General features: G+C 32.1%; 6 protein-coding genes across 8 annotated transcripts in view; 2 read left to right on the top strand and 4 right to left on the bottom strand.

Annotated features, from left to right (window-relative positions):
• Calx (sodium/calcium exchanger 3) overlaps nt 1-91,214 on the bottom strand; it is a 223,800-nt gene extending 132,586 nt beyond the window's left edge. For 2 of the 3 annotated variants that reach the window (XM_088277927.1, XM_088277930.1), the window contains exon 1: nt 88,358-91,214. In XM_088277927.1, the coding sequence (XP_088134053.1) occupies nt 88,358-90,102 (1,745 nt within the window). In that variant the 5' untranslated portion in view covers nt 90,103-91,214. The remainder of the gene's footprint in view (nt 1-88,357) is intronic. The other variant, XM_088277928.1, reaches the window with a different exon arrangement.
• Nucleotides 91,215-121,518: 30,304 nt separating this feature from the next.
• On the bottom strand, nt 121,519-246,168 carry PNPase (polyribonucleotide nucleotidyltransferase 1). Its single transcript, XM_088277926.1, has 13 exons — nt 245,985-246,168; nt 245,696-245,901; nt 244,867-245,077; nt 243,515-243,681; nt 242,907-243,063; nt 242,509-242,734; nt 241,829-241,956; nt 241,526-241,719; nt 240,762-240,925; nt 239,894-240,081; nt 239,058-239,181; nt 238,131-238,364; nt 121,519-121,847 (listed from the first exon to the last, which is right to left on the bottom strand). The coding sequence occupies exons 1-13, from the start codon at nt 246,137-246,139 to the stop codon at nt 121,692-121,694; spliced, it is 2,310 nt and encodes a 769-aa protein (XP_088134052.1). The 5' UTR covers nt 246,140-246,168; the 3' UTR covers nt 121,519-121,691.
• Nucleotides 246,169-246,387: 219 nt separating this feature from the next.
• Nucleotides 246,388-248,638, top strand: Rpp21 (ribonuclease P protein subunit Rpp21). The gene is made up of 3 exons (XM_088277925.1): nt 246,388-246,586; nt 246,729-246,817; nt 247,218-248,638. Exons 1-3 carry the CDS (start codon nt 246,521-246,523, stop codon nt 247,516-247,518), a joined length of 456 nt encoding a protein of 151 aa, XP_088134051.1. The 5' UTR covers nt 246,388-246,520; the 3' UTR covers nt 247,519-248,638.
• On the bottom strand, nt 247,770-257,667 carry LOC148312116 (uncharacterized). Its single transcript, XM_088277924.1, has 7 exons — nt 257,340-257,667; nt 257,046-257,144; nt 255,878-256,041; nt 252,038-252,221; nt 250,800-250,962; nt 249,985-250,152; nt 247,770-249,302 (listed from the first exon to the last, which is right to left on the bottom strand). Exons 1-6 carry the CDS (start codon nt 257,479-257,481, stop codon nt 249,990-249,992), a joined length of 915 nt encoding a protein of 304 aa, XP_088134050.1. The 5' UTR covers nt 257,482-257,667; the 3' UTR covers nt 247,770-249,302; nt 249,985-249,989.
• A 1,329-nt stretch (nt 257,668-258,996) lies between these two features.
• mrn (general transcription factor IIH subunit 4 marionette) lies at nt 258,997-271,276 on the top strand. The gene is made up of 10 exons (XM_088277923.1): nt 258,997-259,300; nt 260,073-260,177; nt 260,260-260,391; nt 261,259-261,444; nt 262,992-263,172; nt 265,463-265,546; nt 266,725-266,927; nt 267,761-267,875; nt 268,615-268,752; nt 269,547-271,276. The coding sequence occupies exons 1-10, from the start codon at nt 259,149-259,151 to the stop codon at nt 269,688-269,690; spliced, it is 1,440 nt and encodes a 479-aa protein (XP_088134049.1). The 5' UTR covers nt 258,997-259,148; the 3' UTR covers nt 269,691-271,276.
• A 1,008-nt stretch (nt 271,277-272,284) lies between these two features.
• On the bottom strand, nt 272,285-276,310 carry LOC148312114 (SKA complex subunit 1-like). The gene is made up of 4 exons (XM_088277949.1): nt 275,784-276,310; nt 275,070-275,212; nt 274,221-274,393; nt 272,285-273,518 (listed from the first exon to the last, which is right to left on the bottom strand). The coding sequence occupies exons 1-4, from the start codon at nt 276,135-276,137 to the stop codon at nt 273,364-273,366; spliced, it is 825 nt and encodes a 274-aa protein (XP_088134075.1). The 5' UTR covers nt 276,138-276,310; the 3' UTR covers nt 272,285-273,363.
• Between the last annotated feature and the right edge of the window lie 12,048 nt (nt 276,311-288,358).

Below are 288,358 nucleotides of genomic sequence, written 5' to 3'. Positions count from 1 at the left end.
AAAAATGTGAGTGGATCAGAACACAAGTATTTTTTTTTCTCGAAATAATATAACATAATTGTGTTTGAAATTGAATCGATATTATAATACAAGATATTTATTAACCTGTTTCATATTATCCTTTCTAATATCCGTCCTTGAATGTGTCTAAACGCGATGTTGTTAATATATTAAACAGCATTTTAATTATCTATGCAGCACTTAATTATAATCATAAAGTGGTAATGCAGTGTTTTATAACAGATAAATATCCGATAATCACGATACCGCACAAACAATGAGAAGCTTTGAGTTACGAGTACAATTTCCATTAAGCTCCGAACAGCAAGTTCCCAGATGCTATCATACAGGATCCATTAATCTCAGCTTTTACGAGTGGTGAAAGTTTAAAGATAATATTTTTGACGTGAATTAATTAATAAATGCGCTTTATTATAACTCTACAATTACCTATAATTTATGTTTGAAGCACTAACTTTGTGATTTTCCATTTAATAATCAAAATGTAACTTTGTTTTAAAAACACTATAAATTATAGTGAATTTATAACAAAGTTACATTTAAATTATATCTACAATTACCTTTCGTTTTTATTGCTTAATTTTCATTCAACTTTAAGTTATTTTAAAGAATATGGAAGGCTGGGTATTCACAGGGCTTACGACCTGTCATAACGTAGATTAAGAGATCAACATCTGAAATTGTTATGTGAATGTCAATCATGGGTAGAATGGTGGATGTTACACGTTTACAAAGCGATCACTTAAACCAGCCTATGACCGGTCATAAGTAAAAACCCTGCAAAAGAACTAGACTTCCATATTCTTTTTCATCTATGTTGAAATGTCAAATGTAATTTACATTCATTTGATTGAACTATCGTCAAAATACATCCGTGTGTTTGCTTTTTGATGGACAGGTAGTTATTTATTTATAAATAACTAACTTAAAATCGCGCCGCTTCTCCGCAGGGGTAGGCAGAGAGAATAGAACGCCATACCACCCTGTCTTCGCAAACATTATTCATCTCTTCCACATTCATGCGTCTCCTCATACATACCCGACGATTATTTCGACTCCTGGCCCGGCCGCTTTCAAGAATTTGACATACCTGATTGTGCCAAGTTTTCCTCGGTCTTCCTCCGCTAATTTTTCCTACTACATTTTCCTCATAAATTTATTTTACCATTCTTTCCTCACTCGTACGTTTCACATGTCCAAACCATCTCAACACACGTTTCTTAATTTTATCGACAATACTTATTTCAGCCTTACATTCTTTCCCTATTTTTCACCATTCGAACATCTATCATTTTAATTTTTTTATAACATTATTTTACTTTTTGGACTCACAGTTTGAGTATCTCGCTTTGCGTCCCACTATTTGGACACCACAGATGTACCCAATCACCAATCACCCGAGCTACACACTAATGGATCTGTCTGATTTGAGTGAGTCCCTTTATAATCCCATCGGTACATACTTGTATATGTATATCTATAAGGATATCGTGCATACTCATACATACATATTACTGTCGAGGATCAATTCACCTTTCGTTCAAGGTCCTAAAAACACAAGGAGAAATCCTTGGAAGCCCTAATTGAATGGGGTATATTCACTAACAAGGAATATTGGTTTTAACGTATTATACAGTAAATGGAACGTGTTTAACCTTTATTCAGTTGAGCAACGTCTTTTTAGATCGAGACTTCTCCATAGGTCAGTGGTTGACAACTACTGCTTCACAGATCTCTAAGGAGCTGCTCTTAAGAATACCTCCAAATAATAAAATAAATAAAAATATCGCTCACACCTTTCAACAACGTCATTTATCAAAAATCGTCAATTTTTCAGTTGTGCATGTTTTTTGAATGCCCAGAAAATGTACTATATCCCAAAAAAGCGGCATATTTTTAACTTAATGTGTACCCGCTACGGGGCATAAAATGTTATTGCATTTTGAAGAAAAGGTATTGTTTAATTATTTTTTAAATATACTAAATATTTTTCAAATGGAGCAAAAACGTTCAGGTTTTACCTGAAAAGATCTGTTGCACAGTAAAAAGTTCAATAAGTGGCTTGATATTCATTTTTAATACATTTAATTATATTTTTAAACTTCAAAAACGATCTCCTGAAAAATCAAGTTTTTTATATTTATGACGTTGTTGAGTGGAGCGAGCGATTTGTCCAGAGGAACGGTTAATCTAGCTCGCAGACTCTTCAACAATTATCACTCAGAGATTATTGCAATACATTGCAATGCGCTGAGCATGAGTACCTTGTTGCGTATAATAAAAAGTTTTTTGAATATGACGTTGTTGAAAGAAGGGTGCGATTTGTATATACTATTCGGTACGCGACCGACTGCCAGAGAAGCCACATGTGTATTCTGCGCATTTTTTTAGAGTACTCGTTTATATTAGAATAAGATTTTTTTCAGAATATGTGAAAAAAAAAAATTATTTTATTTTCAAACCCGAATATTTATTTTGAAGAAAAACTTTTTTTTTAGTACAAAAGTGGTGATTTGAGAAAAATCCAAGTATTTAAAATGTAACCTGGTTTTAAAGAAAATAAAGTTGGGTGCTATAGATCATTTTGTAAGTCACTTCAGAAAATATGCATGCCGAGTGTAATTTTTATTATTCTCTTAATACTAGCTACAACTTCTATGTGAAAAATTATTTTTGCATGTAACTTTCGATGTTGACATATCGCTCACTCCTTTCAAGAACGTCATAAATCAAAATACTTGATTTTTCAGGAGAACGTTTTTAAAGTTTAAAAATATAATACAATGTATTAAAAATAAATATCAAGCCACTTATTGAACTTTTTACTGTGCAACGTATCTGTTTAGGTAAAATCTGAAGGTTTTTTCTCCATTTGAAAAATATTTAGTTTATTAAAAAAAATAATTAAACAATACCTTTTCTTCAAAATGCAAAAACAACACTTTCTGCTCTGTAGCGGGTAAATATTATGTTAAAAATATGCCTCTTTTGCTGGGATATAGTACATTTTCTGGGCATCCCAAAAACATGCACAACTGAAAATTGACGATTTTTGATTTATGACGTTCTTGAAAGGAGTGAGCGATATGTATACTTATCTCAAACCAGATGTAATAATTATTTCGTACGTCATAAATTATTCCGTCTGAAGATGACATAAAAATAATAAAAAAACCACCATCATTTTGTCATTTTACATTCTCGATGAAATTTCTCGTAATATTATCTACTAATAAACACCATTAACATATCAAACCCTTTGGCGACGATAAATAATATTGACAAAGTTTACGCAACATACACGTCGCTGATGCTCACTTACGCGCATCATTGAGCATCGTTGACGTAAAAGTAATGTTTTTTTGACAGTAAATAGTCACTTGTGTTTATTCTCTTGAAGGTTTACGGCGTACTCTCCCCTTATGGAAATGGATTATAAAAAGGGCTTTGCCAGTCAAAAAGATTATAAACCACTCCATAAACCTTTTTTTTTCGAACCCAATAAATTGATGTATCTGCTAGTTTGATTTGATATATCGCTCACTCCTTTCAACAACGTCATATATCAAAAATCGACAATTTTCAGTTGTGCATGTTTTTGGAATGTCCAGAAAAATACTTTATCCCAGCAAAAGCGGCATATTTTTAACTTAATATTTACCTGCTACAGGGTAGAAAGTGTTGTTTTTGCATTTTGAAGAAATGGTATTATTAAATTATTTTTTTTAAATATACCAAATATTTTTCAAATGGAGAAAAAACAATCAAAAAGATCTGTTGCACAGCAAAAAGTTCAATAAATGGCTTGATATTTATTTTTAATACATTGTATTATATTTTTAAACTTTAAAAACTTAAAAAATATCTTTTATTTATGACGTTGTTGAAAGGAGTGAGCAATATCTAATACTTTCTCATGAAACTTGTACACATTTTAGGTTGTTTAAGAATAAATTATCGAGTATCTGAGATACTGCTATTATTCTTCTTTTCCTCTCATACAGTACTTACTTTTCCTCTCTTATTTCCGTTACCATACAGCAGTAGAATCCTAATTAATAAGCATTAAAAAAGATTGTGCATTATTTGGATTATAATAATAAAAATAATTAATTAATATCTTACGAATACACAAATATAAAATTGTATAAAGCCATATAGGTTTGTCTTATACGAGTACTCAAATGTTAACTATCATGAAAAACGTATAGCCTGCGTTAAAAAAAGTAACTTTGTTAAAATTTTATTTTTGAATTTGAACAACTTCCGAAAACTCAAAAGTTAAATACATAGATAATTCCAATTCAGCACAATTCAACCCACGGAAAAAATGTAAATCTTTTAATAAGGGAAAAAAAGTAAAATATATTAAGACGACTAGTTTTTAGCCTTGATTATTGACGTTATATGTAGAAATGTAGTATTAACGTACATACTGTACTATAATCACATCGCATATTTTAAGCAATTGAATGTGATTAATATTAATATTTTATAATCGTTTTAATTATAAAAATGATTAATATAAGTTCATAAATTATACGTACATGTTATACGAGTTCATTCGGAGACATTTGGAACATCTGATACCTCTAGTTATAGCAGTGCATGCAAATTCCGAAATCCGTATAATTTTCAATATTGCTGCAATCGCCATATCGAGAAGCTCCTATATAATATTCACGTTTCCTATTTACCGCATGCTACTGAATGCAGAACCATCTTTAATACAGATTCCCATACTGACTAAAGCAGAAATACTCGTAATTATATTTAAACTTGATGCAATTTTTTATTCAGACCAAAAAAAAAATTCAAGTGATTTTTTTTATACCTAATGAAAAGGTACATAATGAAAACATATATATTTATATTTATATATATATATATATATATATATATATATATATATATATATATATATATATATATATATATATATATATATATATATATATTTATACATATATATATATATATATATATATATATATATATATATATATATATATATATATATATATATATATATATATATATATATATATATATATATATATATATATATATATATATATATATATATATATATATATATATATATATATATATATATATATATATATATATATATATATATATATATATATATATATATATATATATATATATATATATATATATATATATATATATATATATATATATATATATATATATATATATATATATGTATATATATATATATATATATTTATACATATATATATATATACATATAAATATATATATATATATATATATATATATATATATATATATATATATATATATATATATATATATATATATATATATATATATATATATATATATATATATATATTATATATATATATATATATATATATATATATATATATATATATATATATATATATATATATATATATATTTATATATATATATATATATATGTATAAATATATATATATATATATATATATATATATATATATATATATATATATATATATATATATATATATATTTTTTTTTTTTTTTTTTTTTTTTATTCATTTAATATATTTACATTTTTATTTATAACATAATAACATTTGAATCATTTATACATATGTAGAACTTTTATATTTCGATTCGCTGTGCCTCTCCATAAAAGAGTCTGTGCTCTTGTGCTTGGAAAGGGACTTACACTCGTGGTTTAATGTTATATAATAAAAGATATAATAGTTTTTTTAATATATTTTTTTAAAGATTTAAATGTATGGAGCTTTAATTTTTTTCTTGAGGATTTTTAAATCATCTATTTTTTTTATTTCTTTAGGGAGTTTATTGAAATGTTTGATTGCCAAATATTTGAAGTTTTGCTGAAATTGCTTGGTGTTGCATTTTGGAATAGAAAAATCGTTTGAGAATCTCGATGATAAATTCTTTGTTAAATTTAAATAGTTGTCACCCTTTAGTATTTGAAAAACTGCGGTTTTTTTATAAATGGATTCTATATTTGGGACTTGAAATTTTTTAAATAATAATTTTGTTGGAAATATGTTTTTTTTTTTCAAGATGACTTTAATTATGGTTTTCTGTGCTATTTTCACTGAGTTCAGTATGTTGTTGTATGAGCCTCCCCATGCAATAATGCCATACTGTAGTAGTGAGTGAACGATAGCATAGTAAACTCTTTTTAGGTTGTCGATGGTTAGTATGTTTCGGATTCTAATGAATATATATATGCATTTTCTTATTCGTTTTACTAGTTCATTAATGTGACTATGGTATTTCAAATGTTGGTCTATTATTACACCTAGATATTTTATTTCTTTTTTTGGACATAAAACAGAACATAAGTTTTTGCAATTTGAATCCCTGCAGTCACCATTGTGAATTGTAATTTTTATATTTGTCGGTATTTTGAGTTTATGGATACTAAATGGGATAAAGAATGTTTTATCTGTATTTAGGGATAATAGATTATTGTCAAACCAGAATTTAAGGATTTTCATGTCCTTATTTGCGCGATCATTTACGGTATTCCAGTTGGGTCCGTTTATAACTATTGCGGTGTCGTCAGCATAGGATATTATGTTACCGCTGATGTTTTGGTGAAATATGTCGTTGACGTAGATGATAAATAGTAAAGGGCCTAAGACTGTACCCTATATATATATATATATATATATATATATATATATATATATATATATATATATATATATATATATATATATATATATATATATATATATATATATATATATATATATATATATATATATATATATATATATATATATATATATATATATATATATATATATATATATAAGCAGGCTCACACTAAACATAATATGTAATTTATGCTTACGAATTAAATTAATTTTAGTAGTTAATCAATATAATACAATTTTTTTTCTTTGGTGTACCTCTAAAATTTCTTGATTTGGCAGGTGTACCTTGAACGAAAAAAGTTTGCGGAACACTGCCCTATGATGCACCATTGGGTTGTAATATTGTTGTCGAATTTTATTGTATGTGAGGAGCTTTTGCCTCACATAAGTAAACGGATCAGTGGGAAGAGCTTGCAGCCACAGAATAGAGTTTCCGGACGAAGTGTGGTTTTGGGGAGGCGTCCTAAATAAGCTTACAAACCAAACTTATCAGTGTCAAAATTATCGTAGATTAGACAATGTAGCTATTAAGATATCGCACTTGCAAGAATACTAAAATCGCTGAAATACAAAAGTGAATGATTGAAAAATTATTTTTGATTTATTTTTTGATAAAAAGGGAGAGAAATGGATAAGATACACAGAATGTTTCTAATGGATACGGTGGATTATGTTGAAAACCTAGGTCTTAATTTCATCAAGTTTTTTTTGGAGAATTAAAATAACGTAATGTATACTTATACGTATTATAATTATGACTACTAATAAGTTTTGTTAAAAATACAATTTTAGTTTACGTACTGATTATTATGATGACAATATCATCCGAAAGCCGGAGCCGAAAAATATATTTTCAGAATTTCTACTTTTTTGTAAAAACTATTTTTGCAAAAATTGTTACAAAGTTAAGGGGTTTTTGTTTATTTAAATAAATAAAGCAATGTTCTACCTAAACTTGCACGTTTTATTTTGATATCATACACATAACCACAAATCAAAAATACGAATAATGCCCTCACTGAATTTTGACCCCAAATATCACTACAACCAATAACCCCATACTGTAGGATTAGAAACATGTCTACCTCCGTAGTGTTGAAGTCATCATGTTTGGCTACCATGCTGGAGGCCCCAGGTTTGATTCCTAGGGGGGCTCAAAATAAACATGGGTGATTTTCACTCTCATATTTATTTAATATATCCCTGGACTGGTACAAGAAGCTCAGGGCTGATCATCTTGCCTTCATGCTATTAGCGATCAAGATAAAACTGCGTCGTTCCGATGAAGTGCCCTATGCACCATTGGGTGCGGATAAGGGTTAATTAAAATAAAGAAAAAGTACAATAGACTGATAAAAAGCGTAGCGATTTCTTTTTCATTCTTTTGTATGTAGGATGATATGTACCTACTATGATTTTAAAGATCAACGTATGTTTTTTTTGCAGTATACGTATATTAATACATGATATGAATGTAAAAACAAACGGTTTGTAGAAGCTTAATTTTTTCATGTTTCTTTTGAGGAGCAAATCTCAGACCCAGGAGCTTTCAATGCTCACGTACTGGTATAAGCTAGCAATGATCCATATTATATCAAAATAAAATAATTCATACATTTCCATATGTCGATCAATAAGCACTTCCATCCATCAACGAGCGCGTCGTTAATGAACGCAAACACTAATCAATCGAATAAACAAATGAATGTGTATCAAGTAGTGTATTTACTTTAAACTTTGCATAACTTCTATGAAAACTGTCTAATATCATTCTAATAAACTGTTATTTCTTAATATTTTATATTATTGTATAACCATTTTAGTATAACTTATTCTTACTTACTAGAAAACTGTCTGGAGACATTTGTTTTTGCAAATATTCTGTGAAACTGTTACACAAAATCATCATTGAATAAATTTTTACGACGCATAGCTATCACTCAATTATGATGATGCTTCTTACTGTACAATTCCACATATCAAATATTTTCTAAATTTCTCTTATTCCGACATAAGATTCCTGCGTCTTCCACCTCCTCTTCCACTTACAAACTCTGTTCCATAAATTATATTTGTGAAACACAATCTCACTACACTATTGTGGCCACCACTTTTTTACTCTGCCTTTCCATAAGTTCATAAATATTATTGTTATCCATCTCTTATCCCATGATTTAGGGGCCGAAAACTCAATTAAGTTATGGCCAGGGTTTGATAATTTTAGGGCTCCTTAAAATATCAAGTGTTTTAAATGGGTTCCATCGCATCGTCAAGACAAGAAAATCGAGAAGCGCTGACCTAAAAGGATATCTCAATACGAGTGAATGTGTATTGAAAGCCAACATTGAGATGTGCAAGGGTACAATATTACTTGAAGTAAACTTACGAAACCCTCGTCAAAGTTTAGTATAGAATGTAGGTAAAAGCATGGTATGTGTGCATCTACTGCACTCTGGGTACAAATAAACGTAATATGGAATTGCACATGATACTATAATGAAAGTTTGCTAAGAAACATGAATAGAAATTGCTAGAGAATTTCTATCGAGATCTAGATACGAGAAAATAGAAAAGAATTTTCTCTAGGAACATCCTAGGGAAGTGAATATTTTCTAGAAAATTAAATAGTTTTAATACTTTTCTTGGAAAAGTAAACAAAGTTACACAGTACACTTATTTGTATTCAAATTATGTTTCTTTTTACATATTCGTTTTTCATTTATTCCCTTTTTCTGTTCATGCTTTTTTGCATATACATTAATGCCGTATTGATTTTGTTAGTTTTGTTATTCTTTACCTTTTTTGTTTTATTTAGTTTGATAATTGTAATTCTGTATTATTCTGTTTTAATTTCTTTTTAATATTTCATTAATTTTCATTCAAGTTTCTACTATTTTTTTCTTGTTTTACTTAATCATCATCAGTACTTATGATCCTATGAAGTCGTGACTTGAAGATGAAAGAATTAAAATTAAAAGTCTCATTTCACATCGTTTTTATTAAAGAATAAAAAGTTTTTGTGTTATATAAATAAATATTTCAGGGGGATATACTCTGAACTAATAAGAAATTCGTCAAGTTCTGATGGGATCAATTTCAAAAGTCTACAAAAAACTAAAATAAAAAAATGACAAATGGTCTACGGGGAGAAAAAGTTTTAGAAGCTATGACGTAGGCTTTGTTTCTATGTTTGACAGCTAAGGCCAAATTCCTTGATGAAATATTTATGAAATCTTTCTGCTAAAATCTTCTTTCTGGTAAGAAATTTTATAGTGTGGAGAAATAGGAAAAATGTTGTTCTAGCTGGAGTGACTAGATTACATAGTACCAAGTTACTAAGTACCAAGTTAGTTCTAGCTGTGACTGGACCTAGAACTAAGCTCAGAGCCCACTACTCTAACTACGAGACTACAATCCTGCTTGTGGGCTAAATTCGGATGGCGTTTATTGTGTAGGACTACAGATTCAATTAAAAACTTTAAATAACTCAATCAAACTCCCGAAACAAAATAAACAATATTAATCTGTGATTGGACCTCTCAAATTGAATTTTGGTTTTCAATTTATCAAAAACAAATACCTTTGAATACTACGAACATGAAATATTCCAGGGCTTCACAGAAACTGGAAACAAGTCAAACAAAGGCCTCTTTTATTTCAATTTCACAATGCATATTCGATGTAAATTGAATCAAGTTTAGTCGACTTAATCCCGTGACACTTTGAATACCATCCCAAATTCAAAGCGATTTTTCAACATATCCCCTTTTCGCAAGACATTAGAACCCGAAAACGTAACGAATTCAAGTAAGTACTACGATTTAGTTTCGGGGCATTTTTTTTTACTTTTCCCGTGAAATCGAACAATGCGAAAATTTAACAGTACCTACTCTAAACTAAAAGTTTGCCGGGGAGTGTGGTTACGTGCCCTCCCCCCCCCTCCCCCCGCAGATGCCACATGCCGCCGTATAAATAGCTTGGTACCAAGTTAGTACCTACCGACCGAACCTACGAAAAATGCCGAACATTCCCGGACGGCGCTAATATCGTAGTATTTCGCGCGTTAAAATAACTGGCCGCCAAAGCTTTCACTCGATGGCCGTTTGACACCTTTCGCCCGTGACGACATATCTACATAAACCACTTTATTTACTTTCATTAATTGATTCGGCAGTCACTTTGTGGTAAAATCTATCCATTTTTAATTAATGTTTTACTTAGTGAATACCACTTTTTCTTAAAATCTTTGATAATTAATACGAAAAGCCATAAACTACAACATTTTGAAACGATAGAAATAATAAAAAAATGTAAATTACAATAAACCCATAATTAACAATATGACAATGACTAAAGCCTCCCGTCTTTGTTCTCACTGATAAGAAATTAAAAAAATTAAACTTAAAATGAAATAAATCAATAAAAATAAGAAACAGCTCCTACTCCCTCTTCAACCTTCAACGTCCCAAGAACCCAACTCTAAAATTGCTTCAATGGAATAAGGTTCACATACGGTGTTTGAAAATGATGCGGAATCCATCGAAACACGTGTCACAGTAGATTTGAAGAAAAAGTGGTATTTACTAAGTAATACATTAATTAAAAACATTATATTTACATTAAGTCATTTAAAAGTACGCTACAGAGCGACCGGATTTCATGTCAGTCTGTTTTGTTAGTTTTCAGACCAGTCTGATGATGTCGGCTACGATGTCTGGCGATGTCAGTTATGACGAAACCAGTCACTGGTTATATCAAATTCACTTGAAACTACATAGTTGTTTTTTATTCTATAAAATGCAGTTCCACTACGAAGTGTCAGTACAAAACTTAAACCTAATAAAAATTATATACTAAAAAATCTCGATGTTCAAAGGGTTAAAAATGTAAGATGAGATACCACAAACTACAGATATTAAATGAGGTTGGATAAATTTAAGAAGAAATGTTTGGAAAATAAGTAATAAAGATAAAGTAAATGTTATAAATATATTTTATAATATAGTAATAATGTAGTATTGGATTATAGGATATAAAAGATTTTAAAAAAATACACAATTCATTAATATAATATTAAAATATTATTTTTACCAAATTTCCGATATTTTGCTTTGAACATTTTTGTACGTGTCGGTGAATATAAATGAAAATTCAAATTGTAAAATTCTCAAAAATGTCATTTTTTTATGAATGATTTTCACCTCAAATTATAATAATAAAAATATAAATTAAATAAATAAATAAAAATAAAAAACAGGTCCCTACCCCCTCTTCAGCCTTCAACGTCCCAAGAACCCAACTTTAAAATTTAGAATTAGTTTCACATACGGTGTTTGAAAATGATGCGGAATGCATCGAAACACGTGTCATAGTACATTTTTAGAAATAGTGGTATTTACTAAGTTATTATTTAACTAATTAGTTACATGGCATTTACTAAGTAAGAAATAGTGGTATTTAAAAATTGTATTTACCGGTTTGAAAGCGTTAAGTACCTACCTACACATTAGTAATTTTAAAATAAGAAACGCGGTCGCCTTTTGTTTTCTTTTTTTACAAGTCTCCGGTCTCCCTGACAGTTGACGGCGATATTTTAGTCGACATCTTCGGAAAAGAGGGCAGAGTGGCCCGAAAATCTACGTTGTGAGAAAGGTTAGTTAAGTTATTTATACCTAAATAAACATTCCCCGGAGAGTATTTTAATTTGCGCGAGTTTTGTGGGTTGTTCAAACGAAAACGGATCTCTTGTCTACAACGATTTTATTTTTTCATATTATAATATGGAATGGGTGGATTTTCAAAAGGAAATATTTAGAAACGAAAAAAAATACCGCATTTTAATTTAACATAATTATCACCTGAATTACACTTTAATAAACATTTTCTTTTGAGTAAGGAAGAAAAATTAATTTGACAAATGGAGGATTTACGATGTCTTGTATTTTTGGGGTTTGAGCGAAAAAATATAAACACTTTTGGCACTCTGAAAAATTATCATTATAAACCACCCCTTTCGTTTTTCAGACCAAAAATATGAAGATTAATTAATGTAAGTAAACCATTTTAATTCCAACACAAAGGAAAATATAAAGTGATAAAGTGTAAAATTCTGTTACTTAAAAGGCTACAAGGCTTTTTGGAAATTTTCCAAAAATCCAGGCTCGTAATTTTTCTTGCTCAGTGTATGGTTTAATGATTAAATATTTAAATGCATTTTTTTATCTTATCCGCAGTGCGAATAAAAATGGCAACTGTATTTACTGATGCAGGGTTAAATTTATCGAAAAAACAATAAAATTATAGTGATCATTTTTAAATGGCTTCGAGTATTAACTCAACATTTTGAGTGTGTCCAAATCCTTGTTTAAAAATCTTTGTTTCTTTCCCAAAGAGTTCTTTTTTTGTAAACTAATGCGGCACGGATCTTACAAACATTAAAACAATGGTCTCCGCCAAATATTTTTTTTAAATAAAACAGCGATATATACTCCTGGGAACGATATATACGCGTATTATATCGCCCACTCCTTTCAAGAACGTCATAAATCAAAAAACTTGATTTTTCAGGAGAACGTTTTTTAAGTTTAAAAATATAATACAATTTATTAAAAATAAATATCAAGCCACTTACTGAACTTTTTACTGTGCAACAGATCTTATTAAGTAAAACCTGAAGGTTTTTTCTCCATTTGAAAAATATTTAGTTAATTTAAAAAAATAATTAAATAATACCTTTTCTTCAAAATGCAAAAACAACACTTTCTGCCCTGTGGCGGGTAAATATTAAGTTAAAAATATGTCGCTTCTGCTGGGATATAGTAAATTTTCTGGGCATTCCGAAAACATGCCCAACTGAAAATTGACGAATTTTTTATTTATGACGTTCTTGAAAGGAGTGAGCGATATATGTATATTTGTGACTCAGCGTGGTTAAATGAAAAAATAAAGCAAAGAGAAAGCACTTTTTTTAAAAATATTAATAATAATAATGCTTGTGAAACAATGAAAACATTTAAAATCTATGAACAACAATGCAATTGAGAACATTGAAAATGGATGAAAGAGAATGAATATTTAGCGCTTCGCTTATATTGGTGTTACGTTGAACAGATGGCACAAAAAATCACGTTTAAGTTGTTACAGGTAATACCATAGTTTAAAAACCAGGCAATGTTGTGTCAAAATTTCAAAGCAATCAGTAAATCACTTCAGCAGATATAATAGGTGTCTTAACTTGAGATGAACCATTTATCATTTTTATAGGGAAAAAAATGATGTTTTGGTCATCTCAGGGTGATTTAAGAAAATGTAAGATTTTGAACAAGTTGATATATATATAATTTACTTGTATAGATTGTTTAGTCAACGTCGTTTCATCAGTAGCACAGGAAAAAGGTATTCAAATAAGCGAATTCCGTTATACAATAAATTGAATCCCAAAGTGTTTGAATAGTAAAACGTTTATTTTCAAGTTTGTTGAAATGTACTAACGCGCTTAATGCGATCTTGGAATTTAAATCAAATCGATAAAATCATCTATTAAGAATGAATTCACAATCTCATTTAGTAAAGGCGTTGGTACATTTGAATTGCGTCGACTAACGCCGCAGTTTATCATCGACGAAATAATCTCGCGGGGAATAGGGGTCCAAAATCTACGCCAGGGGTAGTAAATTTACGGCCGCGATCACATTTCACTCACTCCTTTCAACTACGTCATTTATCAAAAATCTACAATTTTCAGTTGTGCATGCTTTAGGAATGCCCGGGAAATGTACTATACCCCAGCAAAAGCGGCATATTTTAACTCAATATTTACCCGCTACAGAGCAGAAAATGTTGTTTTTGCATTTTGAAGGAAAGGTATTGTTTAATTATTTTTCAAATGAACTAAATATTTTTCAAATGGAGAAAAAACATTCAGGTTTTACCTAAAAAGATCTTTTGTACGGTAAAAAGTTCGATAAGTGGGTTGATATTTATTTATAATGCATTGTAACATATTTTAAAACTTTAAAAACGATCTCCTGAATAATCAAGTTTTATGATATATGACGTTGTTGAAAGGAGTGAGCGATTTGTCTAGAGAAACGATGAATCCAGCTCGCAGACTCTTCAACAATTATCACTCAGAGATTATTGTAATATATTTTAATGCGCTGAGCATGAGTACATTGTTGCTTATAATCTGGACTGTGAATATGTAATATCCGTCTAAGGCACAAGCTAAAGGGTTTCAAGGTTTTTCCTTTTCTAAAATATCGAATGCTTAGAATGTTCAGTACACTAAAATTAACATATAATCGAACTTTATTTTCCATCAAATAAATACGAAATTATTCAATATATGTTTGTGTATATATATATATATATATATATATATATATATATATATATATATATATATATATATATATATATATATATATATATATATATATATATATATATATATATATATATATATATATATATATATATATATATATATATATATATATATATATATATATATATATATATATATACATAAGTAAGTAATATAGGTATGTTGATGAAAAAGTGGTGACAACAACATAGAAGCAATCGTGGAGATACCAACAAAGTCTGGCAACCGGCATTCTGGATGTGTCTAGTCACTCTCTTGAAGCTAAGTCATAAAAAATGAGCCTTAGTCATAGAACTAACAATTTTTGACTGAGAAATCTTCCACTACCTTAGAATATACATCTACGTATCCAACACATTTCAACACACCTTTATTAATTTTATCAATAATCTCAGTTTTGCAATTATTATTTGTATCACCTATCATACATCATTTGGCCCATCCTTTTATATGTTCCTCTGAGTGATCGAATTTCGTCTGTATTTAGTCTACTTTCATCCTTATTCTGCCAACTCCAAGCTTGACTTCCATACGTAAGAGATGATTTTTATTGGAGATATTATTTTATCGAGGTTGTTTTTGCTGAGAATTAGACCTTAGCTTGCAGACCCCTGGATTCCAAGGCCGTGCCGAAATGTAAGACTAACCTTAATGGGCTGCGCAGGAACTTCCAACTCGTCCTTTAAGCATTCAATGAGCCGCACAAAGCGCCGGTAAAGCACAGGCAGGTAGCTGTACCTTCATTTCTAGCTATCCTTCCTTCATCCAGACCCCTATTCTATCTGAAAGAGGCGCTATTTGCTTTGCCTCCCGTCCACGTTCACATAGCATGTTTTCCAACTTCAATTGATTGCATTTTCTATTTATTTCGTTAATCTCGCTAAGTTCATTGGAAAAGCAGCAAATATAAATGAGCAGTATATATATATATATATATATATATATATATATATATATATATATATATATATATATATATATATATATATATATATATATATATATATATATATATATACATATATTTAATTACCTCAAAACTTCTCAATTTTATCGATAGTGGTTATTCTAAGTGTGTATTTAAATATGATTTTTTTTATTGGGTTTGAATACAAAAAAGACAAGAATAATACCACCAATGTACATACATATTTTATAAAAATGATAAATAAATCAATATTCAAATATGGATAAAAAATAAATTTATTACTATGTATTAACTTTCAAAAAAAAGAAAAAAAAATACAATTAAACTTTGTACTGGTATTTTTTGGTGGAACTTATTTTATGATTTCTTTGATCTTGAAGTTACGTTTAACGTTGAAATTAAAAAACTTAAAAATACAAGAAAGTAAATTTGGTAATTAATTATTCCTTACACGTGTTACTCGGGATGACCTTAGATTTGTGGATCAAAATACATGTTAACAAGAACCGTGAGTTGCGAAATACTATATTTTGTTCCGCCAAGTTATTTTTAAAGCTCCAACTCCATTTTTCAGAAGAGGGAAATTGGACTATTTGAGTAATTGTTGCAAGAAGTATTGTGGGGTGTGTGCCAGCTTACGACATACATGATGTATTCTGCGTCATTTGCGCTTTCCTAAAAAATTCTACCATATTATGTGGGACATCCAATTACTGCCAATTAAATTAAATTGATTGTCTTTAACGCGAAACATAATTAACGCGCGTATATTCTGCCCTATAAACTTTTATATAAATTAGTAAGAATTTTTCTTAATTTCAATTATTTTTCTACTTCATGACCGGTACTTTTGAAACGGCAATATGTTTGTTGAAAATTTAAAATCTCCTAAATTTATTTACCGATTGTTTTGACATTTTGACACAATGTTGCATTCAAATACACGTGTATTTAAACGCACATTTGTTTTTCTTTTGTTTTTTTTTTGAAAAACAGCTCTTTTGATGGCAGCGGCATCTGTTAAACGTAACAGCAAAATACGCTACACTTTTTCATGCAACCAGCAACGCGTGGCCGGATACAGCTAGTATGAAAACTAGAAATAGTTAAAATAGTCAAATAATTTATCTTTTACTAAATAATAAAAATAATAACACCCTTATCCGCACCCCAATGGTGCATAGGGCACTGCGTCATTTAACGCAGTGTTATCTTAATCGTTTACGCATGAAGGAAAGGTGATCAGCCCTCCGCTTCAAGTACCAGTCCAGGGTAATATTGAATAAATATAACAGTGGAAAAATCACTTATATTTATTTTACCCCCCTTGGGAATCGAACCCGGGACCTACAGAACGGTAGCCAAGCGTGCTGACCATTACACTATGGAGGCAGATAAAATAAACTTATATTTATTGTATAATTGAATGTTTTTACCTGTGACAGGTTAACATATGTTTTCTTCACATTTTTTCACCGCAAAGACAGTGCAATATGTTGAACGTAACAGAAGTACACGCAAAACTAACCATTGTAAGTGGCGGACATTGTGCTTTTTGATATCTGCTAAAAATTGGTTATCATTTTTTAAATGCAACATTTTAGATAAGTGTGCTTTTTCGTTTTTTTTCTTTTCTATTTAACCAGGCTGGACCAGAATGATGCAGCAATTACGAAATAATATTCTGAATATTCCTGCTATCCTATTCTTATTACTATTTTTGTCCGCCACCATAGTATTATGGTTAGTGTGTTTAACAACCACGCTGGAGGCCCCGGGTTCGATATTTAAGAGGTTAAAATAAAAATAAGTATTTTTTCTCCTTATAATTATTTAATATTACCCGGGATTTGTACTTGAAACAAAGAACTTACCATTTTACCTTCATGTAATTAAGGATCAACGTAACACTGCACTGATGGGATGCAGTGCCCTACGTACCAGTTAGAAGAAGAATCCTTACCACCTTACCGGTAGAAACGCCTCTAAAAATAAAGATTTTTTTTATTCCTAAATTAATGAAATTATAATTTTAAGTAAAACACAATCTTGAGTCATAATCATACAAATCTTTTAACCGAGAATCTTTAATATAATGGATACATAATTTAGTATTTAGCACGTTTTTTTATTTAAAAAGCGAGTGTTCTCGTTCAATTAATTCATCGCTCAATTTAATCATTCATAAATTTTATGATTTTCACAACAAAAACCGTTGAAAAGAGTCGAATTCAGCGGGAAAGTGAACTACAGTTCTGCAATATCGTAATAACATTTCATAACTCGTAACACTGTTGCCCGAGAGTCTGCGTTGCGTTGGCGATGAAAGGTTAACTATCGTATAGTAAAAACCTCACATCGTCTTGCTTCTAGAACGATTCATTTACGCCGAGAAATTGCCTATAAACATTTTATCTGAATTTAATATTCGCATCTTCATCAACTTCGGCGTATGTTTTCCTCAAAAAATGTTAACATAGGAAGGAGAGATGTGACTAATGGGTGTAACTGGTACATTTTCGGTTACCCGCTAGAGACGATATATTTTTTTGAGATATCAATATATGAATAGCTACGTATCTGTTGCTTGTGTTTTCTGTTTTATGTGTTTATTGTTTTTTTTGCTGTTGCCTTATTGCATTTATTTTTACGTTATCGCTCTTCTCAACTTGTACATCTTAAAACTGTTTTCTTTTTCTTTTTATTTTAGCTCTAAATTAAGTCTGCGTATTAATCTTCTTAACTTTTGCTATATTTTATTATTGCTGTTTACTTTGACTCATTTAACATTTGTGAAATTTTTTAATTGGAATGTTACAATTACCTGTTTTATTCGTTATTCATTATTGTAAATGTATTAATGTTAATGTTCTGTTAAATTTCTAAATAAATGAAAATAAAAATAAAATAAATAAAAATCTTAAAATAGATGAAGAAGAATATGGATATCTGGGCATTTACGGGGCTTACGACCGTCTTAGGCTGGTTTAAGTGATCACTTTACACACGTGTAACATTCACCAATTCTACTCATGATTGACGACCACACTACTCAAATTCTTGGAAGTTCTATATATAAATCATCCAATTTTGAAAAATTGTGCAAGAATCATTAAAATTTTCACTAGTGACATCTATTGGTGATACGAAGAAGCTTTTTTACTGAGCAGAAACTCAATAATTTTTGACCAGCAAGATAGAATGCGTGCAGTTGCGGGTCCTCCTCAGTCTCAGCGAAAACTACACATTAGGAGTTAAAATTATGCATTTGACCAAATTTAATAATTACAATATTAAATTCTAAGACAGGTCAAAATTTTCTGACCAAAATGTGGCGGACATGCTAATTTAGTTGTTATTTTCTTCATATTTATGTTACAATTGATCAAAACATCGGTGTTAAATAGTGCCAACCCGAGCGATGAAGCAAAGCAAACTGCTCGTATTGCATGATCGGACCGGTAACGTCGGCCTCGAGTCTCTCTTTATAGTAACACAAATAAATCGTTTAAACTTTGTTGACGCTCGTAAAAAGATCTTTGATGTTAATTACTTGCACTATTTCTTTTGTATTGAATAGTTTGGTATTCAACTCCGGTGTTAAAGCATTGAAATGTGGAATATTTATAGGTGTTTAGTGCCTCTGGAACGGCCAATAAAGTTGTCAATCTTCCCGTGAATGTTGCTCGTTTATTCGAAAAAAATATTGCTGTAGAAGATACTGGAGCGATTGATATTTTGACTTGTCACTTAAGGAAAATTATGTTAATTTTGATGGATGATAATCTCCATCTCTTGTGTTCTCTGTTTTTCATATTCATTTACGATTCAAATACAGTAAATATCACATAATACATATTGACATTCAATTATGCAATATTTCATAAACATCGCTTTTTATCTATGAAACATTTATGAAACATAGCACAATATATTTTTGATCTTTGTAGTGTGACCTATTTGAGAAAAATATTATTAAATTATCAAATAATTTACATTTGGGTGTAAATATTTTACTCTTAAAATAATTCAAGTTTCAAGTCAATAAAATTTTATTTTTACGAAGAACAATTCTCACAGCTTTTGATAAATTATAATTTTAGTAATTCTCTATTGGGTTTGAGAAAAAACAAAAACTAATTCTGTATATGGGTTAATGGTATTTTATTATTTTTCCTAAAATATTGACATTTTCTTAAACTTATTAATTGAGAAGCTAAAGCCTTTTAAATGAATTGGTGTTTTTTACTATTAGGAATATATGTACCTTGAAACTTTATATATGAGTCTTATGTTATGTTACAATCTTTTATTTTTATAAGCTTTTCAAAAACAGTAGAAAAACTCATACCATCTAAGTTGAAAAACAACATTTCCTCAATAAAATAAGTTATTTACAATCTTTTGAGGGTATTCAATCTTTGACCACAAATTTTGTGTGACTACAAAAAATAACGAGCAAAAAAATATTCCGGTTTATGTATTTAGAGATGGTTGGGGTGATAACTACATTGAAGGGGGAGTTTATGAGATTTATGATACAGATTTATGAGGCGAATGAAAGTGGAAAAAAGAGCAGAGGAAGACCGAGAAAAATATGGCACGATCAGGTATGCCAAATACTTGAAAGTGGTCAGGTTAGGAGTCGTAACAATCGGCGGGTATGTATGAGGAGATGCATGAGCGTGGAAGAGGCGAAGAATGTTTGCAAAGACAGAGTGGTGTGGCGTTCTATTATCTCTGCCTACCCCTGCGGGGAAGCGGCGTGATGGTTAGTTAGTTAGTTAAGGGGGGGTTAAGTGGCGGGACTTAAGAAATACAAAATTGGTTATGATAAAATAATATTCATATTTATGCTTACTGGATTTTTTCAAGCTCAAACCATTTTTAACATATTTTGAGATTTTCGATCTCGGATGTAAAAAAAACTTTAGTTGGTTTGTTACAAAGCTTTGTTTTATTATTCTGTTCTCGGTATTTTCTTTGGTTATGATTTTGGTAAGGAGAATTTTGAAACTCGTAAAGTTTGCCTTTGCCCATTCATCTTATTCCGTGTGTTTGAAACACACCAGATGCTGACTTTCAATCCGGTCATAACACCGATTTAACGTGTTTGGCTTTCGTCGCGGATTTAAACTCAGAACTGAGTTCAAAGGAGCATCTCCTTTATTTGCTAAATTCAGAATTTCCTTGATTTACTGCCCTTGTGCCCGGAACAAAAGGCTTTACAAAAAAGGATTACATAATAATGAAACAAAAAATTCTTAAATATTGGGAACATGTTTGAAAGAGCTATTCATAATTGGAAAACGGAGGTGGTTGGATTTGAATTAGATCGTATCATACGGCCATATCAAACACGATTTAATAATAAGTAGTGACTAATAATGAATCAAATTATCTCTTAAAAATTGTATTTTTGACGACCCATTGAGGATATATTATTGTTAATTGCAAATATGTGTACGATAAAAAATTAATGTAAAAAAATACATTTAAAAATGACTCATTTACTAATTGAAGTGTATTCGTTTTAATATTTTTTCGAAATGTTAGCATTAATTACGGTAGTTAGTTAGTTGATATACACAAACATATATGTATATACATATATATATATATATATATATATATATATATATATATATATATATATATATATATATATATATATATATATATATATATATATATATATATATATATATATATATATATATATATATATATATATATATATATATATATATATATATATATATATATATATATATATATATATATATATATATATATATATATATATATATATATATATATTGGAAGTTCCAAGAATTTGAGTAGTTTGGTTGTCAATAATGGGTAGAATTGGTGAATGTTACACGTGTATAAAGTGATCACTTAAACCAGCCTATGATGGTCGTCAGCCCCGTAAATGCCCAGACTTCCATATTCTTCTTCATCTTTGATGAGATGCCAAAAAATAACATGGAAATAACTCCTGTAATTAGAGATAATCCAGATTTTGTGAACAAGTATTTGGACACACTCAAAATGATGTCTAAAAAATGTGTTAATATTTGTTAAATATGACCCTTGACTGGTACGTGATGTGTAAGACTGATCACCTTGCCCTCATATAACTAACGTTCAACTTAACATTCCATAAAATGTATCCAGTGCCGTGTGCATCATTAGAAGGGAAAAAATATGCGTAATTTACTACCAGTAGGCATGTAAACACTTAAAAAAAAACAATTTGAATTTTATCGTCAAACAAAAAATGACTGTCTTATTTTCAAATTATGTCTCCGAGGCTTTTATTTTCATTATTTTTTAAATTGCCTTTCATCCCTTACTCTCAGAATGCGGACATTGCTTTCATTTTTATTTTCTCCCGTAATCTTTTGATTTACGATTGGTGCGGGAGCGTGTGATACCGTTTATTTTTATTGATTCAACCCGAGTTTGTTTGGTAAACAGACTGACAAGAAAAACTGAAGCGATTTCGATTGGTAATTCAATTAACACTCCGGTACACATCATATTCTCGTTAGACGGAGATTAGACAAACACGTATACATTTCGGCAAATGGCAAAAATATAAATAGTGCCAACAGTAAATTGATTCTGGTTTACCCTGTGTTTATACCAGTCAGTCAAAATACTAGCGATTGGTATTGACCATCCGTTAGTCGTTCGTTTAAATTAAAAGCATAAAAATGCAAAAAGGAAACACTTGTATGAGACCAAATTTGAGTATATTAATGTAAGCACGACTATTTTTTTTTCAATAGATGCCTTTAGTGAAGTTCTAGTGATACAAGAACAAGGTTTCTAAATTGGTTCATATATATGTACATATATAGAACTTCCAAGAATTTGAGTAGTGTGGTTGTCAATAATGGGTAGAATTGGTGAATGTTACACGTGTGTAAAGTGATCACTTAAATCAGCCTATGACGGTCGTCAGCCCCGTTAATTCCCAGACTTCCATATTCTTCTTCATCTTTGATGAGATGTCAAAAAATAATATGAAGATAACCCCTGTTAGTGGAGATAATCCAGATTTTGTGAACAAGTATTTGGACACACTCAAAATGTTGTAAGCACGACTAGTTTAGTAATCTGCATATGTCTTCGAAACTAATTTTATGAATTGTTTAGTTCATTATTATTATTTTTAATTCTTTTCTTAAACGATCTTCAGTATCCGGAATGTCATTAAAAAGGAAAAATAGTAAAAAATATAAAAAAATAGATTTTTTAAAATGAAAAACAGAAAAAATCTATTCATAAATGGATGTTGGAGGTGGGTATCTGAAATAGATTGCATCGTTCGACAATGTCGTATTAGACTGCATGTCATACACAATTTCCTTTCATATAGTTTTTTAAATAGGTATTGTTAAAAGAGCCCTCAGCACGGGAAGACTAAGTAAAAGCACATCATTTTAATTTTCAATTATGTGAATGATAAAATATAATTAAATGAAATAAATTTTAAAGTACAAAAAATTTATAATATCAGCTGTGTTTCAAAGAGGACGTTCTTTCGGCGATCATTTTTAGTAGGGTGACTTGGCTAAAGTATACTTTGAATAGCAACGGAGCGGTAGAGAATACCTGCATATTTCTATTACACACAAAAGGTTTCGCGGTAATTTGCTTATAATGGTTTTCCGGACTTGCTTATTCATTACCAACATTATCAAATTACAACAAGGATGAAGTCATGATGAAGAAGATAGTTGAAAATTTCGTTATAATTAGTAAAAATTATTTTTTTACTCTACAAATTACTTTATCTAAATCCTTCCATTGCCAATCTGTTTATTGTATTTTTAAAATTAAAATAAGCTTGGCAATTCTCCACAGTATTTTATTTTTTGCCTTGTTAATACATGAAGCGTATGAAATTTAATTGAAAGAAGAATAATGACACGTAAAGGGTAGTAAACCGTTTTCGCAGAAAAAAAAACTACTAACTAACCATCACGCCACTTCCCCGCAGGGGTAGGCAGAGAGAATAGAACGCCACACCACTCTGTTTTAGCAAACATTCTTCGCCTCTTCCAAGTTCATGCATCTCCTCATGCATACCCGCCGATTGTTTCGACTCTTAACGTGACCGCTTTTAAGTATTTGGCATTACTGATCATGCCAAGTTTATGTCGGTCTTCCTCTGCTCCTTTCTCCAATAACATTCGCCTGATAAATTTGTTTTACCGTTCTTTCCTCACTCATTCGTTCTACATGTCCAAACCATCTCAACACACCTTCATTTTATTTTATCGATAATGCTTGTCTTAGCTTTACGTTCCTTCCTTATTTCACTATTCGAACATCTATCATACATCGTTTTGTCGCACATTTTTCTGAGATATCGCATTTCGACTGCATTCAGTCTACTTTCATCCTTCTTTTGCCAACTCCATGTTTCACTTCCATACATTAGGGTCGGAACCCCTCGTTTTTTTTTGCAGAAGAAAATATGTGCTGATTGACTAGGGTAAAACTTGAACATTTTAGAAAAAATATTTGCTTTATTTCAGACATGATTTCTGGAAATGAAAATTGCATAATTTTAAAAGCATGCAATTTGATCGAATATATGTATATTCTATACATCTACACGTATTTTTGTGCTGATTTAAAAATACTCGTGTATATATGAGTATTTTTAAAATACATATATTGGAAATTGACTTTTTTTAGAAATTATTTTTTATGAATTTTTTTACCTCCTTATCTTTCAATTACTTTTTTTTTTCAAATCCGTATATTTATTTCCAAGAAAAACTTATTTTTTCAATACAAAAACGGTATTTTAAGTTAAAAATTCCGTAACTTCAAATGTTACCATAAGAAAATCAAATTACAATTTATCGTTTATTGGGCCGTAAACAAGTCAAAAATTTTGAATCGAGTATATTATGAAAGTACAGCTATGAATCGGCAAAACATGATCGTAGTATGTATTGAATTGTAATTATTTTCACATCGTAAAATGGACATACCATACTGTATGAATATATTCATACACATGCCACGGTTTTATTCCACATTGATCATTCAGCTTCCAGATTCATATCTAGTTTCTCTCTCTCTATAGTTTCCAGAGCACGAGGCAGATGTGCAATTTGCACCATGCTGGAATGATGGTTATGGAAACTATGCCTCATATAATACCCATTACAGGTTATATGTACTGATATATCCCATGTAGAGTAATTTATGACCATAGAGTGCCGTTACCAATTTGCTTATGCAAGAACTCATAAAATATCCACTCTCTAGGGAGGGTGAATTATGAAATTGTATATAATTATTTAATATTAATCACTCTATTACAGGGAATAAACAGTTTAAATTATTTTAAGAACGCTGAAAGCTATTTTTCCCCGTTGCGTCTTAAATATTGACATTTCACTTCAGAAATTTTGTTTTATAGCGATAGGCTTATCGTATTATCATTTTGAATACATTTTTAATTGAGATCTCAACAAAGATGAACAAGAATATGGAAGTTTAAGTATTTAAAGAGCTTTTTACCTGTCATAGGCATTCCTAGAATGTGAAAAAATGTGTCAATTGAAGGTCACAAGCTATGTTAATTCCCAGACCTCCATATTTTTCACCATCTATGTTGGGAGTATTATAAATGACTTCTAAGTGGACAAAAACGAAAGTTTTGAAATAAAATTGGGACGCAGTCAAAATATTCAGACATTTATTCTTAATACATATTTTTTTATTCTTATTGTTGTCGAATAATGTCCGAAACAAAAAACCTTTCTGAATACATAATGAACTAACTAACTATCACGCCGCTTCTCCGCATGGATAGACAGAGAGAATAGAACGCCACACCAATCTGTCTTCTTGTTTCAAACAATCTTCGCCTTTTTCACAAAAATGCGTCTTCTCTTACATACCAGCCGACTTTTCTACCTGACCTGTCCAATTTTAAGTATTTGAAATACTCGATCATGCCAAGTTTCACTATATACTTATAATAATATGTATAGTGTATATTTGAAAAAGCATTAAAATCCATGTTTTCAAATCTGATCGAAGTGCTTTCACCATAAAACTGGGTTTTTCCATGTTTTTTTTAAAGTTCGGCAATAAACACGCTCAATAGTCATGCAAGTCATTCACTAACGTCCTTCCTTCGTCTTCATTAGGTTTACGTAAGGGATATATTTCTGTTATAAAACGGAAAACTGGGAAAAATAAAGAGATAAAGACCGTCGCGTGTCGCGAGGTCGCGTGAGCTCCGACTGACCCGGGAAATCACCCCAGAAGCCTTTTTGGTAGTCACCTGATTTATCGTCCGATAAAAAACGTATTAATAGCGTTCCGACATCGCTCCGAGATGTCGTGTCTCCGGAACGAATGTCCCATCCCTCGAACGGATAAATTCGCATAATGTTTCCGTAACAAATGCTTCATCACTTCTTCGATTATTATCACTAAGCGAATTTCAATACAAGCTATTAACTCGTTTTTTGGCGAAAATCGTTTGAGTAAATTTCCCACTTTTGAAAGCTGTCCCAACTACATTCTCGGATCTGGTACAGAAACATCTAGGTTTTCTGACAGATCTCTCTTTTTCTTCTTTATTCTAACCCTTGGCCGCACCCGATGGTGCATAGGGCACTGCATCGTATTAATGCAGTATTATCTTGATCGTTACTTACATAAAGGCAAGGTTATCATTTCTGCGATTCAGGTACCGGTCCAGGGTAATATAAAATAAGTATTTTAGTGAAAAATCTTTAATATTTATTTAACCGCCCCCCTCTGAAATCGAACCCGGAACCTCCAGTACGGTAGCTAAACACGCTAACACTAACATCACGGAGGTGGACAGTTCAGAGGTAGAACAGTGAGTGTTATCTCAGTATATAATGTTATTTTAAAGCCTTACATAGGTCGTAAGCCATGTAAATCTACTGACATTCATATTATGCTATTATTTTTATATATACTTCTTCATAGACGAATATATCGTTATTATTTTTTTACATCTCAACGAAGATGAAGAATAATATTCTGGAAGGAAGTCTGGGCATTTACGCGGCTGACGACCGTGAAAGACTGGTTTAGGTGATCACTTTACACACGTGTAACATTCACCAATTCTACCCATTATTGACAACCACACTACTCAAATTCTTGGAAGTTTTACAAATATGAACCAATTTTGAAACACTGATCTTGAATCACTAGAACTTCACTAAAGACATATGTTGGTGAGATAATTGATAAACCTCTATACACGTTCAATTCAAACAGATACACACCTTTACTTGCCTCACTAACATAAAATCTTTCTAACTAACTAACCAACTATCACGGCGCTTCCATTCGGAGGTAAGCAGAGAGAATAGAACGCCACACCAATCTGTCTTTGCAAACAATCTTCGCTTATTCCACATTCACGCATATTCTCATACATACTCGCCGATTGTTCCGACTCCTGACCTGACCACGCCTAAGTATTTAAAATACTTGATCATGCCAAGTTTTCTTGGGTTCGCCTCTGCTGCTAATTACAAACCACATTTGCCTCATAAATTGGTTTTTTCTATTCTCTCTTCACACATTTGATTCATATGCCCAAACCATATGAACACATCTTTTTTGATGTTATCGATAATGCTTACCGCAATTATATCTTTCAATGTTGTAATTTTTATTAAATATTACATGCAATATTTAATTTTAGTCCACCTCCGCAGTGTAATGGTCAGCACGCTCGGCTACCGTTTTGGAGGCCCCGGTTCGAGTCCCAGGGGGGGTTAAATGAATTTAAGTGATTTTTTCACTGTAATATTTATTAAATATTACTCTGGTCTGGTACATGAAACGGAGGGCTGATCACCTATACTTCATGTGTTAACGATCAAGATAACACTGCGTTTATATGGTGCAGTGCCCTTTGCACCATTGGGGTGCAGATAAGGGTTTGAATGAATGAATATTTAAGAACGAATAAGGTAGGTCAAATATTTTCACCTACGGATAAAGTTGGTGGAACATCAAAATTTCGCGAATATTCTGATTTGGGCGCTTGTATATTTATTGATTGTGTATTGGTTGCCATGGTAGCAGCAAGTGAAGAGTAAAACTGCCGACTGTGGATAATTTCCCCGTTGCCTTTTTTCTCGGAAAACAAAATGATAAATATATTACGCTTCGATTGGCATTAGGGAGAAATTAAATATTTTATCATCGAAATAACATCGAAAACCTCAGTAAAATTAAAAGACATTTATTCAACTTTCTCTTTGTCATTCATCGCTCACGTTGTGTAATGCCACTTAAAAACACTACTTCATTCATGACTATCGGTTTCGGAATAAATCCTTCCATCATCAGGTCAACTGTAGCTCCAACTGACCCGGCTCAACTGTAGACGTAAATGAAATTGCTACGGTCTCTTATTTATTAAAACTTATTTATATAATTTTATATTTTTAGAAAGATAGAAAGAATATAAAGACAAAAATGACAATATTTGAAGTTAAATTTAATTGTGTATGTATTTTGGGTAAGTCTTTTTTATTGCTTTAAGTTACTTTTAATTTTTCGAGATTATCTAAACGAAGACCAATTTTATAAACATGTAAAATTTCTATGCCCATAGATTAATCAAAATTATAATCTTCAAATACAAGGTGATTGGCAAATTCAGAAACAAATTATTATTAAGACACCTTAGATTATACATCAATTGAAAAGTTGTTATTTTTTCTACTTTGTTTTATGTACTTTTTTTCTTAATATCGTACCTAATTATAATAAAATGTTTTTGTAAACAAATTATGGCTAAGTACTGCACCCACCGCTAAATTAAGCCGAGGTAAAATATTGACTGAAATTATTATTATTAAAATTTTTCCATCTTTATATACTTCACAATTTAATTAACATATTTATTTAATAATAAATTTATATTCAAGGATTGAAAAGTGGCAAAAAAATGTTTGTGGAGGGCAAGCTAGCTTCGGGATTGGTTTTTTATAAAGGTGAGAATTCATGTTCCCATTCATCCCAATTTGTCGTAAAATGTCCCGACGGCCCAAAAAATATCCCGATATTCAGTCGACTGAGAAAACTAAAAACTTAAAACGACTTTGACCAAAAATCTTCCCCGTCTATTACAATTTTTTAAACCCTTAAAAGAATTCATCGAAAATTTCCCAAAGAAGAAAAAATTATGGCAACCCGAAATAGAGACCTTCTAGTATGAATTATACAACCTCTGTAGCCGCTAGAAAGCTGTCTCTCCCATACAGACTTCTTTTCTGAAAGTATCCAATTCCAGCCCAAGCTTCTTACTCTATAAAAACAGAGTTTTATTATTTAAATTTCATCTGGTAAATACCCCTTATTCTTGAAATCTATTGTAATTCTTATTTCAATGCATTCCGCATTATTTTTAAACACCGGATGAAATGACGCGTAATGCATCGAAGCACGTGTCACAATATGTATAAAAATGTTAAGAAATAGAAGTATTTGCCAAGTGAAATTTAAATAAAAAATGGATAGATTGTGACTGCCAGAGTTTTTAAAGTTTTGATGAATTGCGCGTCATTATACGGTGCTTTTCAGTGATGCGGAATGCATCGAAACATGTTTCAATCTATTTCCAGAAATAGTGGTATTTACCAAGTAATACATGAATTAAACATTTGTTTTTTTACTGCTTAAACTGAGGATACAATTATTAAGAAAAATATTTTGTCATATAATTTTAAATTAAACCGGAGTGTCTCGTTCATTTTTTGCGGAGCTGGTTTAAACATTAAAACAACTAGAATAGTACCACTCATTTTTTATAATGAGAGCCATTCAATCGAACATAAGTTTTCGAATATTTTAAAAAATATTTTCTCTCCGTAGTAATTATTACACTAATGAAGTGGTAGATACTGGCTTCATATTCGCTTAAACACGGGATAATCGATAGCCCGCAACTTAATTTTCTTTAAACCCAGGTAACATTTAAAGCAATTCATTGATTTTTTTATTAAAACACCGTTTTTGAATTTAAAAAATAAGTTTTTCTTCGAAATAAACATATTTCTTTGAAAAGAAGAGAGTGATTGAAAGGAGATAAAAAATATATAATATTTGTTTTTTCAACACAAATCCAAAATGATATATCTAAACGTATTTTAATAATGAAATTTTGAATTAATTGTTTATATTATTATGTTTGCAAATAAAAATAATACTTGACACTGACAGAAACATTCTTTCACTGGGTGCCAAATGAATTTTTAAAAAATCTAATACTAATACATATTCTAGAAATAATTGTACCCGGACAACAATTGAAGCTATTCGGGCATCCGGTCGCCAACTGAATTTTATATTTGAGAGTACACCCTTAACCACCCTACTTTCGGGTTTTTTTCTGAGTTAATTCTGTAGAAAAAAAAACTTTTTTCTGCAGAATTATGAAAACAGATTTTTTGCCATAATATGTGCTTTTAGGACGGAACTGACGTACTTTTTCGTTACAACATTTTGAGTGTGTCCAAATACTTGTTCACAAATCTGGATTATCTCCAATTATAGGAGTTATTTTTCATTTAATTTTTTTACATCTCACCAATAGATGTCTCTAGTGAAGTTCTAGTGATTCAAGAACAAGGTTTCTAAATTGATTCATGTAAATATGGTAGAACTTCCAAGAATTTGAGTAGTGTGGTTGTCAATAATATGTAGAATTGGTGAATGTTACACGCGTGTAAAGTGATCACTTAACCAGCCTATGACGGTCGTCAGCCCCGTAAATGCCCAGACTTCTATATTCTTCTTCATCTTTGATGAGATGTCAAAAAATACTTTTTCGTTAGCGTGTTCCCTCTCTCTGTCTCGCATTGAATATTTTTGGCACAGGGTTAGCGCAATGGTGCGGAAAAAAACGACGCGTATCACGTACGTTCGTATGCGTAGGGCGGTTAATGTTGAATTTTTCGAGAAAAGTAAGTTGTCAAGTTCAATAGCAATTCACGCTCATGGTTTATCCTCATTCTCAACACGATATATCGCGTTGAATAAAATAGTACAAACGAAACAATTACCTAGAATAATTATCAAACACTAAAACTTACACTACTCATTAGTGACAAATAACAGCGGAATAAACACGCGACTAGAGCGTAATCATAATATATTATGTATGTACTTACAGTGTGTAAATATTTATCATTACGTTCATTCACTGAAATTCAAACACAAAAGCACGAGTGCGTAGGCTTACATACATTTAAATAAACCTGTAACTAATGGTGTAATTACTTGAATACATCGTTTATTGAGGGTGTTATATATCAAATATACTAAATCAGTACGCGACTTGCTGCGCTAGAACCCGCACGTGATGTCTGCACACGATTCTTTTTTAGAATTCATTTGAATTTGGCGAAAAAAAATTGCATTTCAATAACTCTCTTCTTTTCAAAACCATATAAGTATATAATATATATTTCGAAAACAAACTTTTCGCAAGGCATAGAAATCTTCTTGTTTGCAAACGTTATTCGCCTCGGTCTTCCTCTGCTTCTTATTCCAACTATATTCGCTTCATAAATATGATTTACCGATCTTTCCTCACTCACACTTTCCACATGTTCAAACCATCTTAAATTCACACCTTTGTTAATTTTATCGATAATGATTATCTCAGCCGTCCATTCTTTCCTTATTTCACCATTCAAACCTCATCCATCGTTTTGCAGATCGCACATTCGTCTGAGGGATCGCATTTCGACTGCATTCAGTCTGCTTTCATCCTTCTTTTGCCAGCTCCATCCTTCGCTTCCAAACATAAGGGTTGGAACCAAGACTCCGTTGTGTTCTGCTAGTTTAGCTTTAGAATAAAAAATATTATTTTTATCAATTAAAATACCCTTATTCTGTTACACTTTTAGCCCAAAAGTGTTTTTTTATTGAGGAATCTAAATAATTAATTATAAAAATTGAATACTTGTTCAAAACCACTTAAGTGTGGTTACTCTAAAGTGGTTTATACAAGTGTTTAATTTTTTTATAATTAAATCATCATGTTATTCCAGAAAGATAATGCTAAATCAACCACGAGATCTCTTATTGGAGATAAAACTTGAATTGTGGAAGGCCGTATATCGAGAAGAAAAGAAAAAAAAAGGTTGAATAGAAGGGATGTATTGAAGACAGCTTTATGATTCACTCATTTGTCTCAAAGGCCATTACGGTTTTCATGAATTCACCAAAAAAACTATCCTTTTACCCATTTCGTATAACTTTATTGGTCAATTTATGCACTACGTATGTTTTAAAATTATTTAATATTTTTCTCTTATAATAAAAAGTGTAAAATTGGCGGTGTTATTGCGTTCTTCTTATTTAGGAGTTTTACAGGTTTTACACATCGCTCACTCCTTTCAACAACGTCATATATCAAAAAACTTGATTTTTCAGGAAGTATTTTTTAAAGTTAAACAATAAAATAAAATGTTTTAAAAATAAATATCAAGCCACATATTAAACTTTTTATTGTGCAACAGATATTTTTAGATAAAACCTGAATGTTTTTATTCCATTTGAAAATAAATAGTATATTTAAAAGAATAAGAACACTTTCTGCCCTTGTAGCGGGTAAAAATATGCCGCTAAAAATTTGCTGGAATAGAGTACATTTTCTAAGCATTCCAAAAACTTGCACAACTGAAAATGAAAGATTTTTTTTATTTATGACGTTGTTAAAAAAAGTGAGAGATATATTAATAGGTTTTCGAATATAAAAGACATTAATATTAATTGACGATTGAACATGAGTATCTTGCGGACTGCAAAAAATTAAGATGCATACAATTTATTTGGTAAAACAATTAACATAATAATATTCAAATACGTTAATGATAAAAATAAAATAAAATAAAAACTTACAGGACGTTTTGAATGCGCACAAGTAGGGCGTTTAATACTTCTGGTTGCATTTAAGTTTTAAAACATCTTACCAATCTGTTAGTTCTGTATTTTGTACTGCTCCAAAATAAAAAGTAGGTACTTACCTGTAACAAAAGAAAACAAAAATTAGTAAGATATAATATTTTAATTTGATCCTCTTTCTCTACAAGGGTAGACGTGCGTTAATCCTTAATAATACTCCTTATTTTTAAAGATAATTCTTTTAAAATTTATTTTAATATCATCGACAAATACAGTAAAATTAATGGTAGTTTTTACATTCACGTAAAACTTGTTTACGTATTTTTAATAATTTTTAACCCCTAATTTTTATTCCCTAACCGTCAGAATATTTTTAATTTTTTAAGTAGATAGTGTTTTAGTATTAATCAGCCTTGATAAAGAAGCGGTTAATTTCGAAACCGGTAGATATTATAATTAAGTTTTAATAAAATATTTATAGTGATCTTTAAATAAAGAAAATGGAAAATCACAAAGTGTTTTTATTGACATACAATTTTTATGTTCTCTTTTCCTTGATGTCGTAAGTACCTACTCACGATACTATATTTTGTAACATAAAAATATAAATTTAAGTAATTTATTTGAATAAACGTTCATAAAAACATATTATTCTTTCGGCATGGAACGCATTATCGTATTTTACATTGATTTCTATGGAAAAATGTAAAGCTTATTTAGTAAGATGCTGGAACCAATTGTGCTTGTTATTTTTATTTTATTTGTTTGGGAATTGTACAGCTTTACATTTAAAAAAATACATATAAAGAAAAATAGTTACATTAACAATAATAAACCATACATTACATAAACAAAAATAGTTACATTAATAAAAATAAAGCCAATTTAACAATTCCATATTTATGTTATAATAACTATTAAAACATTAAGAGATAAAAAAAAATTATTTATAAAGTGAGTGGGAGTGTGTGTGTGTGAGGAAGCGAGTAAAGGGGTAAGGGTATGGTATAAAAAATAGATTTTGCAGGAAGGAAAAGGAAAGGAGAGGAATTAATGAGAATTAATATAAGAGGTTCTACAGTAATTCAAACTCAATGACTTTTTTATCTCTTTTGAGATATGTATTAATAAAAAAACACTTTTTGACCTTGTATCTTCAAAGAATGGCCTAGCCCAGAACAAATGAAAATGTGTCATGGTTAAATGGCTTTTAAAATATATTTTATATGATACTTAACGGTCCGCGTCCACCTGTTATACGTTTGTTAACGACTGGTTAATCAGAAATCCGGACGAGGAACAAGCGGGATGTATTTGTGTTTTTACTATCGCGGAATTTTAATGCGAGCTTTTGTGTTTTCTAGATTCGAAAATCATTATTTGAGTAGACAGACAACGGAAAATGTATTTATTGAAGTATTTTTATAAAAATCAAATGTCCTAGGGTTTAAAATATTGTAATTTTATGATCTTCTTCTTCTTCTATATCAGACGTCTCTCTGCTGGATTATTTGGAAGTCATTAGACCTCTTCTTATGACTTCCAAACATCTGTAGTTTGGGCTATTTTGACTCGCAATTCGGTGTGTGGGGGGATATAAAGTAAAAATATGTTAATATATTTATTCAATTAAATATTTTTTTAAATTTGATTTAAATAAAACAAGCAATTTTTGTGCTAATTTTTCTTGGTGGAACTGCCTCTTCTGGTGACTTCGATATTTCTATAGTTTGGGGTATTTCAACCCACAATGCTTAACATCATTATTGATTCGACATTAATTTTGTGGAATGACATGTTGATTTTTTTTAATTAAACACTTAACTTTACTTGTCAATGAGTTTCTTTTTAATATACGACTAGTTTTGAAAACCTACAGATGTTTTGATTTTAAAATGAAATTAAAATTAAGTTTTAATTTTTACCAGAAGATGAAAAGATCTGTAAGTTTTCGTAATTAGTCGTATATAAAAATAAAACTTATTAAATGGGATATATTCAAGTATTTTATGTTTTAAAAAATCTTAATATCATAATATATCAAACAATATGTTACGATATTAAGTTACAATTTATTAAATTTGATTAAAGTATAATAAGCTATTTTTGTCCAAAATTTTCTGATAGAATTACATTTTATATGATAAAACAAATAAATAGATATTGAAACTTTTTAAAATAATATAAAGGATAAATAAAAGAATGGATAAAAAAAACTCGGCCTGATCAAATATTTTAAATACTTGAAAAGGTTATGAATGAGGAGATATGTGAATGAGAAAGAGGCAAAGATTGTCTTCAAAGACAGATCGGTGTGGGGTTATATTATCTCTGCCTACCCCTCTGGGTAGGAGTATGATGGTTAGTTAATTAGTTATTTAGTATTTTTTAAGATCAGTCCCTTAACGCAAACTGTTGATTTTTTTTAATTGAACACAAAAATATCGTTTGTTTTCAATTATATTAAAGAACTTAGAAGATAATAATATGCCCAAAAATGGGCACAAAATCTTTACTCAAAAGTCTAGACGCACATATTTTTTTCGTGTGTACTAAAAAATCTTTAAACATTATTTATTTTTTCTTCTTGATTCTTGTTTTAAGAATTGGCCTGATATTTTGGTGAAAATTTGTTTATTTCTCTTAATCGGAAAATGCCAAATGTCTAAAATTGCTTCAACGGACAAATAAATTTGCGCGTGTAAACATGATAAACCCAAATATATATTAAACCAATTAACTAACTAACTAACCATCACGCCGCTTCTCCGCAAGGGTAGGCAGAGAGAATCGAACGCCACGCCACTCTATCTTTGCAAACATTCTTTATATTATTTAATATAAATATATTATTTAACACATATTGTATGTAATCATTTCAGAACAATGTACTTGTTACATCATTCTGTAAAATGTAAGTACCGCATGTAGCCTCTGTCATCGCGAATGTTGTGTCTATTTTTGGGAGCAAATATTTTGAAGTGGACCTCATTAAAATATCTTGCTAGCGGTAGGTAGACAGTCAAGCGCCTGAGACTGCACCGTGCCTAATATTATGTTGGAAATCTCAAGTAAGCTGTCTACGTATTTTGCTCACAAATTAATAAAAATGCATCGCGATTTACTTTGGCTACCTTTATTATCAACCTAAAATTTAGGATGTCACCGAGAAATACTAACAAAGTCCTCCAATTTATTATTGACAATATTTTGAAAAATCTGTATTAGTAAAGTATTATATTAGCCTATTTGCTAAGTATTAGTGAAATAAGGAAGGAATGTAAAGCTGAGATAAGCATTATCGAATGAATTAAGAAAGGCGTGTTTGGACATGTGGAACGTATGAGTGAGGAAAGAACGCTAAAACAATTTATGAGGCGAATGTAGTTGGCAAAAAGAGCAGAGGAAGACCGAAAAAAACTTGGCACGATCAGGTATATCAAATACTTGAAGGCGGTCAGGTTAGGAGTAAAAATAATCGGTGGGTTTATATGAGGAGACATGCATGAACGTGGAAGAGGCGAATAATTTTTGCAAAAACAGCGTGGTGTGGCGTTCTATTATCTCTGCCTATCCCTGCTGGGAAGTGGCGTGACGGTTAGTTAGTTAGTTAGCTTTCTTTACTTTATCACTGCCCTTTATTTTGTAAGAGCATCTAACAAACAATTTAAGGGCTAACATTTAGAATCGAAAGAAAGGTCCCTTTTGTATAAAGCTTAGATCTGATTCTAACTACAGCTTCCATCTGACTGATTAGCACACATGAGTTAAATCACTTAACAAACTCTCGATGTGTAGGGTCACATGTCGCTCACTCCTTTCAAGAACGTCATAAATCAAAAATCGTCAATTTTCAGTTGTGCGTGTTTTCAGTATGCCCAGAAAATGTACTATATCCCAGCAAAAGAAACATATTTTTAATTTAATATTTACCCGCTACTGGGCAGAAAGTGCCGTTTTTGCATTTTGAAGAATAAGTATCGTTTAATTATTTTTTGAAATATACTAAATATTTTTAAAATGGAGAAAAAACCTTTAGGTTTTACCTAAAAAGATCTGTTGCACAGTAAAAAGTTCAAAAAGTGGCTTGATATTTATTTTTAATACATTGTATTATATTTTTAAACTTAAAAGACGTTCTCCTGAAAAATCAAGTTTTTTGATTTATGACGTTCTTGAAAGGAGTGAGCGATGTGTGAATAACTGAGCGGATACAATAATTTTTATTTTTTTTTATTTTTTACAAAAATATTATACTTCGATATCATACTATTTCTATGAGCCTAAGCGGATTTCCTTAACGTTTCCTTGGTTTTATTGCTAATTCAAGCAAAATATGTATATATTTTAAACCAAAAATACATTTTATCAGCGGAAAGCGGAAATATTTGTAACACACCGTCTGGTGGGAGTCAGAATAGTCGAATCAAAATTGAATCTATTGAGGTGTTGACAAGAAGCGATCTATTTACATATAACGTGTTTTAAATTTAAATCTTATTGTAAGCTTCTTTGCAATGTTTGGTACAAACAGGAAGAATGAATTAATTGAATACTTTGTTCTATCGATGTGCTTAATTGCCTCATTTTTCATTTGAGGGGTATTTTTCTATTAAAAATGTTTCGGTCTTATTTTTGCTTAATACATATAATAATAATAAAACCCTTATCCGCACCCCAATGGTGCAAAGGGCACTGCGTCATATAAACGCAGTGTTATCTTGATCGTTTACACATGAAGGAAAGGTGATCAGCCCTCCGCTTCAAGTACCAGTCCAGGGTAATATTGAATAAATATTACAGTGAAAAAATCACTCATATTTATTCTTACCCCCGGGAATCGAACCCGGGTCCTCCAGAACGGTAGCCGAGCGTGCTGACCATTACACTATGGAGGCGGACAATACATATTAAAAGCGTAAATCATTCAAACAATGCAAGATTAATTTTTACGAAATATTACTGTAATTAAAAAAAAAATTGCCTTATATGTAGGTGCCATCAAGAAGAGCCGTGGTGGCCAAATGGTCAATTTATGTTGTTTTTAAACATAAATATTTATTTATATTAATTTTATTGCATTTACCCTCATGGATTTTAGAACTTTTACTGTACAATAATAAACGATAAACCCTTTGAATAAAAAAAAACTTTTAATGTCCTTGCTAAATATTGAACGATGAAAAATAAACAAATAAAATAAAAAGTGATAATTATTATTAAATTAAAATGCTCAAGTAATTTAAGAAGTTCTCCGCATTTGTAATTGTGTTGTGAAAACCACGAAAAAATATTAAAAGGAGCCTCTTAAGTTAGCATTCCATTCTAACTCGCAACAGATCAGGGGTGTTATCTACAAACTTTAACTCCTTCATACCTAAGACAAATATAAGCCCGTGAAAAAAATCCTGAATCATTTTTTTAGAAGAAGACCGAGAAAAACATGGTACGATCAGGTATGCCAAATACTTGAAAGTGGTCAGGTTAGGAGTCGTAACAATCGGCGGGTATGTATGAGGGGATGCATGAACGTGGAAGAGGCGAAGAATGTTTGCAAAGACAGAGTGGTGTGGCGTTCTATTCTCTCTGCCTACCCCTCCGGGAAGCGGAGTGATGGTTAGTTGGTTTTTTTTTTATTATTAATTTTAATAATCGTCCAAACAAATGTTTTTTTGTGTTAAAATTGCAAATTAAAAATAAAATTTACTTTGTTATCACGGATATTTTTTTAAGGCTCATAATTAATATATATATATATATATATATATATATATATATATATATTTATATATAAATATATATATATATATATATATATATATATATATATATATATATATATATATATATATATATATATATATATATATATATATATATATATATATATATATATATATATATATATATATATATATATATATATATATATATATATATATAGTACGGAACTATTAGTACCTAACCTACTTCGAGTAGTTGAAATCAACTCCCATAAAATCAATCATTGAACTAGCAGACGCTCCTATTATGACTAACATCCAACTAATTTGCCATAGCACTTGCTAGAAGCTAGCCTTTGCAAACTTCAATTACCAACCCTTAAACATCAATAAAATCAATATCCATTAAGTAGAGAACTTAACTGTTTGGACGACAACATCCATTCATTATTTGTGGGGAGGTTCGTATGCTTACAGAAGGAACGGTTCTCGGAAATTCAACTTATATTGGGGGTATTCAGTAATGGTGAAAGTTTTCTTTTGTTTTCTTTTGTTTTCTTTTAAACTTGTGCTGTGCAATAAATATACATAATGCTTTTAAAAACTATTTAGTACATGGGTGGCCAACCTTTTCAGCAGCCGGGCCAAATTTTAGAAAAGAGATTTCGTACTGGGCCATAAAACCAAAGTTTTTTTTTTTCTCAAAGCAAATATGAAATACATTGTTGTTTAAAAAGATATGACAAAGATTGGAGTTAGGCAATAAAAAAAATTATAATAAAAAATAAACAAAATAAAATAAATTACGAACTAAGTGCATCAATGTTGATAACGATATATCTTTTTGCTTCACGCAAACCATTTTCCAAATGCTCATTAGTAATTCTTATATGTAATAAGTCGGTCATAGCATTCGGTATTCTTATCAATGTGTATTTAAAAGTCGATCACAAAATGTGATTGTTTTATCACGAATATACCCTACAAGAAATTGTCACGATAGTGTGATGCTTCCATATCCAAGATATGATACAAACTAATGTTGTATGTTCTCTTGGTGGTTTTATCTACACTTATAGAAAAAAATGTGATTTGCTCCGCGGGCCACAAGAAGACACCCGGCGGGCCGCGTGCGGCCCGCGGTCTGCGGGTTCGCCACCCTTGATTTAGTACGTAAATTCGTTTTCATTATTTTAGATGCTTCGTGTTATAAGATATCCTTTTCTTCAAATGGGTTTGTTAATTTCGCATTTACGTAAAATATTACATATTAAAAAAAGTATTCAAGTCTTTAGTTGAAAATCGTACATTCTCTCCTCTCTTACAAAAATTTTTCAACGTTGAATTTATCGAAGAATTATTAAAACCGTCACGAATTTCGGGACAGCATTGTTTTTGAGTCGGCAGATCTGTCGAAATTAAGTTAACTGTATTTACTGACTGTGCGTTCTTTGACGAGGGTCGCTAAGCGGATTGTTCGTATAGCGCTTAATGTATATTCTTTTATGCTAGTTTAAAATGTTTTAGTTAGCATTTCGAAGATTCCTGTGGACTTTTTTGTAATGCCAATTTACAAGGCTGTAATAGAAGTAGAAATAATTTAATAATAATTTTAGTTATAAAGCACCAGTTTCGAATAATACTACCATAGAGACGTTTGTCTCGTTCAATCTTATTCGTACATTCATAAGGTTTACTTTGTACATGTACATATGTATATTTATTTTTCTTTTCTTCTATGGCAACTGTTATTTTATTTTATTCATACCTATAGATTCATCATACTTTTATGTATTAAAAACCTTTCTTTTGCCAGTAAAACATTAATTTTCATGTTTCATACGAGTATTTCCTTATGAACAAGAACTAGTAAACTCGTTCGTTTTCCCGTAAGAAACCACCAAAATTTATTAAACACAATATAGAAAGATGCCAACGTTTAAAAAAATTAATATAAAAACGCATGATTGAATGAATCTCTTTAATGCGTTTTATTTTTTTTACTATACACTGGTTTACGATTCACAATAATGTTTGCTCATTGGGTTTTCCGTACTTAGAGCATATATTACAATACATTTTTTCAATCAAAAAGACAGTGGAAAATGTCATCTAATAATGGACAAATTTGAATACCAAGGTGTATGGAACCGTGGTATTTAAGAAGTCTAGCAAATTCGGACACTTTATAAGCTTCCTTAATCTATCACTCTCACAGAAGACGCTCGCAGTATTCTCACTTCGGTTGTGACAACCGAATCACCACGTCCTTGAGAGACTCGAGTCCATCTCCGTCGCACTGACTACAGATTCGATTTTCTTTAATAGTCCCTCGTAAATTAGCCACCTACCCGACAAGAATTGTGCAAAGCAATTGGCCCGGTGCCAGTAACACAAAAACTGAACAAGAGATTCAAAGTATAGCCAAGTCTGCGGTTTCAACTATTCACTATCGCCATCTTTATTTATTAACTCGGCATTCGGCTCATTAAGATAAGAAAAGATCGTTTGTAATAATTGATTTTCATAATGGACTTTTTTCCAGTCTGAGGAACTCGAGGAAAAAAGTACGTAAGACGCTTGACGTATTTTTTACAAAAATATGACCATAGAACTGTAAAAGGCCTCTGAACTGTAATGGATAATTTGACTCAATGGTTAAGAAAAATTAATCAAACATGGAACACAACATCTTCTTTTTTTCTCCTTGGTGTAGGTCTTGTGGCCTGTTTTTAAGAGGGATTAGTCTACTTTGATGTTGATTCCCAGCTGTCAATCTATCTTTTTTCTACTCTGCCTGGAGGTCTTCTACCTTGGGGTTCACCGTGCAATGCAATGTGAGGGAGGCTGGGAGGCTCCATTCTCGTCACAAGCGAATACTATTGTCTTCTTTGTTGGCCTCCCCACCTAACGACATCTTCGATCTCGAATATATTGGTATTCCCTATTCTCGTAGACTCTTTCCAGATTTCTCCATTTCTGACTCTCTTAGCACCTTTTTCGTTATTGCTGTTTCTATTCTGCATTCGATCTCATATGTCATGATGTCAGGTGACAGAGTAGAACATACGAAGTTTGTTATATTTAATTCGACAAAACAATAACTGAGGTTAATATGAAGGTGTACTTTCCATTGGTTACAGCATCAGATTGCTTGGTTAGATTTCTTGCTTCAGACGCCTCTGGCTCGGGTTCGTGAGGGTCGCATAACTGTTGAACCAACTTAAGCCCCGTAAATGCCTAAGGGTGGTGACTGACCAGAGACATTTCGACGTAACGTAACACGTTACGATGCGAGCATTCAGGCAGTCAGTACAGCGAGCCGAGCGCTCCATCCATAGTTTCGGATGCTCGCTGATGCTTGCCGCGAGCGTTGTTACGACATTACGTTACGACGAAATTCTCCGGTCAGTCACCACCCTAAGACTTCAATATTCCTACCACATCTCTGTGAGACATTAATTTATTTTATGATAATTTTTCTAGGGATAAAATCAGTTTTTATTTATTAGGTCATTATGTCAGTTATATGAATATTTTGAGTACGGTGCCAGCTCGCTAATCCGAACGTAAATTGTGCAGTGGCTCATTCGGATTAGGGAACCTTTCAGATTTCTAATGTTTTGAAATAAATGTGAGGAAAATTAAAAAAAATTTGGTTTTGAAAGTGTTCTCAATTCTACATTTTTATTTAGACACTGAATGAATAATTGAAAAAAAAATTAAAAATATATTTTACATACCTTGAAAAAATCTGATTATTTTTTGAACCAACAAACTAACCGGTGTTCAAAGGTTAAATCACGCATTCGTCCCAAAACCATAAATTCCTCAGTGCTCTGGATGACTTTGTCTGCCCGGTTGGCTTTGACGGCTTCAAAAGGTTGAATTTTTCAAACTGGCATCAGCTGCTCAACGTCATCAGCAAAAGGCGCAACCGCGAAATCGTTCGGATAAGAGAGCGTTTCGGATTACGGAGTATTCGGATTAGCTTGCTGGTATTGTAATTGTTGTCCTGAATAGGGTCAGTATGCAAATAGAGAAAAATATATTTTCCCAGAGAAAGAAATATAAAAATGTCGAAGTAAATTTGAATCATCGATGGTGCAGATGGTTTGAGCCGTCGGATTAATTTGAGCCCGGATTAATTTGAAACCAAATCTCCACTGCAACAAAGGAAACAATGGAACCACTAGCAACAATAGAGCAGTTCCATTCAGTCACAGTAGCCACAATATCTCACTCAAATATAGCGACTAAGCTTATTATCGGGATTTGTTTAACCTTTAGAAAGGTCGAATAAAAATCGAAGTTCGCGTCATTATATTCTAGTTTAGGCTATAATACCCCTTGGAAAAAGAAACCTGGTTTATCATCTAGAATTATCGACAAAAAAGGCATTTTACTTTGACGTTTGTCAAATATTTGGCATTTCTATTTTATTAAAAAAAAAACATAAATACGAACTCCCATATTTACATTTTTCATGGGTATAATTTAGCAAATTTAAAATCAAATGATTTTTGATCGTCTGAAAACGGAGTGAGTGTTTACTTAGGATACAGTACAAGTGCATACATACAAACAAACGTGTAATAATAATTGTGACATTATACTATATAATACATAAAACGAATGTCATTTTCCGCTAGTACAGTTTACGTAGGACGTCTCATAAGTCTGGAATCGTATAACATTCCTGCCAAGATTAGACACCTCCACCGTAATTATTGCTAGGCTGGAGAAATTCCGCTATCGCAAGGGAAATATCTCCCGCGTATGAGGACTTGTAATGAAGAAGTTTGCTTTTATCTATTTTCCTTTCGCTTTTATCTATTCATTTCATAATGAAATAATATTTATTTAATAGATCTACGCACCGTTAACTTGACCGTTTATTATATAAAGGCGATTCTTTTTTGTATTAAAACAATTTTTTTTTTTAAATAGGTAACTTTGTAGAAAATCTATCGATTTTCAGTTTAATGTTTACATTGTAAGTATTTACCAAAATGTGGTATCACTGTTTCTTAAAATGCCACTATTTTTTAAAAGAAAAAGTGGTATTCACCATGATATTTTTAAATCTTTTTTGATGATACTTTGTGGCTCAATTTATAAAACTTTATAAAATAAAACTCAATTTTTTTTATAAAATAAAACTCAAGTAACCACATTTATCTTTGGTGCTTTTCTCGAACCGATTTCGACAAGAACTTTGTCTTCTTCAGGGGTGGATATGTAGAGTTATATCCATCTTTGAAGATGACAAGGCTCTTGTCGAAATCGGTTGGAGAAAAGTACCATAAATAAAAGTGGTTAAAAATAAAGTTTTAGTTTTATTTTACAAAGTATGACGCGAGTATGCCTTCATTGTATCAACTTTCATGGCTGTATTTGCAATTTCTATATTTATATTTAAAGAAGGCTGTATCAACATGATAAAAAACTAACTAAAGGAATGTATGCTATTATCGGTTTTACATTGCACGCAGAACATATGATGTTCCAATTAGCCGAACGAATATTGCAATAGACTTCATAACAGTACATATTGACATGAAATTCATTCACAAAATTCACCTTTATTTTAAACTGGCACCTCTGATCCCTGATCCAGCATTTTAAGACACTCTCTTTGTCAAGCGGTAGAGACGACCCTGGTCTTATACATAAATAATGTATATTATATAGGTAATCGGGTACTTACATATTTATATCCACTTATGTTACCTATAGGATTATGCCATAATACTTAATCTATAACAGTGTCATTACTGCGCGCGTAGCACTGACCCTGATTAGTGTAAGGTCAAAAAAATACTTATAATTATAACACATTTATCACTTTTTTATAATAACGTATGTTATTGTATGAGTCAACTTGACATCTTTTAGTATTTGCAATAATTGAAATGGCGTGCATTATTTATTAAACGCCTAGATGCAATCTTTATGATAAGATCAGCTGTTGATTAAGAGTTACTAACTTTACAGAAATAGAGTTCAGGGTACTGTTACTTCATTCGCTATAGTGTACCTGATCCATAGTTAGGGGATATTGAGGTATGTTTTTCATACAATATAAAGCTTACCTCGGGGATACCTTACAATACCGCCTGTGGTCAGTTTAAAACTTATTTATATGGTACCTATCGTAAATAAGAAAAGCAAGTCGTATTAGTGTCAGTAAAATGCAAAAAATGTCATTTATTAATTTGTCTATATTTTGTGGTAATATCTATCCATTTTTTATTTAAGTTTTATTTTGTAAATACCACTATTTCTCAAAATCTATTTTGACACGCACTTTAATGCACGTTGTGTGAAAATGATGTAGAATGCTTCTTAACACGCGTCATAATTTATTTTTAAAGAATGTTGATATTAATCGAGTAAAACTTTTTAAAAAATGCAAACAATTAATGCATAATTGTTAATATAATAAAAACCCTAAATGCAAAGGATAAAAAACCTAAAAAAAATATACACCTGACCGTCTTCGCAAAATACGTTAAAATATGCCCTGAACAAATAATTACTTCGTCATTTAAAGTGTACCTAATGGTCAGCAGGCTCGGCTACCGTACTGGAGGTCCCGGGTTCGATTAGCAAGGGAGGATCAAATATTCAAATATATAAGTGTACTTGAAGCGGAGGGCCTTTCTTTCATGTGTTAACTATCAAGATAACACTGCGTTTATATAATGCAATGCCATATACATCATCGGGTGCGGATGAGGGTTTGAAGAAGTGAAGTAATTTAAAAATGTAAAATTCAAAACAATGATTTCATTAAATGTCATCGACTAAAGCCTTCCCACTGATAGGAAAAAATAATAATAATGAGAATAAAAAAAAAAATGAAAAAAGGAAACAACTTCTACCCCTCTTCAACCTTCAACGTCCCAAGGACCCAACGGTGTTTGAAAATGATGTGGAATGCATCGAAACATGGGTCACAGTAGACTTTAAGAAATAGGGGTATTAACTAAGTGAAACTTAAATTACAAATCAAAACAATAAATTAGTTCGATTATAAGTCACTCTGTAATCGAGATCCCGGGTAATCGAGAACCCATTACTCGACGGTTATGACGCAGGAATCAGTTCTCACGGCTATTACTGAGGACAGACGCTGGCGCTGGTAGATTAACTACGTTACTTGTAAAGCTTTGCGGAAAACCTTACGTTCAATTATTACATCATACAAAATCTTTACTGACCTCAACCTGATTAAACTAAATCGTCGTTGGGCGTACCTAGTAAGGTCCAAAAGTTTTCGGCCCGACGGAGTATATATAGTATTCCTTACAACCCAATACAAATAGCATTAAAATGCATGTACAATAAATATTTCAATAAGTATTGAATTAAAAAAAATATAAATAAAACAGTTATTTCATTAGCCACATTTAAATATGAATTAATTAATGCAGACCAAACAGTTTATTTTCTATGTACCTTCATTATTATTGTTTTAATTTCCTTTTATCTGTATCTCCTCTTATATTTTTATTTATCGAAATAACAATGTATTTTGTTTGCTAGAGCTAAAATCGCTCGTAAATGAGTGAATATGTTCGCAAACTCTAAAATTCTTTATCTATTTAATATTATTTTTAACATGGCTGATCTACAAATCTTTATTCTGTTAAGGTAATCACAAATTCATGAAATTATTAAATCGTTGTAAGCCTTTTTTGATCAAATATTATTTTCTGATTCAGCAAAACTATGCTTTGTACAGTATCGAACAGATAAATTGAAACGAAACTTTTTTTCGTATTTTCAACACCCTCTAAAAAAATGTTTTGGGGGTGTTCCTCGTATTATGGACCAGGGCTGCTTCTTTCAGTGACTGAGATGATGAATAGTGAGAAGCATCACCCAATTCCACTGAAAAAGAAACTACTTGAGATACAAAAACGAAGGTCAAATGGTAATCGAATATTTCAACAGGATTTAACCCCCTGCCACAAATCCAAAAAAGTGATTAAATTTTTCACACAAAAATAATGAACTGTGTCAAAAATTTTGCCAGACATAAATTTTATTGAAAACCTATCGACAATCTGTAAGAATCAGCTCTCCAAAATTGATTGCACAACGGTGGAAAAGCTCATTTTGTCCATAATTCAGGTATATGGTTTCGAGACGAAAAAATGGCATCCACGTGCCAAAACCTTATATAATAGATGCCAAGAAGAGTAAAATCTTCGACTGAGCTCAAATGAGACCATATTAAATATTTATTTGTGGTATAACTAATAAACAAAAGATTTTACAAAACTTTTTCCGAAAAGTTTTGTTTCAATTAATCTGTTCGATACTGTAATTTCTATGCTGTGCAAAACGTGTTCAGTAAAAAGTCTATTCAGTAAATTTACCAATTGTGAAATGACGAATATATTTTGCCCAAGCTCACCATATGACTCCAGTGAAGCGAAAGGACAATTGTGCAGATTTTGCGATTTTGCTTCATGCGCGTATTTGTCGGAATTATAAAAAAAACACAATTTCTGGCGAAATATTTTAACTAAAAATATTGAGACAATGTAAAAAATATGAAAAAATTGTAGAATTGAAATTTGTCGTCTAATTTTAATCCATAAGTTAAACAGTAACAAATGTGAAAATTCATTAATTAATAAGATTATACAGAGACTATAAACCAATTCAATGAGGACTTGAACAGCATATCAGTGTTGCTTAAAATTAACAAACTTAAACTTAACGTTGGAAAAACTAAATACTTGGAATTAGGACGAAGAAAGCCAAGCCCAAGGATGAATGTTTATATAGAAGATGAAACATATGAAATATATAAATCATAAATTATTCAAAAGAAAGCTATGAAAATATTACTTTAGAAAAATAGATATATTAATATGGGAAACAATGAGAGAAGAACTCAACTGGTTACCTATATATAAAAAAAGACGAATAAATAATATGCTTTTCTTTACATACATATTTTTTTAACGATAAATTACCGAAATATTTTAAGGATAAAATAGTTTTGAATAAAAATTTCCATGAACTATATAGTACTAGAAATAAGTATAAAATAAAACTACCATTGTTGAAAAATGTCGCAATTTGTTTAATGTATAAGGGTTTGAAAATGTATGATGAGATGCCTAAATGCACGAAGAATGAAAAGAGTCTGAAAGAATTTAAAAACAAATATTTCGTTTGCTGTAAGAAGATGTAAATATATATTTTATATTATGTAAATTAAGTGTAAATAATAGTTTGTATTAAATGTAATAAAAGCTAACTAAATAAATAAAAAAATAAATGAAATAAAAAATAATAATTGCAAAACTCGTAACACCGTAATTGTGGATTATATCGCCCGTTAGTGCTTCTTAGAGCGTTAGAAATAAAATCAATTAATTGTTTTCAAGTACTTTAAGGTGGAACAAAACAATTCGGAGAGAAGATTTAAGACCTGAAAATATCTAAAAAGGGAAGCAAAATACCCAAGAGATAAATCCGGATAACAAGAGGCCACATAATAATAACCGTATATAACCTTCAACGCCTCGTGATAAGGACTCTTTTTTCATAAACTAGTGGACTGTTTTTCTTCTGTGAAAATTCCATATTTCAGAAGATTTCACGTACGTTCACTTTAGCGCTTTAAGTTTGATGGAAATTTACACCATTTGTGAGAACCTTATATTTTTGAGGTACATGAGTGATTTGTATTCATTTTTCTGAATTCGCATATCACATAATTGATACAAATTACTTATTAAGCTTACATCATCTCAAATTAATACACCAAGCATCATATAAAGGCCAAATAACAAATAATTTCAAAAATCTATAAATTCAAAAAAACTTAAATTCGAATAATAATTTAACATAATTTCAAAATTCCTCACCTTTGTTTTCTGTTTCCATTATTTTTAAACTCCACCCCCTAACTTACTCCTCTCCCTCTCACAGATTATCCTGCCTACCTCTATTCATACGGATAATTATTTTTCCTTTTAAATGTTCTTGTATATAATTCAATAGCTTCTGAAACTAGTCGTAAAAATATAATACTTAAGTGGTGAAAAACAAGTGTTTTTATTTATAATTTAATGTGGTTTATATTTATATCTATGTATGTATGTATATTCGTTATAATTTTTCAATAAACTATACCACAAACATTATTAATAACATTCATTGATTTGATAAAAATGGTTAAAATAAAATTTAAAAGATAACAATACACGTGTCTTTGAAAATCAAACAGCGGTGAATTCGCATGTTTCCATAGCCGCGGACAAAATAAAGCAAGATTCTAGATATTTGTATGTTTGCTTAAATATCATACGTTCATTAAGCTTCTGACGATGGAAAAGAAAAACCTCGTAAACATTATTTATATCACAAGACGATCAATCCATTTATACAACGCTATATTTCTGTATCTATGTACGTAAATACATATATCAACGTCACCACTTCAATAGAATAGCGCTCACTTTTTTCCACAAAGGTTATTGCGAGTGCCACGCGTCAGTAAAAAGTCTTATTTAAAACCGTATATGAACAAACGATCGATCTTACTTCAGACTTGCAATACAATAAAATCAAGTCATGATTTTTTCAAACAGGGACAAAGTTGTATGATAAATGTTCGAATATTGGTATTTTGAAAGAATGCAAGGCTGAGAAAAGCATTTTCCACAAAATTAAGAAAGTTGTGTTGAGATAAAGTTTTATGGTAAATGTTCGAATGGTGGTGATAAGCAAATAATGCAAGGCCGAGAAAAGCATTATCAATAAATTTAACCCTTTCCACTCTGACCTTTTTTTCTCATAACTGATCAGCTACTCTAATAAAAAAATGCGACGTTTTTCTGCCATTAAAATAAATATTTTGGTTCCCTAATTTTGAGATACTCTGTCTGGCAATTTGTATGACCATGTTAATTAAAATTAACTGTATTTATCTCAAATATTTTTTGGTAGAATATACTTGGGCGATAGAGAAATCAGTGATTAAAGTTATACCTGCGCCGGGCCAGACATTGTGGCCCACGGAGCTGCCTACTAGAATCATACGGGCCAGACTGTCTGGCCTACAGTGTGGTAAGAGTTAAGAAAGATATTTTTATATGGTTTGGGCATGTGAATCAAACGATTGAAGGAAAAATAAATAAAACAAATTTATGACAAATGAATGTGGTTGGTAGTGGGAATCAGAGGAAGAACGAAGAAAAATTTGGCATGAAAAAGAATATTGTAGTAAATACTTAAAAGCGGTCAGGTTGGGAGTTAGAATGATCGGCGGGTATGCATGAGGAGATGCATGAATGTGGAAAAGACGAAGATTGTGTGCAAAGAGAGATTGGTGAGGTGTTTTATTCTCTCGGCCTACCCCTGCGAGGATGCGGCGTGATAGTTTGTTAGGTAGTTTTAGTTTTAGGTAATAACATCTTAAAGTTAAGTCACGACAAATAAACTACGCTACACAATGATTATTTAGAGGTCTAGGTTATTCGGGTTATTCAGAGGTTATGTTGCCATTGAAGAATTATAAATCCAATATTCTACTTCTGAGAATGGCCGGGTGCGCTACGAATGTACCTCGACAACTGTTGAAACCCGTAATAAATAAACCAGAATAAAATGCAAAGGCTGTGACATCTTTCGTTACCAAGGTTATGTGATAGCACATGGAATTTTTAAATTAAAAACGGTGCAAAAAACTCAAAAAACTTACGTCTTTAACCTGTCCAGGAGTGAGTTTCTGCTGCCAAAACTGTATCTGAAGAGTGAGTTTTTTTTATTTATTTTTTTTTATTATTTTATATCAAAGTCAATGCTAAAAGCAACAAATAAAATTTTGTATAAGTATATATATATTTTTTAAATAAATTAAAATATTTTCGCAAAATACATATCGCTCACTCCTTTCAAGAACGTCGTAAATCAAAAATCGACAATTTTCAGTTGTGCATGTTTTCGGAATGTCTAGAAAATGTACTATATCCCAGCAAAAGCGGCATATTTTTAACTTAATATTTACCCGCTACAGGGCAGAAAGTGTTGTTTTTGCCTGTTGAAGAAAATGTATTGTTTAATTATTTTTTTTAAATATGATAAATATTTTTCAAACGGAGGAAAAACCTTCAGGTTTTACCTAAAAAGAACTGTTGCACAGTAAAAAGTTCAATAAGTGTCTTGATATTTATTTCAAATACATTGTATTATATTTTTTAACTTAAAAACGTTGTCCTGAAAAATCAAGTTTTTCGATTTATGACGTTCTTGAAAGGAGTGAGCGATATGTACGTTCTGAAAATTTAAGTTCCAATATATATTTCTCACGCAGCAAGGCGCTTACTGAATTAGATGTACTCGCAAACAACCCCTTACTCCTTTATGTTTAACCACAATAAGAAATTAAAATCATACTTAAAGTTCTTAGACTACGAGTATAAAGACCAGCGGTCGGGGAACGTTTTTTAACCATAATTCCGAAATATTTTTACGTAGTCGATATTACCCATCCCCCGTATTTTGAAAAGAAGAAAATCAATGTTAATTTTTTTTTTTAATATTGAATTAATTTACTCGGTTAGTACAAAAAATGTAAGTATGTAATAGACAAACGAAATAAAATTCTCAAATCGGATCAAACAAAAATTCAGGTTTTTTAGGTTTCCTTTTCAGTTTTTGGAAAAATGATGTTGCTTCATGTTTGAGAGGTACACTTACTTCAAAATTGGGACTTTTTGATACACAACAAAGCACCCACACACACCGCGCGTCTCTTACTTCTCACGCACACACCTGAATTGTTTAAGTTTGTAAAAATACTAACACGTTTATGAAATAGCGAACTAGAAAAATTGCCTTATTACCCCAATAAATCATTTTTACCCCATTTGGGGTAAATTACCCCGGTTCCTCGATCGCTGATACAGACCGATTGATATTTATTTAAAAATAACTATATTTTTTTAAGAATTTTGTATCAAAAACCTTGAAAATCATTTTGTGTAAAATTTTGTATTAACTAAGCTTTGATAACTGTGCACAGAATATCAACTTACTACCTTTCAATATACTACCTTGACAGCCTTTCAAGTTTATTGATTATGAAACATATTAAATTGGAAACATAATATATTTATTGACAAGTCAACATGACGGAATAATACAAAAGTTTTCACATGTTTCTATATTTTTTTGGCGTTCTCTTTGTTTATTTTGGACATTTACGAAACATTCCACTGAAAAAAACAGCTTACTAATTAACCACCACATTACTTCTCCGTAAGAGTAGGCTGAGCAAATAGAACGCCAGAATTATTTGTCTTTGCAAACAATCTTCGCCTCTTCTCTCATGCATCTCCTCATACATACCTGCCGATTATTCCGACTCCTGACTTGACCACTTTTAAGTATTTGCTAAAATATGCTTGATCACTTAAATTTTTTCTCGGTCTTCTTCTGCTTCTGTTGCTAGCCACATTCGACTTATAAAGTTTTAAAAAGTTGTATATTACGGTTATGGAAAACTCCTTAGTTTGGTGCAACCCAGAAATAGTAAACAATAATTTGGACACTCAATATTACGAAAATAATATCATATTTTGCCTTTATCTTTTATTTCATTTCCATATTTACATTAAATAAAATCATATTCTTGACTGCCGGTAAAGTTCGACATCAATTCACGCATTTCAAATGAAGTATTAGCGTTAAAATCACTTTTTTAATTTATTTTTACTTAGTAAATACCACTATTTCTTAAAAATCTATTGTGACACGTTTTTCGATGCATTCCGCATACGATGTTTGAAAACGATAATGAATGCATTGAAATACGTGTTACAGTAGATTTTAAGAAATAGTGGTATTTACTAAGCAAAACTTTAATTAAAATCGATAGATTTGACTACAAAGTGACTGCCGAATAAATTAATGAAAGTAATAATCACTCATAAGTAAAAATGACGCGTTACAGTAGATTATAAAAAATAGTGGTATTTACTAAGCAAAACTTAAATTAAAAATGGATAAATTTGACTACAAAGTGACTGCCAAATAAATTAATGAAAGTAATAATCACTCATAAGTAAAAATGACGTTTTAAAAAGCATTGAAGTTGAAACGGTTGAGTAGGCGAACAATATTTATTGTAAAACGTTTGTTCTATTGACTCCACCAGACTAGGATCATTTCCAAGCATTGCCTTTCAAGGGACATTGACCCAAATCCGAATTGATTTTCGTTTTCGCTCATTGCTAAGGCTTCAACTCAAAAATACAAATACTAAACAAGTACTATGCATCTACCCCTATGCTAAATTATATTCTTTATTAAGGTTTGCCATATAAAGTGCAAAAGACGACATGACAACTAGATTTGAATATTTTTTCCAGTTACTATGTGCAGATTTTTTTCGGAAGATAAGTGAGGATGATTCTAAAGAATATGAAATTCATTATTTTTACGCAATAAAATGTAACAACAAAGGTTGGCAATAAAGCTCTTTTTACGTGAGTATAATTTTCATGACATTTAGTAAACGTATTATTACGTTTACTATGTTTAATATATATATAAATTCCACACCAGCGGGATTTCGTTTTATATTGACCTTTGAAAATCATTTTAAAATCTTTACATTTTCGACATTACAACCTAGATGAAGAATAAAATATAAGTCTGGGTATTTATAGGGCTAATAACTTGTCATAGACTGATAAAGTGATCACTTTACACACGTGTAGCATTCACTATTCAACCCATGATCGACAACCACACTACAATTTTTTGGAACGCCTACATATAGTATATCATTCATCTTATAACGCTGTACGTGTGAATTCACTAGGGCCATCTATGGTTGGATTAAAAATTAATTATTAAAAAGAGACCTTTCATTTGGATATATGCAAGATCCTAAGCATTCTACCCATATTTTACCATTTCCCATTCTACCCATAATTGACAACCACACTGCTCCAAAATTTGAAAGTCCTAAATATATACGTATTATATTTAGGAGTTTCAAACAAACTACAGAGGACGACCCGCTTAGCCTACACAAATTATCTCCGACATGCTTCGTAGCGGGTATGCCGAGTTAAAAGACGAGCGGAGGGTAGAGCCGGGTGGAAACTGACCATGAAAGAACCACTCATCACAAATATTGTAACCCATGAAGAAGAATACGCAGGTCATTGAAAAATGTTCGTATGTATCATTTATTACTTTTTGTAACGTGTAAACGTCTCTATTTTTATATTGTCTTCCTATTTTCAACGACAGATAATAGTTTTCTTTCACCCATAAAGAAAAATATCAGAAAAGAGTAGTATAAGCTACATATAAAAATAAATTCCTAATAGCAGTTAAAGAAGATATTACAAAGTAATCCATCTCTTGTCTACTTGTAATGCGTAGAAAGCAGAAATCCTCTGGAGGATAATATAAAATGTATGAAAATAAAAATATTGGAAAGCTTTCACAATGAAAAAATGATGGGGTGAGGGAAATTTTTCAGACGTATTTTTATAACTCTTTTAGGGATGTCATATTTTCCCAAGGCACCATTGCGAAATTTTGAACAAGATAATTGTTTCTTGAACGTTTTATGGCACATAATATATTTTTTTTTTTTATAAAAATTTTAATTTGTTTCTTACTTCGTTTTTTTGGTACTTTTCTCCAACCGGTTTCAACAAGAACCTAGTCTTCATCAGGAATAAAATATGTATTTAATCCAAATCTTAGATAAGTAGGTGTTATTAAGTAATGGGTATTTTGCTTAGGTTCGGAGTGAGATGTTTATCCTTGATGATGAAAAGTTCTTGTCAAAACCGATTGCAGAAAAAAGCCAATAAAAAGCGATTAAAAAAAGTTTTAGTGTTATTTTATAAAAATAACTGTTATTTAGATAACGATAAAAAAGTCGTTAAAATAAAATTTTCAGTCATCAAAATCCAAAAATACTACCTTGAAGGGGTAAGGAGCATAGATTTTGCTTTATAGCTTTTTAGAAAAACTTTAAAAAGTTCTTATATAACTTGAGATTTCCCAGTCCTCGATCCGTTGATAACTCACGTGAAAATAAAATTATCGTTTTTCAAAAGAATATCGGGACATATCGAGACGTTGGGACATCACCGTCAAAAACAAAACTTATCTACATACATATTTGTTTATAAATTACTAAATCTAAAACTTTAATAAATTATGTGTCCTCAATAATATTAGGGTAAACCCATAAAGAGAACGACTGCAAAAAGTAAACAATATATCGAGGCAGGAAATTGAAAAGGTTTTACAAAACGTTAATTTTACTTTGGACACAGTCGACTAAAGGGTAGGAACTTAATATAATCGATATAAGAAGGGTGTATTCAAGGTAAATATTGAATTGATCCTCAATAACAAACACCCTTCAGACGCCCCTTTAATGTGAATCCCTTGGATTAAGTAAAAGAGCCTTACAATAGCCTAAATTAAGTTTGCGTAAAATGTTTGTAAGGGAATTGAAATACAAGTACTGTTTTACGAAATACATATTTGAGATTGATGGAATTTGAATTAAATGTTAGGTAACTGAGACTAGACTGTACATGAAAATTCCATCTATATAAATAACAGTCTTAAAGGGAGAATCAAATTAGGGCTGTCACCCTTTGGTAACCAGGACTTTTGACATTAGCATCCCAAAAAACCACTATTGTAAAATAAATGGGTAATTTAAAAGTAAAATTTGTTCGATAATTTATAAATATTATGTGCCATTGTTTCATCTTCGGCGCGACGAAAAAATCTCTCGGATTTTATTTAACTAAATGTATGCAACGTTATAAAAAGTCACAACTATATGACTAATAAGTAAATGCTGCTCGCCTAACTGTAAGATATTAATGATCAATAATTTTAAATTTCGAGATAAGCTTATTGGAAAAAAAAACATAATGATTAGGAAAAAAATGCACTCTTAAGGAATCCCTAACATACTATCCAAAATGTATCTAACACTTTTATCAAACATAAAACGGTATTTTTCGCTAGAGTACCAAAAGCCAATATTTCGGATTTTGGATATCAAAGGGTTAAGTAATGTGTTACTGCACAGAACCCTGCGTTCAGAAGACCTCGAGTTTATGGGGGGATCTCACTCTGGGAGCTGGGGTTAAAATGTACTGAATTTTCGAATTGGGATTTAACCCTCCCGCCGATTCCAGATTTTCGGAGGTGAAATCTCAAATTAAGTGAAAAGCTCAACACAGTTGTGGCGAAGGTTAGAAAATAGATCGCGGAGAAATTTCGCAAGAAAAAGAGAAACGTGTTTGAAAAAAGAGTACGGTGTTTTAAATAATACGAAATGCATCGAAACACGTGCCACAAAAGATTTTAAAAAATAGTGGTATTTACTAAGTAAAACTTAAATTAAAAAAAGAGAAACGTTGAGAAGAAACATAAGATTTGGAGGCAACAGCTTGTTTTTTTTAAGTTCTTTTTTCTGTTAATTTGTTTATTGCCTTTTCTCAAGCTTTTGAACCAGGCTTCTCTTTCCTTGGGAATGGCCCTGAATCAAGTCACCTGTCCCATACGTTTTTCTTTAAAAATACTCGATTTAAAAAGACGCAAAGAAGACAGAACGGTGTTGCACTGTATTCTCTCTGCCTACTCATGTGGGTTATTCTAGTATTATATAATTTAAAAAGAGAAATATATGTTTTATTATTATTTACAACAAATACTTCAATTTCATACTATTTCTGTCAGCCTAAGCGGCTGGTTATTAAAAATAGGTATCAAATTGTAGAAGAGTGGGTTCGATCCGAGAAACTCTGACTACTCTTTTACTTGCGACACTAACCCCGGGACCACAACGCGACAAAAGCTTAAAATTTCAGTAATAAATTACTTCAGTAAAAAAAAACTAGACTACATTGCTGGAGCCTATGAAACTAAATCTCTTTAAAGGTCGCCAGCTCGAAGCGTGAAGGGACGTCGCGCACGTTACGCGCCAGTGAATGGTAAGAAGGTCAGAATTAGATTCTATTACTGTTTCGATCGATGTGTGCACTGCACCGAACAAAACTGCACCTGTTTATTGATAAAATCGGATGTTAACGCATATATGTATGTGCAGGAAAATCCAGAATGCTACTATTCACTACGTACTCACATACAGACACACAGGGTGGCGCAAAATTAATCATGTTTTGAATTTTGAAGGCATTAACTTTGTGGATCATATTGTTTTATTATTTTGAGAAATAAAAAGACTTTGTGTTTTGACGCACTCACATTTTTATTGAAAAACTAGTTTCGGCAACAACACCCCTATCCTTGGCATAACCCAATAACTTGTACACTGTTTCTTTTTTATGTATATGTTTAGTCATAAATTAAACCCTGAAGGCAACAGGTTGTTGCCGAAACTAGTTGGTAAATAAAAATGTGAGTGGATCAAAACACGAAGTCTTTTTATTTCTCAAAATAATATACAAAATTAATCAAATCAACCTTTCGCTGGATGTTATATTTTTTTGCAAATGGCGTCGTACGTCAATCATAATTAGCACTTGTGAACCAGACAGCTGCAGTATACAAACAAATTGACAAAACGGACATAAATGTGTATCAATACTGGCGGGAAGTACTTGACGGTACCATATTTTCCACTTAACAAAATAATTGTAATGGTTGATAACTGCAGTATACCAACAAATTTAAGGTGGCGCAAAATCAATCATCTGACTTTGTTTTTTAAAAACTTTTTTTTAATAAAGTAAATATATTTTGAGTGACGTAAATCTTTATTTGAACCATTACATTTTTTTTTTGTTTAGTGAAAATATGATATCCGTCAAGTGGTTGCCGTCTGCAAGTGTCAAATACACATTTATGCCCGTTTTATCAATTTGTTTGTATACTGCAGCTGTTTAATTCATAAATGTCAAATATGGTTGACGTACGACGCCATTTGAAAAAAAATTTAACATCTTACGATAGGGTGATTATTTTTGCTCCATCCTGTATTTCAAGACGATTGTTTTGATACCAATTTTATAAACTGTACATACACAATGTTCCCGTGTTTACGCGATATCTATAAACCATCCGAAACGTTGGTTATTGGATAAATATACACTCATATTCCAGTTTATATATACTGGTCGGTATTAGACAGCTTAATTCACGCATGCAAAAGGTTTATTTTCATGCAGTTAATTATCGCTTCGTTTGTGTATACCTATTTTTAAAATTAACATATATGTATTATATTGGATATCATAACGTATCGTAATGAATCGGTAAGAATGCTCATTTTTACAAAGGTAGAAATTTTCTTAAAAACATATTCTTCTTGTAATCCTTATCCGCACCTGATGGGGCATAGGGCACTACATCATGGGCAAGACCACAGCCCGACACAATTTATTTTTTACACATGTTTATTTATTTGTCTTCAAATTTCAGTTATAAAAGTCTTCTTCATCTTCTTCTTTAAACACTTATCCGCACCACGATGGTGCATAGGGCACCGCATCATATAGACGCAGTGTTATCTTGATCGTTAACACATGAAGGAAAGGTGATCAGCCCTCCGCTTCAGGTACCAGTCCAGGGTAATATTAAAGAGTGAAAATACACTTATATTTTTATCCCCCCCTCAGAGAATCGTTCTCTGGACCTCTAGTAGCGACGTTCTCTGAACGAGCGTGCTGACCACTACACTACGGAGGCGGACATTTTTATATATGATTGTCGATCATGGGTATAACGGTGAATGGGATACGTGTATAAAGAGATCCCTTAAACCAGCCTGAAACAGATCTCTAGACTAGACATCTTTATTCTTCCTTATTTAGGTTGGGATGTCAAAATATAATAATAATTTAATTATTCTCAATTATAAGAAAATGAACACCTGAAAAATATATGTATTAATTAATATATGTATATGTACACAGTATCTCCTCTCAGGGGGGTAAAAGTTGGCAGTTGTCAAAATATTTTGGTGAAAAAACCCATTAGTTACCCGGCACCTATGAGCAGCCGATATTCTGAGCTTTGCCAACTATTGAGTATATTGTTGAAATAAGTTTACCACTAATAAAGCACGCATTTTCTTTTAATCTTTCATTTCTTCATCACCTTTGAAATGTTGAAATAGATTTCGTTGATTTTTTCTCAACACGTGGCAGCTTATATGAAAAACTCTGCCGGAAAATAAGAAAATATTGAATATCTTTACAATTCTCCATCAAAAACCAATTGTATTTATAAAAAGTCTCTCTCAATCATATATTTTCAAAATAACTTAAGTCAAGTTAAGTTTTTTATTTTATTTTTTATTTTTTATAATTTTTTTAATCAAAGATACATTGTATGGCAAAATAATCAACATAGTTACATATACATAGTTTTTTTTTACGTGCTACCTCACTAAGAGAGCAGATTGCTCGTGTTTAGAGAGGGAGTTTGCTTACAGGGTTTGTACATATAAATAAAAAGTTAAAATAAACTTACAGGGTTTGTACATATAAATAAGAAGTAAAAATAAGAAATAATAAATGGTAATCAAACGGGAGTTTGCCTTATATGTTTTTGTAAATCATTTTTGAAAGATAATTAATAAAGTAATTTTAAAATAATTAATTTTAAAGTAATTTTAAAGTTATTTTAAAGATTATTCATAAAGTAATTTTGTGAGAATTAACAACAAAACGTCGCGTCACTAATTAATATCGAAAATATTTTTTAGATTTTCGCAGCTGTTCTGTTCGCAATCTCCGGTGGTATTTTTCTGGGTTGTTACTCTGTGTGTCGTCGAGACTTATTTCTGCTAACCACACTGCATCAACCATCACAAAAGCAGAACGGCATAGCATCTCAGAAAAAGAATATCATAATCGGATATGAGCTTAAATGTTTATCCTATTTTTATCGTTCATTAAAATTGGATAACGATGAATGTGGGGATTTGATGTTCAATTGGACATTGTCAGATCTAAGATCACTAACATAATAAGTCGACATTGATATCGTGGTTTGTCCCTCGTTTCGTACAATTTGTCTTTGATTTGAGCTTTTATCTTCCCCTCCCGTTTCACGTATTTTCATATTTGCAAATGTGGAAATTTGTAATTAGAATAGTGCAAGTACTTATTTTGCTTAGCTAAGTGTATTTAGCTACCGTGCTGGATGTCACAGGTTCGATTCCCAGGGGGGTGTGAAAATAAATATGCGTGATTTTACACTCTTGTATTTATGTAATATTACCCTGGACTGGTCCCTGAAGAGCATGAGTGATCAAGGCAAAGCCTTCATGTAAATAGCGATCCAGATAACAATAAGTTGCAGTACCCTATGCACCATAAGAGTTTTAAGAACACTTATTTCGTAATATTCCATTACGTGAATGACTTGATGTAACTGTGTTGTAAAATTCCCAAATAAAAAAAATATATATTTTTTTTTGTATTGATACAAAGATTGTTTCAGATGTAGATGAAAATCACGTGTGTAAATATATTTATAAAATATGTTCATACATAAAATCGATGGAGAAACGCTGCGAGCTTGTTGTGACGTAATCATCTTTTGGCCTGACCTTCATGAATATAGAATATAATAATGCAAAATAAAGGTTTTCAATATTAAAAAGGGCTACATCTGAGATGATTAGTTGACGAACTCGTCGATTGATTCACCGTGCAAACATAAACTGTGTCTTGTTTTGATTTATGTAGGCATATTAAAATTAATTGGTTGTTACTAAGCATATCGCTCACTCCTTTCAAGAACGTCATAAATCAAAAATCGACAATTTTCAGCTGTGCATGTTTTCGGAATGCCCAGAAAATGTACTTTATCCCAGCAAAAAAGGCATATTTTTAACTTAATATTTACCCGCTACAGGGCAGAGAGTGCTGTTTTTGTATTTTGAAGAAAATGTTTTGTTTAATTATATTTGTAAGTAAAATAAATATTTTTCAAATGGAAAAAAACCTTCAGGTTTTACCTAAAAAGATCAGTTGCACAGTAAAAAGTTCAATAAGTTGCTTGATATTTATTTTTAATACATTGTGTTATATGTTTAAACTTTAAAAACGTGCTCCTGAAAAATCAAGTTTTTTGATTTATGACGTTCTTGAAAGGAGTGAGCGATATGTTATAAAGAAATAAATAGCATTGGATGCTTCAACATGGATAGTTAGTATAATATTTTTATACGAAGGAAATGTTGCGGTTGTTAAAATATCCATACATACAAATTCTGAGAATTGAGGCAAGGTGAATGTTCAAAAATGAGTGGAATTGTGAACATGCTATAATTTTTATGGTGATCGCATAAGCAAAACAGTGACTTCATATTATTTTTGACATCTCATCAAAGATGAAGTCTGGGCATTTACGGGGCTGACGACCGTCTGGAAGTTCTATACTTATATATGAACCAATTTCGGAGCTTTGTTCTTTAATCACTAGAACTTCACTAGAGACATCTATTGATGAGATGAAAAGAAGCTTTTTACTAAGCAGAAACTCTTATATTAGTATTTGGACACTCTCAAAATGTTGTAAAAAAATACATTTCTGAGTATTTATTTCTTTATTGAAAAGCTAAAGCCTTTAACATAATACATAAATATAGTATCTAATATAAAAATACACTAATAGAGAAACAAAAAGTCATAAACACAAAATAAAAATTAAATATCTAACAAAAAGTAAGCACTGGTAAATACACCATGTTGTAGTTGACGTTACCCTCAAATTATAATTAATTTAAAATTGTAAAACCTATATACGTATTACAGAAATGCGAATGCTTTCGATTCACGTGCATAAATCTAAATATTAAATCTGACTGGCAAGTAGCGATCTGTACAATGTTTTAAGATAGTATTACTCACAACAGTCCTTCTAAAACTGGGATCCGCAGAAATAAAATACTGCAGTATTTTTCTCACAGAACTATAAGTCATAAAATGTGCGTATTTTTGTTTTAACACGCTTCTGCTAGAATTACAGTACAAATATATTGCGTTAAGTACTTATTGTAAATAAATAACTCTAACATCACTTTTTATCGATTAAAACAATATATGTATTATTTTCTTTTGGGCATCGAGAATTTCCTAAACAGTATTGATCTAACAAGTTTCAAAATGTCAAAGTCGTTTGAAATAAAATTTCAGTGTTAAATTTATCTATACTATGCAGTTGCATTTGATATGTGTTGGAGGCGCATGCTCCGAATTCCACGGACAGGTAGACGCACCAACGAGTCCATTCGTCAAGACTTACACTTAGATGGCTTGACCTGGCCAGTGTCTGTACACGATAGATTCTCCAGTTCTTTGGACACGTTGCGCGTGGCAATGAGGATAGCTTAGAAGACTGGTTGTGATTGGTAGCCTGGAGGGGAAGAGAGAGAGGGAAAGATCCACTCACGATGGAACAATCAAGTTTAAACAGCACCAGGCACCTTGGTGGTTGGTACGCTACGTGCAACGCAGTCAAGGAATATTTGGAGAAGTGTTATTGCTTCGATAAGGGCCACAATCCTCAGTAATGAGGAGTAAGATGGAGAAGATGCAGTTAGATCGTTAACTTCCGAATAAATAGCCCAGAGCCGAGTTTCAAAACCGTAAACATAGATTAAGTGCAGAACATAAAGAGTTACATCAAAATTTCTACATATTATGGTTGGAAATTTCGTTAAACATAAAACAACGAATGCTGTTTAAATCGATTTTAAGCGCATGGAGTACAGAACGGGGTTAATTTTCAACTTTTTTTTTTAATGTTGAGGGTGTAATACAGGGAGTAAGGACCCGCAAAATCCATTTTTACTGACACTGTCAATCTGTCGACCATTTACCAAGGTCACAGAATACGCACACATCATAGTTTAAGAACATCTGCCTTACGCAATCGTATAAATTTAAAAAAGAAAAATATGTCGTTTCTCGTTCGTTTTGCAGTGGGCACACCGTCATCGGTCCGGCTTACATCTGGGCGCTGTGACAGTCCGCTCGTGTGACGCGTTACGCAAGAGGAGGGCACCTGGTGACGCGTGGTGAGAAAAACTCCGACAAAACAATAATAATCGGCCGCCGGACGGCGAGATCGCGGACCGCGAGATCGCGAGATGTCATCGGCCTGGTCGCGCGGTGACGCTGGCCGCTATAAATACGGCCGCAGCCGGACTATTCGCGAATACGAAAAAAAACACCGCCATTTTGTCGTCACGTGACACGCGCGGGAATTTTATTGGGCCACGGGTATTTGAATTGAGGATCGAGCTTGTTGGCCTGTTCCGTAAAGCCGCGGTGGGATCCGAAAAAATGTAAGCGCCATCTTGGGGACGTCACACGCGTACGCGTTGTATGAATGCTAGATTGTTCTATACACCATTTAGAAAAAAATCTAAATGGATTTTTCTGAACATATTTTCTATATAATATAAATTTGAAACTTAAAATACTTAATAACAATACAAATACAATGTTTTGAAAACAGAGCACGGTCAAATATGTAAAGCGGAGCATATTGGCTCAATTAAAGTAAGAAAAATTTTGATGCAAAAAAAAAAATTGCATTTTGTAAGTTTGTCAAAAGTGTGATATTAAATTTTTTTACTGCAAAGATAAAATTATTAGGAAAATATTTGCCCATTTTTGCACGATTCGTCTTTTAAAGTTACATATAATCAAAATAACTATTTGGAGTCAATTGAAATATGAAGAGAAAAAAAACGATTATTATATAAATTAATAAAAGACTTGGAAACTTAGCAAATGTGCCTCCAAATATCACCTAGTGTTATTCTTATTCATAATTTTTCGTATCGTATTAATTTTTATTTTTATTTTATTCAAAAATCTTAAGATCACACCGTTATTAAATCAATAATAAGGGTTAAAACTATATCTATATGATATTAATAAATATTGGTCTTACGATTTTTAACCACCATGGACCATTTTTAGCTCCTGTTTATCACATAAACTAAACAGTGATGTATTCAAAATATGAATTTAAATTAATATATGGCCCATGAAATTTATTAAAAAAACGGATTGGCATTTTAAATTGATGTGTGTATTCCTGCTTACTTCAGTTTTTAGCACAAGGAGGTACGGAGGGACTTTAATTTACTAAAAGCTTTCACGATCCAACGTGAATTCATTAGCTGTGAACTCATATGTATTGCGTCATGAGATTGATCATATATCCGAAATTTGAGCAGTGTGGCTGTCAATCATAGGTAGAATGATAAATATTACACGTGTGTAAAGTGATCACTTAACCAGTTTGTAAATACCCAGACTTCCATATTCGTCTTCATCTTTATTGAGATAAAAAATATCAAAATAACTCCCGGTGGAGAAAATCCAGTTTTTTAAACAGTAAAAATGTTGGGAATAATTCACTAAAGATAATTATATTTGTATACGGATAAAGGCATGATACAGAGGATGACGATCACAACGTCTTTTAAAGATCTTTGTTGTTGATCTTTTTACTATTTTATTAAATATGGGTAAAAGTAAACAATATATCACTCACTCCTTTCAACAACGTCAAATATAAAAAAAACTTGATTTCTCAGGAGATCGTTTTTAAGTTTAAAAAGCCAGTTATTGAAATTTTTACTGTGCAACAGATCTTTTCAGGTAAAACCTGAATGTTTTTTCTCCATTTGAAAAATATTAAGTGTATTTAAAAAAATAATTAAACAATACCTTTTGTTCAAAATGCAAAAACAACATTTTCTGCCCTGTAGCGGGTAAATATTAAGTTAAAAATATGCCGCTTTTGCTGGGATATAGTACATATTTTGGGCATTCCAAAAACATGCATAACTGAAAATTGTCGATTTTTGATATATAACGTTGTTGAAAGGAGTGAGCGATATAGTGTGCTTATATAAAATTTGTATCACAAAGAATCGCTTACGCCCTTTTCATCCACCAGCGTCGGATACGTTGGTTCCTGCTTGTCGCGTAATCGTATTAAATTTGGAACAATGGCTATTTTGAAGTTAACATTTTTCCAACGCGTCTCGCCTCGCGGCTTATATTCTTTTTCGGTGTAATCTTGGCCTGGAAACTCGAATGTCAAGACTTTCACAGCATCGCGCAATAAAAATATAGTAAATACCGAATCACTTGACAACTTGCTGTACAGAAACATATGTACAATCAAACGCGTGTTTTTTCATCAATTCATTAAGGGGATACAGCGCAACACAGAATTCAATCACTGGCCTGCCGCCGTAGAGGTAACACGTCTTTCCACGCCCGATTTTTTTTAAGAATGTTCTAGAATTCTTTGTTATATACACAACAAGAAAAATTGTAACCACACTAATCAAATTTTTAAAACTCCCATATATTTTATAAATCTCTTGATGCTTTGTGTTTAAGTTCACTGGAGCTATCTATGTTAGTTTAAGAAAGCTTTTATTTATCAGTGACCTTTTTATTTAAATATATGCAAGATCCTAACCGAATTATTTCACATACTGGGAGACGCCTGAAAATATGATTCTTATTTTTTTATGCAGCTTATAATTTGACCAGATTCTTTTATGTTCAACATTTTCGAACAAGGATTTGGACACACCTAAAAATGTTGTTAAAAATTACAATTGTTAATGTTAGTTTTAAAAACCTTATTAATTAGTTTGTGCATTTTCCACAAAGTGATAAGATCGATAGATATTCCATCTACCAGTTTTATAAATAGAAAACACTTTCAAAAATTATTAATTTTTTCGAATATAATCAAAAATATTTTTGTTAAATAATATTCAAATATTTATTCACACAAACTGGATTTATCTCTACAGGAGATAGTTATCATATTCTCATTTCAATAATAACATTTTTGTTTCTATAAAGATATCAATAAAATAAGATAATTTTTGTCACAAATTTTCAACAAATTTGATTTTGACCTTAGAGTAGTCAGTCACCTTAGAGTAGATAAATATAAATTCTAACTAAAGTTCGGCTGAGAAAGCTGACTAGCGAGCAGAGTACAAAATCGTCTAACAAATCTCAACTTATCTTACTAATCGATATTCAAATTAAATTATATGCTCCGGAATTCATTGTTTGCAAAAAAGGGCAAATAATTTTCCTTTTTTCCCACATATTAAATTCCTTAACCCGAAAGAGAATATAAATGAATTTATTATTTGGAATTTACTACAGGATATTTTGCGAGTATAATTCCGTGACTTCAGGGCAGACGTTAAAGGAAAAAGGAAATATTCGTACTGAGATTCAAATTTTCTTCCCAAGTTAAGGAAGGGTGGAAGCCTGAGGCGAAAATCGAAATAAATCCCCGGTTGTACTTGTATTATATGTACTTGTATTATATGACGGCATGCGCCCCTTTTCTTAAGAAAAGAGTCGCTTATAGCCGCAAAGGTTGTAATACATCAATAGTGTATTTTTTCATGTTCAAATTTGTATTTTTATTATGTGCGTCAATTCAAGTCATGTTTTCATCAAATTTTTCGCTAATGACGCTAACGGCGACATTTCTAGTATGTTGGCTTACTTACTTATACATTATATTGTTAGTTTTATAATACTTCTCTTGATTGAGTTATTATTAACGTCATTAATCTGGTTTTTAAAGCATGTACATATGTATGATAATAGAAAAGACAAAGGAAATTTTCGGAAAGAAATTTTAAATAATGGACCTATTTTTATAACTAGGTAAATTTGAAATCAATGTTTTCGATTAAACTACTAAAAATAAAACTTTATTTTCTGGTCTTTATATAAACGACAAATTCATATCTTAACGCATTGGTATAATCGAATATTTTTGTGATTTTTTTATTAAAAAAATACATAAACCGATGAATGACACTTCGTACCGATTAGTTTTATATTTCAATTTTCATACAAAGTTTACAGTTACATATTTGTACAAAGCATCCCGCGATATATATGCAAATGTTTTTCATAACGAATTATTTTAAAAGTAAATGTTAATTTAATTTTTAAAATTGAAATAACAAACATATGCAAATTACACGATATATTTATTATAAAATGGGTATCACATCGAATTATGTTGATATAGTACAAGAAAACTAGTCATTTATCTCACGTCTTACATAATTTACATAAATTGAAATTCGGGCTCTGCAAATAGCAAGCAACAAGGTAAAACTGGAAATTTTAAAAACAGTAAATATGACATTATTATTACTTTATCTTTCGACTGTTATTATGAAATTTACAAAAATTAAGCACTTCACCATGTTAATTTACTGAAATTAAAAAGATTTTTTTTTTCCAAACGTGAAATGATGATTTTTGCAAAACAGACTCCCCTCTTATGCGCCCAAGCAAACGTACTTGAATGCTTTTACAGTCTAAATATTGCTTTTATATACAAAGATCCTTCTAAACCAAATACTTGTATGAAATTAGAAAACATTTTCCTCAAAAAGACAAATTATGGCGATTGAAAACAGAGATAAATTTGAAACGCGTGAAGTCCTCCGCCCGATTCTCAGCCGAGATAAGATAAACTTAATGTAATTCCACTTAAATATACATTAAGGCGAATGCAACGCAGTATTTCAATGTATATTTATTTTACTGAAAAACTCTTAACTTATGTACAAATGATATATTCAACAAAGATGTTAAGAAAAATAAGTTTCATATTAAATAAATTTCATCAACGTAGTTGTATTAAAAACCCACCATTATATTTTTTATACCTAACTGACATATTTTACTAACTATTTTAACAGCAATAGATTTGAAATAAAAATCAGATTATTATTTTTTTAAATATAAAAAATAACAGAAAAATTTTCGTACTCTTTTTGTATTTTTTAAAGATCTTGTGAACATAATATGAGTTAACGGTAAAATATGTAAAAATATAATTTATATTAGAAGCACTCACTTTGTGATTTTCCATTTTTATAGTTAAAATGGAACATTGTTTCAAAATCACTAAAAATAATTTATTTTAACTTAATTATAATGTTTACCGGTTTCGACGCTAACCGCTTCATTATTAAGACTGATTAATAATATAGTATATACTGTAGTATAGTATTAATCAGTCTTGATAAATAAGCGGTTAGCATCGAAACCGGTAGACATTATAATTAAGTTATAATAAAATAATTATAGTGATTTTGAAACAAAGTTACATTTTAATAATAATAAAATATGTGAAAATACTACGTTGCGATTTACCTAAATACAGATTTATCAGATTTACGATAGTATACAGTGATCCAGTTAAAATTGAACCTTGTGTCAAAAAGTCCATTTAAAAAATAAAACATAGGTATATTTCAAAACATTAGATTCTCTAGTAAATTACCAATACTCAAGACTCATCTTCAAAAAGCCCTTAACGATCCTTACTATCTCCGTTATATTCAAAGAATAAAAAAATTACACTATTGCTTTTTTATCTATCACTAGAATATTCACTTGCCTATCACAAATGTGTCTAAAAATTAGGTTATGAAATACGTAAATATATATACAGGTTTATTTTTTTACAATTATATAATTTTGATAAAAGTGTGATTCATTACTTTTAATCTATTATTGATCAATATCAGATATTAAATTAAATATATATGATGCGAAAGAACATAACGACGTTTGACGTTTGACGTCAGGTGGATACGTTGCTTTTTTAATCGTTGAAATAATTTAACGTTTCGTTACGTCAATTAAATTTAAGAATATATTATTTAGAAAAAGAACTTGAAATAACTTTTACAAAAATAATAACGCGATAACATTTACAGAAACAACAAAACAATTATTATAAATAACGCTTTAGAAACAGTATCGAACAGGTTGATTAAAACAAAGCTTTTTTGTTGTGTTTTCGTAAAAAGTTTTGTGAAATATTTTGTTTATAACTTACTTATATCACAAATTAATATTGAATATTATCTCATTTGGGCTGAATCAAAGATTTTACTCTTCGTGGCATCTATATATAAGGTTTTGGCAGGTGGATACCATTTTTTCGTCTTGAAACCATACGTTAATTATGGACAAAATGAGCTTTTCCACCGTAATACAATCAATTTTGGAAAGCCGATTCGTACAGATTGCCGATAGATTTTCAATTAGGTTTATGTCTAGTAAAATTATTGACCAATCCATCACAGTTCATTGTTTTTGTGTGAAAAAATTTATAATTTTTTTGGATTTGTGGGGTTAAATCCTGCTGAAATGTTCCATTTCCATTTGGCCTTCGTTTTTGTATCTCTGGTAGTATCTTTTCTTGTAGAATTGGGTGATATTTCTCGCTATTCATCATCTCAGTCACTGAAAGAAGCAGCCCTGGTCCGTAATACGAGGAACACCCCCAAAACATTTTTTTAAAGGGCGCTGAAAATACGAAAAAGAAGTTTTATGCCAATTGATCTGTTCTTCTGTTTTGACCGATTGATTATTTACATTTTTATTATATTAAATATCTTATTATTCTCCCTACAAATGATATGTCAATATCAGTGTCCCATTTTTTTTCCCTATAAAAACGAAAGATCTTTCATGTTTAGTTAACGACACCTATAAAATCATAAAATATTTCCCTTAGGATTGCCTTTTAACTTCATCACCAAAGACATCTAAAAGTAAGATCACATAGTATGTCAAATGAACAAATTATAACCTCTCTATATGCAAATTTTATGTGGGATTCGTCATATGTCACATGAAGTATGTATAATATATAAAATAGCTACCCATGTCTTATATCTATTGATTATGACAAGGATATATGATTTTATGATATCATCTGCGCAGTCTCTAGAATGAATTATCATGCAGTCTTATCCTGTGTGTCATCTTTGAACACATCATCATATTCTATTGTATTATTATGCTTAAATATGTATAAAATTGTATAGTTTACAAACGAGATTGGTTTAACTAACTGATGAGTAAACTACTGAAATAAAATATTAATTAAAATGGTGTCCGGTTTATGAATGGAGGACATCTTCCAACAATTTATATAAGACATTTCGCATTGAAAATAATGTAAAACGAATCATATTTATTCAGAATTCTGATACTCAAAAATTAATATTTAAATTACCTAATTATTACAGTAGAGTTTATAAACTAAATTTTATAAATGTAAAAATATACATAATATTCTGACTCAGCTATATCTGTTACGTTGAAGATATTTTAGATAAAGATTAATGTTTGAAATACTGAAGAAACTTGTAAAACTTTGAATGTCAAAGATTTGAATCTCATTATTTTAAAAGTACTTTCTTTATGACAAGAATTACATGTTTTAAATGTCAAGATAAAAATAAAATAACAATTTACTATAATTTATTATTTATCAGACACTGGATTATAAACCCTATGGATGATAAATCAATATGATAAGAATCTCATTAATAAATCACTCGTAAACGAGTGGAGGCTAAGAAGAGAAAAAAAAGTATCTCATATGATAAAGTGATCACTTAAGCCAGCCAAATGTCATGTCGTAAGCCGTGGGAGGCTCAGATTTCCATCTTCTTTCATATATTAAAAACAATGGATGTTCATATCAAGTTGAGAGACCTATAATAAAAATAAAGTAGGTAACGGAAAAAGCTGACCAAAAAAACAGCCATTACTCCGAACTATAAAGCAGGTGTTGTGGCATAGTTGGATAGATGTTTGACTGTGAACAGGTGTCTCTTGTTTAATTCCCGCCAGTTGTAAACATTAAAAACCAGTTCATAAAATATTTATTTTCATTTGATCTGTGTATTAGTGAGGTTTTTTTTTCATATTCGTCTTCCACCTCCTTTGCTCCTATAAAATGTTGTTATTGAATTTTAACATTGTGTTAACGCTCAGTATTTTCTCTGCAAAAAATGTCATGAAAGTGAGGTACACGAGACATAAGATTTTTCCTATATTTAATGGTATTTTTGCAGAGAACACCAATATAAATAAACCGGTACCTTTTATATCGACAATATCATAAGCCCTCACAGTCCTACCGTGGACATATACCATATGTGGTGGTCCTCGCCAAAACGTTACAATTCCATTATAAATTAAGTAATCTAGAATTCTAGCATTCAAAATTGATACGTTTTGGTGCGATTTAATGATTTTATATTAGTTTAACACAGGATTGGTCACGTTTTGTTGCAACTTAAATTAATATTTCGATAGAATACAGTAAACAGAACAGATTTGCATTTAAAGGATTTTTTGTGCAATCTTGGAAATGTAACTTTTTGGTGAAGACCTCCACATTTACTATATACTTATTTTATTGCTAATCAACCAAAATTTGATGCGTCTAGATGCTTCTTAAAATCGTTACACAGCTAGAAATATAATGCCTGTTTACAATTGGTGCAAGCGTTGTCCTTTATTCGCAAAACGTTTCTGAAATAATTCGGGTCTCTTTGGGTTAATCTCAAGTTAACCGGAGCGGTAATCCATGGCAACTCGAGTGTGCAAACATGGCACATGATGATGTCATTGCATTATTTTGAAGGGATATGCGACAGGAGAGCGCGGGACGTGATTGGTATGGCATGAATGAGCACGTGACGTCGGAGAGGCTTGTCAGCGTGACACCCGCATATATTGTTGTACTAGTTGTAGAAAACTACCGATAAGGAAATTTCTCTCATGGGAAAACCATTTATTTTTCAACCAGCTTTCCTCGCTATTTCATATACCTAACTTATATTATTATAAATCTATGAATGCATACCAAGTTCTATCTAAATTCATTTTTATATAGAGCCTGCGATAAGTGCAGTGAAATGCTTAATTAAATATAAATAAATATTTTTCCTTTCAAAACGTTTAATAATGTAGTCGTAAGAAACGTAAGTTGTAAGATGCTGCTTCTGAATGCGGAATTTTAGCGTTGACTTGGTCAGTTCAGTTTTATATTTCAGCATTAACTAAATGTTCTATTTTTATATATTCATACTTTGTTTATCTTATTTTATTTTTATATATTACATTTTTTTATACTTATTATATTATTTATACACAACAATGTTTTTATATTTATATTCATTTATTTATATTTATACTTATTATATTATTTATACACAACAATGTTTTGATTATTTCAAAGTGAAAACCTTTAATTGAAATTTTATTTTTATTTATCTTATTTTATTTTATTTATTTTTTTGAATTTTGGTTGGTTTTCCAATAAATAAATAAATTAATATGCCGTTGGAAAAAAGTTTTTTTTTTAATAAATACAAATTTTATATATTTTTACATATTTATGCAAGCAACTCGGTTATCAATGTAAGTCGAATTTGGGAAATTAAATGGGACATGTTCGTGTTTAGCCGTATTTTTGGAAAGCCCCCTTTTGATACATACTAAACATTATTTGTTGTTTTAAATAGTTTATAGCTTGTTTTAATGACCGAGTCCCGTTCCACTGATCTAGTCATTTTGAGAAACAGTAGTCGGTAAACGAAGTCCTTCAAAGAGCCTGTTCCTTGGGGTCATCAAAATGACAGGTCAAATGGTGCCAGATGTAGTAGCGAAAAATCTTAAAATAAGGGTCATTTGGTACTGACAATGATTAGATGAAGATACTGTATTTTTACGAAATGGTCGTATGCGTATGAGCGATCGTTAAACGAGTTGGTCTCTTCAAATAAGCTGTTTCAACGGAGATTTAAAAATATAATTCAATGATATTGTCTTATGTTGGAAATGAATAAAGCATTTTTCAGTATATTTATTCACCTTTCAATAATTTTCATTAAACAAGTTTCTAATTTAACTTCAAGTCATCCGATTTTAAACAGCCATTATATTTAAAGCTAGCAATTTTAAAAAAACATCTGGACGTATCAACATTTTCGTTTCATAAGCATTGAAACGAGGATGTTAGTGGGATTGTGAGGGCTAACAATACTGTCGATATAAAAGGTAACGGTTTATTTTCTGATGGAGCAGATTTTTATTTAATAATGGATTTTAATGTTTGATATGTGACTTTAAAAATATCACATAATTTTGCATGCTTGGTTTAGAGTTTACGAAAATAACCGTCGGTGTTCAATGATTTAGAGCTATCACAAATATTTTTTAATGGTTTAATCTTAATTTTATAAACGTAAAACGATGATTAATTAATATACTCGTATAATCGTTTTTAGTTGCCTTAAAAATAAAATGGTTAGCGCGTTAACATATGTACTTACAAAAAATGTTTTGATGATATTTTTATGTTAAAAATATGAATGTTAGCAATAAATAATAATTAAAAGTATGACGTCGCCCACCTTTTCAAGCTGATATACCTTGGGAATATTGATGGAAGGGTAGGGAGATGAAAGAAAATTCTGCACAAAAAATATACTTAAATTAATTTAATTAAAAATAAAATAATTATACGAAAGCGACTTTAACTTAAACTAATCTTGAATTGCTATCTTAAATTAGCTTAAAATTAATTAACCCTATCTTAAATTAAACTTATTCTAACCTTTGGTGGAAAAGATGCGCCATGATGCTGGTGTGGCCGTGATCCTTTGTGAAAAAGCTGCGCCGTTGGATGCTGGGATGAGGTTCTTCTTATGACGGGCCGCCGTGCGATGATTCTTGCTTCTTATCTTCTTCTTCTCCTAGTAGAGCTTCAGCTCTTAATTTGAGGCTTATGACCCGGCGTGGGTCTGCTTTTTGATACTCCGGATGAGTAAATCCCTTTTTTCTATCTTCTCTCTCCCTGCGTAGAGCTCCCGCTCTTCTCCTCACTTAAGTCTTAAAACCTGGTGTAGGTATGCTCCTTCTAACTGATTTCTCCCGACTGCTCGATCCCCCTGATCTCTCCCGACTGCTCCTTCCAACTCCTCGATCCCACTGATTTCCCGAAAATAGTGCCCCTTCCAACTGATGTCTCCCCGTTATATTCGGTTTCTCTCCTTGAAGATCACGCCCTCGAAACCATTTTTCATTGGCTGACGGTGCGCTTGTATCCACTCCCAAAATTTTCAACGTCTAGACATCAATTAGCCTTAATTTTATTTATAATATAATAAAGAATGCTCTTAGGATAATAATAATAAAGAAGACCACCGGCAAACATCTATTACAAAGGCCAGCAAGTTGGCGACAGTTTTTATGATTCAAACCTTTTAAATACATTTTAATTTTACGACAGGTAAATTATAAAAGGTCGGAGCCATAAAAAATATTTGTGCGCACAGAATTTTTTTTTTTTTTTTTCCTAAGACTAATTAAATTAAACGATTGATAATTGATTATTTTTGCCAGACTAGAGGAGAAACGTGGTTTCACCACGTCAATCCACCCCGCCTTGTAATGGCAAAAAAATCAATCTTCAATTAAATTATTAATATTTGTCTATTTCCTAACTTATTTACTACTTCTGTTCGTACATGGTTATACTAGTGGGTAAATATAATATTTAAACTAACTATCCCTAGTTTCGGGTGGTTCAGTAACTCCCGGCGCTACGCGTAGGTCATTGGCGTGCACTTTTACAGGTTTACCCCCTCGGTCTACCCAAAACGTCCCATGCGTTCCGATTTGCATTAGGACTGTAAATGGTCCTGCCCACTTACCGGCGAAACCCGCGTGAAAACCGTGGCAGCGATCTGATAGAGGGTGTTCTCGTATCATTACTTTCTGACCCTGCTGGTATGCAACTCGATCCCGTTCCCCATCTGGCGCATACGTTTCTTGGTATGCTGCTTGTGTAGCCCGCATCGCATCGTCAATACGAGTACGGTCGAATGTCGAGCTATCGCGCCCTTGGTTTCCTGACTGCCCAATTTTCCATTCACCCGGGCGACGTAACTCGTAGCCATACAGGGCCTGGCCCGGTGTAAACCCTGTAGCGTCATTACGTCTGCTGCGTAACGATCCTAGTATATGCGGGATTTTCGTATCCCATTCGCGATGATCTTTCCCTAATAAATGTATACGGAGACCTTTCTTTATCTCCTGGTTCCGTCTCTCAACGGGGTTCGCTTGTGGGTGGTGGACCGGGGTTGTCCAATGTTTAGTCTGCCATCGTTCTATGGCTCGTGTCCAGTCGTTATGCTTAAATTGTAATCCGTTATCCGTTAGAATTACGGCTGGATAACCATATCTCGGAAATATCTCATTTTCGAGCGTTCGTATTATATACGGAGACTTTCCACTAGTCAACGGTATCGCTTCCACCCACCTCGTATACATATCTGTAATCACTAATAACACGCGTTTACCACGCTTTGAAGTTACATATGGACCCATCAGGTCAATCGAGATCCACTGCCAAGGAAACTGTGGTTTATGACTGCCGAGTGCTACTAAATGGCTAGCTGGGGCGGCTTTTGTAATTGCGCAAGTAAGGCAATTTTTTACGTGGTCTCTAATAGACCTTTCCATACCCGGCCAAAAGTACATTCGCTTTATTGCGCGCATCGTTTCCCGTATACCAGGATGACCCGCAATTACGTCATCGTGGTACTTTTTTAAGACCTTTGGCGCTAACCTCCTTGGGACAAACAGACATAGCTCATCTGGGGCTCGTTTCTTCCACAAAACTCCGTCAATTATCTCGTGTGCACTTAAGTATTGTACTGCACTCCGATTTGGCCGTGCGCGAGTTTGTAGGCTTCGTATTTTTCTAATACGAGTCTGTATTATAATATCGTTTTGTTGCATTCCTTTTATTTCGTCTACCAATGCAAGGTTTGGGTCCGCATCATTATCCGTTTCTTCTGTTGGATTTCCAACGCCTACTAATGGCATAGCGGCACCCTTTATAACATACGATGGATACATCCCCTTATTATCTTCGTAAGGGGAATCTCCCACAGGTGTATCGACTGGATTTCGCGACAACAGGTCTGGTAGTTCATTTTCTACCCCGGGACAATGTTCCACCTCGAAATTATACCCTTGTAGAATTAACGCCCATCGCGATATTTTAGCGTTGTTATCCTTCATTGAGTGCAACCAAGTTAATGCCTTATTGTCAGTACGCAATGTAAACTTTCGACCCTCTAAATATGTGCGGTATTTCTTTATTCCCCAAATTGCGGCTAACGCTTCTTGCTCGTTTGAGTGGTAACTTTGTTCCACACTACTTAAGCGAGCGCTCGCATAAGAAACAATCCTTCGGTTACCGGCGTCATCGAGTTGAAATAGCACGGCTCCGAGTCCTCTCTTGGATGCGTCTGTTTGAAGAATAAATTTCTTCGAAGGATCGGGACGTGACAAATATAGCGGGCGTGAAAATGCTTCTTTTATATCTTGCATTGCGGCCTGGGCTTGTTCGTTCCATTTAAATGGTCTGGCTGTACTTAATAAGTCTGTCAATGGCACTGCAAGGTCCGCAAATCGTGGCACGTACTCACGTATCCAGTTGCACAACCCCAGAAAACCTCTCAGTTCCTTACGATTCCGGGGTATTTTGGCGGCCGCAATTTGTAAAGCATGTGTTGTTTGTGGATGATTACCGTTATCATCTACAACGTGGCCTAAATAATCAATCGTATTTGTCGCGAACTTACATTTCTCAGAAGCGCATTTCAAACCGTAATGTGAAAAACGCTCTAACACTAGCCGTACATGTCTTATGTGGCTTTCTAAATCATTTGAATATATAATAACGTCGTCAATGTACACCATACAAAATTCTCGAATGTATCCGGCTAATACCTCCTGAGTCATTATCGACTGGAATTTCGCGGGTGCGCCTGATAAGCCGAACGGCATTACCTTGAAGGCATACTTCGAACCGTCGGGCGTCGAAAAGGCTGTAAGGTTAATTGATTCCCGGTCCATTGGTATCTGCCAGTACCCGCTTTTCATATCGAGTACTGTAAATATAGTGGCGCTCCCGATGTCTTTTAACGTTTCGTGAATTAACGGTAGTGGCGAAACTTCAATCTCACAAACAGAGTTTAACTTTCTGAAATCAACGCAAAATCTATACACGTCCGAATTTTTCTTCTTTGCCATCACTACAGGTGAGCTGTACATTGATTGGCTCGGCTCGATTACGTCATCAGCGAGCATGGCTTCGATCTGCTCGTACAATTGCCTTTTCTTCTCTCCCGCTAGACGATAGGGAGGCAGCTTAATTGGACGAGTATCATTCAGTTGAAGACGCATAGGGGTAACATTTGCAGCTCCATCATATCTCCCGAATACCGATTTAAAATCTTGAAGCACTTTTTCTATTTCGTGCCTACTAGAATCAGGTAGATTACTCAAATTCGGTAGTTCGGTATCCGTATCTGTCATCTCAGAGCGTTCTGGCACCAAATGCACGGTTGTTCGTATGGCGGTCCCAAAATACATACATCCCCGATGAAGGTCGAGTACTGCGTGATTTTCTTTCATCCAAGTGTACCCTAGGATGACTTCTTCGGATAACCCTTCAGCGATTAGGAAATCGCATTCAATTTCTCGATCGGCGATCGTAATTTTGCATGTGGTGACTGTATCTAATGTTAAGTATGTAGACTCGTGTGCCAGGCGGATACGATAAGGGAATGTTTTATAATGTTCTGAGGGCGGAATAAATTTTTTGTTTATCAGATTAAAAGTTGAGGCAGAATCTAAAAGAGCGCGTATTTTATGGTTTCCGAGCATTACCCGTGTCCTAGGGAGAAGTATATTGTTAGAAGCGACAGCTGACATTCCGACTCGATTTTGATGGGAACCGGAATTTGTGACACTACGTGAAAGTGGTTGGTATCTAAGGGGGTTCACGTGGATCTCTTTTTGATGGTTTTGTCTGCTGTTTTCAATTTTTGTCGGTCTGACGGCGCTCCCTGTTATTTTTGGGATGGAAAATCTTACTGGCCCATGGTGGTATCCCGATTTCCACCCGAGCGATTCGCGTTTCCCTGATTGGATCGGTTACGCGCAGGATAATTTTTATTCAATACAGGACAATGTTGATGGAAGTGTCGCTTAGGGCAATAATGACATTGGGGAGGTCCTGAGTAATTATGTCGAGGCGGTCGATTTCCCCTCATATCTTCTCGCGGCTCATCACGACATCTTATGTCTCTGTCATTTTGTACGTTTGGCTTCAGGAAAAGGGGTCGTTTCGGGAAATCTATTCCCGAAACGCGAGCCTTTAGCGAGGTCATCGAGTACTTCCCTGCCCCGCAACATTGTAACAACTCCGAATATCGCGGTCTCATAAGCGCTATGAGATCGTCACAGAGTTCATCTGCGTTCCCCTCCGGATGCAGTCGTTTGTAGACGGTGTACTTTCTTTGTAGGAAAGCCACGCCACTTTCTTCGTCTCGTTGGATGTCGCCGTACAGGTGTACCATAAGGGAGGCACGCGCTGATTCTACACTATACCTATGTAGAAGTACCTCCTTGAAATCTCCCCATCCCCAACGTCCGCTCGAATGGGGCCGGAAAAACTCCCATGCCTCCCCTTGTAGCTGCCGTACAGCTCGCGTCGTTTTTATTGCGGGACTCGTTCCCACGGACGCAAAATAAACCTCACATGCCCTTATGAACTCTCGAGGATCTTCCTCTGGAAGACCACTGAAAGTGTCTTCCAGCGTTCGATTGTATCGACACGATGTTTCATTTTCCCGCGCATCTATCTCTCTTTCTTCGTTCTCCCCTTGCTCACGCAACGCGCCGTTTCTAGTTAGAGGCATATTTTTGTTTGTTTACGGTCACGTTAATCTATCAATAAATAAAAATCGAATAACCTAACACCACACCTGTAGTATCGTATTAAAACAAGAGAGAGCAAAAAAATATATGTAAATGTGCATTTAAAATTAATTTGACAAAAAAAAAAAACAAATGCATAAAATGTGTAAATATTTACTTTCTTTATCTTCTACAATCTCCTACCCCTTTCTCAAGGTAATCAGCTTAAAATGGGACTGTCAATAAAAAAAAAAAAATGTATTCCTATACATATAATTTTTTTTGTAAGTTTTCTCAGGGTCGCGAACCTCGAAATTTACAATATTTCGATGGCCCCACGTTGGGCGCCAATTGACGTCGCCCACCTTTTCAAGCTGATATACCTTGGGAATATTGATGGAAGGGTAGGGAGATGAAAGAAAATTCTGCACAAAAAATATACTTAAATTAATTTAATTAAAAATAAAATAATTATACGAAAGCGACTTTAACTTAAACTAATCTTGAATTGCTATCTTAAATTAGCTTAAAATTAATTAACCCTATCTTAAATTAAACTTATTCTAACCTTTGGTGGAAAAGATGCGCCATGATGCTGGTGTGGCCGTGATCCTTTGTGAAAAAGCTGCGCCGTTGGATGCTGGGATGAGGTTCTTCTTATGACGGGCCGCCGTGCGATGATTCTTGCTTCTTATCTTCTTCTTCTCCTAGTAGAGCTTCAGCTCTTAATTTGAGGCTTATGACCCGGCGTGGGTCTGCTTTTTGATACTCCGGATGAGTAAATCCCTTTTTTCTATCTTCTCTCTCCCTGCGTAGAGCTCCCGCTCTTCTCCTCACTTAAGTCTTAAAACCTGGTGTAGGTATGCTCCTTCTAACTGATTTCTCCCGACTGCTCGATCCCCCTGATCTCTCCCGACTGCTCCTTCCAACTCCTCGATCCCACTGATTTCCCGAAAATAGTGCCCCTTCCAACTGATGTCTCCCCGTTATATTCGGTTTCTCTCCTTGAAGATCACGCCCTCGAAACCATTTTTCATTGGCTGACGGTGCGCTTGTATCCACTCCCAAAATTTTCAACGTCTAGACATCAATTAGCCTTAATTTTATTTATAATATAATAAAGAATGCTCTTAGGATAATAATAATAAAGAAGACCACCGGCAAACATCTATTACAAAGGCCAGCAAGTTGGCGACAGTTTTTATGATTCAAACCTTTTAAATACATTTTAATTTTACGACAGGTAAATTATAAAAGGTCGGAGCCATAAAAAATATTTGTGCGCACAGAATTTTTTTTTTTTTTTTTTCCTAAGACTAATTAAATTAAACGATTGATAATTGATTATTTTTGCCAGACTAGAGGAGAAACGTGGTTTCACCACGTCAAGTATTTAACGCAAAGTGTTTCTGCTATTAAAATGCATTTAATTCAAGTTGTTCATTTTGTAGCGTGGCGCCACAAGGGAAAATCCTAATGCCTCCGGAAAAGTCTGAATTATTCATCGTGTTTAACGAATTTTTCATGTGAAAAGTGCTTCCACCACAGCTTTATTATTACTTATATCAAGCTGGCAATTTATTCGTTCGCAACTAACAACTACTGGAATTATAAAAATAATACTTTAAAAGGCTTTTTTACGAGTAAGATTCTGGACTGTGTTTAGCAATGAAAAGGTACTATGTGATTTCAAATATCTTATATAAAGTAATATTTACACTACATATAAATCTATAGAAGACAAACAAAAACGTTTCATACAAAAACCAACTACGGGACAACACGCTACAAACTACTGTGAGATTGATACTCACTTTTCTTGACAGGGTCAGTAGATATATTTGCGATTTAATATAAATATATAAGTACTACTACTTCTATCATGACATTTCCCTAAAGGGGTAGGCAGTGAGGATGAAACGCCACACTCTTCTGTCCTGACATAAACCTACTCCTAGCTTCCCCCACGTCTATCTAGTCACACATGCCCTCCGATAACATTGACTTTTGACACCACCAAATTTTAGGTTCTGATTGAACTGGTCGTGCCAAGTCCTTTTTGATCGTTCTCCTTCTTTTTTCCCATTCACTTTTACCAAATATACTTTCTTAGTTATTCTTTCACTATTCATTTGCTCCACATGGATATATATACATATATACGGTTGTATGTATATGATACATATATAATAAAATAAGTATTCAATAATGTGGTCCTCCTCCATAGTGTAGTAGTAAGCACATTTAGCTATTCTGGAGATCCCGGGTTCGATTCCCAGTGTTTAAAATTGATGTTAGTGTTTTTTTCATTATTATTTTATGTAATGTTATTCTGGACCTGAAAAGCATGACAGATCACTTAACCTTTATATAATAAACGATCAAGTTAATATCGCAGTGCCCTATGCACCACTGTGTTCGGATAAGGGTTATAAAAAACGAGTAGCTGCGGTTTATCGTGCGGTATTTTACAATTTATAAAACAAGATAATTTTGTTACATTTTGTAATATTAGCGTGTCGTGCGTAATTCTCGATAATTTGCGCTAATAATTAACACGTTATACGAGGTACCGGAACGAAATCCGGTCATTTCGTGTGTTATAATCGTGATAGCAGATCATCTGAATACATTGTTAGTTAATCCATGGTAAATTAACCGTGTAGAGTAATGAATGGCCTTCGGTATAGTACGTTACATGCAGAGGTCATTCACACAATCAGTGAAAATTGTTTTTTAACCCATGAATTTCGTGCACATCAATTTTTCTGATTTATGTAAATCGTCGACATATCCATGCTTCAATTTTAACAACCATGAAGATAGATTCACCCAACGCTTAAACATAAAAATATGTGGTTATAGTGATTGCTCCCTGCCCAAAAATGCTTTAAAACCTGTTACTGTTCTTACTTTTTTTGTGTTGTAAAAAAAACTAAAAATATTTAATATTTTGATCATGACTCTGGTTTGCTTTTTAACTATTATATGATAAAAGTTTATATCTTCATATTTCATTCAGAGGGTGAAAAATCCTATATCTGATATAAGTAGTAATTAAATAATAATATCCACAATATTTTGCGTTGCGTTCATATTTTTTTCACATATTCTAGATTTCCTCTCATTGCGAATTCTCACTTATATGGGTCATTTGAATCAAGGGTTTTTATTGGTATCTCAACATACATAGATGAAAAATAATATGGAAGGAGTCTCATTTAAAGGGCTTGCGACCCATCATATGTAAGTTAGTTTAAATGATCACTTTATATACGTGTTACATTTACTATTCCACAGTTATTTTTGTCAATCATGATAAGAATAATGAATTTTACACGCGTATAAATTGATCATTGAAACCAGCTTAAGACAAATCGTAATTCCTGTAAATGTCATATTTCCATAATTCCATCAATTGAAAATCATGAAAAAAATATTTTTTATTTTTTAATATATCATCAAAGATGAAGAAGAATATGGAAGTCTAGGCATTTACGGGGCTGACGACCGTCATAGGCTGGTTTAAAAGATCACTTTACACGCGTGTAACATTCACCAATTCTACCCATTATTGACAACCACACTACTCAAATTCTTGGAAGTTCTACATATATGAACCAATTTAGAAACCTTGTTCTTGAATCACTAGAACTTCACTTGAGACATCTATTGGTGAGATGTAAAGAAGCTTTTTTACCAAGCAGAAACTCTTATATTAGTATGTGAGTCCGAATCCTGGATTATAATCACACACATGAGAAACGCCAGAAAATACCATTTTCATTTTTATTATTAAGCTTATAATTTGACCAGATAATTACCTTAATGACCTTATAATTTATTCTTCTTCATCTTTGATGAGATGTTAAAAAATAATATGAAAATAACTCCTGTAATTGGAGATAATCCAGATTTTGTGAACAAGTATTTGGACACACTCAAAATGTTGTATGAAAAAATTTTACTTAATTGATAATAATTTGTCATTAATAATATTAAAAACTTATAAATCAGTACACACCTTCATATTTACACACCTCGATATATGTTACTGTCATTTAAACTAAGGTTATATCCAATTGAGTATTCCTGCTCTTAAATGACGTCAATTTTAATTTACATTTAAAAATCATCAGATACGGAATTTACCATACGCTGCACCCAGTGCTGCAAGACACAATATATTCTAGAACATTATTGTTTCGCTACTAAGTGACCATAATAGGTACATTACAAGGCGACATCGACATTATACAATTGACATTTATTTGTTTATACTTTTTGTCAACATTTAACTTCTTATCATTTCCTGTTACACGATATAAATGTGATTGAAAAAATATTTTAACTATGGAAATAATAAAATTTTCAAACTTTGAACAATAATTTTATTTTAAATCCACTAATTGTTCTACCTAGCAGTATCCATTATAGAGGTAACTCGTTATTTGAAACTTTGTACCAATTTTTTAAAAGGAATAACTCGCAAAGCGTGTATTAGAAGCTTGACTGCAGGTAGGATAGTAAGGATAGGGAAAGTTTATATGAAATATTAAGAACATTTTGAGTGTGTCCAAATACTTGTTCACAAAATCTGGATTATCTCCAATTAGGGGAGTTAATCCAGATTTTGTGAACAAGTATTTGGACACACTCAAAATGTTGTAAATAAATTATCTGGTCAAATTATAAGCATAAATAATAAAAATGAAAATGGTTTATTCTGGCGTTTCTCATGTGTGTGATTATAATCCAGGATTCGGACCTCACATACTAATATAAGAGTTTCTGCTTGGTAAAAAGCTTCTTTACATCTCAAATAGATGTCTCTATTGAAGTTCTAGTGATTCAAGAACAAGGTTTCTAAATTGGTTTATATATATATATAGAACTTCCAAGAATTTGAGTAGTGTGGTTGTCAATAATGGGTAGAATTGGTGAATGTTACACGTGTGTAAAGTGATCACTTAAACCAGCTTGACGGTCGCCAGCCCCGTAAATGCCCAGACTTCCATATTCTTCTTCATCTTTGATGAGATGTTAAAAAATAATATTAAATAATAGTCCGCCTCCGTAGTGTAATGGTCAGCACGCTCGGCTACCGTTCTGGAGGTCCCGGGTTCGATTCCCAAGGGGGGTAAAATAAATAAAAGTGATTTTTTCACTGTAATATTTATTCAATATTACCATGGACTGGTACCTGAAGCGGAGGGCTGATCACCTTTCCTTCATGTGTAAACGATTAAGATAACACTGCGTTAATATGACACAGTGCCCTATGCACCATTGGGGTGCGGATAAGGGTTTTATTATTATTATTATTATTATATTATTTGTATATTGTAACATAAACGCAATAAATAAATAAATTTTAAATGTCTGCCTATTTGACATTTACATTTCGCTCTGAAACCGTTGAAATGCGAATGCTTAGATGGTCAGCTGGAGTGTATCTATGAGACAAAATAAAGAGTTCACGCATTCGTGGAATACTGGATGTAACAAACATCAATAACAAGGTAGAGGAAAGGCAATCGAGATGGTATAGGCACATAGGATGCAGAGAATCTGAACATATTATGAACCAATCAATCGCCATGGATCTTCTTGGAAAGACATCTAGAGGAGGGAGAAATTATTGGATGAAACAGAAAGATAACATGATTCGAATGCATGGCCCAAATGACGTTTTAGATGATAGAAGAACCTACAACCTGAGGACGAGGAGAGCTGATACTAACAGTCTACAAAGATGATAAATTGGGATTGAGCCAGGAAGAAGAAAATTTACATAACTTTTTTAATCTTATCTACGTATTTTTGTAAAAAATCCTGTTTTTCAAATAAAGTCGTATCAAGGAAAACGAGATTAAAGAAGAACTAAGATGTTTGGCATTTTAAATGTGTCGTAGTAGTGTTTCCCAGCCATTATTTTCAAGGGCGAACAAAACGTTCTTCCATTAGTTACACTCGTTTCACAAATTCTGAGTGGGTGCTTGTAGACTGTCGCAAAAGTCCCCATTTTTGGAATTTTCGTAGTTCCCGTATTGAAGCCCGGCGGTATTTTCTGTCATGTACTCGTAAATCCCACGCGTACGTTTTGAACTTAAATTTATTGATGCCCCTTAAAAAGCGAAGCCTAAATTCAGCGGCGAACTTTAGGTAATGTAACCTTGAAAACATTATAACCGGACAGAGTCACGGTCATAGTACATTACGTATGTATGCATGGTATTACGGCAATACATGGAAACAGGGTCATGCTCGATAAATATTTCAGTGGTTCGAATAAAATCGTAAAATATAAATTACATTTTTTTATAATTCTCTGCAGTGTGAGATCATTTTTATTTAAATTTAACAAATAAATATATTATTAGATTAAAACCAATATTTTCAGCTTTTCGACTTTATTTTTATTTGACCAGCGACCGGGTTTCGTCGTTACCGACATCATCAGACTAGTGGGAGGCTATACAAATTGTTATGTTATATAAAAAAAAAACAAGGCAGGAGTTGATAACCATGATTTGATATAATTTTGTTGAGAAATTAAATTAATTTGAGTGAATTTAAGTATTGTATGATAGGTATTAAAAATATTTTTTATAAAGGTTTTTTTTTTGTATTAAGAGCTCGATTTTATATAAAGTTATAGATTATATTAAAAATGCAATTCCATCACGAAGTGTCAGTGGATAATATAAATCTATTAACAAATAAATCAATAAATCAATAGTTAAATATTTTATCGAATCGACCGTAATAACACATAGTAGTCATACGATTTTGCAAAAAATATTTTTAAAAGAGCAAGAAAAATGACCGCCATTTACAATAAACTTTGAAAATTACAAACTCTGGGAAGAATAATTCTGAAGATTGAAAAAGGCATTAAATAAGAAGAAAAGGAAGTAAATATCATATTGTTGGGTAATATATCCAAAATAAAACACGGTTTTTGTTGGATTGAATTCTAAATTTATTTATGTATATTTTAATACGTGGCGCGTTTCGTCTTCTTAGGACATTATCAAACACATGTGTGTTTGATAATGTGTGTTTGATAGTGTCCTGTAAGAAGACGAAACGCGTCACGTATTAAAATATACATAAATGAATGTAGAATTTAATCCAATAAAAACAGTGTTTTATTTTGGATATATTACCTAACAATTCAATATGGAATTATACCAACTGTCTGCAGTTACAATAAATAAATAAATATCGTGTTATAAGCAATTCAGAAGAGAAAAATTATAACGATGTTCTTTAAAAAAAAACGTTAAATAGTAAGAAACAAGGGTTTTATTCTTAATTTGTTCATATCATACCACAAAGGGAAGGCCGAAATAATAAATAACATAAATTGTAATTGTGGAAAAAAAATCGTCGTATAAAGATCAATATTTGCACGTAAAATTCATGTTTTCATACCAGTACGACAATGAAATTTGATCCACGATTATCAACAAAAAAAATATAAAAATTGTTTTTTATTATTTAATTTTATATAAAAAAAATCCGTCCAATTTCTCATTTCGTAAGCAAAGAGGTTACGCAACAAAAAAAAACATTTCTTTGTTTTAATGTCCCTTAAAATGCTGCGGGCTTACAAATACTAAAAACTTACACGTCATCTACACGCTTTGAGAGTATCCATTTCTTCGATGCCTGTCCAGCCTATAAATTTAACATCACCGTGTAAAATGTTTTATTTAACCACTTCATTAATGCAGCTCGTATTGGTAAAATGGCACATTTCATTGCATTTTTACTCGTTGACCTTATTCGATCACTTAATCGATGATTAAATAATCGAATAACATTTAATTTATTATTACTGCGGTACCATTTACGGTTGATAAAACGAATGCTACTTCCCTGGTACATAAATTATGCTCAACATGAGATTATTAGTCGTCGTGAGTCAGAGTTGAACTTGACATTCTGTTTTATTCCTGAGTCAATTCAGTATGATTGTTTCGAATACGAGACTTGAAATTAAATATTTATTTAAGCCAAATAGACAACCGCATCGACTATTGGCATGTTTCCTAAGTTAAGTAAAATTTTATAAAACTAATAATATGAAAAATAAAATAACGAAAAGTTAATTTCAAAATTAACTATATGAATACGTGCAATTAAAGTTATTTAGTATTCCAGCCATGACCGATATTGTCATTTTTATTTTTCCTTTTCTTCCTCCATTTCCTTACCCATGTAAGATACATGTCCTTCAGCCTGAACTCCTCAACTAACGTTATCTGTATACCATCAAATACAATTTATACCTTCTCCTAAATTCCACAATTTAGAGATGGGTACTTAATTATAATTAAAGTCATTTCAAATAGTAAAGTAATTTAAAATAAACCCGGCTACGCATTACTGTGACTCTGTCTGGTTAAATGGAAAAAATGGAAGCACGCGTTTCAGATATATTTAATTTCAGAATGCTTGTGTAGCTATGAAAATATTAAAAATCTGTGAAACAACACAGCAATCGAAAACACTGAAAATGCTGGGTGACAGCAATGTTTAGAAGCATACTGTCTGCCATGAGCAATATTTAATATTGTGTGCATTGCTGTTGCGTTTATCAGATGGTTCTGCCATTGCTGTCTTTAAAAAAAACATTAAAAAAACATGTTGCAACTGTCACATGCATTTATTGCAACCTGATACATAGCTTACATTTCAATTTTGACTAAAAGTTTACTCGAATTGATATACCAGGAAAAATTACCTCCAACATAAAGTACTGAACGTTTTTAATAGTTTTTTGTTCCACCGGAAATGAAACAAAGCATTCCTGAGAATCGTGGCGCGTGAATATTATTCGGAATTTGTGTAGCAACATTATGTAATATCATCTTATCTACTCGCACAACTACTGCGCCTACCTTTTATGAATAATAAGCAGGAAAGATAAATAAACGCTTACTCGCGTAATAAAAGTAAAAATGACTAAGTTAGTGCGTAAAATGAATCTAATGTATTTATTAAAAAAGTAAAATCAATCAATATTTGTAAAATGTCCCCTATCTGATAAAAGTTTTGACAGATATTACCCGTATTCAGAAATCCCACTTATATTTGACCTTCATACAAAAACTGTATATAAATATCAAAAAGAGTTTAGGCAGACTCTTGCCCCGGTATTTTATCCTCGTGCAGTAAATACTATCATTCATATTCGTAAAATCAATGTAAACGCAGCCCAATATCGTTAAGTTTTGACATTTCGTGAATAGAATTTTATGATAATCTTTTTTTCGTTTCGTTTATTCGAGAAACGTCAGCCTGACAATTGGTTTTATTAGTTTCGCAAATAATTGATATGGATTTAACATTTTTTATTATTTGTAAACTTATTATATGAAAAAATATCGTTTTAATCGGTGAAAATGTCAAATACATGCAAAACCTATGCTAAATGATAGATCGAGGACGAATGATATAAGAGAGTTGCGTTATATACTATACATACTGTCATGATTATTTAAAACATATTGTGTTAAAAATAATCTCTGCTGAATAGATAAACTTACATATAATGATTATTTCTTAATGTAGACTATTTATTAAATTATAATGTTTGCAAACCATTTGAAATGTTAAGAAAAAAATTATGTTTTCTTTAAATTTAAGAATACGAGCAAACCAACACTTTCCGCATTTTTCAGGTTTTAAATTACGGCAACAGCATTTTTATTGCAAGTACTGGTGTAGGTATGCATTGCATATGTATAATTTGATCGTAGAAAATATTAAACACGAAGTCTGACATATGAACATAAAAGTATACAATAACAGGTAAACAAGTTTTCATAACTTAAATCGATTTTCGTAATCGACTGAGCCAGAACTAGAAATAATGTTAAAACAGTTAAATAATATGATGTAAAAGAAAAGACGTATTTGTGAATGGTACTTACTCGACTTCGTTGTTTTCAAATATGAGTTCGCCCTTTATGGCCTCGTACTGGTTCCCTTGCTTGGCTGTGCCATCTTCCGTCCAGTACGGTACGGTCACTCGGCCGCGGGCTCCGGAGTAGCGCACCACCTTCAACTCGTAGGTCCCCACGGACTCCACCAGCTCGTGGTCTCTCTCGGCGAAGGCGAACACTCCGCCGTGGTCGTCGTCCAGGATCATCACCGTGGCCAGGCTGGGCGAGGCCAGCATCACCGGACCCCTGGCGTCCGTCAACCTGATGTAGAAGTGCTCGTCTTCCTCGAACACGTCGTCGTCGATAACCTCCAGGGTGAAGCGCTTTTCCATTTCTCCTTTCTCGAAATACAGGGTGCCCTTTTTACCTATGTAGTCACTACCGTCCTCGGCGGTTCCGTCTTCGGTGTGGAAATCTACGCTGCAAGGTTCCTCCGTATCTCCGGTGCGTACAACACGCACTTCGAACTCTCCGCAGTTCTCCATTACGGTGTAGTGGCCGGGCTCGAAGAAAATTCGGCTACCGCCGGTTTCAGCGAGTTCCTCGTCGATATCCTGCCGTTGCAATTCGGCTTTCACCTCACTGAGGTCGCTTTGAGCGCGCTCGGATATTTTCCGCATAATGTTTCCACTTCCCATCATTTTTCTAGTAGCCTGCACTCTATAGAATGCTCGAGACTTGGGTCCCTTGTTTAGAACCATTTCGTGGGCCATGCATTCGATCGATTCGAGGTCGTTTTGCGGATACTGTTTCCTCAGTTCCTTGAGAGTATTGATATACTCTCTTCGGGATTCTTCAAATTCTCTCACCTCTTCAGACATAGCGCCGTCTTCGAGACACTTGAGCCCGTCGTCCTTTAGTTCCATCTCCACAGAGCTGTCACCACCCTCGACTTGGACGATAACTCCTCGCTTATTCATGCGGTAGTTTTTATTGAGATACTTGTAAATAAGCAGGCGACGATCGGCTACCCAAGCTGTGACAACGGTTGCTGGGAAGAACATGAAAGTGAGAAGTCCTTCCCAAATCTCTAGTTCTCCCGGAGAGAACACAGCCAAAATTAAGTACAGCCAGACATAAGCAAATACGGACCATGTCGCCGTTACGAAGAACACTCGTAGATGTTTAATTTTACGATGTTCTCCGTTGGGGATAACCAGGACGCAAATGGCAATAATCACGAATAAATTATAAGCCGCAGAACCTACAATCGTTCCCGGGCCCAAATCTCCAGCTTTAAAATTTTTGGCAATAATTTCAATAATAGAGAGAAGAATTTCCGGTGCGCTAGAGCCCAAAGCCATCAGAGTAAGGTTAGCGACCGTCTCATTCCAAACTCTTACCACCACAATTTGAACTTCCCCGTTTTTCTTTTTAACCCGAACCTCTTTCTCTTGCGATGTGATAACTTCAATCGCCGCCATAAAACGGTCAGAAATAATGGACACGCCTATAAAGAGGTATAACATAATGAAGAAATAGACGAGACCTCGCAGTACTTGATCTCCAGTAGTGATGTTATCTTGAGGCATCCACATAGGCAGCATTAGGCCATCTTCGCACACCCTGTCGTCGTTGAGAGCGACGGTGGTGGTGTTGTTAGCCTTCGCCCCGTTGAGGGCTCCTCCGTTCAAGGCCGTCCCGTCGCCCCCGTCCGGAGGGGGCGGGGAGCCCTGAGAGAGCGCCGGTGCAGCGAGACACAGCACGAGGCACAGTCTACTAATGGAACTCATTTTACTGTTTATCTGTACTTTTATTCAAAATTTAATAGATCGATAAACCAATTTATCTTTTGGTCAATTCTATCATCTTATTACATTTAGCTCTCGATCGATGCGCGATCATCTATCGACGATCATCATCGCTGTCAACCGAACTAGTTGAGAACCCGCTTCGGTAACAATTTAACTCTCGTTTCGATGTTGTAATAATTGTTACCGGAGAGCGAGCATACGCCGGTGGGGGCGTGTAGCCGGAACCGGTCGACTGGAGAGTACCAAAACGTTACAACACGATCACTCTGTACCCGCTGTTATTTGAAAACACGAGAAACTTTTCGCGAATCAGAATTCGTAACTCGGCGCGATCCGGAAAAGTTTTCGGGAATATTCGAACGGAACACGAGCACAAACCAGAGAAGACACAGTCGAGAACCACTAAACACACACACAGAATAACTAACTAATAATAGGGAGAACTTTACAAAGTCGGTCAGATCGGCGATAGCGCGAGGTAAACCGGTCGGGCAGACAGACGGGCACACACCGCCACACCGCTGTCTCTGGCGGGACTAGCGATTAGCGAAACTCCTTCACGATACTTCCAATAATGCCGATATCTCGAGATAACCCTGCGACTGGAGTGGCGCGGACCGCCTTATCAGATCGCGATACGAGCCGCTCATCGGGAGTAGCGCGGCGGACGGCAGCGCGGGATCTATTCCTAGCGCGGAGCTTTCCCCACGGCGGTCATCCTGGTCTAATAAAGTTTAGCTGACGCCGCGGACGAGCTTTGGCGCGAAATGCATACACTTCGGAGTGGAGGCGGGGAGCGAGGGGAGCCGAGAACTTGGCGCGCCCGCCGGAGACCGCAGACAGGTGAAGGAGCGCCCGACCGCTCGGACAACTTGAGAAAAAGTTTAAATTATTCGCGCCATCTATCGGAAAGTCGGAAGTTACGTCGCGACGTTTTCCGCATGTTTGGCGCGCTTTTACTTTCCCGCTGGAAGTGAGATGGCGCACGACCGTCCCGCCGCTGTGTTCAGAGCGGTGTGCAGCGCCGCGCGCTCGGGCTCGTGTGGCGCCCACCCACCCCCGCCCTCGCGCGGCGCCTGCGTACCCCCGTGCGCGGGTGGGTCAGAACGCGATCATTTTCCGATAAACTTTTACTCTACTTCTCGCTTCGCACTTCTCCGATATTTCCCGATACTGAGACCAAATTTATTTAACCTCTTTTTATAAGGTGAAATTGATTCATTCCAAACGTTATCATCTTACATAAAGTATTCGTGCTCCGTGTTACAACACTATTTGCGAAGAATCGCTTCCGTGGAAAATAAACGGAGCCCTCATAATTGAATTTTGGTGAATATTTACTCGCGAATACCAGTGCAAATTCAAATATAAAATGAATTATATTTTTAGTTAAATAATTTTCCATCTTGTTCGCGTAGGTGCGTGTCCTTCAGTATTAATTGAATTATCGTTTATTTTGTATAATTCCATCGTCTATCATTTTAAATTTAATTACTAAAGAAATTGATGTATTCCTAAAACACCTAGATATGTGTTTTACTGTACTTGCTCTACTAGATGTGAGATACTTAATACTATGCAGAGAGATTATACGTTGCTTCGTACGTAAAGTAATATTATTCAGTACCTAGTTGATTAGAGATAATATAAATACAGGTTTAATAAATTTGATTCTACGAAAATTAGTTTTATCATTTCAATTTTCATTATTTTTTAAAAGTATTATTTACTCTCCGATGTAATATTTGTATTTGTATTTTATTTCATTTGGAAATTTAACATTTCAGTAACATCAAGTTTTGATGACTAGCCGTACCCAGCCAAGCGTTACTGTGGCTTAGTCTGTTCAAATGGAAATTAAACAAAATAGAAAGCATACATTTCATATGTTTAATTTCACAATACTTGTAGGCACACAATATTTTATCAGATGCTAAGAAGCACACTATCTGACATGAACTTTGTTAAGTATTGCGTGTATAGCTATACTATTCAACAGATGGCGCTGCCAATGTAGTAAATAAAACAATAATATTTAAAAAAACATGTTTTTACCTATCACATGGAAAATTCTAAAAGACAGCAGTTATCAAGGAGCACGCTGTCCGCCATAAGAAATATTTATTATTACGTGTGTTGCTGTTACATTCAACAGATGGCGCTGCCATTACGGCCAAACAAATGTTTACAAAAAACAATATTTTATTTGTCCCAGGTAAAAACACCTTTCACCGTGTGTATAAAACACCCGTGTGTCAAATACGCAACGTTGTGTCAAAATTTCAAAGCAATCAGCAAATAACTTGAATAACCTGAACCAATAAATATTAACTTTTTTATTTATATAGATTGCACCATGCTTGAAATATATTTAAATTGACTCTATTAATATTAATAAGCCCCTCCCACTCCATTTTTCCTTCCTTATAACTAGCTTGTATGGGTGGCTAAGCACATCAGTTTATTTCCACTTTATATGCATATTAATTACTTTATTAAAATTAAACACTTGAATAAACCACTTTATTGAGTTTTATTTTTATTTAGGACTAGTTTCAAAAACGATAGTTGTTTTCATATTCTGGTACAAATTAAAACAACTGTCGTTTTTGAAACTAGTCGTAATTAAAAATAAAACTAGATAAAGTGGTTTATTCAAATGTTTAATTTTAATACAATAATCATGTCATTCCACAAAGTTAATGCCGAATCAATAAATAACACATTAACTACAATACAAAGTAATGTATTTAAAATTAAAATAGAAAAAAATAGAGATAATTACATTAGAATATTTGGATTGTTTATTCAAAGCTAAATGTATACATATCAAAATACTAGTAACATATGTACATGTATATGATTAGTCCTTTATTGCCCTTTGTATAAAAGTCATCTACCTCTGTTGGACCTTGATAATCAAAGATGACATCATAATTTTTTTACTAATTGTGCGTTGGTTGTAAAAATCGTTCAGAATATTGTGCTTGTCAACATTTTTACAATAATCATAACTTTTATTGTATATTTATAATTGAAACTTAGGATAAATAAATAAATAAATAATAATAGTCTAATGGTCAGCACGCTCGGCTACCGTACTGGAGGTCCCGGGCTCGATTCCTAGGGGGGTCAAATAAATATAAGCGATTTAGTAACTCTCATATATTCATTAAAAATTACCCTGGACTGTTACCCGAAGCGGAAGACTAATCATCTTTACTTCATGTGTTAGCGATCCAGATAACACTGCGTTTATATGACGCAGTGCCCTATACACCACTGGGTACGAATGAGGGTTTGAAGAAAAAAAAATATACAAAAAATAAAATCGTTTAAATATAAAACTGGAGGTGTTGCTTAACCCAGACCGAAGGAAATGGGAGAAATGTGGCATTGTTTTAAGTAACGTGATGTAAAATTATCGCCGAGGCAAAATCATAGTAGTTTTAGCAAGCAAAGAAATTTTTTTTTCGGTTTTTGATTCCCAGTGACGGTGGAGCCCAGCCTCACAGATTGGGAACCACCGACCATTAGTTAACTTAACGCACACATTCTCAGACGGGACACTAAAATCGTCCCACGCGTACCGGCACTATTTTGTGCCATAACGAATCCGATAGGAGTCGCGTAATAACAATATGTATTTCAACATGGAAGGTGACTAGGGAACTTGGTAACAGTACTGTTGGATTTGTAGCTTTACAGTGGTGCCTCGCATAGTCCGGTTTGAATCAAATCAGTTCCATCTAAGTCAACCAGTTACAAACTATAGTGAAATAGAGAAATTGGGAGTAAAGTAAAATATAAAAAAGAGAGTTTAACAGATGTTCTATTGCAATCGCAGGTACATCGATTGTGTATATGTGTACATATACCATATATACGTGGGTTGCTCAATCAATACGAAGACTGACGTCATAAAACAAAATGTACTTTGTTAAGAAGTTACATGTCTGAGTCCCCATCAAAGTATTCACCTCCCGACGCACACACGTATCCCAAATGTGTTTCCACTTTTAGAAACAGTCCTATAACGCTTCTTAGTGATGTCCTCCAGCTCCTTCGTCGCATTTGCCTTCATCTCGGGATTCGTTTAAAATGTTCTACCTTTCAAAAGTCTTTTGATTTTGGGGAACAAGAATAAGTTGGAAAAAGCAAGACCAGGTGAGTAGGGTGGGTGGAGAAGAACAGTGATCGAGTGTTTGGCCAAAAACTCACTCAGAGTTCTGAGTTCTGAAACCTAAATAGGCTGGAGCGTTGTTGTTACATTCATTTCCTAGAATTAGAAATGTAAAGAATATATTAAATTTCAATAGGAAGCTGGTTTGGCAAAAAAATAAATCATGAATTTCATCACCAATTTTAAACTTTGAACCTCAAAACCTAAAAAAAGTTTATGCAGATTCGCGAGATTTTGCATTGAATTGACGATACGTTATTGCTACATATAAGGAATGTTAAAACGAGGTTCTTATGCAACCCCGTGATTTCAAGATGATAAGAAATTGATCCCGATATCTCGGGATTGACCAAGAACAATTCCACTTTCATAAAATAAAATTAAATCATTTTATTTATTTTTAACAAATGACAGCTCTCAAAATAAAATAGCGAGAGTTCTGATATTTATTATCGTTTTATAACCGTTTAATCGACATCAAATAAGATTATTATTTAATTAGATTAATTGAAGATTTATTCTTAAAAGAATTTAAACAAATTGAGAAAGATTTACCGTTATATTGAGGCTAACTGAAATGAAACTCAAGAGCTGACAATGGCGAGTATATTATTTATAGATTTAGCGTTTAATTTTTATATAGAACTCCGTTTTAATTTATAAACGCGTATTTAATATTAAAATTAAACACTGATTCATAGAGTCTACTTTATTTTATTTATTATTAAAAATACATAAAATTAAATTTGTGACAATTTTTTGCCTTTTTATGATATTTTCAAACTAATGTCTTGGTTTTAAAATGCCTAATAATGATTAATAATAAAATACAATTTAGTAGGCTCTAAGAATCAGTGTTTGATTTTAATATTTAATATTTAAATGATGAGTATATTTAATGTAGAGATAAACATATCCCATTATGAGCTAGAACTTTACTAAACCACCATGTTTAAGACACTCTTCTCGTTTTGCTTACAATAAAAAAACTTATTTGTTTCTGGTATTATAGCAGATATATAAACATTGCTATAGTTTACTCGCGAGACGTAGTACGGTAGTATATTCTGGCTTTGTCCCCGGAGACGAATGTGTGGAGAATAATAATGTTATAGACTCGTTGAAATATTCACTTATTCGGAGAATCTAACTTAAAAACATTCGTTATTCTTCCCAGGCTCTTTGTTTTATTTTCTTCCTTATCATATTTAACGCGGCTTGAGTTTGAATCAATTTAATCTTTTCTGTCTCGTGTTGACATGCGAGAACTTGTATAAAATGGTTTATTTTGTATAATCTCTATAAGAGGGTTTGGTTTTGAGAACAATTTTAATATTTTAAATGGAGTTTGATAAAAAAAATTCTAGCGTATCACTTCGTTTACAATCATTATTAAAACAGCATTCCATGAATTGATTCGGCAGTTATATTGTGGTAATACCTATCCAAAAATTAAACACTTGAAAAATCCACTTAATTGAGTTTTATTTTTATTTCCGACTAGTTTCGAAAACGACAATTGTTTTCTTCTTCTGGTACAAATAAATCAGTTTTAATTTGTACCAGAAGATGAAAACAAGTGTCGTTTTCGAAACTAGTCGTAAATAAAAATAAAACTCAATTAAGTGGATTATTCAAGCGTTTAATTTTAAATAAAATAATCATGTCATTCCACAAAGTTAATGCCGAATCAATAAATAATATCTATCCATTTTTAATTTAAGTTTTACTTTGAAAATACCACTATTTCTTAAGATCTATTCATCATTTACATACGGTGTTTTGAAATTATGATGCCCCGTATTCGATTCTTTCTCTAACACAATTTAATTCCTTTTCTCAAACGCAAGTCGCCTTTTCCTACCAGAATATAGCGATGAATTAGAACTTTTATATTTGCCATAGGAATGTTTAAACTTCCACTTATCATTCTCTAAATCGAATAAGATACACCCAAAACCTTGTGAAAAAATAACTGGTAAAAAAATATTTTTAATAAATGTTGAAAATAACGTTTTTAACCGACTTACAACAAAAAAATGCATTTTAAAATAATAAAAAAGAATTTAAAAAAAACCTTATTAACTCAACCATAGATGATGCCGAAAAGTAGCATGTGAAAGAAGGTATCAAGTGAAGCATAAATATAAATTTAAGTAGTGTAGTTGTCAATCAAAGGTTCTCTATTAAATAAAAACGTTATAAATTCAATCAAATGTGGCTGTTGTGAACTCAATCATGGAAAGTCATGCGATTGATTTTATTTGTATGATTTCCATTATTTAAGTGTGGTTGTCAATCATGAGTAAAATGGTAAATGTAACACGTGTAAAAAATAGCTTAAATCAGCCTTTGGCATGCCGTAAGCCCTGTAAATACCCAGATCTCCGTATTCTTCTTCAACTATGTTGAGATATCAATACAAATATTTGTAAATTTAGATAATCGCTAGATCCATAAATCAATTTCAATATATTATATCTCTCATAACGAAAGCTGAAATCATTCTGTTTCAAAGGTATTATAAAATATAATTAAACGAATTAAAAGTATTCTTATCTTTATTTTTACGTAACTGTGCGTCAGTGATATCTTTAGAGACGTCATATTTTAGAAATACGTAGAAACGTATCTTTAATCTAATAGCTTATCCGTGAGACGTCTAATCAATAGTAATTGATCTGCGTCATGATTAATGTAATATTATTTGGAAATATCGGAGATATCCAAGGATAAGACGCATTTTTTCCCCAACCGAGCGTCATAAGAAATAATTAATTATTTTCCGAGCGTCGGCGTCGCCATCGCCACCGCACGTCGCGACGCGTCTACAATTTGTTTCGCAAAACAACCCTCGATTTGACCTTAACGACACCAGCGAACCAACTTAACGTTTTATTGTAACTCATTTGGTGATTACAGTATGAATTATATAATTTACTTCGTCTGAATACAAAAAAAAGCTTTCAAATTATGTAGTATTGATCTAAGAAAGCAAACCGTATCACGCCATACTATTTCAAATAATACAATTAATAATTTTATTAAAAGATGCATACATAAGTTGAAAGTTTTTTTGTTTCGTATTTATTTACAGAAGAAAACTTCCTAAGATAACGGAAAGAATACACGGCTAAGCTTACGATAAAATTAAGAAAATTGTTTGGAGGTGGTTTGGACTTGTGGAACAAATGAGCGACGGTAAGAAAATGATGAGGCGAATGTATTTGGATATAAGAGACATTTGGACATTAGAGATTTGGACAGAGAAAGATCAAGGAAAACTTGGAAAGATCAAGTATTTCAAATACTTCAAAATGGATTAAATTGCAGAAATGTATGAGGATACGCATGAATGTGGAAGAGGCGAGAATATTTTTTATTTTCAGAAATATTACGGAATGTGTTATTAAATCGTGAAAAATATAGAGAATACTCGTAGATAAAATCAAGCTTTATTTTTTTAAATTAAATGAAAGGGAAAAACATCAATCAATTTGAAGATTAAAAAAAAGATGTTTACAATTAAAGAAGATTTGGACATACCCAAAATGTTGTGAATAAAATAACTGGTCAAATTATACGCTTCAAATTTTTTTAAATCATTCAAGTTTTCAGGCGTCACCTGTATGTAAAATAATTCAGGAAGGGTATTGCATAAGTTTAGAAATAAGGGTCTATGCCAAATAAAAAGATTACTCAAATCTACTACAAATGCTGCCGCGAACTTACACATGAAACGACGTGTGAATTGTACGATTACATGAAGATTTTTCCTGGGAAAAAAGTGTTGATTGTAGAGGTATTTATGTAAAACAGAAAGATAACTAAGTAATTACACCGAGACTATCTCTTAAGGCCTTATCAGTAGACTTTGTAGAAAAGACTATTAAAATGTATTTAAGGATGCCTATTTAAATAACAAGTTTATAACAGAAAAAGTAGGAGAATTATGTTTAAATTTGCTACCATTTCCATTCGTTACGGAATTTTATTCACTTCCCGTTGTACCTTACTTAAACTTAGAGTTCGCTTTCTAATTAACAATTATTTAAACCCAATGTCTTCGAATTTCTAGATTTTTACTTGATAAATTCTTTAATTAGAACGACTAAATGAGCGATATAGAAATAATACCAGCAATCTCCATATGGAATCAATTGAAAATACTGTTTTGTAGAGAAATATTTAATATATTTTAATAATGTCATGTTATGAACGTGACAAATCCAGCGTATTTGGTGTGTTGCTGAAATTAAAATATTGAGTTTTTGAGATAATTGAACCAATTTTGGGAATTCCCTCAATTTGTCCATTATATATAATACAAAATTAAAATAATATAATTTATTTGAAACAGTTCCGGTAAAATTTACATTTGATTAAGACAAAATTACCTATCTATGATAGAATATTAAATATTTTACCAATTCATTGTAAATTTTCATCCACTAATAGATCGAGGAATATATTCATCTGGTAAAATAATATTAAATAATGAAAACCAACTGTTTTCCAATATTTCATCGTGTCAAACAAGCTGAATATGAAATAGATCATAAGAAAAGCAGTAATCTATCCATAAATATGTTAAATTTTTACCAACTCAATAAAGATTTTCATACAACATTTTTAGTGTCTCCAAATAGTTGTACACAAATCTGGATTATCTCCAATTATAGGAGTTAATTTGCATATTATTTTTTGACATTTCATCAACGATGAAGAAGAATATGGAAGTCACCCCTGTGAATGCCCAGACTTCCATATTTTTCAAAATTATTTAAGATTTTCATGCCTAATAGATCAAGGAACCTGGTATGATAACATTAAATTATGAAAACCAATTGTTTTACATAGTATTAAACAAGGTATCTATAATAGATCATAAAAAAGCAGTAATCTACCTTTGAAAATGTTATATGTTTGACCAACCAAGCTTTATATGGTAGATCATATCAACGGAAGTAATCTACATATTTAAAAAATTAATATTCGACAAATTTAATGTAAATTTTCATGTACCAATAGGTCTTTTAATAAACACATCTGGTTTAAAAGAAAGTATTAAATCGTGAAAACCAACTGTTTTCTAATATTTTAAGGTATTAACTGGCTGTGTATGAAAGATTATAACAAAAGCAGTAATCTTGAAGTTAAAATGTTTAATGTTTAATGTTTCCCCAATTTAATATAGATTTTCATAAACCAATGGATGTAGAATGTAGACCACTATTTCCAATTTTTTCTTGGTTATAAAATAATTGACGTAATTTATACACAACAGTATTTTTAAGGAGATTGCTTTTGTTCTTTCTACACTTCTCGAATAATGTAAATGAGTAAATTATTTAAGTAATTTGAGAGAACTGAATTCAGAAAGGCGTTATTATCTCAGAAAGAGGTTAAAATGGTAGTTAAAAATCATTTCATCGATGGAAATTTTGATTGTCACAAATGCTTTATTGCTATCGTAGAAAAGGCCGACAGAACTTCTACCTTTCTTCCAACTGAAGGATAAAAAAAGCAAAAAATGAAGAGAGAGGGGAAACTGAATTATCTGATGCCTAATGACTCGCTTAATTAAACGTTTCAGGAATATCAAATAAGGTATAAATTTACCTTTGATATTAATTGAAAATAAGATGCGCAAGAACCAGAAAAAAACCTTAATGACGGTATTTTATTCAATTAATTATTTAATTATTTAACGTTACGTAAGGTATAAGAAAAATACAATATTTTGTACCATAGTAGTACAGTAGCATTTAAATACACAAATACATTGACATGCGAGCTGAGACTTCCGCGCCAGTCAAAACAAAAAATGTTTTGCTTAACGAGTAAGATTCTACAACAAATTATGCTCTTTATAAGAGGTTCCACTGTATAAGCACACACGCAAATATGTAAACATTTATATATATATATATATATATATATATATATATATATATATATATATATATATATATATATATATATATATATATATATATATATATATATATATATATATATATATATATATATATATATATATATATAAATATATATATATACATATATATATCTACATATATATATATATATATATATATATATATATATATATATATATATGTAATAAAATACCTAGGTACCTACCTATACATTTTATTAAGTACTTACAAAAAGTACCTACATAAAACAGTTCTACTACCAGATGCCGCATGCGTCGCTCAAGATAAAACAAAAGACTTCCGATAATATTATTAACTGTCAGAATCAGATAGATAGATAGATAGATAGATATAAAATTATTATAAAGATAAATTAAGAATAAACTTTAATTACAAAGCAACACATTGTTTATTTTATTATTATACACCCACTTTACATATTATTTACACTTAATTTTCAAAAGGAAAATATTACCACGTTATAAAACGACAATTTTGTTAATTGGAAATGGATGATGAAACATTAGATGTATTAAAACAATTACTACAATATGTTCGGAGTGAGAGAGAAAGATTAGAAGATAATCAAAGAAGACGTGGAAATCTAAGAACTAGTGATAAAATTAAAGATAAAAGTCCATGTAAGATTTGTGAAAATTTAAATAAGGGAACTCGATATCACTCTGAAGCAACGTGCTGGTTTAAAACAAAAGAGGATGATAAGATTAATAATAAAAATGAAGATTTACAAATTACACAGAAACAGTGCTTGAAGAATGAAAATAAAAATAATGTGGAAAAAATTTCTACAAAATATAAAATAAAATATACTCCAGAAAAGAAAAATTTCGAAGCAGATTGTATGAGCAGGAATCCAGTAATAGAATCGAAGGAAAATGCAAATGAACAATTAAAAGTTGTAAATTTGGTTAAATTAGAAGATATTTTAAAAGATCAGAATAAAAATGAAGACATACAAATAACACAGAAACAGTGCTTGAAAAATGAAAATAAAAATAAAGTAGAAAAAACTTCTACGAAAGATAAAACAAAATATACTCCAGGAAAGAAGAATTTAGAAGTAGATTGTCTAAGCAGGAATCCAGTATTAAAATCGAATGAAAATGCAGATGAACAATTAAAAGTTGTAAATTTGGTTAAATTAGAAGATATTTTAAAAGATCAGAATAAAAATGAAGACATACAAATAACACAGAAACAGTGCTTGAAAAATGAAAATAAAAATAAAGTAGAAAAAACTTCTACGAAAGATGAAATAAAATATACTCCAGGAAAGAAAAATTTAGAAGTAGATTGTCTAAGCCGGAACCCAGTTTTAGAATCGAATAAAAATGCAGATGAACAATTAAAAGTTGTACATTTGGTTATATTAGAAGATACTTTAAGAGATCTGAATAAAAATGAAGGAATTCAAAAGAAAAAAACAAATGGATTGAGAAAAACTGTGTCTACTTTAAAAGGGTCAAGAAGAAAAAAAAAAAATACAAAAAAAAGAAAGAAAAAAAAGAACGGAAAAAAAAAGAAAAAAAAAAGAAAGAAAGAAAAAAAAAACAAGAAAGAAAAAAAGAAAGAAAAAAAAGAAGGACAAAAGATAGGAGGAAAAAATAAAAAAAAAACTTTATCATATCACTAAACTTATACCAGTCCCTTCACTACAAGAAGATGATCCGGAGGACGAGTGAAAATTTTACTATGAATTTTCATCCCCAAGGGGGGAGATGTAATAAAATACCTAGGTACCTACCTATACATTTTATTAAGTACTTACAAAAAGTACCTACATAAAACAGTTCTACTACCAGATGCCGCATGCGTCGCTCAAGATAAAACAAAAGACTTCCGATAATATTATTAACTGTCAGAATCAGATAGATAGATAGATAGATAGATATAAAATTATTATAAAGATAAATTAAGAATAAACTTTAATTACAAAGCAACACATTGTTTATTTTATTATTATACACCCACTTTACATATTATTTACACTTAATTTTCAAAAGGAAAATATTACCACGTTATATATATATATATATATATATATATATATATATATATATATATATATATATATATATATATATATATATATATATATATATATACATATATATATATACAAATCTTACATGTGCATGAGTCAAAGGATAAATGGTAAAACTAATGTAATTACTTTAATATTTTTTTAATGATTTTAAGATCAATTTCTACCCTTTTCAAAGACCCATACTGCAACAGCCAATAAAAATTCTATAAGGGGGTAATTTCCTTTATATAATTTACAAATTATATCGACTGGCTTATATCGAAGACTGAAATCATCCCAAGATTTTAAGAAAATCAAAACTTTGATCTGAATTTAAATTCAAGAATTAATATTAAAATAATATAACATTGGTACTCACATAATATATCCAACGTGGCACAAAACTTCACAAAACATTTATTTTAACACTTAAACTCCATTAATGAACATTCCCGCACGTGTTCGCACAAAAAAAATACTCAGAACTGATCAGGGTATTGATACATACGTGGAATAATTTCATACCGAATTATTGTTACCTGAAAGTAAAGGCGAATTTCTTGTACTCTAAGATAAATAAATAATTCTTTACACGTTTTCTTTGTCCCTGGTATATCAAATACTTTTTTTTTTTTAAATGTACTTAAATATATTTAAATATATACCTACATCCTTATATTATCGTAGTATTTTTGTGCATATTACGATATAAAATTAGGATATGAATATTCTAACCTATTTTTTTTTTCAGAATTTTAAGCGTAATTTTGTATTGTTACCCGATACGAGTACTAAGATAGCGTCATGTTACCACCGGTATTTTTTGCTGCATTAACCAAAAAAATATTTTATTTATTTAAAATCATTTTTACACATATTACTTACTGAAATGTAAAAATAAAACACTTCTATAAAAAAAATTGTAGTTTATTAATTTAAATACGACTAGTTTCGACAACTTCAGAAGTTCTCATCAACAGGTATAAATATAAACTTTTCACCCGTTGATGAAAACATCTATAGTTTCTAGAAACCAGTAGTGTTTACATTAATGAACAAAAAATGTGGTCATATACAAGAAATAAGAATTTTTATAATTAAATCATAATGTTATTCCACAAAGTTAATGCCAAATCAATAAATATCATTTTTTACCAACAGTGGAAATTAAATTAACCTTCCTCGGTTGACACCTCAATATTTGAAGATATATCTTTAACAAATAAACAAATAGACAAGCGCCGTGGGGTAGTTGGGTAGACGCTTGACTGCGAAACTGACGTCGTGGGCTCGACTCCCGCCAAATGCAAAATGGATTCAAGAAAGATTTATTTTCAATCGGTCTGGGTGTTTGTGATGTATTTTTCACATTTACCTTCCCTATCCTTACTATCCTACCTGCAGACAAGCCTCCTAAAGTAGAGTCTTCGCGGGTTATTTCTTTTTTTTTTAAAATATATATCAAGAATATTTCACGTCAGAATATTATATGACATAAGTATCGGCTTACTTTTGTGCTGAGTAAGCAAGCTGGTCTATGCTTCTTTTACACGCTTTTCGGGCATCGTGCACTGTCAGTAGTTTCAGGGATCGAATGTACGACGTTGCAATATTTGGGGTAAGTGACCCCACATCATCGACTGTTTCAACGTATGTTTTACCGCTCCAAAGCCTACGGCTTAGCTTTTCCGTTTAAACATTTTTTGTACTACCTAAGACATCCCGAAAACATTCCAAGCAAAACTACAAATAGTACAAAAAGATTGTGATGTTTCACATTTAACAATGAAGGGAAGTGGGCAAAATCTGCCATCATTTTTGGACGTCAAGTCGACAAAAAATAATAATTGAAATTCACTCAATTTGCGTAACATGGTCACTAGTCAATGACAGATTGTAAGCTTTGCTAATACTTAGGCTTCCATTTTCTTTTTCCTAACTTTGTTATTACTTAGGCTCCCATATTCTTCTTCCTTACTTTGTTATTACTTAGGCTCCCATATTCTTCTTCCTTACTTTGTTATTACTTAGGCTTTTATATTCTTCTTCCTTACTTTGTTTATACTAAGGCTTCCATATTCTTCTTCCTTACTTTGTCAATACTTAGGCTTCCATATTCTTCTTCCTTAATTTGTTAATACTTAGGCTTACATATTCTTCTTCCTTACTTTGTTAATACTCAGGCTTCCATATTCTTCTTCCTTATCTATACAAGATATCAAAATGTAAAAATAACTTATTTATTTACATAACTATATATTGAAAAAATGTGAGAATTTCATAACAAACAAAATATTACATATCATTTTTATTCACAACATTTTGAGTATTTCCAGTACTTGTTCACAAATCTGGGTTTTCTTCACTTAGGAGTTTTTTTATTCTATTTATTTCATTAAAAATATTTAAAAAAATAAAACAACAAAAAATAAATATTTGATATGCCGGTTTTTACGACCTGGTTTCATCTTGTATTTCAGCTCTGTATATCACACGATGCTCATACGATTGATATTACATACAAAAAGGATATGTAAACGTGCTTTGTGATATTGTCATCTAATGATAATAAAATGAGGTAACGGGTCTGGCATAAGTGCGGCGTATTTTCAAACGAGGCGTAATCCCTTAGTTTACTTTTTAAATATTTTTTCTTTAATATTGTTGACATAATATCCTGACCATAAAATGTACGCATTTCTTTTTTGAATTTTGAAGACATAAAACTTAATCTCGGTGTCGTCTGTCTGTGAGTCATGAGTAAATGTCGTTAGTCTTTGTATCCAAGGACTTTGAATTTAATAACGGGATTTTCCTTTCAAGGACTCATAGCTTCATTTGGCCATGACGTATTTCATGTCATGTACAATTTTCTTTCATATTATTTCATAAATTAATATTGTAAAATGTACCCTCAGCATGTGGGAAAACTCAGCGAGGGCACATTTTTCTAATTTATGTCTGTGTATGGTAAAATATAAATAAATGGCTTTAGAATATTTAGAATTTCATCTTTATTTATAATATAATTACTACGTCGCAGAAACTACCATTGATTAAAAAAAACAAATGCTTGGATAAAATATAATTTAACATATCGCTCACTCCTTTCAACAACATGATATATAAAAAAATCGTCAATTTTTAGCTATGCATGTTTTAGGAATGCCCGGAAAATGTACTATATCCCAGCAAAAGCGGCATATTTTTAACTTAATATTTACTCGCTACAGGGCAGAAAGTGTTATTTTTGCATTTAAAAGAAAATGTATTTTTTAATTTTTTTTTTTTTTAAATGCTAAATATTTTTCAAATCGAGAAAAAACATTCAGGTTTTACCTAAAAAGGTGTTTTGCACAGTAAAAAATACAAAAGTAACTTGATATTTATTTTTAATACATTTCATTATATTCTTAAACTTTAAAAACGGTCTCCTGAAAAATCAAGTTATTTGATATAACATCTACCATTAAAATGATTTTTATATTTCAATTATTTAATTTTTGTACTTAGTTTTAGGTTTTTACCCAAAATATTCGTTCCGATTGAATAGATTTGATAACAACTAAGCTTATGATTTTTAAAACTGATTCCTTAATCTCTTTTTATAATAACTGATAATACACAAAATACATTTACAAAGCAAAAGCCTATTTAACTACGAGATCGCCTTATCAGTAGATTTATTTACGAAAAATATTCATATACCCGTACTATAAAATCTTATTATCGTAAAATATGAGTAAATCGAAAATACTCGAATGAAGAAACTCGCTGTCTTTCTGTTTGTTTGTTACTTCGTGTTTTGTTGTTACGTTCAACAGATGGCGCCGCAACTGCGTTCAAAAAGCTGTTGAAAATGAAATTCATACAAATCGGTGATTTCATACTTTGTTTTTTTTTTATTATCTTTAAACATTTATTTTGAATCCACTGCTCCTTATTTTACAAATTTTCTTGAACATTTTGTAATTCTTTACACTATTTGTAGTTTATCTAAATATTTTTTTTTTACATTTATTAGTTTTCTTCGAAAATTTTCCTTGCCTATTACGAATGTACGAGGATTTATAGTATTAAACCTCGTATGTACAAGGATTTATAGTATATTTTGTTTATATGTCTTAAAAATCAATAAACATTTTGTGTGTAAAGTGATCACTTAAACCAGCCTATGACGGTCGTCAGCCCCGTAAATGCCCAGACTTCTTCTTCATCTTTGATAAGATCTCTTAAAATAATATGAAATATAAAAACAAAAATTGATTTATGAATACTTCAATGAATGAATACATTTTAAATTATCATTTATTTTCGGAATATTCATAGTGATTATTTTACTATCACAAATTTGAAGATATACATGTATGGTTTGTATTGTAGCAAAACAACATTGCGTGGGTGGGTAGATACTTTTCATAGTCCCCTTCACATGATACTCAAAGTAAATGATGTCTGATAATGACGTTATTCCATCATCCCCTTTCTTTCTTGGTCTTCATATTACGGCCCTAATCTAACCCCTACGGCGTTTTCCTTTTACCGCGCGTCATCAGCCAAGTACTTGTTAATCACGGCTGACATTTCAGTACAAATAAGCTACACGTTATTTTATAAAATTCTCCCATGTCTTGAATACTTTTTTTTTCCATTTATATGTTAATTTTGACCTGATTTGTGGTTATTTTTTCTTATAAATATATCCATATAATACACATTATTTTTATATATACTTGAACATTGACGTGTTACTTGAGCCCAGTACAAAAAACAATATTTACATCTGTATTTGGTCGACAATAATGAACGTATCGACATCATTCATTGTTTCCCTAACAGGTGACACTTATACGTTCATTATTGTAGACCAAATACAGATTTGAATATTTTTTGTACCGGGCTCAAGTAACACATCAAAGTTCAAGTAGCCCCGTTCTACGGTACTACATTGATTCTGTACATTTTCCTATTGAATTAATTTATGTATGTGTATTCTTAATATATCTTGAAATTAAAAAAATCTTTTTCCCGTTTTAAGTTTTCTCTTATTTAAATTTTTTTTTAAATATTTGTGTCATGCAATTATAATAAGACATGGCCGAGTTTACAATCTATTTCAGATCTATTCACCTCCATCATCCATTTATGAATATGTTTTTACACAGTTTCGTTATTTAATGACTGTTTAGATAATAGTAGCAGGTTGTACAACTTTCTAGTATAATATATAAAATTCCTATGACCAAAATTGGTAGGTATGTTTTAGATTTTGTTTGATGTTATTATTATTCTTTACAAAGAACTTAGTGACAATTTATTTTATTATAGGTTTTGTATTAAAGTTTAAGGCCGCCTCCGTAGTGTAGTCGTTAAAGCGTTTGGCTACCACGCAGGAGGTACTGTTTTTTTTTAGTTTTTTAAGAGAAATATTTGTGTTTTATTATTTTTTTAAATACTTCAATTTCATACTATTTCTGTGAGCCTAAGCGTCTTATTATAAGCAATAGGTATCAAATTGTGGTAGAGTGGGTTCTAACCGAGAAACTCTGACTTAAAAATCCGCGACACTAACCATGGGACCACAACCCGACAGATTCATAGGAGGTTCGATTCATAGGAGGTCAAAATAATTCAATTATTTTATTAGAAATATGAGAAACATTTCATATGAAAATAAAAGATGTATTTGTAATATAAAAATATAATAAAAATTCGCCTATATTCCTATACATTCCCGAAACACATCAAGTACCACCCTTTTTGTAATTTAATATAAAACCAATTCAATTGGAAAAAACATATTTCCCATTATGATTTCATCAACTCGCGGGTTGTGAACTCAATATTGCATGCAAAAAAATTTATATTAAATAATACGATATCTGGATACCGCAATTTTAATTTCGATAATCTCGCTTCGCAAATTATTTCATACCGCGAGGGTAAATGAAATGGAGAAATCATCGAAATTCCTACGAACGAATAAGGGAGGAACAGAAAATTGATATTAAAAATTCAAGGACGAATCAATCAGAGGACATCTTCAATCTACCGTTTTATCATGTCGTTGAATTTGAAATTCGGATATAAAGGTGTACAGCGGTCCTGAGTGGAGAGTTGGATTCAAGTATTATTTCTAAGGGAGGTTGGTTCTGCACTCCCTCAGACGAATGTGTGAAAAAACATTGTATTACAGAATTAAAAACGAAGAGATAAGAAAGAATTGTAAGGCTAAACTAGGGATAATTGAAAGGATTAAGAAGAGTAATTTCAGCCGGTATGGATATGTGGAGCGAATGGATAACGAGAAAACGACTGAGAAAGTATATTTGGCGAATGTGAGTGGGATAACAGAACGAAGACGGCCGAAAAAGACCTGGCACGATCAGATCAATCAGAACGTAAAATCTAGTGATGTCAAAAGTTTGGTAATCGGAGGAAATGAGTAAGTGTATGAATATAAAGGAAACTAGAAGCGAATGTCAGGACAGAAGAGTGTGGGGTTCCATCCTCTCTGCCTACCCCTTCGGGGAAACGGCGTAGTGGTAATAGTAAAAGTAATAGCAGGTTGGTTTAGTCGGGCCACCAGGGAATCATCACGAGATCGTGACGTCGTTAAAAAGTATCCCCTTGTTTTCTTTGTTTGGGTATTCGATTTGGGTCAAGGTAGTCTATATTATAGACAGCTGTCGCAAGTGCAAACAAAGGATTCGGGGTGTCGGTCTGCGTAGGCTTTTCTGACGATTCGCATTCAATTCGGACTATCGTAATAATCATTCTTACTCACAACATTTGGAGTGCATCTAAATCTTTGTTCCCAAATCTGGGTTTATCCATATTATTTTTTGACATCTCATCAAAGATTAAGAAGAATATGGAAGTCTGGGCATTTTCGGGACCGTCATAGGCTGGTTAGAGTGATCACTTTATACACGTGTAACATTCACCGATTCTACCAATTATTGACAACCACAGTACTTAAATTCTTGGAAGCTCTATATCGTAGTCGTACAGGAGAAAGTGACCAACTACCAAAACGTAAAATGTTCAGGAGGGCCATTTAAGTCACTTTTGCTTGGCAAGAAAATAAACACCAATGCAGTTAGTCATTTTTAACTAGTCACAATATTACACTTCCAAGTTTAAAATCCTTTGGGATTTTTTCAGGGCAATATTAAGCTAGTAATATATCAAATAGTCAATGATCACCTCTTTGTAAAACAATGCACTTGGTCACTTTCTCCTATATGACTACGATATATATGAACCAATTTTGAAACATTGTTACTGAATCACTAGAACTTCACTAGAGACATCGATTGGCTATTGGTGAGATGAAAAGATGCCGTAGATGCCTAAACTTCCATATTCTTCATCAAAGTTGATGAGAATTTAAAAAAATAATATGTTATTGTGTATATGAAGAAAAATAAATAAATAAAATATTTTAGATGCAATAAATTATTCATAATGAATAAAAGTTTAATTATTTACTGACTAAACTTCAAAAGTTTTTTGAAAAGCAAGGTGCACGACAGCCTGGCAAAATACATGAGAATAATCAATATGATTGATGGCAGTGTATTCTTGCCACAAGTTTATGTGACAAATCGCATAAATCAAGCTTTTTTTATATCTTAACAAAGATGAAGAAGAATATGGATATCTGGGTAATTGCAGGGCTTAAAACCCGTCACAAGTGTTCACTTTATACACGTGTAACATGCACCATTCGATTATTTATTAATTCGGCATTATGTTCGTGGGATGGAATGACATGTTGATTATTTTAGTTTTTGTCATTACCTGTTGATGAGACCAACTATAGTTTTCGAAACTAGTCGTGAGTAATGAAATAAAACTCAATTGTTTAATTTATTTATTTAAACTTCATGTACAGAAAAGAAATAAGTACATTAGCGGGCTTATTGCTAAAAGACAATATCTTGCAAACAACCAAAAACAGACAAGCTCTGATTACATAAAGCTATTTGTAATCAGAGGCTCGATAGTACTTGAACATTTAAAAAAACATATATTACAAATTGACATTAAAAAAAAAACATAAATTATAAAAGATGATAATAAGGAGGGCAAAGGAAAAAGGGAGTTAAGGGAAGGAGGTAGAGGGAAAAACTAAGGGATGAGGTTTGATGGACAGTTAGGATTCTAATGATAAATAGTGTAACTACTAATGGTACTGGAACACTTATGATGAGGAAGACGGAAACGCGCAAATGAAGACAATTATTTATTTATCGAAAATTATAAAACATTTATAATGGCGAGAACGCCAATAAAAAAGAGCGAGAGCGAGGTATATACGTTTGAATTTTAATTAAATTAAATTAATTTTTGTCTTCCACCCTTTATGTACAATTTTAAAGGAGTTACATGTGGTGGGGACAATATTGTAAACAAAATAAAAGGCGATGAAAGTTTTTCGTGTTAATCACAAAAAAAAACTTTATTTGATAACTTTTTCTCTCATTTACAATAAGCACATCTTATCCAATTATATAAATATTTTCAGTAACCAATCATTCCCTTAAACCATGACAAAAGCAACATTTATCTTTTTTAATATACGAGTATACACAGTAAAAAAACGCATAATCTCGATATTGTGTATATAAAACACACGTTTATTTATCTGATTACCATTATATGGGAGCGGTAAAACTTGCGTAAATCGTAGATAGTACAAATACACAAATAAGAATATAAAATGATTATTTTCCGGAATGTACTGCTATCATCACTTCAATAAAACATTTTGGGATCGGGTATTAGATTACTGCTAATCCTGCACTGTTTGAAGTGCATAAGCTGAATTAATTCAACACCAAAGCCGTGACGTCAAACGTCTTTTCCTGAAATTGTTATTGAAATTCTTGAAAAGATTCATCATATTGACTGTATGACTGGATCCATTATGCGAATTATTCCCGCGTGGTATGAAAATTTCACGAAATTAAGGACTTTTATGAAATTATATTAAGATAATGCATCTTTTTTTTAGTACAAGCAAGCAATAAAATTTTAATACTCATAATTTTTATCTTGATATCACAACACAGATAAAGAAAAAGTCTGGGCACTTACAGGGCGTACGACCTGTCAATGGTTGGTTGAGTGATAACTTTATACAGTGTAATATTCATCATTCTTATATTATATATATATATATATATATATATATATATATATATATATATATATATATATATATATATATATATATATATATATATATATATATATATATATATATATATATATATATATATATATATATATATATATATATATATATATATATATATATATATATATATATATATATATATATATACACATATGTATAAAATATGTATGTGTGTACAAAAGACAGATGTTATGGCAGCGCCATCTGTTAAATATGACAGCAGTAGCACACCCAATAATAAATATTTATTATGACGTACTTTTCGACAATTGTCGACACTTTCAGTGTTTTTAATTGAATAAAACTAACTAACTAACCAACCATCACGCCGCTTCCCCGCAGGGGTAGGCAGAGAGAATAGAACGCCACACCCCTCTGTCTTTGCAAACTTTCTTCTCCTCTTCCACGTTCATGCATATCCTCATACATATTCGCCGATTGTTACGACTCTTAACCTGACCACTTTCAAGTATTTGGCATACCTGATCGTGCCATGTTTTTCTCGGTCTTCCTCTGCTCTTTTTTCCACTTACATTCGCCTCATAAATTTGTTTTCAATTGAATCGTTGTTAATATTTTATATGCAGTTTGAATATTTTCTATCCGTCACTAACATTATGAATTGAAATTAATAAGAAATATGTGAAATTAGTTAATTTCTTCTCCATTTAATCAGATTGATTCACTGCCACGCATGACCTGGTACAGACAGCGCTAAAAATAATCAGATACAATAATAATTGGAAGCGTAATCGAAAATATTTTAAATTAATATTAAAATAGCCAAAACCACGTGTATATCGGAAGATTTAAATCTTAATCTGACGTGCTGATTTAAAAACAAACGTTCAGATAATGATAAGAATTACTTATAAATTATAGAAATATGTTCATCAATAAATGATTACAGTTTATCATCAAAAACCGCAATGCACCAAATTAATTAATCTCGTTTTAGCTTCACTCTATGAAAAGTGGCTTCATTAATGTGTATTTTTAATCAAATCTCAGCTATTTATCTATGTATACAAATTAAAAATAAAATCTTAATGTATTCAAAATATTCAATCTTCTTAATTTATTTTATTTATTGTTTCGGCATTAACTTTGTGGTAAGACATGTTACAATGATTAAAGAAAACACTTCGTTTTTTACCACTTGAGTTTAATTATAGACTACATGTTTCAGAAGTTAAACTTCCATCATTCAGGTCTGTATAATAACTAAAATATAAAATATAAAATTGTTCTTTATAGAACAATTTTATATTTTATATTCTAGTTACTATACAGACCTGAATGATGGAAGTTTAACTTCTGAAACATGTAGTCTATAATAAAACTCAAGTGGTAAAAAACGAAGTGTTTTCTTTAATCATTCTTCTTAATTTATTTACTGATTGCTTTGAAATTGTGACACATCGTTGCATTCGAATACGCAGATGTTTTTATGCATATCTGTGAAAAGTTTTTTTTTACCTGTGACAGTTAAAACCACGTTTATTTTTTAAAACGATTTTTCATAGTTACGCCAACGCCATCTCTTTAACGTAACAACAATGCTCATGGCGGACAGCGTGCTTCTTCATTTAGCATTTTTATGTCTTCGATAGATATTGTTTCATAGATTTTAATATTGCTAAAGAGCATTGTGAAAATAAATACGATATTAAAAATTATATAGATAATAACAATATGTGCTGTATATTTTCTAACTTTTCGATTTAACCTAGCTGATCCACAGCAACGCGTGGCAGGGTACAGCTGGTAGAATATAAATATAATACAAACAATCAGATCTTCTTTGGAGTTTGGAGTAAACGCACAGTGTTTTTTTTACATCTCAGCATGAAAAAGTATTACTTTTTGTATCTCATTACACCTCATCAAAAAATAAGAATATAGAAGTCTGGGCATTTACGGGCTGACGAGAGTTATAGGCTGGTTTAAGTAATCACTTTACACACGTGTAACATTCACAAATTGAACCCATTATTGACAACCATACTACTCAAATTCTTGGAAGTTCTATTTATATGAACCAATTTTGAAACATTGTTCTTGAATCACTAGAACTTCACTAGGGACATCTATCGGTAAGATAATCCAAATTTGTAGATGAAAAAAAATATGGAAGTCCGGGCATTTAAAGGATTAAAATTATGGATGTAAAAATGGAGACCTTGGTAGAACAAAAGAAGTGTCGGAAGACCACAAAAGAGATGGTCCGACGACATAGTCGCTGTGGGGGGTAGAAACTGGCTGCAAGCAGAAACCGACCTAAAGAAATGCAAAAAAGGGATGAGGCCTATCTCCAGCAGGAGAAGACAGAGGGTTCGTGAAGAAGAAGAAGAAGAATTTATAAAAAGCGCACTTTAGTATAGTTTTTAGTATTTTTTTTTACACTGACACGTATTATTCTTTTACGTATGTAATTATTTTTAGTGAAATTGTTATATTAACACACAGAAAACATTCATAATCTTATCGAGATGTCATTGAGTCCATATTAATAATAACTCCATCTGATTTCGTGAATTGATTTGTTATCTAATACCTTTATCAACCTTGATTCCTTTCATATGATTTTGTTGTTTGCAATGAAAACAAATTCATATTCATATCTCGTCAATTGGATGACGAGAATTATTAATTTATGATTATGTCATCATTTAGTACTATTGCACACGTTCGTTTTTTTTTAAGGAAAAGACATCGTTTGTCTACGAAAATTAACATGCTGTTGAATAACGATTTTGTTCAATATATTCCTAGATACAATTGCCTTGAGTTCGCTTAAATATGAGGTATTAACGCCTGAAAAGAGAACTAATAGAAACTAGAAATTAAAAATATAAAAGACAATAACACTCTATAAAATAAACATATACAGACTATTATTTATATTCAAAGCATTTACTTTGTGGTCAAACATTTTAATTGATATTAGTAATGTTAGTAAATAACCACTCACCGACTACTTCTGTCTACCGGTTTCGAGACGTACCCGTCTCTTCGTCAGGACATACACTACAATTTAACAATCATGCGAACAACACTACACCACACCCACTTAGTACTATTCACATACACTATCACTACACATGCAAAACATGCAGAGCGAGTTGTTAGTCCCACCATGCTTTTGGGAAAAGCATGGTGGGTTTTCCCAAAAGCATGGTGGGACTAACAACTCGCTCTGCATGTTTTGCATGCGTAGTGATAGTGTATGTGAATAGTACTAAGTGGGTGTGGTTTAGTGTTGTTCGCATGATTGTTAAATTGTAGTGTATGTCCTGACGAAGAGACGGGTACGTCTCGAAACCGGTAGACAGAAGTAGTCGGTGAGTGGTTATTTACTAACATTACTAATATCAATATACAGACTACATTAAAATAGTCATAGAAAACTAAACAAGATAATAGATTTATATTATCCACTGACACTTCGTGATGGAATTGCATTTTTAATTTATTATTAGATTAAAACCAATATTTTTAGCTTTTCCAGTTTTTTATTTGACCAGCGACCGGGTTTCGTCGTTACCGACATCATCAGACTGGTCTGATGATGTCGGTAACGACGAAACCCGGTCGCTGGTCAAATAAAAAAGTGGAAAAGCTAAAAATATTGGTTTTAATCTAATAATAAATTAAACAAGATAACTCCCTCGTACCGCATGAAAATATATGTTCCTCAGTAATATATTTTTTCAATGTATAACATGATACTATTAACAATAACAAAAACTCCCCCTGCAACCACAAGAACTCAGTCTCTTTTATGGAAAGGCTCAGTGCACCTAAAATTATAAGATTGGATTACGTAGAAATGTATAGAAATTGTACAAAATTGTATAAAAATGTAACTATAAAAAAAAAAAAAAAAACATTTTGAGTGTGTCCAAATACTTGTTCACAAATCTGGATTATCTCCAATTATAGGAGTTATTTTTTTATATTTCATATTTTTCAGACTTCCATATTCTTTTTTTTTGTATATTAAAAGCATCATTAACTGTGTGGTATGGTTATCTATTATCAAAACGACTGCCCAAAAGCAAAATCAAGGAACAACCTGCAAAGACTTTATTTTAGAGGATTATCAGCAGATAAGATAGGAAGGAAAGGGAAGGTAGATGTGAAAAAATACATCACAACCACCCAGACCAATTGAAAATAAACATTTGTTGAATTTTGCAAATGGTGGGAACAAAACTCGCGAGGCCAGTATCGATCGTGTCAAGTTTCCCTAGGTCTTTCATTGTTTCTATTTCCTAAATGCTAAATGCTCCTCGTCGGAAAGAGGAGCTTCTTTTAGTCACACACTTGAGACCTCGTATAGGTTTTCACATATTCCATATATAATTAAATTAAAAAACAATAGTAGTTTGATTATATATCGAGGTTTGAGATTTAAAGCTAACTTTCCGAGAAGCATTTAGCAACAACACCCGAACCGTGTTTACTTGCGAGTCCCAAACGCCAATTTGAGCGACTGTTGCCGGGCTATTTTTATTAACTTTTTCTGCGAGAAAATACGGCGGAACCCATTCAGAACACGTGCTCTCTCCACCAGTACTAAGCCGGTATGCGGTGAAAGATCACACACTTCAATTTACTTTGTAAAGGAAATACTGGCTTCTGTACAAAAGAGATTAAATCTCTAGTAATCGAGAATAGGGTTGTCCACCCTTTATGTGTTTTTTTGTCTATCTGCTAATAAAAACTGAAATGTAACATGAGTTTAGGAGTTGTAAAGGTTACATATTAATAAGTGTATTTCTTTATTTATTTATTGATTTGGCGTTTAATTTGTAGAACTCCATTTTAATTTTTGTACTAATTTTAAATCAAACACAGATTTTTTGAGTCTACTAAGTTGTATTTTATTAAATTATATTGTGACAATTGTTTTGCCTTGTTAGGGACATTCGTTTGATAATGCCCTAACAAGGCGAAACAATTGTCACAATATATTTTTTTATGTGTTTTTGTTAATAAAATACAACTAAGTAGACTCAAAAAATCTGTGTTTGATTTAAAATTAATACATAAAGTGTATTTCTTTACTGTCTCTGTGGTGTAATGGTTGGCGTGTTAAGCTACCGTGCTGGAGGTCCCGGGTTCGATTCCCAGGGGGTGGGTGAAAATAAATATTAGTGAATTTACACTCTGATATTTATTTAATATTACCCTGGACAGGTTCCTGAAGGGCAGGAGTGATCACCCTGCCTTCATATAAGTAACGATCAAGACACTGCGTCAATACGATGGAGTGCCATATGCACCATTGGTTGCGGATAAGGGTTAGAAGAAGAAGAATAATAGTTTTTAGGTAACCTTATGTATATATATATATATGTGTGTGTGTGTATGTGTGTGTGTGTGTGTTATATAATAAAATACAAACCAAAACAAAAATATTATTAAAATAGTACATAACAGCATACTAAAAGTTAAATGAAGTAAAATTTACAGAGTTTTTTTACATTTTGACATCTAACACAGATCGTAATATGGGTCGTAAGCCCTGTAAATACCCAGACTTCCATATTCTTCTTCATCTATGTTGAGATATAAGAAAGAGTATTATTTATAAAACTATATATATGTACTTTTTTGTATACAATTCACTAAAATAACAACGTTTATAAAGAACGGAGCTTGCTCAAGTTTAATGGAACAAAAACAACTTTTTAAGAGGCCGAACATCCGGAACTCTGTCGGCTTTATAAGGAAAAGAAAAAGAATACTTTTAAATTTAACGACGCAGAGGAAAATATAATATTCTGTTGTTCAAGGAAATTTCATTCGGTAATTGCGTCAGTGTTCGTGAACGTGAAATATTAGGCTAGAGATTCTCAAATAATTACGCTGAAAAAACTTTGTGGTTCAGAAAAACAATCATTGTGTATACTGGAAATTCGATTTTCAGTGAATTTGTATAACTCGGGTTTTGTTTTTCAATTTTGCATTTCGACAGTAATACACAATACGATTGAAGAATTAGGGACAAAAACTACACATATTACAAAATCATGTATTAGAAGATGTATGAATGTGGAAGGGGCGAAGATTGTGAGCCCAGACAGATTGGTGTGGTGTTCTATGGTCTCTGCCTACCTCTGTAGAAAAGCGGCACGATGGTTAATTACTATGTTTTCAGTTATATTACAATATTCCTGTTTTTTAGAAGATCAAATAAAAACATAAAATTTTTAATATATAAGTATCGTTGTTAATACATATACAATAAAATTATTCATTGATGTGGCATACTCGTAACTTTGAGGAATCACATGCCTTCAACTTCTGTTACACCACTTTTTAGTTTTCATCAACAGGTGAAAAAACAAACAGTTTGTATTTTCATGTGTTAATGAGAATATCTATAGTTCTCGAAACTAGCCTCAACACTCTCGAAACTAAATTCAAAGTGGCCTTCGAGTTTTTGTATTCACCTGTTGATGAAAACAACTGTAGTTTTCGAAACTGACTAGTTTACACGATTATGTGCAATGAAATAAAACTCAATAAGTGGTATCAAACAAGTGTTTAATTTTAAAAAGAATTAACATGTCATTCCACAAAATTAATGCCGAATCAATAATTGACATATATTTTTTTTTACTTTTTATAAATGAAAGACCTTCTTCGTTTTACTTCTATTAAGCCCTTTTTCTCCGACCGGAAATATAGTACCTTTTTTTCTCCCTAAATAAGAAATGGTATTTGTGTAAATTGGTTCTAAAAACAGTATCGAATAAAAGTGGTTAAAAACATTTTTATTAAGCCTTCACTCACTTAAGAGTGATTTAAAAAGGGTTAGAATCTTATTTATAAAATTCATAAGAAATATGTAACAAGGCATCGGATCTTTTTTTAATAATGAAAGAAATATATTTGTGGGTCAGAAATGGGTTTGGAAATCTGCGGCATAGAATAAAAATAAATAACGTATATACAGAAGGGTTGTTAAAAGTTTATTGGCACATAACCACAATACTGAAATATTATTGTTCGACACAATACCTCGAAGCGGATATTTCAGAAAGCAGACACTGTAATCCCAAATTCAATTCGTGTTTATTATTTGAATTCCTAAATTAATCACGGCATGGAGAACCAGGTAAACCAAACAAAGTCGTAAACCCATAAACCGAAAGGCGATATTTAATCAAACAAATAATTATTTGGTAAGTTTCTTTTCCGGAGCTTTCTGCATATTATATCTAGCCTGCGGTCAAAAGGATATTAATCACAATATCTAATTATTATTTCAATACATTTTATAGCTATTTTTTTTAAATCGTGATTCAACTGAGCACTGCCAGCAATAAACAATTTTCTGTTTTCTTGATGTACTAACTATTAATTATATATATATATATATATATATATATATATATATATATATATATATATATATATATATATATATATATATATATATATATATATATATATATATATATATATATATATATATATATATATATATAATTATATAATAAATATATTAAAATCTACGGAGTCTACAAAAGTGTGTAGTATTTTATTGAAAATTATTCAGTACTAAATTGTTTAGTATTTAATATTTCAGAACACTTTAAAATGTGTTTGATTTTAACATTTAATATATAAATTAAAATGGATTTATAGATTTGGCGTTTAATTTGTAGAACTCAGTTTTAATTTATGTATTAAATGTTAAATTAAACACTGATTTTTTTAGTCTACTTCGTTGTATTTTAAGTGTTTTTTTTTAAGAAATGAAATACAACTCAGTAGACTCAAAAAATCAGTGTTTGATTTAACAATTGATACATAAATTTAAATGGAGTTCTACAAATTAAACGTCGAATCTATAAATAAATATACTTAGTATTATATCAGATATTGTACAGAGGTAAAAAAATATTTTAATGCAACATTACCTAACTAACTAAATAAACATCACGCCGCTTTTCCGCAGAGGTAGGCAGAGAGAATAGAACACCACAACAATCTTCGCTTCTTCTACATTCATGCATCTCCTCATACATACCTGCCGATTGTTCCGAATCCTGACCTGACGACATTCAAATTTTTAAATACTCGATCGTGCCAAATTTCCCTCGGCCTTTGTCAGAGCCTATTTCCAACTACAGTAACCTCTTTACTTTTTTATTATTTTACAGCATTACCTCTTATATTATTTATTGATTTGGCATTAACTTTGTGGGATAGCAAGATGATTTAAAAACAATATACAAATTTAAAACTTTTGAGTATATTCTTGTAAATACGACTAACTAGTTTTGAGTAATTTTGACTAATCACTGTATGTGATGATTGGTCTGAATTTAAAAGTGCCCTTGGGGTGTTGAAGGATTAAAAAGGGGTAGAAACAATTTCTTACTTTTTATTAGTTAGAACAGTGGTGGGATGTTTTAGTCATTGTCATATTGTTAATTATGAATATATTATCAATTTTATTAGTATGAATTTGAATTGTTTTAAAATGTTGAAGTTAACGAGTATTTATATTAATAATTTTAAGGATTCCTTTGTTGTTCTTGTACATGTGATTCTTATATGTTAAATTATTGAAGAGCCATGAAAAAATATTATTTCCTAGCATTCCTGAAAACTTACTAAAATTATTTACTAAGCTTCTTGTACGTTGTTATATGCACAGAAACACGTGTCACAATATATTTTAAGAAATAGTGGTATTTTACAAGAATTTTTCAAATAAAAAATGGATAGATATAAATTAATAAGCTTTTAATAAAACTCCAAATCCGTATTAAAATATCAAAATTTATTGATATTAAAAAAGTCAAAAACTTACAATATTGTAAAATAAAGCACTATACCGAAATGCATTAAATTAAGATTTTTACTGATATCTCAACATTGATAAAGAAGTTTTTATGTAATTATATGCAAGTCTGAGTATTTAAATGACTACGACATGTCATTGGCTGGATTGAGGATCACTTTATATACTGTGTAACGTTATTTTTTTCTTCCCATGATTGACAACTAGATTACTCAAATTTCGAATAGTATAATATGAAAATACTTAAATTAAAAACGCGATTCACGCTATCAAAAAAAATCTTCCTGAGACCTTTATTTTTATGAAGGTAAAACATAGGTCCAACGGCAAGACTTCCATATTCCCATAATAATGAAATCTTCTTCGTCTATGTTGAGATATCAATAAGAATCTTGATATGAATAATTAAGTGGAACAAATTCCAGCATGTGGGAACAAAAGATGTGAACATACAAATAAAAACAATTTTATGTATAATAGTACAATATAACAAAGGTTGGATGGGAGTTTCTTTATACACAGATTTTTTTAAGTTTTGCTAAAAATTTAGACAGATATTTTCCCATTCATTGAATATTAGTAAAAAAATTATAACTTAGTTATAAATATAATACACCGGAAATTATTTGGAAATTGATTGCACTAAACTGAAATTACGAATATATGTATGAAAAAAAAAATGTCTTCTACCCCCTCTTCATCATTCAAAAGTCCCAAGAACACTGTTCTTTAGTATAGACTAAGCCTCACAAACAGTGTTTAATAATGATGCTGAATGCATCGAAATGCGAATCACAGTAGATAAGTATTACCATATGAGTTATTATGTGATAATAGATATTGCCACACAGTATCTCCAGAATCAATTTATGAAAGAAATAGTGGAATTATATTAAATTATATTAATATTCTAAATATCGGCCAATACTTAGTTTACTTTTTACATGTACGTAAAACGTTATCCATTTCCAATATAAAAAATAATTAAACATGTTTTTTTTTTACTGTTCTTACAAGAAGAAAAGTCCATTTTTAACTGAAGATACATAACACTTTCCGTGCATTCTTACAGTAATTTCAGTTTAGGTCTAAATATTACATAACCCACTTTTGCTTTGATTGTAGATATCAAATAATCGTACGATTCTTTGATAATATTTAAATAACAATATTTTTTTAATAATGTTTTTATTTTTATTATTTTAAAAACTAATCTTAAATTTAAAAGATATTTAATAAGTCGGTATTATACATAGTTTTAAGTATGGTATTAAACTACGAATTTGAGCGTCTTTCAATAGCCCGAATAAAAATAATTTATCAATAGTAAACAGAGTTGGTTTAAAAATGCAGTTTTTTCATAACGTCCTGTCGAGGTTCTTCACAAGGGAGCTGGCCGGTCCTTGCAGGACCTTCCTGGACAGCCTCATGAGTCCAGAGACAGGGTCCCTACCGAAGTACTTCACCTGGATCTCATCTCCTTTGTTCAGCCCTAGAGCCGATGGATGCGCCACCTAGAAAAAGATAAATAATTTTAAAATAACCATAATTCGACTTTCAGCCGTTTCTTCTTTTAACCCTTATCCGCATCCCATGGTGCATAAGGCACTTTATCGTAGCGACTCAATGTTATCTTGATCATTAATTGCATGAAGGCAAGGTGATCAGCCCTGAGCTTCTTGTACTCCTCAAGGGTGATATTAAATAAATATGAGAGTGAAAATCACCCATATTTATTTTTACCCCCCTGGGAATCGAACCCAGGACCTTCAGCACGGTAGGCAAACGTGCTGGCCACTACACTACAGGCGAAACACATAAAATATTTAAAAATAATAACAGTTTTCAGCTCTTACTAACTCATATTGATATCTCGACGTTTAGTGGCGTGTCTGTTGGTAGAAACAATTTTTTTCTTTATTCACGGCCGTAGTCAATTTGTACATAATATATTACATGTTGTATAATTAATGATAAAATAATATGTTTTCTCTTTTAAAGTATATTGTTGGCTGGAAAAGTACTTATCTAAACAAGGATGAACATATAAAACAAGCAATTATGCATTAGCCTGAAATATTGCAATTACAATATTACCGCTTTATAGTTAGGAAGTGTCATTCGGTGTATAGGAGTATTGAATCCAGATACTGTCCGGCTGTTTTTACAATAAAATATTTGACGGCTTCTGATTGGGGCGTAAATATTTATCATTTGCAATAATAAGGGACAATCTAATTTGAAATATTATTTAAAATTTTGTTTAAATTAATCAGATCAAATAGTTTTCTCCTATCACGCAGCTTTATTAAATTTAGTAAACAAAGCAATTGATTATTTTGCAATAATCCCAAGGTAAAATTATTTTGAATTTCATATTCTTTAAAATTGTATTTTCTTTCAAGGGTGGCCAACCCGCGGCCCACGGCCATGTATGACGAATTTTTTTTTTAATATCGGGTCGTTCCGAATGTATTTTAAATCATATATATGTTTTAATAGCTAATTAAGTTTCTGTAATAACGTGAAATACATATATTCTGGTGAAAAGAAACTCAAATCTTTCAAAATTTAAAGCTAAATTGTTCGAAATCTTATTAACCTAAAAAAGTAATTCTATTCCCTGTCCTTTTCTTTTCTTCTTTTCCTATCACTGCCATCTCCTTTTCTCTTTATCTCATCCTTGTCTCATGTCTCTTCCTTTATATAGACCTCTATTATGTATAGTTGTGAAGAACTATTGTATAATTGGTACTCATGATTTTATTTTTTGTATTCTGTATGTATCATATATTGTAACTGTTGTTCTTCCTTCTAATAAAATAAAATAAAATCTCGCACTGAGTGGCCATTGATAAATTGGTTTTATTTAAAATAAAATTGGTAATATTGTTTGATTCATATTAATATCCTAATTAATAATTTTGATTTATAAAATTGATAACAATGATTTTTACTATACAGATATATTTTTCGTTGGTTCATTGTGTGTTTTCTTCTCACATCTGGTCGTAGTAATATTTACAATTACCCTGATTGTACTTTCTGATTACCTCTGCATTCAAATTATTTATAACACTTTTTAAAAAAAATCAATAAGTATGAAACTCGTAGAAGGTATTTTTTTAAATTAACAAAATAAAATATTCTGTCTGTATGTGGCCCTAAGAAAAAATTTAGGTCACAATTCGGCCCGGGGTGCAATTTGGGTTGGCCAGGCCTGCTTTAAATTAACTGTGAATTTGGTTTGAAGTTATATAATTATTATACATTTATATTTGTGATAGTCTAAACGTGTGATAGTTTCGTGATTGTAACTTGATTGAAAGAACAATGACATGCTGGTTAGTTTATTTACTATTCAGTTCCCATTCCTTACGGACACAATCGCAATAATATTCGGTTTTAAGTACGAACTGTAAAGACCTATCTTAATGTGTTATCCGACGTAGTTCTCGTAGTTCCGTCGGCACGACGCCGACGCCTACCCTTCACATTTTACGTCCACCAGCGGAATACGGTATAATGCCAGCGTGCGTGCGGAAACCAATATATATGTAAAATACTTCGGATTTTTAGCCAGAGCTTCCTGTCTCCCGGAGACCTTTTTTCAGAATGTAATAAATTTTCGGAAAATATGCGAAATTATCAGTATTTTTTCCACTGAAAATTTTATTGGTATTCTGATAACTTAATTCAGTATTATTTAGGTTTTATATTACACAAAATTTATTCACCGAAATTAATTACAGATTTTACATCATAATAATACATCAAACTAACTTGTGTAAATAAAATATCTTAGATAATAGAGTATAGTTGCAATAATAACATTTTTATAGATATTTCAAAAGACAAAAAAGTACTTTTTTACGGAAGTCTAATAATTTATAGTGGAAATGGCCTTTCATTGGTTGGTTTCTGGAAGTAATTATTTCTATTTTTATATTTAACTTATATTGTGACCAGTTATTTATTCACAATATTTTGAATGTGTCCAAATATGTATATTTGTTCACAAATTCTGAATTTGTTTAGTAATGTTTCAATTGAATCATAAATATAACATCCGAAATATCCGTAGTGTTGTCAATCATGTAGAAAATGGTTAATCTTCCACGAGTATAAAGTTATCACTTAAACCAACCTGACAGCCTTGACAGTTCAGCTCAAGGTCCTAAAAACACAAGGAAAAATCCTTGGAAGCCCTAATCGAATGGGGTATGTTCACTAACAAGGAATATTGGTTTTAACGTATTATACAGTAAATGGAACGTGCTTAACCTTTATTTAGTAGAGCAACGTCTTTTCAGATCGAGACTTCTCTATAGATCAGTGGCTGACAACTACTGCTTCACAGATCTCTAAGGAGCTGCTCTTAAGAATACCTCCATATAATAAAATAAATAAAAATATATTCATGGTGTACTCTCATTTCGCTCACTCCTTTCAACAACGTCATTTATCAAATAATAAATCGTCAATTTTTAGTTGTGCATGTTTTTGAATGCCCAGAAAATGTACTATATCCCAGAAAAAGCGGCATATTTTAAACTTAATATTTACCCGCTACAGGGCAGAAAGTGCTGTTTTTGCATTTTGAAGAAAAGGTATTGTGTAATTATTTTTATAAATATACAAAATATTTTTCAAATGGAGAAAAAACCTTAAGGTGTTACCTAAAAAGATCTGTTGCACAGTTAAAAGTTCAATAAGTGGCTTGATATTTATTTTTAATACATTGAAAAATCAAGTTTTTTATTTATGACGTTCTTGAAAGGAGTGAGCGATATGTGCCACAATATGTTTTTAAAAATCAAGAAAATTTATTAAAAAAATCGTGATTGTACGGAAAAGGCGTGTTTAAAATCTCAATTAAATACAATAATATTATTAATCAAGGTAATGTAATAGTAAATATGGTATTATTACATTAGATGGCAATTTTTCTAGTAAAGGAATTTACGAATATGGAGGCATTTATTCGCATGAGAACCGCGTAAGGAAAAAGCAACGAGTTGAGAAAATAATGAGCGCATTTTTACGCGTATCTCGCAATACATATCGATTGGCGCATGATTTATGTGAATACTATCAGCTACTGAACTACATTTTGACGCAACAGATCACACAATGATATAATAAATAACGATCATTAAACTAGTAATATTTTTTAAGTTAGGTGTTGAAATTATAATTCAATCATCGCGAAAGCGTTAATAGAAAAAATACTATGCTTATGATAGACAAATGATTTGTTCACAGAAAAAACTATTTTAACTATTATTACTACTACTACCATCACGACGGGGTAGGCAGAGAGGATGGACACCACCCTGTTCTGTCTTGACATCACTCCTAGCTTCCTTCACATCCATGCATCTAGTCGTGCATACCCTCCGATTACGCAGACTTTTGAGACCACTAGATTTTAGGTTCTGATTGACCTGATCGTGCCAACTTTTTTCGGCCGTCCTCCATCTGTTCTCCCGCTCACATTTGCTATATATATATTTACTTAGTCATTCTGTCGCTATCCAATCACTCCACATTTACAAACCACCGTAAAGCACACTACTCAATAATACATTTAGATATGTGATATACGATAAGATACGTGGTATTGAGGGTAGTGTCACGGACTCAATTCTGATAAAGGCCTAACTCGCAATAATAGAATTCATTAAGCGTCCGGCTGCACTAAGAGCCGGTGGTCATTTCTCACCCGTTTTTTTTAGAATATACATATATTGAATTTTTTTGTTAAAATATGTACTGAAAAAATTTTGTTGGTGTTTTTGTTAGTAAAATAAATTTAAGATTATAAGAAGAAAAAAAATCAATTCAAAAACGGTGTTTTAAGAAATTAAATCAATAAGGTCGGGTTGTGGTACCGTGGTTAGTGTCGCGGACTCTTAAATCAGAGTTCCTCGGTTCGTACCCACTCTACCACAATTTGAGACATATTTCTAATAATGAGCCGCTTAGGCTCACAGAAATAGTATGAAATTGAAATATTTGTGTAAATAATAAATACAGTTCGCCTCCGTAGTGTAATGATCAGCACGCTCGGCTACCGTTCTGGAGGTCCCAGGTTCGATTCCCAAGGGGGGCAAAATAAATATAAGTGATTTTTTCACTGTAATATTTATTCAATATTACCCTGGACTGGTACCTGAAGCGGAAGGCTGATCACCTTTCCTTCATGTGTAAACGATCAAGATAACGCTGCGTTTATATGACGCAGTGCCCTATGCACCATTGGGTGCGGATAAGGGTTTTATATTATAATATATAATAAATACATCAATAAAATAATAAATAGAGTTTAGAGAAAATTAAGTTTCGAGTTATCGAAAGTTTACAAGCAAGGCGGTACTGCAAATACGGCATCAACCGCCGATAGTCATTAATACATACAGGTGTCATAACAAGAAGCATGTATGTAATTCCAAGTCCGACACACACCTGGCAGTCCGAGTATTGGATCTAGAAGTCTCCGAGCAAACAGTGTCCGCCCGTTCAGTGTACAAAGCGGTGTATAGAGCACGATATACATACAGTAAAACCTCGATATAACAGACATATTGGGGAATGCGGTTCTCCGTTAAAGCCGAAAGTTTGTCATATAAAAATATATTTTTTCTTGTATGTTTTTCGCAGATACTTTGTGGCACATTTTATGAACTTTATAAAATAAAACAACTTTGTTTTAACCACTTTTTTATTATTAGTACACTTTAACTTACCGGTTTTGACAAGAACCTTGTCATCATCAGGGTTTATTAAACTCTTAAACATTAAAATAAATTTAGGATTTAGTTTTTGGTAAGGGAATGTAATTAATTTAAGTATTTTAATGTTTTAAATGTTTTAGAATTTAATAAACCCTGATAGTGACAAGGTTCTTGTTGAAACCGGTAGGTTAAAGTGTACTAATCATAAAAAAGTGGTTAAAACAAGGTTGATTAATTTTAAAAAGTTTAAAAATATATATACTTCCTTGATCAATAAGTTATCGGTATTTATAGAGAAAATTAAAAATACAAGATTATTCCTTATTGTCCCTTTCGAAGTACTCCCCATCGACTGCGACGCAATTATCCCAGCGCTTGATCCAATTCTCGAAACATTTTTTTATAATCGCTTTGCGGTATGACCATCAGAGCCAACTTCGATTTTTCAAATGACCTCATCTCGGGTGATATTCCGCATTCCGCGGAACGGTTTCTTGAGTCGACCGAATAGGAAAAAAGTCGCAGGGAGCCAAATCAGGTGAAGCGGTTGTTGTTGGATGGTATTCGTTGCGTTTTTAACCGAATGGTCACGAATAACGATGGCATTGTACGACGTGCGTTATCGTAGTATTAAGTCCACGAGTTTTTTGCCCACACATCCGGTCTTTTTTGGCGAATCGCTTCACTTTAATGTCTTGAGCGGATCAAAAAGTAATGCCCCACCCCTTTGCCATCTCTCTTATTGTCAATTTGCAGTTTACGGTCATCCATTCTTTGATTTTATTAATATTTTCGTCGGTTTTCAATGCCGATGGCCTGCTACTGCGTTCATCGTTGACAGACTCACGGTCATTTCTTCTCTCATCCGCTATATCGAGGTTTGACTGTACATACGTCCGACCTCAGTAATTACGGAGCAATGTGGTCAGAATGCAGTCACTTTGTTCCGTACACGATCCGGCGAGCTTATTAGAACGTTATTAGCTGATTCACGGAATGATGCCGGCGGGAGCGGCCGGAAGGCGGTCATTAGTTAAGATGCATCCGTATGCACAGTTGCGCAAACGTTTAATATTCAAGGAGGAATTAAGGAGGAATTGGTATTTACGACTCACATCCTGAAGCGCTCATATTCAAGCAAATTATTAAGCATTCTGATGCAATTCATAATCCGAATCCGCATTTTTATATCAATTGTAACCAACCAACCAACTAATCAACTATCACGCCACTTCCTGCAGGGGTAGCCAAAAAGGATAGAACGTAACACCAACCTGCATTTTCAAACAATCTTAACATATTCCACATTCGTGCATCTCCTCTACACATATCCGACAATTCTGACCTGACCACAGCCAAGCATTTGGAATACTAGATCATGTTTATGTGTATGTTCCCGATAGTTACCTAAGACAGCGTCGGTATAGATTGTTTCACATTCCTATATACAAGACCAACCTGCCGATAGTTACGCCTGTAGGAAGAGCTACCGCTATGTTGAACAATATCACACTTGATATTGATCTGTTCCATGTGTCTGAAGGAGTATTCCGAAGCGGGATTCTTCTACATCTTTAACAAGAGTCTTCTTGCTTACTTTTTAATTTATGTTTTTAATGTATACCCCTTAAATGTTAGTTTGTAATGTACTGAATAAATATAATTGAATTTAATACCCTCGGTCTTCCTCAATATCAATTGTAAATAGGTAAAATGCTATAAAACATTTTATATTTTTCTTAATCAAATTTCTATGTTGATTATGATTTTTTAATTTTATACAAAAACGTATATTGCCGAACGACTCCCCGATCGCATGATATGAAACGAGTTAGGGTCCCAACAACAAGAGAAACCAACGACTCACCCCCGAAAGTTTTAACAGCAAACGCCATCGCCCAACCCTTCAATACTTAGACTCATGTTCAGATGGTTCTTTTTACTTTACAAACAGAGGTTATTGATATTTCAAGCAAACCTTTTAAATTTTAAAGCGCAGTTACCTATTCTATCCTCACAAAAGAATTCACCCCGTAGATTTGCAAGCATTGTTTGCAAAAGTCAGACAGTATGAGCTTTTTCATTATTCAGAAACCTTTACTTAATTCATACATTGTAAAAAAAAATAAAAACAAGGAAAAAATAAAACAAAGATTTTTTTATGTTTCAATATAGATATAACAAAAAAATCTATCATGAACCTAACAAGAAAGTCTACGAATTAACGGAACTTACAACTTATGGTTGGCTGGATTAAGTTATCACTTTGAACACTGTCTTATATACATCATTCTATCCATAACCGCCGTGAGTAGAGCTAAAAAGAGTGACGCTTGCAGTTACTTTATTTTGAGAATTTTGAGTGTGTCCAAATACTTATTCACGAATCTGTATTCCTCCACTTTTTCTCTTTTTCTTCTAATCCACACACGATGGTGCATAGGGCACCGCATCATATAAACGCAGTGTTATCTTGATCGTTAACACACGAAAGAAAGGTGGTCAGCCCTCCGCTTCAGGTACCAGTCCAATTGAGTAAATATGAGAGTGAAAAAATCACTTATATCTATTGGCTCCTTTTGGGAATCGAACCCGGGACCTTAAGTACAGTAGCCGAGCGTGCTGACCATTACACTGCGGAGGGGGACGATTCCTTCACTTAGGAGTTAAAATATAAAAATAAAGTGGAGGAAATTTCATTTCTGTGAACGAGGATTTGAATACATTCTAAATATCATGATTTTTTTATGTTTTAAAAATAATTTTAGCTTTTTTGCAAAATTATAAATCGAATATCTGAACAACAGATACAAATTGGCAGAACAGTGTATACGAAACCGAACTACTGGCGCTGTTCAAAAATATTCACGCTCACAGTTGATATAATTTGAATATCAAAACAAATAACGCCATCTGCAAGGCCACAGCAATATTACTGAAAAACCGCAATCAATTTATTCCACGTATTCACAATAATCGTGTTTGGGATGTTCGCAAATAAACGTGATCAGGGTTGGTGAAAATATCCGAAAAGTTGTCACGTAAACAAATTTTTAACCGAAGGGATGGCCAGAGATCGTTGCTTTCGAAGGTCACACCCCGACCCTGACACGTTCGTGCGAAACTGCCTAGACAGCATCCATTTTCAATCTTGCGAAGAAGAAAAACATCTTCGGTATCCAATTTGTATTTAAACAAAAATCTCATCCGAAAGCGAAAGAAAAATATTTGTTTAGGGTATCTAGAGGTTGTATGAAATTTCAAAAACCTTCATTTATCGTAAAAAGGACATTTAAATAAATATAGTAAAACCTTGATATAACGGACTTATCGGGGGAAGGGGGTGTCCATCAAGCCGAAAGTCCGTTATACAAAAATAGGTTTAAAAATAAAATATATTTTTTTGAAAATATGAACACTGTATTAAGATATAAACAAAAAATACAAAACAAAAACGTAATTCTATTTAGTATCTTCAGACTCCCATCGTGAAGTAACGTTGCTGTTTGATATCGATTGCTCTCTGTTATCCTGCTTTGAAAAAGGAATCAAGGTTTTTTTTAAATATTAATAAAGAAAAATATTTGTGTTTTTATTATTTACACAAATATTTCAATTTCGTGCTATTTCTGTGAGCCTTAGGGTATCCATTTGTGGTAGAGTGAGTTCGCACCGAGAAACTCTGACTTCTGAAGAGTCTGCGACACTAACCACGGGACCGCAACCCGACTTTTATTTGTACTTTTGAAGTTTGCTGTTATTTTGATAATTAACTCTCTAAAATTACGAAAATGCATTTAATATAGTTAAATATATATGTATTTATATAGACGTATGAAGTGATTATCATAGCCACAAAAAATGTTTACAAGACACTTTAATTTCAGAATGTAGTATGATATTTGAAAAAAAAAACGTTTGATCGGATTTTTGTCCATTATATCCGAAGTTCGTTATATAGAGGTCAGATATAACTCGGTTTTACTGTATTTGCTTTTACAATATGACATAATGTAAACCATGAAAAAGCTCAGGGTGAAATGTTGCCATTTTAAGTTCTTTTTACTGAGCTTACAACTTAATAGTATTTTTATGCTCACCAAGAAAATGCCATCCCACCACTTTCCTATATTTCTAGTAAAATACGTACAATATGTAGTAAGGATGTGTTTAAAATTAAGATTCGTTTAAAGTTGTTTAAGGCATGATCGAACATTTTCATGAGTGGTTAGTGGATATTTGAACTACCCCGACATAACAAGGGTGGTTTAGTCAAATAAAGACAATGTCAGCCAAGTGGCAGAGAGAATATAGAGCTCCGGGAGCAGTACCGACCCAGAAAGCCGCTAAACCGATAAATTGTGCCCCTCGCGGGATAAGCTGTGCCCCTCGCGGGATAAGCTGTGCGGTACAAGGGAACTGTACTATGCCAGGGCATGCGGCCTACATACAAACGGGCATAATATGTATGCTGAGTCAACAAATCCATACATAATTGCACTCAATTCTCGAAACGAATTACTAAACAAATCTTTAAAATAACATAATATTTTACTGTCAAAACGATAACAACTCTTCACAACATATTTAATGTGTCCAAATACTTGTTCACAAAATCTGGATTGTCTCCAATTACATGAGTTATTTTCATATTATTTTTTGACATCTCATCAGAGATGAAGAAAAATATGGAAGTCTGGGCATTTACGGGGCTGACGACCGTCATAGGCTGGTTTAAGTCATCACTTTACACACGTGTAACATTAACCACTTCTACCCATTTTTGACAACCACACTACTCAAATTCTTGGAAGTTCTATATATATGAACCAATTTTGAAACATTATTCTTGAATCACTAGAACTTCACTAGTGATTTCTATTGGTGAGACGAAAATAAGCTTTTTATTGAGCATAACTCTTTATTAGTATGTGAGGTCCGAATCCTGGATTATAATCACACACATGAGAAACGCCATAATATGAAAATAACAAAAAATAAAATGAAAATAACTCCTGTAATTGGAGATAATCCAGATTTTGTGAACAAGTATTTGGACACACTCAAAATGTTGTCAATAACACTCTCCTTATCATTCATCATTCGCTTTGTGTAATACCACTTAAAAACGAGTTTTAAAAACGTTTTTGAGTGGTATTACACAAAGTGAACGATGAATGATAGGGCATACTTTGTGGCACATTTTATAAACTTTAAAAAATAAAACAACTTTGTTTTAACCATTTTTTTATTGGTACATTTTTTCTCCAACCCTGATTATGACAAGGTTTTTGTTAAAATCGGTTGTATAAAAAATTGGTTAATTACAAAGTTGGTTTATTTTATAGAGATGAGTAGTGTTATATTACCATACCACATAAGTTAACAATATACAAAACAGAGTACAAATGTTTCTCTCATATTTATTGACGATATTTTTTTAAGAGAAATATTTGTTTTTTTTTCAATTATGTACACAAATATTTAATTTTTCATACTATTTTGTTAAGCCCAAACGCCTAATATTCAAAAATAGCTTTTTAATTGTGGTAGAGTGGGTTCGAACCCAAAGACTCAGATTCCGCGACGCTAACTAAGGGACGAAACCCAAAACATAATGAAGCATTGGAATTGAAAATTCAAATAATTAAAATAAATATCTTTAATTGTTTACTCTTTAATGAATAATCTAAAAAAATCTTGAAAAAAACGCATAAAAAGTGGTTCCTTTTTGTATTTATTTTTCAGAAACCAATATGTTTTTCGTGAAAGTGTACACAACATAAAATATTATCATATCTTTACATACAAACAGTAATGAATAAACATTTTAAAGATAAGGAAACCTCAATACCCGGAGCAACCCTCAAAGGTAAACTAATTTTCTTAATAAAGAGAAATTAACAAGAATAACGATTGTGCTAAGTTTTATCAGAGAAAATTTAGTACATTATTCTCATGACAAGTTACAAGGATAACAGAATCTAGGTTAAGCAAGTAGTAAATAAGAAATCGAACCTTTGAAAGAATATTTAATAGGTAGTTCTTATATATGACGTAAATAATTTTACTAACTAACCATCACGCCGCTTCACCGCGAGGGTAGGCAGAGAGAATAGAACTCTACACCAGTCTGTCTTTGCAAACGTTTTTCGCCTCTTCCATATTCATGCATCTCCTCATACATACCCGCCGATCATTTCGACTTCTGACCCGGCCGTTTTCAAGTATAACAAGACATACCTGATCATGCCAAGCTTTCCTAGGTCTTTCTCTGCTCCTTTTGCCAACTACATTCGACTCATAAATTTGATGAAGTAAATGATTCAAACAAAAAAATTAAGTCTTCCGATAATTTAATAAAATAATGGGGTAAGATTTTTTCACATTTTCTAATTTTTTCCATTGATGCTAGCAACATCCATCGTTTTTTTTTGTTTTACTTAAAGTTGAGATTAAAAATTGTAAAAAAGAAATATCCACAGCAATCACTGATGAAACAGGATTCTAGGGAAAATGTTTAAAAACACTTGTGCGAAAAGGTTCAATATTGCAAATTAAAGCGTTTTAAACGCCGAATCATCCTCCCCAAAGGTCCCATTGAGAGTATGTTGGCTCTACCCCTATGTAGAATAAATGGTTAACCTTCCCTGAATACTATTTAATAAAATCAAGTCAAGAAATTGAATTGCTATTATTTTTATAGACCTTGAACTGGTTTTTCTTTTAAATTGACGATATCGCTCCTTCTAGGTGACAGGAGAGGTATATATCTATTAACTGTGTATTTGGCAAACAATATATTACAATTGGAAAGATTTCTATAAAAATTAATTTAGTAATAAATGGCGAAAAAAGTTTTCATTTTCATTTATTACCTAGTTTTTACCGACATATATAGTTATTTCCTCATAAATTATTTATTCAAAAAGTAACCTTTAAGATCTCTTTTGATAACTGAATTCGAAAGATTTTTTTTAAAAATCACATACCCTTATGTGCAGCAATTATGTGATCTTTAACTGAAGCCTTTATATTGGCCGATATTCATTTGGAATTAGTCATCATTAAAAAAATTGTGTATCACCCTGTTCTTTTTGTGCTCTTACTACTTTCTTATTGGCTATCAAAACATGTATTTGTAAAATAAATAGATTATGACAAACTAGCACATCGCACACAAGATTAATAAAAACTGAGGAATCGCTAATTATTTCCTACAGTATAATTCAAATTAAAAAATGGCAAACATTCCAACGATGCGACTAAGGACAAAATTCCATTAAAACAAATAGAAATGTCTTCATTCCATCCAGGCATTTTTATTTTTATTTCATCATACTTATACATAATAACAAATTACAATAATGTGCCCTCATTGAGTTTTTCCATGCCGATGGCACATTTTACAAAATTGAAAAAATGCGATCTTTTTAGGATGTATAAATACGAATACATTTTATATATTCTTATATATTCATTACCAGGGCTTTTTTTAAAGCGACGAATTATTTTAAGTAAAACGAAAGTATTTTTTTCAAGAACTTTTCAAGGTTTTTTCAAAAGCTTGTTAAATGTTTGAAATTTAATTCATGCTTATACCTGCTGTTGGGGAAATGAAAGCCATAACGTAAACCTAGAAAATTTGATATCTGAGTTGAGATGTAAAAAATCATGTGAAAAATAACTCTCATAATTGAAGATAATCCAGATTTATGAACAAGTATTTGGACATACTCAAAATGTTGTTAGTAAGACTTAAATCAAAAATGAAAAAAAAAACAGTCTGGAATTACCCTATACCGTGTAGTCACCAACGCCCTTATTTCCCTGAGATGTTTTCCTTTCCTGAAGATAATTTCCCGAAACGAGTGTGAGTAATTGGATCGACTCCGGCGGGTATTCGATTAAAAATTCATCGAAGGGGATGGAAAAGCACTCGGTAGATGAAACATCCCCTACCTGTTTCGTCACATCCTCATTATCTCCATCTCACAAATAGGGGGTTTCAGAGGTTTTCAGCAGTTTTCAGCAGTTTTCGTCACGGCTCGCCATAACGTAATTATTCCAGGCAGAGCATAACGCTAACGTCCCTCTAAGTGAATTAGCGTTACGGTTAGGGGCGCGGGTCGGTGTTGACGGCTGCTACTGCGGCAGCGTCTGGAAGCTCGCCGGGATTGGAAGGAAAGGAAGCTCTGTTATTACACCAGTGGCGAGGTGTGTTATTCACCGTATCTCGTTATATTCACAAGTAATATAATAAGGAGTTAATCTAAATTGTTATGTGGGAAGCATTGTACGGAAATAGAGATGAGGATGGCAAAACTAGATAATAAGAATTTTAAAATAATAATAATAAATTAATTTATATTAAATTAATTGAATTAATTATAATTAATTAATTAGTATGTGGAAGTTTTTGGTAAGGGAATGAAATTAACTATGAGTATTTAAATGTTTTTAAGTATTTTATTGTTTTAGAATTTAATAAACCCTGATGATGACAAGGTTCTTGTTGAAACCGGTAGGTTAAAGTGTACTAATAATAAAAAATATAAAAAAGTGGTTGAAACAAAATTGTTTAATTTTATAAAATTTTAATTTAATATAGTTGAATTAAAATGAGAATCTGAGAATGAGAATTTAATGAAAATGAGAATAAGAAACTCTGCGATACAGGTAAATTTCTTCATGACATTGTTGAAAAAATGCAATACGTTCCTCTAAATGTGAAAAATTTAGTAGTTTTGAATGATTTGGGTATTTACCATATATGCTTTTAGTCAATTTTCTAAAGAAAAATACTAAAAACATTAATAACAAATAAATGCAATAGTTCCACAATTTTGAATATCCCTTTTAGTTAGTCTATACGTTTATATGTGTGTGTTTGCGTTTATGGGTGTATGTATGATCCACATTTTAATGTGATTTGATTAATGTAGATCAAATCATTTTTAACATATTTTCCATAATTTCAGTTAATTACTGTTATTGAATTTTTAATTTTTTAATTTTTATCTTCCCTTTTCTCCTTTTTTATTATCATTACAATGTGTTTTATTGTAAGAGCCAAAATCACCCACAAACGAGTGGAGGCTTTTAAAATAAACCTCTCGTAATGTCGTAAATAATTAGCAACAAGTAACAATCCAATCATTGTGCAAAGAACCTATTGAAATTGAACATGAAACAACGTGCATAGTACTTCAACCACTAAACAACTAACAGAAATACGAGTTTCGTTAACATGATTTTGCTACCCATACAAAAAATATAAAAATCGATAGATGTAATAGATTTTAAACGAAAGTCTGGATAAAATTCTATGATCTAATATGACGGGCTTGGAATAAACAACACATACACGTAGTTCAGATTCTCCACCATTTTCTTTTTACAAAGTAAGCAAAACAAATGTATTGCCATTTCTCAGACGCTAGTTGAGCGGGATTACACGAAGCGTGTTCATGTTCATTCCATAGGTGTGGCGGATCATAGAAATGCAACCCCAACAAAATCCTAGTTGGTTCAGGGCTAAAAGCCAAAAGAACTTAAGGGTTATATTTCCCAGGATATTTATACGAGTTAAAGAGGTTTGAGCAGTGAGAAGGGTGGCAAAGGTTTGTATTTATTTAGCAAGGAAAGCAGTAGATAAAGATAGAAAACATTTCAATTCGAATCAATAATGACAATAGGTTTTCAATGTACATAAATAAATTATAAATAAGTTTTATAAGCTTAAATAATAAACATGAAAATGATATTTTCTGGCGTTTCTCATGGTGTGATTATAATCCAGGATTCGGACCTCACATACTAATAAAAGAGTTTCTGCTCAATAAAAAGCTTCTTTTCATTTCACCAATAGATTTCTCTTGTGAAGTTCTAGTGATTCAAGAATAATATTTCAAAAATTGGTTCATATATGTATATAGAACTTCCAAGAATTTAAGTAGTGTGGTTGTCAATAATGGGTAGAATTGGTGAATATTACACGTGTGTAAAGTGATCACTTCAACCAGCCTATTACGGTCGTCAGCCCCGTAAATGCCCAGACTTCCATATTCTTCTTCATCTTTGATGAGATGTCCAGAAAAACATAATAATATGAAATTTTTCATCTTTTTATTCATTGATTCGGCTGTCATTTTGTGGTAAAACCTATTTATTTTTATTTAAAGTTTTACTACCAATTTAAATACCATTAATTTGTGTTCTGATGCATTCCGCATCATTTTCAAACACCGTATATATTTTCAAACACAAATACAGTGTTTGAAAATGATGCGGAATGCATCGAAACACGTGTCACAGTAGATTTTAAGAAATAGTGGTACTTATTTACTTTTAGTTTTTTTACCATTTAAGTATTATATTATTACGACTAGTTTTGGAAGCTCTAGATGCTTCCATCTACGAATTTGAATATAAGCAGTTTATATTAAAATCTCGAGATCAAATCCAACTTGGTAATTAGATTTAAAAAAATATTTTGACAATTATTTTTTTTACAAAAGTTTATAAAAATATGTTAGTTATATTTTTTACGGTTGTACAAACAAGTTTTTTAGACAGATTATACGAATTTTCAGCATTTGATTTGAAGGGCACCAATTTAAGTAGCTTTTTGGAGTAAATATATCTTACAAAATGTTTAATTTGTGCTCACATTTTTTTGACAATTGCTGATAAAAATGGGAATTTCAGAATTTTTAACATGTAAAATAATTTGAAAAAGAAGATACATATTTAAACATAATGAAATTTAAACATATTGCAGTTTTCAAACCATAGATGTTTTTGATACCGAAATTTTAACTGAAAATATAAAACGTTTTTGTCACTTTAAAAATATAAAACTTTCGAAATTTGTACAACATGGTTGACAATCATGAGTAGAATAATAACGTTACCCAATGAAGAAAGTGACCATTTAAACTAGACAACGACAGGTCGTAAGCTCTGTAAATGTCCTGCTTTTATATCATTCATTTTTTGAGTATACTAAGTTGTGTTCTATTAAAAAAAAAACCTATCAAAATTAATATTGTCACAATTGGTTTGCCTAGCCTAGCATTTTCAAACGAATGTCTAGGCGAAACAATTGTCACAATATAAATTTTTATGTGTTTTTTTAATAAAATACAACTAAGTAGACTAAAAAAATCAGTGTTTGATTTCAAAATTAAAACATAAATTAAAATGGAGTTCTAAAAATTAAACGCCAAATTAATAAATAAAGTCATGTTAGTTGTAAAGATATTTTATACGTTTTTATATAAATAAAAAAATACCGCCAAATTGATGAAATGTATAAAGTTCCAATACTACTCTGATGAAGAATTGCATTAAGAAATAAATTGCAGTGTAGAACAGGATCGATGTAACCATTATCTTGCAAGCCAATTCGCCTTTCCCTCAGGGAAATGAGCGCCTAGAATATTCTAGATTTGCAACACTCGCGGAACCTTACTGGAGATTTGAATACGTGCATGGCGTGTAAAAATGCAACCAAAGGAAATAAAGCCAATTCAAAAGTCGACGACGTAATCTAATGCATTTTAATGGAACCTACTTCTACTTGGATCCTAATCAAATTCAATTAAAATTCATAACCGATATCTGAAAAGCATAAATCCATCACAACCGATTCAGGTCCCATGTTTAATATAGGGATAGAAATAAATTCAATAATATTTTAGTAGATATATCGTAGCGACGATACATGATAATGCCCAAATATTATTTATTGGGTTCCCATTAACTTTATGGAATGACATGTTGATTATTTTAAATATAAAACACTTGTATAGTAGCACTTATTGAGTTTTGTAATCACTTGTTGATGGAAACAACTGTAGTTTTCGAAGCTAGTCGTGTGTAATGAAATAAAACTCGACAAAAAACAAAACACAAAAAAAATGTGGTAATTATTGACAAACAACATTCTTTTTCACCTATCATGAGATGTACAAAAATGTACAAATTTATACTCTAAAAATATAAAAACGCGATCGTAAGTAAACTGAATTTTGTAAAATATAACATACGTTTTAAACCTGAACAAAACTCGACACATTACATTTCGGGGGTAGATTTATCAGGGTTCGATCGCCATTCCTCATTTCCATCTAACATTTTCATATTTTCAGGTCTTCCTTTTATCGCATCCGACTCCCTTTCTCGCAGATATAAATTTACGACCTAACAAAGCGTCAATAGGGTCACGAAGAGTATCGTGAAATTTAACGCGCAATCTCTTCCACCGCGTCAGCGATAAACATTCCAGATAGTGATGTGAATAAAAACCTATTTAAACGGGTCCGAACGATCATCCTAGTTTGTGCGTCCTTTTCGGTAGCGAGGAGCGGAGACAACTGGGTCAATGGGTTAATAGGACACCCGCAGCGGGCACCAAACAAAAAGGGTAGGGCTGGCCTGACCGACTACTTAATACCCATCGAACATTGATCAACGCGAGATTAGTCGTTCAACTATCACACATAAGGGAACATTTTGATTAGTTATGAACAACCATACAATATAATGCTGTAAGTATGAGCCTTTGTGAGCTTGATCAATGGGACAGTTCGGATGATTGAATGATACATAACATTCAAACACCACAGGTAGACTTATCATCCTTAATATTCTCGATATTATTAATATTTAAAGCATTTACTTTGTGGTTAGTAAATTTTACTTATTTTTTTTATAAAAAATGTGTTAACATGCGGTGTTTTTACAAAAAAATTGCATGTGTTAGACATTTTGTGAAGTTTTGAGTGTGTAAATGGTGCTATGGTGGTGAAGGGTGGTATTGTTTGCATGCTGTAACAGTGATTGTCCTGACGAAGAGACGGGTAGGTCTCGAAACCGGTAGACATAAAAATCTCGGTAAATGGTTATATACACTAATATTATTAACATTTTTGTAAAAAAAAAAATAAGTTATCCTTATTTTATTTTTTTAAATTGGGAATTTTACAGAATAGTTACATGAATCGAGTCACTCGTGAGTTACACAAAATAAGTACAGTAGAACCTCGATATAACTGACTTATTGGGGGGTGGGGGGTATCCGTAAAAGCCGTTATATAAAAGGGTTATACAAAGTTTGCCGCGCTGAGACTCGCAATCCAGTCAGCCGCTCTTCCCGCGGGGGCGCAAAGAAGAGAACAACGCAAGAGTGTAGAATTGCGACATGGAATATCAGAGGACGTATGGATGGAAAAATGAATGAACTATGTGATGTGAGGAAGAGTAAGTGCTTAGATTTACTATGTGTGACTGAAAGCTGGAAGAAAGGAAATGGATCGATGGAGCACGACGGCTCGCTGGTCCTCTGGTCTGGACTCCCCGAGTCAGATAGAGCGTGTCAGGGCGTCGCCGCGTTTCTGTCACCCAGGATGGTAGAATGTATGAAAGGATATGTGTTTATAAACGCGAGACTCATGTTTATCAGATTCAAAGTCGGATTGACAAGACTACTTGTGCTGATAGGTTATGCTCCCGGCAACTCATAAAAACTCCACTGAGTATGAATCGGTTAAAGAAGTGTACAAGGAATGTAAAATGAAAGTTAAGCATGCGGTGAGTGAACGAAAACGTATGTTGAAAAAGGAAGAAGGAGTAAAAATGACAAAAAATTTCCAAGAAAATATAAAAATATTCTGGAAAGAAGTCAAAAACTCCCGAAATCTAAACGTGAATGGATGTATGAAATCGATTGCAGCGAAAGACGGAAAAATGGTGACGAATGAAAAAGATATAAAAGAGAGATGGAAAGAGTATTTCGAGGAGGTGTATGAAACGCATGCAATTAATAATAACAGCATGTGTGTCGTAAATACACTTCCTAGAATATGTGTGGATGATGATTCAGGAGAGATAGGTATGGAAGAAATTGTGAATGCCTCAAAGTCCCTAAAAAATGGAAAAGCTGTAGGATTCGATAATTTTGCTGCAGAATACATCAAGAATGGTGGCAAAATAGTTCTCACATGGTTACATAGGCTCTTTAACCGGTGTCTAGAGGAGAATTATACTCCCGTCGATTGGAGAAGGGCAGTTATAATGCCTCTTTACAAGGGGAAAGGATCTAGGGTGGAATGTGGAAACTATAGAGCAATCAGTCTATTGAGTGCTGTTGGTAAAATGTATGGACGAATCCTCATAGAAAGGGTAAGAACCATAACTAAGGATAAAGTGTGGGATGTTCAGAGTGGCTTTATGAATGGGAGAGGATGTACGGATCAAATTTTTGCCTTGCGCGATATAACAGAAAAGTTTTTGGGAAAGAACCAAAAGCTTTTCTGCGCATTTGTGGATTTGCAAAAAGCGTATGACCGCGTTGATAGAATGAAGTTATGGAAGGTGTTATCTGAGTATGGAGTAAGCAGTAAACTCATCCAGGGCATTACATCCTTGTACGAGGATAGCACTGCATGCATTAGGGTAAATGGCTCTTTTTCATCCTGGTTTGACATCTCTAAAGGTGTAAAACAGGGATGTGTAATGTCGCCTTGGCTGTTTAATCTATACATGGATAACTGCATGAAAGAGCTGAAAGGTTTGAATATTGGAGCAAGAATGAATAATTTGACCGTTTGTTGCCTTTTATATGCTGACGACGCTGTTCTTCTTGCCGATAGCAAAGAAGACCTGCAAACGTTGGTGACAAAAGTGTATAATGTGTGCAAGGAAAGTGATTTATTGATGAATGTTAGCAAATCCAAAATCATGGTTTTTGAAAGAGATGAATGTAGATCTGAGTGTGAAATATTGGTAAATGGGGAGATTTTGGAACAGGTAGATGATTTCATATATTTGGGTAGTATGTTTTCTAGGGATGGAAAGATTGATAAAGACATAGAAAGGAGAGTGAATGCTGGGAACAGAGTGAATGGTGCACTAAAATCAGTTTTAGCAAATAAAAATCTATCAGCGGAAGCTAAACTGGCAGTACACAATGGAGTTCTGGTTCCAACCCTTATGTATGGAAGCGAAGCATGGAGTTGGCAAAAGAAGGATGAAAGCAGACTGAATGCAGTCGAAATGCGATCCCTCAGACGAATGTGTGGCAAAACGATGTTTGATAGATGTTCGAATGATGAAATAAGGAAAGAATGTAAGGCTGAGATAAGCATTATCGATAAAATTAAGAAAAGTGTGTTGAGATGGTTTGGACATGTGGAGCGTATGAGCGAAGAAAGAACGGTTAAACAAATTTATGGAGCGAATGTAGTTGGAAAAAGAAGCAGAGGACGACCGAGGAAAACTTGGCACAATCAGGTATGTCAAATACTTGAAAGCGGCCGGGTCAGGAGTCGTAATAATCGTCGGGTATGTATGAGGAGATGCATGAATGTAGAAGAGGCAAAGAATGTTTGCAAAGACAGAGTGGTGTGGCGTTCGATTCTCTCTGCCTACCCCTGCGGGGAAGCGGCGTGATGGTTAGTTAGTTAGTTAGTATACAAAGTTTTAAAATAAATAAAAAAAAAATTTAAATATGAACACTGCATTTAGATGTAAATAAACAATACACAGTACATACAAAATTATATTTACTGTCTTCGGAGACTGTCGTGAAGTGACGTTGCTGCGTATTATCAACGCGCTTGTTTTTGGTGATCCTATTATGAAAAATGAATCAAGTTTTGTTTGCAATTTTGAAGTTTTGAAAATTATTATCATGGCAGATAAGCCATACTAAAAAAAATAATAAAATCAATATAGAATGTTGATATTGCAATTTTTTTATAATGATATTTTTGTATTATAATTGTTTATATATTTATTATAGACGCATTTAAATTTTGAAGGAATACTAAGCATTCCGTTCTCAAGAAATAAAATCTAATTACGAGAGGGTGAAGTTATGTATATATATATATATATATATATATATATATATATATATATATATATATATATATATATATATATATATATATATATATATATATATATATATATATATATATATATATATATATATATATATATATATATATATATATATATATATATATATATATATATATATATATATATATATATATATATATATATATATATATATATATATATATATATATATATATATATATATATATATATATATATATATATATATATATATATATATATATATATATATATATATATATATATATATATATATATATATATATATATATATATATATATATATATATATATATATATATATATATATATATATATATATATATATATATATATATATATATATATATATATATATATATATATATATATATATATATATATATATATATATATATATATATATATATATATATATATATATATATATATATATATATATATATATATATATATATATATATATATATATATATATATATATATATATATATATATATATATATATATATATATATATATATATATATATATATATATATATATATATATATATATATATATATATATATATATATATATATATATATATATATATATATATATATATATATATATATATATATATATATATATATATATATATATATATATATATATATATATATATATATATATATATATATATATATATATATATATATATATATATATATATATATATATATATATATATATATATATTATATATATATATATATATATATATATATATATATATATATATATATATATATATATATATATATATATATATATATATATATATATATATATATATATATATATATATATATATATATATATATATATATATATATATATATATATATATATATATATATATATATATATATATATATATATATATATATATATATATATATATATATATATATATATATATATATATATATATATATATATATATATATATATATATATATATATATATATATATATATATATATATATATATATATATATATATATATATATATATATATATATATATATATATATATATATATATATATATATATATATATATATATATATATATATATATATATATATATATATATATATATATATATATATATATATATATATATATATATATATATATATATATATATATATATATATATATATATATATATATATATATATATATATATATATATATATATATATATATATATATATATATATATATATATATATATATATATATATATATATATATATATATATATATATATATATATATATATATATATATATATATATATATACATATATATATATATATATATATATATATATATATATATATATATATATATATTTATATATATATACGTGTGTGTGTGTGTGTGTGTGTGTGTAACGCGGTTATATCCCAACTCTTTTTCCGAAACAAATGAATTCTTATCAAAAAAATTATAAATGTACATATCCATGTCGCGACGTACGAAGGGAATATGTGGGTTAATACAATATGATTATGGCAGTGACAACAGGGGTCGGGGTGGTAAGAAAATTTTCAATATTAAAAAAAGGAAATGGCAGCGCGGATATACGAGGCGTAGATGGCTCATGCATTATGGATATGACGCAGATGAAGACCTGCTGGCAGCGCTGGCATATAAAATAGATTTTGCTAAAAACTTTCAATACTTATAACGTACTCCTCCCCGTCCGCGTCGTGGTGACATTACTTATGGCGATTCGTAGGTTGCTCGATTTTTATCGCGAAAATGCTGTATTGTTGTTTTTTTAACTCAATCTTTACGTTTTACTGCTTTTATTTTTGTTACTATTTTTCCAACCGGTTTCGACAAGCCCCGAGCCTTCTTTATCTTATACCTTAAGAACACTAAAAAGATTGCGTACCAAACAAAAATTAATATTCTCCTATACTTCAGCCTTATTTCTGTGTCTTGTATTGAACAAAGGCCTCCCTTTTGGACTCTATTGGTCGTGACGCTTTTCCAGTGCAGGCCCGCCGCTTTCCTAATATAACCACGCTTCTGCGCCCTGTTCTAGGCCTCCAGTCAAGCACTTTTTTCGTCCATCTATCTTCAAACATTCGTGCCACATGACCACTTGCCCAGTTCCACTTTAGTTCCGTGATTCGTTGAGCGAATGTAAACATTCGCTATTCATATTGTATTTGACATCTCATCAAAGATGAAGAATAATATGAAAGTCTGGGCATTTACGGGGCTGACGACCGTCATAGGCTGGTTTAAGTGACTACTTTAAATACGTGTAACATTCACCAATTCTACCCATTATTGACAACCACACTACTCAAATTCTTGGAAGTTCTATATATATGAACCAATTTCGAAACGTTATTCTTGAATCCTTAGAACTTCACTAGAGACGTGAGATTGGTCAGATAAAAAGAAGCTTTTTTACTGAGCAGAAACTCTTTTCTCATTTTAACAGAAAGAATGTTTATTCTCCTATACAGTCATACAATATTCTTCTATGAGACCCTATTAAGTCACGGTTGCGACATATGCAGTTTTTTTTTCCGAAAAATGGTCACCATTTCCTTCAAAGCGCTTCGAACATGAACGACTTTTGTCGGATTAGGCTCGTCTTGAAGACCCATACACTCGACTGTTGCTTACTTTCGGGTTTTATTGTACGCATAAATTCCAGATTAGTTTTGGAAGGGTCTTTAAAGCACCACGATCATAATTCTTGAGCATTTCATTCCACCAATCGACGCGAGCCGTCTGTTGAGCGATCGTCAAATTATGCGGATCCTTTTTTTAACTCCGTAATTCACTTTTTTTTAAATACATATTTGCTGCCGAAGGTAAAATGTAAGTAAAGTATGCAGAAAATGAAAAATAAAAGTATTTATTTATGATTTTGAATTATTATAATAAGAATTGTTAAATAAAACTAACTAACTAACCACGACTTTGCTCCCCGCAGGGGAAAACAGAATAAAACTCCATACTAATTTGTCTTTGTAAACAATCTTCGCCGCTTTCACATTCACGCATCTCCTCATACATACCCGCCGATTATTCCGACTCCTGACCTGACCGCCACCAAATATTTAAAATAGCTGATCATGCCAACTTTTCCTCGGACTTTTCTTCTGCTTCTACTTCCAACTACATTCGCCTCAAATATTTGTTGAACTATTTTTTCTTTCATTCTTTCACTTAATTTTGCTTAATTCGCCTCAATCACTCTTCTTGGTTTGCATTTCTTTTGCAATTGTTTTGCATTTCACAATATATTATAATTACAAGTACAAAAAAATAATAACACAAAATAGATCCCACAAGGGCGTGGGCCTGTGTGTGGGTATACATTTTATTTTAGGTTATAATAAAGGGCATTTTTTCCTTATTTTTTTCCGAATTTCCATTCGAACATCTTTTATACACCGTTTAATTATTATCATTTATAAAATAATGCATGTAAAAAAACTTAAAACATACATAAAATATTGTATAAAAAAACATCTCCGCCGACAAGCCACATCAGGCTTAGTGAGACATCGCTTTAAAATGTTTAAAAAAAGGAAAATTTATGTTTTTGGACCTAAAAAAAAGAAAAATTGTTTTTGATAAGCTTTATTAAATTAAACAACTTTGTTTTAATTACTCTTTTATTACTAGTACACTTTAACCTACAGGTTTCGACAAGAACCTTGTCAACATCAAGGTTTGTAAAATTTTAAAACATTAAAATACTCATAATTAATTACATTCCCTTACCAAAAACTAAATCCTAAAAATGAAAAATAAAGTAATAATAATAAATAATAGTAGTCATAATCAAAAAGTGGTTAAAACAAAGTTGTTCAATTTTATATAGTTCTGCGAAAAACATTAAAAAAAAATCTTTGATAATTTAACTTAAATTCGTTCTTAACTATATAAGCAAAGAAAGGCGCCGATAACTGTGGGCAGTGTGTAGAATTCACAATGTTGAAGTAAAAAAAGATCAGAGAACTAACTTCTCATAACGACACAGATATTCAGAATTAGATTCATAGGAAGTGAAAAATAATAGTATTACAGAAAGCAGACAATTTGGTGGGTATATTCCCGCCACGAAATGCAAACGCGCTGAAAATATTCCGGAAGCGTTATAGCTACAGCGTAGCGCTATCCAGCCACCAGACGCCACAATGAACCCTAACCTAGCCGAATCTAACAGAGAGATAAAAGTCCCCCGTTTGTGAAATTTAATTCGATAACTTAAGAATTATAAGAGCTACTTACTCCAAATTTTTTGCAATTTAAAAAATATTATTAAGAAAATTCCCTACAATATTTTGAGTGTGTCCAAACACTTGTTCACAAATCTGGATTATCTCCAATCAGGAATTATTTTGTATCTACCATATTGAGTACCACTACCAGTACCAGTCGCCGCTTAACGGCGAGTTGGTACTTGCTGCGAGCTGCGTACTACGATTTCCATACAAATATAAAATGGGGTCTTTTGGTACCCCCCATCGGAACACGAGAAATTTTCGGATGATCCGTACGGGAAAGGTTACTATAATACGACGTATAGAAAACTCACATGGTTGTCGCGATAAGATAACACGGCTCCAAAGGACGGTAAAACGTATTAAATATGACTGTATGGAGTGCTGAGTCGGCGCTTAATTTCGGTCCCATAGTTCCTCCGTTAACTTCATTCGGCCACATAAAGAGGAAACGTGTTCGGGAGGGGAGATAAAGGCGCACGCAGCCTTACGCTTGCTGACACTTCCGCGTAATTTACGCACAAGGGAATCCCCCCTAAAGACGCGAATTAATCTCGGATGAGTATTTTGATCTAAGGAGAAATTATCAAAGAGCTTTTATTTGTTTTTATTTTTTATTATTTCGTTCCTTATACAGGTAGACCGTTAAACACTTAGAGAAGAAATTAATTTTTATTTCACCCTTGAAAAATCACGAGCCTGACGTTTTGTTTTATTAATTTTGAAAGAGGCTATTTTATTTATATTTCATGGGTAGCATACTGGCAAAAATTCCTGTCAGCTAAAGCTTTTAGCCTGAATAAAATACCCGCTATTACAATTAAAGTTGAATATAAAACCACATAATTATGACACTTCAAACTACTTAGTGTATTTTTCCAGTTTATAGAACGTTGAAAACTTTATAATACTGCATCATTAAGTCAAAATTGCATATTTTCGAGTAAACGTTTTTTGCCAGTACACCCACGATATAAACATGAATATGGAGGTCGGGGTATTTACAGGGGTCACAGGCTGAAGTTTGGTATTGACATTTCTTGATACAATTGCATTTTATATAATAAAATAACAACTATTTACAGTGGAACCTCGGTATACGTCTGCTTTGGAATAAGTCCAACTTGGTATACACCATGTTTGGACACGAAACATTTTGCTTGGTATACGACCTTCGTTCGGAATACGACTTGCGTGCGTGTGAGCCAAACTTGGTGAGCCTCAACCAGAGTCATCTGGAGAAGAGAGACCGAAATGAGAAAAAAAAACAAATGTCAAATTTCTGATGTTTTACTGGAAGTGGACTCTCTTTCCAAACAATAACATCTCCTTCTCAGCATCATAAGCACTTGATTTTTCTCACCAAGGTAAAGTGAGGTTAAAAGTTAATTTATTAAATAAATTTTTCAAGTTCTTTTTTATTAATGTAGCTCTGACACCCCTGTCTAACATGCAACTGTGAAAGGCCATGTCTGTCGCTAGAGCTTGTATGACATGAAACGATAGACTTTGCGTTATCTTTATTTAGCTACACAAGAATGTTTTATAAATTAAGTTTTCAAAAAAAATTCAAGAGAAATATTTGTGTTTTCACTATTCACACAAATATTTCAATTTCATACTATTTCTGTGAGCCTAAGCGGCTCATTATTAGAAATAGGTATCAAATTGTGGTAGAGTGGGTTCGAACCGAGAAACTCTGACTTCTCTGAGTCCGCGACACTAACCACGGGACCACAACCCGACACTTTGTTAAAATTTATAATTATTTTAATCCCAATTCCACATTTATCTATTTTAGTACTAAGCAGTGTTTAAATTACTTTTTACAACCACGTCAATGTTAAATATGGCAAAAAATATGTTTTTTTTCGTGGGAACTTTATTTCTTATGGGGAAATAAAGTTTGGTATACGTCCTATTTGTTATAAGTCTCATATACTGGAACGGATTAAGGACGTATATCGAGGTTCCACTGTAGTTTCAATACATGTGAAATATTAAATAGGTTTCAATTTATTATGTCATAAGCTGGTTAAATGATCTGTTGTATTTTCAATTCTGGTGGGTATACATTTTTACATATCGCTCATTCCTTTCAACAACGTCATATATCAAAAATCGTAAATTTTCAGTTATGTTTTCGGAATGCCCAGAAAATGTACTATATCCCAGCAAAAGCGGCATATTTTAAACTGAATATTTACCAGCTATTGAGCAGAAAGTGTAGTTTTTGGATTTTGAAGAAAAGGTTTTTTTTTTAAATATACTAAATATTTTTCAAATGGAGAAAAAACCTTCAGGTTTTACCTAAAAAGATCTGTTGCACAGTAAAAAGTTCAATAAGTGGCTTGATATTTATTTTTAAAACATTTCATTATATTCTTAAACTTTAAAAACGATCTCCTAAAAAATTAAGTTTTTTGATATATAACGTTGTTGAAAGGAGTGAGCGATATATATTTTTGTTAGCACTTGCTATACGCACATCATCGATTGTTTATCATATATCTATATCCATTTCAAATATATCTCCAATGTATAAAAGAGCGCCATTGATAAAGGTATAAAAATCAAGCAAAAAACTTTGAAAGCACAAGGGAATCCACACGTTAATCGCGAGCGTAATTAGTAGGGGCTGAATTATGAATGGAATCCACTTCGCCGATCATGTAAATTATGTATATAGTTTCAGCCTAAACTGTTAAACATGAAATCGAATTTATTTCCGCGCTATGACTTAACTACCCGGTAGCATGCGAAACTAGTCACTACCTACTAATACAGTAATACAATACATTTTAACTGATACATAGAACCCGTAGAGGATTCATCAGGTACATCATTTCGGAAATAGCACTTATGATCACAAAATAAGTTTAATTAATATCGTCAAAAATAAGAATTTCCCGCATGGGTAGGCAGAGAGGATAGAACGCCAAACCAATCTGTCTTTGCAAATATGTTTTAAATATTATTCTCTATTTAATTGATATTTAAAGCATTTACTTTGTGGTTAGTCATACTAATACAGTAATACAATACATTTTAACTGATACATAGAACCCGTAGAGGATTCATCAGGTACATCATTTCGGAAATAGCACTTATGATCACAAAATAAGTTAAATTAATATCGTCAAAAATAAGAATTTCCCGCATGGGTAGGCAGAGAGGATAGAACGCTAAACCAATCTGTCTTTGCAAATATTTTTTTTTATATTATTCTCAATATAATTGATATTTGAAGCATTTACTTTGTGGTTAGTCATGTTCACATAATTATTTTTTTACGAAAATGTTAATAATATTAGCACTCACCAAGATTTTTATGTCTACCGGTTTTGAGACGTACCCGTCTCTTCGTCAGGACAATTACTACCACATCAAATCTTTTTTTAAAGGAATGACTCGCAAAACAAAAAAGACTGTTGGAAAAGGAAGATAGATGTGAAACATACATTACAAACACCCAGACATACATACCCGTCGATCATTCCGACCGCGCTCAAGTATTTGAAATACTTGATAGTACCAAGTTATCCTCGGCGTTCCTCTTCTTCAATCACCAACCACGTTCGACTCATAAATTTGTTTCATATTATTTTTTCATTCATTCGATTCACGTGCCCAAACCATATCAAGGCACCTTTCGCAATATTAAAAATTAATATTGCGACAATCGTTTCGCCTAGTTATGGCATTATCAAGCGAATGAAACTTCAATTTCAATTTCAATTATATACAACTTAGACTCATCAAATTGGTACACTCATAAAATCTGTATTGGATTTAACAATTACTACATAAAATAATATGGAAGTAAAAACACACCTTCATAAGCGTAAATCATTGTTTCTTAAAAAAATACAATTAAATAATAGAAAAGTGGAGAGAATGAGTGTAACTACTTAAATACTTAATATATTGTAATGCGAGTTCTACACGAACATACATAAAACCGTAGGAAACTATTTTTGGAAAAGATCTCTCATTATACACGAATAGAATTTTATTATATTTTATTCATAGCAGATTTCAATGAGTGGGTGGAATTTATGTTTTAACAAACCCATAAAATGCTAGGTTCAAAACGAATGCAAAACAAACCTTTATAACCTCAATTCGAGTTTTTTACATCGCAAGTAATGAATGTCAGTATTTATTTGGGCGAACTACTTAACTTTCTTTTAAGAGAGCTTTCAGAAAATTACAAAAAGAACTGAAGCTATAACACGATTATAAATAATACGCTTCACCACACCAATAGAAATAATCTTATTCTCATCAAACGATAACAATGTTTTCATTAATTTATTATATTTCACACAATCCCACTCTTTTTTTAATATTTTTTTATCTCTTAATGTTTTTGATACTTATTATAACATAAATGTGGAATTGTTTAATTGGCTTTATTTTTATGAATGAAACTAATTTTGTTAATTCAATGTCATATTTACTATTGTTAATGTGACTATTTTTTAGTACCTACATATTTTTTTTATGTAAAGCTGTACAATTCCCGAACAAAAAAAAATTAAATAAATATAATAATAATTAAATAATAAAAAAAAAACAAACAGCTCCTACTCCCTATTCAACCTTCAACATACCATGGACCCAACTGTGAAATTTAGAATAAGCTTCACATACGGTGTTTGAAAATGATGCGGGATGCATCGAAACACGTGTCACAGTAGATTTTCAGAAATAGTAGCATTTACTAAGTAAAACTTAAATTAAAAACTAAATTTTTATTTATTTTAAAACATGTAAATATATATTTTGTGTATATATATTTTATTATTCGAAACACGTGTCACGATAGATTTTAAGAAAAAGTGGCATTTATACGAAGTAAAATTAAATCATAACATCAATTTTATTTTATAAAAATTTCATTTGTTTACACATAATTTAAATTGTATCTAAATAAAAAGCTAACGAGAAGTCAAAATAAGTAATTTTGTATTTATTTTAAAACATGTAAAAGAAATAAAATGATTATTAGGTCAGAGAATGGATATCAATAAACATTTTGAGTGTGTCCAAATGTTTACAATGTTTCTGAATTGGTTCATACATATTGAACTTCCAAGAATTTGAGTAGTGTGATTGTCAATAATGGGTAGAATTGGTGAATGTTACACGAGTGTAAAGTGATCACTTAAACCAGCCTATGACGGTCGTCAGCCCCGTAAATGCACAGACTTCCATATTCTTCTTCATCTTTGATGAGATGTCAACAATAAATATTCAATAAAGATTATATTTTACAATTAATTTAATATCATTATTTTCATTATTTCATTAGTGATAATTAATTAATCCATTACATATAAGATTTTTTTTTTTTTTTTTTTAAATAAATAAAATAAAATAAAACAGATTCATTACTAGTTTACCTAATACTTTCCAGATGAAGCAGATTGGCCAGATGTATTTTGAGAAGATGTTTTTTGCAAAGCACACAAAATTTAATGATACATAATATTTCAGAAGATATACATGTAATAAAAGGTGCAAGTACATATTAGTAGTTTGAGAAGATTTTTTTCCAAAGCACCCAAAATTGAGTGGTACATAATATTTCAGAAGATATACACGTTAAAAAGGTGCAAGTACATATATCAATCATAAGTGAGTACAGAGTAGGCGACTCGGAAAACAGTTTCAATCTTGTCTACTCCGGCTGACATTGTCATAAAGTGATTGAATAGGCCTCACGGGCGGGGAGGCTGGCACTGTCAGGGATGAAACCATACTAACCCCGTCTACAGAGAATGTGTTGCAGGGGAAACTAATGGTTTTATCAGGCGAACGGAGTACGCATTCACGTCCCAGAAGTGCTAAAACCGAGATTGAAAGATCGCTACCAAGCTTCGGGGAATAAATGGCTTGCGGTCCAGACGTATCATGTGGAACCTTAGACTGCAGACAAGGCGTTTGTCTTAAAATACGTACGCGAGATAAATTACTGTATAAAAATATGTACGTATATAAACATATAATCTTCTAACCCTTATCCGCACTACAATGGTGCATAGGGCACTGCAAAGAAGCAGTGTTATCTTGACCTTTAAATACACGAAGAAAAGGTGATCAGCCTTCCGCTTCAGGTACCAGTCCAGGGTAATATTAAATAAATATTAGACTGAAAAATCACTAATATTTATTTTGACCCTCTTGGGAATCGAGCCCGGGACCTCCAGCATGGTAGCCAAGCGCGCTAAGCACCACACTATGGAGGTGGAGGCGGTAGTATTTTTAAATATAATTATTTATTTAAAAAATGTTAATGTTCATTTTTACAAAATCTTGATGTCCAGCAATTGCCTTGAATTTTTGACACAACGTTACATTTGATTACGTGAGTGTTTTCATATACCTGTGACAAGTGTTTCTACCTATGATATATTTAATTTTGATTTATTAAGCGCAATGGTAACACTTTATTTTCAGTAATATCAATCCATTTTTAATTTACGTTTTAGTTGGTAAATATCACATTTTCTTAAAATCTATTGCGACACGTTTTCGATGCATTACGCGTCATTTTCAAAAACTTTAAATGTTTGTTTGAAAACGATGCGAAATGCATCAAAACACGTTTCATAATAGATATTATGAAAAAGTGGTATTCACCAAGTAACACTTAAATTTTTAAAAAAATCTAAAATAAATACCCATTCGAGTGTCGAGCATATTTTTGTTAAGGTGGGATTATCAATAGCCTGCAACATAATTATCTTTGAATCCAGGTAACATTTAACGTAATCGAAATTTTTGTTTTTTTATTGTTTTTTATTGAAAAAAAAATTTTTTCTTCGATATAAATATACTGTTTTGAAAAGAAAAGAGTTATTGAAAGGTAAGGAGTTTAAAAAATGATAAACTATATTTTTTCAATGCGTATTCTTAAAAAAAAATTCAATTCAATTTACCTTCTAAAAATATGCGCGGCGACAAGTGTCGAGTTTCGCGCAGCCAGTCGCGTACTAAATTTTAAATTTGAGAGTACTAATATTATTAATTGCTTTTAAAAAATATATAATTTTTTTTTTAATCAGGTATGTCAAATACTTGAAAGCGGCCGGGTCAGGAGTCGTAACAATCGTCGGCTGTGTATGAGGAGATGAATGAATGTAGAAGAGCCGAAGAATGTTTGCAAAGACAGAGTGGTGTGGCGGTGAAGCGGCGTGATGGTTAGTTAGTTAGTTAAATTAATGTGACGACAAAATAACACGAAGTTTATTAAGAATTACGGTAAAAGGTATTGAAATTATATAAAATAGTTCTCAAAAAAGAAATTGAGTAACTGTATAGTGTCACGGATGTAACAAAAAGAAATAAAAGCCAACACGAGAGCTGAGAACTATTGGGGTATAGAAAACAGGCTACGCGAACAGCCCTCGTCCCCAGAGCTTTGCCTCTGAGAAGGGATGAACGAATATGCTCAATAAAACTTTATTACGAGTTTGGAAACTAACTCGGCGGTGACATCTGAAACTCGCCGTTAAATTAAGTTATGTCCATGAAAAAAAACCAAATTACTTGCGATTTTGATTGAAGGTAGATAGATAGATAGATATGTAACAGAGGGTAGTTGTCAAATAAAATAAAACACTGTCCATCCTTCTCTTCTACAATTATCTTCTTCTCTCTTCTTCAACAATATATTTGTAAAGATTTTTTTTGCTCACATTTCGCTCACTCCTTTCAAGAACGTCATAAATCAAAAAACTTGATTTTTCAGGAGAACATTTTTAAAGTTTAAAAATATAACACAATGTACTAAAAATAAATATCAAGCCACTTATTGAACTTTGACTGTGCAACAGATCTTTTTAGGTAAAACCTGAAAAGATTTTTTCTCCATTTGAAAAATATAAAGTATATATTTTTTTAAATAATTATACAATACATTTTCTTCAAAATGCAAAAACAACACTTTCTGCCCTGTAGCGAGTAAATGTTAAGTTAAAAACATGCCTCTTTTGCTGGGATATAGTATATTTTCTGGGCATTCCGAAAACATGCACCACTGAAAATTTACAATTTTTGATTTATGACGTTCTTGAAAGGAGTGAGCGATTTATTAAAGGTCCAACATACGCCAAATCGCAAATCAGTTTTCTTTAAACCCAAGTAACATTTGACGTTATTGATTTTTTTCCTTCACAACACAAACACCGTTTTTGTATTGAAAAAATAAGTTTTTCTTCGAAATAAATATATGGTTTTGAAAAGAAAACAGTTGTTGAAAGGCAAAGAGTTAAAAAAAATATTAAAATATTTTTTTCAATACATATGCTAAAAAACAAACAAAAAACACATGTTTTGAATATTGAAAGCATTAACTTTGTGGATCATATTGATATATTATTTCGAGAAATAAAAACACTTTGTGTTTTGATCCACTCACATTTTTATTAACCGACTAGTTTCGGCAACAACCTGTTGCCCTCTTCAGGATTTAATTTATGACTTAAATTTAATTTATGTCATAAATTGAACCCTGAAGAGGGCAACAGGTTGTTGCCGAAACTAGTTGGTTAATAAAAATGTGAGTGGATCAAAACACAAAGTATTTTTATTTCTCGAAATAACATTTTAAAAAACATTTTTATTCTAAAACAAAATCGGGCGTGATCTTTCGACTCTCAGCACAGCCGGACGCATAATGAATTCTACTATTGCAAGTAAGGCCTTAACGTGAATCGAACGAGTGAAGAAATAATAGTAAAACACTTAACGTATGTATGTTTGTAGAATTTCGGAAGGCCGTATGATCTCATACTGTTTATACGTATGTGTATTTCTACCGCGCAATAAATTTCCGATTTACCAAGATATCCCAGTTACCGGACTAACCTCGCTACCCGATACTGCCCTGCCCCTATTTTATAAGTAACGCAAAGCCTTCGTTCGAAAAGGCAAGAAAAAAAGCCATTACAAACGTATATGGTATATTCAACTGTGTAATTAATCCAAGCAAACGTTTTGAGATTATTTATTTAGTAAATTAGTGAACGTTGACACAAGGCGACAGGGAAGGTTTAGAAGCGACGCATGATAGTGGAGAAGATAACTGTATGGATAGAACGAGAAGCAGGGATGAAACAGCGGGGTGTGTTTATTTTTTAAACATATATAAGGAGAAAGTAAATATAGTCGTATCAAGAGGTTTTAAGTTAGCTAAAAGGAAAGAGTAATGAAAATTGCTGCTCAAATAAGTATAAAGTCACGCAAGTATAAAGTTAATTTTATTATATGATAAATTGTTGTGCTTCTTCTTCATCGTCTTATAGCTCAATGTCATAGTCTCCTGGGATGTCAGGATTAACTAGGTTAACTGTTCAACACTATTTCTACAGATCATGGACCAAATTGAGGATCCCGTTAATTATTTTATTCGATCAGTCCATCTTGTAGGATATGTTTTTCTTATTTCTATATCCTAAATTTAACCTGTCACTACCCGCTTTTTGAATTCCAAAAACCGTTATTATTTTCTTATTCTTGGCTCCATCTCAACTTATCATCTTTGTAGACTGTTGGGGTTAGCTCTCCTTGTCCTCGGGTTATAGGTCATTCTATCATGGGCAACGTCACCTAGACCATGCCTTCAAATCACGTTTTCTTTCTGCAGCATTGATGAATTATTTGATCTCCGTCTAGATGTCATTCGAGGAAGATCCATAGCGATTGCCTGGTTCACAATACAATCAGGTTCTATATGTCCCCATACTATCTCAATAACCTTTCTTTTTTTACTTAATTATTGATGTCTGTTTCACCCAGGCTTTCACGAATGCGTGAACTTTTTATTTGTATATTATTTCGAGAAATAAAAATACTTTGTCTTCTGATCCACTCACATTTTTATTAACCAACTAGTTTCGGCAACAACCTGTTGCCGTCTTCAGGGTTTCATTTATTACTTTTTTATTTCAGGAAACCCCGAAGAGGGCAACAGGTTGTTGCCGAAACTAGTTAGTTAATAAAAATGTGAGTGGATCAGAACACAAAGTATTTTTATTTCTCGAAATAATATATCAATATGATCCACAAAGTTAATGCTTTCAATATTCAAAACATTTTTATTTGTCACTAAAGGACACTCCAGCTTATCATCTAAGCATTCGCGTTTCAGCAGTTTCTAGTTGCCTTGAGTATGTGTTGTACATCGTTCAGCATTTGGAGTCAAAGAGGAGTGTGATAATACAGTATTATGGGATTCTAAAACGTGGAGAACAAAGGTACAACCAATTTAAGCGTAAGGGCACGAAAGGTCAGCATGATTTATTCTCCCGTGTTGAAACCAAGTGCCGGAGAGCAATTGCGAATAAGATACAAGGCCAGTGAATAGAAAGCAATTTAGTATTTTTATTTAAGACATTAACATTTTGAAAGAGTTGAGGGGAAAGGCTGGGCGTTCCCCCGAGACAGAGACGAATGATCCCGGAGTCCTCCGCACGCAACGCCGCAAAGGTAACGTGCTGAGGAAAATAGCTTTCCAGATAAGAAATGATACGTAAAAACAGCGGGGAAAAGTAAAAGTTTAACGGCGGACATCGGCCACCGTGGCACAGTGGTGGAATACTTGACCGATAACAGTTTTTTCCCCACTAAAAAAAAATCTGAATTAAATTTAAATAAACACTTCGTGACGTCTCAGTTACCTACGGCAATATTAATTACATGTACTAATACTGACCCTTATCCACATACAATGGTGCATAGGGCACTGCACCGAATCGACGCAATTTTTATTCGATCGTTTATTATATGAAGGCAAGATGATCAGTCCTGCGCTTCAGGCATAATAAATATTAGAGTGAAAAAACGTATTTATTTTTATCATCCTGGGAATCGAACGCGGAACCTTCAGAATGGTAGCCAAATGTGTTAATCACTACACTATGGAGATGGACAAATACACATACAGGTATTACCATAGTCTCCAGGCTATCACAAGGCAGCCGACTATTTGTCGACGATAGCACGATAGTCGCTCGATAATCATCGATTTCCAGAAAATTTCATTGGAATCAGATAAATAGATAAATTGTTTATTATAAAAAAAGTAATGTAGCTAATTTCCACTAAAACAGTGACTGATTGTCAAAATCACATTTGCGAGTTAAGCATAGAATTAATTAAAAATTATATTTTCTTCTTCCTCTTCCTGTTTTCTGATGCCGTTTTAAGTCGAAGGTTGGCATACATCATGGGAATTTTTATTTTATCACTTTTTATCACTTTTTTATCATGAAATATTTTCGTTATAAATGCTCTTTTATGCAGTAATTATATTTTATTAGAACATCATTTTCATTTTTCCACACAAAAAATATGTCACATTATGAAGTTTATTATATTGAGAATATCACTATTGAAATCGAATTAAAGCTTATATAATTTAAATCATGTACGTATTTACTTATATTTATAAAAATTATTGAGCATAATAAATTAACGTTTGCACGCATAATTAAATATATTGAGTTGTCTGGCTTACAAAGAATTACACACATTTCAAAAGATATTCATGAAAACAATAAAACTAAAAATGAATAACCAAAAACTATATAAAAAGTGTAATTTTATAAATGACTTTTTGGGTTGTTAATTTTAATTTCTCTACAATCTTAATAACATGAAAAAATTAGTGTAAATAAATTCTAGTATTACGAGACTCTAGATGTAAATATTCCAGCACTGGGTGTGAGCGGAAATGTATAGGTAGGCACAGGCCGGAACGCAGAAATCAGGCGCGACTTTTGCCGAAAGGAAAAGTGAAAAAACAACACTCAGGTCGTAAAAAACAACAACAAAAAACATCGGCATATAAGCTAGGTTCAAACAAATGGTGTCAGATGAAGTAGCTTTAGTATATTTTATTTTTATTTCCTTTGGGGAGAAAACACTTGTGTACTTTTAGAACAATAGGCCTGCAGGGAAAATATTCCAATGCCGTAATATCTACCTTCAGTATTAAAACATACTCGTAGGTTACATTTCTGACCCCTATCTACACGCAATTAGACAAAGAGTACCGCATCAAATCAACTTAAGGTTAACGTGGTTCGTTAATTATTTAGACACAATAAAATAATAATAAACCCTTATCCGCACCCCAATGGTGCATAGGAAATATAAATGCAGTGTTATCTTGATCGTTTTACACATGAAGGAAAGGTGATCAGCCCTCCGCTTCAGGTACCAGTCCAATATTGAATAAATATTACAGTGAAAAAATCACTTATATTTATTTACCCCTCCCCCTTGGGAATTGAACCCGGGACCTCCAGAACGGTAGCCGAGCGTGCTGACCATTACACTACGGAGGCGGACAAATAGTTAGCCATAAACAAATATATTTCACAATATGTATCGTTATACACGCAAACACGTAAAACGTGTATACATTTTAATTTTTATTGAAGCATTCAATGGGATTCGTTTTTCCGTTTTGAAAATTACAAGACCAAACATCAAAATCACTCGCAAACGAGTGACGGCTTAAAAATACTGATATTATTTATTATATCAGACAATGGTTATTCCCTTTTCTATGTAGAAGGTTCCAAGACCTTGGAATATATGAGTATACAGGTTTTAAAAATTAATGCATTATGGATGTTCCATAATGGGCAGAATGTTGAACGTTACACAAGCGTATAGTGATTGCTAAAGCCGGCCAAATGTCAGGTCGTAAGACCTGGGATGCTCAGACTTCCATAACTTACAAATGATTCATTATTGACAATATTTTTGGCAATAATTTTGTAGTGTGTTCAAATCCTTGTTCAAAAATCTGGGTTTCTCCACTAAGGATTATCTTACATTTTATCATCTCAACAAAGGTGAAAAAAAAATATGGAAGTCTGGGTGTAGTAATATATGTTTTTATATTATTTTTTGACATCTTATCAAAGATGAAGAAGAATATGGAAGTCTGGGCATATACGGGGTTGACGACCGTCATAGGCTGGTTTAAGTGATCACTTAACACAGGTGTAACATTCACCAATTCCACCCATTATTGACAACCACACTACTCAAATTCTTGGAAGTTCTTCCTATGACGGTCGTCAGCACCGTAAATGCCCAGACTTCCATATTCTTCTTCATCATTTCAAAAAATAATATGAAAATAACTCCTGTAATTGGAGATAACCCAGATTTCGTGAACAAGTATTTGGACACACTCAAAATGTTGTAAATATGTTTATATGTTTATTAACATATTTAAGTAACTTATTCGGTATATTTAGGAGATTCCTTCAGAACAACTTTTAATGAGATTTTTCATCAGCAAGTTTTTCATAGTCACGGTACTTGAAATGAAATAGTTAAGGAAGGTATTTGAAAAAATGATGCGAAATGATGTGACCTACTTTTGAAAAACTTTGATCGAGTGTTACTTACTTGAAACTAGCATGGAGGAAAAGTTTAACTTTTGCGGTTACTCGATACGTTGTGAACTTCTAAAATATCAGGCAACTTTAGAAATTTAGTTTTACATAAATAAGATGAGAATATTTATTTTTCACATGGCAAATATTTAAGCTTTGTACCTTTGGAAGCATTTGAAATGTGATCCTGGAAGATAATGACTAAGGAAGTTTGATGAACAGGCGTTGAAAGGGGCAATGAAATGGAGAAGGTTATTTATAAAATCACAGAATTTAAGAGGAAAGATAGTGGGCTAAAGATAGAGATCTTGATACGAGAAGACTGCTTCATTTTAAAAATATCACCAAACTAAAAAAAAATTAAGGTGTACAAGTAAATATTCTGTCGTAAAAAACTCAAAGCTGAACTAAAGGTGAGACGACTATAAGTTGCTACAAGCCCCTAAGTTTAAGATTGCAGATTTTTGAGACTTCTACTAATTTAAAAATACATTTTTCATTTAATTCAGCAAAATCATAGAATACTTTGAGCAGAATCTTAACAAATATCCAATGGAATAAATGTTGTATGCAAGTCGTTATTTTAATATTTTAAAACCTATAACTACATTCATTGTTTGTCTAAAAAAATAAGGGTGGAGTAAAACTTTTTTTAATTTTTAAGGAAAAAAGGCAGACAACATTATTTTGCTTTTACAAAATAAAAAGTCTAACGTTTTATTTTATAAAATAAAACTAGATTTTTGTTTTAATCACTTTTATTTTTGGTACTTTTCTCCAACCGGTTTCGACAAGAACTTTGTCATCCTCGGGGATGGACACATATTCCACTGGATATCTCTGAAGATGAAAAAGTTCTTGTCGAAACCGGTTGGAGAAAAGTACCAAAAAGAAAAGTAATTAAAAACAAAGTTCTAGTTTTATTTGATAAAGTTTTATAAAATATATCACAAAATAAAAATTGAATTCTTTTTAGCCTATTTGCTCATGATTTTTAACAATTTTATTGCATTTTTCAAAATAATCAACATTGACATATTTGTGACGAGAATTTTAAAGTAAAATTATGAAGCAGACATTTTTAATACTACCATTTTTGGAATTATTAAAGAAAAACAATTGTTTTTTAACACTTGAGTTATTATGTTACTTAAATTAGATAAAATAAATATAACTCAAGTGGTAAACAAACAAGTGTTTTTCTTTTGCAATTTCATCATGTCTTACCACAAAGTGAATGCCGAAACCATATATTATATAAAACACTATTTTTGGAGTAAAATGCACTACAGACAATTTCAGTCAGTGGTCGCCTCAGATAAAGAGACTAATTTTTTGAAGCATGATTAACGATATTTGCGCGCAAAGTGTTGTGGCAAATGCGCAACGAGTGATATTGTGGAAACAGGTAAACAATTCTGATAAGCCTGTCAAAATACAGATTATTTCCCTTTTAAAGTAAACTAACCATCGCTCATATTCCGACGGATCCGGGTTATGTGGTGCTAATTTATCACAGTTACCTAACATGTCGCAGGTGAAAGCATCCATAAATAAATTATTTAAAAAAACCTCCAACACCGATTACACAGATATTTTTTTTTAATATTAAAAGAAAGATTATTATTTTCTTACATTGATTTTATTTTTATTTTATTTATTCAGAAATTTAACAGAACATTTACCCTTCACTGCATAGTGTATCAAATTTGTTACATACCCAAAAGTTAGTGTTAAAACGTCCTTTAAAAATACAAGCAACCATTCTTTGTTGTTACTGATTAGATATATATATAGTTCATAATTTACCTAAAAGATGCGCTATGAACGCCAAAATAATAACTTCACTTGTCATTCGAAGACGAACTGTCAATTGGTGCATACAGGTGATTTGAGATTCGTGTTTTCGACTTTTTTGGAGGGATTTTGATGGAGAAAAAAATATTTAGAGGCAGTGATACAAGTGTTTTATCATTTATCATATAAATAAATTAATTTTTTTGTTTTTTTTTGTCACCGAAATTGCGATTTTTAGCATTGTATCAAATTTGTTACATCATGCAGTTTTAGCTTCGTAATGCTCGTTTTATGGATAACTTTCCAATATATTATTTTAACATAAATACATTTACAATAATGAATAACAAATAAAACAGGTAATTATAATTAATATTCCAATTACAAAAATTCACAAATTTTATTTTATTTATTGTTTCGGCATTAACTTTGTGGTAAGACATGTTACAATAATTAAAGAAAACACTTCGTTTTTTACCACTTGAGTTTTATTATAGACTACATGTTTCAGAAGTTAAACTTCCATCATTCAGGTCTGTATAATAACTGTTATTATACAGACCTGAATGATGGAAGTTTAACTTCTGAAACATGTAGTCTATAATAAAACTCAAGTGGTAAAAAACGAAGTGTTTTCTTTAATTATTGTCACAAATTTTAAATGAGTTGTAAGTAAACAGCAAGAACAAAATATAGCAAAAGTTAAGAAGTTTAAAAGGCATACTTAATTTAGAGCTAAAGTAAAAAAAAATTAAAAAAACATAAACAGTTATAAGATGTACAAGTTGAGAAGAGCAATAAAGTAAAAATAAGTGATATAAGGCAACAGCAAAAAAACAGAAAACACAGTAAACATTGATGAAAAAATATCACAAAACAAAACAATGAAAAAATTATTATATTACATCCTTAATAAATAAAATAAGTGTATTGTTTTTTGCCATCTCAAGACATATGAAGAAGAATATGGCAATCTGGACATTAAGAAGGCTTACGACTGTCACAGGCCTGGTTATAATTATTATTATTAAAAGCTCAAATAAATTGAAATCATGTTTTCAAGCGTTTCTTAATGAGAATATATTTTGTGAATATAATCCAGGATTTGGACCTCACATACAAATGAAAAGAGTCTGCGCTTAATAATAGATTAAGAATTATTTTTTGACATCTCAACATAGTTGAAGTATATGGCAATTCATATTGTTCTTCACCTACGATATTCATATATCATCCGTAGGGTGAACCATCTAGTGTCCGATATAATAAATAATAATATTAAATTGTAGAAATGTTTTGTTTATAAATTATAGAGAAACAGTTTTCATAACAATATCAAAACAAACATTTAAAAAAAAAATAAGGTTAATACTATTTGCGTAGACCCAAGCGGCCCAAAACAGTAATCAAGTTGTAGTAGAATGGGCTCGGAACTGATTGATTACTCAAATGGATTTTACAGGTTTTGATATCATTTCCGATATCTGCACTTGATAGTTTATATGGTACAACATTAAAGCTTAATAAGGATTACGATGGATCAATTATCAAATGCTCTGTTTGGCTCCCACAAAAGCTCTTTCATCAAAACACACCCGCTTACAGATCGGTAACCAATCAGCCTACGAATTGATTGACAATCCACCGTATTCACCAGATCTATCCCTTGCGACTTCTTCCTGTTCTCATATCGCTCACTCCTTTCAACGTCATATATCAAAAAACTTGATTTTTCAGGAGAACTTTTTTAAAGTTTAAGAATATAATAAAATGTATTAAAAATAAATATCAAGTCACTTATTGAACTTTTTACTCTGCACATGCAGCAGATCTTTTAAGGTAAAACCTGAATGTTTTTTCTCCATTTTAAAAATATTTAGTATATTTAAAAAAATAATTAAACAATACCTTTTCTTCAATATGCAAAAACACTTTCTGCCCTGTAGCGGGTAAATATAATGTTTAAAATATGCCAAAATATAATATATAGTACATTTTCTGGACATTCCGAAAACATGGACAACTGAAAATTGACGATTTTTGATCGTTTTTGACGTTGTTGAAAGGAGTGAGCGATATGTAATTGAAAAAAATAGCTCGGAAGATGTCGTTTTGCAACAAACGATGAAGTGGCCGATTTTTACACTATTTTGAAGAGTTCGAGCGAAATTTCTTTTTAGATGTTTGAAAATGATGCGGAATGCATCGAAACACCGTTGTGTGGACAAACCAAACTTTAGAATTGAGTCCTTGGGACGTTGAAGGATGGAGGGCGGTAGGAGCTGTTTCTTATTTTTATTTATCCATTTATTTTTTAATTTTTTATCAATGGGAACATAGACATTAGGGGGAAGCTTATGTCATTGTCATATTGTGAATTGTGGGTTTATTATTATTTATGTAAGCTAACAACACTTTGAGTGTGTCCAAACACTTGTTCGCAAAATCTGGATTATCTCCAATTACAGGAGTTATTTTCATATTATATTTTGACAAAATAAAAAAAAAATTCTTAATAAAAAGCTTCTTTTCATCTAACCAATAGATGTCTCTAGTGAAGTTCTAGTGATTCAAGAATAATGTTTCAAAATTGGTTCATATGTATGGAACTTCCACTAATGTGTGGTTCTCAATAATGGGTAGAATTGGTGAATATTACAAGTGTGTAAAGTGATCACTTAAACCAGCCTATGACGGTCGTCAGCCGCGTAAATGCCCAGACTTCCATATTCTTCTTCATCTTTTATGAGATGTCAAAAAATAATATGTAAGCTTACTCTAAAATTGAGATCTTACTTCACATACGGTGTTTGAATATGATGCAGAGTATTAAAATACGTGTAACAATAAATTTAAAGAAATAGTGGTATTTACCAAGTAAAACTGATAATAAAAATGGGTAGATATTACCACAAAGTGACTGCCGAATCAATCAATGAAAAGGGATGAAGAAATTGGAAATTCGCCTTGAAAAGTGTATTGCCATAAAAGAGGACTATGTTAAAAATTATAAAAACAAGAAAAATCCTGCGCTTTCTTACTAAAGCTAGCTATTCGTCAAACAATCCTCGTACAATGACAGAATAAAAAGAGACAGTACGACGTTTCAGGTCAACGCATCAGTGAAATTATTCATCAAAATGTTATCCAACATAAAAATGGCGGACATTTTCGCAGGAAATGACTCATAACATTAAACAGAATTGTTCACCCTAAATATGCAAAGAATTATGATAATGTAACGTAATTTAAAATAATATTACTCCATAATACAAGGTTGTATAATTTCCGGGGGTACTCTTATCGCTCAAATGGACCGTAAGGGGTGAAAGCTACGAAGGATGTCGGCTTCCTCTTTAAAATCGTTTTTATGCGTTCAGTTTGAGAATTAAAAAAGAATACGTTTAATCTCCGTACAGAGCGAATGGAAAATGGCTATAAATCTGCAGACTCGACTGAACACACACGGGGTACATTATTTATTGAGCATGGAGAAGAATAGAAGGCAGGACATAAAGATGTCCACGCAATCTGGACCAAATGGCCTACAGAAGAGGTGAGGATCGAGCGTAAATTAAGGGGAACGAAGCAGCGCTAGCGTGAACCAATGTTTGTTGGGTCACAATTTTTTTTTTTTTGAATTACCTAACGTCCAAGTGACTCTGAAATCTAGCTACGGCTTATGCAACACCGTTTATCATGTCCCTACTCATGCTTCAACTTTAAAAGTTTCATAGCCTATGCCTACTTGTGAGTGGATTTACTCTTTATGTTTAAAGTTACTATAATTTCATGTAATTCATGAGTGAAAATTCTAGGCAAAAACACTCGCTAGTTGGGTCACAACAATATGTAAATCATATATATATCTACTACTACTACTACTACCATCACGCCGTTTTCCCGCAAGGGTAGGCAGAGAGGACAGAACGCCACACTCTTCTGTCCTGACATACGATCCTCGCCTCCTTCACATCCATACATCTAGTCATACATGCCCTCCGATTACGCAGACTTTTGACACCGCCAGATTTTAAGTGCTGATTGATCTGATCGTACCAAGTCTTTTTCGGTCGTCCTCGTTCTGTTTTTCCGCTCACATTCGCCACATACATATATTTTCTTAGTCATTCTCTCGCTATCCATTCGCTCCACATGTCCATACCACCGCAAAGAACTCTTCCTAATATTTTCAATTATTCCTCGTTCAGCCTTACATTCTTTTCTTATATCTTCAATTCTTCATTGTATGACAGAATTAAATCATATATCGAAGGTTGTAAATGGCTTCGAGGTGAACAATTGTGAATGAATGCCTAAAAAATATATAGAATCGTATTATCTTTTGTAAGATTAAGTGATATTATTTGTTGATTTGGCATCAACTCTGATGAATGACATGTTGATTATTTTTAAATTAAGCACTTCTATAATACCACTTATTGAGTTTTATATCATAACACATAACTGGATTTGAAAACATCTGTAGTTACGAAACTGGTCGTGTTTTTTTCTCTCTTTTAAAATTTTGTTTTTGTACAAATGTCAAACCGTAATAATTTTATTTTAATGACCTTTGATGGGATGATTATTTCGAAACCGGTAATCACGAATAAGTGTTTATAAAAGTGGTAGTACACAAAGTGAACTATGAGTGATAAGGAGAGTGAAATATAACTTAACTATTATCATACAAGTGTTTCATTTTAAAACAATATTTCAAAGACACTTAGTTTTTTTTTTGTTTTCAAATTTAATAAATAAACACTAGAAACGACTGTAATATGAGTTCTGTGTAATATTAATGGGATATAAGGCATAGGCAAGGCTAATTATAATAAATGTATATTTACTATTTAAAAAAATTATGAAAATTACTAAGAGTAATAAACCATATTATATACAACATTTTGAGTGTGTCCAAATACTCATCTTATTTGTATTATGTGTATTTGGACACACTCAAAATGTTGTAAAAAAATTATCGGGTCAAATTATAAGCTTAAATAATAAAACGAAAGTGATATTTTCTGGCGTTTCTCATGTGTATGATTATAATCCAGGATTCGGACCTCACATACTAATAAAAGATTTCTGCTCAATAAAAAGCTACTTTTCATCTCACCAATAGATGTCTCTAGTGAAGTTCTAGTGATTCGAGAATTATGTTTGAAAATTGGTTCATATATATAAAGAACTTCCAAGAATTTGAGTAGTGCGGTTGTCAATAAGGGGTAGAATTGGTGAATGTTACACGTGTGTAAAGTGATCTCTTAAACCAGCATATGACGGTCGTCAGCCCCGTAAATACCCAGACTTCCATATTCTTCTTTATCTTTAATGAGATGTCAAAAAATAATAAACCATATTATTATTTAAAAAATCAGAGAGATCTCAAGAGAGACAAAAAAGCCTTTGGAGAATGAAATATGGAAGTCTGGGTATTTACAGGACTGATTTATAGTATGGGCTTAGTTTATACACTGTCACATTTGTTTATGTCTTGTGTCGTACGATTATTTGCTTTAAACCCGGATTGCCTTTATCACTGTTGAATATAAGGCAAACAAAAGAATACCTTTGTGAACGGAAAATATTTCATTTATGGAGGGATTTTATTGGCAAAGGGGCATCAACCCCGTCATAATAAAACGAATACAATCAGAAAATTGGCTGGCGTGCGAGCATTACCTGAAAATTCGCCCGTTATTGTCCGTATTTCCGAGTAAAATTCTACGCCGGGAATCTTACCATGATGTATGCATATTCCAAGCTTTGCAACACACCCATAAAATATAAAATGAAATTGAGTTTTACAGTGTACCTACCGACAAACAGTAGGCCACACGACCTATCATAACCTCGATCTGATCTACAGGCTCGGCCGGATTTGGGTGTGTTTGGATAATGTTTTAGCAAATAATACTCACAGCTATACGTATCTGCTGCGTTTATTGCGTACGTAAAAGGTAACATTACTTCGCGTTAAGTAAAGATTTTTGTAAAAGAGAAAAGAAGATTTTTTTCCACAATAATGTGTGATACAATGTATCACACATTATTGTGGAAAAAAATCTTCTTTTCTCTTTTACATATATAAAATATATACATATATAAAATACATTTTAAATATGTCATATATAAAAGTACTGACTTTAACATGCGTCTTTTTTAGTTAAAAGTACGTCTTTTTGACTAAAAAGTATTCTGTCGGGTTCGTTTTTTAAAACTGATTTCTTCAAAGAAATATTGTTCTCTTATTACACAATAATATATAGGTACAGAAATAATTCAGTTTCATACAATTACGAAACTTTGTCACACAGTTATGTTAAGTTTTACTTTTATTCTCAATTTACATGTTAAAAATAATAAAAAGTACGGCTTATAATATTAGACTCAAAATACTGGTGTTGCTTTGAAAAAACAAGAAAAAACGACATACGAAATTTATTATCTTTCTCAAAACTGACGTACCTTTGTCATCTGAGTTTTTCTAAACATTTTTTACACACACCCGTGTGTGTATGTATGTGTGTATAATAAATTTACCAGTAAATTTGACAAGTATGTACTGAAATCAAATGCTCCCTGGAAATATTATATTGGGTTGATCCAAAAGTTTTGACCGTTTTTTACATTTTTTTTTTTATTTTTTTTTTATGTATATTATTTATTTAATAAATTATATAATTTCCATCAGTTCTTATAACCTTCTCCCATCTTTCTATGACCTTATTAATACCAGTAGTAAAAAGTTCCGTGGATTTTGATGCGAAAAATTAAGTAAGGGATGTTTTTACCTGCTGTATTGTATAATTTTTTTCATCATTTAATTTTTTTTGCAGTGATCGGAGTAAATAAAATTCAGAAAGAGCAAGATCTGAAAAATACGGTGGATGCTTCATAACATCCCAATTTAGCTCATTTAGCTTGTGTTTGGTCATCATAGCCACATGTGGTCGCGCGTTGTCGTGATGAAACACTGCCCCTTTTCTGTTTACCAATTCTGGTCTATCCTTTTGAAGGTCCATACTCAATTTGGATAATTGCTGACAATATCGTTCTGCTGTACTTGTTTTATCATGTTCCAAGAGTTCAAAATACACAATACCCTTATTATTCCACCAAACACAAAGTATAACCTTTTTTTATGGATTTCGGCCTTCGAAGTTGTTAATGGGGCTTGTCCAGGTATAGCCCAATGTCTTTTTCTTGTCACGTTGTTGTACACGACCCATTTCTCATCTCCCGTCACCAAACGATGCAAAAAAGGTTCATGTTTTTGTCTCGCACTCAAAACAACGCACGTTGAAACACGATCCAATAAATTGGCAGCCGACAATTGATGAGGTATCCAAACGTCGTACCGCGAAACCATTTCCATACGCTCCAAATGTCTTAATATGGTTGTTTGGTTGACTCCCATCATTGACACAATCTCCCTGATGGTTAGACGTGGATTGGTGTCAATTATGACTTTTAACTTGTCGTCATCAGACTTCAATGGCCGCCCGGTACGTGGTTTATCAATGAGTGAAAAATCTCCAGGTCGGAATTTTGTAAACCATCTTCGTACCTGTCGAACTTTGATGACGTCTGCTCCAAACACTTCACAAATGTTTTTGGTTGCTACACTCGCGGTATTGTCTTTACGGAATTCATAAAGTAAACAATGACGTAAATGCACTTTATCGAGCGACATTTTGAAAAAATACAAGGGGTCATAACTGTACTCTGGCTAGGTCAAAACTGAATAGAAAGTAGAGGGAAAGCATCCTTTATACAATGAAATCATAAAAAAGAAGATACTATTCATAATTTATGAAAAAAAAAATTTTTTACCTGGGATCATAAAAAACGGTCATTACTTTTGCATCAACCCAATAGTTCTCATTTAAAATGCGCGTTGATCACATGAACATATCCGTCGAACGTTTGTAAAAGATTTTTGTTAAAACATTCACCAATTTGTGAATGACGCGCGGTAGGTTATGAGGTAATAACGATCACGATCCATAAATTAAATAACGCTGAAATGATCTTATCTAGGTACTGGCACGCGATTTCTGAATCAAAATGATGTCAACTCACACGGTCATCGGTGTACGAGGTGAGGTCAGAACCTAATAAATACTTTTTTTCTAATACCAAGAAAACATTCTGATAGTCAGCTTGCCTTTATACTCGTATTAGGCAATGATTTTCAAGAAAAATATTCTCATAGTTGGCTCACTTTTATACTCGTATCAGGCAATGTTGTTTTCAAGAAATACGATATTTAAACGACATTTATATGCATGTACTTATTAATTAAATAAAAAGAGTATTTGTGATTTTATTATTTACAAAAATACTTCAATTTCATACTATTTCTGTGAGCCTAAGCGGCACATTATTAAAAATAGGTATAAAATTGTGGTAGAGTGGATTTGAACCGAGAAACTCTGACTCAACAGTCCACGGGACCACAATCTGACACATGTTATACAACATTATACCCATTTTAAGTGTCTCCAAATACTTCACAAATCTGGATTATCGCCAATTAGGAGTTATTTTATATTATTTTTGACATCTCAACATAGATGAAGGAGAATATGGAAGTCTGGGCATTTACGGGGCTTACAACCGTCATAGACTGGTTTAAGTGATCACTTTGCACACGTGTAACATTCACCAATTCTGTCCACGATTAGACCTACATTCTTCTTCATCTATTTTGAGATGTAAAAAAACATATAAAATTGAAGAAGAATATTTAAATCTCATCATTTACTGGGCTTACAACCATCATAGACTGGATTAAATGATCACATTGCACACGTGTAACATTCACCAATTTGTCCACGATTAGACCTACATTTTTCATCTATTTTGAGATGTAAAAAACAATATAATATTATAGATGTCTCAACTTGAGACGCAGCATCAAGAAAGAAGTACGAGTATGCGAGAACTTACGACCTACCATTTGTCTGACTTTATCACTTTATACACTTGTGTAACGTTCACCATTCTCTCCATTATTGAACATACATATTGCATCAATTTATTTGAAATATTTTTATACTGTTGTTGGATTCCTTTCGTTTGTAATGTGTTATTTTGACTTAGACTTGAAATTTCGGCTGACGGTGGTGGTATCAGTTGAGAAAACAATAAAACCAACTAACTAACTAACCATCATGCCACTCCTCCGAAGAGGTAGGCAGAGAAAATAGAACACCACACCAATCTATCTTTGTAAACAATCTTCGAATCTTCCACATTCTTGCATCTTCTCATACATACACGCCGATTATTCCGACTCTTGACCCGACCACTTTCAACTATTTGAAATACTTGATCATGCCAAGATTTTCACGGTTTTCCATAGCTTCAATTACCAACTACATTCGCCCCATAAATTTGTTTTGCTGTGCATATGCCCAAACCATCTCAACACACCATTATTAATTGAGAATTAAGAATAAATTTATTGAGAATTTGTGAAGTACTCGTATATGGCTTATTCCTTCTTCTTCTTCTTCCTTCATAAAGATTCTCGGATTTGTCTGTTCCGTTATCCGTCTCTTGTTATGTGGACTGCCAGCTATCAAGCTATCGCTTTGCAGTCTTCCAGGTGGCCAATTCAATATTATTTCATTCAGAATTGGACAAATTTCATACTAGTCCTACCGCTTATTTTCCAGCAGAAGATTGAGGACAATTTTTCACTCTTCCCTCAATTATGTAAAGAGCTTTAAAGCTCATATTATATTTGCGCAATAAAAGAAAGAAAAACAGCTTATCGGGATCATCATTTTTAAATGTCCATTGCAGCGGATTTATTGGCGTATTTTTTTCTAGACAACGGAAAATCCAGGAAAGGAATTAATTTGGCCTCTGGTTGTTTTGCCGTTTCACCCCCCGCCACCCCTCGCCGCCTAGCGCCATCCTTCACCCTACTCGGGGTGTGATGATTTGCATTTTTACGACGGACCTTGGGATGAAACTTTTCCACTGCTTTCTTGTACTAAACCGTCCGTAAAATCTTCAATGCAACGAAATGTGTAAAAATGTGTTTCGTTACTTTTCTGTACTTATCTTATCGGTACGTTTTTTTTCAATTTGAGTTTTCCGTGGTAAACATCACTATTTTTAAAAATCTATTACGACACGCTTGTATGTTTAATTATTGAATATCATTACAAAAGTTTTTTTTTTATTTTAATTCATTTTCTATACATTTCTACTTAAACAATATTAAAATTAATAACGCAGTTATCTCCAATAAAGATACAGAGCTATTGTGCTTGGAGAGGGACTCACACTTATTTTTTATTGTACATATACATATGTTTGTTGATAATATAATTTATTTTTATAACAATATTTTTTTGTGTTATTTTTTTTTTCATTCTCAGATTAACGTGTATATAATTCATTTTATTTATTTTTTAGCATTTTGTCTTCAATTTTTTTTTATATCTCAAGGAAGGTTGTTTAAATACTTGATTCCTAAATATTGATAGTTCTGTTAGAATTGTTGAGCATTACATTTTGGTATTATTAAGTCACGTCGGTATCCTAAAGATGAATTTGTCTTTAGATTTAAGTATTTGCGTAACAGTGTTTAAGTTACACATGTTTCGATGTATTCTGCATAATTTTCAAACGGTGTTTGAAAATAATGCGGAATGCATCAAAACGCGTGTCACAATAGATTTTGAGAAATAGTGGTATTTATAAAGTAAAACCTAAAATCAAATACGGATACATGTTACCACAAAGTGACTGCCGAATCAATCGAACACGAAACCATTGCAACATAAAGACGAAAGTAAATGAAATAGAAGTAAGTGAAATTAACTCCTTAAATAACTAAGAAAAAAAAAACAGAAATAAAGAAATAACTTCTAACAAACTAAGAAAATTATAATTTCAACTCACGTAGGTTTTCTCTTAATTTCATAAATATGCATAAACTACCATAAAATCTCTAGTGTGGATATATACACAAACATAAACACAAACAACTTTACATACTAATTTACTTGAAAAGAATTTCATAAAGGTGAGAGCGCCAGTCTTAATTCGTTTACGTGGGAAAATTTCTAATTAAAGACAATGTCACAAGAAATGTTAAAAATTTAGATGAAAACTCGTGGAATTCCGTAAGGATTTGAAGTTTTTCCAGCTGTAATTAGAGTATACTTAATTAATTAAATACGGGAATTTTTCCAAGTACAGTTATTTATACATCTCAGATTCGAGAGTAAGTGTTCCACGTCACACGACGTGGAACAACGGCGAAGTCCCCATCACCGAAATCTGTATTAAAACAACTTTTGAGCTCCGATAGTCTGCCGATAACTGGTGTGTTTGCTTATCGAAGGGTTGTCTGTCCTCCGTTGATTATCTCAGGATAACACAGCTCTATGTATCGGTACTATTTCACGAATTGCTCTATACTGACCACCAAAGCTTAAGGCCCAGTTTACGTTATGTTGCAACATAATTTTCTCTAAATCCAGGAAACATTTTACGTCCCGCAGAACGGGGCTACTTGAACTTTGATGTGTTACTTGAGCCCAGTACAAAAAAAATATTTAGATCGTGGTATCGATCGAAGTATCGTGACAATAAGTGTCACCTGTCAGGGAAACAATGAATCATGTCGATACGTTCATTATTGTGGACCAAATACAGATTTAAATCTTTTTTGTACCGGGCTCAAGTAACACACCAAAGTTCAAGTAGCCCCGTTAAGTTTTTCTTCGAAATAATTATATGGTATTGAAAAAAAAAGAGTAATTGAAAGGAAAGAAGTTGAAAAAAAATCTATATGTATTCTAAAAAACAAAAAAATTCCAATAAACATTATTTTCTTTTTTTTTTAAATGGGCGTGAAGAAACGTGTGACCTATCCGTTGGTCACTCGGTGATTGAATTCTGTGTTTGCGAGTTAGGCATTAAACGTTATTCTTTTTGGACACTTCAACCAGTTCTCTTAGGTGTTCTGAGATGTGTGCATATTTTGGTGCTCTGATTATCAATCGTAGTGCGACATTAATAAATGATTGGAGCTTATCAATTTGACACTTCGCGATATTCGCATTCATTGAATTCCAATAGTCTAGTCGAGACACTCAATTTTAACATTCTCCTAATCACTCATCATACTCTTTGTGCACTACCACTTAAAACTCTTCACGACCACCGTTTTCGGAAAAACCATTCCATCATCAGGTCAACGGTAGACTACAGTTGATATGGAGAGTGTTATACTCGTATTACCATACCACAAAGTTAAAAATGCTTTTAATTCCCACTATTTTTTTTAAAACTTATTATGACACATGTTTCGATGCATTACGCGTCATTTTCAAGCACCATATGTGATTGAAATTATTGAAAATGATCGAAACACGTGTCACAAAAGGTCTTAAGAAATAGCGATACTTACTAAGTGAAATTCATATTACAAATTGATTCATGTAAAAATTGACTGCCGAATCAATGAATGAGATACACTATTCATATAAAATAAGCGAATTTTGTAATTATAGCTTTAAGTTTTTTTTTAATTCATAAAGTCAGAAAAACCGTTATTTCTTCATCTAAATCACAGGAAAAAACTGTTTTGCGCTAATATTCGAGCATGGGTCATTTGAAAACCGAGAAATTTATGAACTCCTGTCGTTAACGTCAATCAGCATCCTCCAACGTCAACGATATGGCAACCACTCTTTATTTGGACCGAAGGGAAAAGTTTTCACAATTTGACTCTCGAGGGGAATGCACGAAAACACGAACTTTAAAAAAAAATCATGATATTTTAACGCCACCAATAACAACATTTACGAATTCAACTGAAAATAAAGGGATGAATGAAATTATAGAAATTCATTGTTCGTTTTAATACTTTTCCTACATGATTGAATTCGTGTTCACAAATATTTTTTTCTTCTTCATTTGTTAAATATGTTCGTTAAATGATAAGCTTTGCAAAAAGCGTCTATTTCCTATATGAATTTTTAAAAATGTACATATTATATATATATATATATATATATATATATATATATATATATATATATATATATATATATATATATATATATATATATATATATATATATATATATATATATATATATATATATATATATATATATTCTTTTTTTTGTATTATTATTAATTAAAAAAAATACTTCAATTTCCATTTCTACTTTTATTTCTGCAAGCCTAAGCGGCTCATAGTAGGTAATAAGTATCAAACTGTGGCACAGCAGGTTCAAACCCAGAAACCCTGACTCAAGAGTCCGCGACACTAACCTCGAGACCACAACCCGAGACAAGATAAAATACATGACTTTAAAAAAATTAACAATCATGTAATATGCATATGTGTTAGTGCTGTACATGTAAGTATTGACGCATTAACCAAGAACAGGATTTGAGGGTAATCATGCATTTTGACACGTGACATGACAGGTGACTCATCTCTTCGATGCGAACGAACTTTGACCGTTAATAATCATGCGAAACGTTTCCAAACACGTATAATGTTCGGCATCTGCAATGTTTAAAACCTGAAACGTGACTTTGGAATAAACGTGAAAATAAAAGCTCGCGTGAAGGGTCGATCAAACTTAATCAATACGTCATTGTCCACTGAAAATATATTTGAAAACATATATTGTTTTTTCAAATCCTGTGACTAAACCAAATGATACATATTTTTCCTCATGGTTTATGTACTAATTCTAAAACATTGAAATACTCATAGTTAGGTTATAGTTAATTAAGGGAAGGGTTATTAACTATAACTTAACTATGAGTATTTCAATGTTTTAGAATTAGTACATAAACCCTGAGGATATCAAGGTTCTTGTCAAAACCGGTTGGAAAAAGTGTACCAATAAAAAGTGGTTAAAACAAATTTGTTTTATTTTATAAAGATACATATTTAAATAAAGAAAAAACACAACAATTACACTTTATTAATTTTGTTTAAAATATCGTGAAAAACTTTAAATTCTTTACAACATTTTGAGTGTGTCCAAATACTTGTTCACAAAATCTGGATTATCTCCAATTACAGGAGTTATTTTAATATTATTTTTTGACATCTCATCAAAGATGAAGAAGAATATGGAAGTCTGGGCATTTACGGGGCTTACGACCGTCATAGGCTGGTTTAAGTGATCACTTTACACACGTGTAACATTCACCAATTCTACCCATTATTGACAACCACACTACTCAAATTCTTGGAAGTTCTATATATATGAACCAATTTAGGAACCATGTTCATGAATCACTAGAACTTCACTAGAGACATCTATTGGTGAGATGTAAAGAAGCTTTTTATCTGGTCAAATTATAAGCTTAATAATAAAAATGAAAATGGTATTTTCTGGCGTTTCTCATGTGTGTGATTATAATCCAGGATTCGGATCTCACATACTAATATAAGAGTTTCTGCTTAATAAAAAGCTTCTTTACATCTCACCAATAGATGTCTCTAGTGAAGTTCTAGTGATTCATGAACATGGTTCCTAAATTGGTTCATATATATAGAACTTCCAAGAATTTGAGTAGTGTGGTTGTCAATAATGGGTAGAATTGGTGAATGTTACACGTGTGTAAAGTGATCACTTAAACCAGCCTATGACGGTCGTAAGCCCCGTAAATGCCCAGACTTCCATATTCTTCTTCATCTTTGATGAGATGTCAAAAAATAATATTAAAATAATTCCTGTAATTGGAGATAATCCAGATTTTGTGAACAAGTATTTGGACACACTCAAAATGTTGTAAATAAATTATCTGGTCAAATTATAAGCTTAATAATAAAAATGAAAATGGTATTTTCTGGCGTTTCTCATGTGTGTGATTATAATCCAGGATTCGGATCTCACATACTAATATAAGAGTTTCTGCTTAATAAAAAGCTTCTTTACATCTCACCAATAGATGTCTCTAGTGAAGTTCTAGTGATTCATGAACATGGTTCCTAAATTGGTTCATATATATAGAACTTCCAAGAATTTGAGTAGTGTGGTTGTCAATAATGGGTAGAATTGGTGAATGTTACACGTGTGTAAAGTGATCACTTAAACCAGCCTATGACGGTCGTAAGCCCCGTAAATGCCCAGACTTCCATATTCTTCTTCATCTTTGATGAGATGTCAAAAAATAATATTTAAATTCTTTAGTTTTATATTTTATTAAAAACTTCTTGTTCTAACCCTTATCCGCATCCAATGGTGCATTGGGCAAAGCATCAAAACGATGTAATGTTTCACAACATTTTAGATGTGTCCAAATCCTTGTTCACAAATCCGGGTCTCTTTCCAGGTAGATGAAGAAGAATATGTTTTAACTTTACAGACGTTTAACATTTACCATTCTACCCATTCTACTGTTTGATTTGATTTGACAACTACACTGTTAAAAAATTTAAAAGTCATACATGTATCATAAATCTGATGATTTTTCATGTTTGAGTTCACGTTAGTATCTGTGGTTGGATTCAGAAAGATTTTATTTAGCAGAGACCCTAAGAAGTTATTTTTACATTTTGATAGCTAAACATAGATGATGAAGAATATGGTAGTCTGGGTATTTACAGGCCTAATGACCTATCATTGGCTGGTTAAGTGATCAATTTACTTACGTGTGTGTACATCAACCATTCTACCCATGATTGACAACCACACTACTGAAATTTTTGGAACTACTACATATATCATAAATCTCATGACGCTTTATGTGTAGGTACACTAGAGCCATCTATTAAAAATAAACATTATTAAAATAAAAATTATTTAGAAATCCAAAAAAACCTAAATTCTAATAATAATTTATTAAATAATATATTGTTTCAAAATTCTTCACCGTTGCTTTCCATTTTTCCTTTGTTTTCAAATTCCGCCCCTTGACTAACCCTTTCCCTTTACTTTCCCCTCTCCTTATTTATAGAACAATTTTATATTTTATATTTTAGTTATTATACAGACCTGAATGATGGAAGTTTAACTTCTGAAACATGTAGTCCATAATAAAACTCAAGTGGTAAAAAACAAGTGTTTTCTTTAATCATTATTAAAAATAATATGAAAGATTTAAAAACTATCGTAAGTATTATAGCGTAGTAAATTATACAATAAAAAACATATTTTGAAATCAGCTAAGTTCGTTTGGGGACACATCTGTTCGGAGGTCACATTGGTTGGGGTGTAACGGTTTGACGGTTTGAGGTCACGTTGAAATTCTGGTAATTTCCCTCAAATATTAACTAGCTTAACTTTTGGAATATTCAGCGCCGAGTACGAATATGGCGAACCACGTAATATATTACGTACGTATAATGCGAGTGTGCCCTATGACAGAGGAGACAAACATTTTCTCGGTGGTGTTTTAATATGAACGGACAAAAATACGTCGAATTCCTCAATTCAACGAATTTTATGAAATCCTCTTGAATAAGACATTCCATCCTATGAAAAATATACCTCTAAATATCGCATTTTCAACACACACATAATGAATACATCATGTGAACAAACCTCGACGTAACGATACCAAGGTTTTTTTTGTATTTTAAAAGCATTATTAACCTTGTGGTCTTCTTCGTGGGTTACAATCTATGTAAAAATTGGTTTGCATCCCTTTTTTTCTCTCCTCTTAAGACTTAACATTTAGTTTACTTTGTTTACGATCTTGTTATATTCTGTTACCATGAAATGAAGACCTTTGTGAAATGTATGTCAACTCAACCATAGTTGTAAAAGAAGTTATTAAAGGATACTACTTCTGAAATTTGAGTAGTGTGGTTGTTAATCATGGGTAGAATGGTGAATGTTACACGTGTATAAAGTGATCACTAAAACCACCAGCCTATGACAGGTCGCAAACCCTGTTAATACCCAGACATCCATATTCTTCTTCACCTATGTTGAAATATCAATATAAATAACACCTAATTCGTCAAAACTTGGCAGATTGACGAACAATGATTTGGACACATTCAAATTATTTTGAATATTATACAATGCTCGTTAAATTAACAATTTTAAAAATTGTGAAAAGAAATATTTGTGTATACACTAATATTTCGAATTCATTCTTTATTCGTGAGCGCAAGGACCTCACTATTTAATATATGCGTTTTAAAGGTGGCAGAATGGTTTAGTTGAACGAACCCAGAGACTCTAAATCAGAGTTCGCGATACTGACCACGGAACCACAACCCGACACAAAAATAGTTTAATTTTGCATGGGGTTTTTGTAAAGCGTGTTGCTACCGAATGATTTTGATTGAAATAATTGATTTATCATATAATCGGTGATCATAATAACCGCATTACGTGCGTCATTTAATTATATTGCACGTAGCGACGCGCGTCAAAGATTCGCTACCTCTGCTACATTCGCTATCTGGAGAGACATTCAGCGAGCTTAATTTTGGATAAATGCTTTCATGATTTATGCAAGCACATTTTAACACTCAGAGAGGATAATAAACATCGATTATGAATAACTTAACAAACTTGTCAGTGTGTATAAATATAATAATTATATAACATATAACTTTTTTTATTTTTTTTAAATACTTTTGCATTAAAGAATATAATATTAATGAATACAATACAAAAATATATAAAAAAAAAGTTTAAAAAATATATACGATATAATACAAAAGAAGATCCCCAGTCTGATGATGTCGGTTACGGCGAAACCCGGTTGCTGGTCAATTAAAATTAATGTGGAAAAAATTACAAAGTTGTTATTTTATTCTATAAAAGAAGATAACACAAAGGCTTTCTCATGGCCATCAGCATGTTTCTTGACATCCGATTACCCACGAGTATTAAGAAATTAAACATGTTAGAAAAAAAAATCTATATTACTACACTGAGTCAGAGTAACGCATGGCCGGGTACAGCTAGGTAATAATAAACGAATAAAACAGGAAATTTAACTATATTTTTACAAACATGTAATTATTTATTTTCTACAGATTTTTCCCCAACTTGTAAAATAAATAAAAATTCGCAATCGCAGACGCAAGTCTTTGGAACATACAGTACGAAATTTTGATTAATATGCCTATAAAAATGTGAATAATCGATGGCACAAAACTCGTAAACAGTCGTTTATTGTACTACGAGCCATTTAGTGGGAAATCGATAAATCGGTTGGCATTGAAGTCAATAAAATTGCTGTATACGTACATAATGTTATTTGCTAACTATAATATTAGAATATTGGAAAACTCGGAAAACGGGATACGTAAAACAAACTAAAGGGTCCGCCAAATAACTTTTTTTTTTTGAAAATGCTATAAAAAAAAAACTTCGTAGCTTCGGCTGTGTGGCACGTAGCGCCGTCCTGTTGAAACCAAATGTTGCCAATATCCTCCTCTTCAATTTTTGTGAACAAAAATCCGTTCAACATGGCCCGATAACGATCGCCATTGACTGTAACGGCCACTCCTTGCTCATTTTCAAAGAAAAATGGCCCAATTATGCCTCTGGACCAAAATCCGCACCAAACAGTGACTCGTTTTGGGTGTACCGGCTTTTCAATGTATGCGTGCGGGTTTTCTGTGCCCCAAATACGACAATTTTGCTTGTTTACATACCCGCCAAGATCAAAATGAGCTTCATCCGAAAAGATGATTTTTTTGGCAAAATCGGCATCTTCTGTAAGTCGATCGCAGGCCCACTCAGCGAAGCGAAAACGCATTGGATGGTCAGTTGGCTTCAACTCCTGAACCAATTGGACTTTGTATGGCGTCATACCAAGGTCTTTATGCAAAATTCGTCTCAATGATGTCTCCGAAATGTTCAATTGTTGAGAACGACGGTGAATTGATGTTGATGGCGCTTCACGCACACTTTCTGCCACAACATCGATATTCTCGGGTGTACGCACTGTTTTTGGCTTTTCACGCTTTGGTTTATCGATGAGGATGCCAGTTTCTTTCACTTTTTTCACAAGATAACGAACATACGGAGCTGACGGTGCTTCTCTTCTTCCAAAAACCGTACGCAATTTTCGCACACATTCTGCAACATTACCATGATTTTCAAAGTAATGTCGCAATATTTCCCAGCGTTGTTCAAGCGTATACACAACCATATTCGCTCAGCGGAAGGATAAAACTAATTATCTGTCAAATCAGACATGAGCTAAGTGTTACCATTCACGAAATAAGCACTAGTTGAAAAAAAAAACTTTAGATGGCGGACCCTATATAAAAAAAACTCGCAATATACTAATGTTAAAGCGTATGAATAAGTCATACATAGACATGTCTGGTTTTACCATATATATGAGGCTGCGTGTTTAAAATATGGTCAGTATACAGTAAAACCTCGATATAACGGACTTCTACATATATAACGGAATAAATATATAACGAACAAAAATCCGGTAAAATGGAAAAAAAATCAACAAAAAAATGTCTTGTTAATATTTATAAGTATCGGATTGTGGTCTCGTGGTTAGTATCGCGGAATGTTGAGTAAGAGTTCCTGGGTTGAAATCCACTCTACTACAATTTGATACATATTTTTAATAATGAGCCGCTTAGGCTAGAAGTAGTATGAAATTGAAGTATTTTTGAAAAAAATAAAAACACAATATTCCTCTTTTTTAAATATATAGTCATACAGGAGAAAGTGATCAAGTACATTTTTTACAAAAACGTGATCATTGACTATTTGATATCTTACTAGCTTAATACTGTCCTGAAAATAATCCCAAAGGATTTTAAACTTGGAAGTATACATAATATATTGACTTGTTTAAAATGACTAACTGCATTGATGTTTATTTTCTTGCCAAGCAAAAGTGACTTAAATGGCCCTCCTGAACATTTTACGTATTGTCAGTTGGTCACTTTCTCCTGTACAACAACGATATACATGCTTAAATTCAAAATTCGACGCATGTAAACAATTTTTAGCGCCATGATAATCACATCATACGTCTATCATTAGAATTTGAGACATAATGCCGTCCTGGTTGTAGACATCTAACCGGAGCAATAACACCACTGGCAAATATGAAGTTCACATCTTGACTATCTTATAACATTTATAAACTATTCATTAGATACCGAAGTTCAACGATGATATATTATACGGATTTCCGTAATTTTAGAGAGTTAATTATAGAAAAAAATACAATCTTCAAAAGTGCAAACAAAACATGATTTCTTTCTTTTTCAAATCAGGACTACCGAAAGTAAGTCGATATCAAACGCCAACGCCACTTCACGGCGAGCGTCCGAAGACAATAAAAAGAATTTTGTTTGTATTTTATATTGTTTATTTAAATATAAATACAGCAATTATATTTTCAAAAAAGGTACTTTATACAGTTATTTTTATAAAACGGACTTTTGGTTTTAACGGACACCCCTCTGCCCGATTAGTCCGTTATATAGAGGTTTTACTGTAATACTAAAACGTTATATTTTGTAACTATCTCACGTAATCAAATAAGAGTAGAGATTTGTATAAATAAACATGTGTATAATAAACATTGAAGTTTTCACGGTCAATCGGTTTAAGTCCGTGAAAGACTGAATAGATATTTTAGTTAGTAAAAATCAATTAAACACAAATTTTTTTTTCAACCTTTAATACATTTTTTGAACCGGTTTCGACAAACATCTTGATTTCTTTAGGGATAAATGGTAACATAACTTTATGGAGATAAAAATCTATAGTAGAAGGAGAAGTTTTTTGAGTAAGGTTTTTCAGGAATGGGAATTCAAATAAGGCTTTTATTTACTTTAATTTAGTAGTGTTTTATTTTTTTATAAAGTTTATAAAACGTGCCATAAAGTGTCGATAGAGTTGAAAAAGATAAAGTTGAAGTTAACATTCGAGATGTTTTTTTTAAAGAGAGTAAGTAGTATGATAAAAAATAATATTTATGATTGTTTCTATAATTTATTTTATCTGGGTACTATTTGCAGTTTGTCGAATATCTTTCATTCGACCTATTTATTTGATTACCATTTGTTCTTCTGTATACTATTTTTCGATCATTCTTTTGACATTATTGACTTCTATGACATCGACGCAAGCTCTATATACTAAAATCCATACAAAGAAGTCATCGTCTCCTTGAATTTATCTCGGTACCTTGCCAGCTGGACCAGCTCTGATAATCCATATCTGTAGGGGTTCTTAGATTAGGCCTGCTATCATGTGACCAAGTACTCCTCTGGCCTGCGCCTTTTTCCGATCTTCGGATAGATACTCTTCTTTGATCCTCTATCTTTTTGGAGCTTTTCTTGTTCTATTTTATTTGTGACTAAGTGCGTATATGATATTTTGAGAATTCGTCCAAATATCAAACGCATGTTATTTGCATATGATTGCAACGTTTAACAACCACGTTTTGCAAGAGTATAGATAGAGGCATGGACTTAAGAGATATGTAGAAGTAAAGAAAAACTAAAAATGAAAATGATATTTTCTGGCGTTTCTCGTGTATGTGATTATGATTCAGGATTCGGATCTCACATACTAATAAAAGAGTTTCAGCTCAATAAAAGAGATTCTTTTCATCTCACCAATAGATGTCTCTAGTGAAGTTCTAATGATTCAAGAACAACGTTTCGCCATCGGTTCATATATATAAAACTTCTAAGAATTTGAGTAGTGTGGTTGTCAATAATGGGTAGAATTGGTGAATGTTACACGTGTGTAAAGTGATCACTTAAACCAGCCTATGACGGTTGTCAGCCCGTTAAATGCCCAGACTTCCATATTCTTCTTCATCTTTGATGAGATGTCAAAAAATAATTAAAAAACTAAGGGATTTATGAACATTTCATTTTGTGGAATGTATTCCTTAACGTACATATTAATTCATGCTCTTGAGTATTAGAAATAAGATTCTCAGAGATTCTAACAGAGAGTTGTACATACGTATGGGGTCACTAATATATTTGCTCATAACTTTGGTTTTCTTGTGGTAGATTGTCGAGCCTCATTTTTGACAATAATTACCGGTTAACTGGAATAAACGTCAAATTGCTACCGATATATCGATAATCTCATTTTCCGATAATCACGCATACCCTTCTCCCAACCCTTGCGGAGAAATGACGTCAGAATAATGCAGTGTTTGTATAATGGTTTGAAATGTAAGTTTTTAGTCGTGAATTTCAGTAAATAAACATTAATTATTAAACTAAAAACACTTGGAAGACATTTCAGAAATCAATGATTATTTCACCGACTTCAGCAACAAGAAGCAATTGAATTGTAAACTTTTTTTACAATTGCAGTTATTTTTATTATTTAAACGACTAGTTTCGGAAACTACAACACTTCTTATCACAATGTGAATGCCAAAAGAATAAATAAATAAAAAAGTAATTAATCATCTTCAGAAAGTAATACAATCATCGTCAATTTAAAATAATAATGAATTAAAGCCATTTCTTCGGAGACTATTTTTTTTAAACATTGAATCTTGAAAGGTATTTACAATATATAAACCGTTTTGAATCCATATGTACCTACACATAACGTTGCGTGTTTTCAGGGTTGTAGATCAGGCAAGAATAAATGTGTCGCCTACTTTCAAAATCCGCCAGATCCATGTAAGTCGATTTTACAAAAAATTAAAAATTTCAGGGTAACATTTATGTTTCAAAGTCATTTATGTCTATCATTAGATAAAATATTGTGAAATAGGCAGTTTTCCCTTTTTTATTTTTGGAATTTTTTTCAGTATCTAAAAAAAACACAAGACACAAGCCGATAATGACGTCATCTTAATTTTTGACCTATCCCCGCTCTCTGATTGGCCGATATGGGTATGAGGGCAAGTTTCATGAATATAGCGGAATTTGAAATACAACGCTGTTTTTAAGTACTTTTTAGCGGGGTTTTCAAGTATATAAATATTGTAAACAATAAAATCCACAATTGGCATTCCGATAGAACATTTATTTTAAAATCATATAAAAATTTGATTTGACGGATTTTGAAATTAGGCGACACTAATGTATTGGTCAAATATGTTTGCTCGAATGTACTGTTTTGCGCAACAAGAATACCATATTATCTAGAATTTAAAAGAAACGGAAACGAAACGGAAACAGCTGCCTTAATGAACTGAGCCCGTTGTACAGACCAAAGTTTGCTCTGAATTTAAGCCCAAAGTCACTAATAATAATAATACGCGAAGTATTTCGCATAAACATAAAGCGCGAAGCGATTCGGTAAATTTCCAAAGAATTAATGGAGCAGTTTATTCAAGTGCTCTTGAGAAATTACGGCACAATCTGGGGAGACTTCTGTAATAACACGAAATACGCGCTGTATATTTTTGTGCCATTTACTATATTAATATATCAAATTATATATACTTAGGCATAAAAGATCAACAGCCTCCCTTCAGAAATTACAAATATAAAAGACACAAACACTGTAAATAAGAAACTAAACGAACAATACAAACATACTCGTACACAGACTAAACAATAAAAATACACAATAAACATACAAATACCATTTTTAATTAATGTTTTACTTAGTAAATACCACTATTTCTTAAAATCTACTGTGACACGTGTTTCGATGCATTCCGCATCATTTTCAAACACCGTATGCGGAATGCATCGAAACACGTATCACAGTAGATTTTGAGAAATAGTGGTATTTACTAAGTAAAACATTAATTAAAAATGGATAGATTTTACCACAAAGTGACTGCCGAATCAATTAATGAAAATACAAATACCATATGCCATATATAGTAAATATACACCGTCTTTATAATAAAATAAAATAAAATAGTATTTTTTTTAAAGTTAACTCACTCTACAAGCAAAAGAGCTTGTCTCTTTAATTTGTCATTTAACTTGTCACAAATTTATGAGCGAATGTGGTCGGTAATGGAAACAGTGGAAGACCAAGGAAAACTTGACATGATCATGTATTTCAAATCTTGAAAGTGGTCATTTCGGGAGTCGGAATAATCGGCGTATATTTATTATATGAGAAGATGTATGAATGTGAAAGAGGCGAAAATATTGTGTGCAAAAACAGTATGGCGTTTTATTTTCTCTGTCTACACCTGCGAGGAAGCAGATGATGGTTAGTTGATTTTTTTGTTGTTATTATATACATAAAATCATTGTTTTTATAATTACAATTTTAATGGAAAAAATTTGATTGAATGCTTTGCATAACATACAAATAAAACATAGGTCAAAATTTCACAAAGTTTTATCTCTTTTCTCATAAAATTTTAAAAAAATACTATACTTATTTAATAGTTTAAAATTACCTCTTGGTGACTCTTATTCTATGCAAGATGAAGATATAAATAAGAGCTATGAGATATTAGAAGAACTTCTCACATTAGAAGGTACAAAACTGCGAACGAGAAGAAAAATTCCATCTACAAAAATATGAAAACAATATAAATTTAAAAAGGCATTAAGCAAAAGGTTTTTTTTCCAGCACATAAAACTCGCCTCTGAACAATGTTTTAGGCACAAAACGTGCGTCCCAGTGTTTAGCAAACAATTAAAACTCCCGAAGTTAAACCATTGGCGTTGGCAAGAAACGTAATCGTTAAATACGGCGAAAGCCGAAAACTTTATGGCTAGTTAATGTTCTCTCTGCAGCTCACGAGTAGTTATAGCTTCAGCGGCGTGCTTGCCGAGAATAATCATCTCTCTAAAGGCAGAATGAATTTTAGAAAACTAAATAATTCACATATAACAGAGAAAAATCATTTCTCCAGATTGAGTTTAAAATCAAAATTATTCACATAGAATAATCATTTCTCCAAAGACAGAATGTGTTTTAGAAAACTTAATTATTCACATATAACAGAGAATAATTATTTCTCCAAAGACAGAATGTGTTGTTAGAAAACTTAAATATTGACATATAACAGAGAAAAATTATTTCTCTAGATTGAGTTTAAATCGTAATTATTCACATATAACAAAGAATAATTATTTCTCCAAAGACAGAATATGTTTTAGAAAACTTAATTATTCACATTTAACAGAAAAAAATCATTTCTCCAAAGACAGAATGCGTTTTAGAAAACTTAATTATTCACATAAAACAAATAAAAATCATTTCTCTAGATTGAGTTTAAATCGTAATTATTCATATATAACAGAGAATAATTATTTCTCCAAAGACAGAATGTGTTGTTAGAAAACTTATGTAGTTATTCACATATAACATTTCAATGAATAAACTCGCAATACTAAGTGTTACTGTTCACGTATTCGCTATGTTCCTAGTATTCAATATTCTTTCTTTGTCATTATCAATCTTTCCATCCCTAGAAAACGTACTTCCAGAATATATGAAGTCATCTAACTGTTCCAAAATTTCCCCATTTATAATATATTTAAATTTCATAATAAAGATCACCTTTGGTTAATGGTATTTATGTACAATAGTAAAATATAAAAAAAATCTAGGCATAGTATGAAAACCTTTTAGGCGTGATGAAATAAACAAACGTTTCCATTTTGTCGTTAAAGGAACAGCCTTAGAGGTAAGAGAGAAGGATGTTGGAAGTAGGAACGGCTCGTAACATGAGCTGTGCACGGGGAATGCGGATGTTTAACCCTTTGGTTACCAAGACTTTCGGGGTTACTTTGCCAGAAATACCGCGATTTAAACATATAATTAAAAAGTGAAATGTGTTCGATAATTTTAAACACTATGAAGAAAATATCTCGATGTTTAGTTAACGAAACGTATGCAATGTTATGAAAAATCGACTAACAAAGTAAATGTTATTCGATGTCCACCTCCTTTTAACGCCGTGCGCATAACACTGCAAATCAAACACTCGTGACCAAATTGACGACATCCGTTGTTGAAAGAAATAGAGTAGGGGTGCGTGTAATTAACAAATAACAGTTTTTTTAGCTATCCAAGATATTTTTTACATTTGTATCAATTAATTTCATATTATTTATTAACTTTGATACGTAAAAATTTACCTTTTTAAAAAAGAAATAATTCACAGTTTTACACAACTTACTTTTCGCGGACACAAAATTGGTGTAATGTCCTTTGTTTTTTACGTTTCTCTTTAAGTATTTTTGTAACTTCAAATTTTGTAATATTACAATTTATTGAAAGATATAAATCATCATTTAATTTTAAATATCGATGTATAACATATGGAAAAAAATAATACGATTCGAAAACTTTTGTACATCTTTGAAGGAATCCCTATCGTACTGTCCAGAATATATTCTTCTTTTTCTTCTTTGCTCTATTCTAACTTATAGTCATTGTAAACTGTTAGTATCAGCTCTCCTCGTCCTCAGGTTGTAGGTCCTTATATTTATTTATTTAAACATCATGTATAGAAAATAAATAAGTACATTAGCGGGCTTCATATCCAACATCACCTAGGTCATGCCTTCGAATCGTGTTATCTTTCTGTAGCATCCACGAATTTTTTTATCTTCCTCTAGAAGTCTTTCGATAAAGATCCATGGCGATCACCCGGTTTACAATATGTTCAGATTCTAAACGAGGCGATCGCCATGGGCCATCCTCCACTATCCAAAATGTATCCGATACTTTTATAAATCATGACGTCAGATCCGACGGATCCGGTATTTCTCGCTAGAGTACCGAAAGCCGATATATGGGATTTTGGTAACTAAAGGGTTATCACTAGTTTCGGCTGTCCGATAGCGTCTGATCGAGCAACCTTTTACCGTGAATGGGGCCATTTCCCGCCTCGGCCGGAACATTATGGCGTATCGCTGAACTCTGAACACCACGAGTGTTAACACGTTACCCGATACTCATATGCACTAATATTAATTGTTTTTAGTACATTTCACCAACGTGATCATTAATAATGCATGAAATAAAACATCATATAATATTTCCATTAGACTAATTGAAGTAGAAATCGATAGTAAAGAAAAAACTAATAATCCGTTCGCTTCGGTATTGTAATAGTTTGCGTCTAGCTGGAGGCCTAGTCCACTGGTCTTCAGACCGAGCTGGAGGCCCCGGGATCGATTACCAGGGGAAGTAACATAAATAAAGTAAAACCTCGTTTTAACTGACTAATTAGGGGTAGAGGGAGTCAGTTAAAGCCGTTATATAAAAAGAAGAAGAAAGTCCGTTATAAAAAAGGTTTAAAATAAATTTAAAAAAACATTTTTTTTAAAATTTGAACACATATAAATAAACAATTCAAAACACAAATAAAATGGGTAATGTAAATTACTCATCAGAAATATTATATATGGTGGTTATACTGGCAAAAAAAGTTGATTCTAATATTCCTGTTTGAATAATACCTGTTATTTAATTTTATTAAAATTAAACACTTGAATAATCCACATTATCGAGTTTTATTTTTATTTACGACTAGTTTCGAATACGACAATTGTTTTCATCTTCTGGTACAAATTAAAACAGTTATTTAAGTTTTTAGACTGAATAAAATACGCACTATTAATATTAAAGTTGAATTTACTTTTAAAACCACATATATATGACATTTTAAACTACTTAGTGTATTTTGCCAGTTTATTATAGAACGTTGAAAACATTATTAAGTCAAAATTGCATACTTTCGAGTTAACGTTTTTGCCAGTATACCCACGATATGTTACTCTTTTGTATGTTTGTAATGTGAGTTAAATAAATAAAATAAAACAAACACGCAAACACGACACTCGTAAATACTATTCTATCGCGATAATATAGTATGGACAGGAACATACATACTTGTACGGAGAGGATACTTAGAGCCGGACTCGAGAGATATATATTTCAAACGATTAGTTTACAGAACACTACTTTCACATTAGTTACAGCCAAGTTGGGGGCTTTTACTACTCTCCCAAAGGGTTAGGCTCTTGTACAGTTCGCCGCTGTGCCGGGGGGTCGCTCTCGGTTCAACCGAAACCCGTGTAAGGGAAAACTAACAACAACCACCTTATGATAAGATTCGACCATCTTACCTCCTATATCTTGATGATCGCCGGATACAATACATACACTTTTTACTATGTGGAAAATGTAGTTTGTCACTTCTTCGCGTTTTGGGGGTGGTCTGCCCTAGGGGCGTTTTATTTATTTGCCAAGTCAAGTGAAAGAAAGTGTTTCATAAACATTTGCGGATGTATTTTTAGCCACATTATCATTGGAATAAAATATTATAGCAAAACGGGTTTTTAAAATATCCGAATAGGAAGAAGTTTTTTTGCTTTGAGCGAGTAAGTGATACTGACGTAAGTAAATACCACTATCAGAAAATGATAAATTCACCACATTTTGGGTGAAATCCTTATTCACAAATTCTCCTCTTTTTTTTACATTTTGATATGTCAACAAAGATGAAGAAGAATATAATAATTAAATAAAAAGGATTCTGCTTAATAAAAGCTTACCCAAATCAACCATAGATACTGCCGCGAACTCAAACTGGAAGTGAAATGAGATTTATGATACATATATACGAGTAACGAAAATTCAGCGATAGAATTAAATGTGCAGAGAACTCACATGTGAAAGAAGGTGTTTATAAAAGGATATATACAGCTTCAGAAATTTGAGTAGCTTGGTTGTCAATAATGGGTAAAATGGATCACAAAACCAGCTTATGACATGTCATGGGCCCTGTAAATATCCAGATTTCTATAATCTTCTTCATCTTTGTTGAGATGTCAAAATGAAAAAAAAATGGTTAATAAACGAACTCGGTATAACAAGATCAGCAATGATGACCTTCTAAAGATATAGAAGCTAAGGCTTTCTTCTTCATGCTAACTTAAGATAATGCTAACGTTCGCTCTGGGAGTTTTGAATGTTTACCCTGATTAAGAAATAAATGAAACGTGAATAAAATGCAAAAACTCTAGGAGCACTTCCTAGGGTAGGTACGATATAATATAAGGTTTTTTCAAATTTTCACGGCCGTTTGCAATGTCAGAACCATAGCGCCCCAAAAATGGCTGAAACGTCAGCAATGTGTACCAACGACACGGGGTATGATATCCCAGAAAAACGCAAACAGCAAGTAAACTTAGGTTGACATAACGCTCACTGCTTTCAACAATAAATAAAATAAAAAAATAAAAAAACTGGATTAAAATAAAAATAATAATACTTGAAAGTGGTCAGGTTAGGAGTCGTAACAATCGGCGGGTATGTATGAGGAGATGCATGAACGTGGAAGAGGCGAAGAATATTTGCAAAGACAGAGTGGTGTGGCGTTCTATTCTCTCTGCCTACCCCTGTGGGGAAGCGGCGTGATGGTAAGTTAGTTAGTTTTAGTTAGATTTTTCAGGAGATCGTTTTTAAAGTTTAAAAATATAATACAATGTTTTAAAAATAAATATCAAGCCACTTATTGAACTTTTTATTGTGCAACAGATCTTTTTAAGTAAAACCTGAATGTTTTTTCTCCATTTGAAAAATATTTAGTATATTTAAAAATAAAAAAATACCTTTTCTTCAAAATGCAAAAACAACACTTTCTGCCCTGTAGCGGGTAAATATTTTGTTTAAAATATGCCGCTTTTGCTGGGATATAGTACATTTTCTGGGTATTCCGAAAACATGCACAACTGAAAATTGACGATTTTTTATATATGACGTTGTTGAAAGGAGTGAGCTATATCTGATAATAATATTCTTGCTGCGCTGGTCAGCGTTGTGGAGGCGTCTGTGTACCAGCCACCGTCAGGCTGCAAACGGATCTAGCTGACCAACTAAACTAAATAACTACTGATCACTTTTACTGACAACACTGGGATACTTCTAGAAACTCGGTGATGGTTTTCCAAAATTTTATTTATAATATGCATATTAATTCACAGTAAAAGCGGGATACATTTTTTTACGTTTTCTTATAATTTAAGCTACTTAGTTCCTTCAAAAAATGGTTTGAAAGAGCTAGTCAGGGAGCCTAGAGCTTCTTCTGTATCAATCGGACTAAAATAACAGACATTAAAAAAGGTAGAAAATAACTTCAAAAGCATACCAAAAAGAGTACAGACGATAAAAGAACCAGAAGGGAGAAAAATAAAATGTAAATACTTCTGACATTATTCAACTTTTTATCATGTATTAATGTGTATTCATTCAAAGTACAATACTTTTATTTTTGATAAATAGAAACCCCATTTTCTAATCACAATATTAATCAAGCAAAAAAATTACAAAAATACATATAAAATTATACTTCCTACAGTTTTACGGAAAGTCTAGAATGCAGCCTCAAAGCATTTGAAAGAAAACTTGGAGAATTTCCTGCTCCTTGACGCATCAGCGACTATATATTTGAAAAATAACACTTTTAAATGTTGGCATATTTGTACATATATTTTGACCTATATTTGTGATGTTGTTTTTTGTATTGAGAATGACAATGTGATGTGACAATTTATAACCATAAGATAAATAAATAAAATACAGAAATCTGAGGGTGATCATGATAAATTTTCATAAGACTTTATGTAATATAAAGTGTCGGGTTATGGTCCCGTGGTTAGTGTCGCGGACTCTCAAGTCAGATTTTCTCGGTTCAAACCCACTTTACCACAATTTGATACCTATTTCTAAAAATGAGCCGCTCAGGCTCACAGAAATAGTATGAAATTGAAGTATTTTTGTAAATAATAAAAACACAAATATTTCTCTTCAAAAAAACCTTTGCGAAAATTATTCTTGCGTGCCAAAATAAAACAAATTATTGGGTACCTAACGAAACGTTTCTGATGTCGCAGCAGGCACTGTTTATGTATTAAAGGGAAAAAAAATATCTGGTCGCGAGAGCGAGAAAGGGAAAGAAAGAGGAACCATCAATCAAAATCACGCGAGAAAGTCACAAATCGACGCGGAAAACTTAGCTTTCTTCCGCTTGTTTTTTATAAACTTTTTCAGGTCTTTTTTCAGTAAATTTCTTCCGCCGCGCCTAATCACATCATTATTTCTCGCTTTTTAGACAACATTTCATCCGCCGCGAGCGCTTCTTTTACATTCGGTGTTATTCAAATCAGATCAAAACCTTTGATTGGGGACCAAAAAAGATTACCGCAAAATCGAAATCCGAAAATTACTACTTTGTAAAGAGCGCCATTTACAGCGATAATTTACAACAATCTGACATGTATAAATAAAATTCAATCCTCATTTGTTCAAAATTTAAAATCTCCTCAAGGTGTTTGCCGATTGCTATATATTTTCACAGAACGTTTCATTTGAATACGCGCGTGTTTTTATCTATGTATATAAACGTCCGCCTCCGTAGTGTAATAGTCAGCACACTCGGCTACCGTTCGGAGGTCCCGGGTTCGATTCCCGGGGGGGTGTCAAATAAACACAAGTGATTTTTTCACTCTAATATTTATTCAATACTACCCTGAACTGGTATCTGAAGCGGAAGGCCGATCACATTTCCTTCATGTGTTTCCATCAAGATAACACTGCGTTCATATGATTCAATGCCCTATGCACCATTGGGGTGCGGATAAGGGTTTGTATTTGAAATATAAATGTAACAGATAACAGTAAAAAACGCTTATTTTTTTACAGCAATGGCAGCGCCATCGGTTTAACGTAACAGCAACATTGGCAATACTAAACATTACTCATGACAGACAGCGTACTTGTAGCGCTATAGAGCTAAAAATTAAAACAATTTTGTTTAAATTTAGTTGATATTTTTATTATTATTTGAATTTTAGTTAATAAATATGACTTTATCTTAAAATCATCAAAACACGACAGATTTACCTTTATATTCCACAAAATGACTATTGAATGAATTAATAAATTACGTTTTAAAAACGCAAAATAACGTTGTTAAAAAAACTTGGAAAATTCATTTTCCTTCAACAAATGGCAATACCAATCCCAGTTATATTAATCTAAGAAAATACTAACGACGTTCAAATTCTCAACCTTAATACTTATAAGAATTAGGTCATGATCATTAATTCAGTTATAACGCACCCTGGAGCTTAATCACGTACAAAAAATTATTCCAATTTACATACATTTGAAAGAGCGTAGAAATTATCCCAGCACGTATTTCTGTACCAATTTTACCTTGGAAAACCCATAGATATATCAGTATCATAGCATACGTAATATTATACAAAGAAATGACTATAATTTGAAGAAATGATTATGTTAGAAAAATGTAAGGATTTTATTTTATCAACGACAAAAAATAAGATCTTCATACCAATTTTATGACAGGTTTGGAAAAAATGAAAATTTTCTTTTTGATGGAAAACAGGTTTAATTTGACTAGTACTTAATTAATGAAAATAAGCTTCTTACATAACTTCTTTGCCTTTTTATATATTTTTTCCTTATCATAATTCGTCAAACAAGTGTTTAAGTTTTATTTTCATGGAAAAAGTCCATTCATAAAATTCAAAAGTAATTATACAAACAATGAGTCAATTTCTGTAATTTTTTTAAGAGGTCCGCGCATAACAATATCATTAAGAAATTTTAATTACTATTATTATTATTATTATTATTACTACCATCACGCCGTTTCTCCGCAGGGGTAGGCAGAGAGGATGGAACGCCCCACTCTTCTGTCCTGACATACACTCCTCGCCTTCTTCACATCCATACATCTAGTCATACATGCCCTCCGATTACGCAGGTTTGACACCGCCAGATTTTAGGACCTAAAATCATTACGACGTTGAAAAAATATCATCTATGCACTCAAAAGAAAAGAAAAACGTATATATATATATATATATATATATATATATATATATATATATATATATATATATATATATATATATATATATATTTATATATATATATTTATATACAACTCAACAATATATATATATATATATATATATATATATATATATATATATATATATATATATATATATATATATATATATATATATATATATATATATATATATATATATATATATATATATATATATATATATATATATATATATATATATATATATATATATATATTACAAGTGTTTACTAGAATGATTACTTAAGCAAGCCAGGTTATAAGCTCTTGAATGCTGAGACGTACATCTTACTTTCGTATAAAAACAATACATGCTTCATCTCAGTAGAGACACCTATAATATAGGCTCAAAAGATCTTTCAAAAAAGATTGAGAGCTCAAATTTTACGTTTACGCCGTTAAAATCGAATAAAACGCATTTTGTATTCCAAATCAATATATTTAGTAGACCCGCAACTCGAAAAAACAGTTTGCGCCATATCATCGTCTGTTGGACCGCCGCAAAAAGTAACTTTTTTTCAATTTGTAATTGAATTCAGCCTTATATATTTGATCTGCGGAGAAGATTTTTCGGCGTTGTCTCCTCCCTTAATGTTCCTATAAACCTCAAGGTGATTTATTATTGCTGAAACCTCGCTTCAATTTAAAAATAGACCGGTTTTGTAAGCCAATACGCGCTATGTCCTTATTACACCCTGGACGAGTGAACACGCATAAACCTCTCAACTCGGAACAGCAGTGGCAAATCATATTCGGGTCCAACTATACTATGCTAAACACGGCTCGACGAGAAGATTGAATTCTTCGGATTCTTTTATATATTTTATTCCTTCATTTATACGAGAATTTTCTCTTCAATATGGTCGAAAATATTCCGTCGATATTTTTTTACATGAGCATAAAATAAAATAAGTAGTACAAATTCATAGAAATTAAAGTGGAAAAATTGCAAGGCATTAAAAGTTTCAATTTGCTTTGCACGGACTATGAACGATTTTTAATACAAAAGTGACTATTGTCCAAAATATTACAATTTTACCCAAACCCCGATTGTTTTAAGTCCATCATTTATACCCTCGGGTTAAAGATGGTTAAAGCAAGTACTTACTTTAGGGTGTATTCATAGAATCAAATTAATTACATTTTACCCTTAACGTAAAAAATACAAAAAGCAATACTGTAGCATTGAAAGAGTGACCAACGACGAAGTAATTGATAATCGATTGAGCATTAATGGGATAAATAATTACAATAATTGATTTTTTGTATCGTTTATAATAAAATATAAATGTTTATATCGCGAATATTTATTTAAAAACCCTTTTAAACAAAATAATGCTATCCTCAAATATCCCAGAAATAAAAATATTTGTTTGACTCAGTTAAGTTTTTCAAAACTATCTTACAGCTTTACCACATAGAAAAAAAATGTAAAGCATTTTCTAATAAAGCAAAATCATTGATTGCCGAGATTACACATGTTAAATTTTATGATAACCTTTTAATTCTGTCATATATGGTATGTATGAGTTCCTTTTTTGGAGCTTTCTTGCGTTACGTAATAGTAATTTTTTAAATGTCCTGGGCGGCGCGAACCTGATGCCTTGTAAAAGAGGCAAGCTGACAATTCGTCGGCAGTTCTCGTCAGAACTTCGGGACGCGGATCTGACTTGGGAGGATGCAAGGGAGCTGGCAGCCGACAGAAAAGCCTGGAGACAGTTTGTGGACTCCATATGCTCCACCTAGGGAGCGGATGTGGTTTAATTATTAATTAATTTTTTAAATGCATGTGTAAGAATTGTTTCAGCATATATTTGTTTGACAGTCATAAATTGCATTTTTTTTATATTTCCTTTATGCAAAATTTTAGCTGAGATCGATCTTTATCTAGTAGTTTATCCACTTAGGAATCCACATTCAAAAAGGGTTTCCACCAAATAAAAGCTTTCTCAATTCACCATTGATGGCTCTTTTGAACTAATATGAACAGTGTCATGAGATTAATGATATAGATATGAAGAGTTCTAAAAAATTGACAAGTGTGGTAGTCATTCATTGGTAGAATGGTTAATATAACACGTCTGTAAAGTGATCACTTAACCAATTTATGACAGTTCACAAGACCTGTAAATATTCTTCCGACTTATTATTCTTCATCTATGTTGAGATGTTAAAAAAATGAATTGGTTTTGAGCAATTATTTAAAAATGAAGATGAAATTATTAGAACTATTAATCTATGAACTTATTAACTTTTAGAATAAATATTTTGACATTTTTTTTATTATTGACAAATAATGATAAAAGACGACAAATACTTGGGGATACGGCACTATCGCGCAAGGAATTATTAATAAAACAGTTTGTGTGGAAACAAATATGCAGAAAAAACTATATACTTAAGTATTATTTTTATTATTGATAATAAAATAAAATAAAAATAGTATTTTCTGGCGTTTCTCATGTGTGTGATTATAATCCAGGATTCGGACCTCACATACTAATATAAGAGTTTCTGCTTAATAAAAAGCTTCTTTACATCTCACCAATAGATGTCTCTAGTGAAGTTCTAGTGATTCAAGAACAAGGTTTCTAAATTGGTTCATATATATAGAACTTCCAAGAATTTGAGTAATGTGGTTGTCAATAATGGGTAGAATTGGTGAATGTTACACGTGTGCAAAGTGATCACTTAAACCAGCCTATGACGGTCGTCAGCCCCGTAAATGCCCAGACTTCCATATCCTTCTTCATCTTTGATGAGATGTCAAAAAATAATATAACTATATAAGTACATAGTTTTTACTCTATAAAATGCAATACCACCAAGAAATGTCAGTACAAAACTAAAATCTATTAATAAAACAGTATTTTTATTTGTACTGTTTTATATACGATGTCAGATACAGTATTCGAGTTAATTAAACGTATTGTTGCGTATGGACAGAATTCACTAAACACAGCCAATCTCGGTGTAGCCAAGCCGGTTGCTGCGGCCTGTATCATTCTGTAGGCTGTTATTAAACGTTCGGGGATGACGGACGGTCGGCTGGGGGTGAGAAGGCTCTGCAAGGGGGTAACATCTGCCACCTCCAGACCGAATTGACCGATGAATGGAATTTATATTACAATTCGGAGGGACAAAATGTCAATTCAAGCGTCTGAATAATTATGGGAATAACTTGGATCCGCCCTTACCGCATACTTTGAAATAATTCGAATTCGTCGAAATAATAGTGAGTTATTTAATTAAATTGATATATTAATTAGTATACATTAATCAGATTGAGAGGATGAGCAGATCAAAGTATTTCGACGCTTTGCTAATCTATCCGAAGACCTGATAGAGAATAATCCGATCAAAATAATCGAATAATTTAGTAAATTGGTTAGTCATTTGTTCGCTTCCGCAATGTATGTATGTATGTGTGAGGATTGTGTTTTGACTGTCTTGAATTTGTGATTTGGTATTGCTGCAAGTTTTCATACATTTCAATATTTTTTTTTACTTTAGCTAGCTTATATTACATTTAAAACTAGCTTATATTACATAGAGGAAGACCGAGAAGAATTTGGCACGATCAAGTATTTGAAATACTTGATCAGGTCGGGAGTCGGAATAATCGGTGGGTATGTACGAGGAGATGCATGAATGTAGAAGAGGCGAAGATTATTTGCAAAGACGGATTGGTGTGGCCTTGTATTCTCTTTGCCTACCCTTGCGGGAAAGTGGCGTGATGGTTAGTTAGTTTATGGTTATCAATCATGCATAGAATGGTGACTGTTTATGAGCTTTCTTAATCCAATATAGATGACTGTTGTGAACTCATATGTACTTTGTCATTAGATTGATCAATATATCTAGGAGTTCAGAAAATTTGAGTAGTGTGTGGTTGGTATTGTCAATCATGGATAGAATGGCGAATGTTACACGTGTATAAAGTGATCACATAAACCAGCCTGTAATGGGTCGTAAGCCCTGTAAATACCGAGACTTCCATATTCTCCTTAATCTTTGCGGAGATATTAATAAAATAAACGATTTTATATAAATTTTGATATGACATCGACATTTTATCGAATAGGCGAATAATTTACAGAAAAATTATTATTACAAAACAACAAAAAAAAACTTTTAAAACCCTCCGTAAAATATAACTGCCCAATTTAAATAAGGTCCCATCTCGTTCCTTTAATAAAATAAAACCTTGTTTGTATGAAATTACGCCAAAATTACGTCACGAAAAGATACTTAACTCGGAATTGGCATCACAAAAAATTAAGTATAATGGTGTCCATAAACCCGTACCTGACAAAATTTGCCTACTATCAAATAGGCCTTTACTTAAAATAATTGTATTAAAATTATTAAGTAAGGGTTTAGAAAGGAAATGGTGAAACGTGGAAATTTGGTGAATTTAGGAAACTCGGGAACAGAAATAGACTAATAATACGTTTTTATGCGAAGACCATTTTCATTATAAATATTTATATTCTAGATGTTGTAGATACCAGAACTTGTTTTCCGAAATTAAAAATGAAATTCGATTGACATAATCGATACTCAAACTTGTAGCTGTCACCTCTTATATACGAGTATATAGTGTGTTCTTACATTGGGCACTGTTTATATCAAAATATAATTACAAAAAAAAACTTTAAAAAATGTTTACGTACAGAAAAATTATTTACATACTATGGTCACCATATTTGATCAATATGAAACTAGTTTCAATATTTAATTATTACATATCACTCACTCCTTTCAAGGACGATACTTGTCATAAATCAAAAACTTGATTTTTCAGCAGAACGTTTTTAAAGTTTAAAAATATAATACAATGTATTAAAAATAAATATCGAACCACTTATTGAACTTTTTACTGTGCAACAGATCTTTTTAGGTAAAACCTGAAGGTTTTTTCTCCATTTGAAGAACATTTAGTATATTTAAAAAAATATATAATAAACGATACATTTTCTTCAAAGTGCAAAAATAACACTTTCTGCTCTGTAGCGGGTAAATATTTACTTTAAAATATGCCACTTTTTCTGGGATATACTACATTTTCTGGGCATTCCGAAAACATGCACAACTATTGATTTATGATGTTCTTGAAAGGAGTGAGTGATATCACTACAGATTTGTACTTTTTTGACATCTGAATATAGAAGAACAAGAATATGGAAGACTGGGTAAGGGTGTATGACCTGTCATAGGCTGGTTAAAAGATAACTTTACACACGTGCAACATTCACCATTCTACCAATGATTGACAATCAGACTACTAAAATTGAACTCCATCATATATCATTAATTTCATGACTCTGTACAGATATGAGTTCACAAGAGAAGATAGTATTTTAATATTTATGCGTAACGCAAAACCTTTTTAAACATTATAAATTACACATTGAAAGCTGCAGGAATCACGCAAATCATTGCAAAACTTTGATTTTTGCAAGTCGGTAAAAAAAACGGCTTTGAAATATCACAGTTATAGTAAAACAAAAAATATTAAGGATGATCAAACGTCTTCAGACAATAATCTTGCATGACTAAAGCCAGCAAGGTTGAATTGTAGGTAGCAAGACGCTAAGAAACGTATTACATAATGGGGAATATTGATAAATTGTAAGTCCGACAACCCCTAACAGAGTAGGGTTGGTCACACGCCAACGGTAGGGGACCCTACACCGACATAACTCTTATAATAATTTTTATAATGACGTATGGTATAATAAAGTACATTTTTACGTCAGTTCTATCGGTAGCATGATTTGTGTGTAATCTCAAAACATGAAAAGTTAATGTAAATGAACGTCCCGTCGCGGGCTATGCTTAGTGAAGCGTTCATAAAAAAAATGTAAAAAATTATATTACAGTACCGTATGAAGTATTGTAAAAATATAGAAATATTGAATTTAAATTTAAAAATTAAAAAAAAAAATTAAGAAAAAGCTGCCATAGTTTAGTGGCCAGGTAAGGATCTATTTTATACTAGCATCACTGGATCCTGGAGTCGACAAGGTCGTTTATGAACGGATCTCTCTTATTTTGACTTTGGTAGGGAATGTTACACATACTTAAATCAGCAAATTGAAAGTCGTAGGCTCAGTAAATGCTCAGACTTCCACATACTCATCTGAACACACCTTATGCGCCAATCGCCGTTTGCGAATGACTCTTTTTTGCTTATTATATTGTATATTGTATTATTTAAGTTTATACGGATATCTGTTGAATTTTCGTTAAAGCTTTATTATAAGAGCATAACACGGCAAATGTGTTTTTGCCTAGGATTTTCGCTCATGAACTACAAGAAATTGAAGTAACTTTAAACACAAAGAGTAAATTCACTCAAGAGTAGGCAGAGGCTATAAAACTTAAAAAGTTGAAGCCTAAGTAGGGTCATGATAAGCGCTGTTGCATAAGCCGTTGCTAGATTTCAGAGTCACTTGGACGTTAGGTAATTAAATTTTAAAAACTCGGGAACGTCTCACTCTTACCACTGGTATCACTCCTTAGTAAAATATACATTTTTATTGCGTATGATTAGTTTATACATAAATATTTATAGTTTGTATTTAAAAATTATTAAGTGCACGTGAGAACTATATTCTTTAAAAACATAACATTGTAGTTCAGCGTTTATATATTTTTTACTTTTTTACAGGAAAATTTTTAAATGTTTTAATTATTTACATGTTGTCGCGATTAAAACGTTACGCGAGCAAAATATGCTCGCGTCACTCATTTAACTTACGGTAGATCGGCCCCGCGCGAGATGTGTTAATACATTACTTCATCTTAACTGAATTATCAATTTAATATTAAATAGGAACATACGTCTTAAATAGGCTAAGTTACCTTCGTTGCTATCCGTGGAAAATGTAAATCGGAAAAGCCTCCATTAGTTCAATCATAAAACGGTAACAGAGTCGCGTGACCTGAGGCATTCGGCATACTTCATGAAACCGGTGATTGTGGTGAGATTCCTTCAGGACTACCGTACAGGGAACATCAAACCCCTGAATAACAGATATAAGCAAAATATTGTAAATATTTTTAAATTATGATGAAGAAAAAATTAAAGAGAAGCTTACAAAATAGAGATCAGTAAAATAAAATATCTGTATATCTGTACCAATATCTGTACCAATATCTGTACCCGACGGATTCTCCAGTTCTCTGGACACGTTGCGCGTGGCAACGAGGATAGCCTGGAACGACTAGTTGTGATCGGTAGCCTGGAGGGAAAGAGAGGAAGAGGAAGATCCCCACACAGTGGACCGATTAAATTAAGGCAGCAGCAGGCACCTCAGTGGTTGGAGCGCTACGTGCAGCGCAGTCAAGGGATAATTGGAGAAGATTCATTGCTTCTGCAATGGTCACAACCCTCAGCAATAAGGAATAAGACGGAGAAGAAGAAGAAAATAAAATAAAGTCGAAATAACCGTCGGGTATGCATGAACTTGGAAGAGGCGAAGAATGTTTGCAAAGACAGAGTGGTGTGGCGTTCTATTCTCTCTGCCTACCTCTGCGGAGAAGCGGCGTGATGGTTAGTTAGTTAGTGGTTAGTTTTTATCTAGAAGCTATTTTTTCCTTTTCTTCAGATATCGCATATCAAGTAACTAAAAAACAGTCTACTTTCGATATTCGTAGTCAATAATCGTGAAAATGTAAAGTCAAGTAATACTCATAAAGACTACATATTACAAAAAAAATATCGTAATAATTTTATACAATAATTTTTTTTAGGTATATTTCAAAGATCCGCCTCCATAGCGTAGTGGTCAGCGCATTTGGCTACCATGCTGGAGGTCCCGGGTTCGATTCCCAGCGGCGGGGGGGGGGGGGGGTAAAAATATTTAAGAGATTTTCTCACTCTAATATTTATTCAATATTACCCTGGACTGATACCTGAAGCGGAGGGCTGATCACCTTCTCTTCGTGGGTCAACGATCAATATAACACTGCGTTTATATGATGCAGCGCCCTATGCTCCATCGGGTGCGGATAATGGTTTGAATAATGAATATTTAAAAGAAGGAAAATCAAAGAATATTTACATTAAATTCCATCATCTCATCGCGATTGACTATTGACGCGGTACCCTATGTACCATTGGAGGCCGGTTGCCATTATTCGTGAGCCTTACACCCTAAAGGTATCTTGAGAGTAATACGAAACTGAATTAATCTCACTTCGCCCCCTTTTCACTGACAAAAAATAAATGTCGTTTTAATGGATTTACGAGCGAGCGCTGCGAGTTAGTTCTCAAAGGCCGTGTCAGTGATAATAACTTTATAATTTTATTCGCAGACGAGCGTCCATATCTTTATTAAACGCTCAGATTTCTGAAATAACTAATTGCGAATGTTAGATTGAAAGATAGATGTTATAAAAAGGTATATATATAGCCTTAATGCCAAGGGCTCCAATAGGTCATCCACCTTCGTTATATATTTTTAAATCAATATTATAACTAAAAAACGTGAATAATAAGGAATAATGCGAAAAAATGCTGTTTGTTATCCTCAAATATTACTACTACTGACTTTAATCCGCTCTCAATGGTCAATAGAGCACTGCATCAAATAGATGCAATGTTAATTTAATGAACTTTATAAAATAAAATAACTTTGTTTCCACCACTTTTTACTGGTACACTTTTTCCAATACATAATAAAAAGTTTAATTATGTCAGAAGCTTTGTAAAATAAACAACTTTATTTTAACCACTTTTTATTGCTACACTTTTTCCAACCGGTATCGACAAGAACCTTGCATCCTCAGGGTTTATGTGCTAATTCTAAATCATAATTATAGCTCACAAGTTATCATCCGGAGTTGACGTATTCGCTGTGCAATGCTCAATAAAACATTTAGGAAATTTTTAAATCATATTTTCATATGGTGTACGGAGTGGGTGTACGTTTTTGGTATCGTAAGTGAAGGGTAAGTAATTATAACCTAACTATGAGTATTTCAATGTTTTAGAATTAGTACATAAAACCTGAGGATGACAAGGTTCTTGTCGAAACCGGTTGGAAAACGTATACCAATAAAAATTGGTTAAAACAAAGTTGTTTTATTTTATACAGTTTATAAAATGTGCCACAAAGTATCTGCGAAAAACATTGAAGTTAATTTAATGATTTATTATATGAAGGAAAGGCTATTTGTCCTACGTTTAAGGTAATTTAAAATAAATATTAGAGTGAAAAAACACTTTTTTGACTTTAGTAATTTATTTTGACCCAACTCAATATCAAAACCGGGTAGCCGAATGTGCTTAGCGCTACGAATATTACTAACAATAAAATTATATTTGTTAAATACGTTTAAATCGAATCGATTCACTTTTTTATTAAAGGTATATTATAATCTAACATTTGAACGCTGAAATACAAAAATTCAAAGGCTCTAGGTACAACGGTGACGATATTATTGGAAAACAGAAAATATACGAGTAGGTTAAGTACCCGATAAAAATAAATTATATAAAGCTTAAACATTTTCCGTACATTAATTACGTTACTTGGTTTTTGCAACGTACATTCTAAACATAAAATATAAATACTTCATAAAATTATAAACTTATTGCTATAAATTAAACGTGTGTGCAAATACAGTATTTCAAATACATTTTTTTGGTTCATTTATCTATTAAATATATTTAATACTTTTTTTTGGGTTGACAACAGCAACATTGTAAAACAAAGCAATTAAAAGATATACATTGAACAAGCCAATTATAGTTAACCACAGAAACATAAAGATTAGTACAAAATATTTAGTGTAGATCTAGCAAATGAATGAATGTGTGTTTGTGTGTGTGTGTGTGTGATGTTGATTCTAGTAGAGACATACATACAATGCAGAGAAGCATATACCCGCATATTGCTTTTAAAAGATAATCAAACAATTATGTTTTGCTGATATTTAACGATATAATATTATTATACGCCTATTGGGTTTTTGTAAGGAATTCGGGTATGTTGGTGACACAGTGGTGACAACAACTTAGCCGCAATCGTGTATATACCCGCATAGTCTGGCAAGGGCATTCTAGATTTGTTCTCCTAGAAACCAGTCACTTACTTAGAGCTACCAAGTAATAGATATTTGTAATAAACAAATCAAAGTACTAGAGGGTTATTACTGAATATTTTCTACCATCTTAGTACACAACAGTTATCATGGACTGCTAAACGATGGAGGTACGTTTAGATTGGCAAGCCTGCGGTTTAACTTTATCGAGTTTTGGATCAGAGATGTTTTCCAAATCTTTTAAAATGTTTTTTTGTTAATTAAGTGGACATGGCGTCCTTGTATATTAAATTAGACGCTCGATTATTCTGATCATAGACTGATTTTAAATGGGAAGATGGTGTGAAGGAGATAATTTATAGTGAAGAGATTAATGACAATGATAATTCACACTCCCGAGTGTGGTTCGCAGGAACACGCAAGTCGGGAGCTGGGAATTATACGAATACCCATGTGTGTATAGCACTGGTAGGATTTAAGCAGCGGTGGCCAACCTTTCGGACTTTCAGACTGAGATCCCTTAACTGTTTTTTTTTAATTCGCATTCCATGCCTATTTTTTCACATAAATTCCAGCACCTTTATTTAACTCCAAATTATTTGGAAAAATATCGGGTAAACAGTAAATGAGAATCTAAAAATGTGAAATCATAATATTGTGAAACATTAAATAAACATAGAAATAACAAATATTAGTAAACATAAAAATAATGAATGCCTACTTTCTATATCATCGTTTCAGTGAAAAACAACTCTTCGTTTGTTTTCTTCAATAAGGTTCTAACATAAGGAAGTCAGAACCATTCATAGTAAGCTAAGGAATTTACTTATATTTCTTTTATTTCTATCTATTAGCATCTATGCGTAGATTTTTTTTCTGTTAGTAAACAAAAGTGATTTAAGTAGTCTAAATCTTGATATTTTTGTAGATTTTAATTAATAAATTTTATCTAGAAGGAACTGATTTTGAATAAGTATTACGTGAGTTATGAAACGCTATTAAAAATAAAATCATATTTGAATTAAAATACATAAAAACGAAAAACATGATGGACACAACGTTTTGACATTAAACAACTTATACTATTAAATTCTGATAACCATAAAAATCAGGCCACCGAAATCCACTCTCAAATCACTAGCGGTGCGCGAACCACCGATTGACGATCGCTGGATCAAACAATTATGAATAAAAAAATACGAAAAATGAAAAACACGACGGCTATATACGTTTTGACACTAAGCAACTCATGCTATTAAATCCTAATTAACATACGAAACGGGTGACCGGAATTCACTCAGATCACCAGCGGTCCCCGAACCACCGGTTGACAATCGCCAGATTAAAGACCCTCTGTCGGTGGAGCTTTCTGAAATAAAAGCGGCGTTCACCTAAACGAGCCTCGTTTCCATTAGTGTCTGTGATGTATCGGGGCAAGCCAGCCGCCGGAATAAGAAATCAGGTGAACACACTGCTAAGGTGGAGCACAGAGCCTTGCACGTGTTCCACATTAGATAGAATGGGCCGCGTAAGCGCCAAGCGGATATACGGCCATCTAGAAATTATTTTCAGTAGTAAATAACTATTACTTTTTTACTGTATCGCCCTTCAAGGCAACCCTGAAGGACGCAGACCCCCAGGCAGACCTCCGAAAAGATGGAAAGACGGCTGGGAGTCAACATCCCAAGAGCGACATGCGGAGGCACAAACAGATCCCTAGGATCTACAAAAAGAAGAAAAAGAAGACTTTTTGATCATCAAATATGAAGAAGATATGGAAGTCTGGGAATTTAAAGAATAATATGAAAAATAACTCCTTTAATTGGAGATAATCCAGATTTGGACACACTCAAAGTGTTGTAAATAAATAACTACATTAAATTAAAAATAGAACGATATTTATAGAGGTGTCAGAAGAAAGCGGATATCCTGGCTCCATAAAATACACGTGTGGACAGGAGTACAGAACGCCGAGGAGCTGTTTAGGACTGCCCAAAAAAAGAGACACTTTCTCACAAGTGGTAGACGACACATGAAGAAGATTGAAACTATAGGAATAAATATGTATAAAGTAGACCGAATACAGTCGAAATGCGATTTCTCAGCTAATATACGAAAAAAAACGATGTATGATAGATGTTCGAATGGCGATATAAGGAAAGAATGCAAGACTGAGATAAGCACTATCCATAAAATAAGAAAATTGTGTTTTATTGGTTTGGGTGTGTGAGTGAAAAAGAAGATTAAAATAAATTTATGAGGTGAATTTAGCTGGGAAAAGGGGCATAAAACGACCGTGGAAAACTTGTCGTGATCAAGCTTTTAAAATACTGCATAGTAATGTATTAAATTATGTTACGTAATAATTACGTAAAAGTAGTTACGTGAGGAGTCTGAATAATCGGCGAGAATGTATGAAGAGATGCAAAAATGTGGAATTGGCTTTTATCTCTATTTACCCGTGCTGAGAAGCGTCGTGATGGTTAGTTTGCTTTTTGTATTGTTTTTTTATTTAATTTTGTTTTGTTTTTATTTGGGTAGACAACAGCCAACATATGTAAAACAAAACAATTAAAAGATATACATTAAACAAGCCAATTATAGTTAACCACAGAAACATAAAGATTAGTACAAAATATTTGGTGTAGATCTAGCAAATGAATGAATGTGTGTGTGTGTGTGTGATGTTTATTTTAGTAGGGATATACATACAATGCAGAGAAGCATAGTTTTTCAAGATCCATAGAGGACATTATGCTCACCATTCGACTTTTTAATACAGATTTTCCGCAATTAAAAATGTCAACTTGGCTAAAACATGAGTTGTGGGTAGGTACTCACTAGACATTCGAAACATAGGTGAACTCCGCGTATAATTATTATAGTTCGAAGGACAAGAACACAAGTTAGTTATATAAATTACTTATACTTATAACCCTTATCCGCACCCAATGGTGCATAGGGCACTCCATCGAATTGACGCAGTGTTATGTTGATCATTGCATACATGAAGGCAAGGTGATCACTCTTGCGCTTCAGGAACCAGTCCGGGGTAGTATTAAATAAATATTACAGTGTAAAATCACTAATATTTATTTTCACCCCCCTGGGAATCGAACCCAGGACCTCCAGAACGGTAGCTAAACACGCTGACCATTACACCACGGAGGCGGACAAAATATAAATAAGATATTTTTATTAGTTAGGCGAACAGTTATATAAAAATTATATTTTTATTAGTTAATAAAAATATCAAATCAAAAGGAGTACTTTTTACGCATTTGATTCAGCCAGCTGCTTATTTAATAAGATTTTTCAAAGAAACCAATTACAGACGTAAAAAAATCCACTTTGGATTATTTATGCAATAAAAAAGCGAACGCCCCACGCAAAATCTTCTAGAGCCTTTAGTCCTTCAATCGGGATATTCTCTTCCCACTTATTTCAGATTCCACCCTTCGGTCGCTTCAAAGTCAATTTGGGGTTGTTTTCGCCGATTAATAAAGCACCGCTTGTTTTCAAAAATAATATTATTAAAACATAAAACGAAAAACGTCAGAAATGAAGACTCTAGGGGGCATATCTGGCACGAGTTTACGAGATAGAACAAGACACGCCAGGATAAGAGAAACATGCGAGATCAAAGATGTCGTAAGGTGGGGAAAACAACGATGAAGACAATGGTATGCGAACGGAACCATCCACACTCCCCCACTGCGCAGCCTACCCCAGGGTGGATGACTCCCGGGCAGACCACCAAAGAGATGGATCGACAGCTGGGAATCGACTCCGCGGGATGCTAATCCTTCTTAAAAACATGCCGCAAGGCCTACACCAAGAAGAAAATGACTCAACTCTTACCATAACTCATATGTAATTATAATTCATAAATAAATTTAAATTATCATTTAAAAATTAATTCACTCCTTAAATACTCGTATATTCCATTTAAATTCATTTTATCAAAAAATACAAAATCATGGTTTTTAATATAAAATCATGACCTTGTATATATCATAGAACGTTGTTCAGCATCCCACCAGTCTGATGATGTCGGTAACGACGAAACTCGATCACTGGTCAAATAAAATATATGAGGAAAAAACTACATAGTTGTTATATCATTTTATAAAATGCAGTTTCACCAAGAAATGTAAGAACAAAACATAAATCTAACTGATTTAGTTATTTTTGATAAGATTTCAAATATGATCAAATGGTGATGTCACTTTAGGAAACGCGTGTCTTTCTAAATTTTATATATGAGAAACTAATACACATAGTTGTTATTTTATTTTATAAAATGTAGTAACACCAATAAATGTCAGTAGAAAACTCAAATGTAATTTAATTAGATGTTTTTGAGAAAATTAAAATATGATCGAATGGAGATGTCACTTTGGGAAACGTGTAACTATTTAAATTTTATATGTTATGTGAATAAAAACAAACATGTGAATAAAGACATTTTGTGTTGGCAATCATTATATGTTTTTTTTTTAAATAGAAAACTTAAAGTCTGTTAGTGAAAGGTTTACGCCTCGAGTTCTACACAATCTAGGGGCGAGAGGCGCTGTTATTTAAGGGGCTGCGCAAAAAACCCTCATTTTTTACACCTCCCGAACGGAAAATTTTCGGGTCCGGGTGTTTTATTATTTTATAAAACCGCTTATTTCCGCCGCGCGGGGATAAAAGTGGAATTTACCGCCCGCGATATGTAGAATGGCCGTTTTTATTGGGAAATCAAGGTCATGTAATGAACTACAAGCCAGATACGACGTAAAAAAGGGAACAATTTATGAAGACGTACCTAACTATTGTTATTTATTACATATAACTAATATTTTTAATAATGATTAAAGAAAACACTTTCTGTTGAAAACTTTGTCTGAAAACACGGTCTGTCAGACCTGAATGATGGAAGTTTAACTTCTGAAACATGTAGTCTTTAATAAATCTCAAGTGGTATAAAACAAGTGTTTTCTTTAATCTTTGTAACATGTCTTACCACAAAGTTAATGCCGAAACAATAAATAAAATATTTTTAATATTTAATTTTTTAGTATTTTCCTTTATTTTTACTTTTGTATTTTAAAATGTTTATATGTTACAAATATCAATATCGTAGTCATACAGGAGAAAGTGACCGAGTGCATTGTTTTACAAAAACGTGATCATCGACTATTTGATATCTTACTAGCTTAATATTGCTGAAAGGTGTGTTGAGATGGTTTGGACATGTAGAACGAATGAGTGAGGAAAGAACGGTAAAACAAATTTATGAGGCGAATGTTAGTGGGAAAAGAAGCAGAGGAAGACCGAGAAAAACATGGCACGATCAGGTATGCCAAATACTTGAAAGTGGTCAGGTTAGGAGTCGTAACAATCAACGGGTATGTATGAGGAGATGCATGAACGTGGAAGAGGCGAAGAATGTTTGCAAGGACAGAGTGGTGTGGCGCTCTATTCTCTCTGCCTACCCCTGCGGGGAAGCGGCGTGATGGTTAGTTAGTTTTTTTTTAGTTTAATATTGTTGAAAAAATCCCAAAGAATTTAAAACTTGGAAGTACAACATATTGGCTTGTTAAAAATGACTAACTGCATTGATGTTTATTTTCTTGCCAAGAAAAAGTGACTTAAATGGCCCACCTGAACATTTTACGTTTTGGTAGTTGGTCACTTTTTCCTGTACGACTACGATATATAACAAATCACACATTTCAGTCTACCGGTTTCGAGACGTACCCGTCTATTCGTCGGGACAATCGCTACACCAGCATACAAACAATACTACATTTTTTTTACATTTTCAACCTCTCAACATAGATGAAGAAGAATATGGTAGCCTGGGCATTTACAGGGCTTAGGACCGCAATAGGCTTGATTAAGTGATCATATTACACAAGAGTAACATTCACCAATTCTACCCATGATTGACAACCACACTACTCAATTTTTTTGGAACTCCTAGATATATTGACACAGTACATGTGAGTTCACAACAGCCATCTATGTTGGAATAGGGAAATCTTTTAACAAGCAAAGACTTTTTTTCATTTGTATGCAACATCCGAATCCGGATTAAATTAGGTACATACTTGAGACGTGAGTTTTCGATTTACCCGAGAAGCAACAAGCAATGAGGATTGCAGAACAACGTGCACTAAAGGCCGAGGTCTAACATACACTAAGGATGTTAGTTAAAATAGATCAGGATTCTATAGGTTGAAAGCGTGAGCGGGGTCAAAAACATATTTTTGAAATGCCAGAGCTTTATAAAGTACACATTTCGATTAACACACATATTACATGAATCTATTATATTTATGCTAATGAAGTTTTTCTGAAAATGAAATTGAATTGAAAACTGTAACAAATTTTAAGTTCATCATTTAATTAATCCATTTATATATAACCTTTTGAGTGTGTCCAAATACTTGTTCACAAATCTGGATTATCTCCAATTATAGGACGATTTTTCATATTATTTTTTGACATCTCATCAAAGATGAAGAAGAATGTGGAAATCTGGGCATTTACGGGGCTGACGACCGTCATAGGCTGGTTTAAGTGATCACTTTACACACGTGTAACATTCACTAATTCTACGCATTGTTGACAACCACACTAATAATATTCTTGGAAGTTCTACATATATATATGAACCAATTTTGAAACATCATATATATAGAACTTCCATGAATTTGAGTAGTGTGGTTGTCAATAATGGGTAGAATTGGTGAATATTACACGTGTGTAAAGTGATCACTTAAACCAGCCTATGACGGTCGTCGGCCCCGTAAGTGCCCAGACTTCCATATTCTTCTTCATCTTTGATGAGATGTGAAAAAATAATCCATTTATAATTTCACTGGCTAGATATTTAATCTTAAATTCGAAGTCGAGATCAATTTTCTAATACTGAAAAGGTTTGATAATAAATTTGGCGGAACGCGACTCCTTCACTTTTGCCGCCTTTAACAAGAGGTGCCGACAAGGAAGAGCCTGTCAATTTGTCAACTGGCGGGGCGCTTCGGTGAAGGACGACACGTCTGATCAGCGATCACTGAACACTGATCACTGCGATCAACTGTCACGGCATTCATTATGGCAACATTATTTATAAACAGCGTCGAGCTTTCATCAGAAATCGGTATCAAAAATGGTGATTTATTAGAGAAAACGTCATTAATTATGAAATAAACAACTATTTTCTTACATATTTTTTTTTTTACAAAAATGTTAATAATATAACCACTCACCGAAATTGTTTTATTCAATTTCAATTGTTTTTTTTTGTTCTATGAAGCCTGTCCTCAATAAAATGGTGCGTATAGCATTAATTGTGGTATTTTTTTAAGGAATAAACCTCCACTCATAATTTAGAAGCATATTTGCAGGTAGGATAGTAAGGATCGGGAAAGTAAATGTGGGTAGACCAATTAAAAATAAATATTTCTTGAATTAATTTTGCGATTGACGGGAATCGTACCTGAGACCTTAGTTTCGCAATTAGTAATCTACCGAAATGCTCTACGGCGTGGTTTAGGTATTCGAGATGTATTTTTTATATTTATTTTCCCTATCCTTACTATCTTACCTGTAGACGAGCCTTTATAAGGTAGAGCTTTTGGGGGTTATTTAAACAACAAAAAATAAATCTTGTTTGATTAACAGGGGCTTTAATTATAGAAAGATATGGTGATCAGTTTGCGGGTCCACATTTCAGATTTAGTAGTGGAATAAATTCAACAGGGCACAAATGACGTAAATGAGTGAGCTTGAGGTGACAGATTTTACAACTTTATAAGAGAATGGTGGAGAAATAGTAGACATGTTTAATTAAAAATACGAAAAGCAGAACACCTACTCATATAATTACATGTAAAAATCAAATAAGAGGTATGAAGGTTATCTTTAAAACAACGTTAATAATGATTTACACAACGCCATATCCGTAATGGACGTTTCAATTAAAATAATAAAAAAATAAACTTTTGTAACGCTAGAACAATATCGCATGGTTATATGTATTATTTATGAACAAATAACATATATCATCCCATACGTTCGACTCGTATAAAATTCCTATTACAAAACAACAGAGAATTCGGAAAATCTTCTAATATATATTTCGGAAATTCTCCGCTGTGCCATTCTTCAAGAAGGATACAGCAGGCTGTTACGAAATACTGCGAGATGATAAAAGTGTCCATTGTTTCGCAATAACAGCTCGAAAATATTTCAAAGGAAACAAAATAAATACCTTCTGTCAATAGTTTCACGTGGGTAGTTTACAAGCGGACGTTTCGATAAAACGAGCTTTCAAATTAAAACAGTTCTTGTAGCTACGTGTATCAATCGGCTGTCTTTACACGTAAATAACGTGGCAAATGGAATTCACCGGTGTACATTAAATAGTTTTCATCAGACTGCAATACATCAATGTCAGCGAGGGCGAGAGATAATGAATGCGGTGCATTTTATAGCTGAAAAGCTAGTGGAAATGTGAAATGTTACCAGAGTCTTTTATCCAAATAGTTGGACGTTGAAAGCTCCCAACCGCATTCCCGGATCGGATACAAAAACTCTAGGCACACACATTACACATACATCACTCTTGCATGCCCAGCTGACAGTGATAAGGACTTTGAAAGCATTATTTTTTTTATATATGTAATAAAATACCTAGGTACCTACCTGTACATTTTATTAAGTTCTTACAAATAGTACCTACATAAAACAGTTCTACCACCAGATGTCGCATGCGTCGCACTGAATAAAACAAAAGACATCAGATAGAAAAAAAATATAATATTGTTAACTGTCAGAATCAGATAGATAGAAAATTATTGTAAAGATTAATTAAGAATATGCTTTCACTGTCGTTTCTTTAATTACAAAGCAACACATTGTTTATTTTATTATTATACACCCACTTTACATATTATTTACACCCAATTTACGAAGGAAAATATTACCACGTTATATATATTTATTTATATATATATATATATATATATATATATATATATATATATATATATATATATATATATATATATATATATATATATATATATATATATATATATATATATATATATATATATATATATATATATACATATATATCTCTGGCCATAAAAAAACTTTGAAGATTAATCACCATAAATACCATATTATTTATTGATTTGGCATTAGCTTTGTGGAATAATATTTTTTTTTAATTAAACACTTGAATAAACCACTTTAATGAGTTTTATTAATATATACGACTAGTTTCGAAAACTTGCAGATGTTTTTATCTTCTGGTAAAAATTAAAACTGTAAAGAAATAATAATATAATATTTCGAGTGTGTCCAAAAACTCTTTCGCTGTTTAAAAATAATAAAAACAACTCGTTTAATTGGAGATAATCCAGATTTGTAGTATTTGGTATTCGGTACACACTCAAAATGTTATAAATTAATTTAATATAAGAGACTTTTTCAGGACTATCTAATTGAATGAACACACGATATTCCTGTCGAGTCACTCAATTTCAGATTCAGTAGAAGGGTCGGAAAATTTGATAAAGGGTAAAGAAAAAAAATATGTGTAAATCAGACCGGAGGGTTCAGCATCTCAAGATTTCAACAAGTCCATTTTTTGCGAAGAGGCAATATTTCTTACACAGCTTATAATATTCAATATTTGGACGTGATTCAAGAGAAAATTAGATGAGGGATATTTTTACAACATTTTGAGTGTGTCCAAATACTTGTTTACAAATCTGGATTATCTCCAATTATAGGAGTTATTTTTCAAATTATTTTTTGAAATCTCATCAAAGATGAAGAAGAATATTCGGACCTCACATACTAATAAAAGAGTTTCTGCTCAATAAAAAGCTTCTTTTCATCTCACCAATAAATGTCTCTAGTGAAGTTCTAGAACAATGTTTCGAAATTGGTTCATATGTATAGAACTTCCAAAAATTTGAGTAGTGTAGTTGTCAATAATGGGTAGAATTGGTGAATGTTTCACGTGTGCAAAGTGATCACTTAAACCAGCCTATCACGGTCGTCAGCCCCGTAAATGCCCTGACTTCCATATTCTTCTCCTACTTGATGAGATGCCAAAAAATAATAGGGAATTTTTTTGTGACTTGAGGAAAAAATGCACAAGATCTCATCGTGTTGTGGTTTGTCGCTTTTGGGTAAAAAGTTGTAAAAAAAGAGAACACAAATGAGCACATTTACTACAATATAGCGTAAATAAAACCTATGTCAGACATGTCAGTAAAGAAACAAGAATGATGTGATGGGGCTTTTATTTGTTTCCCCAATAAAGCATGTCCTTTTTATCGGTAAATAAATGAAAATAAACTGCTAACACTGCCTACACGTCGAATTGTATAAACAAGTTTATATTTATTAAATAAACATTAGTAAAATATTGATTTTTTCCAATGGTAAACCATAAAATATTAAAATTCATAGAATGTAATTTAGTTTATATATATGTGCTAAACATTTCGCTCACTCCTTTCAAGAACGTCATAAATCAAAAAACTTGATTTTTCAGGAGAACGTTTTTATAGTTTAAAAATATAATACAATGTATTAAAAATAGATATCAAGCTACTTATTGAACTTTTACTGTGCAACAGATCTTTTTAGGTAAAACCTGAAGTTTTTTTCTCCATTTTAAAAATATTTAGTTTGTTTAAAAATAATAATTAGACAATACCTTTTCTTCAAAATGCCAAAACAACACTTTCTGCCCTGTAGCGGGTAAATATTAAGTTAAAAATATGCCTCCTTTGCTGGGATATAGTACATTTTCTGGGCATTCCTGAAAATTGACGATTTTTGATTTATGACGTTCTTGAAAGGAGTGAGCGATATGTGCTAAACATTTGCTCATATAGATGGTGATGCTAATACATTAAAAGTTCGAAATCTTTTTTTGACACTCTCCTTATCATTCGTCGTTCACTTTGTGTAATACCACTTTAAAAAACACTACCTAGTGTCTACAGGTTTGGAATAATCATTCCATCATCAGGTCAAATGTAGATTAAAATAAAATTGTTACGGTCTGACATTTATACAAAAATAAAAATATTATAATGAGTGTTATATTACCATACCACAAAATTAAATATGAAAAATATACTTATTTTTCATTGCATACATACAGGTTTAAAAAATTAGTGCAATATGATTGATCAATAATGGGTAGAGTGATGAAAGTTAGACAAGTAGCTCACTCTTTTCAACAATGTCATGTATCAAAAAACTTTTTGATTTTTCAGGAGATCGTTTTTAAAGTTTAAGAATATAATAAAATGTATAAAAAATAAAAAATAAAAAATAAAAAATAAACAATACCTTTTCTTCAAAATGCAAAAACAAAACTTTTGCTCTGGCCCGTAGCGGGAAAATATTAAGTTAAAAATATGCCACTTTTGGTGGAATAAAGTACAATTTCTGGGCATTCCGAAAACATGCACAACTGAAAATTGACGATTTTTGATTTATGACGTTGTTGAAAGGAGTGAGCGAAGTGAGTAAAGTGATCGGTTAAGCCAGCCAAATGCCAGATCGTAAGACCTGGGATGCTCAGACTTCCCATCTTCTTTCATATAAAAAGAACAATAGATGTTTCATATCAAGTAGAGACAACTACAATATTTGCATATCATCCGTTGGATATATAATCTAGTGTCTTACATAAAAAAATAAATAATATTAATATACAATAGTTGACAAGTTTATTTTATTGACATCTCAGTGAATTTGGCACTTTAGCATTTTTTTATTTTTTAATGTTGCACGCGTGTAAAGTTCACTTAACCAGCTTAACCAGCCTGTGATAGGTCATACCCTGTAAATACTCTGACTTCCGTATTCTTCTCCATCTATGTTGATATAAAAAAAATTAAGAAAATTTAAAAATAAGTGGAGGAAACCCAGATTTGTAAAACAAATATTTGCACACCTTCAAAATGTTAACCACCCTATGACAGGTCAGACGCCCTGTAAAACTTCCATATTCTTCTCCATCTTGTTAACATTTAAAAAAAAATTAAAAAAGAGTCCAAAGTGCAGAAACCCAGATTTGTGAACAAGTATTTGGACACACTCAAAACTTTGAGAGTAAAAATGTTGTTCGCCGACCAAAATGGAATTTCACAAAAGTGTAGTTACGGTCAAATTGCCGATTCGCACTATATGGTAACCCGTATTACTTGACAAAGCCCAATGTAGCAATCGCAAGGGTCTTAGATGAAGATTCTGGTATTTCATGGAAAATCTTTTTGGAGATTGCTTCATGTTCGCAATCTATTTCGGGAAATAAAATTCTCAAAGAAGATTTGTTAAAGAAAAATATATGGCTAACCTGCTATATTCGCTGAGTGTTTCACGAGGAGACTTGCTTTGGTGACTAAAGAAACGGTAGCCTAACCTCTTAACGACCTTTAATAAATATTTGTTTGACTAAATAACTAACTTACTATTACGCCACTGCCCCGCAGGGGCAGCTAGAGAGAATAGAACGCCACACTAATAATTTTTGGAAAAATATTCGCTTCTTCCATATTTATGCATCTCCTAATACATACCGCCCATTATTCCGATTTCAGCACTTTCAAGTATTAGAAATACTTGATCAAGCCAAGTTTTCCAAGGTCCTATGCTCCTATTGCCAGATAAATTCGCAACATATTTTTTTACTCACCTTTCTTCAACCATTCGTTCCGCATGCCTAAACCCTCATTTAAACACACCTTTCTTAATTTCATCGATAGTGCTTATCTCAGCCTTGCATTCTTACCTTGTATCACCATTCAAACATCAATCATACGTCGCTTTGCCGCACATTCGTCTGAGAGATCGCATTTCAACTTCATTTGGTCTAATTTCATCCTTTATAAAACATTTGTTTCATAAAAAAAAAAAACGATACAATTATATAGCAGCAATATATTTCATCCAACAACCAAATTATTGTATCTCACTATTCTTATTACTATATTAATTATATCGAGTTACTTTATCGATCGTGAATTCCCATCAAGCGAAAACGATCGACCTTACGCTTCGGATGACGAGTCGAAGTTTGGTGTTTTAGTTTGCAAACTTAATATAAATTTAATTGCTTTAACACTGATTTTCGAGTCGGCATTGATTTCGATCAATGTCACTTCTATCCTAATGAATTTTCAACGGTGAGTAAAAATAGCAAGTGAAAATGTATACTCGTATATTTGTAATATTCTATGAACTGTTCAAAGTATAAAAAATTGTGCAATTGATAAAACTTTATGCAATGAATTTGCTTTTACCGATCAATTGTCTCTAAATCGTTGGAGAAATTAAAATACTCCCATCAATTGATTCGACAGTCACTTTGTGGTAAAACCTATCCATTTTTAATTATACACGTGTCTACTAAAATCTACTGTTATACACAGTAGATTTGAAGAAATAGTGGTATTTACTAAGTAAAAAAAAATATTAAAATAAAATACAGTGACGGTCGAGTCCAGTGCACTAAAAGTATATCGACCAGGAAATACTTTTTCAATATTTTATTTACCATTTTCTCATACTCAATTATTTATGTGTATTTTAATTGCATGTACATTTTCTGAAGAATTTTTTTTAGATATTTTTCTGTCTATAACATCACAAAAAACTATGATCTGGATTATTTTTGTATTTTAATAATGATAATAAAACCCTTATCCGCACCCCAATGGTGCATAGGGCACTGCGTAATACAAACGCAGTGTTATCTTGATCGTTTACACATGAAGGAAAGGTGATCAGCCCTCCGCTTCAGGAACCAGTCCAGGGTAATATTGAATAAATAGTACAGTGAATAAATCACTTATATTTATTTTAGCCCCCCCCCCCCCCCTGGGAATCGAACCCGGGGCCTCCAGAACGGTAGCCGAGCGTGCTGACCAATACACTACGGAGGCGAACATTGTATATTAAATATCCCGTAATTCTACGATTACAGAGAAAATATAAACTATGTACAGTTTGCAGCAATTTTTATCGTTCCATCGAGTTTTTTCCTTTAAATGAGGAACTAAAAGTTCATTAGGAAAAAACGATCGCTTAGAAATGTGTGTAACTTGTTGTAAAGTCATAGAATTTTGATGTCTATGATTTACATATAAATATTTTTTATACTATTTTTTGACATCTCATCAAAGATGAAGAAGAATATGGAAGTCTGGGCATTTACGGGGCTGACGACCGTCATAGGCTGGTTTAAGTGATCACTTTACACACGTGTAACATTCACCAATTCTACCCATTATTGACAACCACACTACTCAAATTCTTGGAAGTTCTATATATATGAACCAATTTAGAAACCTTGTTCTTGAATCACTAGAACTTCACTAGAGACATCTATTGGTGAGATGTAAAGAAGCTTTTTATTAAGCAGAAACTCTTATATTAGTATGTAACTCTTATATTGTAACTCTTATACTATATCAGCCAATGACGGTCGTCAGCCCCGTAAATGCCCAGACTTCCATATTCTTCTTCATCTTTGATGAGATGTCAAAAAATAATATGAAAGTAACTCCTGTAATTGGAGATAATCCAGATTTTGTGAACAAGTATTTGGACACACTCAAAATGTTGTAAATATTTTTTAATGAAAAGTGATAAAAATATGGTGATCAAAGCGTTGAAATACATTTTTTTAACCAATTCAATAAAACTAGATATAATAATTAAGGACAAAGAAATGAAATAAAATACAACTATAACAAAGTTTTTTTAGAGATAAAGAGATTGACTAAACGTGCGCTATGTTTAAAAAAACCGCATTGTATTGGACAAAACATCTTTATAGCAGCATTTAACATCATCAAAATACAAAGAAAACAAACGCGACACCCAAAATACAAGTAATAACCTGATGGGTATAAAAAAGTAAAGGAAATTAATTTCAACACAAAAACCCTCGGAGATTAGCTTTGAAATACAAAAAGTGGATTTCAAAAATCTTGATAAGTATTTTCACGACGTCGAAAATAAAACGAGAGCGTTTTCACCAAAAGGAAATTCCGTCCTCGCAAATAGCCCAGCGTGGTATATATTTCTATATCCTTCGCAGTGGGGGCGGTTTCCGGAAAGTAGAGTGCCAATTGAAACAGGCGTTAAATAATAAAACAGGACTGGAAAACCAGAAATGAAGAGATGAAGACATTAGAAACGAAACTTTTTTTTTAAACTTTTAGTGTAATTGTACATTAAAGTCGACGTTTAAATAAAAGACCGTCGGATTACTAAACTATAAACGTTTACCCTTTTTTTAAACTAACATAAAAGGCGACGGAAGACCCCAAAAGAGATCTGATGACGTAGTTGCTGTGGGGGATAGAAACTAGCCTCAAGTAGCAACCGATTTAAGGAAATAGAAAGATACGGAACAGGCCTATTTCCAGTAGTGGAGGACAGAGGGCTCATTGAGAAGAAGAAGAAGAAACTTACTAATTATCACGCTTCTCCGAAGAGATAGGCAGAAAGAATAGGACGCCACACCACTCTATCTTTGCAAATATTCTTCCCCTTTTTAAATTCATATCCTAAAAGATGGTACGTTCAGCTATCGGCAAGAAGAACAGTAACGTCAGCATACAACAAAAACTAGTCAAATTGTTCATTCTAGCTCCATAGCACATTTAAATCTATCAGTTCTTTCACGCAATCGCCACAGCGAGATAACACATCCCTGTTTAACACATTTAGAGATCCTAAAACAGGATGAAAACGAACCACTACCCTAATGCATAGCATCGCCGAACAAATACAGTGACAAATAAATCGAAGGAGGTGTGCAAAGTATTTTGTTATTTCCTGAAAAGACTTGAACAAATGACTAGTGTCCAAGTTACACAAGCTGGTACGAGTACGGGTATCCAACTCCAAGTGCCCTAGTTATTGCTGCTTTTCTCCGTTTCCCACCTAATATTCCTGTTACATTTTCATTCCTGTATAATAGTAGTATATTTCACCCTCATACCTTTTCACTCAAGTCTATCCGATCAAACACTCATATATTCCACTCCTTTATCCAAGCATTTCGACCGATCGCTTTGTGTTCATGTAATTAGCGACAAAAGTGCCCTATGCACCACCGAGTACGGATCGAAATTAAAATAATAAAAATTGAAGTATGTTACATGAATATAATAATACATTTTACAAAATCAAAAATATGAATTTTGCCGATACGCTAAAAAATGGTGATATCGAAAAATGTTAGATGGAAAATAAATATTGAATTTCAGAACGTATGTATGATATATTTGCGAGATCAGAAAACATACGGATCGAAGCTCACAAAAATAAGAAAACTCTTTGCTGTATGATGCTTTGTGATGTATTATTCAAAAAAAGTGTTGTGTCAAAATGAATAAAATATTTTACAAGCGTATATGACGAATATCACAGCTTATCTCTCGCAAATATCCTGTAGACATATTTGAAAAAAATACAAACATGGCAGTGAAAGGATCTTTTCTCCCTAAACGACTGTCAGGATTCGCCTTGTATTCGAGATATAATTTTCACTGGGTCATCCATTTTGCGTCCGGGGGATTTATTCCCAGCGATATACCAGGAGCGCAGGATCTGCCAAGAGAAAGAGCGGGTTTGTTTTAGTGCCGAGCGCCAGGCGGTACTACGCTAAGAGTCACGATGCTAGGGATCTACTTTATTTACGCACTTCAAATTGATCGACAAGAAACCAAAAAATAACTTGGGTAAGGTCAAATTTGTGGGGCGATTAGTAAGGGAAAGAAAAAGTAAATGTCGTATTGGAAACATCCATCATTTTTTTCTGATATTTACTTGATTTTTCATTCAGTCACAAATTAGAATAACGCGAAATTAATCATCAATCATAAAATCTAATTACCAACAAACAACATTCAACAAGGTATCGAAAAAAGTACACAAATTATACACGAAAAATACAGTTTACATATTTTTTTAAACCTTTTAAAATATCACGATTTTTTTATTGATATCTCAACAAAAATGGAAAAAATATTGAAGTCTGGGCATTAACGGGCCTTACATCTTTTCATGTGCCAGTTAAAGTGAACACTTTATACACTGTGTAACATACATCATCCACCACTTTTCCATTATATACATTTTACAGATTGTCAACCACATTCCTGAAAATTAGACACTTAAATCAGCAAATGACAGATCGTAAACCCTGTAAATGCCCAGACTTACATATTCTTCCTTTTATCTATGTTGAGATATCAATAAAAAATCTTGACATAAATAACTCCTACAATGATTAAAGAAAAAAACCTTGTTCCATATAAAGGCCAAATTATGAATTATCTTGAAAATTTAGAAATCCAAAAAAACCTAAATTCTAATAATAATTAAATAATATGAATTATCTTGAAAATTTAGAAATACAAAAAAACCTGAATTCTAATAATAATTTATTAAATAATATATTGTTTCAAAATTCTTCACCTTTGCTTTCCATTTTTCCTTTGTTTTCAAACTCCGCCACTTGACTAACTCCCTCCACCTAAATTTCCCCTCTCCTTATTTATAGAACAATTTTATATTTTAGTTACTATACAGACCTGAATGATGGAAGTTTAACTTCTGAAACATGTAGTCTATAATTAAACTCAAGTGTTTTCTTTAATCATTGTAACATGTCTTACCACAAAGTTAATGCCGAAATAATAAATAAAATAAATAACTCCTAAGTGGAGCATTTTTTTATAATTCCGAACAAATAAATTCGGAAAGAAGTTTCGTCTTAAAGTTTGTTTATTTCGAGGTAATATATATAATATATTATCATACAAAGATATTTGAATTGTCACAAGCCCTTTTGTGTATTTTCTGTTTTGTGTATTTGTGTATAACTTCAAAGTTTGAATGACGACAAGAAATGTCAAATTACTCCAAACATTTGGGCGGATCGACAACAATCTACGCAGACGGATACTGAAAATGTCAGTGAAAAGCCACACATCTCGCCATTTATTATGTATATTATATGGTCGGGTTCAGGCTAAAGCATGATAAGTCGTATAATTTTATTTGCGACATAAGAAAGTAGATAACCTTTTTACATTTTGTTAAATTTTCTCAGAAATATATTATATCTAGCATAAATAAATTCGAAACAAGAAGCAAAAAATATCCTAATAGTTAAAATATTCTAAGTCAGAAGCGTGTGAAAACAATAATAATTCTAGCCTATAGGAGTTGACAAAAATAAAGCGAAGTACACAATGCGACAACATTGGGGTTTTTTTCCTTAAAAAGCGTTTATACCTTTTTAAAATATAACATACAGTAAACCTCTAATAACATTGAGATAGGTACCGCGTTATCTGAGGGAACGTTATAGGGAGTAAATGTATTTAAATTGTGTTTTAATTCGATAATGACTCGTTTCAGTCATTTCCGCTGGTTAAAATGTAAAAATACAATTTAAAACAATTTATAAGGGTTGACCCTTATAACGTTCTTTACTTTAAGCGGTATCTATCTCATCGTTATATGGGGTTTACTGTATATAAAAAATCCCTGGATATAACTAAACCTCATTCGGACCGCACATACTAATAAAAGAGTTTCTGCTCAATAAAAAGCTTCTTTTTATCTCGCCAATGGATGTCTCTAGTGATTCAAGAATGATGTTTTAAAATTGGTTCATATATATAGAACTTCCAAGAATTTGAGTAGTGTAGTTTGACAATAATGGGTAGAATTGGTGAATGTTACACGTGTGTAAAATGATCACTCAAACCAGCCTATGACGGTCGTCAGACCCGTAAATGCCCAGACTTCCATATTCTTCTTCATCTTTCATGAGATGTCAAAAAATAATATAACTTAACGACTTAAGAGAAAAACAAAAACCAATTTACTTTTAGAACACACAGTAAAAATATAGTGTAGTAAGCTTGATATGAAATAATAAAATAAAATAAAAAAAAAACGCAATATAGATCCATACGTTAGATTGTATGAAAACAGAAGAAGCTACCAAATAATAATTTTATTTCGCAGACAATTTCGCAAAGGTGGGAGAAAGTTAACGAAATTTCCGTCGTATTTTATTTTTCCCGGGAAACATCCAATTTTTGTATTGTAACTTAAGAAGTAAATTCTCTATCTTTAACAAGATAATAACACAAATACTTTTTCTGCTAGTACGAAAAATTACACATTATTTTATATCCATTAAAATAACATTAAGCTGCTATAAGAACAATTACATAAGAATATAAATTAATTTAACCTTTCCGGGAGTACAAAAATCGACGACCGATTTTTTTCTTTTCTTTTTATATGAAAAAATATATATTTCCACGAAATCTATGTACATATTATGAAGATAGAAATTACGTTAAAATAATAAAAATTAAATAAAATAAAACTCGTCATTTCTAGGTTTTATTTTATGACAAAATTATATACAAATATTCACAGATGTCATTGCTTTACAAGTAACATCATACCAACTGACAGACGGACTTCATTTACGTCCATACTCCCGGAAAGGTTAAAATGAAACGATTGTTTTTATTGGCTAATTTAAAGAAACATTTTGGTAAATTTATTACTTTTTTTTAAACCTGTTTTTATTAAACGATAGTTTTTATTGGCTAATTTCAACAAACATATTGGTTAATTTATTAGTTTTTTTATTATTTTAAACCTATTTTTTATAACGGACTTTCGGCTTTGAAAGACACCCTCTCCCTCAAATTGATCCGTTATATCGAAGTTTTACTGTACATCCATCCTGAAAAGGCCGACTTTAAAATTTAAATTTTTAAGCCTCGCTAAACTTGTCACGGAATACTTTAATCACATGATTAATATAACCTTTTACGAATAAAACTACGTAGCCTTGTGCATATTGACAAGGAGTAGCAAAATCGTGTTAACGATAGCGAACAACACCTAGCAAAGTTCAGCCGCACGCGAGCTACAAAAATAGGAAAACGGAATTAAACTTGAATGAAGTAGATTGATGACTGGACGAATTTCAAGCAAGCTAAACGAGCATTTTAACGAAAAACTCCCTGGAATCACTGGAGTACTCAGCCGAATCGCCGGGGCAACTGATACCTTAACGCTCTCTGCGAGTAGAACAAACACTAAAGTGATCACTTACCCATGTCAATTACATTTTTTTGAAATCTCATCAAAGATGAAGAAGAATATGGAAGTCTGGGATTTTTTTCTTAATTACCTAACGTAACATCTCGTGAGTGGAATTACTCTCTTTGTTTAAAGTTACTATAATTTCATGTAATTCATGAGTGAAAATTCTAGGCAAAAACACTCGCAAGTCTGGGCATTTACGGGTCGGAAGTTTTATATATTTGAACCAATTTCGAAACATTGTTCTTGAATCACTAGAACTTCACTAAGAGACATCTATTAGTGAGATGAAAAGAAGCTATTTATTGAGCAGAAACACTTTTATTAGCATGTGCCCAGAAAATGCCCAGACTTCCATATTCTTCTTCATCTTTAATGAGATGTCAAAAAAAAAGAAAAATAACTCCTATAATTGGAGATAATCTAGATTTGTGAACAAGTATTTGGACACACTTAAAATGTTGCAAGTCTATTACGGTCGTAAGCCTTGTAAATGCCCAGACTTCCATATTCTTCTTCATCTTTGTTGATATGTTAAAAAAAATAACGGAAGAAATAACTCCCAATTGAAGATAATCCAGATTTTTTAACAAGTATTTGGACACACTCAAAACGTAAATAAATTAACTAGTTAAATTATAAGCTAAAATAAACTGAAAATCATGTTTTCAAGGGTTTATCATGTATGTTAATATAATCCACGATTCGGACCTAACATACAAATGGAAAGAGTCTCCGCTCAATAAAAGCTTTCCTCATCCCACCAAATTGTGAATTCGCGCTGTGTTACGAGTTTGATCAATAAAATCAAAAGTTTTAAGAATTTGAGTAGTATGGTTGTCAATCATGGGTATAATGGTGAATGTTACAATTGTGTAAAGCGATCACTTGACCAACCTGTGACAAGCCATAAGCCCTGTTAATACCCAGACTTCCATATTCTTCATTTATTATCTTGAGTTGAGTTGAAAAAAGTGTTTTTTTTTATGACATTCAATTAAATTAATATAGCCAAATGATGCGATCTATTTCAGATTTATCCACCTCCATTATCCATTTATGAAAAGGTCTTTTATACTTTTGTACATAATTAAGGTAAAATAATACAACAGAAACATAAATGCAAAACATAATTTTAATCTTCCTTCAGCCTTTAGATCCAAACATCCTTTTATCTTTATCCAGAAGGTCTGGAACTCACCTTCGGAAAGTGTATTGATAAAATATTGCTTTTAGTGTGTTTACGTGAAAAGAAAATAATACTATGAAAACAGAAGCGGACATGAAAAGGGTTGTATCGCCATTGAAAGTATTGTATTACAAAACCTTTTGACGAGGAAGCATCCTTTTCGGCATTTCGGAAAGGCAGGGCCAGTCCGTGCCATAAACAGCCTTTCTCAAAGGCTTAGGCCACGTTTACATTGACTCAGTAACTGGCTTTAAACACAAGGCAAGTCATTGCTGAGTTGGTACTGCTATCGTGTAAATTGATTTCACGTCAGTACAGCGCTGTCACATCAGTACCGACTTCAATACTCCCGGTGTTTAATACAATACATCGTCTAAATACCAAAATCAGTAGAAGATAATCAGCGTTGTAAGATGCCGTCGCATATGAACGTCTCTGAGGCATTAAATCACAAAATTACCGAAACAAAGAAATGCGTATAAAAGCATTGCAAAATATGTTTTTGCAGAAAATGGACATAGAAGGACTTAACGCTAATGAAAATAAAATTCGAGACACAAAGGCGACGTACTACATGGAATTATACAAAATAGGATAGTCCTCTAGACCTGGCATATTCATGAACTCTTCTAATAGTAGATGGGAAATATTTCACATCAAATAATTGACTCGTATCATTCTGCCATTTTCGAGAATTCATTTTTCTCCCTGACTGTTTTTTTACACCTGATGACTACGTGTTAACATTGTAAGTCAGCTCTCGGTGCCAGTACTGACTTTAATAACTGACTTTAAACTAGGTAAGTCAGTGCTGACTCGGTACTGCTACCGTATAAATTGATTTTCACATCAGTACAGCGCTGTCGCGTCAGTGCTGATTTCTATATTCCCAATGTAAGTCAGTTCTCGGCGCCAGTACTGACGTCTGTATTTGTTTCAATGTAAACCCAGCCTAACTCAATGTAAATCCGCCTTTATACTACGTCTCTGGGTACATCAATATTGCCTTTTCAATTAACCCCGAGAAAACAGAGTTTTTTTTCTGTTTTTTAATCTGCTGAAATCGTGGAAGGTAATTTATTAATTTATTGGGCGCGGTTTACCAACGTTCTTTTTTTCTTACAGCAATATGCTTTATAAAGATATTTTATTACATGCTTTTTTACCAACTTTCTTTTTTCTATCTTACAGCAATACAGTTTTTAAAGATATTTTAGAACATGCTTTTGTATATTATTAAGCACATTTTTTTTCGTTAATTTTTCGGCAGTCACTTTGTGGTAATATCTACCCATTTTTATTTCAAATTTCACTTGGTAAACACCTCTTTTTTTTAAATCTATTCAGACACGTGTGTCGATGCTTTCCGCATCATTTTCAAACATACACATGCTCAAACATCTACATTTTCTTCATCTTTGTTGAGATATAAATAACAAAACACAGTTTTTCAGTTATTTCTATATAAGTACAATAAGCACCCTTTATTTGCTTTTGTGCAACGCACGCCACTGATAATAACATACCCTGCAAACATTTCCTTCATATTGAAGTGTTGGGTAATATGTCCAAAATTAAACACGGTTATTGGATTGAATTCTACTTTTACTTACATAAGTATATAAGATAATATGTGACGCGTTTCGTCTTATTAAGATATTATCAAATACTCATGCGTCACATATTATCTTATATATGTAAATAAAAGTAGAATTCAATGCAATAACCGTGTTTAATTTTGGATATATTACCCAACAATGCAATATGGAATTCTTCCAACTGTCTGCAGTTACAATAAATAATTTATTTCATAATTGAGTTTATTTTTCAAAACTTGAAACATTATTATTCGATCCATCACAGTTGTGTTCTTACTCAACCAACATTAATAAACAAATAAATACACTGTATTACACTTTTCACACTACATTCTCGTGTCCAGAATCGAAACGAACAATATCCAATTAATATAAAGGAAAAATGGGGCCCATTAAACGGACCTTAATAAAGTATAGTATGGGATTCTTATCTGGAACTCCCATAAAGACTAATGGAGCGGAGAAATTACCGCCAAATACTTTGCTGGGGCTCGGTAAAGAAAAAAAGGTCATTAAAATTAAGCGAATTGATTTTGCGTTAGCCTAATTAGAGCTATGAATTACGTACACACAAGACCGTATTAAACGCATAAATGTCGCGGGCCCCTCTGACGATAAATTTCATAAAACAAAGAGAATGAAAATTACTAATCTACTTTTAAACATTGCCTCCGTAATTTAGTCGTTATGTTAGGTTAACGTTTCGGTAACTAACATCACTATTTCAATTCCAGTGACAGCTTAAAACGTAGCAGACTAGTCAGCAGACTGGACCAACCTGAATATACTCATTCTGTATCATACTTTTAGAATATATCATACTTTTCAAATATACATAGATATCACATACTTTTAGAATAATTTTACCTATATACAAAAAGTCTAGATAGAGTTGATGGCTATAAATCGGGCAAAACTCATCCGATTGTCTCAAACGAACATATGATTAAAAGGTGACATTTCAGTTAACATTTTTTGTAAAGATAGTTTTCAAATTTTTTGCTTGTGTAAAAAGTTATATTGATTTGAAAATGTGTAAAATATATGAAGAAATACGCTATGTAATGATTTTTATACTACAAAAAACATTCTGGAAAATTTGTGAAGTGCGCGATGAGAATGCTGTGAATGAACGAAGGACCCAGGGTTGTTTGCACGATTCCGTGGAAATTTCGATGTTAGAGATGCGTCTCGCTCTGGTCGAATATATCATACGTTTCCTCATCACCAGTTGAAAAATTGTTTCTGCTGCCTTTTCTTGGTGGAAATCCAGTAATGATGTCAACTTATACAATTAACGTTTAGCCATTAACGATATCTGCTAACTTGACCAATCGAAATAAACTTTTTTTTATGTTACATTTCTTACAAAACAAATATTCAAAAAAATCAAACGATAGTTAAAAAATATATTAATACATACAATTTTAAAATAAAGTTGCAGAATGAGTATCCAACAAAAGAAGATTATAATAAAAAATAAAAATACTAAAAAAATCTACCAACCTCCTGGTGAAAAACGACAAATGTTATGATATTCATCAATCATATACCCGTATTATATTGTAATGACTCGTTATTAAGATAATCGGTAATCACGATTAATCTACCATTTTATTCGTTTATTCGATTACTCATAGAATCATAATCGTTGTAATATGATTTTTCGTACTCCAAATTAACGTTCACTCAATTATCACAAACCATTTCTGAATTTCACAACGAACATGTTTTCAGACCGCCTTTTTTCATATAAATTTGTAATAATAAAATAAGTTTATTTTCCTTCAACAAGACGGTGACATTTACCTCGTCAAACTACGTATGCGAAAAGTACAATGTAAGTAATATAAAAATTATTGTTTAGGCAGCGTAATAAAATAAGGTACCTTAATTTCAATAAAAATATGTCAAACAGAAAAACCTATTTTTGTAGGCATAACGCAGTAATAACAAAATATATATTCATACTAACTAAATAGGCACGGCCATAAAGCGAGAGTAGGAAAAAAGAAAATATGTCCAGATCGCAAAAGCATCCCCTGTAAATATTTTCATGTCGTAGATTTACGACCCAAAGACAATTAACCCGGAAATTCAACACCCGTTGATGTCCCGGTATAAAAACCGATTTGCCTGGGAGCGCAGAAGACAATAGTGGTAAAGTTGCGTAATAAAATCGGCCGTTTCGATTTTCTCGCACTCCAGCCGAAAGTTGGAGCGAAACGCAATGAAAATGGCTCGATCATTGCGGAAGGCACGGAGCGAAAACGGCATACCTTTTATACACAACACACAAATATTCATAAAATAAAATATCACATTTTTACTCCGTTTCCTTATTTTCTTGAACATTTCATTTCCGAGCGTTTTTGCCGTCGCCTCATTACGGCATACGCAACTTCTCCAGAAATATTTTTTCTAGGGGCTTGTTAAGACATAATTAGATAGGAAAATATTGAATGTGTTTTCCAAGAACGAAATATCCGTAGTCAGTTCTGATGTAAAGATTTTTTGTTCACATATAATAAAATCATATGAAAAATATATACATATTCTTGTTTTACTATCTTATATAACCATAAAGACATCTGTAATAAATATTTTATATCATCTGTTGGGAGAACAACCCAGTGTCTGATATAATGATATATTCAAATATTATCTTCATTTACCAACTTTACCACAATTTGATAACCATTTTAAATAAAGAGTCGCTTAGGCTTAAGAAAACAGAGTGAATTATAAATATTTTTATAAAACATGAGAATAATTATATTAATTCAAATTGAAAAAAACTAAAAATACGAATAATTGATGGTATTGAGCTTTTCGAAATGAAGTATAAGAGAGCTTTTAAGACAACTTATATCATCTTCTGTAAACTAAATACATATACGTAAAATTATTACTGTTTTTTTATGATTTTTTTAAATTTTGTGTTATATAATGTATGTTTAAATGAAATAAATATAAATAAAATCATATAAATATGCTGCACTATAAAACATGTTTTGTCTTTGTCCGCCTCCGTAGTGTAATGGTCAGCATGCTCGCCTACCGTTCTGGAGGTCCCGGGTTCGATTCCCAGGGGGGTTTAATAATATAAGTGATTTTTTCACTGTAATATTTATTCAATATTACACTGGACTGGTACCTGAAGTGGAGGGCTGATCACCTTTCCTTCATGTGTAATCGATCGAGATAACACTGCGTTTATATGAAGCAGTGCCCTATGCACCATTGGAGTGCGGAAAGGGATTATTATTATAAAACATGTTAACAAATATATACTTTCTTTTGTATATCTTGTAAAAAACGCATTTCGTTACATATGAAGCTTTTGTCCCAAAAACTCCACATCTAGTCGGAATTTCATCACGAGATAAAATATTTCTGTGCCAGAATTCCGTTACGTTTTAACTGTAAATGACATTTTTCATCGAGAAACATCTAAAACAAAAGCCAAATGAAAACTTTGTCGATAAAAAAAGCCAAGGCAACATTGAATAATGGGAAGTAGGTGTAAAAGAAGTATGAAAATGACTGGTTTCTTCGTAAAGTAAAATCGTAAAGTTTTTTTTATATTTCTCGCAATTAAGAAGGTACTTGAGAAAGCAGTTTTTAATTTATACCTATGAAACTATTAATATGTATTATTAAAGTCCTGAGGAAACAGGATAAAAGTAACACAACATGTGGATAAAAGTAATTTAATATCATGGATATATAAAAAAATTAATATATTTCATGAATGATTCGGGAGTCTCTTTGAGGTAATATCTATCCATTTTTCAATCAATCAATCAAACCATTATCCGCATAAAATGGTGCATAGGGCACTGCATCATATAAACACTGTGTTATCTTGATCGTTAACACATGAAGTAAAGGTGATCGGCCCTCCGCTTCAGGTACCAGTCCAGGGTAATATTGAATAAATATTACATTGAAAAAATCACCTATATTTATTCGATCCCCCCCTGGGAATTGAACCCGGGACCTCCAGAACGGTAGCCGAGCGTGCTGACCATTACACTACGGAGGCGGACATTATCTATCCATTTTAAAATAAAGTTATACTTAGTAAATAATTTTTTTTATTAAAATCTGTAGTGACACGCATTTTCATGCATTCCGCATCATTTTCAAACACCGTATGTGAACGTAAGTCTAAAAATGACTTATATTTCTAAGTAGAAGTCGTAAAAATTAGTAATACGAAAAGTTATGTACTGCAAAAATAAAACAATGAAATTTCATAAAAATAATAATAATAATAACAAACCCATGATCGAGCTGCATATAGCGAAAAATCCTTAGAATTTGTGACGGAAGGGTGTGTTACATTCAGAACGCTGTTACTTTGGTACCCGTTCTCTCCTACAACGATCAGCGGTGCATTGAAACCTATTTCAAGTGGAGTTTAAAGATAAATAAGGCGCTATCACGTGATTAAGCTGGAACTTCTTTTAAAACAGCATATAACAAAAATTCCTTAAAATTTGTGACGGAAGGGTGTGTTACATTCAGAACGCTGTTACTTCGGCACCCGGTCACCCTTACAACGATCAGCAGTACATTGCAACTCTATTTCAAGCAGAGTTTAATGACAAATAAGGCGCTGTCACGTTATTAAGCTGGAAGCTTTCTTCTAACGGGAAAACAGAACTGCACATAACAATAACGAAAAATCCTTAAAATTTGTGACGGAAGGGTGTGTTACATTCAGAACGCTGTTACTTTGGCACCCGTTCTCCCCTACAACGATCAGCAGTACATTGCAACTCTATCTCTAGCGGAGTATAAAGATACATAAGGCGCTGTCACGTTATTAAGCTGGAAGCTCTCTTCCAATGGGAAAACAGAACTGCACAAAACAATAACGAAAAAGCCTTAAATTTTGTGACGGAAAGGTGTGTTACATTCAGAACGCTGTTACTTTGGCACCCGTTCTCCCATACAACGATCAACAGTGCATTGTAACTATCTCAAGCTGAGTATAAAGATAAATAAGGCGCTGTTACGTGATTAGCTGGAAGCCCTCTTCCGACGGGAAAACAACATATAACAAAAATTCCTCCAAATTTGGGACGGAAGGGTGTGTTACATTCAGAACGCTGTTACTTTGGCACCCGTTCTCCCCTACAACGATCGGCAGTACATTGCAACTCTATCTCTAGCGGAGTATAAAGATAAATAAGGCGATGTCACGTGATTAAGCTGGAAGCTCTCCTCCGACGGGAAAACAGAACGGGCCAATTGAATTTTCGCAAAATAAAGCCCTACAGCAGCGATGTCGTATATTCTACGTCATTTTTAAGGCAAACAGAATGCAGCACACTCGTTTAGTGTTTGCTTTGGTACTTGCATTTAGGATTGGCGTTCACGGCTGTTTGGATACGGTCTCAAAGGGTTCTTGGCTTCCTCATATTGCGAATCCAATATCCGTTTTAGCACATTTAAAAACGATTTAAAACATTTAACCGGGTGTAATTGAGTCTTTGAATGCTGCCACATTCAGGATTTAGGTATTTTAGTTTCGACATGAATTAGTTTTGGTTTGTTTACTGTAAAGAGATGTATATAAATATATAATATATATATATATATATATATATATATATATATATATATATATATATATATATATATATATATATATATATATATATATATATACATATATATATATATATATATATATATATATATATATATAGATATATATATATATATATATATATATATATATATATATATATATATATATATATATATATATATATATATACATATTTATATATATATATATATATATATATATATATATATATATATATATATATATATATATATATATATATATATATATATATATATGTGTATATTTTTTAACGTGGTACTTGAAACTTTTTTTATTATATTTAATTCACGTTTTACCTGGTTAATACTATTATTTGAATAAATATTACCACAAAGTGACTGCCGAATCAATTAATAAAATTGTTGACGCCAGTACGGTTAAAAAAGGCAAAATGTATAGAAAGTTAATGACTAAACATAGAGTTGTGTGTTTAAGGCACAACATACGATAAATCGCAACTAAATTATCTTTAAACCCAGGCTACATTTGACATAATTGAATTTTTTGCTTAAAATACCGTTTTTGTATTGAAAAATAAGTTTTTCTTCGAAATAAACATGGTTTTGAAAAATAATTAGATTTATTGAAAGGCAAGAAGTTTAAAAATAATACATTTTTTATGTATTCTAAAATAATTATGCGTGGATAGACGTCCGACCTCTAGCGCGGCCGTTCGCGTTCTGAATTTCAACGATTGAGATCTCAGCCTTAAATATATAATTTAATCAATCGTGTTTAAAATATTAAAAAAAAGTGTTTCCAAAATTAATACAAAGGAATAGTGGTATTTACCAAGTAAAATTTAATTTAAAAATGGATAGATATCACCACAAAGTGACTGCCGATTCAATTAAAGTTTTATTATTATTATTATATTCATGAAAACAGAAAATACAACAGAGAAAAATATTTTAAATAAAAATGTTGCATCCGGAATCATTAATGATTGCCAATAACTGTCAGAAAGCTGAACGTTCACCCTACCAAATAATATTGTAATTTGTCAACACGCAAAAAACTTTCCCATTACATCATAGACACGAGATTTTATGTTTCTTTGAAGGTCAAAACTAGGGTGGCGTAAAGAAAAACGAAAAAACGCACTAGGGTGACATCTCTGTTTGAACTTAGTTAGCACTTCAAACTTTTATTCGGTTTTCTACATTAGACTCAGTGGTACAATCGATTCTGTTTTTGAACGACTTTACGACGAAAAAAACATGTTTTTTTTATTCTTGAGAGGATTTTCGACAACATAGACCATTCCATAAAAGTTAGCCGTATTGATGAAGATGCAGTAACACAACACTATTTAGAAATAAAATTCTTGAATGTCTATATTCAGCAAATAAACTTGGAAAAACTTATGTATAAAACGTCTTATGAGATTTTAAAAAAGCATGTGATTTAACCCTAATAACCCTACCTTCGGGTTGTTTTCAGGCATATCTTTTATAAAAAAATCAAAAAAATCACAACGTTTGTTGTCACAAAATATTGTCAGGTATGAAACCTGACAAAAATTTGACAGTGTATCCGGTACGCATTAAATATTTTTGGAACAGATATCTTTTCTCGTGCGCGTAGGTCATACGGGTTAGCGCGGAATAGTGAAGAAAGTCGCGCGTATCACGTACATTCGTGTGTGTAGGGCGGTTAAAAAGCATATTATGAAGGATTGTATAAAAAATTAACAAAAACAAAATCCCAGCACATGATAATAGAATTCAGATCACCTTCTTACCCTCATCCGCACCCAATGGTGCACAGGGCACTCTGTCATACTGATGAAATCCTAAGTTGATTGTTAGTTATATGAAGGCAAGGTTATCAGTCTTACGCTCTAGGTACCAGTCCAGGGTAATATTAACCCTTTCAACTCTGACCATTTTTTCAAATAACTGATCAGCTACTCTGATCCAAAAAATGCGACGTTTTTCTACCATTAAAATAAATATTTTGGTTCCCTAATTTCGGGACACCCTCTCTGGCAATCCGTATGACCATGTTAATTAAGATTAACTGTATTTATCTGAAATATTTTTTGGTAGAATATACTTGGGTGATAGAGAAATCAGTGAATAAAGTTATACCTGCGCCGGGCCAGACATTGTGGCCCACGGAGCTGCCTACTAGAATCATACAAGCCAGAATGTCTGCCCTACAGATTGGTAAGAGTTGAACAAATCTTAAAGTTTAAAAAAAAACACATTTCTTTTGACTCCCATGGGAATCGAACCCGAGACTAGAGGTCACAATTATAGAGAATGTAGATGGGTGTTTCGCTACCCTCCATTCAAAATCTGCAGACTGGGGAATCATGCAGTTAAATTTTTGACATGTCACTCACTCCTTTCAACAATGTCATTTATCAAAAAAACTTGATTTTTCTGGAGATCGTTTTTAAAGTTTAAAAATATAATACAACGCATTAAAAATAAATATCAAGCCACTTATTGAACTTTTTACTGTGCAACATATCTATTTAGGTAAAACCTTTTTAGGTTCTTTCTCCACTTGAAAAATATTTAGTATATTTAAAAAAATAATTAAACAATACCTTTTCTTCAAAATCCAAAAACAACACTTTCTGCTCTGTAGCGGGTAAATGTTAAGTTAAAAATATGCTGCTTTTGCTGGGATATAGTACATTTTCTGGACATTCCAAAAACATACACAACTGAAAATTGACGATTTTTGATTTATGACGTTGTTGAAAGGAGTGAGCGATGTGCTTCCTCAGTCTGCAGTGCCCTGTGAAGGTCCTGGTTAGGATCCTTATTTGTTTCTTATTAAGCTTTAGAGCTTCTGTGGTGAATTTCCACGAATACCCCGTGATCAGTTCCTTCACGTGTTTTACTCCTATGCTATTGGACCGAAGTGTGTTAACCCTTTCAATGCCGGAAAGTATTAATATGGCCGTACCCAGCAGGCCGTGATATTTTTCAACAAAAATAACCTTAAAAATGTTTATTTTTGTGTACAGCTATAGAGGATATTGTGAAAACTTATCAAATACATATATACACGGTGTGGCGTTTGAGCCGCCGTTTAATCAGAAAAACACAGTTTAAATATTCAGGGTTGTCACAACTTGATACAGAAAACACATTAATTTATAAAAATGTAGCGGAATATAACTGTGTTTATTAATTTATGTATATTAATTTATTTATTTATGTTAACTTAGATTAGAAAAATTCATTCGTTCATTCGAACCCTTATCCGCACCCTAATGGTGCATAGGGCACTGCATCATATAAACGCAGAGTTATCTTGATCGTTAACACACGAAGGGAAGGTGATCAGCCCTCCGCTTCAGGTACCAGTCCAGGGTAATATATATTGAATAAATATTATTGTGAAAAAATCATTTATATTTATTAAACCCCCCTCTGGGAATCGAACCCGGGACCTCCAGAACGGTAGCTGAGCGCGCAAAGATTAGAAAAATATTAAAATAAATGTTAATGTTGCATGAAAATATAAAGTCATTTTTAAAAACAGTAGTCGGTAACCCCGTATCAGAGACTATCATTGAAAACTTAAAAGATTATTGTAATTTTGATAATGTAATCGGTAAATTGTAATATTTTAATATTTATTGATCTTCCTTATATCGTAGTCGTACAGGAGAAAGTGACCAACTACCAAAACATAAAATGTTTAGGAGGGCCATTTAATAAAGCTATTGCTTGGCAAGAAAATAAACACCAATGCAGTTAGTAATTTTTCATTAGTCAATATATTATACATCCAAGTTTAAATTTTTTGGGATTTTTTCAGGGCAATATTAAGCTAGTAAGATATCAAATACTCAATGATCTAGTTTTTGTAAAACAATGCACTTGGTCACTTTCTCCTGTATGACTACGATATATCCTATATTTTTTTTAATTAGAGTATATATTCTATATAGTCTATTTTTTTTTAAACTATTCCAATCGGATTTGATATTGGCTGACGACGAGCTCAAAAGAGAGCGGCCATTTTGTATGGCCGGCCTAGCGAGCACGGAATTGGAGAGACATCGAACCGGTTAACTGTGAAACTAAGGTTAGATGTCAAAAGATGTCTCTTACCTTCCGCTGGTCCAGCTGCGTGTTGTGCAGCAGGGCGGGTGGCATAGTCGGGTACAGGGTGACCATGACGCCCGCGTCGCGCAGTTCCACTATCCGCGCCGTATAGATGGCCCCAAACTCCAGCGTGGGCTCCCTGTCCTGGGCCAGCCAGTCGGCGATCATCTCCCGGGCCTCGTCCATGGCCTGCTGCGAGGGCGCAAACACGCTGAAGGTCGTGTCGTCCACTTGCGATACCTGAATGACAACATGGGATGAGAAAATTTGTTTCACCAGAGTGAAATATGAATAAAAAAATCAGGTCCGTATTCTGACACTGGATATTGCTACTAGAGATCAGTCATCAAAATTATCAATGTTGCCAGGTCTAACAGTGGTCCAATCGTAAGAAAAAAATTAATGGAAGTTGCCTTAAGAAAACGTCTACAATCTAACAATCTTTTTTTTTGGTGATTACATTGCATATAATAAAATAAAAACTATGTAGTTTTTTCCACATGAATTTTATTTGACCAGCAACCGGGTTTCGTCGTAACCGACATCATCAGACTGGTGACATCAGACATAATTACATAACATAACACAAAAAAATTCATTTGCTTGCATTTTCTTTCCCATATAACAGTAACATCCTTTGCCTTAAGAGTCTTCACTTATATAACCTATATGTATTCCATCAAAGATATTCCACTCTTGTATTCATGAATCTGGAGTGTTTTTGAATTACCTAACATCCGAGTGACTTTCAAATCTAGCTACGGCCAATGCAACACAGCTTATCATGTCCCTACTTAGACTACATGTGGAGTGCATGACTAATTGCTATGATTTTTTTAATCACAATAAAGTTAACACTTTTTCAATTCGATGCGGCATCAATTTATGGCATTTAACGAATGCTGATGTTCAAATAGCCAGTAGATCTCCTACCTGAACTCCAGTCAATACCAGCAACTTTTTCAAATTCCCTCCTCCCGGACCCAAAAGTTTAGATCTCTTGTGAACTTCCACTTCCAATTTCTCAACAACGGGCATATTATCCTTCGGTTTTCGTCTGAAACACAATTTTTTTTAGATGAACTAGCAAATGTAAAGTAAAATCCATTTACAGTAATAAGGATCCACACATACCATTAAAATCCACAGAGACCATCAAACCCAGAGACAATCAACCACTCGGTGTGTACCGCCCTAACCACAGGGTCATAAAATACCAAGTCAGATAGTGTATTGGCCAACATCTGGGGCGTAGAGATTGTTTCAAATTGGCAATATTTATTTATTATGTGCATGGGATATGTTTAAAATATTGATATTCAATCTGAATATTTAATTTTCAAAATTAAAATTTTGTATAAAAAACTCACTCTACAGGGTGAGCCTTGTCATTAATATCTTACTGCTCAAGAGATCAAGAATCATGGAGTAAAAAAGGCTTGAGTAACGGGTATCAAAATTATTATTATTTCTTATTTATTATATTTACCACCTACTCGCATTTATCTCATAGGGACACGCCAAATGGATTGGTTACGTGTTGCTACAGGAGGGTTTCCTGCACCGGATAATAGAGGGAATGATCGAGACAATTAACGCCAGAGGACGCCCACACCGCCAATATCTTTGCGACTTGTACGAGGATATGGGCTATTCAACATATGAGGAGCTGAATAGGGTGGCGCATGATAGACCGGAATGGCAAAGTAGGTATCATTTGTTGCTGCAAACCAATCTACAAGATTGAGACCACAGAAGGAGATATTTACCTGGGTGCACTAATACATTCATTCATTGTGTCAATTATCTTAGATTTGGCATCACATGCTTTCTGAATAGCTTCCATCACTATTTTCAAAGGTAATCCGGGTATTTTTATATCGGCTTGTAATGTACTGATTCCTTTTTTAGTACCTGCTATTTTAAAATCCATATCACCCATGTAGTCCTCAATTCCCTGAAATAACAACACAAATAATACATGGAGATCAGGATTAACCTTTTTTCAGAAATTTGTTTACCCAACTACCCACGCCACCCATTACTTCTATTCTAAGTAAAAAAAAATTAAAAAAAAATTTACAATTATTTTTTAACCAGTTGCCAGTTTATCCCGAGCGTGACTCAGGCAAGGAGTTTGTGTTGTATTGATGAGTCCGAGTGCTGCTCGGGCAAATCGTATTCCAACTTGGTGGTTTTGATTTGCCCCAGCGAAATATATTTATGTATTTATTTTTACTGATTAACCCAAGAAATGTTCGCGTAGTCCTGTTTCAAGTTGTTTGGTGATGATTTCCTGCACCGACGAATTTTCTCGCCAAAGTTCGTCTGTTAAGTGGTTAAAAAGAAAAATCAGTTTCTTACAATTAATGGTTTTGAGAGAACCATTACAAGGGATTTTCTCCTATAATTCTTATGAATTTAACATATCGTACTATGCATGTACTGTGCTATTCAGATAAATTAATATACACACTTGTACATCTATGTAACATATATACGTATTATTTTTTTCAAACAAAAAACATGTCTGCGGAAGGTTTTATAATATTCATTTATAGTTTGAATATTTCAAGATACTTTTTATCTGGGTATAAATCAATTTACGACTCGAAAAAAAAAGACACCAGTATTCACCAATATATCCGTAAGAATCTTGTAATTTTCTATATGTTTTGTGTCTTCATTGGAATATTTGGAAATTAGACCAATAGCGACTCCAGCGGCGGCGTCTGATATAGGAACACCAGCATCCATCAGGGCCAAACTTCCGCCACACACGCTGGCCATCGAACTGGATCCTGCATTGTAAATCATATTACATGATCAATCAGCCACAAAACTTTAGGATGAAACAAACATCAAGTAATTTATATATTGAATGCTAAAACACTGATTTGTGACAATCGTTTTGCCTTGTTATGGCATTTTCAAACTAATGTCCACCGCGGTGGTCACAAAAATATAAGTACTTATTTTTCAAATATCGTTGGAATTTATAATTTACGATTTCCTATCCAAATATTTAAATATTCAAATATTTTATTTATTGTTTTGGCATTCAGATTGTGGTAAGACAGGATGAAATTGTAAAAGAAAAACACTTGTTTTTTACCACTTGAGTTCATTTTATCACAACGACTAGTTTCGGAAGCTATACTTCCATCTCCAGGTCTAAATATAAATTGTGTATATTTAGGCCTGAAGATGGAAGCATAGCTTCCGAAACTAGTCGTTTTAATAAAATAAACTCAAATGGTAAAAAACAAGTGTTTTTCTTTTACAAAATATACAAATTACTGTGATTTGGATAACCCGACACCCAAAAATTGAAAAGCAAGGATGCGTTTTTTTCATGTTTATTTCTCATTCATTAAAAAAAATGTTTTTCGTTGTCTTACCATTGGACTCCATCACCTCAGAAGTAAGTCTTATAGTAAAGTCATAATCTTTGGGAATGACAGGAATTAATCCCTTCTCCGCAAGAGCTCCGTGACCAGTTTCTCTTCTTCCAGGACCTCCGACTCTTCCAACTTCCTTTGTCGCAAATGGTGGAAAATCATAATGGAGAAAGAAGTTCTTTTCCTTTATTCCACTGCAAAAAGAAGTCAAATTTAGTTTCAATTACAATGCGAAATTGAGGTAACTTTTGTTTATGAATTAAACTACTAAATAAAATAATGATATGGGAGATATGCTCATACCTCGTTAACATAGTGAGAGCATCCATTTTTAAAGCACTTTCAGGTGAATCTAAAGTGACTGTGCAGAATACTTGTGTTTGTCCTCTCTGGAACAGCGAACTACCATGAAGAGGTTTATGTAAATCTACCTGAAAATTTAAATAATGGATTAAAAAAATATGCCCTCGACACGGAAACACGACATTATTGTAATATTTGTTACATTATACATGATGATATAAATAAATAACAATTTCATGTGACACATAGTGAAAGTTCATAAAAAAATAATAAAAAATTGTCTAATCATCACTAATGTAAGACATTAGAGTCTAATGTCTTCCATATTGGGGTGAATAATCCAGTGTCTGAATGAAAAATAATAAATTGTTTTTCATATTTTTTTAATTTATTTGAGACATTGGTCAATTGCTCATAGCACTTAAACTACAACTGCTACATTTTTTGCTACCTTATTATTTTAAACGCTTATCCCAACGGTGCATAGAGCACTCCATCAGATTGACACAGTGTTAACTTGATTGGTGAGAAGGCAAGGTGCTTTAAGTAATATTAACATTATATGTTATTGTTTGCGGGAAACACTTAAAGCGTCTTTTACATACTGTCGGTAGAGAGCGGGAGAAATTTCACTAAATTGATTCAGTGACAAAACACATACAATTGACAAATTTACAAACCTGACAACTTATATTTCTAATTTGGTCCAGCGTCCTCCCATCACACCTGTGTTCCTCTTCTAGTATCATGTCTCTGAAGACCTGCTTACAGATATTATTAAAACAATCGGTGGTCGTGGCGCCATCGCTGTCTTCCACTCCAAAGGTTTCACGAATTTTAGCGACAACATCTGATCTTACATCGTTCACAGCCAAATCTCGACTGAGCTTGTCATGTGAAAAATCACTAAAAATAAATCAATAATACTATCATAAAATAAAAAAAATTAAATATTACCTACGGTACATGTACATATGCATAAAATAAGAAACCATTCGCATCTGAGTTGAAGCGTCATCTCTGGTAATAATTGTAAAGTAAATAACTAAAATTGTTGTAATATTTTAATGTGTCCTACCTAAAAATTTCTCGGAGTCTCATAACAGAAAATGTTTTTACAGCTTCAATAAGTTCTGGTCTATTTTCTTTAGATTCTTCAATGGTTCTTTTGGTGATGCCGTAAGATTTTTGTAGTTTTTCTATGGCAGTTATGACTGACTGAGCTTCTTTTGTACCTAAAATTATTTGTGTATTAAAAGTCACTGTCTACTGCAGTAGTTCTGAAACTTTCTAAAGTTAGGGAGCACTTTTGATCGTGAGGAAAATTCGTGGTACACCAAAACTAAAGATAAAAAAAAATGTACAAGGATAACTTTTATGAAAAATAAAACTGATTATTTTATTACAGACAACTTTAAAATTACAACAATTTTTAAAAATACATAAAACCATAAATACTCCAGTGAAACTTTTTGCGGCGAAAATTATTTTATGTGACACCTAAGCTTGTCGGCTTTAACAAATTTAATAATTTAACAAACAATTCCAATTCTTTTTTTTAATATCATTTTCCGATATTTAAAAAAATCAATAGTTCTCCTATGTCCTATCAATTCAGAAAAGAAAAATCGATTTCTTTAAAATAATGTTAAAATAAATATGAAAGGTAATATGTGAAGCTCTCACCTAATTTAATTGCCTTTAGTAAATCTTGCTGAAGAATATTGTTAGCATGTCCTTCAAGCATCACAACTAAATTTTGTTTCATAGCCGTAACAATAAGATTTAGTGAAGATTCTTGAAGTTCCTTCCTCGTGGGATTTATTATTATATCATTACCAATCTGCCCTAATCTGAAAAATTATTTTAAAAAATACATTATGCATGCACATTTTGATTGAGATTGAGAAATAATTACCAACGTCAAAAAATAAAAAATGTAATTTAGCAAACCATATTTATCAGGTGTGCATACTTACTGCTTCTCTCCAAAACAATGCAAAAAAATGCATGGGTAACAAATCGACCCCTCCTATGTGTCGATTGTAAGCCACAAATTCAACTTTTCAGGAGAAGGATTGAAACATATTTATTTCAATATATTTGTACTAAATTGCCCAGATTTTGCATCAACTTTTTGCAAAATACTAATATTTTATTTTATGGAACTAAAGATCGGCACATATAAATAAATAATAATTGACGAAATGTAACTAATAACAGCATACAGAGAAGTGTTTAAAATGCATCTTTAGCTAAGAATGATTTTTAAATTAAATTACCTAAGAAGTCTTCTTCTTCTGACCTATCAATGGCGCATAAGGTACTTCATGATATTAAGTCAGTGTTATTTTGATCATCAGTTACATAAAGGCTAGGTGATAAATCATGCGCTTTGGGTACCAGTCTAGGGTAATATTTATTAAAATTACAATGAAAGATCATTGATATTTATTTTGACCCCTCCCCCCCTAAGACCTGCAGCATGGCAGCTAGACTCGCTGACCATCGCTACAGATTTTATTTATTGATTTGGCATTAACACTTACTTTTCTACTTTGCGGAATAATACTATATTATAAAAATAAAACACTCGCATAAGAACACTTTTTGAGTTTATTAATGTAAACACAACTTGTTTCGAGAACTACAGACATTCTCATCAATAGGTGAAAATACAAACTTATTTTCACCTGTTGGTGAGAACATCTCTAGTTCCTGAAACTAATTGTGTTTACACTAGTAAACTTAAAAAATATTCTAATAGAAGTGTTTAATTTGTATATTTAAATTACACTACAGAGCGATATACATGTTGAACATTGCCAATTTAGAAATTTAAAAAAAAAAACATTCGGTTATTTACATATTTTAATAATATAATGTATTTGGTGTATTTAATTGTTTTACTTGACGATGTCGCTGCGGTCCAACACAGGCGAGGTCACCGGTGCCCCCCATGGCGTTTAACGTGTTAAAAAATGGTAGTTTTAATTTATCTGAAATGATCATTATTACATTATTAAAATAGAACTTACCTCACGGCTCCAACAGGCCCATTCCATGGAATGTCAGAAAGACTAAGGGCAGCACTTGCGGCATTGATAGAAATTACGTCGGGTGAATTCACAGAATCAACAGCGAGCATGTTACACACCAGTTGGGTTTCACAATGGAAATCGGCAGGAAATAACGGCCGCAGAGACCTGTCTATTACTCTAGATGTCAATATTTCCCTCTCAGATGGGCCTGAAAACAAAAATACATTAAAAATGGTTTGTTAAAAACTCATTAGATTTCGACAATTTAATTTAAAACCGTGTTGCACCATTCATTAACTGACGTAAACCCAGGAGATGAAAGGTACAATGTACTCCGAGATTTCAACTAACATCATATAATAACTCTGTGAATAAAAAATATGTAAGGGTATACGGAAAACTTTAAGTGATATTTTTCAATAAGATTATGTACCATAAAAGATAATTCAGACATTTGAACACGGCGCGTATTATATAAATATACGGGATGTCCGCCTACGTGGTGTAATGGTTAGCTTGTTTAGCTACCGTGCTGGAGGTACCGGGTTCGATAGTGATTTTACACTCTCATTTTTATTTAATTTTACCCTAGACTGGTCCCGGAAACGCAGGAGTGATCACGTTCCCTTCATGCAAGTAATGATCAAGATAACACTGTGATAATACGATGCAGTCCCCTATGCACCATTGAGTGCGGATAAGGGTGAAAAGAAGTATATGCGGGAACTACCTCTAATGTTTCGATTCCCATTCAAAATAAAAGCCTATTTTTGTGATTTATTATTTAAAAAATTGAAATTATTTATGTTTTTTGTTTCAACTATACCTAGTTCCCTTTTGAGAAAATTGGTGGGTATTCGACCGGCGGCTGCAGCTTTCAGACGATAGTCTACAGTGAGAGGAAGAAAAGAGCTCGAAGACCCTTTCTTTTTCGAAACGGCAGTAACCATCACACTCGTGTCACCGAGTGTTGCAACAGCACACCCATCCGCGAATCGAGCATATTTCCCGGTAGATATCGATAAATTTCTCCTGCAAAATATTTCATTACTTAATTTATAAACAAAAGTATGTGAAAACATAACCTAAAATGATAATATAAACTTTAAACCTACCCATTCGAAAAGGAAGCTTCCACCTCTGGAATCGTTAATTTTTGGGAAGCACTTGAATAGTTTCTAATTTTATATATATTTTTAATCATTCTCCTATTTTCTATTTTGTCCAAAATATTCAATTTTGAAATTGATAACCCCAGATACCCGGCCATCCTTCAAAATTCATTCATAATATTCTTCTGGATTTTGATTGGCTGTTTGATATAAGCAATGTAGCCATTTCGAACGTAAAATATTTACCACTCGGAAAATGAGAATGTGCTTGATGCATACTTTTGTATAGTATTAAACGCATTTGGAATTCCGAAAGAGGGAAACGCACGTTTGCTGGTTAGTTGCAAAAAGTAATTTTATGCCCTAGAAACATTTCTTACAACTGTCAAACTTTTCGAGGTTAGGATCCAAGTCATATACTATATAAATTAGTTAGTCTGTGTCATATACTTTCGACTAGTGACTTTCCGTTTCGAGATAAATTCCTTTATATATGTACCTTTATTAACCAATTTTTTAAACTCCAATTTTAAAAAAAGATGCCTAAAATATCTCAGAAATGTAAAGGCTATGAAATTTTCCAAAGAATGAATTATCTTTTCCAGGTAAATTTACTTATTTTTGTCGCCAAATTTCTTGTCAATTTGTGGACTCAAAAATACATCCGATCTTAAATTCTTGTCAATTTTTTGGACTCAAAAATACTGATGTTGAAACTGAATTAAACTTTTATTATTATTTTTTAAGATAAGGGAGCTGATGGCAGCGCATCCTATGATGTCAACTTATTATGGGAATCTCATCATTAATATTGCTAAGAAATCGGTACTTCGGATGTAAGAACATTTTCACTTATAACCTTATTTTCATATTACTTTCCATATGAAACATGGCTTGTAATCAGGTTGAAAGGAGATATCGAGTAGCAATGTGAATAGTCAGATAGTACATAATATATTTTGTATATTAAAAGCATTGTAAACGTTGTGATATGGTAATATAACACTATCCTTATTGTTCATAGTTCACTTTGTGAAATACCACTTTTAAGTGGTATTTAAAACCGAGTTTTAGATAGTTCATAAGTCCAATCTGTTGTTACTTTGGTTATGTTATCATATCTCTAGTTCTAGATTGCAGAGTCAAAAACTATGTATTTTAATTACATTCTTAGATTTAACCCTGAATTCACAACCTTTTCATATATTTTACGGTTTATTTTTATTTCAATTGCAGAGATCCGCTCTTAAAAAGGCAGATTTGCAAGCGATGTCGTGGACCACTATTACCAGGACAGACAGCCAAAGTTAAAGTAAAAGGGAAAAGAAAACCTACCATAGTTTCCTGGAAATGTTTACAATGTAACTTTGTCAAAAACTACCCCGCAGTGGCAAATAAAAAATTGTGGTTAGAAAACCCTGATTCTGTGATAGAAAGATTGGTGTATGACCAAGATAAACCTGCCCAAACAACTGAACATAAACCGTCTTCAAAAAATAGCATAACACCTGAAACAGAGACATTTAAAGGAGAATAACGGCCTACAGACATATATGCTTTACTATGCAAATATGATTAATCAGGAATGCAGGGATAGTGGTATTTTGACACAGATATATGTGCTTTGTGTCAGTATGTGAAAAACATGCAGTATGTTTTTTATAAGTTCTTTTGTGAACTTTATCCCGAAAGGTAGCATATACAGCATAAACCTACCATAAAGGGCATCTGTGTTAAGGCTGCTACTATTGAAGAAATGTACCTTTGTAGTATTACTAATAAAACAAATTTTAATAAACTATATTTTATTTGAAAAATAGAGTATACAGTCAACGATTATATACATTTTACAACAAATTACATATCACATAGTATTCTTGCAGAATAAGGCACAATGTCGATAGAACAGTGATGTATAACCTAGAATTCACGTGATTTATTTGTAGATATTTAATAGCAAAATGTTACACCACCTATATTATATAATAAAGATATAAAAATACTTAACTAAGTGCTGGATATAGTGGACTCATTCTAGCTACCATTAGCAGTCATGTTAATATATTATGTACTTAAATCTTTTATAAAAATATCAACACATTCACAATATTTTCTTTTAACGACATAAAAATACATTAAATTATTTTGGTGACATGATCTTACTACAATAACAGTTTATATATAATATGAGTTTTATGTTAAATTTACATCTACCTGACTAGTCAACGCATAACTTAGTGTTATTTTTGATTGGCTTATCTCGCCCATTCATGTTGATATAGTTAGACTTGATCATAGGAAGAAATGTAATCAACACTTGGTTTTCATTTTACAAAATGATCATCGAGCACAGTCCCATGGATGTTATAGATTAATATGTGTCAAGGATTCCTTACGACAACAAAAAAAACAAACTATCCCAAGTGTTGGTCATATAATCATCCCGATGTTTTGATATGTTGACATAAAATTATGTATTATACATAATGTATTTCCACGGTCCCTTAGTCACCATATTTGGATAATAAATAAATGTTACTTGTTGGAAAAAGTGGAAATCCACAAACAAAAAACTGCCCGAGAGCAATATACAATTGATTATCTCAGCTGTTCTTGTGTACATTTAAATTAAAATAATTTTGTTAAAACTCTATGTACACATAATAATTTATTTAAAACAAAGACTCTTTCATTGTATGCATAGTTTTTATAATACAAACAATCATGAGTTTACATTAGAAATTTAAATTTCAATAATTTAAATAATGATCTACCATAACTTTATTTGGCAATTGAGTGTAAGATAGTTATTACATCTAGACAATAATACAACATAGATTAACATTAAAGGATTCAGATAAATAATCTTTTAAAGAAACCTTTAAAAAAGCTAGTAAAATTAATGAATTTCATAGGAAAAAATACAATGCTTTATTGCAATTTCTAGTTTACTTCTCTGTAAACATTTTTTTTTAAAAAAGAGGAAAAAAAATGCAAATAAAATGTTAATACATATCCTGTATGTATTCATAATAAACCAAATGCATTAATAAAAATATATTACACAGTGTGTATGCAAATTTGATAAACCATAGAGCCTCAAAAATAGGAATACATATAAAGATATAAACTAAGTTTATTTTTAAAAATTGCTTCGTTATCTTACATTAAAATAGGAAAGGCACAAAAGAGTATTGCAATGTTTGGTATACCAAACATGATTTTTAAATGTAAATATATCTATAAGTGCCGTGGTGGGTGGGTCTCATGAGGCAAGAAAAAAGTTTTGTTTATATGCAGCTTTTTACAACCGGGAACCACCTGTAAACATGTGCAATAAAAATTATAATTATTAAACAAATACATATCGTAACATGAAGATTATCGGCACCAAAATCATATCCCTCATTAGCAAAACGGCAGCCATAGTGCTCAGTCAAACACTGCTTTATAGAAAAGAGGATTGGTTAGAATTGATGCAAAACTAGAGCAATCATATATGTAACAGGAAAATATTTTGTGTCCCTATATAAAATATGTCTTGTTCAAAATGTCTCAGGGTTTGAAATGTTTTTTTGTATGATTATTCAAAATAATTAAATAAAAAGTAATAAAATGTGACCATACAAGTAACTAACTCCATGAAAATGTTTACTGAGAATGAAGTAATCACCAACGAAAAACCGCTGTTTATGGTCATATAATACCGCTTTGTATTGTATTTTATCAAGCATTATATACCAGTATACCAGTGATGAGCAATCAAACCCAAAAAAACTGAATTAAGTAATGACTTTTACACAAAACTTAACACTGTTTTTGTTATATTATTACTGGTATGCAGTCCTCACTAAAACACAATGAAGACTGGTATTATATGAATACAAACTCAGAGGTTTCAGTTTAATGAAGTCATTAATAGTGTATTTTTTTCATAAAATCTCCCGAAATAGTATTTATATGTAAAAGTTTATATTTAATGCTCAAAATTTACAAAACATACCAAATTTACTGGCTCAATCCAAACAGTTTCAGCGCATTATAAGCAGTTGCCAAGGCCACCTCTTCTGATCTCCGACCCATGAAGGCAGCAATCATCTCCACTACAGCGGGTAGTGAACATGGCTCGTTTCGTTGAAATGTACAATATCGTTGTAAAAATGTCATAGACCTAAAAAAATGTATCATTCATAAAAAAATTACATGAAAAATAACTCGGTCGAAAAAAATGGTTACCAAAACTGCCAATGGATGGCCCGTGTCTATTCAAACTATAGATTATATTTCTGTGAATCTTATTTATTTATTTATTAATATGTATCAAGTTTATCATTTAAACCTTTCTTCTTGAACGACTCTGAGAAATATATAATTTACAAATACCAACATAAATTTATAGGAAATCACATAATAGTAATACAGTAAAACTGATATTCATATATTGATTTTTAATATAAAAACATGTTTATTCACATTCCTTGTGCACATTGTAAAAACGTCCCATTTGTTTGAAACGGAAAGCAGTATTTTAAATTAATGCATTAAGGCAAATTAACACTGAGTCGGTGACTGATTTCAAACACAAGGCAAGTCAGTGCTGCCTTGGTACTGATATTGTATAAATTTATTTCACGTCAGTACAGTGCTGTCGCATCAGTGCTGAATTCAACATTGCCAGTGTTTATGAAATCAATCCTTTCCATGACGTTACTGATATCAGTAATGGACTCAATAAAAAACTGCCTTTAAGTTCTTTTTATGTGCAGTTGTTATTTACAAAGTTTGATTGAATCAATAATTAATGAAGACATTTTTTACCGTTCAGTGAGAGCGTCCTTCACATGCGCGGGTAACTTTGAGGCACGAGTATTAGGATACATAAAAGGTGAGTCAGTTTCTACCAATAGCTTGTCTAATGGTATTTTCCCATCGGACAAAAGTGTCCTCACCCCATTGTCGGATTTATCTTTACATAAATATCCTGCAATACACAGCAAAAATATTCATCATTTAATTAGAAGTCCATGTTTAACAATTGTTAACTAAACTAAATAAATTTGCTTTTTTTTTATTTGTTCAGGAATTGTACAGCTTTACATTTAAAAAAGTATGTAATAAAAAATAGTTACATTAATAAAAATAAAGCCAATTATAAATTCCACATTTATGTTATAATAACTATCAAAAACATTAAGAGATAAAAAATAAAAATAAAAAAAGAGTGGTGTGTGTATGTGAGGAAGGGAGTAAAAGGGTAAGGGTATGGTATAAAAAATGGATTTTGCATAAAAGAGAAGGAAAGGAAAGGAATTAATGAGAGTGGTTAAAGGATTATTTTTTCCTACGTAAGATTAAAAATAAGAATATATTTATTGCATTTGAAGCACATTGCTTGTAATCATATAGTGATGTGCTACATTATATTTTAAAGAGTACTACATATAAGTAATTTTAATTTATGAACACTACAATTATAGTTTAGCTGCAAGACGTTTGTATAGTATAATATACTTTTTTTGCGTATCAAAAATTCATTGTTTGATTGTGTCATACATATATAATTACACAATGTATTACATCAAAGGTACAATAAGGATAAATCTTTTTGAAAAATAATTTTGTTACAAAATAATTATACATCTTTTATAATTACTTACATTTCTTTAATTATAACGATGACCGGTTTCGAAACAAACAGCTTCTTTCTCAAGACTTATTAATTATTCTTGAGAAAGAACCTGTTCGCTTCAAAACCTGTCGACATTATTATCAAAAGATATTTAGTAGAAATAGAAAATCACAATGTAAGTGCTTCAAATATTATTTATACTCAGGAAGGAGTTTTACAATACAAAAATCAACCTAATCAATAACATAGAAAAGAATAGCATAAATTAGGATGTATACATTAAAATGAAGTTTAAATGTTCAATCTTTATATAAAAAAGATCAACTGACAATTGGCCATTTGACAATCAAATCACCCTTTATGGTAGGATTAACTAAGCAACATATTTTTTTATTAAAACTGTGTATGTTATGATATAATATCCAACCTGTAAGTCCCAAAGAATACCCCTCCTCTATATATCGGACACCCTGTTCGACGGTACCACAAAATGAATGTATAAAAACAGGGGGTAGACGGCTACGGAATGACGATAAAATGTTCAGTAAATCTTCCTGTGCTTCTTTTTCGTGAATATACAATGGTTTACCAAGCTCGCAAGCTAATTCAATCTGAAACAATACATCCATATATGAGTTATACCATTTACAAAAATAAAAATAATTACTCTTCTCATACAAGTCACCATTGCCAGCTTAACCTGTATAGGTACTAAAAGGTTCTTACGGACTAAGCCAACAATATCAAAAATAAAATATGTTAGATGATGCTGATAACGCATTATGATTATATTTATTGATGCTTGGAGAATTTTATCAATATTTATTTATTGATTCGGCATTAACTTTGTGGAATGACATGATTATTTAATTAAATTAAACACTTGAATAATCCACTGAATTGAGTTTTATTTTGATATTACGACTAGTTTAGAAAACAACAATTGTTTTCATCTTCTGGTACAAATTAAAACTTAAAACTTCTGTTTTAATTTGTACCAGAAGATGAAAACAATTGTTGTTTTCGAAACTAGTCGTAATATCAAAATAAAACTCAATTCAGTGGATTATTCAAGTGTTTAATTTAATTAAAATTATCAATATTTGGCAATTTACTTATGTGATTGTATCATAAAGTTGTGTTTTTGTCTGTTTATATGGCCACTGGACTGGTGATAACTACGATCTGCGAAAATATGATTGTTATTATGGTTATATATTATTGTTATAAAAACATGCAAAGATACACCTACACTATTCCTTTCAAAAGAAATACACAATGTATTCGCCGATCAGTGATTCATTATTTGACCTATTCTCTACTTGAATTTATACTTACAACATTTTGAGTGTGTCCAAATACTTGCTCACAAAATCTGGATTATCTCCAATTACAGGAGTTATTTTCATATTATTTTTTGACATCTCATCAAAGATGAGATGTCAAAAAATAATATGAAAATAACTCCTGTAATTGGAGATAATCCAGATTTTGTGAACAAGTATTTGGACACACTCAAAATGTTGTAAATAAATTATCTGGTCAAATTATAAGCTTAATAATAAAAATGAAAATGTTATTTTCGGCCGTTTCTCATGTGTGTGATTATAATCCAGGATTCGGACCTCACATACTAATATAAGAGTTTCTGCTTAGTAAAAAGCTTCTTTACATCTCACCAATAGATGTCTCTAGTGAAGTTCTAGTCATTCAAGAACAAGGTTTCTAAATTGGTTCATATACATAGAGCTTCCAAGAATTTAAGTAGTGTGGTTGTCAATAATGGGTAGAATTGGTGAATGTTACACGTGTGTAAAGTGATCACTTAAACCAGCAGATGACGGTCATCAGCCCCGTAAATGCCCAGACTTCCATATTCTTCTTCATCTTTGATGAGATGTCAAAAAATAATATGAATTTATACTGATGAGGTTTTCTATATTTCTGGTCAAGGTATACGAATAAACACCGCTCTGCACATATAGTGGAGCAGTTATCGTTAAAATTATTCATACTAATATGACGGGATAGGGTATTTAACACCAGAAGATTTTTTTTAAAATTGAATAACAGATTCAAAACATAATAAACATTCTATGTGTTGGAGCAGTTAATAATTTGTAAATTTAAAAATATATGCAATCAATATTAGACTGGTAAAATTAATTATCGCAAATCAAATAAAACTGCAATCTGTGAGATTATACTGACGATTGCACTATGGGATACAAAGGTTGGAATCAGTAATTATAGACAAAATATTAATTTATATGATAGTAAACACAATCAGTAAATAAAATCTTAATACTGATAACTAATATCGTAAAACCATTAACTGTTGCTTCACACACTGTATGTATTATTTGCTGCTTTATCTGCATACAGCAAAGGTAGATGAAAATTTTTAAAGTATTTTCCCACAAAAAAATAAACCCCTTTTTCCCTACTAAGACTTATATCACTCCAACATTATCTTGATCGTATTTTTAAAATAATTATCACAATTGAATTTAAGGAATAAATCCCTAACCACAATTCAGTTTAGTGTAAATTTTAACAAAAACCACTATTTTTTTATATGTAAATTTACTTTTATATAGCTTAAGAGCGTTTGTGCACTACACCGAATTTTGCCATCCGGCAGTCCGGTATTTAAAAATAAAAGCAACTGCGACAGTTTAGCGTGATCGAATTTACGCGCACCGATCCGAAGAAAGACGGACAAAAGCACAAGCCAATCCAACCCAATCATCTATTTTATCATGCTAAGACTGCCGGACAGTAAAATTCTGTATAGTGCACAAGCGCCCTTAAGCCGCTTGTGCACTACACGGAATTTTACCGTCCGGTAGTCCGGTTTTGAAAAATGAAAGCGACTATGACAGTTTAGCGTGATCAAATTTACGCGCAACGTGTTCATGCACCGATCAAAGGCACCGATCCAAAGAAAGATGGACAAAAGCACAAGCCAATCATCCGTTTTATATGCTAACTGACGCCGGACGGTAAAATTCCGATAATTCCGTGTAGTGCACAAACGCCCTTACAGTACAAAAATAGTCATTGTTAACATTATACTCACTAAATACTCTTTCATGAATTTATACCTAAAATACTGGTGTAATATTGTTCACACATTCTTTTTTTAGGGCAAAAACTATTTTGATACAAATATTTGCTATCAAGGCTTGACAACTCTTGTTATCTTACTGATATTCACCAGAGATAGTTAGGGTACTTTTATTTTTAAATTTCCTAGTGTCTATGTGACGCTAAAAATCATCACGCAGGGAATCATACTTTTCATGAGATATAAAACATGTTGTCAAACGAATCAGTTATAAATCATGAAGTTGAAACTAGTATACAAGTTGTGCAGAAAGTAACTATTAAACTTTTGGCACATTTATTTTCATTTCTTGTTTTTAATGAAATTTGTCATGTTGCCGCTCATGCGACAAAATGAAATATCACTGACAGATGATTTTTAGGATTTTCATGAATACAAAAAGAAACTAGAATATTCCTTTATTTGTATGAGTAAATCACATACGATATTTTTCCCGAGTACGTGTAATAATTCAAACCCTGATGGTGCATAGGGCACTGTGTCATATAAACACAGTGTTATCTTGATAATTAACACATGGAGGAAAGATGATTAGTCCTCCGCTTCAGGTACCAGTCCAGGGTAATTTTATGAATATTAGAGTAAAAAATCACTTTACAACATTTTGAGTGTGTCCAAATACTTGTTCACAAAATCTGGATTATCTCCAATTACAGGAGTTATTTTCATATTATTTTTTTGACATCTCATCAAAGATGAAGAAGAATATGGAAGTCTGGGCATTTACGAAGTTCTAGTGATTCATGAACCAGGTTTCTAAATTGGTTCATTTATATAGAACTTCCAAGAATTTAAGTAATGTGGTTGTCAATAATGGGTAGAATTGGTGAATGTTACACGTGTGTAAAGTGATCACTTAAACCAGCCTATGACGGTCATCAGCCCCGTAAATGCCCAGACTTACATATTCTTCTTCATCTTTGATGAGATGTAAAAAAAAAATATATATAATAATAATAATAATAATATGAAAAATCACTTATATTTATTTGACCTCTCCCTGGGAATCGAACCCGAGACCTCCGGTACAGTAGCCGAGCGTGCTTACCATTACACTACGGAGGCGGACTCTAATTATAATAGATTATGGACATGTTATAATCATAATAATAGATACAAATAATTGTTATTAATCACCTGTTTGGTGAATATGTCCCTCTGTACAGCAGGTTCTGAGAAATCTTTCCCATAGTCTAATCCACACTCTCCGATTGCAACGCACTCGGGAGAAACCGCTATACTTTTTAATGATTCCCAGAGATCTTCCTCAACCATTGTTTTGGCATCGTGAGGATGAACACCTAGAAGAAAATTAATCATAAAAACATGCAAAATAAGAATGCAAAATAAAAAAACAAAAAAAATACAAAAAAAATAATATTATTTCAATAAAAATAAACTGTATCACTAACAAACATAACTAACAAGTGTGAGTCCCTCTCCAAGCACAAGAGCTCAGTCTCTTTATTGGAGAGAACTGCGTTTGTAATTTTAGGATCGTAAGTAGAAATGTTTAGAAAATTAATTGAAATTATAAAAAAACTTTTGTAACCATATTAAATAAAAAAGAATGGTTAGATAACTACTACTACCATCATGCCGTTTCACTGCAGGGGTAGGCAGAGAGGATGGAACACTACACTCTTCTATACTGACATACACTCCTAGCTTCCTTCACATTCATACGACTAGTCATACGAGACAACAAAAATTTATAACTAACCCTCCAAACAATCACTATGGATCTTTTTTCATCTCTCATGTATCTCACAGAACTCGAATTCTATGTATTTTTTTTGAAAAATTCAATATAAAATTGACAAATATAGTCAATTATAAACTTATTAGAATAATGAATAATCAAAAAAGACAAAACCACAATATACTATGAAAGAATGGGCGAAATATCATCTCTTTAATTTTTTTTATCTCTTAATGTTTTAATAATTATTATAACATAAATGTGGAATTGTTTAATTGGCTTTTTTTTATTAATGTAACTATTTTTGTTAATGTAATGTAATGTTTTTTATTGTTAATGTAAATATTTCTTTAATTTACTTTTTTAAATGTAAAGCTGTACAATACCCGAACAAATATAATAAATAAATTTCAGATAGTTGTGTCAAAGTAATGGACACTCCAAATAAACAGACTTACGTCCTAACAGAATCGTCACCTAGACTCAAACAAAGTATAACGGGAGGAATACTATAGAGTGAAGAATAAAAGAATGACAGAAAAAAATGTTTCTACACTGAGCACATGGATAAGAAAATATTTTCTTTCTGATTAAATGTCACACCTGCAGTACAGTATATCATTCCAGGGTATATTCTTGTAAGACGCAGCGCCTCTTTACTATTTCTAACTGATGTAGCAGCCACTAAAATCTTTTGGACACCTGAAACAAATATTTTTAAAAAATCATTAAATATTGTACAAAAAGTAGTTTCCAAACGTTTTTATGTATAATAGATATATTACAAAATAATTTTAATAACAATAAAAATGAAAGGTGCATAAAAAAAGTTACATGATTTGACATAACAAGATGTGCAACATATGACATCCGAAAATTATTCAATAAACGATGTACCTGAATCTTTTGCCCTTTGAACTACCGAATCTAGATCTCTGCTGTACTTTTTGTTAGTTAAGTTCGCTCCGACATCCACAACAATCAAGTTATCGTAACATTGCTTCATGACATCAGAACTTTGCGTGGGTTGGGAATCCATTGTAAATAATATGCGTCCAAAATAATTTAAGAATATACCGACTGAACAAACGAATGCTGTACACTGACAAATGAACTAGGATTGGGAAATTAAGCCGTCACCCCCTGATTGTAGATTAATGTAAATAATATTTACATCACAATATAACAAAAATAATAGTCGTACGTCGATTCGCGGTTCGAAAATACCACATAGCAAATGTTGCCAGTTCGCGTAATATATGTCTATTTGACATGTCACGTATAAAAAAATTGAACCTATTTTTAAAATAAATATTGATATGTGTTTTTCGCCCATTTGTATAATTACATAATAATAGCTCCCAATCACGTGCGAGTATACGTTTTCAGCATAAGGGGCTTTCTATGAGTCGTATAACATGTCAATTATTGCTGAATGCCGCGCACAGCGAATAGAGACCTCGTGAATACTATTCACATGCTTCTCCAGCAATTTATGTCTCTATCCCGCGACCCCCAGTCAACATTGATATGTGCTCTTTACGCAAATGAAAATTTTGTAGCGGAGCGTTGTAATCGGAACATTCACAAACATATTTTACTCCAGTCAGACCCGTTCTTAGCTGGCTAGCGTCAAAATCTACAGAATTAAAAAAATGAGAATCCACACCCGCCCCGAAGCCAAAGTTCCACCAGGTTTTGCTTTCTGTTTAATCTGACTATTGTAAATTGGTCTTGAGTTCTATATTTGGTGAGTTTATTATCGAAGAAGATCCCTTTACACTTTAGATGGAGTGAGAATTATTACATGCTTGGAGTGTTATAACTAAAGTGACCATTCGTCCCGTTTTCAACGGGACCGTCCCGTTTTTAGATAGCCTGTCCCGTTGTCCCCAAGTAAAGTTTCAAGACGTCGAAATGTCCCGTTTTCAAAAAACACGGTAACAATTTTTTTTTAAAGTGGAAAAAATCGACGATAGTTTGTAGAATAGCCGTTTCATATAACTTTGCTGAACAATTCCTAGCTTGATTTCGGTGCATATGGCTACAGCGGGCGGCTGGTGAGTCATGTGCAAAGACTGACTAATTTATATAAAGACCGCCGACTCTTTATAAACAACATATTTTTTTCGTGTTTATATTATTTATTCCTCTTATTTTTTTAACAACATTCCTTTTCTTTTTATTAATACATAAAAACTATGAACAAATACATGTTTTCTTGAATATACATGCTATTACGTAAAAAATGGCACATGTCCCGTTTTGAGGACAAAAATACATGATCAGTTTAGTTATAACGTTTTCTCTAGTTGCAATCGTGGACTGCTACTTGTTTGCAATTGAATGGACATGCGGTTTAGGAGGGTCAGAATAATTTAGAATTCAAGTTCAATTGGAAACTCAATCAATGGAATAATAAGTCATATCTTCATTGGATATTTTTTTGTTTTGCAGATAATTTAAATGAATGCAATAATCGAATATCTTTAATATTGATATTCGTTTATTCCAGTTTATCCCATCATTAGTCAAAAATCAAAAAATTTCTTCTGTAATCTATGGCTTGGTTTTTCGGCAATTTTGTGTCAAAACAAGTTGAGGTTCCGGAGTAGTATTTTATTTAAATAATGTCAGTATTTATCGAGAAATGAGGATACACTGTTATAAAAAGTAAAAACAGTGTTATTTGTAAAAAAATTCATAATGGGTGATCAAAGTAAATCAAAATCTAGTACAACAGGAACTCTACCCACGAATTTGCAATGTAAAGATCTTCACGATTATTTAAAAACACGGACGCCACAAACGTTGGATTCGCTTTACAGTTATCCCACAATATGTTTAGCTGTTTATCGGTCAGTGATTTTTATTTTTAACTATCTATTTTATTATTTTTATATCAATTGTTTGTTCTAACCTCAATTTTTAACCAGCCGTATTTTCGACGTGTATTTCAATTTCAGTGCCTTACAACCTTAAAACAAATCCCGAATTGTCTAAGCAAGTATTTTTCATATGCTTTGTGGTGATCCTTCCTTAGAACTAGTAGTCATAAGGGATCAGTGCTCTGTTGGTACTAGCAATAGAACACTTCGCTCACTCCTTTCAAGAACGTCATAAATAAAAAACTTGATTTTTCAGTTTTCAGAACGTTTTTAAAGTTTAAAAATAAAATACAATGTATTAAAAATAAATATCAAGCCACTTATTGAACTTTTTACTGTGCAACAGATCTTTTTAGGTAAAACCTGAAGGTTTATTCTCCATTTGAAAAATATTTAGTTTATTTCAAAAATAATAATTAAACAATACCTTTTCTTCAAAATGCAAAAACAACACTTTCTGCCCTGTAGCGGGTAAATATTAAGTTAAAAATATGCCACTTTTGCTGGGATATAGTACATTTTCTGGGCATTTTGAAAACATGCACAACTGAAAATTAACGATTTTTGATTTATGACGTTCTTGAAAGAAGTCAGCGACTTATGAAAAATATCATATTTGGTCACTCTTTTCAAAATACTCTATCTTTTGATGTTCCCTTTTCGAAATTTATCCTTTTGAATTCATGTTTAATCTTTCTTACCAACCAACCAATTAAGTTAAATGAAATTTCACTTTTTTCAGGGATCTTCTTGAACTTGCCCGACATTATGTGATTCGCCTTCTATTTGTTGAACAGCCCGTGCCTCAAGCAGTTGTAGCATCGTGGGCTTCGCAGGCTCATTCCAAGTAGGACTATAATTATTTAGCATGTCAAATTTTAGTGCTTGTCAGAATCTTTGAATCCAGATTATAACTTTTATCCTTACAGAGAACACAACGAAGTGTGTGGGTCACTGAACGAGCTCTCGGTATGGCAGGAGGCTGCGATACCTGGAGGCTTGCCGGGCTGGATACTGTCCACATCATTTAAGAAGAATCTCAAAGTAGCTCTGTTGGGAGGGTAATTATTTTGATATTTTTAAATTTAATATGTTTTGTAAATTCCATGCTTAATTAACCTTTTGATAAAGAAAAAAATAAGAAAAAGCAGGGTAATGGACAAAAATTTGTTTTAAAGGGTTATACAATAATTTTCATAATGTGCAAGGTTTATTATTTCTACTCTTTGGTGTAGGTCTTGTGGCGAAATTTTAAGAGGGATCAGCCTCCCGCGATGTCGATTCCCAGCTATCAATCCATCTTTTTGGTGGTCTACCTGGGAATCGTCCACTTTGGGGTTGGCCGTGTAGTACAATGTGGGGGAGTACTACATTTTTGACATGTTATAAACCTATACAAAAGCCCTAAGCATATACATATTTTTTAGTTGATGTAACTAATTTCTTTACTTTTGATAACTATTTCTCTGGTTGTTTTTCATTAATTCATTTTCTGATTTTATTTCTTCTTCTTCTTCTTAGTGTAGACCTTGAGGCCTATTTTTAAGAGGGATTAGCCTCCTGCAATCTCGATTCTCAGCTATCAATCCATCTCTTTTGTGTTTTGCCCAGGAGTCGTCCACTATGGGGTTAGCCGTGTAGTACAATGTGGGAGAGTCTGAATGATTCCATTCTCATGCGCGTACCATTGTTTTCTTCGTTGCTTTCTTCACCTTACGACATCTTCGATCTCGCATGTTTCATTTATCCTGGTGTTTCTTATTCTATCTCGTAGACTCTTGCCAGATATGCTCCTTAGAGTCTTCCACGCCTAATTAAAATTGCCCTTTGAAAAGGATAAAATTAAGAAAAGGCAGTTTAATGAGCAAAATTTTGTCCGTATTGCTTATGTTTATTATAAAATTGTTACCTTTTTTAATTTATTCCAGCGGTCGCCCTTGGAGCATGTCAAACACTTTAGAAAAAGACCCTCACGGAAGAGATGAAGCCTTTTTAGATGGCTATGCATTAGAAAGATGGGAGTGTGTCCTGCATTACATGGTGGGCAGTCAGCAAACTGAAGGAATCAGTGTAGATGCTGTTAGAATCTTATTACACGCGGGACTCATGGCAAGGTAAGAACAAATTACTGATATACATATTTAGATATTAGGTATGTGAAGCATTATTAGAAATAGAGCAATAATATCTGATTTTTAAAGATGGTTTTTATTTTTTTAAATCTCCCCATATTTGATTGACAAATTTCAGCCGTTGATTGAAAAAAATCATCCTTGATTTTGTAACATAAAAAATGTACCTTCCTTATTTGAACAAAATAAATACATTGGGAAGTAGTAAATACATTTTGTACTTAGATTTGAACCGTGGTCCAGCGATTAGTATCAGGAACAGAGTCAGAAAGGACCCACTATACCACAATTTTATTTCTATATATATTTATAAAAGGGCCAGTCAGGCTTTAAAAATAATATGTAATTGAAATATTTATGAAAAAGAGCATAAATATTTTACTTTTATTGAAAAATTTAAATGAAAATGCATTTATTCAGTTATGTTTTAAAGTGTTTGCCATCAATTCAGTCAAGTCAACCAAACTTTGTTTGCTATCTTCTTGCTTTTGTAGTTCAAAGATAAAATAATTTTAAAAAAATGTAAGTATATCAAGTATTTTTAATCTAATTAATCATTCTACACAATTGAATCATATCATTGAATGTAAAAAAAAGTATAGTCTTTCATTAAAATAAATATGTATAGTTTAAATCGGCAATGGCCAGCTAAGATTGCTCTTTGGGCCAATCAAAACTTTAATTGGGTCAGCAAAGTCCGTAATCCACGTATTGGATGTGACAAAAATGTTTGGTCAGCGAATATTTTTGCCTAGAATTTTCACTCATGAATTACATGAAATTATAGTAACTTTAAACATAAAGAGTAAATCCACTCACGAGTAGGCATATGCTGTGAAACTTAAAAAGTTGAAGCCTGAGTAGGGTTATGATAAGTGGTGTTGCATAAGCCGTAGCTAGATTTCAGAGTCACTTGGATATTAGGTAATTCAAAGAAGAAGAAAAAATTATCAGAATAAAACAAAAATGATTATATAATTTATATTTGAAGCACTAACTTTGTGATTTTCCATTTTATAGTTAAAATATAACTTTGTTCTAAATTAACTATGAATTTATAGTGATTTTAAAACAAAGTTACATTTTAATTAAAAAATGCTTATGCCTAGAATTTTTCACTCAAGAATTACATTACACAATTGTTACTTTGAACATAAATAGTAAACCAACATATGTTTAGAATTATTAGTAGTATTTTACATGTTTTACATGTTATTTAAAATATTCAGGAGAGCCATTTGAGTCACTTTTGCTTGGCAACAAAGTAAACATCAATGCGGTTAGTTATTTTTACCAAGTCAATATATTATGCTTCCAAGTTTAAAATCCTTTGGGATGTTTTCAGAGCAATATTAAGTTAGTAAGATATCAAATAGTCGATGATCACGTTATTGGACACAAATGCACTTTGTCACTTTCTCCTGTATGACTACGATATGTAGTTGTTCATTGTGAGAGTGGTATTGGAACTGCAATATGTAAATGTTACCACATTTTTAAAGCTTACTGTGTTTTGATGTATGTTTTAGAGATGCAGAGGACGGATCTACGGTAATCACCCGCGCCGGTTTCCAGTTCCTATTGCTCAGTACTGGGCAGCAAGTGTGGCTCTTCTTGTTGCATTATCTCCATACGGCCGGACAGAGAGGACTGGACCCCGCCCAGTGTCTCGCATTCCTCTTTCAGCTTAGTTTCAGCACACTCGGGAAGGTGAAAATGTGTTGCAATTATTCTTAGTTCCTTAAATATTACCACATTGTTTGCGGGAAACTCTAAAAAGCATTATAAAATAAAAACAACTTTGTTTTGTCCGCCTCCGTGGTGTAATGGTCAGCGTGTTTAGCTACCGTGCTGGAGGTCCCGGGTTCGATACCCAGGGGGGGGCGAAAATAAATATTAGTTATTTTACACTGTAATATTTAATTAATACTACCCTGGACTGGTTCCTGAAGCGCAAGAGCGATCACCTTGCCTTCATGTAAGTAATGATCAAGATACCACTGCGTCGATTTGATGCAGTGCCCTATGCACCATTGGGTGCGGATAAGGGTTGTAAGTTGTTAGTTTTATTTAGACCTTTTATTAGTACATTTTTTCTCCAACAGGTTTTGACAAGAACCTTCTCATCATCAGGGTTAAATATTGAAATTGAATATGGTTAAATATTGAAAAAAGCTAATTCTAAAATATTGAAAAATTCATAGTTAGGTGGGTGGGCGGGTTTTTGAAGAATAAAAAAAAATATCATTAATATGCTGTTGGTAGAGAGCGGGAGATGCTTGTATTTGCTTACTTTTGGTACAGCGCGAGACACCAAAAAACATTGTACAGATTGAGTTGAATTTGCGGTTACTTGTTATGTACAATAAACTCCCTAAAGAAATTAAAAAAATAGATGATATAAAAATACTCAAGAAAAAAATTTAAGCTCTATACATTTAAATCTTGAAAACATATACAAAAAAACTATTATATATTTTATTACATAACATTAAACCACGAGTGTAAGTCCCTCTCCAAGCACAAGAGCTTAGTCTCTTTTATGGAGAGGCACAGCGAATCGAAATATAAAAGTTCTCCATATGTATAAATGATTCAAATGTATTATGTTATAAATAAAAATGTAAATATATTAAATGATTAAAAAAATAAATAAAAAAAATTAGATTCTTGTGATTAGTATACAACCTAATAAGTATACTAATTAGGGTCGAGGTTGATGAAAAAACTGCCCAACAACAATGTGTTTATCTAGAGCTAACACCAACAACAAAAATCATGAACGAAAATTCTTAGAATATTTAATTGATTGTTGTTTTATGAAGCCTATATTTCGAATCAAAATACAATTCTGTTGGGAAAACTCAACATGTGATGGGAAGAAATGTTTCTATTTCAAGAAATTTATGTCTTTTTTCACCTTTCAATAATTTACATGTCTGCGAATATCAATATTTATTTAATTTATGTATTAATTTTAAATCAAACACAGATTTTTTGAGTCTACTAAGTTGTATTTTATTAACAAAAAACACATAAAAAATTATATTGTGACAATTGTTTCGCCTTGTTAGGGCATTATCAAACGAATGTGAAGATCAAATGGACTACGGTCCTTATGTAGCTATACAATTCTATGTGACAGTTTTAACATGTGCAGCAATAATTTATGGGAGACAACAGTCGCTAATGGGGGATGTAGGTATGTACCCTTATATTTGTTTTCTGGGAAGGGAAGAATTTATTGACATGGCCATATTTTAGAGATTTTAATACAATTGTTGGTAATATTATTTTTAAGAATTTTTATATGTAGATGTAATTATTAGTTTATCAATAACGCATCATGCAAGCGTTTACATAGAGAGAGATGATGTACAGTAATAGTCTATTTAAATATATTTAGCAATAGTGAAGACCTAAGGTTAGTTTGTTCATTAAGTAGTGGGGGATGTAGGTATGTACCCTTATATTTATTTTCGGGGAAGGGAGAATTTATTGACATGGCAATTTTTATTTTTATTTTAAGAAAGAATTCATGTATGTAGATATAATTAATTACATATGTAGATATAATGATTACTAGACATGGAAATTTTTATTTTTATTTTAAGAAAGAATTTACATACGTAGATATAATTATTAGTTTAACAATAACACATCATGCAAGCGTTTACATAGAGAGTAATAATAGTCTATTTAAATATGTTTAGCAGTGGTGAAGATATAAGGTTGGTTTGTTCATTAATGATTTTAAAATTAGGATTGTTTACATATTTATTTATTTCTAATTGCTCTAATATATTCATTTTTCTACCTTTGCTTTCAATATGTAATGGAATTGGTTTATTTCATACATGAATTTTATGGTTATTTTCATTTAAATGGTTGGCAAATTGAGTCAAAAAATCTGTGTTTGATTTAAAATTAATACATAAATTAAAATGGAGTTCTACAAATTAAACGCCAAGTCAATAAATAATATTTATTTAATTTACAGGACTACAGCACGGATGGAATGAGCACCAATATGTTAGTATTTCTACAACATTTAAGAGAGTTTGGACTTGTATACCAACGAAAAGTATGTATCAAAATTTCCAATTACTCTCTTATTTTTATTTGATATAAACATAAAAATTATACGATTGTTTTTATTTTTCCAGCATTCTTTTTATTTAAATACTTTTTTTTATTTTATTATTATCATTACACAAATTTCATTTATTTATTGTTTCGGCATTAACTTTGTGGTAAGACATGTTACAATGATTAAAGAAAACACTTCGTTTTTTACCACTTGAGTTTTATTATAGACTACATGTTTCAGAAGTTTTCAAACTCTGTCCCTTGACTAACCCCTTCCCCTTACTTTCCCCTCTCCTTATTTATAGAACAATTTTTTATATTTTATATTTTAGTTATTATACAGACCTGAATGATGGAAGTTTAACTTCTGAAACATGTAGTCTATAATAAAACTCAAGTGGTAAAAAACGAAGTGTTTTCTTTAATCATTGTAACACAAATTTCACATAACTTTTTTTCATTCATTTAACTTCTGTATTTTGTAATATCTGTATTTTTTTATAACTTATACTACATTTTTGACATGTTAAAAGCCCTAAGCATATACATATTTTTTGTTGTTGATATAACTATTTTTTTTTTTACTTTTGAAAACTATTTCTCTAGTTGTTTTTCATTAATTCATTTTCTAATTTTATTTTTTCTTCTTCTTGGTGTGTAGGCCTTGAGGCCTATTTTTAAGAGGGATTAGCCTCCTGTGATCTCGATTCTCAGCTATCAATCCATCTCTTTGGTGGTTTGCCCGGGAGTCGTCCACCTTGGGGTTGGCCGTGTAGTGAAATGTGGGGGAATGTCCGGATGGTTTCATTCTCCTCACATGCGCATACCCTTGTCTTCTACGTTGCCTTCCCCACCTAACGACATCTTCGATCTTGCATATTTCTCTTATCCTAGTGTTCCTTATTCTATCTCCAGACTTTTGCCAGATGTGCACCTTAGAGTCTTTATTTCTGACACTCTTAGCGCGATTTTGTTACTGTGGTGTCGACTCTGCATTTGATTCCAATGTTATGATAGGTCGCACACAAGTTTTATATATTGTGATTTTGCTGCCGATCTTCATGTCTGGGTTTCACATATTTTTCAGGCATACTGAGATGACTGCAGCCTTGCTTACTTGCCCCATTGCTGCATTTTTAAAAATTTTATTTATGCATTTTAATTTATTTCCAGCGTAAAGCAGGTAGGTTTTACCCTACAAGATTGGCTCTCAACATTGCTTGTGCTCGCGGAGCTACCCCCAAGGCTATTAGTACAGCCACCACGACATCTCCTTCAGGGTACATAGTTGTGGAAACTAACTACAGAGTCTATGCATACACAGACAGTAGCCTACAGGTTGCATTGCTGGGGCTCTTCACGGAACTTCTTTATAGGTATTACATATGTTGCACTAGTGCGAATATGTCTTCAACATTACGGTTTTATCTCTTTAGTAAAGCTTTATAATAGCATGGAACTACTTTAGCTTGAGTAGCTGCTAACCACTCATGAATGTTTAGTTGTAGAATTGTATCGGATAGACTTGTTTTTTTTTCTCAATAGTTGTTTAAACTTGTATTTCTCACTAAATACCATTTTCTCTTATTTCAGAAATGTACTGTACAAAACATTATTTCACATAAAATACATTACAACGCTCCTATGTAAGCTACAAAATGTAATTTTACAGAATTTAAAAATATTTTATCCAGTATATTTGTACTGAGTTTTGCATAAAAAAATATAAGTTTTTGTTAATTACAGAATGCTTTTTTTATTAAAAATTGTCAATTTGTGGGTTACGATAGTATACATTGATGATGCATTACATTAAAAAACTTGACATTGAATTTTTAAACAGAATGCGATGTTTGTAATTTTGTTATATTTATAGCAGAATGTGCGTGTAATAGTTTTATAGCAGGTCGTATAAATCGAAAGCCCCATTTGCAATTTACATAATAGATTTTAGTTTAAAAAAATATTTCAACACATGAATGTATGTAATGTTTGAATTATTTAATTTTTCCATTTTATAATTTATAAAATAACTTTGCCATTCAATCACTATTGTTTTCATAACACTAGTGATTTTATAACAGTTATTTTGTAAGTTATGAATGTTTCTTCGGCTAGGAGCATATTTTTTATGCTCATGCGAAGTAGATTTAAGTATCAAGTCATCATATCATCCATTTCTATTGACCACAATCCTTAATTATTCCAGATTTCCTAATTTAGTAGTTGGTGTACTAACCCGAGAATCTATTAGGCAAGCCTTAAGGGGGGGAATAACGGCCCAACAAATTATCAATTATCTCGAACAACACTCACACCCACAGGTAAATCAACAACAGTAACAATCATGATATTAATTCATTTCAAATTTTAATCTTCTTAAATATTTTATTCAAAGCTTTGTGAATCTAACATACAATACGTAAGATGTGAGGCAGTGGTTTATTATTTTTTTTAAATAAACTATTTCCTTTTCACTGTTAAATACTTACATTCACACAGACACACTGACTATCTTTGAATGTATTTTATTTTAGTGGAATATACGAGAAGCAAATGTAAAGTAAGGTCTCAAAGTCCCGCGCGTCGCCACACGCAGCGCTACTCAAAATCTGGCAACACTGTCGTGTTTGTTGGTCCTTCCTCCATTCCACTGTATAAAAAGCATCTGCACCACTTCCTCAGATTTTTCAAATCAATGCACTTTGGACAGTACACTTCTTCCAATTGGCGATGAATTTCAATCGGAGCAACCTTCTTTGCATGCAAAAACTTAATTACAAAACGTGGTTTGCACTTGGCGGGAGCAACAATCGGGACGCCCATCACAAATGGCTGCTACGCCGTCACCGAGCTTGCTAGCGAGATGCCGTTTATGCAGCGGGGTGAAGAAAGGACCAACAAACACGACAGTGTTGCCAGATTTTGTGTAGCTCTGCGTGCAGCGACGCGTGGGCCTTGGAGACCTTACTTTACACGCGATTTATTGCAATATTTTGTTTTAAACATAGTAATATATCGAATAAGTGTGTCATATTTTGTGTCCCCGTTTTAAAATTACAGATGTTAGCATCGGAAACCTATACGCAAGGGCGCTCTCCCATTCCTCCTACAGTAGTAGATCAGATTAGATTGTGGGAGAATGAAAGAAATCGATTCACATACACAGATGGTGTCGTTTATAATCAATTCCTATCCCAGGTGAGTTTAGAAATAAGTCTCAAAATAAATCTACATATCTAATATGTATTAATTATAATAATTAACGGTGTCAACCATAGAAGTATAACTCAACCAGATGCAAATTCTACAGTGATCGTTTGATGATACAAATACTGTGATCAGTCCTAAATTTTAAATATGTGGGTATTGTTAAAAGTTTAAGTGAATCTGATATAGGTTGGATTTTAAGATTGATCATATGCACATGCGCCTCCTTTGAATGTGCCAGAAAGTATTTCATTGGTAAAAGGACAATATAGCATTATGAGGCCATTTTAATTACTACATATGCTTTGAAAGTTTTATTGAAGTATATCGCTAACTCCTTTCAACAACGTCATAAATCAAAAAACTTGTTTTTCAGGAGATTGTTTTTAAAGTTCAAAAATATAATTAAATGTATTAAAACTAAATATCAAGCCACTTATTGAACTTTTTACTGTGCAACATATCTTTTTACGTAAAACCTGAAGGTTTTTCCTCCATTTGAAAAATATTAAGTATATTAAAAAAATTAATTAAACAATACCTTTTCTTCAAAATGCAAAAACAACACTTTCTGCCCTGTAACGGGTAAATATTAAGTTAAAAATGTGCCGCTTTTGCTACATTTTCTGGGCATTTCGAAAACATGCACAACCGAAAATTGTCAATTTTTGATTATGACGTTCTTGAAAGGAGTGAGCGCTATGGGATTCATTCATTATCATTTTTATTGGAAAATATTCTGAAACATAATAATTCTTATTATTTAATCATTCTTTTCTTTTCAGGCTGATTATGTCGTCTTGAAAGAACACGCCCATCAGCTCGGTGTGTTAGTTTGGGAAAATGAAAGAACCAGAACGATGGTTGTTACCAAACAGGGCCACGACGATGTTAAAAAGTTTTGGAAAAGATATTCCAAAAGCTCATAGTGAAATTATTCATCAACATTCTCTCCATCGGCCAATTGTTCGTTGAAGACAAGTCATATTGTTTCAGCCAATGATGTCTTTCTTTTATAGATGGGAGTTGCATTTATTATTTACCTTGGTTATTTTGTACAAGGTTTATAGATTAATTTGTGGATTTTTGTTTCTAAGAACATGTTTTATTTTAATCTGAGTTGGAAACAGGAATGATAAACGAGTGTGGGCCAGGGAACTTAGCATTTGCTCATTGCTGGGAGAAAACCACATAAATCTTCTCAGAAGCCAGACTGTTGACTGTCGTCAACAGACCTTCCATTCGAAGAGGGATGCTGAGCCAATGATATATTGGTCGGTTCTTTAAAATAAATAGTTTCAAATATATACAGTATAGGGTCTATGTACGATGATTGTTGTAGTTTGTTTATTTAATAATTTCTGTCTTATTTTTTGTTGTTTTAATTTAATACAATTGATGTATAACAAGTATGAGTATAGATTGTATGTATAAAGAGGTACTGGAGAGTCTTGAAGAGGACTGACTGAATTTTGTCCGCCTCTATAGTTTAATGGTCAGCACAATTGGCTACCATGCTGGAGGTCCTAGGTTTGATTCCCAGGGGGGTCAAAATAAATATAAGTGTCTTTCACTATAATTTATATTTAATATTACCCTGAATTGGTACCTGAATTGCAGGGGTGATCGCCTTTCTTTTGTGTATTTAACGATCAAGATAACCCTGCTTATATATGATGCAATGTCCTATGCACCATTAGTTGCAAATAAAAGATAGCAGAAGAATACTGCATTGAAACACCTTTCATCTTTTACGACATGTTATATATTATCGAAGTATTGAAAAACAAGGATATAAATGACTTGCGGAAATATCAGTCTGTCCACTGTGAAGGTCAATGGAAAAAAGATGACAGCATCCTTTTACAACTTAAACATAGACTTACTGTAGGGTACAGCCTGGTTTATACAAAATATATGCTAACCAACACTTGATATCCCAAATGAGGTAGCCAGGGATTAAAATATTTGTGTGTTTGATGTTACATAGAAAATTATATCTTCCCTAAAATCGATCTAAATTGAAAGCACACAACTTCAATGATTTATTTAGTAATATAAATTTAATTAAAGGGTTCATCCAGGTTTTTACGTTAGTATTTTGGTAAATTGACAGTGAAATGGATTTGAAAACTAAAACGTTAGATATCTCACAATTTTTTCTTGTTTTTTACTTTTTGGGATAATGTTTTGATAGTTCTTTTTTTAATTATTGGCTGCATCAGTACAGGGTTGTATTCTTTGGTTGTTTACTTGTATTAAAAAGTAACTACAAATTGTTTTATTCTATTTACTATTTTTAATTGTGTTAATTAACAGGTTTATGTATATATGTATAACGGAAACTGTTGATTGTAAAAAAGTGAGTTTTTGAATGATTCATTGTGAAAATAAAATTGTTATTTATTTTTCAAAAGAGAAATTATTATATCACAGTTGGGACTTTCTTATATGTGCACTTGTTCTGAATTTGGTTTTACATGTATATAAAAATAAAATGATTCAGATTCAGAATTTGTAATTTTTTTGTTTCTAACCTATCACGGCTGTCCAAACTAAAAACACAGTAAGGGACATTTTTTGTAGTACGTTTTTGTGCATTTTTGGACTAAGTAGAATCTACTTAGTCCAAAAATGTAAAAAAAAGTACTACGAAAAAAATGTCCCTTACTGTGTTTTGAGTTTGGACAGCCGATCATGCATTCCCAGTAATATTCTAGTCTGCCTTTATTCTAAAAGTTTATTTATATTTATTTTATAATATATTTATATTATATTATAATAAAAACTTGCTGATTCCAACCATAGAAGTTGCTGCCAAAGTAACATACAGTATTTCAATAAAAGCATTGATGTACGTTACAAAATTTGAGTAGTGTGATAGACTAAAAAAAATGTTAATTTTACATACAAAATTTAACTAGGCAAAGTGTGTTGTATGTGCCCCAGGGACAGTCAATAAAGTTGTTAATACATACTTACATAATTGATAGGACCAATTGTCAGTACTTGCATAATTGATAGGACAAGTTGTCAATACTTGCATAATTGATAGGACCAATTGATTATTTGCTAAGACAATTCAAGCGATTGCTATTTGCAACTCATTGTTTGATAAAAATGCATTGAAAATTTTACTGACTTAATTTACCATACAAAATTAGTTAAAAATAAAACAATATTTTATTACTTAAAGCATTTTATTAAGTTTATGTAGTTTGAGCATAGATTATATTAGTATTCGCTGTTAGTATAGATTATATTAGCATTAATTCAAACATAACATAGTATTTCCTTCTTACATAATTCGGACCAGTCCAAACAATTCAAATCATAATTGAAATTAATATTTAAGAGATTTATACAAAGGTAGAATATAAACAAAGTTTTACATAAACAATAATACATTACTTATAAGTGCCCTATAAGTGCAATGGTCAGAATTTTTACCATTCGTACAAAGGTTACAGGTTTGATTACTTGATTAACCACTTAATGCTCTGGTTTTTTACACAAAAATAGATATCTCATGCAATGCAAACACTGGTGGTTCAAAAGAATTAAGTGGTTTAGACAATAATCTGTGTTTATTCCACTTTTAATTGCTATTTTGGACTGACATCAGAAGTGCTTGGTAAATTACCGTGCATTCATATAATTTATTGTTCAATCAATAAATGCTGATAAATAAGTGAACAGAAAGCTTACTGAGTGTGATATTCCATATATAAGAAGGGACTGACCCAATCATATTCTATATAACAATTCACAAGACACTAACAATTATAAAGCATTTCACTGGTCATGTTCAAGCAATTTAAAATTAAAATGATATTTATAAAAATAAAATTCATTATACATCCTTTACAAATTTATAAAAATACAATTCATTATACGTCCTTTACATTTGCCAAAAAACAAAAGTAGTTTTGTTTACAATCATACTGATCATTTTATAGTGTAATTTTTATTAGATCTTTTGAGAGAGTTACCAGTTTTGCAATTAACGCCAGTGATATTTCCATATGCTTGCAGCTGAGGTATATAATGTTGCAAAATACAAAAGTTTCATGTTATAAAGTGCCCTTAACAGCTTCATTGAACTTTGAACTTTGTTGCATCATTGAAGAAAAAAAAGTCATTGGAGTTTTTTTTTAATATTTGAATTATGGCAAAATTCTAATTATCATGGTACAAATTAACAAGCATTTACTATGTTATTTTAACAAATTGTTGTCAGGCAGTTTTTTCATCAACCCCGACCCTAATTAGTATACTATTTAGGGTCGTATACTAATTACAAGTTACTTAATCACAAGTAACCGCAAACCCAACTCCAATGTTTTTTGGGGTCTCGCGCTGTACTAAAAGTAAGCAAATAGAACGCTTATAAGCGTCTCCCGGTCTCTACCAACAGTATATTAAAGACGCTTTTCAGCGTTTCCCGCACACAATGTGTTAGCTGCCAACTGGGTTTGGAAAAAAATATTAAACCTAATGTGTTAGTGTTCATTACTGTAGCATTTAGGCAGTTAGTAAGTTTTGCCCGGATAGGGAGTATAATTAGTATTATATACAAATATTTAAATGGGTAGATAGAAATTAATCAGTGAGAGCGATATATCTGACGAGTCCTCCATCTCGAACTTCCTGCAGTCGGCTGGTGTGTCGGAGCATGGGAATCAAGTTCAATGTGTGTTTGTCTATCTTTCCGCCCATTGCGCTCTTTAGATCTTCTTGTGTAATGAATCTTTTACCTGTAAAAAATAAAGGAAGGTCAATGGCATAGACAAAAAATCTGGTCAAGAAATATCTCCTATTCCAGTTTCACTAGGATCTACCTAACTATACTTATTTTCAAAACAAACTTATTATTATTATTATTGATGTATTAATGTAATTACACTAAACTAGCTGGCCCTTATCCACACCCAACAATGCATAGGGCATCAAATCAAACCATATAAGTATGAATAAAGGTGAGTCCATTTAAGGTAAATCAAACCATATAGGTATAAGGGACAAGGTTGAAAGTGATTTAGTTAAAGTCCAGGTGTAATTATTTTATTGTAAAACCTTTATACTGTAAATTGTTATTGTATCTATTGTATGTAATGTATATAATCTAATAATTAAAAAAAAAAACAAATAATCATAATAAAATAAAAATTGTATTAACATGTAAGTATTTCAGCTCAACACAGGCCATGCCTAAAGAGCCGTAATATATTTAATATAAAAAAATGTATGTATCTATGAAATAAAAAAATAAAAAGATATGAAATAAAGGTGATCTATCCGAGGTTCTGGATTTTTGAATCTGTGCATCGGAGGAGCGGAATACATTTGATGAGATACAGTTAACATAAGTGAAGGAGCTCAGGTCACAGGATGTTACTGCTATATGGAAAAAGATGTTATTATTTAAATCTAAATGTTATATAAGTAAATTTTTTTACCTTTTGTCTTTGGACACTCTTGTCTCTTAAACATTACTAATTTTTCTTGATCAGCTCTTTTTTTCAGCGCAGACTTCGCTATTTGTAGTAGGGAATATTTTTCATCTAAACATCTGTTAATTTTATCTATAAATGAGTTTATTGCATCATATGTCACCCTTCCACGCATGTAACTGAAAAAACATTTTATCATTAGACAAAGAAATATAATAAGTGACGCGGGGACGACAACGAAGGCGATACTAGAATGAGCATGTAAATAGAATGTCAGAAGACAGACTTCCACGTATCGCCCTCAAGGAAACCCTGATGGACGTAGACCCCCAGGCAGACCTCCAAAAAAGTGGAGATATAGCTGACAGTCAACATCTTAACCCTTTCCACTCTGACCATTTTTTCTCATAACTGATCAGCTACTCTATCAAAAAAATGCGACGTTTTTCTACCAATAAAATAAATATTTTGGTTCCCTAATTTTGGGACACTCTGTCTGGCAATTCGTATGACCATCTTAATAAAGATTAACGGTATTTATCTGAAATATTTTTTGGTAGAATATACTTGGGTGATAGAGAAATCAGTGATTAATGTTATACCTGCGCCGGGCCAGACATTGTGGCCCACGGAGCCGCCTACTAGAATCATACGGGCCAGAATGTCTGGCCTACAGAGTGGTAAGAGTTAAGAGTGACAGGCGGAGGCACATACAGATCCTGAGGATCTATAAAAAGAAGAATAAAGAGAAAAATATATATTGCTTTCTTTCTTTATTCTCTATGATTCAAGCATCGATTAAAATTAACTTTTTAACTCAGTAGTAAATACATCTTGGATGCAAATAACACTTACCTGGGTATTTTAGAAAACTCAGACTGGGTTAAATATTGGATGTCTTTATGTACATATATTTTCTGAGCACTTTGTGCGGTATTCTCTGCAAAATCCAAATGTCGTCTTGTTGGCAGTGGAGTTAGAGCATTTTTACACACCACCTAAAAGCGGGAATTATGTTTAAATAAAAAATGTTATTTAGTATTATTGTGAGTCAATCTTGGTGAGTGATTTTTTCATGACTAAAACTGGATTTAGAAATTTCATTAATTGATTCTCATTATTGGGGTAATATTCTGTCCCTTTTTAATTAAAATTTCACTTGGTAAATAACACTATTTCTTAAAATGTAATTGAAAATTATGAATCATTATGAATATGCAGAATGCTTCGAAACAAATGTCATAATAGATTTTAAGAAATAGTGGTATTCACTGGGTGAAATTTCAATTAAAAATGAATTTAGGAAGTAAGATTAGTTATGAAACTTTTTTCTATATTTTGAAATTTAATTCATGAAACAATTACATATTTTAGATAAGTGTCATAAAACTTTAAGAAACTAAGCTAAGATGTGAATATAAGTCATGTATTTCAATTTAAAATGACAATATTGGTTCTGATAAATCGTTTTGTCTGAATTTTTTGAGAGGTGGGACAGATTACATAGGAGTGAATTCTTTGAGTTGAATGTTAAGTCTCAATATATAAATTATATGTTTTGTAACAAACCTCGACAGAGATATTTTCTTTGTCATAATCGTCGTCCAATGCTAAAAGCTTATTGAATTTAATAGGAAGGTTATTTTCTATATAACTTATTTTAGTTTCCAGGAACTTTACGTCTTCATCTAGGCATGATATTTTAGGAAGCAGCTGCTTCATTTTCTTCACTTCTGCTTGTGCAACTGATATATTGCTATTTATTTTATTTACTAATGTGAAAGCGTATTTAATTTCGTTGACAATAAACTTCTGATCTTGAATGAGACTTATAACTTCTGAAATATGATTTTTCTTTTCGATTTGGGACGAAATGAGCTCATCGAGGGTCTCGTAGTCGTCAATAGATGTTTTAGAATTCATTTCAATGCACTTGGTATTTATTGTATAAATTATATAGATTCTCGTTTACACATTAAAAAAATTGCAAAAGCTACGTGTACACCAACAAATATCAAATAATAAATAATTTCATTAAAATCCAGAATCTAAACTTTTCGCGACCCACGAGCGCGAGAACGGATTTTAAAAGTGACAGTTGAATAGAGTTGAAAATTGGAAACGTTTGAATGTTGCCACTAACTTTCAGATTAATGTTGCAAGGAAGAAATATTTAATAAATGTATCGAAAGAAGTATTCAAGTTCTTACTTTTCTTGTTGTGCACAATAAAAAATATTTGAAAATAATATTCAATTATTTGGGTGTAGGTAAGTGAGAATGATATTGCAGCTTTATGGGGAAAATGAAAGAGAAATAGTTAATAGGAAAAGAATAATAACAGCAATGGCTAGGGTACAATCATTACCCATACTCATACTAATATATATCACTTGTACTGTATGAATGCTTGAATTTTTATTTTTATGAACCCGTATGATAAATTTATCAAACAAAAAAAACAAATTGCAACGCGCATCACAGTTGCAATTGAAATTACGAAAATTATCGATTAAAAATTCGAAACGGCCTGTCGGATGAAAGTTAAAAACAAGTTTCACATTTATTTATTTTTGGTAATATAGATAATTGCATTGGTTGTTTTATTGAAGAAAAAAAACAGTAATTAAGTCTCTGTTTATTTGAGCGGTTCATATTATATAGGTCATATTATTGTGGCTCACCGATCAATAACAATACTGGGATAAAGGCCCGTTTTTTATTCACTTTAGGGCAAATTTATAAATGATACATTATTTCAATATCATGGAGGTATTATGTAGGTAGCATTCATTCACCTATTGTTGTTTGACATTTTGAATTTTATTTTGATCTTTCCCAAAAGTATAAGGTAAACAATTATTAAGTAAATATTTTTTAAAATAAAACCACTAAATAAGTCACGTTTAGTGCCTTCGCATCACTCCAGACATTATTAGTTATGGCACATTCAGCTACTGACTCGCTACTACGCCCGCGGCCGTTAACTCCAAAAGAGGCGGGAACGGTTCCTTCCATCCACCATTATCCCAAGCCATATCTCCTCGCTGCTCTCTGATCTGATTTGGTTACGAACCACCGTCTTGCGGTATGCAGAGCAGCTTGACAGCGCGTCTACCGGACCGCGAGCGCCGAGCACTTCCGTATCAGACATCAGACCTGAAAAATTACCTTCTGCTGTGTAACCTCTAATAATGAATTAAGCATTAAATCCTTCTTCAAATCTTGGAAATAATTAAATTATTATATTATTTAATAAATGTCCACATTCCTTCCCTGAAGTCGAATTAATTATAGTGTATGCTGACAGAAGTACATATTAAATCACTTAATTTCAATTGATTTTTAATTGTGAATGCTTTTGAATTTATACCAAATAGTATAAATGATTCGCTTGTTTTATGCTATGGGTGCTCAAAACAACATGGTTTACAAAACTTAAATGCACGTTTACACCCAACCTATATGAATTTAATTACCTCAGATCTTGGGTAACGTAAAATGATAGTTTCGAGTCTATCTAAAAGAGCGAAGAGCTATGATGGCAAAATAGAATCTAGAAAAATGAGGTATCTAGAAATCGACAAACTCGAGACCCATAAGATCCTTACTTGTTTTCCTTTTCTTATAAGGAGGGGAAATTTGTAGAATCAAGGTGGTGCCGTAGGATTATCTCGTGAATACCTTGGACAGCCAAACGCTTCCATCTTCGAAAAACAAAAGTTCACAAATAGACTCTCAGACGCTTTTTGGGTTGGTGTCGTAGAGTAAAAATTAGAGCGAGGAAGATATTCTATGATTAGGTCAGGCTCATAGGATAGGTGGCGAGTCAAGTAGAAGAGTCCCTACCTTCTTTAGAATTGATCATGGTGGTCATGACTTTCAGGCACAAGAAACTGCCTAAGAATGGATACGTTATAGACAGAAACTATTCAAATAAATTGTAGGCATACCACAATCAGTTCAATTGATATCTCATACAAACGTCATGGTTCGCGTCGTATGTCAGTATTCTCTGGACTTGCAACGTACGAATAAAGACTGAACCTTGCCTAAGGGAAGGGAACCTTGCCTCGATTGGAAGAATGCAATAAGTTGCATTCTTCCAATCGAGCGCCATAAGTACCAAAATACATTGTTTACATATAAGGTTTAAAAATATACCTACACATTTACTACCGTTTATTGCATGTGTGGATTTATTTAATTCTTTGAAATCTGCATTACGGGGATATTTTTCTTGGCAAGAATCCAAGGTGTAGTGGTCAATGGTCGGTGGTCGGTACCATTGCAGGGGACGGAGTTTCCGCCGATCAGACGTATTCAAATCAAGCATTGCCCTGATTTGAATACGCGGCAGTCGCTTTGTGAAATGGCGACTATTGTTTTTGGCGGGACGGTCGCGACAGCGCTTCGCATACAAAAAGATACAAGAGATAAGCTGCCCGACTCCTATAGGTAAGTACCTCACTTTACCCACAGAGCCATACTACGTAGTCAACCTGACGTCTTGTATAATTCGAAGCAAATATTATAACTCTTGAGACTAGAAAGTTTTACTAAGATATTTTTATAGTATGTGTTCATAAGAGCAACTCATGAACATATCGCTCACTCCTTTCAACAACGTCATATATCAAAAAACATAATTTTTCAGGAGATCGTTTTTAAAGTTTAAGAATATAATAAAATATATCGAAAATAAATATCAAGCCACTTATCGAACTTTTTACTGTGCAACAGACCTTTTTAGGTAAAATCTGAATGTTTTTTCTCCATTTTAAAAATATTTAGCATATTTAAAAAAAAATAATTGAACAATTTCTTTTCTTAAAAATGCAAGAACAACACTTTCTGCTCTGTAGCGGGTAAATATTAAGTAAAAAATATGCCGCTTTTGCTGGGATATAGTACATTTTCTGGGCATTCCGAAAACATGCACAACTGAACATTGACGATTTTTGATATATTATATGACGTTGTTGAAAGGAGTGAGCGATATGTATGATTTCTATTATAATCGACGGATATGTATGAGGAGATGCACAATTGTGGAAGATGCGAAGAATGTTTGCAAAGACAGAATGGTGTGGCGTTCTATTCTACAAATTAAACGCCAAATCTATAAAGAAATCACAATGATTGAATATCTAATAAAGATGTGTGGGTTTTAATTAAAATCTATCATATTCATTATATTGAATTTTAAATCTAATATTAAAATATTCAATCGTTGATGAAAATAAATTCAGCTTCCAAGACAATTAGTTTTATTTATTGTAGATTCTGTCTTGTGATGAAGATGAAGCCGTGTGAATTGCCTCCTACGCACTGAGACGTATATTCAGTAACATCTTACCGAAAATACGGATTTCATCGTGACAATACGGATTTCATAATATTTTTAATGTCTGTCACCGTTCATCATAATGGAAATGATGATAAATTATACATGCACAACTGAAAATTGACAATTTTTGAAATATGGCGTTGTTAAAAAGAGTGAGCGATATGTCTACTATAAGGTATGTTATATAGATACCAGGTAACTTGCTATTTAACAAATTAACCGAATCCCATTTAGTGGAAAAAAAGATCTATCGTATTTTTTGTAGGAGTTATCTATATGTTGATGTCATCCAATCACCAGAACAACGGGTTCCCAGATTTTGTCGTATATGACGTTTTTCGAATATCTCAACGGGTATATTTTGGCCTGGTTGGATGTCGCAGGTTAAAGTGAAGATGTACTATCACACTTTGTTTCTATTTCGCGTCTAGTCCGCCTTCGTAGTGTACTGGTCAGCACGCTCAGCTACCGTTCTGGAGGTCCCGGGTTCGATTCCCAGGGGGATCAAATAAATATAACATAAGTGATTTTTTCACTCTTATATTTATTCAATATTACCCTGGACTGGTACCTGAAGCGGAGGGCTGATCACCTTTCCTTCATGTGTTTACGATCAAGATAACACTGCGTTTATATAACGCAGTGCCCTATGCACCATTGGGGTCCGGATAAGGGTTAGAGAGATGTTTCTATTTATTTATTAACCAAGAATTTAACATATCAATGATATTACGGCTGTCCAAACTTAAAACACAGTTAGGGACATTTTTTTTGTAGTATGTTTTTTTTTGCATTTTTGGACTAAGTAGAATCTACTTAGTCCAAAAATGCAAAAAAAATATACTACAAAAAAATGTCCCTTCCTGTGTTTTGAGTTTGGACAGCCGATTAGGTATGTAGTTAATGTGGGCACAATGTGGGTTCAGTCCTGATTGAGAATATCTACAATTTAACATTGTATTTCTATAATATAAATTAATAGTTTCATGCAGCAAAGGGTTAATTTGTTTTCTAATAATAGTCGGTCAAGATAAGAAGGATCAATAATATACAGAGGTTCATAGGACACTGACTATGAAAATAGTATTAATTGCTTACATTATTCGAAAGTAGGAATATAAATTTTATAAATTAAAATTTTTGTATCATTGGACTTTTTTTATTTATTGGCAAAGCACTCAAAATTGAGTGATACATATCACTGGATTTATTTAATGACATTTATGAAAATTACTGACGTTATCAAGATGACTCTAATAGTGAAAAACTTAAACAGCATTTATCAAAGTTTCAGTTTTCACAAAAAAAAACTCGAATAAAAATGCCATATTTTATTATAGCGTTTATTAGAGCCATAAATCTTTTTGACAAAGTCTTTTAAGCCCAGCCCTGATTCATCTAATTTTCTTGGATAATAATCGAAGTGGTCTGAAATTACAAAACGATATAACAGACCGCTCCCGTTTATTATATTTCCAATTTAAACTATGAGAATATACAAAGTAAAAATATGTTTAGTATTTCTTAATTCTAAATTCAGTCACTTCACACCACTTCTTCACCAACTGTACTGGTTACGTTTTCCCTGAAAGGATTGAGCATAAACTCTGCCTACTCATGTATAAATCAATACATAATATGGCTCCAGAGTATTCCAGCCGTTGATAGACGTCTCACGCTTCGATCCGTTACTACAACTGCTATGGGCAAAGTGATCTTACCAGCTCGCAACCAGCGCACCGAATTTGGCGAGCGTGCCTTTGCTGTTGCAGGACCGACGGCGTGGAATGCCACCAGTGGTTAGAAATAGTGAGAGTGAGATGATCTTTAGAAAAAGGCTAAAAACACATTTATGGTAATATAACACTCTCCTTATCATTCATCGTTCACTTTGTGTAAAGTGGTATTACACAAAGTAAAAGATGAATGATAAGGAGAATGTTATCCAAATTTATTGGATAATATTAAAAATATTGACATGACAAATAGGACGATAGGATGGATGATGTTGGATGATGACGGATCCATTTGTCAAGCAGACTTTCCCCAAAACCTTTGCAAAGACCACAAATATCTGGCGGGGAATATCGCGATTAGTTGTCAGTCATCAGCTGGTCAGCCATCAATCCGTTTCCCGCCATCAAGTCAACTGGGAACAGTCTAGAAGATTTGGCGAATGGCAGCGCCTCTCGCCGGCCCATAAAGAACGACCTGTCACTGTCTCGGCCCAAGAAACACGGGAAAGAAACCCCGAGTAACGAGCTCGGATGCCTTCCGAACCAGAGGCGAGCATCTAAATATGCGTCGAAATTTTTATTTGTAGGATAATTTCATTTACCTCCACAAACACTAAACTATCAACACTAAAAAATATGGTAGGTAAAGACACCTTGAGGTAGTATTTTACGAAAATGGCGCTATGCAAATTATCCAAATTATTATTATTATTATTATCCATCGACTTAACTTCTGTCTTAGATAATAACTTCCACTCCCTATTCCAATTCCTTTCCCTCTCCTTCATAAAAAAAACTAATTCTGCGAAAACCTGTAATTGGAGCTTTTTTTCAAAAAGTAAGATGTATACTTATATTTTATAGTTCTCTGTTGGTTTTCCAAATAAAAAAAAAATATCATGGGTATTAAAACATATCGCTCACTCCTTTCAACAACGTCATATATCAAAAATCGTCAATTTTCAGTTGTGTATGTTTTCAGAATGACCAGAAAATGTACATATCCCAGCAAAAGCGGCATATTTTAAACTTAATATCTACCCACTACAAGGCAGAAAGTGTTTTTTTTTGCATTTTGAAGAAAAGGTATTGTTTAATTATTTTTTTAAATTTACTAAATATTTTTCAAATGGAGAAAAAAGATTCAGGTTTTACCTAAAAAGATCTGTTGCACAGTAAAAAGTTCAATAAGTGGCTTGGTATTTATTTTTAATACATTTTATTATATTTTTAAACTTTAAAAACGATCTCCTGAAAAATCATGTTTTTTGGTATTTGACATTGTTAAAAAGAGTGAGCGATATAGGGTTTCTCAGTACATTCATGTGCGTAATGCACAACACACCTCACACAATTCAATTTACCAATATCTGTGATTCATTATTTTTTGATATTTCAACATAGATGAAGAAGAATATGGAAGTCTGGGCATTTACAGGGCTTAGGGCATTACAATTGCACAGGGAGGCATCCTGCCCAACGTCTTGGCTATGCTACAGCCCAAGAAGACCAAGAAGAAAGCGCAATAATATGGCGGCTCCACTTTGCCCCCTTCAGACTCCGATTGACAACGTTTTTCTTTAATATTTCTTTATTTCTCATTATCATTTTCACATTGTAATCTATATCTGTATAAGCGCCCTTGAGGTAGTATTGTACGAAATGGCGCTGTATAAATCATCCAAGATTATTTATTTATTACGACCGTCATAGGCTTGGTTAAGTGATCACTTTACACACTTGTAACATTCACTAATTCTACCAATGATAAAAAACATACTACTCAAATTCTCGAAACTTCTAAATATATTGATCAAACTCGTAACACAGTCTGCGCGAGTTTACAATAGCCATCTATGGTAGGATGAGGAAAGCTTTTATCAAGTAGAGACTATTTCAATTTCAATTTGTATGTGAGGTCCGAATCCTGGATTATATTCACATACTTGAGAAACGCTTAAATGTACATGTTACATTAATCAATGTTATATTTATTTATTTATATTTTAAACTGATTTATATCCACCACATTATGTTCAAAATGTCTAATAGAAAATTTATTACATTTTGAGTGTGTCCAAATACTTGTGCACAAAATCTGGATTATCTCCAATTACAGGAGTTATTTTCATGTAATTTTTTTACATCTCATCAAAGATGAAGAAGAAAATAAAAAGCTTCTTTTCATCTCACCAATAGATGTCTCTAGTGGAGTTCTAGTGATTGAAGAATAATGTTTCAAAATTGGTTCATATATAGAACTTCCAAGAATTTGAGTAGTGTGGTTGTCAATAATGGGTAGAATTGGTGAATGTTACACGTGTGTAAAGCGATCACTTAAATCAGCCTATGACGGTCATCAGCCCCGTAAATGCCCAGATTTCCATATTCTTCTTCATCATTGATGAGATGTCAAAAAACAAATGAAAAATTATTACATCAAATTGACGAAGAGTGGAAAATATCATGTTGATCAATTTGGATAATATTTAGGTTTTAAATTATACAATTGTAAATTTTGAACCTTCTTGCGTACCTGCCTATAAAAAAGAAAAATAATGCAATCCTCCATCCTTTTCACATAGCGGAAAATTTTAATGACAGAGCGTGACGGAGCATTAAGCTCGACTCGACGATTTTTTTATGCTTTTGAAAGAGTTGCGAGTGGTGACATAATAAGTTTGTAAGGGGCGTTCACACACAATGACGGGATACGCCCCTTTCCAGTTTTCCTCCTTGCAAACATGAAATTTACATAATCTTGTGCATATATATTACAGCTAAAGTACTCACTTACGGCTAAAGTACTTACCTGTGTTGATATACATCTAAAGCCATATGGGTGGGTACATTAGCACATACGAGTGTAAATAGGGGAGAGAGGTATGTACCTACAAGGTTTAATGACGTAAAATTCTGCAAAATATTATTATAGTATAAATATAGCTGTTTTTATTTTAATAAGTAACCTACCTGGGCTGGTATCACAGTAAAGAGATAATGATAACATTGACAGTATTTATACATTTTAGGAAGAGTTCTTTATGGTGGTATGGACATGAAGAGCGAATGGATAGCGAGAGAATGACTAAGAAAATATATGTGGCGAATGTGAGAGGGAAAACAGAACGAGGACGACCGAAAAAGACTTGGCACGATCAGATAAATCAGAACCTAAAATCTGACGGTGTCAAAAGTCTGCGTAATCGGAGGGCGTGTATGACTAGATGTATGGATGTGAAGGAGGCGAGGAGTGTATGTCAGGACAGAAGAGTTTGGCCATCCTTTCTGCCCACCCCTGTGGGGAAATGGCGTGATGGTAGTAGTAGTAGATTCGGCAGTCACTTGCTTTTTTTTAAGGAATAAGGATAAAGAAGGTAAATGTGAAAAATACATCACAAACACCCAGGCCAACTGAAAATAAATCTTTCTTGAATTGATTTTGCAATTTGCGCATATCACTTTATATAGTACTGTGGTTGTCAATCATGTGTAGAATGTTACACGTTACACATGTGTAACGTGATCACTTAACCAACATGTCACATACTGGTTAAGGTCAGAAGCCCTGAAAATACCCAGACATTTATAGTCTTCTTCATCTATGTTGAGGTGTCAATATGTAAAAATAACTCCAAAGTGGAGATACCCGGATTTGTGAACAAGGATTCGGAAACATCAAAAATGTTGTGAATTCAAATACTAGACCAAAAAATAAACTAACTAACTAACCATCACGACGCTTCCCCGCAGGGGTAGGCAGAGAGAATAGTACGCCATACCACTCTGTCTTTGCAAAGATTCTTCGCCTCTTCCACGTTTATGCATCTCCTCATACAAACCCGCCGATTATTACAACTCCTAACCTGACCACATTCAAGTATTTGGCATACCTGATCATGCCAAGTTTTTCTCGGTCTTCCTCTGCTGCTTTTTCCAATTACATTCGCCTAATAAATTTGTTTTATTCAAATTTGTTGTTTGTATACTAGACCAAAAAATATATATAAAACAAAGATTGTGTTTTATTAATTTCATAAACGTTATTTAATTACTTCTTAATACATCTCTTGAAATATCTATGGATTGTGCCATGTTGTTATCTTCGTCGGTCGATGTTAGAAAATTGATAGCCCGAAACGTGTTGGAATGATATTCCGGGCTCTAAGGCATGGGTCGGCAACCTGCGGCCCGCGAGACATCTTGGTGCGGCCCGCGAGATTCTCGCCGCAACGCACATGACGGACGATATTATACACAATCGACTGAAAGGAAGCGAGAAAAGGAGCGAAGGGAATCTCATTGATTTTATTAAATACAATAAATTTCGTTAAAATATACACTTAGCGTTTTATTTTTAAAACTAAAATATTTGTACATAAATATTGTATGTATACCTACTGAAAGTGCGGCCCGCACTGATCCCCATGAAAAATATTTGGCCCTTTTACAAGAAAAGGTTGCCGACCCATGCTCTGAGGCATCTATGTAGATTTCTGTACACAGATAGGTACCACATACTTCTAACTACCGGCTTCACATGATACCATCTTCATGCACGATACTACATATATCCAGATAACTCAGTTCTGTAGAAGCAATCAATTAGCTCATCCTACTTCACCGACACATAGTACGAATATTTACATCCACTTATCTTTATACAATCATTTGAGTATATATGGTACATCGATTCAATATTGATTTTTTCACTCATTAAGGCCCTACATACGATAAATACCAACTTAATTTTCTTTAAACCCAGGTAACATTTCGCTCACTCCTTTCAAGAACGTCATAAATCAAAAATCGTCAATTTGAGTTGTGAATGTTTTCGTAATGCCCAGAAAATGTACTATATCCCAGCAAAATAGGCATATTTTTAACTTAATATTTACCCGCTACAGGGCAGAAAGTGTTTACTTTGCATTTTGAAGAAAAGGTATTGTTTAATTATTTTTTTAAATCTACTAAATATTTTTCAAATGGAGAATAAATATTCAGGTTTTACCTAAAAAGATTTGTTATACAGTAAAAAGTTAAATAAGTGGCTCGATATTTATTTTTAATACGTTGTATTTTATGTTTGAACTTTAAAAACGTTCTCCTGAAAAATCAAGTTTTTTGATTTATGACGTTCTTGAAAGGAGTGAGCGATTTGTGTAATCAATTTTTTTCTGAAAACGTTTTTTCGTAATGAAAAATAAGTTTTTTTTTCTGTTGTTCATTATCTGATTTTATCCAAATATTTAAAAAAGAGAGAAATATTTGTGTTTTTATTATTTACACAAATATTTCAATTTCATACTATTTCTGTGAGCCTAAGCGGCTCATTATTAGAAATATGTATCAAATTGTGGTAGAGTGGGTTCGAACCGAGAAACTCTGGCTTATGAGTCCGCGACACTAACCACGGGACCACAACCCGACACTCCCGACACATTTGACATTATGATAGGTATTATGTTAAATTTCAAAGTTTTCAACTATTTTTTTTTATTTCATTAAGGCCCAGTATACGTTAAATGGAAACTAAATTTTCTTTAAATCCTTTTATTTTATTTTTCTTTAAAGTTTTAAGTAATTGAAGTTTTTCTTCGAAATAAGTACCTACCTACTTAGTTTTCAAAAGAAAAGATTTTTTGAAAGGTATAGAGTATATTTTCAATGTATATTCTAAAAAAACAAAATGGTTTTATGACATGTGGTTTTAGCGTTGCCGAATGCTGAATGAGATCTGTTATTACGAGTATGGCCTTAAACGACATCTGATTTTTTCAAACATTTGTAAAATTCAATTAATATGTGCTTTAAATTAGTAAACTGTCAGTGCACAATGGATTCCTGGTTTCAAATCTTATGTATCGAAGTGAATCATGGAGTTGGCAAAAGAAGGACGAATTAGACTAAATGCAGTCGAAATGCGATCTCTCAGACGAATGCGGGGAAAAACGATCTACGATAGATGTTCGAATGGTGATATAAGGAAAGGATGCAAGGCTGAGATAAGCTTTGTCGATCATAGAAAGGTGTTTTTAGATGGTTTGGGTATTTGAATCGAATGAGTGAAGAAAGTGTAGTAGGTTTATAAACTATTTATCTCACTCATACATGTGCATAATTCATTTATATTCAGGCGGTATTTATTTTTAAACCATAATTTTTATTCACTCCATTTCAATGTCTGCATTTTTTCTATAGTATAACATAATTCTCGCCATCGATTTTTGTTGATAGATTAATTGTTTTTCCTTTCATGTTATATATTTTGCTTTCACGATGTTTTTTGTCTGATTTTGTTTTGTTCAAACATTCAAAATCACTCGAAAACGAGCGAAGACATAAAAAAAACTTAATTTTAAAGTGTGCAGCCATAAAGTAGATGTACTGATTCGATAAAACCAAATAAATAATAAATATACGATTGTACTTCGTATTATTTTAATTATCTGTTTTAGCATCGACGATATAACAAATTTACATAAAAAAACACGTATTTATTTGATACTAATTCTGAGACGTTATTACTTCCTGTCCCTTACAGTTATATTAAAAGTTATAAAAACCGGCCAATGTGTTGGTACAACATAAAGAGGTGCTAATTCCAGGCGATTCTCTATCAGCAAAGTCCAAATGAAACAGGTGGAATTAGGCATAAATTATAGCTTCAAATAAGAAATAATAAAACGTATTTACAACTCCTTTAATATCGGCTTCTATATATTATGTTTCCATGTACTGGTAGGCCGTTGTGTGGTGTGGGTATTTTTGAATCGTTTTAATACATTTTTACGATATGGTTTTATTGACCTATCAATTTAATATCTTAATGTTGAGACCTAATTCAATATTTAACGTCACAAATAAAATCTCGCATCAAAATCATTATTGAACATTAAAATGGACAAAGTCGTATGAGGAAATAATAATAAATAACGATTGCTATTATTACATTTATTTTAACTAAGGTATTTGTAGTTTGCTCAGACGACTTCTTTAATTACAACGGATTGTATAAAATGTACGCATTGCTAAGATTTATATATCCGACGGTAATTA

The sequence above is a fragment of the Brachycentrus maculatus genome, unplaced genomic scaffold (genome assembly GCF_059751285.1).
Source record: "Brachycentrus maculatus isolate JH-2025_06_01 unplaced genomic scaffold, ASM5975128v1 h1tg000050l, whole genome shotgun sequence".
In the NCBI taxonomy this organism is placed as follows: Eukaryota; Metazoa; Arthropoda; class Insecta; order Trichoptera; family Brachycentridae; genus Brachycentrus; species Brachycentrus maculatus.
Note: the sequence above shows the minus strand (reverse complement) of the source record. Positions and strands in the feature narration are given on the sequence as shown.

Bases quoted from the DNA above. Each gene is read 5' to 3' on its own strand.
- PNPase (XM_088277926.1), bottom strand. From the start codon at position 246,139: ATGGCCGGGTATCTGGGGTTATCAATTTCAAAATTGAATATTTTGGAC. The intron at 238,365-239,057 runs GTAGGAGATCTA...GTTGTCATTCAG, and splicing joins TGGTATTGACTGGAGTTCAG to GTATCGCAAGTGGACGACAC. The intron at 121,848-238,130 runs GTAAGAGACATC...ATCTTTTTCTAG, and splicing joins CGCAGCTGGACCAGCGGAAG to GTGGCGCATCCATCGGCTCT.
- Rpp21 (XM_088277925.1), top strand. From the start codon at position 246,521: ATGCCTAAAATATCTCAGAAATGTAAAGGCTATGAAATTTTCCAAAGA. The intron at 246,587-246,728 runs GTAAATTTACTT...TTATTTTTTAAG, and splicing joins GAATGAATTATCTTTTCCAG to ATAAGGGAGCTGATGGCAGC. The intron at 246,818-247,217 runs GTAAGAACATTT...TTTCAATTGCAG, and splicing joins AAGAAATCGGTACTTCGGAT to AGATCCGCTCTTAAAAAGGC.
- LOC148312116 (XM_088277924.1), bottom strand. From the start codon at position 257,481: ATGGATTCCCAACCCACGCAAAGTTCTGATGTCATGAAGCAATGTTAC. The intron at 256,042-257,045 runs GTGTGACATTTA...ATTTTCTTCTAG, and splicing joins AATGATATACTGTACTGCAG to GTGTTCATCCTCACGATGCC. The intron at 252,222-255,877 runs GTGATTAATAAC...GTATTGTTTCAG, and splicing joins GGGACATATTCACCAAACAG to ATTGAATTAGCTTGCGAGCT.
- mrn (XM_088277923.1), top strand. From the start codon at position 259,149: ATGGGTGATCAAAGTAAATCAAAATCTAGTACAACAGGAACTCTACCC. The intron at 260,178-260,259 runs GTAGGACTATAA...TTATCCTTACAG, and splicing joins GCTTCGCAGGCTCATTCCAA to AGAACACAACGAAGTGTGTG. The intron at 265,547-266,724 runs GTATGTATCAAA...ATTTATTTCCAG, and splicing joins GACTTGTATACCAACGAAAA to CGTAAAGCAGGTAGGTTTTA.
- LOC148312114 (XM_088277949.1), bottom strand. From the start codon at position 276,137: ATGAATTCTAAAACATCTATTGACGACTACGAGACCCTCGATGAGCTC. The intron at 274,394-275,069 runs GTAAGTGTTATT...ATGTTTTTTCAG, and splicing joins GAGTTTTCTAAAATACCCAG to TTACATGCGTGGAAGGGTGA. The intron at 273,519-274,220 runs GTAAAAAAATTT...TATTTTTTACAG, and splicing joins AGAGTGTCCAAAGACAAAAG to GTAAAAGATTCATTACACAA.